The 288,358-nt window shown below is 41.9% G+C and overlaps 1 protein-coding gene and 1 pseudogene across 1 annotated transcript; both read right to left on the bottom strand.

The window, feature by feature from the left end:
- Window positions 1-98,486: 98,486 nt before the first annotated feature.
- Window positions 98,487-223,754, bottom strand: LOC145397054 (ionotropic receptor 93a-like). Its single transcript, XM_080270268.1, has 11 exons — window positions 223,677-223,754; window positions 165,660-165,776; window positions 165,022-165,257; window positions 129,056-129,184; window positions 128,288-128,459; window positions 126,607-126,683; window positions 120,399-120,558; window positions 110,217-110,482; window positions 105,936-106,070; window positions 100,798-100,984; window positions 98,487-98,597 (listed from the first exon to the last, which is right to left on the bottom strand). Exons 1-11 carry the CDS (start codon window positions 223,752-223,754, stop codon window positions 98,487-98,489), a joined length of 1,668 nt encoding a protein of 555 aa, XP_080126394.1.
- Window positions 223,755-245,994: 22,240 nt separating this feature from the next.
- LOC145397323 (5S ribosomal RNA) lies at window positions 245,995-246,113 on the bottom strand (annotated as a pseudogene).
- Between the last annotated feature and the right edge of the window lie 42,245 nt (window positions 246,114-288,358).

Below are 288,358 nucleotides of genomic sequence, written 5' to 3'. Positions count from 1 at the left end.
ATTCACTTCCCTTACAACACCATCCACGTAAATATTAAACAATCAAGGCGACATCACACATCCCTGTCGCAGCCCTACTCTCACTGGAAACCAATCAATCACAGCATTTCCCACTCTTACACACACTCTACTATTTACAAAAAATTATTTCACCTCTTTTAGTAACCTACCATCAAGTCCATACAATCTTAAAACAGTCCACAAAGCCTCCCTATCAATTCTATCATAAACTTTCTCTAAATTCATAAATGCCCAAAACACATCCTTGCCTTTCGCTAAATACTTTTCACACACTTGTCTCACAGCAAACACCTGATCCACGCATCCTCTCCCTCTCCTAAAGCCACACTGCTCCTCACCAATCACTCCCTCTGTACCCTCTCTAACTCTCATAATTAACACTCTACCATATACCTTACCTACAACACTCAACAGACTTATACCCCTAAAGCTAGTACATTTATACTTATCACCCTTGCCTTTATACAACGGGACCACACAAGCACTTGCCCAGTCAATTGGCACCATACCTTTCACAGAGCACACATTCAACAATCTTACTAACCAGTCAACAATAGTCACTCCACCACCCTTCAGGCATTCCACAGCACACCCATCCATACCTGCAGCTCTCCCTGTTTTCATCTTCTTTACTGCCTTCTCCACTTCCTCCTTCGTGATCAAAGAATCATTCAACTCTCCCAACACATTTATTCCTTGCACCCTTCCATCCGCCACAATCTCAGCCACCCTTTCCTCCTCTACATTTAACAATCTTTCAAAATACTCTGCCCATCTCTTCCTTACTGCATCCATCTCAATTAACACCCTTCCATCCTCTGCTTTTACTCGTTCTTCCTTCCCAGACTCTCCCTTTCGCACCCTTTTCACCTCCTTCCAAAACATTCTCTTATTCTGTTGAAAATTCTCTCTCAGCTGCCTACCCCACCTCTCATCTGCTGCCACTTTAGCATCACGCACAGCCCTTCTCTCTCTATTCCTCTTTTCCTTATACCTTTCATATGACATCTCATCCTTCCTCTACAGCCACACTTCATATCCATGTCTCTTCTCAGCCACAGCCATACTTACTTCCTCACACCACCATTCACTTCCTTTTCTTACACTACCACCCACACGTCTCACACCACACACCTCTTCTGCATGCCCCACCACAGCACTCTTAAACAACTGCCATTCCTCCTCCACAATGCCATTTTCCCGATCTTTCACTGCGTTCCACTCATCTTTCACTTTCTCCTGATTCTTTATCTTTTTCTCTCTTTCATCCAACTCACTCACTTTCAAAACCTCCCTGCCACACCTAACCCTCCTAGCTCTCACCCATCTCTTGCCTACTCTTAACTTTCCCTCCACCAGGTAGTGGTCAGACATACCTCCACCCTCCCCTCTCAGAACTCTCACATCCAACAATCTTCCTATTACATTCCTAGACACAACCACATAGTTCATCAAAGCTCTATCAACATCCATTCCACCCTCTTGTCTCACCCATGTATACTTATAAATATCTTTCTTCACAAACAGCGTATTTCCGATCACCATCTCTCGCTCAACACACATCTCTATCATTCGTTCCCCATTTTCATTTCTTCTAGGCACACCATGCATACCAACTACACCTTCAACTGCTACATTTCCCACTCTAGCATTCAGATCTCCCATCATTACCACATTCACATTCGCTCCAAAACTCTGCAGACACTCATCAACATCATTCCAGAAAGACTCCCCCTCTTCTTCATCCCTTTCACTACCAGGCGTATATGCACTCATAAACATCCACAACTCACGTTCAAATTTCTCTTTCACCCACATCAGTTTCGATGACACCTCCTTCCATTCAATCACACACTTCTGTATTTCCGGACTCACTAACAAGGCCACACTTTCTCTTGCCCTTCCTCTATCAACACCAGACAATCTTCCATTCACACTTCCAAACATAGACTCACCCTTCCCTTTCATCTTTGTTTCACTCAAAGCTAACACATCCAACTTTCTTCTCACAAACATTCTCCCAATCTCCTCCCTTTTAGCCTGAATCGTACTACATCCAAGCACATTCATAGACCAAATTTTCAGGGTACGGGGATAACTCCATCCCCCATCCCTTTCTCTGGCCTGTCTCTTTTTAGGAACTAAAAAACAGAGGAGGGGGTCCCTAGTCCCCTCACCCCGTCCCTTTTAGTCGCCTTTTACGACACTCAGGGACTGAAGATATAAAGATATAAATGGAAAAGTACGGAATGTGAAGGAGGATGGAGTAGTTGGTGAGTTAGGTGTGCCTGCAGAGGTGGATGAGAATGGCAATGCTCTACCGGACATTTGTGCTGGGAGTGGGTTGGTGATAGCCAATACCTTCTTCATGCACAAAATGTAAAGAAGTAAAGAGAGTTAGACAGGATACCAAAGTAGCTAGTTGGGGAGTGAAAGATGAAAATGGTAGATTACTGGTGGAGAGGGGAGATAATGTGAGCAGAAGAAGAGACCACTTCAAGGAATTATTGAACATAAAGGAGGAGGAGGCCGTAGCATGGGCTGAACAGGATAGTACTCCTGAGGGGAATGGGAATGATGGTGATAGGGAGAGCTGGAGCTCCTGTTTCACTAGCTATCTAACCATCCCTCTTTGCTGACCTTTTCAGTGTGACAGTAGCATACTCTCCCAAACACATCCTCTAACTATCTATGCACTACACCACATGCACTTTACATTTCACACAACGTATCCCACTATGTTACTGGGGTTGGCGCCAGCAAGGGCATGCGGCCAGAAAACTTTGCCCCACTACCTAGTGGCGGACTTCTGGGGGGAGGCGTGGCGGGGGGTTCCGCCGGCATAGATCGTGGGTCCAGGGCGAGATGGGCTCGGGCCAGTGCTAGAGGGTACAGGGCATTTCGGTTCCCAAGCTGCCACTTCCGCCCAATAGAGAGGGGCCCGAACCTGGGAGTAGCGCCCCAGGAGGCTGCCCTATCAGTGGGTGTATAATGGCGGGATAGTTGCAGTGCCAAGGCGTGCTTGGAGGGTGTCCCTGCAGCTGTTCTGGCAGGGTGCCCTGAGGCCACTACCATAGCCACTGGTAAGCTGGTGGGCTAGGGGTCCCAGATCCATTGCCTGGACCTGGGACTGTGCAGCGAGTGGGACCTGTGCTATGTCTGTCCCCCTTTATTAATACTGAAGATGACAAAACAAAATAAGTTTCAAAGCAAGCCTGAGGACAGTAAATTGCCCATGGGATGAGGGTGGGTTCATGGAATGTGGGAAGTTTGAGGGGAAGAGTGGGGGAAGTCGTTGAGGCATTCAGTAGGAGGTGGGTGGATGTGGCGTGTTTGCAGGAAGTCCGGTACAGGGGTGGATCAGCCAGAAAGACTGTTGGGAAGGACTGTTGCTATAAGTTGTTTTGGCAGGGGGGGACAGACGGATATGGAGGTGTTGGTGTGATGGTTGCGGAGAAATGGGTGGAATATATTATGAATGTTTTGAGAGTATGCGATAGGATATTGGTAGTGATAATTCTGTTGAGTAGAAAGATAGTTGTGATTATATCGGCATATGCTCCACAGGCAGGATTGGATGAAGCAGAGAAAGATAGATTTTGGGATGATTTAATACGTGTAGTGGGTAGTATGCGGGATGATGAGATAGTGATTTTGGGAGGGGACTTAAATGGTCATGTAGGTGAAGCAGCACAAGGTTATGAAGGAGTGCATGGGGGATGTGCGTATGGTCTAAGGAATGCAGAAGGGGAAAGGATACTCGAGTTTGGGGAGGCAACGGACATGATTGTGTGCAACACATATTTTAGGAGAAGAGACAGTAGATTAATTACGTATGAGTCTGGGGGAAATAACAGTCAGATGGATTATTTTCTGGTTAGGAGGGCCGATAGGAGGTTAGTGAGGGATTTTAAAGTTATAGGAAGTGAGGAGTGTGTGCAGCAGCACAAACTATTGATTTGTGATATGGTTATTAAAGAACAAGTGATGAAAAAGAGGACTTATGTACCTAGGAGGAAAATATGGAAGCTGAAAAACCAAGTAGTAAGGGATGCCTTCTATAGCTAGTTGAGGAGAGTGGTGGCTGAACAGGGAGCTGTAGACAGAGGCGTTAATGAACAGTACAGAGCCCTCAAGAACAATTTCTTGAGAGTTACTGATGTAACATGCAGTTGGACAAAAGGACCACCAAGACATAAAGTAACTTGTTGGTGGGATGAGGGTGTAGAAGCTGCAGTTAAGGAGAAAAGAAAGCTTTTCCGGGAATGGAAGAAGGGTGGTAGCAAAGAGGAATATTTGGCTGCCAAGCGTAGGGCTAGAAGAGAGGTATACAGGGTAAAGTCTGAGTCACAGAGACAATTACTTGATAACCTAAATCATGGGGAAAGGAAAAATATGATATTTAGGGTGCAGGTCAAGTGAAGAGGGATAATCGGGATATTATAGGTGAGCAGTGTGTGAAGAATGATGAAGGAAGGGTAGTGGTGAACAGTGAGGATATTAAAGATGCATGGAGAGAGCATTATAACCGGTTGTTGAGGAGTTTGACTGGAACAGGGAAGATTTGGAGCCAGCAGATCCAGTGTCTGGCCCTTGGCCTTTGATTGATACTGCTACTGTGAGTGAGGTAATAGGCAGGATGAGGGTGGGGAAGGCAGCAGGTGTGTCTGGGTTGACTGCCGAAATGTTGAAGGCCTCAGGCGTAATAGGGATGAGTTTAGTCACTGACCTGATATATAGGATTATTTATGAGTGTGTTGTCCCAGATGATTGGCTGAAGAGTGTAATTGTAAATGTGTATAAAGGGAAGGGTGATGCCCTGGAAAGAGGAAATTATAGAGGTATAAAGCTTTTAGATCAGATAATGAAGGTAATGGAGAGAGTTTTAGAAGGTATGATTAGAGAGAGAGTGAATATTGATGAGATGCAGTTTGGGTTTATGCCAGGTAGGGGGACCACTGATGCTATAATCATTGTTCGTCACCTTCAGGAAAAATATATTGGTAGGAGAAGGGATCTTTATTTTGTTTTTGTTGATTTGGAAAAGGCCTTTGACAGAGTCCCTAGAGAGGTGGTGAAGTGGGCAATGAAAAAGCTTGGCTTGGAGGAGTGGCTGGTTAGGGTTGTTATGGCTATGTATATGGGTGCTCACACCCAGGTAAGAGTGAATGGAGATTTGAGTGATGAGTTTTCCGTGAATGTTGGTGTGCATCAGGGGTCAGTCTTGAGTCCCAAGTTGTTTATCATGGTACTTGAAGCCCTTTCACGTGACTTTAGAAACGGACTCCCGTGGGAGTTGTTGTATGCTGATGATTTGGTGTTGATTGCAGAGAACGAAAGGAAGGTGGAGGAAAGGTTTAGAAAGTGGAGAGATGGTATGGGGCACAAGGGTTTAAGGGTAAATGCAGATAAAACAAAAGTGATGCTATCTAGGTTAGTGGCGGTACTGTCAAAGACGAGGGAGAGTGGCCATGTGCAGTTTGCCACAAGGGCGTGGGAAGTAATTCCATCTTGTGTGGTGTGTGTGATAAATGGGTGCATAAGAGATGTAGTGGTATCAGAGGTAGACTGCAAGATAATGCTGATTTTATGTGTATGGCATGTCAGGGTGAGCAGGTGGAGATTGTCAGACGTGAAAGGATTGAACTTGCTGGTGAATCTCTTGAGTGTGTGGAAGAGTTTTGTTATTTGGGAGACATGTTGTGTGCTGGAGGTGGGGCTGCAGCTAGCTCTGTGGCTAGGGTGAGAAGTGGTTGGAAGAAGTTCAGGGAGCTCTTGCCTCTCCTGACATTGAGAGGACTCTCCCTACGTGCTAAGGGGTCTTTGTATGCAGCATGTGTTAGGAGTGTAATGCTGTATGGTAGTGAGACCTGGGCAGTGAAGGAGGAAGATATTCGCCGGCTCAGACGCACAGAAATGACAATGATTAGGTGGATGTGCAGTGCGTCCCTGCGTCCAAGGCCTGGAGGGGCTGGGTTTACGATGGAAGAGTTGAGAGGTAGGATGGGACTGGAGTGTATTGATGTTGTGATGAGGAGAGGTAGATTGAGATGGTTTGGACATGTGGAGAGGATGGGGGATGATAATTGGGTGAGGAAGGTTAGAAGTGTCAATATTGGGGGTGGGGTTATGAGGGGTAGACCGAGAAGGACGTGGGACGAGGTCATTAAGTGTGATCTCAGGGTTAAGGGACTGAACAGGGAGGCTGCAATGGATCGTGCAGCGTGGAGAGCCGCCATTAGGTGACCAAGGCCGACACATGCAAGCATGGTGGAGTCTTTAAAAACGAAACGAAACGAAAGAATGGAAGTATTGCGAGAATAAGTGGCTGAGGAATGGCTGGGAGAAGGAGGGAGGTGAGATGAGAGGAAGATTCCAGTAGGATGGTAGTTGTGGAGGCAATGAAGAAAGTCAACATGGGGAAAGCCCCAGGAATTCATGGAGTGTGTGGTGAAATGCTGAAGCATGAGGGAAAGATAGCAGTAAAATGGATGAGGAAGATGTGCAGATCGGCCTGGGAAGAAGGTAGAGTCCCGGAGGATTGGAAGTTAGTTATAATTATTCCTCTATACAAAGGAAAAGGGGAAAAAGAAGTATGTGGTAATCATAGAGGCATTTGTCTTCTTAGTGTAACTGGAAAAGTATATGGTAGGATACTTATTGACAAAATTAGGGAAACAACAGAGAAATTAGCTGGAGAAGAACAGGGAGGTTTTAGGAAGGGAAAAGGTTGCGATGATCAGATATTCATCTTTAGGTCTTTAGCAAATAAGTTTCTAGAGAAGGGAAAGAAGTTGTATGCGGCCTTCATGGATTTGGAAAAAGTATGTGACAGGGTGGATAGACAAGGATTGTGGAAATTGTTAAGAATATGTGGAGTAAATGAGATGTTGTTGAACAACCATGAAGAGTATGTATGAGGATGGTAAGGCTGCAGTGCTTGTGGATGGTGAACTGAGTTAATATTTCTGTTTGAAGGTTGGATTGAAACAGGGATGTGTCATGTCTCCATGGTTGTTCAATCTGTATATGGATGTGATTATAAAAGAGATACAAGGTAGCACACTGGATGTTGGGGTGACCCTAATGAGAGAGGGCAGTGTTTGGAAACTTGCAGATGATACTGTGTTGTTGAGATGACGAAGGGGAGCTGCAAGGCTTGGTGGATGAGTTTGGGAGAGTGTGTAAGAAACGGAATCTAAAGATAATTGAAGGGAAGAGAAAAGTTACGGTCTTCAAGAGAATTGAAGTCAGTGAATGTAGAGTGAGGTTGGATGAGGAGGAAATGGAAAGTGTGTGTTAAGTACTTGGGCAGTGTGATGAGTAAGGATGGAAGTTAAGAGGGTGATGTGCTTGAAAGGGTACAACAGGGAAGAAAGGTTGCTGGTTCCTTGAAAGCACTAATAAGAAACAAGGAAGTGAGCATGGAAATGAAAAAGTTACTGAATGACAGTAGTGTAATACCAGCTTTAACGTATGGAAGTGTAGCTTGGACCTTCTTGGAGGGGCACAAGTCAAAAGTGAAAGCTATGGAAATGAGTTATCTGAAAGGAGCATGTGGAGTCATATGGAGAGACAGACTGACAAATGAGGATGTGAAGGAGCATTGTGGTGTGGATGTGGATGTGATAGGAACCGTTAAGAGAAACATAATGAGGTGGTTTGGCCATGTGGAAAGGATGGTGAGCGAGAGACTGACGAGGGGAGTGTATGTGAGTGAGGTGGAGGGAGGGTGAGCGAGGGGTGAGGCCAAGGATGAGATGGAGGGATGGAGTGTAGAGACATATGAGAGAGGGGTGTGAGTTGGGAGCAGGGCAGTGAAATGGCGGAGGATAGGGCGGCATGGAGGCGATTTGTTTGTGGCTACCCCATATGGGATTAAGGCTTCTGAATATATATATATATATATATATATATATATATATATATATATATATATATATATATATATATATATATATATATATATATATATATATATATATATGTATGTATATTACTACCTCAAGGATGTCGGGTATCCAGGTGGAGAGTGATCAGCATTTCATAAATATAACCACGCTTCTTGTTTTGCCGTTATTTGTATCTCTCCTATAACTTCGTTCGAAAATTGTGTTATTTTGTATCTGACTTATAGTCGGTCAACGAACACACACCCACACACACATCCACACACACACACACACACACACACACACACACACACACACACACACACACACACACACACACACACACATACACACACACACACACACACAGCTTTAACTTGTTATCCCCATACCCACCACACACATATCCATTAAATGTACTCATGAGTGTAGGTGTATTAATGAATGTAACTGTATATCTTAAGGCCATGGCAGAGAGGGTTTGATGAAGACGACTGATAATCAACACGAAAGGTAGTGTCTGCACACGACCCGCTTCATCACCCATTGTTAATTTGGTCCGTATTCTCGTTGTTTTAGGTAGCACTCTAACACCTTTTCGTCCTCTGCTGTTTTACCTAGATCCAACCAATGTCGCCTAACTCTGCATAAATAACGGACTAAATAGCAGTAATCACCCATAACCAAATGTATGTCCCTAATTAAGTGGTGGTGTGCAGCTTCCAAAACCGACGAGAATCTAAGCTTTTGTCATATGACCTTAACGTACTCACTGCAACGAGGCTATGTTGATAATTTCGTTTTATATTAACAATTCATTATTCTCTTCACTGGTTCTTAGCGAGTTGAAGAACAGTGGTTAAGATCTTCTTCCCCCCATAGAAATGCAAATTGGGATAGGATGAAAAACACAAAGACAACGAATATTAATCTATTTTGAAATTGAATTACATGGATACTATTGCTTCAAAAATTCAATTCCTCCTGCTGCCCATCTGTAACTCAGACATTATATTAGTTAATTAAAACTAACAAAGGATATAACTATACCATGTAAGTAACCAGACAGATAATAGTGACGATATGCAACCTTACATAGACAAATATAAGATTACAAGTTGCTGAATGGACTTTAGGAGACTGTAGCACATTTAATTCCGAAATATTATTACTATTCATTAAATTAATCTTTTTGACCCTCTCCCAATTTGTCTTTAATGGGAGGGGAATATCCTGATAATTTTCCATTATAACTGATAGAATATGTTGCAGAATCGTCCTGGTCTGTCAAGCCATTTACTGCTTTGATGAATTTTATGAGTACGCCAACGCTTGATATCTCATTACGGCCTTGTTCAGTGCCGGACCCTCCCAGCGGCCGGTTTAAAAGAGTCAGTGTCACTGAGAGACAAGATTGAAATTAGTCTTCCTAGAGCCTCCTGTTTGCTTACAGGTACCTTCCTAGGATTCCCCTGGATTATTCAAACGGATAATTGTTATATTAACAAAGACTCGTTTTAATACCTTAATATTCTTTAAGAATGTGAATATTATTTCGTAAAATCATTCAACAAGAGCCTTTTAATATCTCGTTGGCCATTTTTACGCCAAGAGCCGAGAGTGTCTGGCAATAAACAGCCTGTATGTTTTAGAGAACCGGAGGAAACTGATACCAAATTCTTCACTCTCTGAGCACTCTCTAGCAATGAAGGAAGTTACATGGAAAGCATGTTATGATGCTGAATAAGCTACGTATGTACTTTAAATGAATTACAGAAAATCAGGGACCATTTAAATAGTTACTAGGACAGGGTACTAATGAGTTACTTGAGATTTACTTTCATCCACTGGTATACGAGTTTACATTCTGAAGATGTCTAGCAGACTATATGTTGAAAGCGAACCCATTCACGTTGCCTTCAGAGTAGAGAGGTTTGATATAACCGTAATTACAGTAACCCCTTCGCTACGAAATGTCTCTCCAGTTCAATGAAAAAGGTTGTGAGCTGCAGGAATCGACTAATACATGGTAGTGATTTGATTTAATAGTTATGCAATGGTATCCTGCTGCCAAACAAGGAAAGTAATCCGGCACTAACGAACACTTCACAAAACTGATAAATAATTACATTGTGAAGTGCAGAAGAAATATATATATTTTTTACCTACTGATAAGAATTCCTTCTACCGAGAAGGAGCCAGAAACATCCTCAGCTAAACTCTTCAGTATAATATGTATTCGAAAAAAAATAAAAATCATTCTAATAATCGCCAGGTGAGAGCAAAACTAATATCAAGTACACAAGCGCAAGAAATTTACACTCACAGGATCGAATACACAAGCGTGTTTTAATGTTATTAAAGCAAACTTTTGCCTTTGATTTGAAAACACAATGGCGACAGTTTCTTGATATTCTCAGTGAGTTTTTAGTGTCTTGGCTTCAAGTTTCGCCGCCAGTTTAGCTCTATCACGTTTTTCTGTAACCACATATCACCATTGGATGACAAATGATCGAGGCACGAGACATCAAAAGTTGCCCCGCGATTTTCTTATTATTCTTTGAGCTCCACAATGATCATTATACGATACCTAGATTACTGACTTCTTAAGCATAAAAAGAATGAGGTTATATGTTCCATGAGTCGATGTTTCATTGTGCAAAATAAGCTGTGGGCAAAGATATGAACTGATGTTGCTGGGATAGCATGTCGTCTCCTGTCGCTATTCTCCAGGACATAGTTCCGAGATGACGTATTCTCTGACAGACTTTGGCATCCACGTTGCTATCCTGCTGCCAGCGGTGAATCCATCTGTAAACCGTGGAGACACTTGCACCAGTCTTCTGGGCAATGTGTCTCACCGATATTCCTTCCAGCCACATCCTCACTATATGCAAACGACCTGCCATCACAGGTGGGTATAGGATTAGGTGCTTACAAATTTACATAAGAAAAAATACTCATTCAACATTATTTATGTGCTATGGTATGATGTGGAAATTAGGTCAAAATAAACTATCATTAAGTTTCATGAAAGAGTTTTTGAAGTTATAGTAACAGCAGTATTATTTGATCTCTCTCTCTCTCTTTCTCTCTCTCTCTCTCTCTCTCTCTCTCACACACACACACACACACACACATACACACACACACACACACACACACACACTTTTACTTATTTGCTTATGTGTTCGAAAGCCATCCATCTGCTACCGAAGACAATACGACTCCTTCTTTACTAACTAGGATGGTGTACCTCTCATTGTCTTTGGTGCCATCGTGTGTGACTGTGTGGATCAATGCTGGATCCTCAAACTTAGCCACACAGTCGGCATGTCAAATACAGGTTTGCTGGGAGAACTCTGTTTTGGTTGTGTCTCCATTGTCTACGCTCCTCTCTGGCCTGGTTACGAGCTTCATCAAGATGAATGTTTCCTTCCCTGCGGACGGCTTGCCATTGTTCTTTGTATAAGGCATTGGTTTCAAGATCTTTTGGTATGATGATGCCATTGTTCAGAGATGTTCTTATATGATCATTTTATCTCTTCCGTCCCCCTGGTTCGCGACGTGCTGCAGGGAGTTGGCCATACAGAAACTGGGTGGGAAGGAGGTGTGCTGGCTTGCAAATCACATGTCCAAGCCATCTCAGGTGTTTTTTACACAGCATGGCTTCTGTGTTGGTTGACTTTGCTCGTTGGAGATTTTTGGAAAGAGGTACTTTATCTTCTCGTGTGTGTCCTAAGATGTGACGTATATATCGGTTTGAAACGACTCAAGCTCTTTGATATAACGCTGTAAGTAGGTCCAGGATTCACCTCCATATAAGAGGGTGGAGAGGCATACAGCTGTATATACTGATACCTTCGTCGGAATTCTAAAGTTGGTGTTTTCAAAGGCACTGGGTCTGAGGAAAAAAAAAATATTGAGACGTGGTTGTTCCGTGCAAGAACTTCTGCATCAATGTTATGTTTATCTGTAAGCACGCTTCCAAGGTATGTGAAATTCCCAACCCTTTTTACAGATTAGCCATTTATGTGAAATGCATGATGCTCTGTTAGACTGTTTCTGTGAGATATTTTTCTGCTTAACAGACAATTCATCAGAGTCCGTTGCTTGATAATTATAAACGATGGTAGTTACCACCTAGACGGAATTGTATTATTATTCCATCATCAGGATTCATTTGTTGGTGACTTGATGAGGTGACTGAAGTAAGACTGCTGCTGAAAGTGACAGGAGCCAGGACGCATCCCTACTTTGCCCTCACGTCCACGTTGAAGAATGTGGGTCTAGTCCCACCTATGGATACACAAGCATTCATGTTGTCATGCAGACTCTTTGGATGGTTAGCATTTTTTTGTTAACTCTAAGTTTTGAAAGAGCATTCCATAAAATTTCCCTGTTGACAGTGTCAAATACTTTTGTAAAATCAATAAATACAAGATATAAATCGCAGTTCTGCTTATGGAATTTCTCTTGTGTCTACCTGGCAACAAAGATCCTGAGATTATATCACAGGTACTTATTTCCTTCCAAAATCCACAATATTGTTACTTCCCCACTCCACACTGCCACAGGCTCCAACTGAAGTAGTTCAATATAGGAAGGTGTTACATAGCCTATGATTTCATCATCCTTTGCATAATTCTAACGTATAGTATGCTGCATGTTTGATCACGAGCGTGTTCTACCTCACTCCCCCCTTCTAACCCTTATAGTAGAGTAAGTTGTTCTTTCTGTTGTTCAGAGCAGGATTGTCAACTCTTTGTCCCCTATGGCTTCATTTGCGCATCCTTCTTACAAGTTGTATCAAGCTCTGCCGGCCCCTATATAATGAGCTCAGTCTCTGCATTAATTGCCACTTAGATCTACTCCTCATTTTGTTCACATCTCTGTCCTCCCCTGTACAGTTGTTATTATTGTGAGTGCTCAGGAAGTCTCCAACCATCTAGAAGCTGTGTAATTTGAGTATAAGTGTTATTACATTTTTTCCTTGTATTGTACAGCATGAGGTGTTAATTCGTAGGCCTAGTGAGGTTTTTGTGATTCATGTGCTTTAGGTGTCAGCCATTATTAATAATATTTTGTATCTGTAATAATATATCTTGCATTCACTGAGCATTATCCGGTTTTCTCATTTTATCAGGGCTGACTTAGATAAATTTACACTTGCTAATTTCGTGTTAATAGAGGCTATTGCAGTTAACCATATATTTAACCTGTTTTTTGCCATTACATTATCCTTATGAGTCCTGAATGTTTAGTTGTTAGTTTGAGCATTAAACTTTAACTTGTAATTTTACCTAACTCTTTTGTTTTGAACCTGGAACTTTGCGGGACAGTAGTGATTTTTAGTATTCTCACTTAAAAGTGTACATTATCTTTCTCTGTTCCGTAACAAAGGACATTAAAAGTGATTTGTTCTACCTATGGTCAGCCGTTCGGTGTGGAACAAGATCAGCTCAGGCGTGGGAAATAAACACTGGCTTCTCAAGTTCGCGGTCCTTATTTACCAAATAGTTACACTTAATGCTTGCCGACTACACTTCACTGTTTTCACAAGTACCGGAGCTATACAATTTTCACTAGCTGCACTGACACTGAACTAAACTCAGACTGAACTGAAAACTCCTCTAGTCCCTTCCCCATCCGTATATAAGCTTCCTGTACATTCTTGAAGAAGCAACATTTACCAGCTCGGAGACATTCAAAATACTGTATCATGAGTTTTCTTACACTGTGTAAACCTCTAAATTATTTAGCACACAAACTGAGATAAAACTGCATAATTTAACAATCACATAAATAAAACAAAATAGAGAAAAGGAGCATGAGATTTAATGCATAACTTTACAATATAACTCTGCATACAATAGCAGACTACTTGGCAACTCTGACACGTAACAGAAAATTTTGAGAACTACTAAGAACCCTCCAGTACTTCCTAACCAGCAAATTCCACATCTCAACAATATGTTTCAGGAAATGTTAAGTCAGATGTTTTGTCAGCCTGGATAACCTTATCTTGGTTAGTGCTTTGCTAGCATTCACTAGGAGGAATATACTTCTGCTGTTGTCACAATCTGATCAGTCCTCTTTCTTCTTTTAAATGGTTTAGATGGTTGCAATATCAGAAATAAGCTATTCAGATGGAAATCATCCTTGATTCCAGATAGTCATAATGAGTTTATCGAGGCAATGGTGGAATAACTGGCTACTGTCTTTTATTAGTTCAGATGGAATGCTTTCAGGGCCTGGAATTTTGTTATTTTTAGAGACTAGACGGCCTGAACAGTTTCTGCAAGTGTAGGTGGGACACTGAAATCTGCTGCTTGAGGAGGATTCGAGATTTTATCAAGGATATTGTGCTTCCCCAGGATTCTTCAATTCAGTAAAGAATTGAAGTGCTGTGCCGATCATTCGAGGTTCTTCCTTGTCTTTCAGGAGCTCTCCTTTGGCTGATCCTATATGGGCTAGGCTGTGTCTGGTTCCCCCATAATTAGTTTTTACTGACTTATAGAACCATATTGGTCTTAAATTTAAGCTAGTTTTTTCAGCTCTTTTGCTTGTGCAGTCCACCATTTGTTCTCCATGTCAGGCAGTTTTCTCTGGGTTTCAGTCGTGAGATTCTGGAATTAAGTTTTTAGCGTTAAAAACTACGATGGGCCAACCAGTTATGTGTTCTATTCTTCATTGCAAGAAGGTAATGTATCTCCTTAGCATTTTCATCAAACCAGTCATTATGGTGCGAGTGGTTTCTTCATCAGTACATTGCAGCAGTGTCTTAACCTCTAAAAGATGGGTGTCCACATATGCTGTTCGAGGGTACTAGGGCCAAAAGACTGGTGTCCGCATATGTAGCCACGCCCCCCCCACCTCACCCCCTTACCCCCCCCCCACCTGCCCCACCGCCACACACCATCCTGACTCCTCCACCGTTCCCCCACCACCCTTTATCTGCCACCCCCAAATCCCCAAAGCCCTCAAACTCCTGCCTCTGTCCCCCCAAGCACCCCACACTTCCCCCAACCACCAAAAACCCTCATCCTCCACCAACCACCCCGTCCCCACCCAAACCCCCCACCCCCAATGCCCCCCACAACCCCCAACCCCCCATCCATCCCTGTACCACCCTCCACTCCCCCACCAGCCCCTCACCACCCTCCACCCCCTACCCCACCCCCCCACCCCCACCCCCCCACAACCCCCAAATCCTCCACACTCCTCAAACCTCCTCACCCCTCCAACCTCCCACCGTCACCCAGACACCATATCCCCCATCCCCCTCCCCACCCCCCACTTCCAACCCCCACCTATCACCCCCTCCACTCCCACCCTATCACCCACATCCACACCCACCTCCCCAAGCCATCCAGTCCCCTACTGCACACAACTCATCTCCACCACCCCCCACCACCCCCACCACCCCCCACCACCATCCTCTGAAACCCCACCACCAAATAGCACCCGCCAATTATGCTCGTCCTGAACGTATGTAAAACATTCCAATGCCCGTCTTTACGTCATGTGGTGGGGTCTGAGAGAGCTTGTTTACAACAGTGCTGTGGACGGTGTTAAAAGTTCCTGCATCCTTCAAGTAGTACATCTCATTTTCTTGGAGGATGGTATACATTGCAAATGTGGGCATGTGACTAGTTGCACTTTGGCGAGTATATAGTTATGGTCTGTTAAGCACACAGCACCTATCATGGCTTGGGTTAGAACAACTTCTCTTCGATACCGCTGCCTTATGACGTAATCAATTGGGTGCCAGTGTCTAGATCATGGATGCATCCATGGGTCTTGTATTTTTTTTGTTAACAAATGGTGATGATCAGACTGTGTTGTGAGCATAATGAAAGCAGTCTAAGGCCATTGTTGTTCATGTTACCAACACCATGGCAACCCATAATGCCTTGCCAGAGGTGATTATCTTTTCCTAACCTGGCATTAAAATCTCCAAGCAGGATAATTTTGCCATTATGTGGTATTGGGCAGTTGGTAGCATCCAGAGAGTCATTATAGTAATCTTTGATGGTGACCTTAGAGTCAAGTACTGGGGCACAGGCACTAGTGAGTATTACATATTGGCCTTTAAAAAGAGGTATGTGCCAGGACAACAGCATCTCTGATATACCCACAGGAAATTCTTGGATCTCTTATAGTAGGTTGTCTAGGTATCTCCTCCAATAATATTCAAAGCCTTCTCCTGCTTCTATTAGGTTGCCCTCTCCTGAGAGGTGAGTCTCAGATAAGGCAGCAATGTTAATTTATTATCTTTTTCATTCATGAGCAACAAAGGCAGCGTTACAGCATGGTCGCGTGTCTTGGTCAGTATCAAGCAAAGTTCTTATATTCTAGGTAGCAAGAGTCAGAGGGTCTCTTTGGATTCTTCAGGCACAGTGTGAACTGCCTTGACAAATGCGATTATCTGCCCAGGTGTATAGTAGTAAATGTTTTGGTAACCTTTTCCAAACCATTCCCCATCAGAATACGCAGCAGTGTGTCCGTTTCTGTCTGCTTAGTCACACTGGATGCTGCTGAAGGCATGACCTGCTGCTATGCCATCATGCCAGCAACTACTGGGCCATTGCCGCCAATGTACAGGACTCAAGCTAGCAACTTCTACCCACATCCATGACCTGTCACCATCACCCTATTCCGTTGCCATAGGTCATTTGGTTATGATGAAAGTGTGAAATGGGAGGTGAATATAGCAGTGGGCTGGAGCAATGAATAGATTCGGTGTGGTGGTGAGGGTCCAAAGTTCTTACCACCATCCGTGTTAGCCTGTGATGGTGGGATGAAGATTCACGATGACCATCCACTGATCAGGGTTGGAGGAGTCTCCTGGAAGTTCTTTCTATCAAGCCGTGTTTTCCGTAGGACTTCACTAACAGATTTTTCCTTTGGAGTTTACTTCTATAGACTTAACCCATCCAAAGGTGCCTGGGAACACTAGACTGTCCTCTGACTGACGGCCTCTCCAGCATGTGTAAAAATGTCCTCCTGCTGTAGCTGGGGGGACGTCTCCCCATTGGCACGGCCCACCAGAATTACGAGGTGTGCATGCCCCCACACCATGAGTAGGTGGGTCGTTTAGGAGGTTACAGACACACACACACACACACACACACACACACACACACACACACACACGCACACACACATACACACACGCGCACACACACACACACACACACACACACACACACACACACACACACACACACACACACACACGCACGCACACGCACACACACACACACACACACACACACACACACACACACACACACACACACACACACACACACACACACACACACACACACACACACACACACACACACACACACACACACACACACACACACACACACACACACACACAGGTTAATTATTACATAAACGTGCAGAAGAATTAAGCAGACCAATATATTAAAACTTCAAGGAGTTCCTAGGACAAGGTTTACTAACTGATAGTTGGAAGAAAGCAAACATTGTTCCCGTGTTCAAGAAATGAATTAAACAGAATCCACTTAACTGCCGACCAGTATCTCTGACCAGTGTTATAAATAAGATAATAGGCAAGCTGATAAGAAAAACTTGGGTAAACCATTAGGAAAAATGCAATATGATAATCGAAAGACAGTTCGGCTTTAGAAAGGGAAAGAATTATCCTGGCATAAGTTTACTGAGTGTGGTAAGAAGGTATATGGAAGACTTATTATAGAGAAATTAAGAGAGATATCAGAAGCCCTTGTGAGTGATGAACAAGGTGGCTTTAGAAGTGGCAGCGGATGTGTGGATCAAATATTTGCAGTGAGACAGATAGCAGAGAAGGCTTGTGAGAAGGACCATAAGGTGTTTATGGCATTCATGGATCTGCAAAAAACACATGACAAAGTGGACAGAGAAGGACTGTGGAAAGTTTTGCGCATGTACGTTGTATATAATAAGCTGCTAGGTGCCGTAAAGAGTTTTATGATGGTAGTGAAGTATGTGTAAGGGTTATTGAGCATCTAAGTGAATGGTTCACGATCAGTATGGGCGTGCAACAAGGTTGTGTGATGACCCCATGGTTGTTCAATATATATATGGATGGGGTTATGGAAGAAATAAAAACACGAGTAATGGAGAGAGGGATGGCGTTGGTAATGAATGGTGATGGTTGAAATATCTTAAATTTGTTGCATGCTGATGATGCAGTAGCACTTGCAAGTACCGGATAAGAACTTGGTAGGCTAGTTCAGAGTTTTGTTGATGTCTCTGAGCATCGTGCCTTGAGAGTAAATGTAGAAAAGAGTAAAGTGATGGTTGTTGAGAGGGAAGGTGTCCCCAGTGCGATGTTACAGTCAGAGGAGAGATACTAGGAGTAGTGAGAGAGTTCATATACTTGGGTACAGTGACATAAAAGAGAGGAAAATGTGCAAAAGAAGTGGAAAGTAGAGTGGCACAAGGAAGAATAGTAGCTGGTGCAATGAAGGCCTTGATAAGAAACAGAGCTTGAGTGTTGCAGCCGCACGAGGCTTTCATGAAGGAGTGTTAGTGCCAGCTTTAACATATGGATGCGAGACTAAGGAGTGGCATGAAAATTATAAGTCAAGAGTAAGAGCAGTAGAGATGGGACTGCTGAGGAATGTATGTGGAGTACAGAGGATGGATAGGATACGAAATAATCTGATTAGTAAAAGATGTGGAGTGAGGAAGTCTGTGGACACCCGAATCGAAGAGAGTGTACTGAGATGGTACGGTAATTTGGAGAGAATGGATAACAATACAGTGGTGAAAAAAGGTATATATGAGCGAATATGAAGGAGGGAGGAGGCGAAGTAGGCCAAGGAAATAGTGGAGAGATATGGTGGATGAGTGTGTGGGGAAGAGAGGCTTGGAAGTAAGTGAGGCTAGGGAACTGAAAAGAGATCGAGCTGGCTGGATGAATGTTGTGAGGAGAAGTGCATGATCAGAGATTTGGGACCTATTCTTAACGTGGCAGCGGTCGAACTGAGTCTACAGGATACATTTATGTGTAGCTATAGAATGTGGTGAATGTTTTTGGTGGATCCGATAGAGCCAGGATTCCGGGGGCTTAAATGGTGAGTGAATGGAAGCGTGGCCCATTGGATTGGGCAAATTTAGCTACCTGGACATTGCTAAGCCTCATCATGCCCTAGGGTTGGGAAGGAGGTCTGGATGATGATGATGATGATGATGATGATGATGACTAATCTATTAAGTTAGTGTGACAGAGTTGCAGAAACAGTACGGTACAGAAAAGAGAAGGGTGGGTAGACAATACTGTATCTATTTGGATTTCAAGAAGGCATTTGATGGAGTACCATACAAAGGACTTTTATGGAAATTGTACCATCAAGGAGGAATCCAAGGTAATCTGCACTGTCAGATGCAAGATTTTCTCAGGAAAAGGGAAATGAGAACAGTACTAGGGGAAACTAATCATCAGGGAGAGAAGTATCTAGTGGAGTTCCACAGGGCTCAGTGGTAGCACCAATCATGTTTTTAGTATTTATAAATGACATTAACAGCAACAATGGAAGTGGAAGATATACAAATATGTTTGGTGATGATGCAAAAATACAAAGGAGAATTTCAAACAAAGACTTATGCAGACAGCTACAGGAAGAATTACGTAAGTTTCATGAATGGAGCAATACATGGTAGGTGGAATTCAGTGAGGACAAATGCCATGTTATCAAGTCTGGCAAAAGTGTAAAAGATCAGACTGGGATTATTAACTCGGAAGTTCAACCCTACATACATCAGAAAAGAAGAATAACCTAGGAGTGATAATCGATAACAGAGTATCCCTGGCTGACCACATCAGTGACAAAGTAAGGAACATGTACATTATGATGATAACATTCAAATATATAAATGAAGAGATTCTGGGAAAGATAATCACATCATTCATTAGACCAACTCTGGGGTATACATCCTTAGTCTGGAATCCACATCTCAAAATACACATATTTAGGATTGAAAAGGTACGAAGGGGGGTGAGATTATTTGCCACAGTCCTCCCAACCAAGCATGAGTTCTATTGCAAATGATATGATGGGCGTTCCAACAGAAACGCCCGTCAAATACCTGAGGTAAGACCAGACGAAGTAAATATTTATCTTAAAAATATGAAATAAGGGAAGGCTCCGGGAGAAGATGGAAAAGTAGCAGATTTACTGTTGGATGCAGGAGTCGAAGTACAGAAGAGGCTTCCTCACTTATTTACTCAATGTAAAAAAATGAAGAAATTTCCACAAACATGGTGTAATGCAATAGTTATTTTCCTTTACAAAAAAAAAGTGACTCAAAAGATCATATTAACTATCGACCCATTAGCTTAGTATCAGTCATTTACAAACACTTCACCAAAATTCTTACGGACTGAATAACAATAAATTTGAAGAAAATAAACCTCGTGAACAGGCAGAAATCCGAAGCGGTTATTCGACTACATACAGTGAATCAGATAACTAAGAAAACTGCAGAATATAAGAAACCACTGTGCTTAACTTTTGTTGATCACGAAAAGGCTTTTGACTCAGTAGAGCACATAGCAATTATATATTCATTCCAACAACGAGTGAATGAGAACATTGTAAAACCGCTCGAAAACATATATAAAGAGAGAACTGCTACAGTTAAATTACGCAAGCACTCTGAAAAAATTAAAACCGAGAAGGGCCTGTGTCAGGGAGATACAACTTCACGAAAATTATTTTCAGCCTGACTAGAAAGTATTTTCAGAACGCTTGACTGGGAAAACAAAAGTGTGAACCTGGATGGAGAAAAGCCAAATCATTTAAGATTTGCAGATGACATTGTCCTAAAAACAGAAACAGCAGAGACATTGCAAGAAATATTAAATGACCTGAACACAGAAAATCTCAAAGTAGGGTTAAAGATGAACCGGAGTAAAACTAATGTTTATTCCACAAACATCAAAGAGCGTCATCTGAATATTCATGAAGAAGTCGAGGAGTACAATTCTATCTATCTATATACCTGGGCTGCTTCCCCCAAGGAAAGGGAGGTAGCAGAGACAGGACGACACACTCCCAATTTACTCATCCACTCAAACACATTCATTCGCATCTTAGCCCCAAAGGGAGAAGGGACAGATCCTCACCGCACCACACCACACGAGGGTCTACTGTACAGTGCAATCAGTGACATCCGCAGCAGGGCCCAAGAGCAGAGCTGGTTTACCCCTGCCACATCATAATACAGTAGACCCATCCCCTTACCCGCACTTGACTTGATCAGCTGATCAGACTGAATGCGGGAGAATATCCCCCCAGGGCTGCGTCTTCATTTATTCATTCACAATTTCTCTCCATTTATTTCTGTCATGTACAGCCACTCTTCCTTGCTCAACAGACATCACTCTCGCATCCAATCCTCTTTTCACACTATCCGTCCTTCCTATTCGTGGTCTTCCTCTCAGCCTTACATCCCTCACATTAGATCTAGTTATCTTTTTCATCAATCGCTCATTATCCATTCTCTCCAGCTGCCCAAACCATCGCAAAACCCTCTGCTCAACTCGATCAGCCATTTCCCAAACAACTCCAGTTCTCCTTCGCACTTCATCATTTCTCACTCAATCCATACGCATCACTCCACAGATACTCCTCAGACACCTCATCTTCATTACATTCAAACTTTTCCTCTCTACTACACCCATATTCCATGTTTCAGCCCCATATAACGTAGTCGGTACCACAACACCCTCATATAGCCTTCTCTTTACATCCATTCTAAGTGAATGACATCTAAACACTTTTTTCATTCCTCCCAGCACCTTTCCTACCTTATTCATTCTAAACTTCACTTCTGCATCTATTCTTCCATCCACAGCAACATGTGACCCCAAATACTTAAAACACTCTAACTCCTCAAGTAACTCACCATTCAAAACTATATTCATCCTCCTACTATCTACTGACCTCGTACATTTCATCACTTTACGTTTATTCTCATTTATTTTCAATTTTCTCCTTGCACACACCCTTCCAAACTCCTCCACCAACTGTCTCAGTCTCTCCTCTGAATCTGCCACCAGTGCAGTATCATCTGCAAACAGCAGCTGCTTCAGATTCCACTTTCTACCATCAACATTCACCAGACTCAGACCTCCACCTAAAACTCTTGCATTCACCTCTCTTACAACACCATCCATATAAATATTAAACAACCAAGGCGACATCGCACATCCCTGCCGCAGCCCCACTCTCACGGGAAACCAATCACTCACAGTATTTCGCACTCTTACACACGCTGTACTACTTACATAAAAACTTTTCACCTCTTTTAGTAACCTACCATCAAGTCCATTCAATCTTAAAACAGTCCACAAAGCCTCCCTATCAGTTCTATCATACGCTTTCTCTAAATCCATGAACGCCCAAAACACATCCTTGCCTTTCCCTAAATACTTTTCACACACCTGTCTCATAGCAAACACATGGTCCACACATCCCCTCCCTCTCCTAAAGCCACACTGCTCATCACCAATCACTCCCTCTGTACACTCTCTAACTCTCTTGATTAACACTCTACCATACACCTTACCTACAACACTCAACAGACTTATACCCCCAAAGTTAGTACAGTCATACTTATCACCCTTGCCTTTATACAACGAGACCAAACAAGCACTTGCCCAGTCAACTGCCACCATATCTTTCACAAAGCACACATTCAACAATCTTACAAAGCAGTCAACAATAGTCGCTCCACCACCCTTCAGGCATTCCACAGCACACCCATCCATACCTGCAGCTTTCCCTGTTTTCATCTCCTTTACTGCCTCCTGCACTTCCTACTTCGTGATCAAAGAATCATTCAACTCTTCCAGCATATTTATTCCTTGCACCCTTCCATCCGCCACAATCTCAGCCTCCCTTTCCTCCTCTACATTTAACAATCTTTCAAAATATTCTGCCCATCTCTTCCTTACTGCATCCATCTCATTAAACATCCTTCCATCCTCTGCTTTTACTCGTTCTTCCTTCACAGACTCTCCCTTTCGAATCCTTTTGACCTCCTTCCAAAACATTTTCTTACTGTTGAAATTTCTAAGTCAACCGCCTACCGTACCTCTCATCTGCTGCCACTTTAGCATCACGCACAACCCTTCTCACCCTATTCCTCTTTTCGTTATACCTCTCATATGACACCTTATCCTTTCTCAGCAGCCACACTTGATATGCACGTCTTTTCTCAGCCACAGCCATACTTACTTCCTCACACCACCACTCACTTCCTTTTCTTACACCACCATCCACTCGTCTCACACCACACACCTCTTCCGCATGCCCCACCACAGCACTCTTAAACAACTGCCATTCCTCCTCCACACTGCCATTTTCCTGATGTTTTACTGCATTCTACTCATCTTTCAATTTCTCCTGATACTCTATTATTTTCTCTCTTTTATCCAACTGACTTACTTTCAAAACCTCCCTGCCACACCTAACTCTCCTAGCTCTCACCCATCTCTTACCTACTCTTAACTTTCCCTCCACCAGGCAGGCTAGTGGTCAGACATACTTCCACCCTCCCCTCTCTAAACTCACATCCAACAATCTTCCTATTACATTCCTGGACACAACTATATAGTCAATTAATGCTCTGGCAACAACCCATCCAAATGCTCTGTCAGCAATTCTTTCACTCTCCTGTCTCACCCATGTATACTTAAAAATATATTTCTCCTCAAACAGCGTATCTCCATCACCATCTCTCGCTCAATGCACAACCCTATCACTCTTTCCCCATTTTCATTCCTTCCAGGTACATCATGCATACCAACTACACACTCAACTGCTACATTTCCCACTCTAGCATTCAGATCTCCTATCATTACCACACTCACATTCGCTCCAAAACTCTGCAGACACTCATCAACATCATTCCAGAAACTCTCTCTCTTCTTCATCCCTTTCACTACCAGGCCCATATGCACTCACAAATACCCACAACTCACATTCAAATTTCGCTTTCACCCACATCAGTTTCGATGACACCTCCTTCCGTTCAGTCACACACTACTGTACTTCCGGACTCACTAACAATGCCACACCTTCTCTTGCCCTTCCTCTATCAACACCTGACAATCTTCCATTCACACTTCCAAACATAGACTCACCCTTCCCTTTCATCTTCGTTTCACTCAAAGTTAACACATCCAACTTTCTTGTCACAAACATTCTCCCAGTCTGCTCCCTTTTAGCCTGAATCGCACTACATCCACGCACATTCATAGACCCAATCTTCAGGGTACAGGGATAACTCAATCCTCCATCCCTTTCTCTGGCCTGTCTCTTTTTAGGAACTAAAAAACAGAGGAGGGTTTCCCTAGTCCCCTCACCCCGTTCCTTTTAGTCGCCTTTTACGACACGCAGCGAATACGGTGGCAGTATTCTTCCTAACACAACCTGTCCGCAGAGGAGTAGTACCACCCCATACTGCGGCCAGATTGTGTCCCCCTCCCCCAATTACTTGGCACAAATACTAAAATTGTCGAAAGATCATGATAGCGAAATAAAAACATGAATTACAATTGGATGGAAAACTTTCGGTAAACATAGATACATAATGAAAAGTAGCTTGCCACTTTGTATGAAACGAAAAGTATATAACGAATATATAATTCCAGCTATGACGTATGGTTGTGAGACCTGTAAACTGATAAAATTGATGGAAAATAAATAAATCCGTTCTCAGAAAGAAATGGAAAGGTCAGTGTTGAGAATATTTTTAAGAGACAGGAAAATTTCAACTTGGGTGAGAGAGCAGACTAAAGACAAAGATATTACAGAAGTTATAAAAGAACAGAAATAGAGGTGGACAGGCTATGTAGTAAGAATAAGGAATAACCGATGAAGCAAGAGCCTCACTGACTGGACACCAAGAGATTGTAAGGGTAGCACAACGAAGCCAGACAGGGGGTTGATAGATGAGATAGAGAAATCTGTAGGGAAAAAGTGTCAAAGATTGGCTCAGTCAAGGAATTCGTGGAGAAGGTTAGGGGAGGCTTTTGTTCAGCGGTGGACTTGTAATGGCTGCTGCTGCTGCTGATGATGATGATGATGATAAAATGGTTTAATACACAGGACACTACGAGCTTGATTCGTTCCTGTAAAGACACAATTAGGTAAGAACACACACACGCACACAGTACAAACGTCCATCAACTCCCTCTCAGTCCTATAAATGGAAGATGCTTGACTACAGTACAACAACATTAGCCCGTAGTCCACAAGGTTTACATTCACATGAGCCTGGGGTTGCAACTAATACAATAAATAGAGTATGGTATATGCATATATTAACATATATTTATTTAAATATGCTTATGCAGATTATCTCATTTTAGTATTGAAGTGCCTTATCCCTGACTAAGTTACCCCACCATTGGACTAGCTCCGCCATCTTTCGTTAATCTAAATTAAAGTTACTCATGTGCTATCCATCATATACTGGAACAGAGAGATATTGCTACGTTATTAACGAGATAACAATACAAGTATTATCTATTCTTTGGTGAAGGACACGGAAATATAAGTGCATAGCCTTCCTATGCCTGTATTTTTTCCTGCAAAAACAGATCTGTTTAATAATAAATAACAAATCTTCAGTTTGTATCCTAAGTCTGGCCTCATATCCTCGGGGAAAAAAAAAACACAAGAGAAATAATTTCCAGTCTTTTACAAAATACTGTACTTTACTATGGAATTAAGTGTCCTTTTTTTCTGTTTATACCGAGGTTCTGCACAGGGACGTCTTCACGCTGTGGCACCTATATGAATGAGTGACTCCACTGCCATGTTACGCAAATGTCCCTCAGCTTCCTCCCTATCACTCAAAACGAGGATTGTGGCCCTCAGATGAAACGCAGTTTCAGCCTGCAGTTCACCAGGTTCCCAATCAGGCGAACCTGGGACGACAACTTAGGTCACAAACTCTCAATTTCGAGGCGCATGTGAACGTGGCGCTGTTGTATTGTAATTAATGTTACCGTAACCCTATAGTGCTCAAGAAGGAATGCTCCTTTCTTTGAGGGTCGCTGTGTAACGTGCGGATCGCTGACTTTTGTAGAAATGAGCTTATTGACTATAAGCCTGTCGGCGAGGACGGTAGGACGGTAGGTTAAGAACCATCCCTCCAAAATTTTAAGTCCAGCACATTCAGGCAGTAAGGACTTGACAGAGTTATGGTAAAAATAAAAAGACTGATTGACTGATTATGCTGTCTGAAAAAAGAGCTGGCGGCGCAACTGTCAGTCATATTCCAAAGTAATATGAAGTTGAATTTGGATGTTAAAAGAAAAATTAATAGGCTAGATGGCAAATTTACTTAAAACGATGAGCATTACAACCGATCGGTGCATATCATGTCCTACTTACATTTCTTGCTGTAGTTACTTGGAGCCAGTCTAGGAGGACGACCCATATGGACTGATGAATTTCGGAATTCTTGAGCCATCAGGGCCGGCCTGTGTCTTGATTGAAGAGGGATGTATGGAAGAGCACGTAAGTGTGGATGTTAATATCTGTGAGATGGAGTCAGTCTTCTGCGATTTTGAATGGTGAGTGAATGAGAATGAAGCCCATTCAACTGAGCAGAGTTTGGTTAATTATTTTTCCTGTTTTAGTTACACACACACACACACACACACACACACACACAGGTGTGTGTGTGTGTGTGTGTGTGTGTGTGTGTGTGTGTGTGTGTGTGTGGATCCTAACCACACCCCACCGTAGGGAGGGAAAAGAGGTGTAGATGATGTTGATAATGATGATGATGAAAAACTCTGTGCATCCAAAATGCCGGCAGACCTGCAATAAAATACTGTATTTATCTCCTATTAGGTGACGCCCTGTCAGTGCATTTCTCATCTATCCAGACCATTAGGCTTCAACTTAGAATATCAAACAGTGATGGAGTTCTTTACTGGTACATCCAATCCAGGTAGTTTGGGAAACCACTTACAATACTGAATATAATCGCCTGGCGCTGTTATGATTGACTGATTGATAGATTAGCCCCTGATATTTCATAGATATTGATAGAGTAGCACTTGATATTTCAAAAACATTTGACAGAGTATGGCACCAGGCCTTATTGTCTAAGATGTCACACTATGGCCTTGCATCACTGGTTCCTCTAATTTCTTCTTACCTTCATAATAGAAAAATACGGGTCATAGTAGATGGAATTTATTCTCAGTTTCATTCCATAAATGTTGGCGTACCTCAGGGATCAGTTTTGGCGCCAACTTTCTTTCTCATTCATATAAATGACCTGCTGTCTTTCACTCACAACACAATACACTCTTATGCTGATGACTCGACCCTTCATAGTTCTTTCACATTTAGTACCTCCTTTACACAATTTGATATTATAAATTCCCAAATAAACACAGCAATTCCTCTGAACCAGGACCTTTCTAAAATTAATCAATGGGGACAAACAAATCTGGTCTCATTTAATGCTCAGAAAACTAAATACATTAATTTCTCCAACAGAAAGAATCCCTCAGACTCCCATATAATTTTAAATGATGTCAGTATTTCCATATCCACGACAATTGATATCACACGTGTTACTCTAAACCCCAACCTACGCTGGACAGCTTATATTAAATCCCTTGCTAAAAATGCTTCCAAAAAATTGGGACTTATGTAAAGAGTTCGTGAGTTCTTCACTGACAGGCAGATGGCCACAATATACAAAAGTCATGTGCGTTCTCAGATCGAATACTGTTCACCACTGTGGAGTGGATGTGGAGCGGTTGCATTGAGGCAGTTGGACGAAATTCAAAATAACGCCATCAGATTAATCAATAATCCTGCCATAACGCAGGACCTTCCTCCATTATCAGTCCGTGGAGATGTTGCTTCTTTAAGTGCTCTGACGAACTGGCTTCAGTTGTGGCTCCCCTTCACATTTTCTCCCGAAATACTCGGGCAGCTGGGAGCGCCCATGAATTCACACTCTCCCCCCCGCAATGCAGAACCTCTGCTTATCAAAATTCATTTATCCCCAGAACTACTACTCTCTGGAATTCACTTCCTGGGAGTTGCTTCCCACAAACATTGAATCCACCTTTCTTTAAATCCAGTTGTAATAAATATTTTATGAATGGAGGATGCCTTAGGCACATGGAGTTATTTTTTATTAATTTCCTTTGTTTTTCTTTCATCCATTCATTATCTTAAAAAAAAAAAAAAAAAAAATGGCGGCGCAAATGCCTCGTGTGGCACCGGACACATATGAAACAGACGACAGTAAAAAGAATAAAGGCAGACGGTACGATAAAGTAAATGAAGTAAAAATAAAAGACACTCAAAGCATCAAACACTAAAATTTACAAAGAAGTATGGGTGCCTGCACAAAGCAGAGGATCCCCCCACCCCTTCCCCTCACCCCAAAGTACAAGCATCCTCTCCAAGCACCGGGCTGTGTTAGTAATAATGTAAAGAAGACCTAACATGAGGGACAGGGTTAACCTCAATCCGATGATGCCTTTTTTTCAAAAATTTCTGGCAATTACTAAACTACTTTGCTGAAAGTACGAGGGACATTTATTGAAGAGTTTAATGAAGGTCATATCTAGTCTCCTACAAGCAGCATAAAACCGTCTAGGTTATTATCTTGGTCACTACGGTGACGTCATAAGTTTATTGTTACCTCAAGAAAATAATATTGAACTCAGGAAGAATTTCTCTTATTCAAGGGAAGATACATCTAACCACCCAAGTTCAAGTTCAGATTTTTTCCTACCTACCACAGTAAAATCCCCTGGAGATTTCCAGATCATACTTATAGTGAAAGACATCTGTTCTTATCTGGAAAACCAAAGTTCCTGTGTTTACTTATTAACTGCGATTATTTTGTACCTCCAGATGATTCTTTTCGCGATAGAATAAACATTTCGGATTGGTGTCCGTATTGTCATTGGTTAAAGAAGCTTCCTAAGAGCTCTTCCTTGGCGATTTATTTTGCTTATCAGGATACTCCTTACCGTCCTCTTCTCTTCATAAAAACTATTAAATTACTATCATACACAGCAGAAAATACTGTACATACAAACTGATATTAAATTGCCTTTTCCAAAAATAAATCCTGAGGAGCAGGTGTTGGGAAGCTTCCTTACCCGACGAGAATGTGACCCTGGGAGAGTGAAATATAGTCTTCATTAACATCATCTATACTAGTGGTCTCTTCCAAAATATTATGTTTAAACGAAACGTTTAAATGACTTCGACCGGCACCTCGTCAGCTGGGGCAGCTCCTTAATATTTTTCTCTCGGCGATTTATTTTAATTGTTACATCCTACTGTCCTCTTCTGTTATGTAAATTCTTCCAGCATCGCCATATTCTGCACAGATAACGCAGAAAAATATTAACCACTAAAATCCATTATTAAATCGGTAAGGAAGAAGTGTTAGGAAACTTTCTTTACCGACGAGAATACGACCTTTAGATCTATGCCTATTAACAGCTCGAGGATGGTTAAGGCTGACAACTTTTTTCCCCGTCTCAGTTTTCCCGCAGGATATGACCTGCAGTATCAGTTTACATCCAGGTCCCTAATACAATATATGACCTGCAGTATCAGTTTACATCCAGGTCCCTAATACAATATATGACCTGCAGTATCAGTTTACATCCAGGTCCCTAATACAATATATGACCTGCAGTATCAGTTTACAGCCAGGTCCCTAATACAATATATGACCTGCAGTATCAGTTTACAGCCAGGTCCCTAATACAATATATGACCTGCAGTATCAGTTTACATCCAGGTCCCTAATACAATATATGACCTGCAGTATCAGTTTACATCCAGGTCCCTAATACAATATATGACCTGCAGTATCAGTTTACATCCAGGTCCCTAATACAATGGTGAAACACAAACTCAGGTTCTCCCAATTGCCAGCTGAATGGTCTAACAAATGCACCAGCAGCTCACATGAAAAATTTAAGATTTTCTAAAAGTGTTATCAACCAAGAGTTAAAGGTTAATTATAGTATGAGAGAGGAGTGGATTCCTGACGGTAAGATAGTGAGAGGAGTCCGAACTGGATCACGGAATAAGTTACGGAGAAGCATTTCTTTATGACTGTTGACTAAACTTTCACAGAACTAACCAGGATGTCAAGCTTGTATTTTTGCGTATAGATGATTCAGTGCTAATATCCAAGATGTGACATGTGATGGTGTGTTTCCCTCCTCTGCCAAGGTGTCCTTGGAACTGCTGAGTCTATGTCCCAAGTCATATAAATGACCCTCATGGTCTCACAACTATGTGAATCATCATCTTCCTCCCATTACTAATAAATCATGATAAGTGTTAATGTTGTCCTGACTCGAGGAATGGTAACATAACTGTGCTTGCAAATAGGATTTCAAAGAGAAAGTGGGTACTGGAAGTGTGGATACTTTGTATTCTTTTCGACCCTGCAAAATTACTCTCTACAGGATACTTATTGTTACTTATGCAGTGTAGAGATGTCGTGTATGGGTAATAGCTGTTGTATAAAGCATGTTAACTCTAAGGCTGTTCCTTTCACCGATTCCAACCCTGTCCTGGACTCGGTTCTCTGGATTAATGCATCACAGTTTTTTCCACTAATAAGGAGGATATTGTTCTTCTGGTATATTTTTGGTACTTGTTTTCATATTCCATCCTTCAGTAATATGGTGTTTTCTGTCCTTGTATTTCCTGTACCTTCAGGCGACGTTATTAATGATAATCAAAACCCTCGTAGGTCATTGTGTTAGAAGCAGTCTCCAACAAAGTCATTTTAGTTGCTTTATTCAATCCATACACTCAACTCTTTTTCTTCTGGCCATATTATTAATGTATGTAGTAATGGTTAGTTTTATTCCTTCATGCATATTTTTGCAGCTGTACAGAACTGGAATAGTCAACATTCATGGTGCTATTTCTTTCCCTGTAACACAATGGCCCGTATTCTCGTCGGTTAAGGGAGCTCCCTAACACCTCATCTAAGCAATTTATTTTGCATATTACTCCTTAAAGCAAAACGTAGTGAAATGGATTGATATCTGGGGAGGAGAGGGAGTTGAGAGTCCTGGTCAATGATCTGTAGCGAGAGATAGATGAATTGACCAGAGTAAAAGGCGTAACAGTCAACGGTATCTTGCTAGAAATTTCAAGTTGATTGTTGGTTGAGGAAGAGACATGGGGTGAAAAACTGACATGAATCCTCACTGCAGACAGAAATATTGTGTATATCTTTGGGAATCTGTTCCCTACAAAGGAACTCGGTTCGTTTCCACTGAATATACAAGCAGTTATACGACAACATAAAGATCATATAAGAAATGTCACTGGGTTCACATAACATCACATTTAGCCTGAGTTATGGTGTTTTGGCGACGTATCGTTACATTCATTATGCGGCCAACTGTCATTACTGTGTGTGTGTGTGTGTGTGTGTGTGTGTGTGTGTGTGTGTGTGTGTGAGAGAGAGAGAGAGAGAGAGAGAGAATGTTGGAACTGTAACAAATCACAACACGAAGTATTAACACACCTCTTTAAGGGCATGGCAAGCCCTACCTTGTCCTCGTAAGGTTTCCAAACAGCAGGTACTTCCATCACTGGGATACCTTCCCTACTGAGTGTCTTCTCGATCATCTCACTTTTATACATCAGCGCCAGGCACACAGCGACGACGCACAACAGGCTCTGCTCTGCCGCATTTTGCTTGGCTTGACATTTTGTTTTCAGGGATCAATAAACAAAGTGACGAGAACAACAACAGAAACTTAACTCCTCCCAAAACTGATCATTGTTGCTGTTATTCTTTCATTAGTGTATCAAGTCTTGATTATAAATAGTATGGTATTTGAAGGAATATTTTAAGCCGCATATCCATAGTCAAGCTCACGTATTACGTCATGTAAATGTAAATGAACATAGCCTCATTCGTCCATCTTTTACTTTTGCTCCAAAATTATAGCATAATAGGGATTAATAAAATATTCTTTTGGTTAATTCATATAGAGATTTTATGTAAAACATACAACAGAACATGTCATTTATAATTCATGTTAAATCGTACAAGGAAAGCAGAACAACCAACAGGTAGCAATGCCCTCACGCAGCTGGCACGTGTGTGTGTGTGTGTGTGTGTGTGTGTGTGTGTGTGTGTGTGTGTGTGTGTGTGTGTGTGTGTGTGTGTGTGTGTGTGTGCGCGCGATAGATGAATGTAAATTTCTTACAAAATATTCAAGACTTAAACAAAGTATTTCGTAACACATCAAGACCATGTAAATAAGTACTCTTCTAACATGTCGGTCTGACACTAATAACTCAAAATAGTCTGGTTGGTCATGACATCAAGGTTTTTATGCAAAACCAGATAACTGGTAAATCCAGTGATATTTCGTCCACTCTGACCCTATGCCATATAGGCTGAATGCCACAGATTTTGTGAATAATTAATTCTTCCAAAGCATAACCAACTGATTCAGAACGCTGCCCCCCCCCTTTTTTTTTTTTCCAGTAACAAATTTCATTACACTTACTGAAAAAGTTCCACATAAAATAACGATATTAAAACGCTGAAAGGTAATTATGAACGATGATCTTCAAGGCCAAATTTAGCTGTTCTTTACACCATAAACTGATTCTGGCTACCTCTCTCGGCAGAAAGTAGAAATCGTCTAAGAACACTTAATAATACACACATTTACATACGCAGCAAGCAGGAAGGTACGGTCCAGGAGAGGAACGTATTATACTTTCGCGTCCTTCTTCTCAAGGAAATCTTTAATTTAAGCAGTCGCACTGAGAAGAATTACTGTACCGTCTCCCTTGGCCCTGCTACCATCTTAGTCAGTTTTACCCACTTCTGATATCCACTCTATCATTAAAAACTGTCCTGTCGTCGCTGTGTGCCTGGCGCTGATGTATAAAAGTGAGATGATCGAGAAGACACTCAGTAGGGAAGGTATCCGAGTGATGGAAGTACCTGCTGTTTGGAAACCTTACGAGGACAAGGTAGGGCCTGCCATGCCCTTAAAGAGGTGTGTTAATACTTCTTGTTGTGAGTTGTTACACTTCCAACATTCTCTCTCTCTCTCTCTCTCTCTCTCTCTCTCTCTCTCACACACACACACACACACACACACACACACACACACACACACACACACACACACACAGAAATGACAGTTGACTGCATAATGAATGTAAGAATACGTCACCAAAACACTATAACTCAGTTTAAACGTGATGATATCTGAACCCAGTGAAAATTCTGATATGTTACTTATGTTGTCGAGTAACTGCCTGTATATTCAGTGGATGCGAACCGAGTTACTTTACAAGGAACAGATTCCCAAAGATATACACAGTATTTCTGTCTGCAGTGAGGATTCATATCTCCTTTAATTTTTTCTCATGTTTACAGTATTCATCGACCAACCATCAACTTCAAATTTCTAGTTAGACGCAGTTGATTGTTATACCGTTTACTCTGGTCACTTCATCTTTCTTGCTACACATCATTGACCGCGACTCTCAGTTCCATTCCCTCCCTATATATCATTCCATTCCACTCCGATTTGCTCCATATCCGCCTCACCTCCTCCAATATAGGCGAGACTCAGTATTTCGAAGCCTCTGCCTCTCTCACACCGTGATTCCATCTCTTTGGTAACTCTGTTGCGTCATTTCATCTACATTTAATTTTCTTCTCTCTCATCAATCTTCTCACAATGCCTCTGTCAACCACAGACCCACATTCTTATCGGTCAAGGATGCTCCCTAAACCTCTGTCTTAGCGATGTAATTTTCGATATGGCTAGTCATCATCAATTTGTATGTTATGGTGTTATTTCAGTTATTTCAATGACTTACAAGATGGTAATAAGGAGTAATATGCAAAATAAATTGCTTTGATGAGGTGTTAGAGAGCTTACTGAACCGAGGAGAATACGGGCTATTGTGTTACAGGGAAAGGAATGGCAGCATGAATGTTGACTATTACAGATCTATACAGCTGTACTAATATACATGAAGGAATAAAACTAACCTTTACTACATACATTAATAATATGGGCAGAAGAAAAAGAGGTGAGTGTATGGACTGATTAATGCTACTAACCTGACTTTGATGGAGATTGCTTCTAACACATCATCATCATCATCATCAGCCGTTTGAGTATCCACTGCAGGACCGGCCTATCCTGACCGAAGTCGGGACGATACAGCCAATGTATCTCTACCAAGTGGCTTAGGCTGTCTAGTAGAGATTGTATGTAGGGTGAGAAGTGCTTGTAAGTGTAATTGTAGTGTTGGAGTGGCTTTGGATGTGTGTTTAGTCTGTGGACCAAGTATAATCGGCCCGCGCAAGCCGACTGGGTGCAAGCATACTTTATAGTAAGCGACACTGGTTCAACCACAGCACCCCTTGTGTCCGCCAATGCCGATCGTGGCCGGGTGAACACTCCCAAAGTTTATTACCCTGGCGGGGCGCGAACCCTGGCTCACCAGTGTACAAAACGCACACACTTACCACTGGTACTCTCTCTCTCTCTCTCTCTCTCTCTCTCTCTCTATTTATATATATGTATCATCATCATCATCATCATCATCATCATCAACCATTACAAGTCCACTGCTGAACATAGGCTTCCCCCAGCCTTCTCCACGAATTCCTTGACTGAGCCAATCTTTGCCACGTTTTCCCTGGAAATTTCTCTATCTCATCTCTCCACCTCCTGTCTGACCTATACCTGCAACGGTTACAATCTCTTGGTGTCCAGTCAGTCAGCCTCTTGCTCCATCGGTTATCCCTTCTTGCTACATGGCCTGCTCACCTCAATTTCTGTTCTATTATAACTTCTATTATGTCTTTGACTTTGGTCTCCTCTCTCGCCCAAGTTGATCTTTTTGTGGCTCTTAAATATACTCCCAACATTGACCTTTCTACTGAGAACGAATTAATTTATTTTCCATCGATTATGTCAGTTTCCAGGTCTCACAATCATAAGTCATAGCTGGAATTATACATTCGTTATACACTTTTCATTTCATACAAACTGGCAAGCTACTTTTCATAATGTCTCAATGTTTACCGAAAACTTTCCATCCAATTGTAATGCATCTTATATTTCGCTCTCATGATCTTTCGTTAATTATAGTATTTGCCCCAAGTAATTGTACTCTTCGACTTCTTCAAGAATTTCTTCGCTTATTCTGATGACGCTCTTTGGTGTTTGTGGATTGAACTTTACTTTTACTCTGGTTCATCTTTAACCTTACTTTGATACTGTTCAGGTCATTTAACATTTTTTGCAATGTCTCTGCTGTTTCTGAGATTAGGACAGTATCATCGGCAAATCATAAATGATTTAGCTTTTCTCCATCTATGTTCATTTCTTTGTTTTCCCAGTCAAGCTTTCTGAAAATACGTTCTAGGCAGGCTGTAAATAATTTTGGTGAAATTTTATCTCCCTGACGCACGCCCTTCTCAATCTTTATTTTCCCCGAGTCCTTATGTCATTTAACAGCAGCAGTTCCCTCATTATATGTTTTCGAGCAGTATTACAATGTTCTCATTCACTCCTTGTTCTTAAAATGAATTTATACTTGCCATGTGCTCCACTGAGTCGAAAGCCTTTTCGTAGTCAACAAAACCTAAGCACAGAGGTATATTATATTCTAAAGTTTTCGCAATTAGATGATTCACTGTGTGTAGAAGAATACCCGCTTTGGATTCCTGCCTGTTCACGAGATTGATTTTCTTCCAAGTTTGTTGTTATTTTGTTCGTAAGTACTTTAACGAAGAGCTTGTAAATGACTGATAATAAGCTAATGGGTTGACAGTTGCTAAGATCTTTTGAGTCACCTTTTTTGTAAAGTAAAATACCTACTGCATTACACCATGTTTTGGGAATTTTCTTTTTTTATACATTGATTTAATAAGTCAGCAAGCCTGTTTTGTACTTCTGCTCCTGCATCCAACAGTAAATCTGCTACTATTCCATCTTCTTCCAGAGCCTTCCCTCTTTTCATATTTTTAAGAGAAATATTTACTTCTTCTGGTGTTACTTCAGGTACTTCACTTGTGTCAACTGAAAAGTTAGCTATTGGTACATCGGTCTTTGATACATACAGTTCTTTGTAAAATTCTTCAATCACTATCTTACCTCTCCATTTAATGACTTCATAGTTTTTGTCTTTCAGTGATGTAATTTGTTGCTTTCCTAGTGCCATTTTACTTCGGACCTGTTTCAGACTTTTTTCTTTTTTGCTGGTTTCTTTGATGTGATCCACGTTTCTCTTTCTTTTTTTCTTCTCTTTGTCTCTTGCTGATAAGCTTATTTAATTCCACTCGTTCTGTTTCATCTTTCTTTGCTTTCACATTCATTACCTTTCTTTTTTTCATAAGCTCGAGTGCCTTTTCTGAATACTTCTTGGCTTTGGTTGTATTAAGTTTTTCTGCTACCTCCACTGATTCTCTTAGCACTTTTGTTAGTCTGTCATTCAGCTCATGAAAGTCACATTCAGTGTTACATACTGTAGAGCCTGAAATCTGTTCCATATTTCCAACTGAAAGGCTGCATTGTTATCGTTTACTTTTACTGAGCATATCGTTTTATCTTTAATCATCGTTCTTTCACTTCTGAAATTGAATCTGGTTGTGCAACCCACCATTCTATGGACATTTCCAATATTCACTTTGTTGATATATGTGACATTTGTGATCCTGTTATTCTTATCTGCTATAATGAAGCCGATTTCATTTTTTTGTTTCTCAATTGGGCTTCTCCAGGTCCACGTTCTCCCTGTTCTTTTGTGAAAGAATGTGTTCATTATTCTCATGTTATACAGTTCAACAAAATTTACCACCATTTCACCTCTTTCATTGCTTTTTCCTACTCCAAATTTTTCCATATATGCTTCTCCATTTTTTGATTTTCCAACTTTTGCACTGAAGTCTCTCATGAGTAAAGCATATGTGGTCTTTACTACTTCCATAATCTGGGAGATGTCATCACAGAATGTTTCCGTTTCATTATCTGAGCTTTGAGAAGTTTGTGCATATACTTGTATTACTTTCAGGGAATTTATTTGCATAGTCTAATAGCAACCAATGCTGCTCTGTCAGATACACTGCTGAATTAAATATCCCAACTAATGTTTTCTAGTTCACTCATTAAGTAATCAAGTCTGTAATCTTTAGCGAGGCTTCTTACATTGTATGCATTGTATGCATCTTGCATTGTATGCATGGATTTCAGTTTATTTAATATCCCAGTCTCTAACTTGCCAACACAGTGCCTGCTCATTTTCGGTGGCACACTGCTGGTAAGCACAGGAGGCAATGCGGTTGGACGTTTAGTAGACGATGATCCAACTGGAACGTCTGTCAAATCTTTTACAATAGAACTCACGTTTATATGGGAGGACCCCCTGCCACATAGTTCCTGGTGAGATGTAATTTTTGTTTCACCTTATCCATTATATTCGGTGTAACCCTATATATCTACAGGAGGTCCCATGGCCCTTGCCGTCTAATACGGTACCTCGTTTATCTGCAAGGCCTTCCCTTATCCGTCACCCAGGGATGAAGTGGGATCCTGCCTCTGGATTTTCTATCATACCTACATATCCTTAAATTTAAGAATAGTTTGGGTAGAGACTATTTTATCTGGTAGTGCATTCCACTGATCAGTCGCCATATCTGGGAACTGAATTTCCTTATGTCTTTATCACCTCTCTTTTTATGCAGTTTTCTGCAGTATCCTCTTGCTGATACTTCCCCATTGGATATATACTCATTTATGTCTATTTTCTCTTTCCTTGTGATGCATTTACATAACATAATTATGTCTCCTCTTCTCCCCTCTTGTAATATTGGTATGTTTAATTTTTCTAGTCTCTCTTCATAGCTTAGATCCTGAAGCTTGGTGCCCATCTTGTAGCGGCCGCCCTTTGTACCTTTTCAGTCTTAAATATGCTCATTTTGAGATGTGTATTCCAGACTACAGATGCATACTCCAGATTTGGTTTAATCAATGATGTCATTATTTCTCAGCACCTCTTTATTTATAAATAAAAATGCTATCATCATACTGTACATGTTCCGTGCTTTCTCACTGATGTGGTCAAGTAGAGATAGTCTGTCATCGATAATCACTCCTAGGTCCTTCCTCTCTGATGTGTGTAGAGTTGAATATCCGAGTTATCCCAGTCTGATGTTTTTTCCACTTTTACCAAACTTGATTACTTGGCATTTGTCAACACTGAATTCCACTTGCCAGGTATTGCTCCATTCATGAAACTTATTTATTTCTTCCTGTAGCTGTCTGCAAGAGTCTATGTTTGTAACTCTTCTTTCTCTTTTTGCATCATCACCAAACATATTTAGGTAGCTTCCATTTCCATTGTTGTTGTTAATGTCATTTCTATATACTAAAAACATAACCGGTGCTAACACAGCCCTGCGGAACTCCACCAGTCACTTCTCATTGATAATTTATTTTCCCTTAGTAATGTCTTCATTTCCCTTTTTCTGAGAAAATCTTGCGTCCGACACTGCAGGTTACATTGGATTCCCACTTGATTTTTTTTTTTTTATGTGTCCGACTCTGGGGAATGGCTTCAGGGCCTATATCTCGGGGGCAGTAGCTTATCCCAAGGCCCAGTAGTCCTGATGGTACAGTTTCCATAAGTTTTGGTATGGTACTGTTTCAAATGCCTTGTTGAAATCCAAGTAGATATTCCCTACCCACCCTTCTCTTTTCTATATGTTTCTGCATCTCTGTCACAGTAACTTAATAGATTAGTAACACATGATTTTCCCTTTCTAAAACCGAACTGTCTTTCGGTTATCATATTGTATTTTTCGTGATCGTTTACCCAAATTTTTCTTACCAGCTTCTCTATTATTTTATTTATAACACTGATCAGAGATACTGGTCGACAGTTAAGTGGATTCAGTTTATTTCCTTTCTTGAAGAGGGGAACAATGTTAGCTTTCTTCCAACTATCAGTTAGTCTACTTAGTCTTAGGAATTCCTTGAATATTTAATATATTGGCCTTCTCAACTCTTCTGCACATTTATGTAATACCCAACCTTTGTGTGTGTGTGTGTGTGTGTGTGTGTGTGTGTGTGTGTGTGTGTGTGTGTGTGTGTGTGTGTGTGTGTGTGTGTGTGTGTGTGTGTGTGTGTGTGTGTGTGTGTGTGTGTGTGTGTGTGTGTGTGTGTGTGTGTGTGTGTGTGTGTGTGTGTGTGTGTGTGTGTGTGTGTGTGTGTGTGTGTGTATAACCTCCCACAGGACCCACCTTCTCATGATGTAGGCGCATGCACAACCAGTAATTTTGGTGGGCCGTGCCAATGGGGAGACATTCCCCCAGCCTCAGCAGGAGGACACTGTTACCAATGCTGGAGAGGCCATCAGTCAGAGGACAGTCTAGTGTTCCCAGGCACCATTGGATGGGTTAAGTCTATGGAAGTAAACTCCATAGAAAAAATCTGTTAGTGAAGTCCTACGGAAAACACGGCTTGACAGAAAGAGCTTCCGAGAGACTCTTGCAACCCTGATCAGTGGGGGGTCGTCGTGAATCTTCATCCCACCATCACAGGCTAAGAAGGGTGGTGGTAAGGACCACACACCCTCACCACCACACCAAATCTAGTCATAGTTCAAGCCCACTGCTATATTCACCTCGCATTTCACATTTTCATCAAAACCAAATGACCTATGGCGACTGGACAGGGTGACAGTGACAGGTCATGGATGTTTGTGGAAGTCGCTAGTTCGAGTCCTGTACATTGGTTGCCAGTAGTAGCTGGCATGATGGCATAGCACCAGGATACGCCTTCAGCAACATCCAGTGCGACTAACCAGCCAGAGACGGACACTCAGCTGTTTATTCTGATGGGGAATGGTTTGGAAAAGGTTACTAAAACATTTGCTTCTATTCACCTGGGTAGATAACCGCGACTGTCAAGGCATTTCACACTGTGGCTGAAGAACCCAAAGAGACCATCTTACTTTTGCTACCTAGAATATATGAACTTTGCTTGATACTGACCAAGACACACGACAACACTTTAGCACTGCCTTTATTGCCCATGAATGAAAAACATAATAAACTGATATTGCTGCTTTATCTGAGACTTGCCTCTCAGGAAAGAGCAGCCTAACAGAAGCAGGAGAAAGATCTGAATATTTTTGGAGGGGATACCTAGACAACCTACTATAAAAGATCCAAGAATTGCCTGTGGGTATATCAGAGATCCTGTTGTCCTGGCATTTACCCCTTTTTAAAGGCCAATATGCAACACTTACTAGTGCCTGTGCCCCAATACTTGACTCTGAGGTCACCGTCAAAGATTACTATAATGACTCCCTGGATGTTACCATTTGGCAAATGCCACATAATGGCAAACTCATCCTGCTTGGAAATTTAAATGCCAGGTTAGGAAAAGATAATCACCTCTGGCAAGGCATTATGGGTTGCCATGGTGTTAGTAACATGAACAACAACAGCCTTAGACTGCTTTCATTACGCTCACAACAGTCTGATCATCACCAACACCATTTTTCAACTTAATAAACACAAGACCCATGGATGCATCCATGATCTAGACACTGGCATCTAACTGATTGTCATAAGGCAGTGGGATCGAAGAGAAGTTGTTATAACCAAAACCATGAGAGGTGCTGAGTGCACAACAGACCATAACATTATACTCGCCAAACTGCAACTAGTCATATGCAGACAAATGCACCGACCATCCTCCAAGAGAAAGAGATGTAGTACTTGAAAGGATGCAGCAACTTTTAACACATTCCACAGCACTATTACAAACAAGTTCTCTCATGGCCCACCACATGACCCAAACAACAGTGCAACAGACCTTGACACAGAGTGGCCGAACGTTAAGACATTGCTGCAATGTACTGCTGAAGAAACCACTTGCCACCAAAATTACTGGTTTCATGAAAATGTTGAGGGCATACATTACCTTCTAGCAATGAAGAAAAGAGCACACTAACAACTGGATGACCTATCATAGTTTCCTAACCCTAAATCTAAATTTCAGAATCTCAGGAGTGAAACTCGGAGGAAACGGCCTGACATGGAGAACAAATGGTTGACTGTGAAAGCAAAAAAGCTGCAAAAATTAGCTGAAATTTAAGACCAACTTGGATTCTACATGTCAAGAAAAACTGTCTATGGGCAAACCAGACACAACCTAGCCCATATAAGGTCAGCCAAAGGAGAGCTCCTGAAACACAAGCAAGGAGTCCTCGAAAGATGGACACAACACGTCAATTTCTTTACTGAATCAAAGAAACCCAGGGAAGCTCAATATCCTTGATAACATCCCAAATGTTTGTCAAGCACCAGATCTCAGTGACTCGCCAACATTTGCAGAAACTGTTCAGGTCATCCAATCTCTAAAAACAACAAAAGCCCAGGCCCTGAAGGCATACCGTCTGAACTACTCAAAGATGGAAGCCAGTTATGCCACCAGTGCCTTGATAAAATCATAATGACTATCTAGAATCAAGGACGAATTTCATCTGAATAGCTTATTTCTGATATTTTAACCATCTAAACCATTTAAAAGAAGAAAGGGAACAGATCAGATTGTGACAACAGCGGGAGTATATTCCTCATAGAGAATCCAAGCAAAGCACTAACCAAGATAAGGTTATCCAGGCTGACAAAACCTCTGACTGAATCAACATTTCCTGAACCATATTGTTGAGGAGTGGGATTTGCTAGTTTGGAAATACCGGAAGGTTTTCAGTGCTTCTCGAATTTTTCCGTTACATGTCAGAGTTGCCAGTTAGCCGACTATTGTGCACGGAGTTAGTTTCTAATGTTATGCATTAATTTTGCTATTTTTCTCTATAATGTTTTATTTATGTGACTGTTAAATTACACAGTTTTATCTCAGTTTGTATGCTAAATATTTTAGATCATTACACAGTGTAAGAAAACTCTGGATAGTTTGAATGTCTCCATGTTGGTAACTGTTGCTTCTCCGAGAAATGTAGTAGATCATTCTAGTATACAGGAAGCTTATATAACGATGGGGAAGGGACTAGAAGAGTTTTCAGTTCAGTGTGAGTTTAATTCAGTGTCAGTTCAGTGTCAGTGCAGCTAGTGAAGATTGTATAGCTCTGGTACTTGTGAAAACATTGAAGTGTAGTAAGCAAGCATTAGGTGGAATTATTTGGCAAATAAAGACCACGAAATTTGAGAAGCCAGTGTTTATTTCCTACGCCTGAGCTGGTCTTGGTGAAGCACACCGAAAGGCTGACCATAGGTAGAACACCTCACTTTGAACGTCTTTCCTATACTGAAATACTTCTGTTGGAGCCTGTGGCAGCGTGGAACGGAGATGTAACAATATTGTGGATTTTGGAAGGAAATAAGTACGTGTGATATGATCTTAGGATCTTTGTTGCCAGGTAGACACAAGAGAAATGACATGAGCAGAACTACAAATTATATTATGAATTCATTGATCTTACAAAAGTATTTGACACTGTCAACAGGAAAGTTTTATGGAATGCTCTTTGAGAATTTAGTTCCAAAATAAATGTTTACCACCCAGCAGACTCTACATGACAACATGAATGCTTATGTATCGATAGATGGGACCAAATCAATATCCTTCAACGTGGACATGAGGGTAAAGTAGGGATGTGTCCTGGCACCTGTCACTTTCAACAGCAGTCTCTCTGCAGTCACCTCATCAAGTCACCAACAATTGAATCCTGATAATGGAATATAATCCAATTCCATCTAGGCGGTAACTTACTAAATCTCAGATGCCATCAAGCAGAGTCACAAACTGAATTGACTTATTTCCTAGAGGTACAGTACGCTGATAAATATGCTATCCTTGCACATACCCCAGAAGCCCTACAACAGAGTCTTGCCATCGTTTGTAATTACCAAGAAATGGGGCTCTGAAGAATTGTCTGTAAAACAGAAAAATATCTTATATAAACAATCTAGCAGAGCCTCATGCATTTCAGGTAAACGGCTAAATTGTAAAACAGGTTGGGAATTTCACTACCTTGGAAGCATGCTCACAGATAAACATAACACTGATGCAGAGGTCTATGCACGAAACTACCGCGTCTCAGCTTTTTTTTTTTTAATTACTTATTTCTCAGACCCATTGTCTTTAAAAACACCAACTTGATATTGCGACTAAGGTACCAGTATATACAGCTCTATGCCTCTCCGCCATCTTATAAGGAGATGAATCCTGGACTACTTATCAGCATTATATCAAACAGCTTGAGTCGTTTCACAACCAATATCAGCATTGCATCCTAGGACACACAGGAGAGGATAAAGTCCTTCTCTCACAAATGAAATTCTCCAGTGAACAAAGTCAACCAGCATGGAAACCATCCTGGATAAAAAAAAAAAAAATTGAGATGGGTTGGACATATGTTCTGCATGCCAGCACACCTCCTTCCCACCCAGTTTCTGTATGGCCAACTCCCTGCGGCACGTCGCAAATCAGGGATGTGGAAGAAATATAAAGGTCATATTAGGACATCTCTGAACAAAGCCATCATCATACCAAAAGATCTTGAAACCAATATCTCATACACAGAACTATGGCGAGCCGTCTGCAGTGAAGGATACATTCATCTTGATGAAGCTCGTAACCAGGCCAGAGAGGAGCGTAGACAATGGAAACACAACCAAAACCGAGTTCTCCCAGCAAACCTGTATTTGACATGCCGACTGTGTGGCTAAGTTTGAGGATCCAGCATTGGTCCACGCAGTCACACACGATGGCACCAAAGACAATGAGAGGTACACCATCCTAGTTAGTAAAGAAGGAGTCGTATTGTCTTCGGTAGCAGAAGGATAGCTTCCAAGTACATAAGCAAATAAGAGAGAGAGAGAGAGAGAGAGAGAGAGAGAGTCTAATAATACTGCTGTTACTGTAATTTCAAAAGATCTTTAATGAAAATTAATGATGGTTTATTTTACCCTAAATTTCATATCATATCTCAGCACATAAATAACGTTGCATGAGTATTTTTCCTGACATTGTAAAGTAAAATTGTAAGCACCTAATCCTATACTCAACTGTGATGGCAGGTAGTTTACATTTAGTGAGGATGTGGCTGGAAGGCGTTTCAGTGATAGACATTGCCCTGGAGACTGATGCAGCTGTGTCCATGGTTTACAGATGGATTCACCGCTGGCAGCAGGAGAGCCACGTGGATGCCAGAGTATGTCAGAGAATACGTCATCTTGGAACTATATCCTCGAGAATAGCGACAGGAAATGACATGCTATCCCAGCAACAACAGTTCATTTCTTTGCCCACAGCTTATTTTGCACAATGAAACATCACATTTTGGAATGCATACCCTCTTCCTTTTTATGATTGAGAAGTTATTACTCTAGAAATTGCCAAATAATCATTCTGGTTCGCAAAGAATTATACGACAATCGTAGGACAAATTTTGAAGGTTCGTGTCTCGAGCAGCTGTCAGCCAGTCTTGATCTGTGGTTACAGAAAAGCGTGACAGGACTAAACTGGTGGGGAAACTTATAGCACACAACATAAAAAACTGTTTAACCCCTACACCACGCGCATGTTTACCAATGTTTTGCGTATGCCGCGGGGTTATTCGGGCTCCGACACACTCTCAAAAAATATTTGCCAAAAATCAGTTATTAGTCCTAGAATATTAAAATTACATATGCTTATGGCACATACCTTCAGCTTTCTCCTGGAATGTTTGTTGAGCCTTCGTCTGTTACCGTCGGACTTGTGGAGACCTCTGAAGTTGGGTAACGAAGTCTCCACTTTACACTTCCCGACAACTTGTAATATGATTACCACAGCCAGATATTAACACTATAAACACTACTCTATGATTTTCAAGTAGTTTGGGATCCATACTCCAAAAAAAAAAAAACTGTGAAAGCAATGAAAATTACGAGCGTGTCTGACCGTCGCACTTGCGCTAGTTCACTCTTGGTACTCTGTCATTTATTATTCATAAAACCCCTCACACTTTATATTTGTATTACTATATAACACTTATATATATCTACAGTCTTTATCCATAAGTTTCCTTCAGTAGTATTAGTTTATCGTCACTGTAGGGATTCAATTTCTTTCAGTATAATACGTAGCATTCACTTTCTCGTCCTGTATACTAGCATTGAGAGTGAATGTCACTTTCAATTTCCCTCTCATAACTCATAGCATTCAGACATGCTAGAGTGAAATTTTCACTTTCATTACTCCTAGGGTATATACTCGTATTCTTATAATACTACTCATTTACATTTCTATTTACGTTCTCTATTTTATTTACGTTATTTACATTTCTATTTTATTTACGTTGTGTTATGCACTGTCACTTGAAGTAACCTATAAAACTATTTTCCACTATTCACGTATATTTACATTCATTACTTTCACTTGCTGTTTACACATTAATTACAATTCCACTTGCACTGTTTTACTCAATAGAAAGATCGTAGTTACTCTTTTATCAATTGTCAGCCCTTTACCTCTTTCTACACGAGGTTTAGTAGGGGGTAAAGGTCACAGGGTGCTTTGCATGGGGGTGAAAAGTCCCTGAAGCTAGCAAGAGCGAACAGACTTACCCCAACACTGGAAGATGAGAGTGAACTGATAAGGGTGGGCCGGGGTGGAGGCCTACCTAGGGAAATCAGCACTGCCAACGTTTAACCTCTTGACACAGCTATTTATAGCAGTGAAATGATTGGCAGGAAATCTAGACAATACATTATAAATTAGGTAGTTCCAGGTGAATGTAAATATCACTTAGGCTTCCCTCCTTATATGTATATTTATTACGAAAATAGATTACACGGCATATTTCAAGGGGAAATAAACAGCGAAAATTAGCGAACGAGTGCACGTGAAGTGTTGTCAGGTGATAATTAGCCAATTCCAGGTGTATGGCACTCTCACTTACCTTATTTCTTTCTTGTATATATTATTTGGTATAAGAATAGGGCATAGGGCTTATTTCAATGGATGAAATCAGTGAAAAATTCCAGGGAAGATTTACTTAGCGTAGCATGGCCGGGCAGGCGAGAGGATAGGGTAATGGAGGGGGGGTAGGGAGGGGGGGTAGGGAGGGGAGTCAAGAACGGGGAGAAATGGCTAAATTGTCAACAATGGATGGGAGTACAGATGAAATTAGGAGTGCTGACTAGTGTTGGACATTGGCAGTACTGATAGATGATACAAGCCCCCACTTGGAAGCCCGGGTGAATTCAAAATAACACAGAATCACAAAAGCAACGCCCCGCGGTATGATCCCTTGCTCCCAAGCGTCACGAAAGAAGCGCCCAGCGGTTAAAGGGTTAAGAATGTCAAGAAAACGTAACTATTGTGTTTTCCAAACAAAGTCAAAGGTTTGCTTCAGTAACAATAAAAAATGTTTGTATTCGATCCTGAGAGTGTAAACGTCTTGGCCATACATATTTGAAATTATTCTTGCTCTCACCTGGCGATTATTACGACTACCTGTATATTTTTCCGAATTCATATTTTATCGAAGGAGTTTAATTCAGGATGTTTCTGACTCCTTCCAGGCAGAGGAAATTTTTATCAGTCGGTAAGAAATTGATTTCTGCAGTATTTTGCATCATAATTATTTAGCAGATATGTATAATGTTCATTAGTATCAGATTACTTTCTCTGTTTGGCAGCAGGGTACTACTATATATTTATTAAACCATTCACTACGACGTATTAGTTTATTCTAGCAACCCAGAGCCTGTTACATTAAACTGTGGAAATTTTTCGTAGTGAAAAGGTTCATGATGGTTATACTGAACCCTTCCACTTTGAAGGCAGCGTGAGTGAATTCAGTCTCAACATTAAAGTTTGCTCAACATCTTCAGGATGTGAACTTGTATACAAGTAGATAAAATAAATCTCAAATAACTCATTAGTCCATCGGCAGGATCCCACTGGTACATGGTGCATCCGCAGGTGCCACATAGAGGAAGGCCTTGTAGATATACGAGGTACCGTCTTAGACACGTGGACCATGGGAACCCCTATAGATATATGGGGCCCAACCGAATAAAATTAATAAGGTGGCACAAACATTACAGCTCACAAGAAACAATGTGGCAGGGAGGCGAGATTATTTGCCACAGTCCTCCCAACCAATCATGTACTCTATTGCAAATGACCTGATGGGTGATTTGATGGCCGTTCCTGTTGGATCATCCTCTACTAAAGGTCCAACTGGACTGCCTTATTATTATTTTTTTAATAATCCGGGTGGTATAATGCATGTGGAAGGAGAGGAGAAGGATGCTGTTTTTCGTCTGTTTCAATATAATTGATGCACCTGTGTGTGTTTAGGGACAACTTTCATGGTTAAAAAACGATAAGGCTAGAGATTAGCACAGTGCGCTGGAGGAGGAGGGGTAAGGGATGGTGAGATTCTATCTCGTTGTAGTAAGTATAGTAAACAAGGAATATGAATACTTTTCCTGCAAATAAATAACAATAGAAGAAATAATGACAATTAAAATGAGTAAAGGGGATAAATAAGTTGCCCTTTACACTTGTAGGGTTGTGGGTTGTTGGTTGTAATGGGGCCAGAGCATGTGAGCGCATGGGATACTTAACTCTCTCCCCTCTCTTCCCAGGACAAAAGTAAACATTGTTAAGCAGTCCCTGTCTGGGAAACACTCTTTCTTTTCTTGACTTGTTTTGTTATTCATTCTTACAGTATCACTTGTGGGGAGCAAACCTGGACGTCCACTCATGACTGATTCACGAGATTTACTGACCACCCTTTTGGTTTGGAGAGCAGAGTAGGGCAGTATCAACATCTACCAGACCTTCGTTCCCTTCCCAAAATTGTTCACAGTTTTTCACAAACCACACTGCATCAACGCCACCGGCCACGCTACAGTAAAACGTCTTTCAACACAGGAGGCCATTTAATGGTTAATCTCCATGTGATGTTTCAATGTAGCTGCCTAAGGATTTATCACGCAAGTTTTTAACTCGAACGAATCCCTACATGGTACTTCACTTCAGCAATATCCCGTATGGTCTGTGTGTCTACTACATTTGTACTTGTTAAGTACTGTAGGTAAGTTTCCTCATGTTTTGTCGTGAGGTACAATGGCTCCGTTACCTTACTTTTATACTGAAGAGTTGAATTAATGATTCTGAAATACTTAAAGAGTTTATGAGAACCATCTGTTTCACTGATACTGTTGTTGTTAGTGGTGGTGGTGGTGCTTTCTGTTTTTGTTGATGGTAGTGGTCCTGACTTTGTTGCTGTTATTGTTGTTGCCCTAGATTCAGCTGAATATGAACCCAATAGAATGAATTTTAAAGTTGCCCTTTTCTTGAGACCCAGCATTGCCATTTCAGGGAACAGGGTGTTAAGGGACGTTTATAGAAAGGCAGCAGAACTGCACAGTTATATCACTACCACAGCATTAAGGCTTGCTACTCTAATATCTCTCTGGATAACAGGCTTGTTAACCCCCTCGGTGCACATTGCCTCATATGAGGTGATATGCATGGCACCCCTGGCCGCACTGATCACCTTATGTGAGGCAATGGGTCTCCGTGCCACAATTTCAAGTGCAAGGAATCATCAGTGGTTTCCATGGGGACACTGAATCTCTATGCCATCAGAGCAATTGGCAATCCCTGCCATACCTCAGTTGCCAAATATCGCATATTTAATAATGCGGTTCTCGTTTGTTGCCCAGCAATGGCAGACTCACGCCCAACTTAGCACGCGATTTCTCACCGCCCTCACACCCATCCAAGAGGCGTAAATTACAAAAAGACGAGGGTGATCAAGAGTTCGAGCTCAGAAACACTTGATCTGATGACAAGAAATAAATTTGAAAAAAAAAAAAAAAGACTCAAAGAAGGTAAGCTGACTGATAAGAATTCACACGGCAGGGGTTAAAAGTCTATCTGTCTATTTATCTATTGCCAGATGCCTTAATCCCATAAGGGGTGGCCAGAAACAAATCGCCTCCACGTCACTGTGTCCCCTGCCATTTCACTGCCCTGCTCCCAGCTCACACCCCCCTCTCTCATGTACCCATCCACTCCATCTCTCCATTTCATCCTTGGCCTCCTCCTCCATCTTCCCCCATCCACCTCACTCACATACACTCTCCTTGTCAGTCTTTCTCTCTCCATCCTCTCCACACTGTACAGCGTGCGCCTGATGCCTGGGTGCCTGCAGGTTATGTGGATGTTAGAGATGTCATCCTGTGAGGTCAATGTAATAGCCCCACACACTAGTTGGGCACACGGAGGGGACAACCACTTGCTTGGCACCATGGTTAGTGCGTCAGCCTTATTCTCAGCAGAGGTAACAAACTTCACTTCCAATTGCACGCCATACTCAGAAACCACATTCCTTATAGTTTCCAGATGCCGTCGAATCAGCATTTCACTGGCAGCCTTCATTTTCAAACGTGATCTTCCTGTCAGCGAATCCGTGACCCAGTGATACACTGTCCTCGAATCTGTCATCAGGCAAACCTTTACCATCTTCCAGGCGACAGCCAAATTCACACCCCGTAGTACAGCATCCAATTCAGCCAAATTGATGTGGGAACACTCATCTTGCCACAGCCAGGAAGCATCTTCAACTACATAGCCATCCGCCACCAACATGGCTCCAATAGCAAGTGAACTGGCGTCCACCCACACGACAGCTTCACTACCACTAATATCCCAACGGCCATGAGCTGGATCCGCAGATTTCACTCGCTGTGCAGTTTCAACAAGCATAGAATGTAATTCCGCATCATCGATTTCAGTGTCCCAAGAGGTAGTGAGTGCATTGGCTCTCCTTTTCAGATATGAAGCTGCCACCCGTAACCATCCACAAACGGGCAAATGGCCTGTGAGGCGCCCACACAAGGAAAACACCGAACGTCTCGTAATCTTCTTAGGAATCTCACCGACGTCGTTATCCCGTCGCCAGAAGAGACCCTGTCGCTCCCCCCAGACCCTCATACCCAAAACTCTGGCTCCCTTGGATACCTGCTCAGCCGCCTTGCAGACCAGACCGTAATGATTGAGATGGGTTTCCACATCAGCTGCAGACGCTATTCTCTGATCCACCAGTATGTCGTCTAAGTATGGAGAAGTTGCTTGATTAACTCTTTCGTCAAAGCTCAATGCAGCGCTCAAGACTCGTTTCATAACTAAGGGCGCAATGCTTAACCCAAATCCCAATCTCGTCAGACAGTACCTTTGTCCCTTAAACACAACAGTCTGGTATGGCCACAATTTACTGTCCACATGAATTTGAAGGTAGGCCTTACGCAGGTCTATGAGTCTGACATCTTGTCCACAGCGACGCCACTCTCTTATCTTCTCGCAGCATACGTCTGCGTCGGCTGTGTGTGGATTAAGATAGGAATTCAGCTCCTGAAAGTCGAGCACAGGGCGTACCTTACTTCCCTTATTCTGTTGGATAACAGCCATTAGTGGAATTGTCCCCTTAGCTGGTCCATGAAGTGTCTCATTGTAGGGGATTAACCAACCATCCTCAATCCACTGCAACAGTTCACGCTCATATTCGTCACGAACATCAGGCTGAATCCGGTACTCTGTAGTAGTATTCACAAGACATGGGTTTTCTGAGTTATTACACCACTTCCAAGACACTGTCCACTTCTTTGTTGCTGCCTCATAAGTCACTGTAAAATCCCTCTCATCAATGATGTGGTCTGTTGGTGCTGCCACCATAACAGACTGCACAGATTCATCAACACCAAACTTAACATCGTTAGGTGCTCGTACGGTTACCCCCTTGAAAGCACGTATGCCATTCATACCAAGGATGAAGCTGAAGTTCAGTGGCCTAGTGGACACCACCAACACCTCCACAGGTGACACAGCCCCAGACGGCAGCTGGACGCATACCACACCCGATCCTTCACACAAATATTGCTCACCGCTCATCGTTGTCACACTCAATTTATTTTTCGTCCAATTGGAACACACCAACACATGTGCAATGCTCTTCGTACAACCGGTGTCCACTAGTGTGTCGCAACTCACACCATCTACAACCAACAGAGTTTGTGGCAGAGCACCCATCACTGCTGCATTGGAGAGGAAGCTGGCGCTGACACCACCTCTCCAGTGAAGTTTCCCGAGCATGCTGAAGCAATGTGTCCCCGGCCGCCACAGCGGAAACATCATTAGTTGCTGCGCCCACTCCTACGTCCTTCACGCCTGGCCAAGCAGTCACGGGCATAATGATTAGGCTGTCCACAACTTCGGCAGGCTACAGATGCTGTCTCACCCTCAGAATGTGCAGGTCTAAACGCAGCTCCTGCCACAACTGCGCCAACATGCTCATCCACCAACACAGCACGAGCTCTTTTCAAAATCTGGCCAATATCCATTGCCTCAATGCATGAACCAGCTCGTAAGATACTGCGGACAGCATCAGGTAGACCCGTCACAAAGGCACAAGCAAGGCTGGTGTCAGGCATACCTCCAAACAACCCTGCCAGACGGCGCAAATCAGCAAGGTACACATCCACTGGTTCACCATCGCCCAACTTTCGAGTGATGAATTGCTCATAAGCACGAAACTGGTCGACTGCAAATGCAGAAACAAGCGCCTCTTTAATCTTTTTGTAGATAAGTCAGTCGGTACTGCTCAACTGCTGGTAAACCGCAAATGCTCCACCAGTAAGCCTTAGCGGGACGATGTTGTGCAATTCCGAAATCCCACGTAGACTGCACACCAACTCCACCTTGTCCAGCCATTCACTCACACCGTGCGATGATCCGTTGAACTCGGGAATCAGCCGTAGATCCATAGGCAGACTGTCTGTAGGGGTCGTCTGGGCAGTGGTGTCTTCTTTTTCAGACATGCCTAGATAGCTTGTAGGATTTCATTAAAATAGCAGAGGTCTTGTTGTCAGCTCTTATTCACACAGAAAAATGTCAGGATAGTCTCGGTACAAGTGATTACCTCTCTGCTCAAGCCAACAGCGTGAACTCCCTGACTTGGCGAGGGCACTAGCAGATGTTAATTCCGAAAAACCGATTCGAACAAAAATCATGAATCGAAATACTTCAAGGTTTCATCGCTAACAAACTCTATACAATTACATATCATCAAAGAACTACAAAATGCATAACAACCATAATATATAACGGCTAACGGCAATACACATACACACACTAACTTTATTAAATCTCACACAACACTTATTAATTCACAGTGTACACTCGGTAAAAAAAAGTATCGGTGCATAGAGGGTTCGATGTCTTCCGAAAATATTCACTCACATGCTGGCTGTGTGGGAGAGTTGGTAACTTGTTATGCCTGGCTGTAGCAGGTTCAGAATGTTTATTTATATTTTAGCGAGGGGATACCTCAGATGACGTTATATGACACCTCCCAACACGTCGGACACAAATATTTCAGAGACCTTCGTACCGTGATCCAAAATGTTTCGTCAATGTTGTGCATCGATACTTTTTTAACCGAGTGTACCCCTGGACATCTTTCTACATTATTCATGTTTCCCCCAAATGATTACTAATAGTATGAATGTAACAATCATGATGCCCTGAGGCAAGTACTAAATTATGTTACAGGCCTGTTTCGTATCAATAAAATAAAAATATGCCTCTGGCAAACGTACAGAAAATTAATCAGTTTAATATTAGTTTCGTAGGTCCCAATGTTGGAGAAGGGTGAGGCCCCAACACCAGCAGTCTCTCCAGCATAAAGGCCACACTGCCCAGGGTGATTCCCACCAGGAGAAGCAACAGAGGTCCCTGCATATGGATTATGGACAGACTCCTGAAATTTTTTTGGCTGTGTTCTGTTCCAACTTGTCCTTCCTGTTTTATTTCCTCCCTCTGCTTCATTCGACTTTCACGTGCAGCGGCTTCCAGTGTTTCCTTTTTCCACTGCTCATACAGACCAGCCTGAAAAGAGAAAGTTGCAGTTGTGAGTCATCGAAGAACCGTAAATAGACTTCATCAAGTCCCAATGCAGTAAACTTTTTTTTTTTTTTAAATGTAAATTGTGAAGTAATCTCTTAACAAATACTTATAACATTTATATTTACTCCTTTTTCTTCTAATGTAATGCACCCAATATATGCATACATACACAGTGTCTTGACGAGACAACATTTTAAAAATCAATTTATCAATTTGTTCTACAAGTTTTGCTATATCTAATATCCTGCATCAGTCTAGGCTGGTTGCTTCTGCCTCCCAATCAGACCTAAGTGGCTGTTTGGGCTATAGCTTAGGCAACAGCTAAGAATACTGTACCTCCTTCTCATATTCAGTGTTACCATCACCACATTTTGTCTGCCTTTTTGGACTACTTTCACATACTGTACCGTGGCCTAAAATAATGTTGCTGCTAGTTGCCCCTATGTAGCATACTTCTGAAAAGTCAGACTGCACTGTCGGTAATTAATTCTTTATTTTATTATTAGAGAACATAATCATCTTCCCAGCTTTATCCATCTTATCCTCTTTAAGGAAAATGTTATGGTGCATATGAATCGTACAAATTCGATAATTAGCATAATGTTTTGCTAAATCAAAAAGGATATTTTAGCATAATAATATGAGAGCCAATACTTTTTAATGCTGCAGAATTATCTATATTAGATACTGTATAATGCAGCTGAAAAGAATGTTTGCTACTTTGTTTCAGAGTGAAATTATAAATTAGCACTTGTTAAAAATATGAATGCTGATATATTTTCAAGTTACATTCAGTAACAATGTGTAAAACTCTGGTGTTTAACTGCTGGACCGAATTTTCTGTGGAACAGATTTTCTCATGTATATCATTGTCATGGGGTTTTTATGAATATATGTAATATTAAAGGATAATATTCAATAATACTTGAGAGCAGTGGCAATGAATTGTCTTGTGAAAATCAAACAATGATTACTTTATGCCAGCTTACTTCGCCGATTCTCTAAGGACGAGAATTTATAAACTTTCTCAACAGTACACAGCAGAGACTAATTACTCACAAATGCTGTTTGTTAGTACTGTTGGCCTCTGGAGAAAGTGACTCCACCCCTGACAATCAATAACTAATGCTATTAATGATAACAGATTCTTGTTGATGCATAAACTCCTGGTTGCACAACCGATTTTAAGCTTAATACAAAAAGACTGGCCTAAGTACCAGTTATGAATAGCAAAGCGTTTATGCAAACTAAGAGGTATATAAGTGTAGTATGGAAAATAAAACACGAATTTACATTACATTAAGCTCAAGAAAAAGAACTGTTAATTTACTGATTACAATAAAATAAATTTACGTTACATTTCAAAATGAATTCAAAATAAGGAGATCGCACTCAGTCGCTCACTCAGAAGCTAACTCTTAAACCTAGGAAAAAACGAAAAGAAATACTGGTCAAAGAGTGGACTAAGCGGATGACTAGGGGTCGTTGATGAGGAAGGACGCTGCACACGCTGAGTCTCTCGCCAATCACGCTAGGTGGGAATACGGCGGCGGCGGGAAGTGGACGTCGTTACTGAGGAAGGACGCTGCCACACACACTACCTGATTCCATGGCGCACAAATCTTGACTGACTTCAAATCGTGAAAGAGAGGCAAGTGTTGAGCCGTAGTTGCTAATGGCTAGAATGAGCGAAACACGCTCATAACAAAGTACTCAGCAGAGGTGCTAAAGTCACACACAAAGACGATCATTTATGACACAATGAAAAATTGTTCTCAAAACATTCCCGACCGGGTGAATACGTGGCGGTTGACTGAGTGATAAATACTGGGATTCCACTAAAATTCGCGGTTTTCCACCAAAGATAATGTCACGAGCTTATTTAAATATAAAATCGCGCCGACTGGTGACATTACACTCCATAAAAATCAGTTTTTTTTTTTTTCTTCAGAGAAAAAAGAATTTCAATATACATACATATAAATCCTAACTCAGTCACACAAGATTCACACTGTGGTGTGTGTGTGCTATCCTGCTACAGGAGAAAGTCACAGTCGCCAGTGAGCAAAAAAAAAACTTGTATTTACGTTAATGGAACCAAGCTTGAGGGAAAAACTCCGTGACGACTGTGAAAAATCCTGTACTCAGGTCAAACTGAGCGAAAAGTTTGCTACATTTACATTAACAACTAATTGTTATGTAGCGTGATGTATGTAATACACGGTGTAGGTGTGACAGTTGTGGTGTAACTGTACCTACGTGTAAAATTACATAATACAAATTTATAGTAAATAATGACAACGAGGTAGAAGAGAAGAGGTGGCATCATGCTTCAGGGACGATCAGCTATTCTGCACGGCAATGCTGCAACCTCCAGCTGCACCTGCGAAAAAAATCATGGTGGAGCATCAAAAGTGTCATTTCTCTCTCTCTCTGCCTAGCAATCAGTACTTATGTCATTATTAACCAGGAAACATAGTCTTAGGATTCACAAATCTCTTGGGACCCTTATAGTTTACTAGTTAACGCTTATTAACTAGGAAACGTGCCAGTTCTTGAATTGCTCAAATCTCTTAGAACGGGCAGTTTACTGGTCAACCTAACACTACACTTACGACTAATAACAGGAAGCTGAGAATCAGTATGCAATCTCGGGGAGGTCACGTTTTAACACCCACCGTGGGTGTGAACATTCATGTGGATATTGTGCATTCTCCGGGAATCCTCAGAGAGGCCCACAGCTCGAGACGTTCCACAACGTAATTCACACACAGCCTTGGATTGTCTCTGCAAGGTTCTCAAACTTCCCCCTTAACTTACGGTACACATGTATATACAGGCCCTGGATGTACTGTGTCCTGTGGGGCCAACGGGTGAGACGTCAGGTCTACACTTTTAACTGGGAACCAGGCTGGTCCTTGGATTACTCAAATCTCTGAGAATGCCTATCTTACGGAACCGAGCATACAACAGTTGCCCGTATTAGTCAGCAGTTAGCAGGCGAGACATCAGGTCTGCACCTATGTTATCACTGCCCTCTCTCTCAACTGCTTCAGAGATTACGGGTGTGGTCTCAAACGGCACAGGAAGGACATGTCCCTGATTAGTGGTACGTGGACACACATTGCAGGAACGCACAAAACTATCTATGTCTCGTCCCATCTCTGGCCAGAAAAAGTCAGCTCGAATACGTCCCTAGATCTTCCTTTTGCCCATGTGACCTCCTGAGGCTGAACAATGACCCCATTCTAACTGCTTGGCGGTACTTGGTGGGAACGACAAACTGCAGTCGAACCTCGCCCTTGGGTGTTCATGACTCACGGTAGAGCCATCCTTGTTTACAAAGGAACTTGGTTTGACCTCTCTGTGAATACTTTATCACCCTACCCTTTTGTTTCTTTCGCACGGCAGCAAGTGTCGGGTCAGAGTGTTGTTCTTGGATTGGCTACACATCAGATCTTGCGGCGATTCAATGGTCACAGGGGTGACACAATTTGGAGCCTCAGCGATGGCTCGTGGTACTGCAGCCGAAGTCTAAGTAGCGTTATCTTCAGTGGAACTATACCTGGCACCGGGAATATTGCCTATGATAAGGCCAAATAAAGGTTCTGGCATGACAACTGTGACTGTCATACCAATCTAAAATGGAGATGCCACCTGGATACGTGCCTCAGGGAACAATCTCACTGATCCATCAATAAGGTTAGCTTGTATCTGTCGACCTGTGTACTGCTCAGGCCGAACTAGACTCTGTTTGATAGAGCAACCTGAGGAACCATTGTCTCTCAGGACCTTCACAGGAATGTCTCCCACAAACCCTGGCTGAACAAGGAAGGCACTGCCACCTGTGGGAGGGCCTGTGGAGGAAGCTGCCAGCCACTGATTAGGCTGCTGAATAAATGATGCAGCAAACATGGTGCCCTGGGAATTTGATACTTGAGGGGTCGTACTCACTGCCTGGGGAGATGGAGCATTGGCCATCTGTGGAGGGGGGTTCACTGTCGCTGTGGGACTAGAGAACTGTGGGGGAGTACCCGTACTGAGGAATGAAGGCTGCTGAGGAATGAAGGCTGCTTTCGCCTCCTGCCTCCTATTCACTTGAGCTGGTGCTGAAAAGGACAGTCCCGACGGTCGGTTGCGTGGCTGATACTGCTTTCTGGTTAGGGTACTTGTTGTATCTCTTTCCCTCAGGCTTCTGAGTGTTTTGCCCCTGGTCCTTCCTCTGCAGTTTTGGACCTTGGCCATTATTCTGAAAACGGCCTTGTTGCTGGGGTTCAGTCTGAGATGGTTTCCCAGATTTATCAGGTTTCTTGTTCCAGGTATGCTGCTTGCAAGTTTGATACCCATATGCAGTAAAGAATGCATCAGCCTTCTCCACCATTTGGCTGGCATCCTTTACCTGGCAAATCTTAAGCTCAGCCATAAGTTCAGTAGGCCACGACTTTTCTAGCTGTGTGTGCAGCATAAGGTCAATTATCCCCTCACGCATGGAAGGAGTTTCATCTTTCTCCATCCACTCATCTAAGTAAGCAGTAAGCCAGTCAAGAAACTGAACAGCAGTCTCTTTTTCCTGTAAATGCGCCCTCATGAACTGACTCTTGGCATCGTCAACTGTGAGACCATACACTTTGACGAGTGCGGCCTTCATCATCTCATACATGAGATTGTCTCCACGAATTCTGTGGAGAATATCGAGGGCAGGGGCCTCAAACAGGCTAAGAAACTGAAGCCGCTTCGCTGCATCATCCAGCTGGTACAGTTGAGCCATGTCTTCAAAACGAGCTATGTATGGCTCGATTCACTCATCTTCCTTATATGGGGAAAGCTTGATGTGTGGGGTCGCCATAATATGTGCAGGGATAGCCCTCGTGGAGCTTGGGCCAGCTGCACCAGATGTGTCTGAAGCCAAGGAATCTCGCTTGAGCTTCAACATTTCAAATTCTTGTTTTTCGCGTGCTTCTCGCTCGGCACGTTCGTGTTCTCGTTCTCTCTCTCGTTCCTCATGTTGTTCTCACTAATGTTCTAACTCGAGTTCGCGTTGTTTTCACTCATGTTCTAACTCGAGTTTGCGTTGTTTTTGCTCGTGTTCGCGCTGCTCTTGCTCGCGTTCACGTTGTTCTCGCTTGTGTTCGCGTTGGATTCTTTGCTCTTCATGAGCATCACTCTCGTGTTGCTGCTCATGACTAAGCCGAGAGAGGACATAATTCTTTACTTCAGTTGGGTCTGTAAGCCCCATATCTTTAGCTTCCTGTACATAGACGCTGGTAGATATGATGCTAACTCAATCTAAGTAAACTAGTGACTCAGTACTGACTGCAATTTTTTCAGAGAAAGATGCCAATAATCGAGAATAAAGAATATAGGCACAGGTTAGTGGTGACCAGTTTTATCTAATTAAACTGGTAAAGAAAGAAAATTAAACAAACAACTGACTGTGAAAACTATTATGTAAATTAATAGAACTGAATCAATAATCATCAGTAAGATAGTGCCAATAGACTTTAATGATAAATACCTAAGTATGAGTGAGTGAGTATTATCTCGTGAATAACGTTAGAGGTAGGAGTTAATATCCTGGTGAGGTCGCCAAATGTCACGGGGTTTTTATGGATATATGCAATATTAAAGGTTAATATTCAATAATACTTGAGAGCAGCGACAATGAATTGTCTTGTGAAAATCAAGCAATGATTACTTTATCCGGCTTACTTCGGCGATTCTCTAAGGACGAGAATTTATAAACTTTCTCAACAGTACACAGCAGAGACTAATTACTCACAAATGCTGTTTGTTACTACTGTTGGCCTCTGGAGAAAGTGACTCCACCCCTGACAATCAATAACTAATGCTATTAATGATAACAGATTCTTGCTGATGAATTAACTCCTGGTTGCACAACGGATTTTAAGCTTAATACAAAAAGACTGGCCTAAGTACCAGTTATGAATATCAAAGCGTTTATGCAAACTAGGAGCTATAAATAAGCTTAATATGGAAAATAAAACATGAATTTACATTACATTAAGCTCAAGAAAAAGAACTGTTAATTTATTGATTACAATAAAATAAATTTACATTACATTTCAAAATGATTTCAAAATAAGGAGATCGCACTCACTCGCTCACTCAGAAGCTAACTCTTAAACCTAAGAAAAAACGAAAAGAAATACTGGTCAAAGAGTGGACTAAGCGGATGACTGGGCGTCATTGATGAGGAGGGACGTTGCACACGCTGAGTCTCTCGCCAATCACGGTAGGTGGGAATGTGGCGGCGGTGGGAACTGGACGTCATTACTGAGGAAGGACGCTGCCACACACACTACCTGCTTCCACGGCGCACAAATCTTGACTGACTTCAAATCGTGAGAGAGAGGCAAGTGTCGAGCCGTAGTTGCTAACGGCTAGAATGAGCGAAACACGCCCATAACAAAGTACTCAGCAGAGGTGCTAAAGTCACGCACAAAAACGATCATTTATGACATAGTGAAAAATTTTTCTGAAAACACTCCCGACCGGGTGAATACATGATGGTTGACTGAGTAATAAATAATGGGATTCCACTAGAATTCGCGGTTTCCCACCAAAGTTAATGTCACTAGCTTATTTCAATATAAAATCGCGCCGACTCATGACAGTCATATAGCTTTCGTTCAATTCTGAACCGTATATCACATTACCTGTATACAAGGAAATGCTAACTCTCCTCAATATTCTTAATAATGTTTTAACTTAAAGAATTATTTTCATATTTTAGGACTTTTGGTTATGATCATTCTTTGGTTCATAGGCCTATATAGGACTAATGTGCTTTACAATGCCATCCATTTATTCCTATGTATCTCCACTGTTACTGGGGGATACAGGTGTAAATTTCACTGAATAACACATTTAGGCCACATATGAGGTTTATGCCACGGTTTTCAAGGGCTATCTGCTACGGATTGAGAAAACTGTTTACAAACCTGCCCTTACGGGCACATAACAGCTACTAGTAAAGATGCGTTATCAATTCTCTCAAAATGAATCATTTATTAGTTTATGCTAATAAAATGTCTATATGAAGCAAGATTTCAAAGTATCAGTTTTCCTCTTAACCCCTAAATAGCCACCGGTGTCAAATGACGCTTTACAGGAGCATGGCCAGTGGCATCGACGCAAGGGCGATGTAAATAACTGCAAAGAATTTTGGGAAGTGAACGAACATCTGGGAGATGTTGACACAGACCTACTATACCCTCTTAACTATTCATGTTGTCAGTACATCTTGTGAATCAGTCGTGAGTTGATGTCCAGCATTTGCTTCCCTCAAGTGTTAGTGTACGGAAAAAAAAAAAAAAAAAAAGCAAGTTTGTCAAGAAAACAAAGAAACTGTGTTTCACAGACAGTAGCTGGTTATCAAAGTTTACTTTTGACCTGGGAAGGGAGGGGAGAGAGATAAGCATCCCTGGCATTCGCTCTCTCTCCCCACACTACAACTCACATTCTGAAACCCTACCAGCATCAAAGGTTAAGGTGTGTTTCTTTTACTAATTCTATTTCTCATTATTTCTTTTATCATACTTTTTTTGGTATCTGCAGGAAAAATATTCATAATCCTTGAATAGTGTACTTACAACTACAACTTACAAACTCACCATCCCTTCCTTCTCCTTCCCCAACCCAAAATGCTTATATGTGGCCTTACTGTTTTTTGACCGCGAGGGTCGTCCCTACAGAGCTACACCCATTATCTGTCTCCTCTCTTTCCTTCTACTCTCTCCCTCTTTCAATACGTATTATACCACCCAGAGTTAAAAAATCAATAGAGGACTATGGATTATAAACATAAAAATGAGGGAAAACATTCATAACTAGAATGACACACAGTAGAGCGCATACCTCCGGCAACGCCCAATCTCACAATGTTAAAGTGAAAAAAAAAATCTTGGATCCGCACCTTTATCTGGACCCGCACCAAATTTAGTGGAGTGTATTCTGGGTCAAGGGCCATTCTTCTACCAAGTTTCTTGGAAGTTCGTCCTGTTGTTTTTGTCTAATCTTCCCCACATACAAACAAAGTGACAGGGATGAAAACATAACCTCCTTGGCAGACAAAATTAAACTTTTTTTTATTAGTACATTATCCTGCACCGAATTTCTTCATTTTACATATTTCTTGTTTTGTAGAAGCATTTCAGCATGCTCTCCAATACAAGCTTCTCTATCAACACCAAACTACATGCACAGTACACACTAGACTTCCTTTTCTAAAATTCAGTAACAAATTATGGCTTCTCATCACACAGCCTCGGAGTCCCCTGGGGGGGGGGGACCATAAATGCCCCCGCCTTTCGCCCCTCTCCCAGTGATGACTCAAGCCGCCTGGAACCACTGTCTGACTCACTTTTTCTTGTCTGTAACATTCACGGTCATTCCTCTAACTTTCGCTCTGTTGAACACCACCTCTCCTCCTCTAAACCTCACCTTCATTTCCTGACTGAGACTCACCTCTCTGAGACAACTGACAGCAAACCCTTTTTTGTACGCTCGTACTTTCTCTATACTCATTTCAAAGCCAAAGGTGGCTGTTGTGTATATATACACAACGACTTATCTTGCTCTCATGTTCCTGAACTCGATTCTTCTGAATTCTCTACAGTCTAGCTTCGTCTTTCCTGACATTCTCTGTCTAATTATATCTGTGCTGTTTACGTATCCCCTAATTCTACTGACAATCGAAAATTCTTTGAGTACCTTACTTCTGTGATGGAACACATTCTACCCATTTCTCCTTTCTCTGAAATCTCCATTCTAGGAGATTTCAATGTTCACCACAACCTTTGGCTCTCCTCTCCATTCACTGATCCACCTGGTGAACAAGCCTACATCTTTTCTATCCTTAATGACCTAGAGGAGCTTGTACAGCACCCTACCCCTATCCCTGATAGCCTTGGAGAGGGCTCCACCATACTTGACTTCTTCCTTACAACTAATCCTTCTGTTTACACTGTTAATCTTTTCTCTCCATTGGGCTCCTCCGATCACAACTTTATTACCTTAACCTGTCCTGTCGCTCTAGTATGGCATGTGAACCCTCCAAAGAAACGTCGTCTGTGGCACTTTGGAGCTGCAGATTGGGAGGGCATCAGACAGTAATTCCTTGATTTTCCATGGAATGATTATTGCTTCCATGGCCGGGAGCCAGCTGAGTGTGCCTTGCACAATACGGAGGTTATTCTCTCGGGCATGGAAGCATACATTCCTTTCTCATATCCTTTGAATAATGCAAGAAAGCCAAGGTTAAATCATGCTTGTTCTAACGCTGTCCACAACAAGGAGAGGGCCTATAAAAGGTACCGGAGCCAACTCACCCCTGAATCACATCTTTTTTATGTTTCTGCCCGGAATTATGCTGAGTCTGTTCATCGTTGTGCTAAAAAGAATTTCATCTGTAATAAATGCTCTCAACTCTCCAACTCGAATTCTTCCCGCTCCTTCTGGCACCTTGCCAAAAACCTGACAACTTCACCTCATCATCCTTCCCTCCTCTTTTCTACTCTGATGGTTCTGTAGCTATTTCTTCTACTGATAAAGCATATCTATTTGCTCAGACTTTATCTTCCAATTCCACCTTAGACGATTCCCGTGCTATTCCTCCATCACTTCCCCCCTCTGACTTCCTCAAGGCTGACATTAAAATTTCTTCAGCTAATATACTCTCTGCCATCACAGGCCTCAATTCTAACCAGGCAAATGGGCCTGATGGAGTCCCTCCTGTTGTCCTCGAGAACTGTGCTTCTGTGCTTACACCCTGCCTAGGTAAACTCTTTCACCTTTGTCTGTCAACTTCTACCTTTCCTTCTTGATGAAAGTTTGCTCTCATTCAGCCAGTCCCAAAGATGGGTGACAACTCCCAACCCTCTAACTATCTTCCAATTGCTTTAACATCCTGTATCTCAAAAGTTTTCGAGTCAATTCTTAGTAGCAAATTATAAAGCATCTTTCCTATCACAACCTTCTTTCTGATCATCAGTATGGGTTCCGTCAGGGACGCTCCACTGGCGATCTTCTCACTTTTTTTTTTTTAATAACAGAACAGACGAAGGAAAAACAAATTAATAAAAAAATTACACCAGATTACTGGTGTCCTCTGATCTTAAAAAACCTGTAACAGTTACACTTGAACAGCTGTAGGTTGAAGATTGGAGGGAAACAAATCTGGGGAAGCGATTTCCAGAGAGTTGCAGTTCGGGGAAAGAATTAATTCTGATAGGCAGAAGTTCTGTACTATGGCTGAGTGACATTCCAGTCATGAATGCTACCAGATGACTATGTAGCATGAGGGAAGGCATGGAGAGGTGGCACCATGGATGCAACTTCGTCTTAGCATTTGCCATAAAAATATCTGTAAAATAATGCAAGGGAAGCAACATTCCTTCTTATTTGTAGGGTTGGTAGTTTATTGGTAATGGCAGGGTTGTTAATCATTCTAACAGCTTTGTCCTTAATTTTGTCTAGTTGTTTTAATGCAACCTCTCCACATCCATTCCACAAAAGGTGAGCAATATTCAGGCTGAGAGCGCACATGACTCTTATAAATTATAGCTAACTGCTCGTCAGCGAATAAGTTACGGACTTTGTACAATAATCCAAGTTTCTTTGAGGCAGTTTTAGCAAGTGATCTAACATGAGAGGTCCAGCTGAGGGCATTGTTAAGTCAAACGCTGAGAATTTCAATACTTTTGGAGATGGGAATATTAGTAGCACTGAAGGTAATATACGAATCTGGCAATATCAGTCTATTAGTAAATTGTATATATTTAGTTTTACTAGCATTAAAAGAGACAAGGTTCTTTTGTCCCCATTCACTGATTGTAGATAAGTCTTGATTTATGGAGATGGCTGTACTGAGTAGAGAGGTAGAGATATTAGACTTTGTAAATGGGTGTCTGAGTGTGAATGAACTATGTAGTGTTGAGTCACCTGCATATGAATGGATGGGATGTGGGTGACAGATAAGAGATCATTAATATGAACCAGGAACATGGTTGGTGCCAGAATTGATCCCTGCGGCACACTGGCGTTAATTGAGTGGAAATTGGGATAAACATCATCTACTTTTACTCTTATTTTCCTGTCACTAAGATATGAGGAAATCAAAGGAACAAAAGACGTTAGTCCACAGCAAGGGAGTTTGGACAGCAGGGAATGGGGCCATACTCTGTCGAAAGCTTTATAAATATCAAGGGCTACTGCATGAGTTTCTCCATGTAGAGCAATTGATTGATGGATGGTATTAGTTAGGAGATTGAGTATGTCATTGGTGGATCTTCTGTGGCAAAAACCATATTGTCTATCACTAATTAAGTTGTTGGATCCAAGATGTTTACCAATATGCCTATTATTTAATTTTTCAAATACTTTACCAAGAGAAGATGTGACAGCTGTTGGTCTGTAATCAGAGGGGTCAGAGGAACTTCCTTTCTTCGAAACTGGGTGGCTATTGGCTTCTTTCCATATTTGGAAATGAAGAAGTACGTATGCATAATCTAAATAATTTAGCTAGAACAGAGGTAAGTTCAGGGGAACACTTTTTCAAAACAATTGGGGGAATTCCATCTGGGCCTGGAGCTTTGTTGGTAGGTAAATTGTCTAGGATGGATTTTACGTATCTTGTCTGTATTTAAAGAGGAACAATTTTGGGAGAGTCAAGTTCTAGTACCAGGACGTTCTGGCTGGCATCCTCTATGGTAGAATTTCTGGCAAATGTACTGGCAAAAATATCTGCTTTCCCACACGGGTCATTTGTAATGTTACCATCTGAAGATTTTAGTGGGGGACTTGATGATTTGTTAAAGTTATTATTGAAAGAATCAAGAGTTGACCAGAATATTCAATTGTCATTGGGGGTGTTAAGTAGTTTTGATGCCTTTGAAGAAAGTATGATTTAGCTAGATTTATTACAGCTTTTGCATGATTTTTAGCAATTTTAAATAGGAGCCCCCACAAACTCCTGAAAGTTGCCAGTGTTCGCCGGATCACTAAATAGCATGGGATCACTACCCGCTCAGAGTTGGTGTACCTTCCTTTTAAAAAATTCGCATCGGGATCATTACTCTTGCATAAAGCATTATACCAGTATTATTTTCATCTTTGATATCTTACTGATGCTCCAAACGAGATTTACTCTGAAAAATTCTCCACAGAGTTTACTAAAAGCCATTCAAGCTTATTGTGTGTTTTTGCATTCAGCACATTTTTATCAAGTGTTATGAATCTCAGTTGTTGAAAAAATTTATAATACAATTTCCAAAGATCGTTATGTTTCATTTGGCAAATCATGACATGATTCTATCCATTATACACTTAGTAATAGTAAGAATTGTACTGCCGAGATCAGCGACACGAATTTTCAAAGGCGTGGTATTCCTCTTGCTTCGAGAAAATGTCTCATTTTTGCTACAATCTATTTTTCTACATACATTTTAGCTGCACAGTCGATCACGGCACTATATTTTCCTGATTTATCGGCTGATTTCAAAAGGCATGAGCATCAGGTGTGGTGTATACACATCATCAGCGCCACCCTAGGCCCCTGGAGGCAGGCACACAAACTACGCCACGCTGCCCATGAGAAAGCGCCTCCATATGAGCGCAGTTAGTTCATACGATCTTTGATTGTTTAAGTACCATACTTCCTTCATTTGCTATGTAAGATACAATTTTGTTATACCCATTTACCATTTTTTCCTTACAAATGTACATTCGTCACTTAGAAACATGACAGTGATCAATACTCAGGCAACATAATGCTCGTGTGTAGGCTGTCCCTAAACTGAGATGGACGCAACCTTCTGTTTCTTTTATATTTTGATAAAGAAGCCTTGTTTTCTCCAATATTATATGTAGATAAATCAATAAATATCTTATTTTCAGTAAAAGTAACATAAAAATTGTATAACAGAGTAATTCAAGTGACCCCACTTTTGCACTTTACATTAAGTTGTCTGGCAAGAGATGGCATCTTTTCCCAGTTTGTGGGTGCTCCCATGGACGGAGTGATTCAGATGTTTTTTATTTTAGTAAGAGTTATATGCTAACGACTTTTGGGCTGTTGCTCTGGCACAGTAGCCATCAGACCATTTTGGAGAGTTCGATCTTTTAGTGAACTGTTGATTTGGTATGAATAAATCCGTACCAGCTAGTATTAAGTCACAAATGTGGGACTGGTTTGAATTGGGATCACTAGAGAAGAAAGACTGCCATGGAATGTCAACAAAATAACTTCAAAAGCCATCCCAGTTTGCCCTATCAAAGTGCCATCAAGACAGGTTCAGAACGGGGAGGTGTAGAGGATTAACTAATGAGGCTTTGATGAGAGTGTGGTCAGAGGATCCAAGCGGTGACAGTACCTCTATCCTATATTGATCTACTGTAGATTATTTGTCATGAATAAATCCAAGAGATGGGCATTAAGGTCAGGATTATCAGGTATTCTGGTTGGTTGCTTTACCAGCTGGGTGAAATTAAACGATTCTGCAAACAGCTTAAACTCTAGACCAGCAGCATCAGTCCTGGCAGAATGCAATAATCATGCAACATTATGTACACTAAAATCACCCAAAATGGTAAATTCGGAGCTAAGGGCAAGGTTAAGGTTACTCAGCTGTGTGGATATGGAATAAAAAACAATGGGTTCCGAGGAATCACTCGGGGAGCGATAGACTACACAGATATAATTGGTAATATTTTAACAATTTAGTTTATGCAATGAGTAATCAAAACTGGATGAAGTGAAGTTTACCCCCTATTCGCCGGTTGACATGTATGCACGACAGGATTCAGGGCGTGAAGGGCCGCCGGTTGACTTGCTGTACAGCACTCACCTTCCCGCCACTGTTTGAATGTGGGACCATTTTCTGTGATACCCACGGGGTAGGTAGGACCCACAGGTCCCCTGCGGTTGTGAGGTTCATTTTGTACTTGGCAGTGGTAGCGAGAGGAGCCATGTCATCTTCATGAACGTCGTCCAATTCCGTTCCACTATGTGAAGGGGCGATCACCTTATCGACCCCCGCTAAAGTCAAGCCCTTTGTGCCAGGGAAAGGGCTAAGTGATAGTGCCATAGGACGTGCTCTAGATGAAACTGTCTCCACTAGAATGCTTAGTGAGAGTACGTCGTCAGAGGGTAAACAAAGCTACACATGGAGAGCGAGCTCTCTCGCCCTCCAACCCCTCCTCACTCTCCGACGCCAGAGAGGGCTCTCTGACTTCTTCAGGAGGAAGGGACAGCCTACGAGAGCGATGATTTTGTTGATGAGGAGGCGCAAGATGACCCAGGAGATCGGGAACGTGGCTGTGGACCTGGCGGAGATCTGCAGAAAAAACACCAGCAGAGTCGTTTCCCCCACACTCTCCCCACCCGTTCGCCGTTGAATCTTCCTCCACTGCTCCCCCACACCTCAGCCTACCACTTCAAGGGCAGAATCTCCTCAACCAGCCCCTTGAGGAGTAGTATTTCCAAGACAGGCGCCACGTGGTGATACGCAGCGCCAAGCATCTTTTCAATGGAAAGTTCCACATCAGATGAGTCATCACCTGCATACTCCCCCACTTCCACCACCTCTCCCTCTCCCTCTCCCTCTCCCTCTCCTTACCTCCCCCTGCCCGTGGACGTGCACGTGGTCATGCACGAGTGAGGGAAAAGGCAGTGCAACTGCCAGATGGCCTGCTTTATCATGCGTGGGTAGAGTAGACACATTTATGTGGGAAGATGGTGCCGGCTTTGAGCCGTCTGTGCCAGCACTTGATGAGGAGGGTGCAGGTGTTCAGGAGGATGCGCTTCCCCCCAGGCCCTGGACTATTAGCAGTCTGTTCAAAGCCATTTTCACTACTGCATTAATGCAGTCCCTGGTGGATGAAATCAATTTCCACCAGGCCATGTCCGTGCATTGCCTGGACGTGCCTGCCAGCGAGAGCACGCACATGCGTGAATGGATACCTGTTGAGGTGGGGGAGATGTTTGTGTGGCTTGCCATGAACATGCTGATGGCGCTGTTAAAAAAAACTTGTGCTCCACGACTATTGGTCAGTGGATGAACTCGTTGGCACACCTGTCTTCTACAAGTACATGGCCCGTGATAGGTACCTGGCAAATCTGAGGTTCCTAAACTTCAATCGAAATTACGGGCCTGCACCAAATGACAGGTTAGGGAAAATAAGACCAATCCTTATAATGCTGAAACAGTCATTCCCCAGGGTTTTCCATCCGTTCCAGAAAGTGGTTATTGACGAGTCGCTGGTGTTATTCAGGGGCAGGCATAGATTTATTCAGTATGTGCATCAAAGCGTCACAGATTTGGCCTCAAATTCTTTGTTCTTTGTGATTGTAAAACTGGATATATGCTGGATATGGGAACATGTTAGTTTACTCGGCAACAGATGTTGATATACCTAGCGATGATCCTCATGGATTCTCTGCATCAGTAGTGAAAGTGCTGATGGAAAGGTATTTCAAGAGGCATCACATTCTGTATACCGACAATTATTACACAGCCCCAGTGTTGACAAAATATTTGCTTGACCATGGTACTGAGTCCTGTGGAACTGTTAGGGCCAACATAAAGAATTTCCCAGTATTTCTGGCAAATACTGAGAAAGGAGCCCTTCTGACAAAGAAATGTGGGAACATGTTAGCCCTTCTCTGGCATGGCAAGAGACAGGTTAACATGTTGTCTACAGTTCATAAGGGTGTGCTGGAGGAAACTGGTAAAACAGACCACAGGACCAGGGAACCCGTGGTAAAGCCAGATGCGGTCAAATATTACAATATCAACATGCGGCTGGTTGATAAATCGGATATGCAAATTGATGAGGTCGATTGCTTACGTAAGTCCTGCAGGTGGTACAAGGAGACGTTCTTACACCTCGATATCGCCGTCCTGAACAGTTTCATACTGTTCAAGGAGCTTCTCGGGAAACCTCTCTCTCTACGAGAGTTTCAGAGAGAGCTGGCACGCGAACTCCTTGAGCAATATTCAACTGCTCAGGTGGCAGGTGCTAGGGAGGGGACAGCGGCTCCAGCGGACAGGCTCAGATGTGGTCAGTATTTCCGTCGGCAGAAGATTGTGGAGAGTGGGAGAACCGCAGCAGGTCGTCTGGCATACAGATGGTGCCACGTTCGCCACACAGCCAAACGCAGTTCCCCGGCACGAAAAGAGACCTTGTACCAATGTGCAGAATGCAAGGTCCACCTATGCCTCAAAGGCTTCTCAGAGTTTCACTCCGAGCGTGAGTACTGAGCAGGTGTGTGGGGAAGTGTAAATAGTGTACAGCAATGCATAAGTTTGTGTATTTTCATAAACGAGTGAAAAGTGTGATATTATGAGTGAACTATAGTAAGTGCTAAGATGTAAGTCATTTGTAATAAGTTCTACAAGTGCATATAAGTGTTTTTTAGTAAGTGCAATACAGAAATTGATACTGTGTATTGGATATTGGTTAGAAAATTATTGGAAATACTATGCGTTTGCCCATGTGTTACCTGAAAGGAAACCACTTGTGAGCGGGCCACAAAGAACAATACCTGCTTGGCTATACCTAAATTATTTCAATCAATACTCAGGGGCTATGTGCCAAATATGAGCATCAGTGTATCTGTGATGTGAAGTACAAATAATGTTAGTTGTGTAAAACATTTATATGATTTTTACTATAACCCTGATGAGTACAAAGCAGTCTGATATGCAGTACAAATAATTACCTCATACTCTACGGTAATGCGTGAAAGAGCAACAGAATTTACTTGTCAAAGTGCAAATACGCGTAATCGTGATGTCCAGTGCAGTTCTAAGTGTCATAGTAAAGAAGAAATATGATTATTTAAGAAAGAAGTCAGTACAGAAAAACGAAATAAAGGAGAAATATTTCTTATGGAAGAAGTGAGTACAGAAAAATGACGAGAAATTTCCTTTCCCACACACCTACGGGGCATAGAGGCATAATGGAGCAGGCAGTAAATCCTTGGGTGAGCCACATGAACTGGGTGATGACTCATTTTTATGGCGGTGAGTAAGGAGTAGAAAAAACGAGTGGAATCTTCCGCATTCCATCCAAGGACGCATGGGCAGTGTTACAGTCACTACTCCAGGCAGTGCTGCCAACGCTAGCCGGCTGGGCCAAGGCCAGGGCCAGTGGCACACGCTTGAAGCTGCGCACCAAAACATGAAAAACCACTTGTCTTCAACTCATCCTTTACTCATCAACGGGACACCTAGAGACCTCGGGATACCTTCATTGGAAAGAAGAAGAGTTGGTGAGTCTTATGAACTTTTATTTGATTCTCTAGCTATTATAGGTTGTCAGATATAAGGGTTTGAAGTAAGGGTATTGTTACAGAACAGAGAAAGATAATGTACACTTAAAGTGAGAATACTAAGAGTCACTACGGTCCCGTAAAGTTCCAGGTTCAAAACAAAAGAGTTAGGTAAAATTACAAGTTAAAGTTTAATGCTCAAACTAACAACAAAACATTCAGGACTCATAAGGATAATGTAATGGCAAATAAACAGGTTAAATATATGGTTAACTGCAATAGCCTCTATTAACATGAAATTAGCAAGAGTAAATTTACCTAAGTTAGCCCTGATAAAATGAAAATACACCAGGTAATGCTCAGTTAATGCAAGATAAATTATTACAGATACAAACTATTATCAAAAATGACTGACATAAAACCCCACATTAATCACAAAAACCTTACTAGGCCTAAGAATTAACCTTATGCTACACAGTACAAGAAAAAATGCAATAACACTTATACTCAAATTACACACAGCTGCTAGATGTTTGGAGATTTCTTGAGCACTCACAATAATATCTGTACAGGGGAGGACAGAGATGTGAACAAAATGAGGAGCAGATCTAAGTGGCAATGATGCAGAGACTGAGCTCATTATATAGGGGCCAGCAGAGCTTGATACAACTTGTAAGAAGGACGCGCAAATGAAGCCATGGGGACAAAGAGATGAAAATCCCGCTCTGAATAACAAAGAGAACGACTTACTCTACTATAACGGTAGAAGGGGGGGACTGAGGCAGAACACGCTCGTGATCAAACATGCAGCAACTGTGCGTTAAAATTACACAAAGGATGATGAAATCATAGGCTATGTAACACCTCCCCACAAAGAAAAAAAAAATTTACCAAGGAAATTTCTTATTACTCTAAAACAATCTGTATATGGCATTACAGACCATGCAAAGGTCTTTCCTAATGTTACAAAAAATGAGATCTCCCTAGCACGTTCAGTCATAGGTACTTGCCAGTATCCCTTTAACAAATCAAACTTACTTATGTACCTAGCCTTTCCGATCTTGTCTATGCAATCTTCCACGCGAGGGAGAGGGTAAGTGTCTGTTTTGGTGATCTGATTAACACGTCTGTAGTCAATGCAAAGCCGCTGTGACCCACCTGGCTTAGGGACCAGAGTGACAGGAGAACTCCACTCGCTCTGACAGGGCTCAATCATCTTGTGGTCCAACAGGTAGCCAAGCTCCTTCTGGATGAGAGGAACTTTCACTGGGTTCATACGGTAAGGAGGCAATTTAATTGGCTTTGCGTCTCCAACATCGACATCATGCATCAACACAGTGGTTCTTCCTGGAGTAGCACAGAACACTTGCGGGTACTCCTGCAGTAATGCCGAAAACTTCTGCCTTTCCTTGGGAGGTAGATGAGAAAGCTTACTCTGAAGATCATTCATGATATCAGGATTCTTCCCCAAACTATCACTCAGGCTCATACTGCATGGGAGAGCTTCACTTGCAGACTCGGGTGTAACAGCTACAGTGCAGACTGGATTATTTTCGTCCTGCCTGTGATATAACTTTAGCATGTTGATGTGACAAAGTTGCTTGTTCTTTCTACGATCTGGTGTGGCGATGACATAGTTGACATCACTGAGTTTCTTCTCCACGAAATAAGGACCACTAAACTTGGCTTGAAGAGGTTGCCCATGCACTGGTAGCAGAATCAAAACCTGATCTCCTGGCTGAAAGTGGCGTAACCTGGACTTCTTATCATACCAAGTCTTCATCTTCTCCTGAGCAGCTCCTAAATTCTCTCTTGCCAGCTGTAAAGCAGTGGACAGCCGTTCTTTGAAATTCATCACATACTCCAGCAGGTTGACGTCATCTTCCTCCGACAGCCAGCATTCCTTGAGTAACTTAAGGGGTCCTCTTACTTCATGGCCAAACAGTAGTTCAAAAGGTGAGAAGCCCAGTGATTCATTTGGAGATTCTCTTGCAGCAAACACAACGAATGGAAGACCTTTATCCCAGTCTTTCTGATGTTCCAAACAGTATTTCTTGAGCATCGATTTGAGTGTTTGATGATATCTCTCCAACGCTCCTTGAGTCTGGGGATGGTAAGCTGAAGACGTGATCTGGGCGATGCCCAATTCTTTCAGAGACTGCTTGAAAACGTTTGACATGAAATTACTTCCCCGGTCTGACTGTACCTCCTTGGGCAGACCAAACTTTGTGAAGAACCCTAGCATTTCCTTAACCACGTTCTTTGCTGAGATGTTTCTAAGTGGAATGGCTTCAGGATAACGAGTAGCCATATCAATCATGGTCAACACATAAGAAAATCCTGAAGAAGTCTTAGGAAGAGGGCCCACAATATCCACCAACACACGGGTGAAAGGCGCCTCAAAAGGAGGAATGGGAACTAGAGGTGCAACCTTTTCGGTCTGATTACACTTCCCCACGACTTGACAGGTGTGACAAGACTTACAATACCAGGAAACATCCCTGAAGATACCTGGCCAGTAGAAGTGTTTGAAAATGCGTGCCACAGTCTTCCTCACTCCAAGGTGTCCTGCCAAACTGGAATCATGAGCCACTCTAATGATATCCTGCCTACAAACACGAGGGATGACAACTTGGTGTACAACCTCCTATTCACAGTCGGCTGATGCTGTTGGGGGTCTCCACTTCCTCATAAGTACTCCTGACTTTACATAATAACAAGTAGAAGCACCGGCTGACTCTTCTTCACTGTAAGCAGAGTTAGCTAGACCTTTCAACTCAGGGTCAGTAACCTGCAACTCAACAAACTCTTGACGAGACAAATTATCAACACTACGGGGTACTGCCTCATCTGGTGAGTGGTCCAAATTAGCAAGAAAACTGTCAGCTAGGATAACATCATCATCATCATTATCCTCTAAATCACCAGTAACTTTAGACTTAGCCCTAGTGACAGCACATGCAGGGAACACATCAGGGACATCGCAATCCTGGGCCGCAGCCACCGGCTCACTAGACAACTGAGGAGCTGGACACACTTGACTTCCACCAATATCATTTCTAAGTAAGAAAGTTACACCTGACATTGGGAGTGTCTCAACCAACCCAACCATAACGGAACCATTAACAAAACTAGACTCTAAATTCACTCTGCACAGAGGGTCAGAGAAGTAATTATTCCCTACACCTTGTAAGATTACAGTTTCATCAGAGGAATTAACATTAGAGCCTAGAACACTGGTCAGCATAAGGGATTGGCAAGCACCTGTATCACGATATATTTTAACTGATTTCCTGTCATTACTGTCCAGAGGACTGACAAAACCATCAGACAGGAAATTAGCACATGAACTCTTGAGAGTGTCACCCACGTTACTGCTCAAAAGAGGAGCTCCATCATGAGAATTTAAGTTACCCCTCAAAGCGGGTTCAGTTAACTCAGTTAAAGAATTCTGGGAACTCTCAAGAGTGGACACTAGACCAATTGACTGAATATTTAAAGACTCCTTTTTGTTCACATCACGCTGTCTCCTGAAACATCTCTCCGTAGTATGACCAAGCTTACTACAATAAGTACATTTACTTTTCTGAAATCTAGAGGTGAAACTGTTATTTACTTCCTGAGAAACATCATCCTTATTCTCTTTCCTGTTACCTGTACTCTGAGTAGAGGCAACGTACTTACTCTCAGCTTTCCCTTTTTCTCTAGAATATCTCTTGTGAGTGAGAACATACTCATCAGCTAAAACTGCAGCATCAGACAAATTATCTATTCTTTTCTCATCAAGATATAGGCTTACATCTTTATAGATACACCTTTTGAAGTCCTCCAGCAAAATCATCTGCTTAAATTTACCATAATCAGAATCCACATTCTTAGAATTTAACCACTGCTCTAACAGATCTTCTTTGATTTTTGCATACTCAACATGGGATTGCTTATCTTGCTTGAAAGTTGTCCTAAATTTTACTCTATAGGCTTCAGGAACAAGCTCATAGGCCTTAAGAATCAAGCTCTTAACTACATCATAATTATCAGATTGATCCTGAGGCAAAGATGCATAAGTTACTTGAGCTTTACCGGTGAGAACAGTTTGAAGGAGTACTGGCCAATACTTTTTAGGCCAATTAAAACCTGTAGCTACCCTCTCAAACAACTGAAAATACTTTGTTAAATCAGATTCATTAAAAGGAGGGACAAGTTTAACATTTTTAGCCACATCAAAATCATCAGAGCTAGATGATCCAGTTCCACCTTGTTTCATGCGATACTCATGTTCTGCCTGAATCCTGGCAAGTTCAACTTGTGCGTGAAACTCAGCCTCCTTAACATCAGCCTCCTTAGCACGTGCTTGAAATTCAGCTTCCTTCACACGAGCCTCCTGCAGGGCTAGCTGTAACTTAGCTAATTCAATCTGCGTTTGCTCATTTGGAGGAGTTACATTAAACAAGCTTTCATTAATCATGTCAACAATTTGATCTTTAGAATGATGAGAGCGAACAGCAATTCCCAATTGTTGAGCAACAAGCTTAAGTTCATTCTTTGTTCTGTTTTCTACATCACACACTGTTTGCACATTTGACAAAAAATCTTTGGCTTCATCAAGTGTAGTAATAGTAGACATAATTAATAAGTAACAGTCACAAAATATCAAGCAATATCCTTATGATAATATCCTGAATATCCTGATATGAGGTCGCCAAATTTATGTTACGGAACAGAGAAAGATAACGTACACTTAAAGTGAGAATACTAAGAGTCACTACTGTCCCGTAAAGTTCCAGGTTCAAAACAAAAGAGTTAGGTAAAATTACAAGTTAAAGTTTAATGCTCAAACTAACGACAAAACATTCAGGACTCATAAGGATAATGTAATGGCAAATAAACAGGTTAAATATATGGTTAACTGCAATAGCCTCTATTAACATGAAATTAGCAAGAGTAAATTTACCTAAGTCAGCCCTGATAAAATGAAAATACACCAGGTAATGCTCAGTTAATGCAAGATAAATTATTACAGATACAAACTATTATCAAAAATGACTGACATAAAACCCCACATTAATCACAAAAACCTCACTAGGCCTAAGAATTAACCTTATGCTACACAGTACAAGAAAAAATGCAATAACACTTATACTCAAATTACACACAGCTGCTAGATGTTTGGAGATTTCTTGAGCACTCACAATAATATCTGTACAGGGGAGGACAGAGATGTGAACAAAATGAGGAGCAGATCTAAGTGGCAATGATGCAGAGACTGAGCTCATTATATAGGGGCCAGCAGAGCTTGATACAACTTGTAAGAAGGACGCGCAAATGAAGCCATGGGGACAAAGAGATGAAAATCCCGCTCTGAATAACAAAGAGAACGACTTACTCTACTATAACGGTAGAAGGGAGGGACTGAGGCAGAACACGCTCGTGATCAAACATGCAGCAACTGTGCGTTAAAATTACACAAAGGATGATGAAATCATAGGCTATGTAACAGTATTTTTCCCAAAATCTGGGAAATTGCCCGTAGGGAGGAGTGTGCAGCAGCTGGGAACCCTCCGGCCGCTAAGGGTTAAAATAGTGTCAACTGCATATTAGGATTTTATATAACAACAGGTGTTGTCCTTGTTACGGAAGTTTGTTAGGAGATGATAACTGGGAAAACTAAATGGGGGTATGTCAGTAAAGGGTGAGATTTGTGGTTCTGTGCGGAAAAGGGCCAAAGGGGATATGGACTGAAGGAAAAAATGAACTGCGTTTAAATTTGTGCTAAGGCCGCAGATGTCAGTGAAGTATAAGGCCGCACTTTCTCTTCTCCGCTGACGAGCATTACTGGGAATTGTAACAGTCGCTGCTGGCAGACTCCTGGTCATCCTCCTTTCGGGACTTTGGTAAAAGCTTTGCCATTGCACTTGACATCTCAAAGGCTTTCGATTGAGTCTGGCATAAATCTTTAATTTCCAAACTGGCCTCTTACGGTTTCTATCCTTCTATCTGTGCCTTCATCTATAGCTTCTTTTCTGGTCGTTCAATAGCTGCTTTTGTAGACGGCCATTGTTCCTCTCCTAGATCTATCAACAGTGATGTTCCTCAGGGGTCTATCCAATCATCAACTCTCTTCCTTTTATTCATCAGTGACCTTCTAAGCTGTACATCTAACCCTATCCACTCATACGCTGATGACTCCACCCTTCACCTTTCCATTCTGTTCCTGCAACGTCCATCTCAGCAGTTACTTGAACAAACAAGGGATGAGACTATAGCACACCTAATGTCTGACTTTGCTCGTATCTCTGACTGGGGAAAAAATTATCTTGTTTTTTTTTTAATGCGTCAAAGACTCATTTATTACACTTATCAACCCGACAAAATCTTCCACAGGTGTACCCACTTATGTTTAATAATATTCAGCTTAATCCTGCATCATCCTCGAACATGCCTGGGGTTCATTCACTTGGGACTTATCTTTGAAGGATCATATTACATCTGTAAAATCTGCTTTCAAGAGATTAGGTGTGCCAAGTTGACTCTGTTCCTTCTTTATCCCTGCACAGTTCTATGCTTTATACACTGGTTTTATGCTCCCCTGTGTACAGTACGGCTGTCATGTGTGGGGAGGCTCCTCACATAAAGCTCTTCTCAATAGGGTGGAGCCAAAGGCTTTTCATCTCATTTCACTCTCCACCTCTTAGTGCCTCCCTTCAACCTCTGTCTCTTTGCCGCACTGTTGCATCTTTATCTCTTTTCTATCTATTTCAATGGTCACTGCTCCTTTGAGCTGTCTGCTTGCATTCTTCTACCTCTACGACAGGTGCATAGCACCCGTCTAGCACCAAACTCTCATCTCTTTTCTGTCCAACTCTTTAATGCAAGAGTTAACCGTTACTCCCAGTCCTTCATTTATACAACAGGTCATCTCTGGAACTGTCTCCTTTAGTTTATATTTCCTGCTAGCTGTGATCTCCAGTCTTTCAAACACAGTGTGTCCAGGCATCTCGAAATGATTGGATCTTGAATTTGGCTTTCTCTTGTATATTGTTTTTCTCTTGGAAGGAACAGTTATTGTGGGCTCGTGACTTTTGGTTCCTTCTTCCTGGCATAAAAAAAAAAGAAATCATCCTTCCCTCCTCTTTACTACTCTTATGGTTCTGTATATATTTCTTCTGTTGATAAAGAAGATCTCTTCACTCAGACTTTCTCCTCCCATTCCCCCTTAGACGATTCCGGTGCTGTTCCTCCATCACTTCCCCCCTCTAACATCCTCATGGCTGTCATTAAAATTTCTTTAGCTGATGTATTTTCTGCCATCACAGGCCTCAATACTAACAAGGCATATGGACCTAATGGAGTCCCTCCTGTTGTCCTCAAGAACTGTGCTTCTGTGCTTACACCCTGCCTAGGTAAACTCTTTCGTCTTTGTCTATCAACATGTACCTTTCTTTCTTGCTGGAAGTTTGCTCTCATTCAGCCAGTCCCAAAGAAGGGTGACCATTCCCAACCCTCTGACTATCGTCCAATTGCTTTAACGTCCTGTTTTTCAAAAGTTTTTGAGTCAATTCTTAATAGGAAATTTTTAAATCATCGTTCGTATCACAACCTTCTTTCTGATCGTCAGTATGGGTTCCATCAGGGATGCTCCACTGGCAATCTTCCCACCTACATTTCAGACTCCTGGTCATCCTCCTTTCGGGACTTTGGCGAAAGCTTTACCATTGCATTTGACATATCAAAGGCTTTCGATTGAGTCTGGCATAAATATTTAATTTCCAAACTGCCCTCTTACAGTTTCTATCCTTCCATCTGTGCCTTCATCTATAGCTTCCTTTCTGGTCGCTTTATAGCCGCTGGTGTAGACGACCATCGTCCTTCTCCTAGATCTATCAACAATGGTGTTCCTCAGGGCTCTGTCCTATCACCAACTCTCTTCCTTTTATTCATCACCTTCTAAGCTGTACATCTAACTCTATCCACTCGTATGCTGATGACTCCACCTTCATCTTTTCGTTCTGTTCCTGCAACGTCCATCTCATCAGTTACTTCAACCAACAAGGGATGAGGCTATGGCATACCTAATGTCTGACTTGGCTTGTATCTCTGACTGGGGTAAAAATAATCTTGTTGTTTTTAATGCATCAAAGACTCAGTTCTTACCACCTATCAACCCGACAAAATCTTCCACCGGTGTACCCACTTATGTTTAATAATTCAGCTTTATCCTGGGGGTGGGGGGATTACCCCCTGAGGATTGGGAAGTTTTCAAGAATACTCCCCCAGTATCCCTGCTTGTTGTATGAGGCGACTAAAAGGGTTAACGGAGGGTTACTGTCCCTTCCCGGAAAACAGCTAATGATAAAGACGAACAAGAAGCCTCGGACAAGGGCTGACCAAGAGATGACGACCAAGGTCTGAATAAAGGACATGGTACGGATCATGACGTGGAATGTAAGGGGTGCGAAGGATAAGGTGAAAGAGAGATAGATTGTTCAGGTGGTTGAGGGTGCGAAAGTGGATGTATGTGGAGTAACTGAAACTAAATGGAGAGGAAAAAGTGTGAGAGAATGGGAGTATTGATGAGGTATATGTGCAGGAGTAGGTGAGAATGAGAGGGCAAAAGAAGGAGTGTGTATTCTTGTGAGTAAAAGATGGGCGAAGAACATAAGAGAGTATGGATCAGTTGGCTCAAGGATTGTGTGGGTAAGATTGAAAGTTGGAATACAAACGTGGGCGATTATGTGCATGTATGCGCCAACACAAGATCGTGCATAGCAGAGTGAGAGAAGAGTTCTGGAGTAATGTGGAAGTGTGCATGGAAAAGTTTGGAAGGAATAAGAGTGTTTTTGATTGGTGATATGAATGGTAAAGTAGGAAATGAGAAGGTGGATGGAGCAGTTGGTGAGTGGGGCGTGCTTGCTGAGATAGATGAGAATGGCAGTGTGTTAGTGGACATTTGTCCTGGAGGGGGGTTTGTGATAGCCAATACCCTCTTCAGGCGTAAAATGACCCACAGGTATACATGGCGAGTAATGAGAAGGGTGGGTTGTGAACTGAATGAAAGGAAGGCAATGATTGATTATGTATGTGTGGATGAAAGGATGCGAAGATGTGTAATGGATGCAAGAGCTTCTAGAGGTTGGAGGAGTGGACTTTCTGACCACTACTTGGTGGTGACCAGAATCAAGATCCATGTAAGATGGAGAGATAAAAGAACGGAAGGACTGGAGGAAGCAGTAGTTGCAAACAGAGTGGAAAGGTTACCAGAGGATGAGAAAAAGGCAGAATACAAGAGAGAAGTGGAGGAACGATTGAGTAAATATGAATTGGAACAGATGCAGAACGTGGAAGGTGTGTGCAAGATATTCACAGAAGAAATATGTACAGCATGTGATGTGGTGTGTGGGGTGAAGAGAAGACGGAACGGAGTGCAAGGAACAGCATGGTGGAATGAAGAGGTGAGACAGGCTGTGGCACAAAAGAGGAAAGCATACAATGAATGGATGAGAAATAGCGGCGTGGAAGAAGATGAGAGGCAGAAGAGGGAGTTATATGCAGAAAGGAAGAGAGAGGTGAAAAGATTAGTAAGAGAGAGTAAGAAGAGAGTGGATGAGGAATTTGGAAAGAATTTGAGTGTTAAGTGGAGGGACTGCAAGAAAATGTTCTGGAAAGAGGTGAGGAGAGTAAGACAGGGTGGCAGTGAAGTTAGTAGGGGAGTGAAAGATAAAAATGGTAGATTACTGGTGGAGAAGGGAGAAAAAGTGAGCAGATGGAGAGAACACTTTAAGGAATTGTTGAACATAGAGATTGGAAGTAATGCGAGTATAAGTGGCTGGGGAATGGTTGGGGGAAGGAGGGAGATGAGAAGTCAGGAAGAAATCAATAAGATAGAAGTTGTGGAAGCAATGAAGAAAGTTAAATCGGGGAAAGCCCCAGGAATTGATGGAGTGTGTGGTGAAATGCTAAAGCATGGGGGAGATATAGTAGTGGAATGGATGTGGAAGATGTGCAGATTGGCCTGGGTGGAAGGTAGAGTCCCGGAGGATTGGAAGTCAGGTAAAATTATTCCCTTGTACAAAGGAAAAGGGGAAAAAGAAGTGTGTGGTAATCATAGGGGCATTTGTCTTCTTAGTGTATTAGGAAAAGTGTATGGTAGGATACTTATCGTGAGAGTTAGGGAAATAACAGAAGAATTAGTTGGAGAAGAACAGGGAGGCTTTAGGAAGAGAAGAGGTTGTGTAGATCAGATATTCATTCTTAGATCTTTAGTGGAAAAGTTTCTAGAGAAGGGAAAGAAGTTGTATGCGGCCTTCATGGATTTGGAGAAAGCATATGACAGGGTGGATAGACAAGGATTGTGGAAAGTATTAAGAATATATGGAGTGGATGGGAAGTTGTTGAATGCTGTGAAGAGTATGTATGATGGTGCTAAGGCTGCAGTGCTGTGGATGGTGAAATGAGTGAATTTTTCTCTTTGAAGGTTGGGTTGAAACAGGGATGTGTCATGTCTCCATGGTTGTTCAATCTGTAAATGGATGGGGTAATAAAAGAGATACGAGATAGGGCAATGGATGTTGGAGTGGCCCTAGTGAGAGAGGGTAGTGTTTGGAAACTCCCTATACTGTTGTTTGTAAATGATACTGTGTTGTTAAATGAAGACGAAGGGGAGCTGCAAGGATTGGTGAATGAGTTTGGGAGAGTGTGTACGTAACGGAATCTAAAGGCGAATGTAGGGAAGAGTAAAGTGATGGTCTTTGAGAGAGGTGAAGTCAGTGACTGTACATTGAGGTTGGATGGTGAGGAAATGGAAAATGTGAGTACGTTTAAGTACTTGGGGAGTGTGAATAGTATCGATGGAAGTTTGGAGGGTGAAGTGCTTGAAAGTCTACAACAATGAGGAAAGGTTGCTGGTTCCTTGAAAGCAGTGATAAGAAGCAGGGAATTGAGCATGGAAGTGATAAAGTTGCTACATGACAGTATTGTGATACCAACTCTGACGTATGGAAGTGAAGCTTGGATGTTGTTGGAAGGACACAAGTCGAGAGTGAGAGCAGTGGAAATGAGTTAATTAAGAGGAGCCTGTGGAGTCACAAGGAGAGGCAGGCTGACAAATGAGGATATAAAGGAGCATTGTGGTGTGGATGTGGATGTAATAGGAAGCGTTAGGAGGAAAACACTGAGGTGGTTTGGCCATGTGGAGAGGTTGGAGGGTGAGTGACTGACGAGGAGAATATATGTGAGTGAGGTGGAGGGGGGGGGGAAAGGGAGGGGGAGGCGGAGGATGAGATGGAGGGATGGAGTGTAGAAGTATATGAGAGCGGGGGGTTTGAGTTGGGAGCAGAGCAGTGAAATGGTGGGGGACAGGGCGACGTGGAGGCGATTTGTTTGTGGCCACCCCGTATGGGATTAAGGCTTCTGGCAATAGATAGATCCTTGAACATGCTTGGGGTTTCATTCACTTGGGACTTATCTTGGAAACATCATTTTACATTTCTTGTAAAATCTGCTTCCAAGAGATTAGATGTACTAAGCCGACTCCATTCCTTCTTTACTCCTGCACAATTATTGACTCTATACACGGGGTTTATTCGCCCCTGTGTAGAGTACAACTCTCATGTGTGGGGAGGCTCCCCACATACAGCTCTTCTCAGCAGGGTGGAGCCAAAGGCTTTTCATCTTATTAACTCTCCTCCTCTTACTGACTCCCTTCAACCTCTGACTCTTTGCCGCACTGTTGCATCTTTATCTCTTTTCTATCGTTACTTCAATGGTCACTGCTCCTCCGAACTGTCTGCTTGCATTCCTCCACCTTTATGACGGGCGCGTAGCACCCGTCTAGCAACAAACTCTCATCCCTTTTCTGCCCAACTCTCTAATGCAAGAGTTAACCGTTACTCCCAGTCCTTCATTTATGGAACAAGTCCACTTTGGAACTGTCTCGCTCTGTCTGTATTTCCTGCTAGCTATGATCTCCAGTCCTTCAAACGCAGTGTGTCCAGACATCTGGAAATGATCGGATCTTGCATTTGGCTCTCTATTGTGTTTTGTTTTTCGCTTCGAAGGAACAGTTATTGCGGGCTCGTGCCCTTTGGTTCCTTCTTCCTAGCATTAAAAAAAAAAAAAAAAGGTGTTCTTGTGGGTAATATATACGGATGTAAAACCTTCCCTTCCATTCACACTAATGCTCTCGTGCAAGATGCTAATCTCGGGTCATATCGAATCTTCGCCGAGACGGTTCAGCCTATGCGCACACAGCAGCACCCATTTTCTTGAAACCGTCTAAAAATAGCATCCTTCTCTCCTTCCACTAGTATTATACCACCCAGAGTAAAATAAAAAACATCCATACAGGAACAAACATTCATATTTATATTTTTATTTAAAAGTACACATATTATGTACTGAACTTGTTCATTATGCATATTTCTAGTTTTGCACAAGCATTTCATCAACATATGAGATGTTCTCATGGTGAATATATGGATGTAAAAACTTTCCCCCCTTTCACCCTAATCCCCTCATGCGAGGTGCTAATGGCAGGCTGTACTGAATGTTTGCTGCTGTGGTTCAGCCTGTACACACAAAGGACCCTTATCAGGTTAGAGTCTAAAAATACCATCTCTCGACTAAACCACCCAGAAAACAGAAATAACTCTGTATTTGCAATAACACAATAAGCATTACAAATGTGAAAAAAATTCATAATATTTTTATTAAGCCTCCCATATTATGTACTGATCTTGTTCGTCACACAAATCTAGTCATTTTGTACCAGTTCAGCACCATTAATTTTCCTGGGAGGATGAAAATATTAATATTTCCTAGTGCAATGTTTTTCTGCTCCTCTGCATAGTTTTCACTGGTGTGTATATGGTCATTTTGTAAAATTTATCGTGCTTCACTGTGAAGCACACGATGGGCATAGGAAGCTAAAAACTGCATTGCCAGATGTGCGAGGTACTTCTTGTCAAGTTCAGTAAAAAATCAATTTCCAGAATTTTTTAAAATTTTGGTCGGTGGGGACTGAAAGTAGGACTACAAACGTGGACGACTGTGTGGGTGTATGTGCCAACACAAGATCGTGCGAGCAGAGTGAAAGAAGAGTTCTGGGAAAATGTGGAAGCATGCATGGAAAAACTTGAGAGGAATTACAATGCTTTTCATTGGAGATATGAATGGAAAAGTAGGGAATATGAAGGCAGATGTAGTAGTTGATGAGTGGGGTATGGTTGCAGAAGTTGATGAGATTAGTAGTGCTCTAGTGGACATTGTGCCGGGAGGGGATGGGTTGTTGATAGCCAATACTCTCTTTAGGCACAAAATGATCCACAGGTATACTTGACAAGTGATGAGAAAAGTGTGCGGTTAATTGAATGAGTGAAGGGCAACGATTGATTATGTGTGTGTGGATGAGAGAATAAGAAAGTAGTTAAAGGATGCAAGAGCATACAGAGGTTGAGGGAGTGGACTCTCGGACCACCACTTGATGGTGGTGAAAGTCAAGGTTCAAGTGCAGTGGAAAAATTGAAGGAGGGAAGGATAAGAGTAAGCAGTCCATACAACGAGGAAAAATAGGATGCAAAAAGATGAAAAAAAAAAAAAGGCAGAATATAAGAGACAAATGGAGGAGTGATTGGGTAAATACGATTTAGAGTACATGGGGGAGGTGGAAGGTGTGTGCAAGATATTGTCAGAAGAAATTTCTGCAGCATGTGAGGTGGTATGTGGGGTGAAGAGAAGTCATAAGGGGGTGCAAGGAACAGCATGGTGGAATGAAGAGATGAGACAAGCAGAGAGTAGGGAGACAAGCAGAGAGTAGGAAGAAGGTGGATGAGGAATTTGGAAGGAATCTGAGTGTAAAGTGAAGGGAATGTAAGAAAAAGTTCTTGGGGGGAGGGGGGAGGTAAAGAAAATTAGACAGGGTGATTAAGAAGTAACTAGGGGAGTAATAGATAAAAATTGTAGATTATTAGTGGAGAAGGGAGAAAAGGTGAGAAGATGGAGAGAACACTTTAAGGAACTGTTAAACATAGAGAATTAAATTAATGCGAGTATAAGTGGCTGGAGAATGGTTGGGAGAAGGAAGGAAGTGAGAAGGTAGGAATCGAACAGCAGGACTGAATTAGTGGAAGTAATGAAAAGCTGGTCAGCACCAGGAATTAATGGAGTGTGTGGTGAAATGCTGAAGCATGGGGGAGAGGTAGCAGCGGATATGGAAGATGTACAGATTGGCCTGAGAAGAAGGTGGAGCCCCAGAGAATTGGAAGTCGAGTAAAATTATTCCCCTGTACAAAAAGAACAGGGAAGAAATGTGTCTTGTAATCATAAGGGCATTTGTCTTCTTAGCATAGTTGGAAAAGTGTATGGTATAATACTGACAGTATTAGGGAAATAGCAGAGGAAACATTTGGAGAAGAACAGGGAGGACTTAGATGTTGTGTAAATAAGATATTTCATCCTTGGGTCTCCAGTGGACGAATTTCTAGAGAAGGGAAAGAATTTGTATGAGGCCTTCATGGATTTGGAGAAAGCATATGACAGAGTGGACTGATAAAGAATGATGTTAATGAAGTAAATGGGAAATTATTGCATGCTGTGAAGAGTATGTATGAGGGTGCTAAGGCAGCAGTGCGTGTGGATAGTCAACTGAGTGAACTATTCGAACTAATTATTGGAGTCATGTCTTCATGGTTGTTCAATCTGTATATGGATGGGGTTATAAAAGGGGTGCAAAGTAGGGCAGTGGTTGCTGGAGGGGCCCTAATGAGAAAGGGCAGCGTTAGGAAACTTCTTGTTCTGTTGTTTGAAGACGATACTGTATTGTTAAGTGAAGACAAAAGGGATCTGCAAGGCTTAGTGAATGAGTCTGGGAGTGTGCGTAAGAAACAGAATCTAATCGTGAATGTAGGGAAAGGTAAAGTTGTGGTCTTCGAGTGAAATGAAGTCACTGAATGTACTGTGAGGTTGGATGATGAGGAAACGAAAAATGTGAGTGCATTTAAGTTCTTGGGCAGTGCTATGAGTAAGGAAGAAGTGCATGAAAGGGTGCAGCAACAAAGAAAGGTTGCTGGTTCTTTGAAAGCAATGATAAGAAATAAGGAAGTGAGCATGGAAGTAAAAGTCGCTGCATGAGAGTATTGTGATACCGTCTCTAACATATGAAAGTAAACCCCGGACCTTGTTCGAGGGACACAAGTCAAGAGTGTGAGCAGTGGAAATGCATTATTCGAGAGGACCATGTGGAGTTACATGCAGAGACAGACTGACAAATGAGGAAGTGAAGGAGTTTTGTGATGCGGATGCTAAAGAAAGCCTTAGAAGTACACTGAGGTGCTTTGGCCAAGTGGAGAGAATGGAGAGCGATAGACTAACGAGGAGAGTGTGAGTGAAGTGGAGGGGGGAGAGCGAGGGGGAGGTTGAGCATGAGATGGAGGGATGGAGTGGAGAGGTATATGAGAGAGGGGGATATGAGTTGGGGGGGAGGATAGTGAAAATTAGGCAGAACGTATTAACTTCAAAAATGGGATTTTCGCAATTTTGGTATCTATGGAATCAGCAGAAAGAGACAAACCTAATTCTTATGGTGGGTTACTCCTGTCTTGTCATTATATCGGGGTCTCAACAGGCACACCGCATTAACTCCACAGTTTTTCTACGATATTAGAAGGCATAACGCACTGTGGCATTGTGACCGTGTTTACGTGTCAGAAAGCATTACTCAAACCGGTAAGGATATGATGTATTCTGCCTGAAACTATGATAAGTGCATGAGGGAGCTGATGCTGTACATCATGAACTTGATGTGTTATGCTATGAAACCAACATGAATCAACTTGATGCAGTCGGACTGGCAGAGTGCACCGTAACAAGTGGAATCATGTCAACCTCCACTACGTCCTGCGCAGGCATGATTACAGGATTTGTTTTAGTTCATCGTTGTTTCCTTGAAATTAGGTGATTTACTTCGGTCCTGAGGAACAAGGGAATTCGATCAAGTAGCATTCAGAAATATCTTTGCTAGTACACAGGAAGCTTTCAAGGATTTACGGGAAAGGTAAGAATTATTTATTTGTTCAGTAAAAATTATGAAAATTTTGTTTTGTGTTTAAAATCTATAATCTATCTATCTATCTATTGCCAGACGCCTCAATCCCGTTTGGGGTGGCCACAAACAAATCGCCTCCAAGTCGCCCTGTCCCCCGCCATTTCACTGCCCTGCTCCCAACTCACACCCCCCTCTCTCATATACCTCTCCACCCCATCCCTCCATCTCATCCTCGGCCTCCCCCTCCCTCTTTCCCCCTCCACCTCACTCATATACACTCTCTTCGTCAGTCTTTATTAAAGATAACAGCATGCTGGAAATAATTATTTGCTGGAAATAATAATAATTATTTCCAGTGCTGGGCAGTATTTTAATATTTTTACATAAAATTCCATGAAAAATCATTACGGTGTATAATTTTTGCCATTTAACTCATGTACTGACGGTATCATATTTTTCCATTGCAGTGGTATTATCCTTCCTCTCGGTGACGAAAGGAACAGCAGCAACTATCCTGAGGATGAAGGAGCGGTATCGTCATCCGATGAATAGGTTGATCCAATCCAGAGCACTGCAGGGTCAGCTGATTTTAATCAGGAAAATCATGACTTTGTGACTGAAGTCAGACAAGTGGAGGATTCTACCCCAAACCAACAATCTTCTGTTATGTAAAGGAATCCTCGCAAAAGACCTCGAACAAAGGCAGAGAGGCTGGACACTCAGAGGCAGAAACATCCACGTCTTTTACCTTGGCTGACAATTGCAGGCAGAGATGTAGAACACAATTTACGAAAGAGAAGAGAGACAAAATCCATGAAGAATATTGGAACATGCATTATAACACACAAAAGCGGTGGTTGCTCTCCAGTGTTCGTAAAGGACCTGTCCAGAGAAAGAGGCCAAAGGACAGGAAAATCTTGTTCCCTCATATATACCTTTCTCAGTAACTCAGGGAATGAAATACAGGTTTGCCAGACATTCTTTCTGCGAAGTCTCGGATACAGCAGTAATAGAGTCATCGCTGAACTGCTGAAAAATTCTAGAGAGTCTATTGGGGGGATGAACAAAGCACAGCCTGACAAGTGGGGCCGACATATCCCTGCAAATAAGAAAAATCATTTAGTTATTGTGAAATACATAGAGAAGTATAACCCTCAGATATCTCACTACAGGCAGGAATATGTCCCAAGCAGAAGATAGATCTCATCTAAGATAACCTTAACAAACATGTATGAAGATTTCCTGCCAGGAAACCTTGACTACTGCACATAAAGTACATATCACACAGTATCAAGAAAGAAAATATTGGATTTGGAGAACCTAAAGAAGATATTTGTGATACATGTGCTGTCTACAAAAACCTACATGAAGATGAAATTACAGAGAGTGTATCCATTTAACAGAAATGTCACATTGCAAAGGCGCAAGTAGCTAGCCAAGCCAACAATGAAGATAATTCAAAAGCATAGAGCTCTACCAGCAGTGTTTATGCTGCTGATATGCAGAAAGTCCTGTTGCTGCCAATGATTAGCGGACTGAAAAGTTGCATCTTCACACCTCGACTGATTGTATTCAATGAAACATTTGCCAGCATGAAGGAAAAAGAAATGAAAGAAGGAAAGATTTCTACAGTATGAGACAAACATTATGCTGTGGTATGGGAAAAGTCGACTGCAGGCAGAAATAAGGAACACGTGGCTATTGCATATTTATCTCTTATTAAGAAGGAAAGAGATGCAAATGACTTTCTTTTCTGGCCAAACAATTGTGCTGCATAGAACAAAAATTGATGTCCGTATAATGCCATAGTAATTCCGGTTAACTCTGAAAACCAAGTCAATAGCATCACTTTTAAATATCTGACTGCAGGCCATACATTCATGGCAGCTGATGGTATTCATGGCCATATTGAACGGACCTTGAAACGAAAACGAAACGTATATGATTTTGAAGACTTGAAAAATATAGTTCAAACCTCTGTCAAGGGACTGGGGGTTCTTGATATCAACAAGAGGAACATTTCTTTAACATTCCAGCAATTAATACTCAGAAAAGAACAAGGTCACAAGAGGGTACTGGTGTTTTGCCATACTTGGAAACACTTGTAGACGTCAGGTTTAAGAAAGGAGCAATTGGATTTCATTACGTCTTTCAAAGAGCAGTATCAGTTTTATAACTTAGTGAAGAAAACTGCTAAGCTATCAAGTAAAGTCCATATGACTCCACTGGAAAATTGTCCCAGGGGTACATCTTCAACCAAGAAGAAAAATATAGTTGAGAAGCTGGTATGTAAAATGCCTCTAACCAGGCGAGAGTTCTGGGTGAACATGCCGGAGAACCCAAACAGCAAAGATCTACTGTTGAATTATATTCATCCAAAATAGTCATGGTTTGTTAAGAAGGAATACTTAAATGTATTTTCTTGAGGCACACAACTGCTTCTGTTAAGTAAATTGAATGTTCATATACAGCATGGTATTTACAATATACGTCGGAATTATTTTGTATTCATAATATAAAAAAAAAAAAAAGTTTATTTTTCAGTGAAATCTGAAAGAGGAGAGTTAAGCATTGCCACATATTTCGTTTTATTTTTCTTATATAAACAGTGTTACTGCAGAGGGCCCCATGCTTGTATTATTTGATTTTTTAAAGTTTTTTTTTTTTATTCCTTTTTAATGGCCCAACCTATTCATTACCACAATGATGTATTCAGTGAAATGAAGAAATGTTCATTCAACTATGACACTACATTGATTTTATTTTCACTATCCAAGAAACTAAACACTGTGGAGGTAATGTGTTTTGCCTTCTAGGTATGGAAAAAAAAAACATTCTACCTATTTAATAATATTTGCAGCAAAGGATTACAAAGCAGAAAGCATTATGTCCACGCAAAGAACCAGTTGGTGTGCTTTGGACAATAAAATTGGCTATTTACTAAATATTTTGTGGGAATTTAATGCCATAAAGCAAGAGTTCTGATGTCAATCTGCAGGTTTGCAAAACTACAAGGTGCAGATATCAGTAGCAATAAAGTAATGAGCATTCAAGCCTTTACCATCGATTTTCTCAAAACAAGGATTTTGGAATTAATGCTTTCTGTCGTTTAACTGCAGGGCTACATGGAGGCGATTCATTTGTGGTCACTTCTTACGGGATTGAGGCGCTGGCAATAGATAGACAGAAAAAATGGTGCCAGAGCCCGGCCATTGGGTCCCGACAATTTCCGAACCCATGCCCATTGAGGGGTTAAGTGATCTTCGTACAGGCTTTTATTGTGGATTACTAATGCATATTGTGGTCACCAAAGGAAACCCTCCACTTGTTATGGCTCCCAAATATAGTGAACATATAAGCAGATTTCACCAATTTTCACCTATGAAAACGGTGAGATAACACGTTATAGGAAATGTTTCTTAGAGAGAGAGAGAGAGAGAGAGAGAGAGAGAGAGAGAGAGAGAGAGAGAGAGAGAGAGAGAGAGATTTCTAAGAAGTAGTATCTCAGAAGGTCTTACTACCTGTACCTCAGAGGTACCGTGAATGAATTCACCAGGTATAAGTTGTTACTCAGTTAGCTAGGGGAAAATAGTGTTGAGATGACAGCTCGCTCTACCCACCTCTCCCACCATACGAAACAGGCACTGAAAACGAAGTACACCTAACTATGCGACAAAAAACGTAAACAAAGAATAAATAAATAAATAAAATGAGCAGGATAGGAATTTGGAAGAAATATTCAATCTTTCATAAAGTCAGGAAACTCTGAACTATCTAGTCGAGGAACTGTCAACTATCTGTGCTGGTATAAGATTCCAGATACAGCAAATCTTATATGTGAAAAAATTGTCTAATGTATCATGTGGAATCGTCACTGGAGGGGTATTAACAACTGCTTCAGATGGAGTAACGAGGCTATATAACTAATGAAACTAAATCAGTAGGTAGCGTAGAGAGGAAAACAACAAAATAAATAGGTCTGTTATAGTCCCGTGTTACAATATGTTTTTTCTTTACATGCTGGGTATTCAACATCATTCTGGTATTACAAGTTGATATTCATATTTGTTTATAGTACAGTCAAAGATAAAAGTCGTGTCCCTGTTTTGTTCGAAGATTAAATGCACCACTTGAAACACTGTGACAGCTATACCACAGTTACATATTCGTGGCTGGCGTGCCTGACTGCCTTAAGCTTCATACCGGCAACTGATGACGGTATAAATGAACCCAGGACATTTCGAAGCCTTTACATCGACTCGTCAGAATTACTGAGTCCGAATTTCATATGAGAGACGAAATGCTACCGGTGAGGCGATGATCATCTGGACATCTCATCTTAAACCTTACACAAAACATTATGCAGACCTACTATACCATGGTATGGAGAGGCCAAGGAACATGCATCCAACTATTAGGAAGATGAGAGGTGGCATGATATCCCTTTATTTGCAAGAAGCGAAGCCTGAACAGTTAGCTCAAACATTTGGTATAAGTATAACCACAGAAAGGTGGATTTGGTGAATTCACGAGAAATGCACAATGGAGAACCGTCATCGCTCAGGAAAGCCTCGTGTTACCACGCCACTATAGGACCAGGAAATAATCACAACGATAGAAGCAGCACCTGTAAGCAGTGCTTACGCCGTAAGAAACGAACTTCACCTACTATGAAGCACAGGACCGGTTGTGCGTAGACCTCGGTTTATGTTTTCGAACTCGTCTTTCGGATTCAATCCGTCAGCCACTCTAAAAATAATCGATTATCATAATACAGTAAATTGAATTGAATTGAATAAATGAAAATATGACATGGTGGCGCAACAGCAGAAGTCATATGCCGCTGAACATGAACATTAAAAGTCAAAATATATAAAAACCATAAAAAGTAAAGAGAGAAGCGATGCATAAAACAAACCTATAGTATAAAAGAAACTACCAAAACTAAAACGTGATGAAAAAATTGAGGTTAAATGAGAACATTATAAAATACAGACTAAGATATGGTAAAGCCCTATACCTTGTGGAGAAGGCCAGAATTCAATACAAAGGAGAAGATGCCTCCCCCCATGGCACAAGCCTCTTTCCCAAGCACCAAGGAGAGAATGTACCACCCATTGCTGGCTCGGCATCCAGAAAGGTACCACCGATGAAGGTCCCCAAGACTGGGGCATTCCACAAGAATTTGCCGCACAGTCAAAGGAACCATAGAGTCATCACAATAGGGAGGGGGCGCCCTCCATTAAAAAGCCATGAGTCAGCCTGGTGTGGCCAATCCAGAGGTGGGCCAAAGCTGTTTCCCACTGTCGTGATAGTCTCACATACCACCCATCGCCCATTTCCGATGAATGCTATGGAGTTTGTTCGCCCCTATTGCATCCCACTTTCTCTGCCAACAGAGACGGACAGCCTCCACAGTGGTTGTACATAAATCCTCAGATAGGACACGGAAATGAGGAGAGGAAGGGCGAGAGGCAGTAGCTCTAGCCAAAGAGTCAGCACACTCAGTGCCCATGACCCTCACAGGTGCAAAGACCCATCACAGTTGTACAGAATATCCTCGCCTACCTAAGAAGTAGGGCCATTCCAAGACAGACAGGACTAGGGGATGTGATGGAAAGCTACGAGACAAAGCTTGTAATGCACTGGCCAAGTCACTAAAAATGGTTAAAGAAGCTGGAGGAAAACTACATATTAATTCAACTGCGACTAATATGGCAGTAATTTCAGCGGTAAAAACAGATGCAGAAGGAGGAAGACTCCCACCACGGCTAAAATAAAGAAAAATGACACCAAAGCCTGTCCCCACATGGGATTTAGAGCCATCAGTATATACAGGAATTGAGTCATTGTGAGTAGAGGCGTGTTCTTAAAAATAGGACAAAGCTGCCTGTGAAAAGAGGGAGGCTTTCCTTTCAAGAAAATAATCACATGGTTGTACTTCTAGGAAAAGCCAGGGGGCCACTCGTGGGACACGCAAAGGGCAAACAGGGTAGGACTGAACACCGAACTCCCCCATGGCAGCCTTCACTCTGTACCCAAACTGGTGTGGATAGCGAGAGTGGGTGTTACAAAAAGGAAGAAGAGCGACCTCGGAGATAGCCTTACAACTCAGTGAGGCTGGAAGATGGTGAAGACGGTGCCAACACTGCACCATTAAGGACTGCCTGTGGAGATCCAGTGGTGGTTCATTTGCATCAACCAACAGACTTTCAATCGGAGAAGACCGGAAAGCCCCAGCTGACAAACGAATTCCAGCATGATGGACTGAATTTAGTGGCCACAGCCTTGCCTCAGTAGCAGAAGAGTATACCACACACCCATAGTCCACTTTGCTCCTTACTAAGGCATGGTAAAGGCAGAGCAGGATGGTTCTGTCAGCGCCCCAAGACATGTGAGATAGAGTCCATAGGGGAGACAGGTCACGGAGGCACAATAGTCGTAAGGAACAGATATGTGGTATCCACGTCAGTCTCCTGTCAAAAACAAGAGCAAGAAACCTTGTCTCGTCCACACATCGCACCCTGTGGCCATATAACTGGAGGTCTGGTTCTGGGTGTACATCTCTCAAACGGCGAAATGCAAGGCCACCGTCTTCATTGGGGAGAAACGGAAGCCGTGTATGGTGGCCTACTGAGAGACCCTGTCCAGAGCAATCTGCATGCGGCGTTCAGCCACAGACATTCGGGAAGCAGCATACCATAGAGCCAAATCATCAACATACAGCGAGGCTGACACCCCTTCTGGAATAGAGGACACAATACCGTCCAAAGCTAGAGTGAAAAGGGTCACACTGAGGACACTTCCTTGAGGCACCCCTTCCTCTTGAGGGTACAAAGGACACAGGGTGACACCAAGCCTAACCCTGAGTGAGCGGTCACACAGAAAATTTACTATAAATAGGGGCAGCCAGCCACGTAAACCTAAAGAATGGAGTTGTTGGAAGATACCAAACCGCCATGTAGTATCATATGCCTTTTCTAGGTCAAAGAAAACGCACACCAGATGCTGCTGCCTAGCAAAAGCATCACAAGCCGCAGCCTCAAGACAGACCAGTACATCTGTTGTTGAGTGATATTTTCGAAAAGCAGACTGACACGGAGAGAGACATTCATTCCTTTCCAGGAAATACATTAGGCGAGTGTTGACCATATTTCTCAAATAATTTACACAGACAAGATGTTAAGGCAATTGGCCGATATTACAGGGAATTGAAACCTGCCTTCCCCGGCTTCAGGAATGGCAGGGCAATAGCCTCATGCCAAGAGGAGGGAAGAGAAGATTCCTTGCAGATTCTATTAAAAAGGATGAGGAGAAAAGACAGTGCTTCATTATTCAGGTGTCGAAGCATTGCGTAGGGAATATAATCTGGCCCTGGTGAGGTGTCACGACAGAGGGAAAGGGCAGATTTGAGTTCACGATAAGAGAAAGGGAGGTTGCAGGACTCCACATTCCCCGAACGGAAGTCCAACACCCTTGCCTCCTCTATCTCCTGTTGTCTGGCAAAAATTGGTGAGCTAGTGTCTTTCTGACTGACCACCGCATAGGCAAATGCAAAAATATCAGCTACAGCTGCAGGGTCACCAACAGGCTCACCGTTAGACATCAGCACAGGGAAACTGCTCTGAGTGAATTTTCGTGAGATCTTTCGCATCCTCTTCCACACCTGAGACACTGGCGTCACTGAGTTAACAGATGACACATAAGCCATCCAAGAATCCTGCCTAGCTTGTTTCAGTACCCGATGAGCTTTAGCCCGCGCCCTTCTAAACTCGTCAAGATTATGCTCTGTTCTGCATCTATGATAACAGGAGAAAGCTAACTTCTTAGCATGTACAGAAACACTGCAATCCTCATTCCACCATGGGACAGGTCGATAGCGATACGTGCCACATGTTTTAGGAACAGCATAAAGGGCAGCAGAATGCAAAATGGAGGTAAAGAACGAGACAGCCTCATCAATATGCAGAAAGTCTTCAACTGAGACATCCAAAGAAATCAGAGAAGAGGAAAGGGACCAGTCCGCCTTATCCAATATCCATCTCAGTAGACAGGAACAGGGACTAGAGGCTGCTGAAGTAAGGAAGATGGGAAAGTGATCACTTCCATGAAGATCCTCCATAACCACCCAGGCAAAGTCCAGGAGACAGTCAGGAGAGCAGATGGAGAGGTCAATTGCAGTAAATGAACCTGTTCGTGGGTGAAAATGTGTAAATGCCCCAGTATTGAAGAGGACAAGATCCTCATTCTCCAATAAGGATGCCAACAAACTCCCACATTGGTTAACAAGACAGTCACCCCACAAAGGTTGGCGACCATTAAAGTCCCCTAAGAGAAGAAAGGGTGTAGATAACTGACCAAGGTTCTCAAGTTCCACCCTACTGGCTGCTGTGTTGGATAGTAAATAAATGGAACAAACCGTGTACCAGCGGTGGGCATACAGCTGCCAGCATCACACTGGAGGTTAGACTGGAGGTGGACTGGCCGATGAGGGATGTCAGCTCTCACCAAAACAACACTATCTCCAAAGGGACCCTGGGTTGGCGCTGAGTAAAAAGCATTGTACCCAGGTGGTGCATGGGGAGTGGCAAACCCTACAAGAGTTTCCTGGAGACACACACACATAGGTGAACAAGTCAGGAGGGGCTGCAGCTCCTCTCAATTACTGCACAGCACTCGACAATTCCATTGTAGTATACTGGCTGAGAATGCCATAGTACCGATAATGAAGGAAGAATCAGGATAAGGGGCGAGACAACCTCGCCCCCCTAGCGGGATTGGACTGATGCTTATGAGAGCCCTTTGGAGGAGCCTGCCCAGCACCAGAAACTAGCACCCTCTGTTTATCATCTGAAGGCAAACGTGAAGATGAGGAAGTCATTTTTACTAAACTCTTTCTTGGAGTGGGTATACAAGTTTGTTTGAAAGGGGGCTTGGGGGCCACCTTAAGAGATGTAGGACGGCCAGTGTCCTCAGCAGAAGCCCCAGAAGTGGAAGTAGAGTCCACGGGACTCGAATCATTTGAGGACGCCATCCTATGCTTCAGGTCTGAATCACCAACGAGCTGTCTAACAACCTCCCCAGGTGAAGACCGGATCAGAGCTGAACCATCAGCTTAAGCTGTAATATGGCTAGATCCCTCAGCCTGCTGGACAGAGGGAACAAGAGAGGTGTCAACAGAAGGGTCAACAACAGAGACCTTAGGTGGCCGGTCTTCATGTTCAGAGGACTCTGATGAACAACAATAACATTTGCCAGGGACAGATGGAGCCTCAGGCATACTGGCTACAACGGGAGAAGGACTTTGGTCAACGTGGACATCTGCCACAACCAGAGAAGCGTGCAGTCATCAGCCTCTGAAGTGGGGTCAGAAACAGTCAGAGTAGCGGTCGGGCAAACATCATTCTTATCAGCAGTACTAACTATGGGGACAGCATTCTGCATATCACAAGCTGAAGGGGTGGGTACTGGAATGGCTCGAAGCTGCCTCTGAGATACAGGGCGATGCATTGATGTTTTAGAAAGGACAGAAGTATAAGTAACTCCCGGCTGAAAAAAGAGCGTCTGGGTTATCCTCTTTGCTTCAGGAAACAAAACCCTCTCTCGTGTACACATGGACAAAATCTCCCTTTCCAGGCAGTATCATGGACAGCTCTTAGAAGACACGGCATGAGGACCTCCACAGTGATAGCATTTAAGGGGTCCTGGGCAGTCACTAGTATGACTTGGTCCGCCACATGAGACACAGACACTAGGAAGGCCAGCTTGTGCATGACGGCAAAAGCGGCTAACATGCCCATACCCCTGACATTGGAAACACCTCTTTGGGGTTGGAACATAGGGCTTCACAGGAAGAGAAAGCCAGGCCAGTTTCACAGCTGTAGGCAACGTTAACCTATCAAATGTCAGGAACAATGTCGGTGTTGGGGTCAAAATACCTTCGATTTTCTTTTGAAGGCGCTGTACTTTCACCACACCAGAAGACTTCAGTTCCTCTAACAACCGTGCCTCTGAGTATCGGAGGAGAACAACTGTGCCTCTGAGTATCAGAGGAGGTTATGAGAAAAAATAACTCCCTTGCACTGGTTAAAAGTAGATGTGGTATGCAGGAAACAGCTGCACCAGAGACTGAGGTGAAACCCATTGATCTTGAGCTCTATTCTGGGGAGGACACCTAGATAAGGATGCTTCCATCCCCCTAAGAACATATTTTAGGTTTGCTCCCACAAGCAGATATTATGGCGCGTTGCAAATCAAAAATGTCCATATCTAGCACTGCCTTACCTACCGAGGGCTTCAGCATTAGATATTTTTTTATAGGTTACTGGCACCATTTCGTCTTGTACGAACCCCAAAGTCGAACCAACTCGACGAGACCTCCTCCTAGTCCAAATTGAGTGCTGGTGCAGAGGAGAGAAGTCTCCAAGGGCCGGGAAAGGCTCCAGGGTGGCAATAAGGGAGGTGCAGTAGGTAGAATGTCCGGGGACAGATACAGTGTCATCAACAAGAGCCTGATTTTTATTGGCACTCTCCATTTAACAATAAAAAAACCTTCATTCCCCTCACCCCTCCATGCACCGCGAAGCCCAACAAGGGGAGGTCGTATGCCAGGGACAACACCACTGGCGACCCCAGAGGTAGCAGGAGAGTATACGTGGGTAACCACAGGGGGACCTAGGCAAGGGTGACTCCAGGACAATAGGAGCCACCAGGTCCCCCAGTGCCCACTTGACCCTAGCCAACGCATGACCAGCCAATTGACCTGGCCAGGCACAACCAGGCCGCCCGTCTAGCCAGAATAAGGGACCAAAGAGATGTATTGCTAGCTGCAGGGCGCATCATGCAGTATCACTCAACCTCCAGGACTCCCATCTCCCAGCATTACGGGATGCCACGCACGGCAAACACGTGGGGAGGCAGCAGTCCCACCCTAGATGGCAAATGGGCAGGGACTAACATCACTAGCAGGTCTCCTCCACCAGTGATACAGGAGGTGTTTGGTCCACGAGGCAGACAAATACCGAACCCTACAAGGGTAGGCAGGCCTCCAAAGTAGGTGGCACTGCCAACCACGTTTCAAGCCCCGCCACCACGTCAAGGTGACCCCCTGTAGCGGGGATCATAATACAGTGACTCTGTTCTCATGTGTTGTTGAATATTGTAATCAATTTTGTTTTACAACACTGTTAAATATGTCAGTCCCCTGTCAAAATTATCAACTTGATTAGCTAATTTACAGTTAATAAAGCTGGAGAACCGACTTCCGAAACATTTATTTATCTAAATGAATTGTAACGTTGCAGATATGGTAATAAAAAAGAAAAGATGAGAAACGTATCATATATACTAAATGAAAGCAATAGTCACAAAGACTTAATATGTAGATTTGTTTCGTTTCGTTACAAAAAATTTTGTTGGCATCCACAGCCTGGTCACCTGGAGCAAATGGCAACTCAAATCCTCAATTCGATACAAAGCACCAAAACTATAGTCTTTTGTCAGATATTTTCACCAAATTTCACGACACGACTCTTGACTTTGACTGTACACACAGTTACCAGACCTACAGTATAAACTGAGCTGGGATGCTACAGACGAGTAATGATTTTTATCGCCCGCTTCTAGCAAGCTGGGGCGATTTAGTTTTTGTCGATGTGTGTGTGTGTGTGTGTGTGTGTGTGTGTGTGTGTGTGTGTTTCCAAAATATGTTGAAAATATAAGCAAGAATTTTCACCAATCTATGACGAAATACCTGTAGTAGCAATGTGGATGGGCAGAAGTGATTAATTTCTGACAAGAGTTTGATCAAAACGCGACAGAATACCAGCCGCCAGACATCAAATTACATTCAGACGAATATTATAGCAATGGATATAGAAATTGTCTTAAAATTTGGTTTGTTACCTTAGCCAATATATTTTGCGGCTGATTAGCATTCGGCCCTGGAATGCAGTAGAACACTCCAACACCTGTATCAAGCCTAAGTGGGATCTAAGCTTGCCTATGGCTGTGAGGTGTACTCCTCCCCTATTGTACGAGTATCGTGGCCTAGTGTTCTTCATCAAGTGCATCATGCAGTTTTGCGTCTTGCTGATGGTGCTTTCTGATCCTACCCGATTCCCAGCATGTGGAGGCTGGTGTTCCTTCCTATTTTTATACAACACAAGTCGCTAATCACTTGTTGCAGGAACCGTGTGAGACATATTCAAGATTCATATACTGCTGTTTGTGTACCGCGGCAGCAATTTTTTCAGAAATATATTTCTCATCCTCGCAATTCAATTCCTTTGGGTACGGGGTCAGTCAGATTACATGGGATTTAGGTCTCTGCATAGCCTGTCTGCCCCGTTCGGCTACCAAGAATTGCACCATGGTACCTTCAAGAGGAGCAGGTGTACAGGATTTTGACATTATTAAATCTTACCTCTGTTCTCTGGCTCTTCATCAGCCTTCAGCTATTCCTGGAACGTTCATCCATTCACAGAGGCACTGTCCGTGTATATAAAGGTGGTTCAGAGTCACACACTTATCGCTTCTCATCCTCGCACTCGTCATTTCTTTGCATTTAGGGTCAGGAAGATTATGGGAAATTTAGGTTTCTCTGCAGAATGTGTCTGCCCTGTCTGGCTCCTAAAAATCGTTCCAAGGTGCCTTCCAGAGACGCAGGTGTGCAAGGATTCTGAGGTTACAAAGTCTTATGCCTCTTCTCTGGCTCTCTATCAGCTAGTCTGGAACATTCATCTGTTCACAAGGGAACCATCCTTGTATGTGCAAATGATTCAGAACGAGAAACTGGTGTCGGGTCTGGAGTAAATTTCCCAGATTTTGTAAGTGAAGGAATTCATTTTCTAAATTTCTCTAATTATACTTCAGAATTGACTGCAGCTGATTTTGACAGATGAGGAGGCTTCTTTTATAGTTTTTAGTGATTCTCAAAGCACCCTTTCGACCAGTGAGTCTTTCAGTTCAGCTCATCCCATTTCTTTACCTTTATAGAGTGGCTTTTTCTGATTCAGAGAAGAAAGAAAGAAGTCCGATTTTGCTAGGTTCATGTGCAAGCTCGTGTGGAGGGCAATCAGAGGGCTGATACATTTGCAAAAGCCACTTCTTCTCGATGACCCTGCTAACTACCCTCTTCCTGCTTCCCATATGACACTATCTATCTATCTATCTATTGCCAGACGCCTAATCCCGTTTGGGGTGGCCACAAACAAATCGCCTTCAAGTCGCCCTGTCCCCCGCCATTTCACTGCCCTGCTCTCAACTCACACCCCCTTCTCTCATATACCTCTCCACCCCATCCCTCCATCTCATCCTCGGCCTCCCCCTCCCTCTTCCCCCCTTCACCTCACTCACATACACTCTCTTCGTCAGTCTTTCACCCTCCATCCTGTCCACATGGCCAAACCACCTCAGTGTGTTCCTCATAACGCTTCCTATCACATCCACATCCACACCACAACGCTCCTTTATATCCTCATTCGTCAGCCTGTCTCTCCATGTGACTCCACAGGCTCCCCTTAAATAATTCATTTCCACTGCTCTCACTCTTGACTTAAGTCCTTCCAACAACGTCCATGCTTCACTTCCATACGTTAGAGTTGGTATCACAATACTGTCATGTAGTAACTTTTTCACTTCTATGCTCACTTATGACACCTTACTCGAAATATGTTGGCAAAGTCTGTGGGATGCTGTTGTTAATAATAAATTAAGAGATGTTTTTCAGAGGGTGGTAGTGCAGAGGGTTCTCCCCTCCATATCTTATAGATGGAAGGTGGCTGATGCCTGGCTTCACACTGGGCACTCAAGGTTTACTCATTGGTTCCTAATGTGTGGTGGGCCTCACCCGTATTTTGATGATTGCCTTATTTCCCTTACTGTCCGTCATTTGCTAATCATGTGTTCGAGTCAGGAAATCATGCATTGGAGGTTTCTCCACAGGCATAGGAGGACGTATGATACCTACTCTGTCCTTCACGACTGGAGGAGCCTCTGGCTATCTGATTAATATTAATCGTTTTTCTAGGGAGGTGAACTTCTTACACATTTTATAGCTGATTGAAAATTTACTTTGTTGCCATTTTATTTCCTTGACTGAGGTATCGATTTTGTTTTAGTAAACAGGCTTTAATGTTTATTTGGCATCACATGACCTAGTTGTTGCAGCACCACAATCTTATCCAATAATTCAGTTCAGTTTTCTTCCGTCTAAGACTTTTTTATTCACCTCAGGATATAACTCTTCGAAGGCTTGGTATCACCTTCAATAACCCATTAACAACGAGGAATTTATCCGCAGCTGAGTAAAAGTGCTTGGAGGCTCCAAAAACAGAATATGTTAGACATCGTCCTTGTGAAACACATAACTCTTTACTACAACATTATCTTTAAAAATATTGCTATCTGCAGTCATTGCTAATCAGATAAGGAGTGATTTCTTTATTTTAAAAAATCATTAAGCTAAATGATAAAATTCTCTTACCTGTGATATAATTATTAGACATTTATCAATCTGGGGTGTGTAGGGGGCATCATGCGGCACTGGCCAGGCTAACAAAACCTGTAGCAGACCTTCCCTGCCTATATACAAGGGGGAAGTGCCGTCTAGTTTAGCAAAGTTCCGGGATATTATCAGCTGCAGGTTCTGAGGGTCCCCAATATGAGCACTTCTGAAATAAAGACAAAATTAACGACAAAATGAGTAAAAAGTAGTAATTCATCCAGATGCTTTCCCTGCCTCGAAACAGCATGAGGTAGGATATGTAAGGACGGAATATACGATACTGGGAGATTTATGAATAGCATGCCCAGTAGAATGGGCCACATAATCATTCGCACATCATCCAGTCCTCTGGAATCATGGCGCCTTGTCACATGCCAAATCATTAACACGTTTTTTGCTCCTTCAAATTCAGCTGCCGAATTGCTTTTCAATTGACTGTTAACTTAAATAAATAAAAAAGATACATAAATAAACATCTTTATACCTTCACACGAATGAACCACTCCTATGAGTAAGGACTTAAATAATGGTTCATTTAGGCTCATAACGGGAAATTTTTATTCAGCTGAAGGAAATATGGATGAAGAAAGGATTAAACGACGGCTGTACACCATCTCACTTTTTTCCGAGTCCTTCCTTTTCAAAGTCTCTCTTAATTCCTTTACTCTGAGGATGCATTTCCTATTTAGTTCTGCCTAATGTCAGATCACTGTATGCAGCCTGGTAAGAAGGGATTACTGAAACCTGTATTTGGCTTTTCATCCTCGAAAGGTCTTTAATATAATCGTGTGGGGATAGTAAGAAGATAACGTAAGATATATACTGAACAGATGTGGTACGAAGAGTAACTAGAACGGTGGCGATTTAGTCCACGGTTTCTAAGTTTCGAATTTTCTATTATTATAACATCGAATATTTCAGTGTAAAGGGAAAAAAATCATTGTAAACACGTACTTGCCCTCTGTAATGCCTGACAGTACTCTAAGTTCACTCTGAATGACAGATAACAGACTTAAGTCATACAGCAGGGGTCAATGTTCAAATAGCCATTGTGGCAAGTATTACGGTGATAGAAACTTCTTAACACCTTTTCCTATGCGATTTATTAAGCTTACTACACCTCATTGTCATACTCACCAGCCAAATCCAAAAAAAAGGGTCCTGTGGGTTAGATGCTAGGGAGCCTTCTTACCCGATGAGAATACAGGCCTTTGTCTAAAAAAGATGCTTTGCTTTTGGGAACAGGCTAAACCTTAAGAAAGTACTTTTCTGCTCTTGCGGAAAATCATAGCAGTGTGTTTACGTGCATTTTTTTTTTTTTTAAGTCTCGGAACACTTTGTTAAAGTTTCGGTGATTCAGCGCCATAGGCAAAAATGTTTTTATAATATACTGTGAATATTTACAAAAGTAGGGAAAAAATCTTCGTAAGTTTAGCTCAGTTACTATTATAAATGTGCATTGTAGTTTTATTTGTTCACAAACTACTGCCAGGACTCTTTTTGCAGCCGTAAGTACAGGACAAACTATCAATATACAGAATTATGTTTGGTCTCCTCAAAATAACCATCAAAGTGCGTTTGTGAGTGCGTGCCGAGAAAGCGAGCTTTTGCACATACGCCTATCATCATAAATTCATGTTGGTGTAAACTTTCATGATTTCCAGTTAGGGAGTTGAACAAAAGCAGAAGAATAATTGAGCGAGGTTGAATGGTGAGAAATTGGAAAATGTGAGTAGTTTAAGTACTTGGGTAATGTGATGAGTAAGAATCGAGGTTTGGAGGGTGAAGTGCTTGAAAGGGTACAGCAGGGAAGAAAGGTTGCTGGTTCCTTGAAAGCAATTATGAGAAAAAAGCAAGTGAGCATGGAAGTGAAAAAGTTACTACATGACAGTATTGTGATACCAACTCTAACGTATCGATGTGAAGCTTGGACGTTGTTAGAAGGGCACAAGTCAAGAGTGAGAGCAGTGGAAATGAGTTATTTAAGAGGAGCCTGTGGAGTCACATGGAGAGACAGGCTGACAAATGAGGATATAAAGGAGCGTTGTGGTGTGGAGGTGGAGGTGATAGGAAGCGTTAGGAGGAATACACTGAGGTGGTTTGGCCATGTGGAGAGGATGGAGGGTGAAAGACTGACGATTGATTGATTGATTGATTGATTGTAATAGAAACTGGCGGCGCAACTGCTAAGGTCATATGCCGCCGGACAACAAGCTAAAACACATGGCAAATAAATTGTGCATAGTTAATAACTTTTTCTAGAAATAATGCACTGAAAATAAAAGAATAGTTAAAAGAGAAAACAATTTCTTATAAAAGTGGAAGGAGGCCCGCCTCCTGAAGAAAACCAAAAACATCAGTAAAAACGCTATGGGCTCCACCAAGCATCGAGGAGAGACAGTAGGTACCATCTATCCCTGTATGCCTATGGAGGAATCTCTGACGCAGGTCCCCCAAACTTGGACACTCGACCAGCAAGTGACGGACAGTAAGGGGAACAAAGCAATCATCACAGTACGGTTGAGTCTCGCCACTCATCAGGAACCCATGTGTAAGCCGAGAGTGCCCAATGCGAAGCCTAGCAAAAGCTACCTCAAATCGCCGAGGCATGGAAGGGAGAACCCTTGGCACAACCACTCTCTGGAAGACCTCTTTCAGCTTATTATGAGCAACACCATCCCAGCGTCTCTGCCAACACATGCATTCTGTCCCGGAAGTAAGGTGTTAGAAGAGATGCAGGAAGCGGATATTCTGTTGGGGGCTGTTGAGTAGCCACAGCCTTGGCCAATGCATCCGCAGTCTCATTGCCCACCACACCAACATGTGTGGGAACCCAGCAAAAATCCACTGTCTTCCCCCGACGACTAATGAGGAACAGCCACTCCAAAATAGCTAAAACTAAGGGATGGGAAGAGTTAAAAGAGTCCAGGGCCAAAAGCGCCCCTTGAGAGTCGCTAAAAATAGTAAAATAATTGTCAGGATGAACAAACACCAACTTCAAGGCTAAAATGATGGCTGACAACTCTGCAGTAAAAACTGAGGCAACCAAAGGAAGACTACCTCCACGGCTAAAATTGGGAAATACCACTCCAAAACCAACACCTGATGTGGATTTAGAGCCATCAGTATACACAGGCACAGAACCACCATGACTAGAAGAATGTTGAAAGACTGATGAAGAGAGTGTATGTGAGTGAGGTGGAAGGGGGGAGAGGGAGGGGGAGGCCGAAGATGAGATGGAGGGATGGGGTGGAGAGGTATATGAGACAGGGGGGTGTGAGTTGGGAGCAAGGCATTGAAATGGCAGGGGCCAGGGCGACGTGGAGGCGATTTGATTGTGGCCACCCCGAACGGGATTGAGGCGTCTGGCAATAGATAGATAGGTAGACAGACAATTTCTCTTTCACACGCTTTCTCTCTGGATGTGCATGAAGCGAGGCATCATAGCATTTATCACACGCGTAAAGTTCAGTTCTCAGCTCCCAACTTGCCGTGTCAACGAACTGCGTCGGTAAATGCTTGGCTATTGATCGAATGATAAAACCCAGAATGGGACGATTACCCTTGCTGATTTCACACCCTAAACATAGGAAAAACGTTCATGTAAAATTATGAGCGCAAAAGCCGACATTTAACTGTCCGAATTCATGCAAGAAAACACACTGTCACAACAGGAAAGCTTTTTTAATTCGATTTCGTAGTGGAGCATGTCAACTGAAGCCCTCGGTACATTCCTTTGGAAAGCTGGGATTCCATGGGGTTTCTTTTGTCTCATTAGTAAATATATAGCTAAAAATAAAATCTATTGAATGTATTTACTACCTGCTGAAAGAATCTCTTCTCCATCTCACATAATAAAAAGGTATTAGCCTGTGAAAACCATTACGGTCTGGGTCTGTCGCGTCGTGTCGCTCATTATTTCAGCTGTGCACGCACGCTTGTAACAAGTCATTGTTTTAGGTACAGTAAATACAGAACACGGAAGTCACTGCTATAAGTGTTCGAGAATATATACCATCAGCAAAAGCACTAGTGAAACTCCTACGTTCTATTGTTACCTTCAATCCGGTGATATTTGACTTTTCATCCATGCTATCTCCAAGCAATATCATTCAGGTCTGGGAGGATATTCAAACAGGTGAGGACAGATCGGGCATCCATTTACCTCTTCAGGACAAGACATCTGAAGTCGAACAATGTCGTCTGAAGGATACATGAATAAATGAGGCTTAAGAAATGGAACCTGTGTGATAATTATCGTTATCTACCTGTGGCCGAGTCGGAGGAAAGGTGTTCTACTATCCCAATGGATGCGGGTTCAAATCCCTACTGGGGCAGGGAACAGTTTATGGAATTGAATTTCTTTAAAAGCAGACTTTACTGATCTACTATCAACCTGTTAATTAACTCATTGGCTCCCAGATTTCCTGTGTGAGGGATTTTGCTGAAAGGGTGTTAGGCGTACCGCCTTCCACCTGTCGGCTCATAGTTGCGAAGTTCATAGGTCCCAACCCCGGGGTTCCCTTCTTCATTAAAATTTGCAAATGCCCAGTTCCGTCCTATACTGAGGACCCTTGGCGACAATGGGTTAACAGGCAAAAACACCCTCGCTGATACCAATACACCAGTTCTGTGTGAGACAAGCTTACCATGTTTTAAATATGGACGGACGGCGGATGTTAGCGCCGGTATGATGACATGTGAATATGTATGGTACCGAATGTAGGGGGACCACTGGACTTCAAGAAACGAGATCTGGTGCTTACACCCAGAGTCGGACACATTTTTAAAAATCATAATGTTACATTATATAGCTTTAACCAGTAACGTAAGACGATGTATAATGTCCGGTATGTAAAGTCGATCAAGCTATAAATAACTGATAATGCTCTTAAATTTTTTCTTTTCTTTTTCTGTTCCTTTTTTTCATATAGTGCTTTTTTTTTTTTTTACTGCTAATGTATGTGACAAAAGATTTACATAGATAAAAGAATCAGATTTATACATGCAAGCATCCCAGTAACTTTCATTATCTTTTGTCAGTCAACGTATCTCCAGAATACCAATAAATTCTGTAATGAGTTTTACAGGTACCACTGTATGCAAATCGAACTCACTTCATCATCAGAGCTGCGTTGAGTTCGTCCTTAACATCTCCCACGCCCAACAAGTTCCCAAGTTTTCTAAAGGCACTTGATTCAGAGTTTAAAAAGAACTTCTTGTATGAAGCAGCGAAAGATCCTATTGTCACCCTGTAAAATGTACGAATAAAGATTATTAAATCAGTATTATAACTGAGGTCTCAGAATATCGCAGCACCAAAACTTAGCTTAAAGATACAAATAGTAATATTTTTGTTTACTCTAACTTGGCTTAAAATTGCCATCTTTACGTCTCGAATCCTAATTTGTGACAATAAATTAAAACTGAGATATCATGCTAGTCACAATGAAGTCCTATGGAAAGGAAGCGAGACGTAATACTGTCTTTTCCTACCGCTGAGTTTGGTGAAATAAGTTACAAATGGGAAAAAAATCTATCTATAGCCTGACGCCCTAATCCTGCAAAGGGTGGCCGCAGACAAAACGCCTCCAAGTCGCACTGTCACCCACCATTTGACTACCCTCCCCTCAACTCACCCCCCCCCTCTCTCATATACCTCTCAACTCCATCCCTCCACCTCATCCTCGGTTTACCCCTCCCTCTCCCTCCCTCCACCTCACCTACATACACCCACTTAGTCAGTCTTTCATTCTCCATTCTCTCCACCTGTCCAAACCATCTCTGTGTATTTCTCCTAATCTTCTCAACCACATCCACATCCACCCCACAACATTCCTTCACTTCTTCATTCGTCAACCTGTCCCTCCATGTCACTCCACATGCTCCTCTCAAGTAACTCATTTCCACTGCTCTCACTCTTGACTTGTTCCCCTCTTGCAAGGTCCACGCCTCGCTTCCATACGTCAGGGTAGGGATCACAATACTATCATGCAGTGACTTTTTAACTTCCATACTCACCTCCCTATTTCTCATCACTGTTTTCAGGGAACCAACAACCTTCCTTCCCTGCTGTACCCTTTCACGCACTTCATCCCCCAAAGTTCCATCCTTACTCATCACACTATCCAAATACTTGAATCCACTCACATTCTCCATATCCTCACCATCCAACCTCACTGTACATTCTGTGACTTCATTCCTCTCAAACACCATAACTTTACTTTTGTTTACATTAACTTTCAGCTTCCTCCTCCTACACACTGTCCCAAATTCATTCACCAAACCTTGCAACTCCCATTCGTCTTCACTCAACAATACTGTATCATCAGCAAACAGCAACACCGGAATCTTCCAAATCTCACCCTTATTCATTAGAGCCACCCTAACATCCACTGCCCTACCTTGCACCTCCTTCACAACCCCATCCATGTATGTATTAAACAGCCATGGAGACATCACACAACCCTGTTTCAGTCCCACATTGAGATCAAAGAACTCACTCAGTTCACCATCCACACGCACAGTAGCCCTAGCTCCTTCGTACATACTCTTCACAGCATTCGACAATTTCCCCTCCACTCCATATATTCTTTATACCTTCCACATATTTTGCCTATCTATTCTGTCATAAGGTTTCTCCAAGTCCATGAAGGCAGCAAACACTTTCTTTCCCTTCTTTAGATACTTCTCCACTAAACATCTTAGAACAAATATCTGATCTACACACCCTTTTCCCTTCCTAAATCCCCCTTGTTCTTCTCCAACTAGCTCCTCTGTCATATGCCTAACCCTATCAATGAGTATTCTACCATATATTTTACCAGTCACACTAAGAAGGCAAATACCCCTATGGTTACCACATACTTCTCTCTTCCCTTTTCCTTTGTATAAAGGAACAATCATACCTGATTTCCAGTCCTCTGGAACCCTTCCCTCTTCCCAAGCCAAATCTACACAACTTCCATATCCACTCCACAACAATCTCACCCCCATACCTCAGCATTTCACCACACACTTCATCAATTCCTGGGGCCTTTCCCATCTTGATCTTCTTCATTGCTTCCACTACTTCCGCCCTACTGATCTCCTCCTCCCTCTGCTCATCTCTTCTTCTCCCAGCCATTCCCCAACCACTTATACTCACATTGCTCTCACTCTCTACATTCAACAAATCCTCAAAGTGCTCCTTCCATCTCCTCAATTTCTCTCTCTTCTCCACCAACAATTTATTATTCCTATCTTTCACTCCCCTACTATAACCCCTTTCACACTGCCTTACTTTCTTTACCTCCTTCCAAAACAATTTCTTAATCTACCTCCATTTCACACTCAGATTTCTCCCAAACTCTTCATCCACTTTCTTCTTACTCTCTTTCACCAGTCTCTTCACCTCCCTTCTCCTGCTCACATATACCTCTCTCTTCTCTCTCATCTTCTTCCCTACCTCTACTTGCTAACCATTCACTATATGCCTTCTTCTTTTGTTCCACAGCTTGTTTCACCTCATCATTCATCATGCTGTCCCTTGCACACCCTTGCATCTCCTCCTCACTCCACAAACCACCTCACACGCTGCACCTATCTCTTCCGTGAATATCTTACTTAGGTACTTCCACCCCTTCCATCTGCTCTAGCTCATACCTTCCCAATCTTTCTTCCACTATACTCTTATACTCTGCCATTTTCTCACTATCTTGCAAATCTCCACTCTTCTCACAGGAGCTGTTTCCTCCTGTCTTCCTCTTCATCTCCTTAACCCTTTTTTTTTGCAGCTTTATCTTGACCGTCACTAAGTGATGGTCCAAGACTCCATTCCCCCACCCTCTCCACACTCTTTCATCCAACACTTGTCTTCTCATTCGCTCATCCACACACACATAGTCTATCATTGCCTTTCGTTCAACAAGTTCACCATTCATCCTCCTCATTACTCGCCATGTATACCGGTGGATCATCTTACGCCGAAAGTAGGTGTTGGCTATTGTCAACCCCTTACCAGCACAGATGTCCACCAAAGCACTACCATTCCCATCTATTTCAGCTGGCACACCCCACTGACCAACCACTCTATCCACTCGTACATTCTCAACTTTGCCATTCATGTCTCCAATGAAAAGCACTCTCTTGCTTCTCTCAGATTTGTCCATACATGCTTCTACTCTCGCCCAAAACTCATCTTTCACTCTTGCCACTCGGTCCTCTGTCGGAGCATACAAATATACAATCGCCCACGCTTGTATACCTACTTTCATCCTCACCAATACAATCCTTGCACCCACTGTTCCATACTCTCTTATATTCTCCTTCCACTTCTTGCTTATCATTAGACATACTCCCTCTCTTGCCCTCTCATTCTCATTAACTCCCGCACATATACCTAAACCATATTCCCATTCTCTCACCCTTTCACCTTACCATTTAGTTTCAGTCAATCCACATATATCCACTTTTGCATCCTCAAGCACCTGAACAATCTCTCTCTCATTCACTTCATCATTCACTCCTCTCACATTCCATGTCCCCACCCTCAGAAAGTCCTTTGTCTGTTCCTTAGTCGTCAACGTATGGTCCGCCCTAGTCCGAGGCACTTTATTCACTTGTTTTGTTAGTTCTTTTTATGGGGTGGGGCACTAACCCACCACCAACCCTTTTAGTCTCCTCATACGACAAGCAGGGATACTGGGGGAGTATTCTTGAAACCCCCCTACCCCCAGGGGGCAGGGGGGTTTCAAAATTATTGTTTTTTTTTCTTTTTTGCCTTTCTCTATACCGTTTATTACAGCATATTCCTTGCATTTGTCCTCTTGTAGTGTACAGAATAATAATGATAAGTTACACAACTGCCTGAATATATGATAATTAATGAACTAGATACACTACAGAGTGCTACAGGATGTGCGGATCCAGTCTATGTATTAAGACAGATAGTGGAGGGAGCATAAGGGAAAGACTGTATGGCAATGATATCTCTGGATAATTATGCATGTGGCAGTGAATAAGGTTACGAGAGCGGTGAGCACAAGTAGAAAAAAAAAAAGTAAAGCTGGAGAGAAATTTTGAGGGATAGAATATTACAAGTATGGTATATGAAGATAATATTTTACTTGGTACTAGAGAACACCATTTGTAGATATTTTCAGTGTTGCTCTACTTGTTAACAGTCAGGTTTGGAGGTAGCGTATCAGTGGATATGAATAAAACGCTAGCTGCTGGGTGAAAACTAACCCAATGTGTGATGTGTTGGTTAACTGGGGGAAAATAGAACTCCTGAGAGAATTCAAGAACTTGGATACTGTGATAGAGCAGATATAAATATCCAAAAGACCCATCACTAACTCACATATCACTTTCTTCCAATATCTTTGAGTCTAAACTTTCGTCCGTCGATATCTCACCTGTCAACTACTTTAACCAGCTCTTCGATTGTCTCGGGTCTGGGAGGCAGCCTTGGGAGAGTGAGGGAAGCGATGAGGCTGCCTCGATATGCTGTACCCACCACCACACCGAAGAACAACCAGGTGCCGACCAGGATGTGGTTGGACTGGCTGGTTGATATGCGTCCGTACAGTCCTTGACCCAACAGGGTGCCCACAGACTCCAGTACCACCGACCCAGTACTCAGCACTCCATGCCGCGTTTGCCACATTTTTCTCCTCGTGATCTGAAATACATACATACTAAATGATATACATATATGATGGTATGAGTGAGTGGATGTTTCTTTTGTAATAGGGGCGAGCAGTGATGTTTCGGACAGTGGAATGGCTTAGACAAAAGTCATGAAAGTACAGCTCCGTGCATCAGATGCCGTCAGGAAAACATAAAATTCTAAAGAGGTTCGAGCCATTTTTTTCCGGAGCTGCTTGGTATGCCAACTGAAATGACATGGAATAGTGAGATATTGATTGCAGTGAGGGAATTATTTAGTATTCATTTTTTTTTACAGTTATTAGGAATAGCTAAAGTTCCTTGTTCTCCGAAAAAGACAGACCGTAATAAAATTGTATGAAGGCCCAATTAATTAACAATACCATGCTGTGATTTCAAGAAATCATGAAGTGTGAAATAGCCTACAACTTACGTGACAATGGCGGTTGTAGAGGGGACTGGGGGTGAGAAGTAACAATCCGAACCCTTCCTTTACTCATCTGTACCATAAATATATATTCCAGCAAAGTGTTTAGGGAAATGTTGTATAAAAATAATATAAACTCGTTAATTTCTCATTGGATGAATGTGACATCATCCAAGATGAGTCTATGTACTTATAGCTGTAAAATGAAATAAATATTTTTCCATTATATTTCTTTATCTCACTCTGATTTTAAGCTGTGAGTGTCCTGTTAAACACCCACTTCAACCTATCGTCTAACGTTAACTGGAAAAATACTAGAACTAGAAAGTACTCAAACAGCGCATATCTCAGCCAATGCCATTATAGGATCCGGATTCGAATCAGGATCCGCCCCCAAATTTAATCAATTCTTTCCACCCATCCACAAAATTTCATTGAAATCCAATGAGAACTTGTGGAGATATCATACGGACAAACAAATCAACAGACAAACATAGGTGAATACATAACCTCCTCCATCTTCGCTGGCGAAGGTTATTAACCTGACCAAGAGAAGGTTAATGGTAACAGAATAAACACTTGTTTCCACAAACTCACTCACCTGCATAAAAATCAAATACTGTTGGCTCATATACAAGAGAAGAACTAGAAAACGTGACCATGAGAGGGTTAAATGCATCATTGCCCTCAGTGAGTTTAAAACAATAAAGAACAATAGCAACGGACGGACGTGGTGCCATACGGGACTTTGCTTAACCTTAGATAGGTTATGTGGGGTATCAGAAACCCCAGTCCCCGAAATTTAATTTTTAAAAATATGAGCACAAGGTCTACAGATCTATCCGTCTCATTACCTTCCTGCCTAGTGATGCTCTTCATGGGGATGATGGGGTCATACCTGTACCTGGCTCTGATTTTTCTCTGTAGAGCCACTGGGGTATGTCATACCCCAGGTTACCTATAATTACAGGTAACCTCAGTTGAACCCTCTTGTGATTTTTTTATTTTAATTTGCTGTCTTTCTCCTTTTGTAAACAGAAGGTCCCAACATCAGTCTAATGCAAGCCACCCAAGGAATCACGATAATACTTTTCACTATTGCAATATTTAATTTTAAAATTTGTGTACCTAAAATTTAACAATTTTCTGAAAACTTTTTAAAAATACTTTTTTTTTATATTAACTTTATTTTTTTGGCTCTATTCAAAGATAATGGGTTGTATTATTTGTTCAATGAGGCATTTTGAAATATCTCAAACGGAAGTATTTTTGTTTTATTTTTTTTCCTTGGGGTACATCATACCCCACTTTACCTAATATAGTGACAAAAAAAAAAGTTTACCTCTCCAGGGTTAATTGAAATACTATATTGTACTTCACTAGAGTAAAGCACATATGTGTAAAAACCTTAAGGAGCTAAACAGAAGCACCCGCCTTTGTGAAATATTTACGTGTTTGACGCTGGAAGACTGCCCTGGGCAGCTGCTAGAGAATCGTTGTAATAAATTATGATGATGATGATAAAAAAAAATAGGTGTAATAATAATAATAACTATTATTATTATTATTATTATTATTATTTATATATTTATTGTCAGACTCCTTAATTCTGTAAGGGGTGGCAACAAACTAATCGCCTCATGTCGCCCTGCCCCTGCCATTTCACTGCCCTGCTCCCAGCTGACACCCCCCCTCTCTCATATACCTCTCCACTCCATCCCTCCATCTCATCCTTTTTTCTTTTCTTTTTTATGCAAGGAAGAAGTAACCAAAGGCTGAGCCTACATTAAAGTTCCTACCAAGAAAAAAACAAAAACAATACAAAAGAGAGCCAAATTCAAGTTCCGCTCATATTGAGATGCCTGGGCACACTGTATTTGAAAGACGGGAGATCATAGGAAGTAGGAAATACAGACAGAGGGAGACAGTTTCAGAGCTGACCTTTTGCATAAATGAAGGACTGACAGTAATGGTTAACTCTTGCATTAGAGAGTTCGACAGTAAGGGGATGAGAGTTTGTTGCCAGACAGGTGTATGTGCCTATCGTAGAGGTGGAGGGATGCAAGCAGACAGTTCAGAGGAGCAGTGACCATTGAAGTAGCGATAGAAAAGAGATAAAGAGGCAACAGCGCAGCAAAGAGACAAAGGTTGAAGGGAGCCAGAAAGAGGAGGAGAGTTGATGAGACAAATAGCCTTTGACTCCACCGTATTGAGAAGAGCTGTATGTGGGGAGCCTCCCAACACATGAGAGTTGTACTCTAAACAGAGGCGAATAAAACCCCTGTATAAAGTCAACAGTTGTGCAGGAGTAAAGAAGGCACGGAGTCGGCTAAGCACACCCAATCTCTTGGAAGCAGTTTTCACAAGAGATGTAATATGATCTTTCCAAGATAAGTCCCATGTGAATGAAACCCCAAGCAAGTTGAAGGATGATGCAGGATTGAGCTGGATATTATTAAACATTAGTGGGTATTCCTGTGGAAGATTTTGAAGGGTTGATAGGTGTAAAAACTGAGTCTTTGATGCATTAGAAACAGGATTATTTTTACCTCAGTCAGACATTCGAGCCAAGTCAGACATTAGGTGTGCCATAGCCTCATCCCTTGTTTGTTGAAATAACTGCTGAGATGGACATTGCAGGAACCGAATGGAAAGGTGAAGGGTGGAGTCATCAGCATAAGAGTGGATAGGGTTAGATGTACAGGTTAGAAGGTCATTGATGAATAAAAGGAATTGATTTGGTGATAGGACAGAACCCTGAGGAACACCAATGTTGACAGATCTAGGAGAAGAATGATGACCGACTACTACAGCTCCTATAGAACGACCAGAAAGGAAGCAGTGATGAAGGCACAGATAGAAGGATGGAAACCGTAAGAGGCCAGTTTGGAAATTAAAGATTTATGCTAGACTCGATCGAAAACCTATGAGACGTCAAGTGCAATGGCAAAACTTTCACCAAAGTCCCGAAAGGAGGATGACCAGGAATCTGAAAGGTAGGTGAGAAGATTGCGATTGGAGAGTCCCTGACGGAACCCATACTGAAGATCAGAAAGAAGGTTGTAATAGGAAAGTTTCTTTAAAATTTTTCTCTTAAGAATGGACACAAAAACTTTTGAAAAACAGGATGTTAACCCGCCCTGTCCCGACCACTTTCTCACCAATGGTACCCCCCAGTCCCGACCATTTTTGGACCCAATTTTTTTTTGCTAAAACTTTCGCTTTTGGTCAGAAACAATGGTCAGTCACGAAGAAATTGTTCCCCGGGGACCATAATTGCCCTAAACAGGTATGCCTTGGTCACACCTGGCACCGTGTTCTCTGTAGGTGGTCTGAGCCTCTAATGTTTTCTATGGTATTATAAGTCTGGGAAACCAATGAAAGTAAGTAGATATGTATTTATTACAAACATAAAAACATGTGATAAAAGAGTAAATTGGATTTTATACAAAAATAGAGCTGAAATAAGCATTGTACCATCGTGCGAAACGAGCAAAATCGGGCAGACTGGTCACGATGAATCACTAACATTCCAGAATCATGATACATATCATTTTTTCTACTTACATAATACTTCTACAATAACATTATACCATTTTACATTTTATTGAACTGTTTTTACGTATTCACAGGCCTTTCGATAACATTTAGCGTAATGTTAGCGCTTATTTACGTAGTGAGTGAACTCGCTGTGACTGTTGTTTAAACTCGTATTGTGTTTTTTCTACTTACATAATACTTTCCTAATAACATTATACACTTTTCAACTTTAGAGAACTGTTTTGAGATAGTTTCAGGCCTTACGTAAATATTTAGCGTAATAATAGCGCATAATAACACACACGGTGAAGTCGCTATGACTACTATTTCAACTTACAACCTATTTTTGTACTTATATAATAATTCTCCACTAACATTGCACATGTTTACACTTGATACGATATAATTGATATCACATAATTTCAGACCTTACGATTCAACTGAGCATCATATTATCGCGTACTTACACAGTGAGTGTTATCGCGATATCATTTGTTTCATCTTACACTAGTATTCAACTTATAAATTACCTTACTACTAACATTACAACCTTTTCCACTTTATATAATTCCTATCACATACTTACTGACCAGAATGTTCTACTGAGCGTAATATTTTCGCAGATTTACACAGTGGGTGTACTCGTGACATCAATTATTACAACTTACACTATTTTTCAACTTATACGTTTTATTCATGCTAACATTACACCCGTTTCCACTTTATATTCTTGCTATCACATATTTACTGACCAGAGTGTTATCCTGAGCGTCATATTTTCGCAGATTTACACAGTGGGTGTAGTTTTGATATCACTTCTTTCAACTTACACTAATTCTCAACTTATATATTACTTTCCTGAAAACATTACACCCGTTTCAACTTTATATATGACTTAGCACCTACTGACTGGCCTTACCATTATAATGAGCGTCATATCACCATCCCACACAGTTTCAGTAATGCAGGAAATTATGGTACCCTTTGAAACAAGGCTGAAGGCACAACGCAACATTGCACTCGACACACTCGTACCTTGTGTCTTTTCTCTGAGTGGATGGTCTGACTGTCGAGTGCCTACATACATGGCAGCGGCGCTGGGGTTTACGACGGTTTGGGTCGGAAGGGATTGTGCTAGGATAGTGGCGTCCTGCGAGGCGTAGGGGAGTCTGGGCAGCCATGGGGGTGCGGGTGCGGTGTGTGGGTCTGTCCTGGGCATGCTTGGCGATTAATTCACGTGCCAGCTCCCTCACAAACCCCTCAAAGGTCTCGGATACTCTGGTGGTCATGGCGTGCAGGTAGTGGGCGTTCAGGACCGTGATGTCGAGCAAGTGGAAAAAGAGTTTCTTGTACCACTTCATCGTGGTCCTGGCACAGTCAACACTGGAAATCATCGAGTCTGACTGATCCACTTGCCTCATGTTCAGATTATAGTCCAGTACAGACTCGGGTTTCCAGACGTTGCACCTCCTCTCGCTACGGTGATCCACAGAGTCTGTGCGGTGCATCAGGGGGCTGGAACAGTTGATAGGAGGCAAACTTCCCTGTTGTGGTTCCACAGGGTGGCAAGGATGTTATTGGCCTGGAAGGAAACCACTTCGTTCTTGTCAAGTTTCCTCCCTATCTTGACCATATGGCGATGGTTTCTCTTGACTGTACCACAGGCTCCGGTGTCGTGTTGGTGGAGGAACCTAGCGAGAAGAGGGCTAGTGTACCAGTTGTCCAGGTACAACACATGACCACGATGAAGGTACTCCTCTATCATTGTCTTCACCACGGCCCCAGAAAGTCCTATACTAAGATCTTCTGTTATATCTGTCTGTGCACCCGTGTACAAGACTATGTCTTGCACATAACCAGTCTTACAGTCACACATAACAAAGACCTTGAACCCGAAACGGTGTCTCTTGCTGGGTATTTACTGCCTAAAGGAAATATTGCCTCTCCACAACACAAGACTCTCGTCTATGACGAGGTCTCTGTAAGGATAAAATGAGGAGCGGAACATTTCCCGTAAATGATCAAATACCAGCCTAATTCTCCTCATTTTATCTGTGTTATTTGCATTGGCTGGATCTTCTGCATCAAAAAAGTGGAGGCGGCCGAGAATATACTGAAATCTGTTATGACTCATCACCTTTCCAAAGAAAGGTGTGAGGATCATTGGGTCAGTTGTCCAGTAGGCAGGAATTTGGTTTTTCATTACCACACCCATCAAGAGAACCAGGGCAAAAAATAAGAACATCTCTGAAATTGTAACGGGATAGTCATATTGTTGGGAATGCCTGCTCGTGGTTCCCAAACGTTCACTTTCACAGCGCTGTGTTCGTGAAAATATATTAGTCTGTTCCACTATGCGCCCCGCAAACGCCTCCCCAAAGAACAAGTGGAAAAAATCCACCCTAGACGAACCTGCATGCACACCTAGAGCCGTGCAACCAGACCGCCACTTCTCAGTGAAAGGGTGAATGATGGGAGTAAAATTACTCCCATCTTCCCAGTTCCATGAGACACCACCGTCTCCAGCCACGTCCCCATCGTCCCCTTCATCAGGGTGGGGAGGTGAGGGTGGTGGGGGAGGTTGGGGAGGTGGAGAGTGGCGCCTCTCATGACTCGCACTTCTCTTCCCCCTCCCTTTTCCTTTACCCTTTCACTTCCCTTTCCTTCCTTTCCCCACATCCTGGGGTTGTGGGGAGGAAGTTTGGGAATATTGTCGGGCGAAAGACGTGCTGGGGAGTGGCTCCACCTCCTCTCCCCTAGGCCTACGTGCACCACTTGCTCGTGCTGCCTCCCTCACACCACTTTCCCCTTCACCCCGCACTCCCGCCACACCACTTTCCCTTTCACCCCGCGCTGCCACCACACCACTTTCCCTTTCACCCAGCACTCCCACCACACCACTTTCCACTTCCCCAGACAAAAGACTTTCACCATACCTGATATGTCTTCTCGCCCCACCTTCTGATCCTCGGGGTGATATTTTTTTTTTTCCCAACCACGAGGCGATATCACGTTCTAAGCCGCCGTCATCCTCATCATCCTCATCCTCGTCCTCATCAGATTCGGGATGGAGAGATAGCCGTGCACGTGGTTGGGGAGCAGGCTGGCCTTCCCTTGCCTTACGGTATGTCACATACTGCTTTTTCCGGGGCGAAGGGACCTCTTCATCACTGCTTGTTATTTCTTCCTCTGGCTGGACATAATCACGATCCACCACATCATCGTCAAGTGGAGAATCACTATCTCCAGTGAAGGCTTCCAGGGCGGATGCAATTTCGTTGTCTGAGAGACCGTTCCGTGCCATGTCTGACCTGGGTCACTGCTAACAGGTGAGTGACCGAGACAAGGGCGAGCGCGGGTCATGCGGGGTCTGGGACTCTGCCCGCCTGGCGGCAGGTAGGGGAGGCTTGGATACGTGGGCGAATCGAAAATCTCGCGCGAATGTTGAAAATTGTGGAAATTATGAACCTTGCAATTGCAGGACGTTGAATTACGTCAACGGGATTGGCAGTGACATAACGTGAGGACGTGGAAGTACGTCGACGGGACGCCGCGGGTTAAAGTAATTGGACGATAGTTAGAGGGTTGGGAACGGTCATCCTTCTTTGGGACCGGCTGAATGAGAGCAAACTTCCAGCAAGAAGGAAAGGTACAAGTAGAAAGACAAAGGCAAAAGAGTTTACCTAGGCAGGGTGCAAGCACAGAAGCACTGTTCTTGAGGACAACAGGAGGGACCCCATCAGGCCCATATGCTTTGTTAGTATTGAGGCCAGTGATGGCAGAAAATACACCAGCTGAAGAAATTTTAATGTCAGCCATGAGGAAGTCAGAGGGGGGAAGTGAGGGAGGAACAGAACCAGAATTGTCTAAGGTGGAATTGGAGATGAAAGTCTGAGTGAAGAGATCTGCTTTATCAGTAGAAGAAACAGCTACAGAGCCATCAGAGTAGAAAAGAGGAGGGAAGGATGAAGAAGTAAAGTTGTTAGAAAGATTTTTGGCAAGGTGCCAGAAGGAGCGGGAAGAATTCGAGCTGGAGAGTTGAGAGCTTTTAGAACGGATGAAATTATTTTTACCAGAGCGAAGAACAGACTTGGCACGATTCCGGGCAGAAACATAAAAAATATGTGATTCGGTGGTGGGTTTGCTCTGGTACCTTTTGTAGGCCCTCTCCTTATTGCCGACAGCATTAGATCAAGCGTGATTAAACCAAGGCTTTCTTGCATTAGTCAGAGGATATGAGAAAGGAATGTATGCTTCCATGCCCGAGAGAATATCCTCCGTAACGCGCAAGGCACACTCAGATGGCTCCCAGCCAAGGAAGCAATAATCATTCCAGGGAAAATCAAAGAAGTACTGCCTGAGGGCCTCCCAATCCGCAACTGCAAAGTGCCGCAGACGATGTTTCTTTGGAGGGTCCACAGGCTATACTGGAGCAATAGGACAAGTTAAAATATCAAGGTTATGATAGGAGGAGCCCAATGGAGAGAAAATATTAACAGTGTAAGCAGAGGGATTAGTTGTAAGGGAGAGGTCAAGTATTTTGGAGCTCTCTCCAAGGCAGTTGGGGATACGGGTAGGGTGCTGTACAAGCTACTCTAGGTCATTAAGGATAGAAAAGATGAAGGCTTGTTCACCAGGTGGATCAGTGAAAGGAGAGGAGAGCCAAAGGTGGTGGTGAACATTGAAATCTCCTAGAATGGAGATTTCAGAGAAAGGAGATATGGGTAGAATGTGTTCCATCACAGAAGTAAGATAGTCGAAGAATTTTTTATAGTCAGTAGAATTAGGAGATAAGTAAACGGCGCAGATATATTTAGTCAGAGAATGACAGGAGAGCCGAAGCCAAAGATTAGAGAATTCAGAAGAATCAAGTTCAGGAACACGTGAGCAAGATAGGTCGTCGTGTACATATACGCAACATCCACCTTTGGCTTTGAAATGAGTATAGAGAAAGTAGGAGAATACAGAGAAGGGTTTGCTGTCAGTTGCCTCAGACAGCAGTCTTAGTAAGAAAGAGAAGGTGAGGTTTAGAGGAGGAGAGGTGGTGTTCAACAGACAGAAAGTTAGAGGAAAGGCCACGAATGTTGCAGAAAGGAGTCAGTGGATCCAGGCCCCTCTCGTTACCGGGAGAGGGTCGGATGGTAGGGGCATTTGTGGCCCCCCTCCCCCTGGGGACTCCGAAGCATTATTGTTTTGTGGCTTTTTTTTTTATTCAATTTTGAAAAGGATGTGTAGTCTGTACTGCGCATGTAGTTTAGTGATGATGAGAAGCTTGTATTGGAGAGCATGCTGGCCTGCTCTCTGTGTTACTGGAACACTGAAAAAGTTCAGCAAAGGGGAATGGTCAGGAACTACTGTAGTCCTGAGGGCTCTTGAAACGGGAGCTCAAGCTCTCCCTGTCATCAGTTTTCCATCCACCTTGGGAGTACTCCCCTTCTCGACTGGTGCTACAGTCTACTCCTCCTACTTCTTGGCCTCCCTCTCCCTCTTCCCCCCCCTCCACCTCAGTCATATACACTCTCCTCGTCAGTCTCTCACTCTTCATCCTCCCCGCATGGCCAAACCACCTCATTGTGTTTCTCTTAACGTTTCCCACCATATCCACATCCACACCACAACGCTCCTTCACTTCCTCGTTTGTCAGTCTGTCTCTCCATGTGACTCCACATGCTTCTCTCAAATAACTCATTTCCACTGCTCTCACTCTTGACTTGTGTCCCTCCAACAAGGTCCAAGCTTCACCTTCACACATTAGAGTTGGTATTCCGTTACTGTCATGTAATAACTTTTTCACTTTTATGCTAACCTTAATAATATTAGCCTAACAATAATACCAATACTACTACTACTACTAATGATGATGATGATGATGATGATGATGATGATAAAATATGGAACTGATTTCTGCTACTTGTTATTACTAATACTAAATGTACCAGTGCCTGACAACTTGTATGTTTACTTTGACAAGTGTGATGCAGACAGTCAGCGTACAAGCCAAAACACCGATCCACATTTGCCCACTCAAAGGGTAGTAGAAGCTCAGCCAGCTGGGCGTTGTGACCGGCGTGACCATGGCAAAATGAGCAGAAGTTTGTTCAAAGACGAAAGTCAAATCAAACCTGGAAACATTGTTAGAATTAAAGAGGGAACGTTTGTAGCTATTACAGCTATTTGTTCCATTTAACCATAGGAAAGAAGTAGTTCCCGAATATTAATAATACTACTACTACTACTACTAATAATAATAATAATAATGATAACCCCATCTATATACAGATTGCACAACCATGGAGACATGACACATCCCTCTTTCAATCCAACCTTCAAATAATAAAAATTCACTCATTTCACTATTCATTGGCACTGAAGCCTTAGCACCCTCATACATACTCTTCACGGCATTCAACAACTTTCCACCTATTCCATATATTCTTAATACTTTCCAAAATCTATGTCTATCCACCCTGTCATATGGTTTCTCCAAATCCATGAAGGCCGCATACAACTTCTTTCAATCCTCTAATAAGTTTTCCACTAAAGATCTAAGAATGAATATCTCATCTACATAACCTCTTCCCTTCCTAAAACCTCTCTGTTCTTCTCCAACTAATTCCTCTGTTATTTCCCTAACTCTGTCAATAAGTATCCTACCATATACTTTTCCTATTACAAACAGAAGACATGCACCTATGATTACTACACACTTCTTTTTCCCCTTTTCCTTGAACAATGGAATAATTATACTGTACCTGACTTCCAATCCTTCGGGATTCTATCTTCCTCCCATGCCAATCTGCACATCATCCACGTATATTCTATTGCTATCTCTCCCCCATGCTTCAACATTTCACCACACACTCCATCAATTGCTGGGGTTTTCCCCATTTTAACTTCACTGCTCCCACAACTTCCATCCTACTGATTTCTTCCTCTCTTCTCACATCCCTCCTTCTCCCCGCTATTACCCAGTCACTTACACTAGCATTATTTTCTTTCTTTGTGTTCAACAATCCCTTAAAGTGTTCTCTCCTTCTGCTCACTTTTTCTCCCTTCTCCACTAGTAATCTACCATTTTTATCTTTCACTCCCCAGCTAATTTCTTTTGCACCCTGTCTAATTTTCTTTACCTCTTTCCAGAACATATTCTCACATTCCCTCCATATTACACTCAAGTTTCATCGAAATTCCTCATCCACTCTCTTCTTACTAATCTTTTCATCTCTCTCTTCCTCTCTACATATAACTCTATCTTCCCTCTCTCAACTTCTTCCACGCCCCTGTCTCTCATCCCCTCACTATATGCTTTCTTCTTTTGTGCCACAGCCTCTCTCACCATTTCAGTCAACCATGTTGTTCCCTGCACCCCCTTTCGTCTTCTCTTCAACCCCACACACCACCTCACATGCTGCACAGATTTCTTCTGTGAATATCTTGCACACACCTTCCACGTCCCCCATCTGCTCCAATCTTTATTTACCCAATCGCTCCTCCAGTTCCCTCTTATATTCTGCCTTTTTTCCATCCTCTTGTAACTTTTCTACTCTCCTTGTAAGAACTACTTCCTCTTGTCCTTCCCTTCTATTTTTCCATTTTATTTGGACTTAAATTCTGACCACCACCAAGAAGTGGTGGTCCGAAAGTCCACACCCGCAACCTCTATATATTCTTGCATCCATTACACACCTTCTCATCCTTTCATCCACACACACATAATTAGTTATTGCACTTCGTTCATTCAGTTCATCATCCACCCTTCTCATCACTTGCCACATGTACCTGTGGATCATTTTATGTGTACAGTAGGGCAGTGGATGTTGGAGCGGCCCTAGTAAGAGAGGGCAGTGTTTGGAAACTACCTGTACTGCTGTTTGCAGATGATATTGTGTTGTTAAGTGAACAAGAAGGGGAGCTGCAAGGCTTGGTGGATGAGTTTGGGAGAGTGTGTAAGAAACGGAATCTAAAGGTGAATGTAAGGAAGAGTAAAGTTATGGTCTTCGGAAGAAGTGAAGTCAGTGAATGTGCAGTAAGGCTGGATGAGGAGAAAATGGAAAATGTGAGTGCATTTAAGTACTTAGGTCGTGTGATGAGTAAGGATGGAAGTTTAGAGGGTGAAGTGCTTGAAAGGGCGCAACGGGGAAGAAAGGTTGCTGGTTCCTTGAAAGCAGTGATAAGAAACAGGGAAGTGAGCATGGAAATAAAAAAGCCACTACATGACAGTATTGTGATACCAACACTAAGGTATGGAAGTGAAGCTTGGACCTTGTTGAAGGGACAGAAGTCAAGAGTGAGAGCAGTGGAAATTAGGTATTTGAGAGGGGTATGTGGAGTCACATGTAGTGACAGACTGACAAATGAGGAAGTGAAAGAGCATTGTAGTGTGGATGTGGATCTGACAGTAAGCGTTTGGAGAAACACACTGAGGTGGTTTGGACACGTAGAGAGGATGGAGAGTGAGAGCCTAACGAGGAGAGTGTATGTGAGTGAAGTGGAGGTGGGAAGAGGGAGGGGGAGGCCAAGAATGAGAAGGAGGAATGGAGTGAAGAAAATGAGATATGGGGTTGTAAGCTGGGACCAGGGCAATAAAATGGCGGGGAACTTGGCGACATGGAGGCGATCTGTTTGTAGCCACCCCTTACGGGATTAAGGCGTCTGACAATAGTCAATATTAATAATAACAATAATAATAATATATATATATATATATATATATATATAGATATATATATATATATATATATATATATATATGCAGAGAATTCACTTCACCGTGAAGATATGTATGCAAAATAACCACAGGAGAAATGGAAGGAGCGACAGTGAGTACTTTCGTATATTACATCTTCAGACAGAGTGAGACAGAAAGGTACCTATTGTTCTGTGCATCATCCATTTTTATATTCAGGTCATCCTTTTTTGTGTTCCACTCCCTGCTGTAGGTGAACATAAGTTAAGCCGCAGGTAAAAATTCAGGTCATCCTTTGTTCTGCATGTCACTACCTGCTGCGTTTTTTATTTTTTTTGTGAGGAAGAAGGAACCAAAGGCCATGAGCATGCAATAACAGTTCCCTCAGAGAAAAAACAAAATACAATAGAGAGCCAAATTCAAGATCCGATCATTTCGAGATGCCTGGACACAATACGTTTGAAAGACTGGAGATCATAGGCAGCAGGAAATACAGACAGAGGGAGACAGTTCCAGAGCTGACATGTTGCATAAATGAAGGACTGAGAGTAGCGGTTAACACTTGCATTAGAAAGTTGGACAGAAAAGGGATGAGAGTTTGCTGCTAGACGGGTGCTACGTGCCCGCCGTAGAGGTGGAGGAATGCATGCAGACAGTTCAGAGGAGCAGTGACCATTAAAGTAGCGAAAGAAAAGAGATAAAGATGAAATAGTGTGGCGAAGAGACAGAGGTTGAAGGAAGTCAGTAAGAGGAGGAGAGTTAATGAGACAAAAAGCCTTTGACTCCACCCTATTGAGAAGAGCTGTATGTGGGGAGCCTCCCCACACATGAGAGTTGTACTCCACACAGGGGCGGATAAAACCCCTGTATAGAGTCAACAATTGTGCAGGGGTAAAGAAAGAACGGAGTCGGCTTAGTACACCTAATCACTTGGAAGCAGATTTTACAAGAGATGTAATATGATCTTTCCAAGATAAGTCCCGAGAAAATGAAACCCCAATAATGTTCAACGATGATGCAGGATTAAGCTGAATACTATTAAACATTAGTGGGTATACCTGTGAAAGATTTTGTCGGGTTGATAGGTGTAAGAACTGAGTCTTATATGCATTAAAAACAACCAGATTATTTTTACCCCAGTCAGAGATACGAGCCAAGTCAGACAAAAAGGTGTGCCATAGCCTCATCCCTTGTTTGTTATAGTAACTGCTGAGATGGGCGTTGCGGGAACAGAATGGAAAGGTGAAGGGTGGAGTCATCAGCGTATGAGTGGGTAAAGTTAGATGTTCAGCTTAGAAGGTCATTGATGAATAAAAGGGAGTTGGTGATAGGACAGAGCCCTGAGGAACACCACTGTTGATAGATCTAGAAGAACGATGGCCGTCTATAACAGCGGCTATAGAACGACCAGGAAGGAAGCTAGCGATAAAGGCACAGATAGAAGGATAGAAACCAGAAAAGGGCAGTTTGGAAATTAAAGATTTATGCCAGACTCGATCGAAAGCCTTTGAGCTGTCAAGTGCAATGGCAAAGCTTTCGCCAAAATCCCGAAAGGAGGATGACCAGGAGTCTGAAAAGTAGGTGAGAAGATCGACAGTGGAGTGTCCCTAACGGAACCCGTACTGACGATGAGAAAGAAGGTTGTGATAGGAAAGATGCCCTAACATTTTTCTATTGAAAACTGACTCGAAAACTTTTGAAATACAGGACGTTAAAGCAATTGGACGATAGTTGGAGAGTTAGGAGTGGTCACAATTCTTTGGGTCTGGCTGAATGTGAGCAAACTTCTAGCAAGAAGGAAAGGTACAAGTTGACAGACAAAGGCGAAAGAGTTTACCTAGGCAGGGTGTAAGCACAGAAGCACAGATCTTGAGAACAACAGGAGGGACTCCATCAGGCCCATATGCCTTGTTAGTATTGAGGCCAGTGATGGCAGAAAATACATCAGCTGAAAAAATTTTAATGTCAGCCATTAGGAAGTCAGAGGGGGGAAGTGATGGAGGAACAGCACCGGAATCGTCTAAGGTGGAATTGGAGGAGAAAGTCTGTGCGAAGAGATCTGCTTTATCCGTAGAAGAAATACCTACAGAACCATCAGAGTAGAAAAGAGGAGGGAAGTATGATGAGATAAAGTTGATAGAAAGGTTTTTGGCAAGGCGCCAGAAGGAGCTGGAAGGATTTGAGTTGGAGAGTTGAGAGCATTTAGTATGGATGAAATTATTTTTAGCGGAGTGAAGAACAGACTTAGCACGATTCCGGGCAGAAACGTATAGATGATATGATTCGGGGATGGGTTGGCTCCGGTACCTTCTGTAGGCCCTCTCCTTGTTGCGGACAGCATTAGAACAAGCGTGATTAAACCAAGGCTTTCTTGCATTAAACAAAGGATACGAGAAAGGAATGTATGCTTCCTTACCCGAGAGAATAATCTCTGTAATGCGCAAGGCACTCTCAGATGGCTCCCGGCCATGGAAGCAATAAAAGACCTCTATTCTTTACGTTTCTGTCTCACTGTCTGAAGATGTACTATACGAAAGTACTCACTGTGGTTCTTTTCATTTCTCCTGTAGTTATTTTGCATATATATATATATATATATATATATATATATATATATATATATATATATATATATATATATATATATATATATATAATAAAAGTATAGTAGTAGTAGTAGTAGCAGCAGTAGCAGAAGAATATTGCAGCTTAAAGTGATGTCCCGTCTGGAAACAGTGTCAGAATATTAGATTTTTTTTTTTTTTGGAGCTTCATCCTCTCCCCACAGCTCCGTGGATCTATCCGGAGCATTTCCTTTACCATCCAACAGTCAAACTACAATAATCTATTATTTACAAGTCCATCATCATCTTCCTGTCCACTTATCCTCCTCCGTCCTGCTTTCTATGCTGAGATGATGAAAACAACCAAGAATTGGGCGCAGATAATATATTTTTATCGTAGATGAATATATAGTCATTCTTGGAGGCACTGCCACAATATAACATGCTGCTGCTGACGCTTTTTTTTTCTCTCTCTCTCTCGGCAGTTAACTGAGCCCGTTTCTAACCCTTTCACTATGGGATGGACTTTCTTAGGCTTGCTAATGTTGCTTAGTAACATATGTAAACCAAAAGAAGTGTCAATATTGTGAACAAACAAAAGGAGGTAATATGTACACAATGCAGTTTCGCATCTGTAGCAAGTCAGAAGAATGCTCTTGACATTTGTGGACTGACAGGTTCATTATGTAGTTACTCCACTTAAATAAGTAAACAAAAATGGAAGAATAAATTGCTTTCCTCATCACTTACGTTGTCTGTGATTGAAGATATGAGGCAATTTCAAAACAGATATGCTAGTTCTATCTTTTGACAACGTACAGCTTTTCTTTGCAGCATAAAACTATCCGCAGTTAAACCAGATTATCGACAGTAACAGTGAGCACTGCAGTGCAAAGGTTAACCTTAGCTCAGAAACTTACCTCTCTAGTCGTTGTGGAATAACACCACATATTTGCGCTGCCATGAATGACTTACGAATCTCCACCTGATCTGTCACCTGCAAGTAAATAAATCATTAAAAAAAAATCATGAAAGCCCCAATTGATATATATTTTTTCTCGCCATTTTATTACACCCATTAAAAGAAACGTTTCGAACTAAAAGTAATGATGTACCGAAGCATTCCTTAAAGCTTACCGTCAATATGTCCTTCATAATTTAAAAGAAACTGATCATTTTAATTCAGAATTATGTACGAGCCAAAGGCTCTATGCATAAGAACGTATTGTCCTTACTAGGAAAAACTATATAGAAAAAAAAAATCACGTTTATTTCAAGATGTCTGGACTGGACATAGAGTTTAAATGTTTTCAGGTAATACGCAGAGGGAAGTACAGAATGATGAAGACAGTTTCTAAGATAATCAGTTGTATACTGTACATGAACTGAGAATACCCGGTAACTCTTACAAGAACGAGCTGGGCAGGAAAGGGGACTAGAGTTCACTGTTTGGCGGATGCTATATGGTTTCCGTAATTAGGGAGGGAGAGAGGCATTCAATTTAGAAAAGTAATGGTCTTTGAAATGTCAGTAAAATAAGGAGAGATGCAGCGCTGCAGTGAAGTTCGAGAGGTAGGAAGTCACAAAGATGAGGGGAGATGCGGGAAGTTGTTCTTTAACCTCCTCTTTGCTTAACACACGCACACCCACACCCAGAGAGAGAGAGAGAGAGAGAGAGAGCAGAACTCCTTACAGGGTCTGAAATATCTCTCAGACTAAGGCAGCAAACTGCCCAGGGAAATGAACATGCTAAGGAAGTTTTCCTTTTGATTTCAAATTTTACCGGTTAGGGAATAATTAGTCAAAATGAGTATAAATTATTGCTTTCAGTACCAAACTCTTTGAAAAGATATTTAATAACATCCTCTAAATACTGAGATTTGTATCGAGAGAGAGAGAGAGAGAGAGAGAGAGAGAGAGAGAGAGAGAGAGAGAGAGACAGACAGACAGACAGACAGACAGAGAGTCAAAAACATATCGGTGCATTATCATGGCAAGAAAAATGGTCATTTTCACAAAAATTGATGTACAGTGATAGAAATTATCAGTCTACATACTGGGGGATCATAAAAGACACCAAATAGGACAGATATCCCTGGGGTTTATCATGCAGTTTTAGGTGGCACTGACGAGAACGATGCCAGTGGCAGTTTGTGCGTTTTATTGATAGACATCGATCAACACTGAGGGCAGCGAAGAGGGTAATGTGTCGTTTCAGTAAGATACTCACTTCATCTACGATAATTTTATAGGGCACTGATAGGCTGGAGCTGAATGGAGTTTGAATAACACCCTAAAAGAGGAAATAAGGTCTCTCGCTCTGGCTGTGGCAGCCATGAAAATGAAAACAAATCCTAATCCATGCAGTGAACACTTTCTGAATATGAATTTTGTGGAAAAAAAAAAAAAAAACGTAGTTTCCGTAGATGTCGCATTATAATGAATCACTAACATATCACAAAAGAAATTAAATGGGCTACTTAATATTGCAAAACAATGCTGATAAAATATATTTGGATGTAATAATCAAGTTAATTACTTTAATTCAGGAACAAACAGTAGCAGCAAAAGTTTGAACGAATACAAGTATGTAATGCTCACTTCAATATAACTGCGTGATGGAAGGATACGGAAAGTAAAATTCAGAGCCTGGCCAACAGACACCAGCTGCTTGTAGTCAGTGCCTGAGTAGCTGGTGGTGTTGCCCTCTATGGACTCTTGCCAGTAGGGTTCATATGGTAACACCGTCACGTTTATCGTCGCGCCATGGAAACTGCCAAAAATAATGTAATATTCTAAATATAAGGAAACTTTAGTGCAACATTACGGTGGAAGTGACTTTATATTCATTCTGTGATAATCCTATACGAATAAAAGCAATTGCATATTACTGAATGCAGTAAAGGTACTCTTTGAAATAATTTTGTAATTAATTAGTTGATTACTAATTTTTATTTATTATTTACAGGCTCGATATTCTTTTTCATTACATTGTCTATAACTTGTTTACTGCTGCCTTCAGGTTATGCTTTTTTTACACTAAGTTGTCCTAAATTTTCAGCCTTTCGCAGCATATTCCACATACCTTTGTAGCGGAAAAATACCATGCTATGACCTTATTTTAATTTCCATAACACTTGTTCATGACTTGCACCATACTTTAGTGTTAATCTCTTGTTAAGTCTTAGCATCCAAAATGGAGAGATGACAATTTAGGCCAAATTAGAAATAAAATGAGTATAGCCCAGTCTACACTCGTCAGTAATTTGGATACATTATTTATATTTCTTCAGTTTTGATATCCAGTAATTTTGACATAGCTCATGAGCTACTCCAGTTCTGAAATGTCCAATAATCTGTGCACATTACTTGGTGTATTTCTCCGGGAAAAGGGTGAGAGGTGTGAGATAGCGTAGACCTGTGGTGGGGGTCCAGGAGGCCACTTGCTTCACCCGGGCACCGTCAGGACTGTACGGCAAGTGAACCAACATGCTGTACCTGCACAATACGTTTATAGTTTTAAGACAGAACGAATTATCTTTATTCATTACACACTACAAGGGTGTGATTCATCATTTATTGTAGCTAATGCATGGACAGTTTAATATTGTCTTTGGAAGACCTCTTGTAGTGCAAGTTGTGTCTAACAGACGCTATAATTAAACCCCTTTACTAAGGAAAGCTATGACTAACCCCTCAGTCTGAACCTCCTGAGTAAAATTTTCTGGCGGGAGCAAGAGAGAACTAATAAAAAAAATATGTAAAGTTAATTCCACTGATAGTCTGTTCATCACGTGTGTCTGCCTTCCCGATGCCTTGGATGTTTTCTAGTTAATCTTATCCAGTTTATTGCGTCTCATGGAAGACTTGTGAGTCACTGGTTCTTCATACACTCCATTGCTTTTCTCTCGCCGATACAAAGTCGTAGCCAGGGTTTCTTCAGGAAAAAAAAAAAAAAAGTTATTTTACTCTGTTCACTTTAAGTTGGCCTAATATTATCATTTCTCCATCTTGAATGCTAAAATGTAACTAGATATCAACACTATAATATGTTGCTAGTCAAGAAAAATGTCATAGAAAAGATGTATAGCCACAAAATTATCATTCATTCACTTTGCTGTGTGAAATAAGAGGCAAAAGGAAATAATCTGGGACAAGTTAAAATGAAGGAAAAAAGTGAAAATCTAGACTGCACAAGTATTATTATCATTGTGAATTGTTCTCTCATCAGTCCAACACTGCTTTGTACTACCAGCGCAACACTGGACAGCGGGCTTTTATTTTGCGTGGAACTCTGGCTACGATTTCCTTGTACTCGCGGGGAAAATTAGAGGCTTGGCAGTTACTGATGCTCAAAAGTGTAAGTGTATATGAGCCATCTAAATATTACAGCGTTTTATATTATTTAGTTATTTTTGTGGGAGGGGAGGGCGAGGATATTACAACCGACAGATGATTTTATTCAACTTTGGAAATTGTTTAAAATATAGGGGTGAAATATAGCCTTCATAAAATCTTTCACAACGAAAATTCTTTCCAAAATTCATTTAAAATTATTTAGTTTTGCTCATCATTAAAATTTATGAGATGTTATGGTTATGAAGGTGCCAACATCTCGTCAATGAGTATGTATACTGTACAATACGTCGTTGTTGCAGATATTTAAATAACACACAAGAGCATAATAGGGCGTCCTATGCAAAACTAATAAAGAAAGTCAATCTTCCTACTCTCGTAAGGCAATGGGGACTCGACACAATTGACAATAGACTTAAATTACGAAAAGGAATACGGACTTCCAAAAAATAAGAGATATATGCATGTCTTTGGCCGAGGTGTACGTGGTGTACATGCCCACTGTTCCATTTCCAAAAAGCCAAGCGTGGGTACTATTAAAAGTTTTGTGTGAGAGGAAAGGAAAGTGTTTCAGCCTGCGGTGGCTGCTTTTCATGATCCTCGGGTAGGTATTTGGGCAGATTTTCTGGGGACAGCCAATTTACTCAGTAACGGATTTTTCATGGCAATTTTTCATTGTCTGTGATGGAATACCATGGGCACAAGATCAGTTATCACCAGATAATCTCCCTACACTCGCTTGACCTTTCCTGTGACCACAGCCAACCTGAAGGAATGCTGTCCTGTTGAAGTCAGTGAATTATACGTGTCACCAGTTCTGACCACAATGATGGCACAAATAAAAATGCATGCCATACAGGACTGTTGGATCATGTGCGACTTCACAGCCACACCTGTCTTTGGGAAGTACATGGTACATTACAGTGTACCTTGCCAAACTACAGTTCCTGCACTTTTCCCCCAACCAGCGACCCATACCCAGTGACAGGGTGTGGGAATATGACCATGCTAAAAGGATCATCCACCATTTTTTTTGTTTTTGCCTTTCCAGAAAGAAGTGGCGGATGCGTTACATGTATTGTTCTATGGATGACTTGCATTTTCCAATACACATCGTCCAAATGTCATTACTTATGCACCACACTGTTTGTTTGTGACTGAAGGACTGGATGTATGCTGGACTTTATAGTTATTGCCCACCTAGCCAGATGATAATGTTAAGAAGTGAGATTTGCCAACTGGGCACTCGAGAAGTTTCTCGGCGTTTCGTGTACAGTAGTTCCTGTATCGGCACGAGTCAGAGTTGCCAGTTAGCCTTCTGTTTGTTGCCGTAGTTATTTTGTATTTTATGCATTAATTTTTCTGCTCTTTCCTTTATAATGTTTTATTTAAGTAATTGCTTGTTAAATTAAGTAATTTAAGTTTGTATGGTAAATTACTTAGAGTGTTATGTAATGTAGGAAAACCAACACGTTTTGATGTCTCCTAGTTGGTAACTGTTGTTGCTAGGAGCTGATGCAAGACCAGCACGTCCGAGAATGTTTGAGAAGTAGGTCTTTCTAGAACAGTGCAAGTTTACATAAGGATGGATAAGAGACTAGAACGAATTCAGTCAGTTTTCAGTTCAGTTTGAGTGAAGTTCAGTCGGGTTTCAGGTCAGTTTGAGTGAAGTGCAGTCGGTTTTGGTGTAGTGCTGTTAGTGAAGTTTCAGAAGAGTTGCTGGTAGGCATTGAGTGTAATTACTGTCAGTGAAGATTATTTTCGGTACTTGTGAAAACAGTGAAGTGTTTATTGAAGTTTGTATATCATCAGGACTTGTAATAAGTGAAGTGTTGGCAAGCATTAAGTGTACTAACTGTGAAGTGTTGTCAAGCATTAAGTGTAATGACAGTTGGTAAAGTGTGTATAGCTCCAGTCCTTGTGAGAACAGAGAAGTTGGAAAACATTAAATGGAATTATTTGGAAAATAAAGACAGTGAACTTTAAGGAGCCAGTGTTTATTTTCGCCTCAGCTGATCTTGTGTAGGCCTACTGTACACCTTAATGCTGACCATAGGAAGAACAACTCGCTAGGCAACGTCCTTCCTGTACTGTACTACTGCTGTTGGAGCCTGCGGCAGTATGGGGTGAGGACGTAACAATAATATAACTGCCTGCAACTGTGTGTAATTCACCGGGTCGGTCAGGATCACTTGATGGTCGTGATCGTCAGCTTTTACCCTTCCGGAAGGGAGCTGAGAGCTCATATAGTCCGATCTAAAGGCAAAGTTGTGACCTTCACACACGCACACACCCGTCCTCCTGCTCAAGGGGGACAGTAACCACCCACTTCGTCAGTGAAACTTTTTCGCAACCTGAGCGAGGCGCGAACTCTCGTCCACCAGTTGGCAAGCGAGAGCGTTACCACTGCACCAGCGAGCGGTGTGTGTGTGTGTGTGTGTGTGTGTGTGTGTGTGTGTTGTTACCTAATTGTTCCTACCTAATTGTATCTTTACAGGAATGAGTCAAGCTCGTACTGTCCCCTGTCTTAAACCATATTTATCGTACATATCCCTACATTTGTGAATTGTTTTGGCACACACTATTTCATTCGGTAGTGCATTCCATTGATCAATTGCTCTGTTTGGGAAACTGAATTTCCTTACGTCTTTATCACCTCTCTTCTTATGCAGTTTTTTGCAGTGTCCTCTTGCTGATGCTTCCCCATATGTTAAGTAATCATTTATGTATATTTTCTCCTTCCCTGATATGCATTTATATAGTATTATCATGTCACCTCTTTTCCTTCTCTCCTGTAGTGTTGGTAGATTCAGTTTATTTAGTCTTTGTAGCTTAGATCCCTTAAGCTTGGTATCCATTTTGTAGCGGCCCTTTGAACTTTTCAATCTTGTCTATGTGTTTTTTGAGATGAGGACTCCATACTACTGATGCATACTCCAGGGTTGGTCTGATGAATGATGTTATTATCCTTCTTAACATGTCTTCATTAATGTATGTGAATGCTATTCTCATATTTGCAACCAGTGTATACATGTTCCGTACCTTCTCACTGATGTGGTCAGCCGGAGATAGTCTGTTATTGATAATCACACCTCCGTCCTTCTCTCTTTCTGATGTTTGTAGGGTTTTATTTCCCAACGTATAATCCCAATCAGGTCTTTTTCCACTTTTACCAAACTTGATTAAATGACACTTGTCCACATTGAATTTCATTTGCCATGTATTATGCCATTCATGAAGTTTATTTAATTCTTCTTGTAGCTCTTTACAAGAGTCTGTGTTAGTAATTCTCCTTTGTATTTTTGCATCATCTTCAGACATATTTACATAGCTTTCATTTCCAGTGTTACTGTCTATATCATTTATATACACTAAAAACATGATTGGTGCCAGCACTGAGCCCTGTGGTACTCCACTAGTCACTTCTTTCCATGATGAGTAGTTCCCCCTTAGTACTGTTCTCATTTCTCTTTTCATGAGAAAATCTTGCATCCAACAAAACAGTTTGCCTCGAATTCCTCCTTGATGGTACAGTTTCCATAAGAGTCTTTGGTGTGGTACTGTGTCAAATGCTATCTTGAAATCTAAATAGATACTGTCCACCCATCCTTCTCTTTCCTGTATTGTGTCTGTTACTCTGTCATAGTAGCTCAACAGATTAGTAACATATGATTTTCCTTTTGTGAAACCAAACTATCTTTCTGTTATCATATTGTGTTCTTCTAGATGATTTACCCAAGCTTTTCTCATAAGCTTTTCTAATACCCTGCTTACAACACTGGTCAGTGATACTGGTCGGTAGTTGAGTGGATCTTGTCTATTCTCTTTCTTGAATAAGGGGACAATATTTGCTTTCTTCCAAATATCAGGTAGTTTACCTTGACTCAAGGATTTCTTGAAAATAAAAAATAATGGTTTACTTAATTCCTTTGCACATTCTCGTAGCACCCAACATGAAATTTCATCAGGACCATTTGCTTTTCCTCTGTCTAATTTACTTAACTCCTCCTGTATTACTTTTTCTGATATTTGTATATCTGGTAGTATGTGTGGGCATGCATGTTCCACATAGTCCCTCTCAAATTTTTTTTCTTCTGTAAAAACTGATTGGAAATTCTTATTTAGTGCTTCACAAATATCTTTCTCTTGTGTATAGGTGATTCCCTCGTCCGTCATGGATTGTATTATATCTTTTACTTTGGTTTTGCTTCTGATGTAGCTGTAAAATAGCTTCGGTTGATCACTACTTTTATTTATGATATCCTCCTGAAACTGTTTTTGAGCTTCCCTCCTTATTCTTGTATAATCGTTTCTTGCTGTTTGTAATTATTATATGCCCTTTCACTATTGTCTCCTGTATCTATTCCACAACAAATCTCTTCTTTCTTTTGATTTTTTACATTCTGTATTGAACCATTTCTGTATTTTCTTATCTGCTTCTTTGTGCTGTGGGATGTACTTCTGGACTCCTATTTCATAAAATTCACAGAATTTTTTTATATATAGCATTTAAATCTTGTCCTCTAAGCTCGTTTTCCCAATCAACTTCTAAGAAATACCTATTTAGGTCATGATAATTTCCGTTTTTATAGTTTAGGCTCTTTTTGTAACTTTCATTGCTGTTAACTATGTCATATGCTATCCTGAACTTGCAATTTAGTACTGCATGGTGTGTGTGTGTGTGTGTGTGTGTGTGTGTGTGTGTGTGTGTGTGACCAAACTATCTTAAAATTTAGTAGGCAAATTGTATCTAAACTTAATGGTCAGTATTATGCAATGTGTGGCTTGAACTGCTTACATTTGGCAAAGCTGAAGTGATGTGCCTCCGATTGCCAGAGGAATAATAATCAAGTTTTTGAAGATAGCAATGCAAAGAGGGAATGAAATGCTGAGGGCGAATTTCTGAAACCCTTTTTTTTTTTTTTGTCATTTTTTGTACTGCCCACCTAGCGAGGTGATAATGTAATCGCTAGCATCTGTTAATGTGTCTATGTTTCTGTATGTGTAGTCTTGCCTTTTACCAAAATATCTCAAAATCAAGCGGGTAAATTGTTTTCAAGCCTTACAGGCAGTATCCCGGGATATGTGACTTGAAATTAGTAGATGTTGGCAAACTTGTGACGATCTGTCTCCGATTGGAAAGGATTACTGATCTACTTTTTTAGTGATGGGTGATACGCATCCGAGGGCGAATACTTTGGCTGTCCATAATATTTTCAGCATCAGATATGGATGCCTCAAGCGATTACTTCAACACATCAACCACACCAACAGTTTTTCCTTGTACATGGGAAAGGATCCAGCAGCACTGTTAAGCCCAGTAGGAAGAACTACCCTGTTTTTCTAGCCAAAACCGTGAATGGGGCTTTACTCAGCAAGAAATGTGGTTAGATGTAGGTCATCCGTTGGCATGACAAGAGGGAAGTGATGTAGGTGGTACAAGAAGATATTCCTACACCCTTTTGACATCACTGTTCTCAATGCGTTTATGCTGTTCAGACAGGCTGATAGCATTACTGCTTCACCAAGGAGGCACAGTACTGCTGTAATGGCTGACAATCACCCAGGCTGACTACCTCTCGTGTCACTGCATGGTGAACCTGGGCACCTGCGGGTTAAAATTGTGCAGGCAGTGCCATGTCTGCCTGAACTGTCGGCCTCGGCAGCAGGTTCACAAGAAAACACACTACCAGTGCAGTGAGTTAAATGAGACTTCGTCACCAACCACCCTGGGGTGAGGTAATAGTCACTAGTGTGTGGGAAAGTATGACTAGTGTATATAGTGATCTTACTTCATCGAAACTTATAATATAGTTTATAATATAAACATAGGTATGGGTTTAAGAAAACATTCTCTTTACAGTGGAAATGAACTTTAAGTAAAAATGCAAATATATGTTACGGTAATACAGTGCAATATACGTGCAAACTAGATATGTTGTGACAGTAAACTTGTAATTATTTTGTACACTTCCTGTAGTGACTAAGAAATTATCCGGGTAAGTGATTTTACCACATAATTTAGAATATAAGGAAAACTACGGTTGTAAGGAAATTATCTCAAGATATGGTTAATGAAATCGCAATACAAGTGCCAGAAATGAGGAAGAAATCCTTCTCAGGTTACAGTGCAAGTGAACTTGCAGCACAAATGCATGTGTTACGGTAATTTAGTGTAGGCTGTTATTAATAGAAATTGGATTTGTTGTGATATTTTTCATTTATTTCTGCACATTTGCAGCCTTTCCTTTTAATTTTCTCTCTCCTGAACACCACCTCTCTTCCTCAAATCTTTACCATCTTCTTCATACTGAGACTCTGCTGTCTCAGGCGACTTAAAGCACACTTTTCTCTGTATCCTCCTACTTTCTGTATACTCCCTTGAAAGCAAAAAGTGGCTGTTGTGTATGTGTACACAACAACATATCTTGCTCCCATGTTCCTGCACTTCGGTCTTTTGATTCTCTGCTCTCTGGCTTCGGCTATCCTGTCATTCTCTGACTTAATATATCTGTGCTGTTTACATATCCACTGATTTACAGATGATGAAAAATTCTCTAACTATCTTATTTCTAAGAGGGAACATCCTATCAATTTCTTCTTTCTCTGAAATCTCCGTTCTAGGTGATTTCATTGTTCACCACCATTTTTGGCTCTCCACTCCTTTCACTGATTCACCTGGTGAACAAGCCTACATCTTTTCTATCCTTAATGACCTACAGCAGCTTAGACAACGCCCAGCCACTAGTATCCCTGACCGTCTTGGAGAGAGTTCCAACATACTTGACCGATCCCTGATAACTAATCCTTCCGCTTATGCTGTTAATCTTTTCTCTCCATTGGGCTCCTATGATTACATTTACCTGTCCTATTACTTCAGTAAAGTCTGTGGCCCCTCCCAAGAAGCAGCAACTTTGGCACATTGGAACTGCTGACTGGGAGGCCCGAAAGCAGTACTTCTTTTACTTTCTCTGGAACAATTATTGCTTCCATCGCCGACAGCCATCTGAGTGTGCCTCATGCATTATGGAGGTTGTTCTCTCGGGCATGGAAGCATTCATTCCTTTCTCTTATCCAGTGACTAATGAAAAAATAATATGTTAAATTACGTCTGTTCTAATGCTGTCCACTCCAATGAGAGGGTTTTCAAAAGGTTGCAGAGCCAACCTATCACTGAATCTCATTTCTTTGATGTTTGTGGCTGGAGTCGTGCTATATGTCCTTCGCAATGCTAAAACTAATTTCAGTGGTACTAACTCAGATTCTTCCTGTCTTTCTGGTTCTTGCCAAAACCATTCTAACAACCTCACTTGATCATCCTCCCTTCGTCTTTTTCACGTTGATGACTTTGTAGTTGTTTTTTTCTACAGAAAAAGGAGAACTCTGTTCTGATTCTTTCCTCCAGTTCCACCTTAGACGATTCTGGTGCTGTTCCTCCATCACTTCCTTCCTCTTTATTCCTCATGGCTGGCATTAAAATTTCTTCAACTGATGTGTTGTCTGCCATCACTTGCATTAACCTGTCCCGTCCCAGCAGATTTTTCACCACTGACTCTTCCCCCCACCAATCCCAACAGATTTTGATTTGGGGGGGGGACTCAGACCTCCGCTTTTGGTGCGAAACAATGGCAGATCACAGAGAAAGTGCTCACCTGAGCCTAGATGTGGTCTAAACAGGTGATCCTCTGCCCACCTGGTACCTGTTCTCTGGAGGCGTTCAGCATCTGTCCCGTTTTCTGTAGTTGGGGTAAGTATCAGAAATCGCTAAGAATAGGTAGATATTTATTAATTTGGTACAAAATAACATATAGTAGAAGAATATATTGGTTTTCACACAAAAATATAGGCGAAATAACTATTGTTCCATTGAGCGAGCATAGCGGAATCAACAAAATCGGTCACACATGACTCACAGTGACTGTTGTTTCAACACACATTTCATTTTTTCAACTTACATAATACTTTTCCACTAATATTATGCCAATTTCCACTTTACATAGCTGTTATAATATATTTACAGGCCTTACGATTATATTTAGCGTAATATTAGTGCATATTTACTTAGTGAGTGAACTCGCCATGACTGTTGAATCAATTTACTTTCTCTTTTTCAAATTATATAATACTTTTCCACTAACATTACACCCGTTTCCACTTTATATAACTGTTATCACATATTTACAGGCCTTACTATTATATTGAGCGTCATATTATCACATATGTACAGGCCTTACTTTTATTGTAAGCGTCATATTATCACAAGCACACACAGTATCAGTAATGTACCAAGGTGTGATATTCCCTGAAACATGGCTTAAGGCACAACTCTACGTTGCATTCCACACTCGAACCTCATGTCTTTCCTCTGACTGGCTGGTATGCTTGCATACTTGGCAGCGGCACTGGGGTCTAGGACGGTTCGGTTGAGGAGGGATGCTGCTGAGGAAGTGGCATCCTGTGAGGTGTAGGGGAGTCTGGGGGACAGTGGCGGAGTGGGTGCAGTGGTGGGGCCTGTTCTGTGCTTGCCAGCCAATAATTTTATGAGACAGCTCCCTCACAAAGCCCTCGATAGTCTCAGAGGTTTCCGTTGTCAAGGCATGGAGGTAGTGTGCATTGAGGACCATGATGTCGAGCAAGTGGAAGAAGAGCTTTTTGCACAACTTCATGGTGATCCTAGCGCACTCCACACTGGAAATAATGGAGTCAGACTGGTCCACTTGCCTCATGTTGACATTGTAGTTCAATACAGACTCCGGTTTCCAAAAGTGGTGCCTCCTCTTGCTGCGGTAATCCACGGAGTGTGTGTGGTGCATGAGGGGGTGGTGTACCATTGACAGGAAGTAAACTTCAATGTTGTGGTTCCATACAGTGGCGAGGATGTTATTCGCCTTGAAGAAGACCACTTTGTTCTTGTCATGTTTCCTCCCAACCTTGACCATATGGCGATGGTTTTTCCTGACTGTGCCACAGACTCTGGTGTCATGAAGCTGGAGGTACCGAGCAAGAAGGGGGCTAGTGTACCAGTTGTCCATGCACAAGACTGTACCATCAGCCGAGCAGGGCAGTACTCCCAATGTGGATGGAAAGCTGATGACAGGGAGAGCTGGAGCTCCCATTTCAGCAGCCCTTGGGACTAGTTCCTGACCATCTCTCTTTGCTGAACTTTTTCAGTGTTTCAGTAACACAGAGAGCAGGCAAGCACGCTCTCCAATACAAGTTTCTCTAACTATCAACAAAAACTACATGCACAGTACACACTACACTTCCTTTTCCAAAATTCAAACAAATCATGGCATCTATATACATGGCCTCGTAGTCCTAAGGGGGAAGGGGGGGGACCATAGATGCCCCAACAATCTGCCTCTCTCCCGGTAACAACTCGAGCTGCCTGGAACCACTGTCTGACTCACTTATTCTTCATTTCTGCAACAGTCACGACCTATCCTCTAACTTTCGCTCTGTTGAACACCACCTCTCCTTCTCTAAACCTCACCTTCTTTTCCTAACTAAGACTCAGCTGTCTGAGGCAACTGACAGCAAACTCTTTTCTGTATCCTCTTATTTTCTCTATACTCATTTCAAAGCCAAAGATGGCTGTTGTGTATATATACACAACGACTTATCTTCCTTTTGTTTTCCTGAACTCAATTTTTCTGAATTCTCTACACTTTGGCTTCGGATTTCCTGTCATTCTCTGACTAAATATATCTGCGCTGTTTACTTATCCCCTAATTCTACCGACTATGAAAAATTCTTTACTATCTTACTTCTATGATGGAACACATTCTATCCATTTCTCCTTTCTCTGAAATCTCCATTTTAGGAGATTTCAGTATTCACCACCACCTTTGAACTCTCCTCTCCTTTCACTGATCCACCAGGTGAACAAGCCTGCATCTTTTCTATCCTTAATGACCTAGAGCGGATTGTACAGCACCCTACCCGTATTCCTGACCACCTTGGAGAGAGCTCCAACATACTTGACCTCTTCCTTATAACTAATCCTTCTGCTTACACTGTTAATCTTTCCTCTCCGTTGGACTCCTCCGATCACAACCTTATTACCTTAACCTGTCCTATAGCTTCGGTATGGCCTGTGGACCCTCCAAAGAAATGTCGACTGTGGCACTTTGGAGCTGCAGACTGGGAGGCCCTCAGGCAATACTTCTATGATTTTCCCTGGAATGATTATTGCTTCCATGGCTGGGAGCCATCTGAGTGTGCAATGCGCATTACAGAGGTTATTCTCTTGGGTATGGAACCATACAATCCCTACTCATATCCTTTGACTAATGCAAGAAAGCCTTGGTTTAATCACGCTTGTTCCAATGCTGTCCGTAACAAGGAGAGGGTCTATAAAAGGCACCAGAGCCAACCCACCTCTGAATCATCTTTTTTATGTTTCTGCCCGGAATCATGCTAAGTCTATTCTTCGCTCTGCTAAAAGTAATTTCATCTGTACTAAGTGCTCTCAACTCTTTAACTCGAATTTTTCCAGCTCCTTCTGGCACCTTGCCAAAAATCCTTTCAAACAACTTTACCTCATCATCCTTCCCTCCCCTTTTCTACTCTGTTCTGTAGCTGTTTTATTCTACTGATAAAGCAGATCTCTTTGCTAAGACTTTCTCCTCCAATTCCATCTTAGATGATTCCGGTGCTGTTCATCCATCACTTCCCCCCCCCCCTCAGACTTCCCCATGGCTGACATTAAAATTTCTTCAGCTGATGTATTTTCCACAATCACAGGCCTCAGTACTAACAAGGCATATGGGCCTGATGGAGTCCCTCCTGTTGTCCCCAAGAACTGTACTTCTGTGCATACACCCTGCCTAGGTAAACTTTTTTGCCTCTGTCTATCAACTAGTACCTTTCCTTTTTGCTTGAAGTTTGCTCTCATTCAGCCAGTCCCAAGGAAGGGTGACCATTCCCAACCCTCTAACTATCATCTTTAACATCCTGTATCTCAAAAGTTTTCGAGTCAATTCTTAATAGAAAAATTTTAAAGCATCTTTTCTATCACAACCTTCTTTCTGATCATCAATATGGGTTCCGTCAGGGACGCTTCACTGACAATCTTCTTACCTACCTTTCAGACTCCTGGTCATCCCCCTTTCGGGTCTTTGGTGAAAGTTTTGTCATTGCACTTGACATCTCAAAGGCTTTCGATCGAGTCTGACATAAATCTTTAATTTCCAAACTGCCCTCTTATGGTTTCTATTCTTCTATCTGTGCCTTCATTACTAGCTTCCTTTCTGGTCATTCTATAGCCGCTGTTGTAGACGGCCGTCGTTCTTCTATAGTCTTTCCAAAATATCGAGATCGTTTGGGCGTTGTCCCTCAAGGGGATTCCCCGACCCACAGTGCTGCCAAATCTGTACCAACACACACCTCTCTGTCTCATGTCAGCTATTTACTACTTCTAAATGAAATTTATTTACAGAATATATGTATATAATTCTCTAATAAGGCTATATAGTGTAAGAAATGTCTGTTGTTTTTAATAATAACAGTGACTTTTATAAATATCACAACACTTGGCAATGTTGCTTTCCAACACTGTCACGCTTGTAGGTGAGTCAGTGAGGATGGGTCAGGTGTTAATCTGCAGGTCATTTCCTCTCTGACCACCATCAAAGATGGAAGCTCCTACTCCTGCTACTCGTATAGACTTTTCATAGAACCGTATAGATTTTTTATAGAAATAAATCTATGTGAAATGTTGATTTCGTATGCAGAGAGAGAGAGAGAGAGAGAGTGGCAGACAGACAGGAGGCTTTTCCTCAAATTCTAATAATTCATAAAATTGCATAGACTTTTTATAGAAATAAATCTACATAAAATGTAGATATTATATGAAGAGAAAGAGAGAGAGAGAGAGAGAGAGAGCTGGGAGAGAGGGTTGTCCCTTGGTCTATGTCTCAGTCCAATAATCTGCCCAGTAGAAAGTGTGGCAACGTCGGGGGTCGGGGAATTCCCATGAGGGACAACTCCCAAGCGATCTCGATATTTTGGAAAGACTATAGATCTATCAACAGTGGTGTTCCTCAGGGCTCTGTCCTATCACCAACTCTCTTCATCTTATTCATCGTTGACCTTCTAAGCTGTACATCTAACCCTGTCCACACGTACACTGATGACTCCACCCTTCGCCTTTCCATTCGGTTCCCGCAACGTCCATCTCAGCAGTTACCTCAACAAACAAAGGATGAGGCTATGGCACACCTAATGTCTGACTTGGCTTGTATCTCTGACTGGGATAAAAAATAATCTTGTTTTTAATGATTCAAAGACTCAGGTCTTATACCTATCAACCTGACAGAATCTTCCATAGGAGTACCCCTTAATGTTTAATAATATTCAGCTTAATGCTGCATCATCCTTGAATATGCTTGAGGTTTCATTCACTCGGGACTTGTCTTGGAAACATCATATTACATCTCTTGCAAAATCTGCTTCCAAGAAATTAAGTGTGCTAGGCCGACTCCGCTCCTTCTTTACCCCTGCACAATTGTTGGCTTTATACACGGGTTTTATCTACCCCTGTGTAGAGTACAGCTCTCATGTGTGGGGAGACTCCCAACATACAGCTCAATAGGGTGGAGTCAAAAGTTGCTGGTTCCCTGAAAGCAGTGATAAGAAACAGGGAAGTGAGCATGGAAGTGAAAAAGTTACTACATGACAGTATTGTGATACCAGCTCTAACGTATGGAAGTGAAGCTTGGACGTTGTTGGAAGGACACAAGTTAAGAGTGAGAGCAGTGGAAATGAGTTATTTAAGAGGAGCCTGTGTAGTCACATGGACAGACAGGCTGACAAATGAGAATATAAAGGAGCGTTGTGGTGTGGATGTGGATGTGATAGGAAGCATTAGGAGGAACACACTGAGGTGGTTGGCCATGTGGAGAGGATGGAGGGTGACAGACTGATAAGCAGTGTGTATGTGAGTGATGTGGAGGAAGGAGAGGTGGGGAGGCCGAGGATGAGATGGAGGGATAGAGTGGAGAGTTATATGAGAGAGGGGAGGTATGAGTTGGGAGCAGGGCAGTGACATTGCAGGAGACAGGGCGACGTGGAGGCGATTTGTTTGTGGCCTCCCCATACGGGATTGAGGAGTCTGGCAATAGATAGATAGATAGAAATAACTCTTTTCCTTTTGCTGGCCCCTTTCAACCTCTCTCTCTTCGTTGCACTGTTCCATCTTTATCTCTTATCTATCGCTACTTCAGTGGTCACTGCTCCTCTAAACTGTCTGCTTACATCCCTCCACCTCTTCGACGGGCGGGTAGCACTCGTCTAGCAGCAAACTCTCATCCTTTTTCTCTCCAACTCTCTAATGCAAGAGTTACCCATTACTCCCAGTCCTTCATTTATGCAACAGATCATCTCTGGAACTGTCTCCCTCTGTCTGTATTTCCTGCTAGCTATGATCTCCAGTCTTTCAAATGCAGTGTGTCCAGGCATCTCGAAATTATCTGATCTTGAATTTGGATCTCTCTTGTATTTTGTCTTTCTCTTTGAAGAAAGAGTATTGTGGGCTCGTTGCCTTTGGTTCCTTCTTCCTAGCATTAAAAAAAAAAAAAAAAGACGTGACCACGATGAAGGTACTCCTTTATCATTGTCTTCACCTGCGGCCCCAGAGAGTCCAGTACTTCGATCTTCTATTATGTCTGTCTCTGCGCCAGTGTACAAGACTATGTCTTGCACATAACCAGTCTTACAATCACAAATAGTAAAGATCTTGAACCCAAAATGGAGTCTCCTGCTGGGTATGTACTGGTGAAAAGATATATTGCCTCCCCACAACACGAGACTCTCGCCTGTGACAAGCTCTCTGAAAGGGTAGAAGGATGAGTGGAACTTTTCATGCAGGTGATCAAATACCATCCTTATTCTCCTCATTTTGTCAGTTATCAGCATTAGCAGGGTAGTCTGCATCGTAAAACTAGAGACAGCTGAGAACTTACTGGAATCAATTATGACCCATTACCTTCCCAAAGAAAGATGTGCTGGCCATTGGGTCCATGGACCAGTATCCCAGAATTTGTTTTTTCCATACACTACCCATCAAGAGAACCAGGGCCAAAAAGATGAACATCTCACCTAGGGTTACTGGGTAGTCATACTGTTGGGAGTGCCTGCTCATCGTACCGTGACGCTTCCTTTCACAGTGCTGGCTGCTTGCAAGTAAATTCGTCTGCTCCACAATGCGGCCCACAAATTCCTCACCAAAGAACAGGTGGAAGAAATCTACCCTGGTGGAGCCTGCGTGGATTTCAGATGTGCAACCAGACCGCCACTCCTCAGTGAAGGGGTGAATGATGGGAGTGAAATCACTCACATCTTCCCAGTCCCACGACACACTACCATCTCCAGCCTTGTTCCCATCATCGCCTTCTTCGGGGTGGGAAGGAGAGGGTGGTGGGGGAAATTGGGGAGGTGGATAGCGGTGCCCTTCCCCACTCTTGCTCCTCTTTCCTCTCCCTTTTCCCTTCCCTTTCCTTCCATTCCCCACATCACGGGGCTGTGGGGAGGAAGCGCAGGAATCTTGCTGGAAGAAAGAAGTGCTAGGGAGCAATTCCTCACCTGCCCACTGCCCAGGTGAACCATGTGCTCGCCTTACCTCCCTACCACCACCACTTTCCCTTTCACTGTTCACTCCTGCCACACCACTCGCTCCTTCCCCAAACAAAACAGAAGGTCCATACTTTATTTTCATTCTTGCCACACTTTTGGCTCCCAGGGGCAAAATCCTCTCCCTCCCCAACCACAAGGTAACACCACGTCCTACGGTGCTGTCCTCATCCTCGTCCTCATCAGACCCTTTGTCTAGGGGCTGGAGAGAGGTGCATGCACATGTATGGGATCCAGGCAGGCCTTCTCTCATCATACAGTACGTGACATACCGCACATTCCTTGGTGGCGGTATCTCCTCGTCACTGCTGCTCATTCTGTCGTCAGGTGGCACGTAGTCCCTGTCCTCCACATCGTCATCTAGTGGAGAATCACTATCGCCTGTGAAGGCGTCAAGAGCGGCTTGAATTTCGTCGTCAGAGAGACCTCAGCATGCCATGTCTGTTCTGGGTCACTGCTAACAGGTGAGAGACCAAGACAAGGGAGTGCACGGGTCATGCGGGGTCTAGAAGCACCCCCGCATGCCAGCAGTTAGAGGAGGCTGGCCCATGAATATGCACCAAAAATCACGTACAGAATTTGAAAAATGTGCAAATGACGGACCTTGCAATTGCAGGGTATTTATAAACGTCAATGGGAGTCAGTGACAAAATGTTCTGGCACATATGTACGTTAACAGGATGGGACGGGTTAATTACTGCCAAGACATATGGACCTGATGAGGTCCCTCCAGTTGTCCTGAAGAACTTTGCTTCTATGCTTACACCCAGCCTAGGTAAACTCATTTGTCCTTGTCTGTCAACTTGTATCTTTACTTCTTGGGGGAATTTTGTTCCCATAAAAGGATGATCATTCCCAGCCCTCTAACTATCGCCAAGTTACTCTAACATCCTGTATTTCTAAAGTTTTTGAAACCACTCAGAAACAAGTACCATTCCTACCATAGCCCTCTTTCCAAATGTGAATATGGGTTCGGCCAGAGGTGCTCCACTGGCTATCTTCCCACCTTCCTTTTGGATTCCTGGTCATCCTTTGTTCAGGACTTCAGTGAAAGCTTTGCCATCGCACTTGGCATTGCAAAAGCTTTTGATCAAGTCTGACATAAATCTTTAATTTCTCGCCCTCTTCCGGTTTCTCTCCTGTCTGTGCCTATATTTCTAGTCGTTCTATAGCTGCTGCTGTAAGCAGTCACTGTTTTTCTCCTCGGGCTATGGATAACGGTGTTCCTCAGGGCTCTGGCCTATCACCAACTCTCTTCCTTCTATTCATCAATGACCTTCTGAGGTTTGAATCTAACCCCACTCACTCATACACTGATGACTCCACCCTTCACCTTTCCATTCACTTCCCGCAGCATCCATCTCAGCAGTTACTTCAATAACAAGAGAGAAGGCTATGGCACACTTAATATCTGGCTTGGCTCATATCACTGATTCGGGTAAAAGCTTTCGCGTTCTTACTGCATCAAAAATTCAGTTCTTACATCTTTCGATCCATCAGAATCTAACAGGAATATCCTCTAACTTTTAACAATACTCATCTCAATCCTGCGTCATCTTTGAACATACTTAAGGTTTCATTCTTTCGGGATTTATCTTGCAAAAATCATATTTCATCTCTTATGAAATCTACCACCTAGAGATTAGGTGTGTTAAGTTGACTCTGTACCTTCTTTACCCCTGCACAGTCGTTGACTTTAAACAGGGATTCTGTTCGCCCTTGTGTAGACAACAACCGTAATGTGTGGAGACGCTCCCCACGTAGACTTCTACATAATGTGGAGTCAAAGACTTCATCTCATTAACTCTTCTCCTCTTCCTGTGTTTTTTTTCATCCTGTATCTCTTTGTCGCACTGTTGCATCTTTATCTCTTTTCTATCGTTAATCCAATGACCGTTGCCCTTCTGAATTCTCTGCTTGCATCCCTCAACCACTACAGCAAGAGAATAGCACAAGTCTAGCACCAAACTCCTATCTCTTTTCTGAACAACTCACTAAACAAGATTTAACTGTTACTCCCAGTCCCTCATGTGTGCAACAGGTCACCTCTGGAACTGGCTTCCTCTGTCTATTTCCTACAGCTTATGAACTCCAGTCTTTTAAATGCAGTGTGACGAAGCATCTTGAAATGAACAGATCTTGAATTTGGCTCTCTATCATTGTGTATTTATTTCTTCTTAGAGGAGGCAATTGCCGGGCATCTAGCCTTTATTTTCTTTTTCTTGCATTTAAAAGATAATTTCTGTAATATGGTGCAACATACATGGAAACTGGGTTTGTTGTGATAGTAAACTTTTTTTTTTTCATTTCCTCTCGTGCATTAAGAACCTAGCCATGTAAATGCTTTAGAAAATAAGAGAACTACACATGTGACAAATGAACATGACCACAGGGACAACTCAAGTGAACTTAGGCAACACAGAGTACGTACTCACAAAGAAGGTAAAAGTAACTGTCAACGGTAAGTCATGTGAAAAAATGTTGGATTTTCTTTACTATCGCCCATCCAACACACTGTAATGCACACTGTCACTCTGGAAAGGCCGGAAAAATTAGGCGAATAAACTGAGTTAGCTAAACTTTCAAGGGGTAATGATTCATTGATTCATGTGGCAGTGGCTGGGGGCAGTGGAGAGGAGTATCAAGGACAAGTGGGGCAAGGGGGGTGCATGGGTGTATGCGAGCACGGAATCCCACTTTGTCCCAGGCTGTTGGAAGGGCTGTGGGCTGTAACTACCGACTCTCCCCCATACGAAGACAGCCTTACGTAACTTCTCTAATTACCTCCATTCATTACCTCCTACCTCCACAATGTCTCCACTTGGAGCCTACATGGGGACACATACAATGGACAGGTGAAAGATAAATGAATAATGATTTCTTTAATTGAATGTTCAGTGTCCTGTAACTATGTAGCTATGACACGTTGAAAAAGCCTACTGTCAAGAATCATAGGCAACGCTTCGATGTTGCAACCCTCCGCCTGACCAAGCACATACTTCCGACCTCCCACAGCCCTCACATCTCACACCCCTCCCCCCTTTAACATAGAGACATTAAAACTTAATAAGTGATAATTATGGAATAGAGAAATGTGATAGGAAGTAAAAAAAACAACACCGTCATCACTACCACCACCATCGTCATCATCATCATCATCACCACAACCACGACCACCATCATCACTACTATCACCACCACCACCACCATCATCATCACTACCACCTCCATTATCATCATCACCACAACCACTACCATCACCATCGTCATCATCATCGTCATCACCACAGCCAAGACCACCATGATCACTTCTATCACAACCACCACCACCATGATCACTTCTATCACAACCACCACCACCATCATCACGACCACCACCACCATCGCTACCACCATCATCATCATCACTACCCCCACCATCATCTTGACCACCACCATCATCATCATCAATGCTATGCTTTTGCAGCTCTCCACCTGACCAAGCACATATCCCCCAACTCCCTGCACACCTGACCAAGCGCAAAATGGTCCTCACCCCCCCCCCTCCCTCTGTAAAGCACAGAGACAGCAGGTCACACTGAATTCTCTGAGAAAAAATATTTTTTGTACTTTTTCATTATTTAAAAAAAAATTAAGTCAGCATTCTACCAAAGAAAAGGCACCAGTTCAGTATAAGACATAACTATGTGATGTTTAATTCTATAATGAATCCTTTTTTATTTGTGTCGAGATTACTTTCTCGGGTCTCTCTGAAATCTGAAATAAATTATTTTCTATAATAATAAAAAGAAAAACTACTGAAGACATTGCATTTTAATTACCATAAGGAAACAGTTCACCATAAGACACATATCTATGTGAAATTTCATGACTCTATAGTTAACACTTCCTGAGATTTATTCCTGAAACGAAAATCCCTACGCCCAGCCTCCCAGCTTTACGGACGTACACCAGTGATAACAATACTCTCGTCTGACTTTGTCAGGTGGAGGATTTAAAAAATGCTTACGAGAAGGGCTTGGCCATTAAGACCTCCAGGTGTTAGGGATCAAGACTGAAGTGAGTGTAATACTTGAGTAAGTTCACTCTGGAGCTGTTGGAGTGATAATGAACAGGCGTGGTACCAATGGTGACTGAAGCCGTATTCAGGGGGCATGAGTAGATCTACACTTTTTGTGGACGGGTATTATAGGACAGATAGCACGGGTAATGGAAATAAAATTTCGAAAAGACATTTTCTGTAAGAAACAGAAGACTAAAAAGAGTTGGTGAGCAGAGATGAATGAGTAGAAAAAATTAGAATGATTAAGTGTTGCAGAAGGGTGGGTGTAGTACATAAGGTATAAGCTTGGCAAAGGATTTAAACAATTTTATTTTTAAGGTAAATAAAAAAGTAAGCACACACCACTTTCAAATACTTGGCCACGTATAAAACAACTACAAGTTAAAATTTTTGCATTGAAGGTACAGTTCCGAACATATCAAACAGAACCACCCCTTCCACCAGCGAGGTGGTGTAATGCTCTCTGCAACTGGTAAGAGTGATAAGTATGTAACCTCACCAAGCTTTGTTCCGTCGCTAGGACGAGCCGAACGCGGTGATCATTGCCAATGTGCGCAGTTATGTGTGGTAATATAATATATAAAATAAACCGATATTAGTATGTCATGATTATGGTAATTTTTTAAAATCATGTCACACAATACACCCTCACCATAATGGCAGTTATTATGAATGACATGCTTTTCATAACTGGTTTAGTTTCGAGTCATGAACCAAGCAACAGTTAACAGAACATCATATAAGTCATAGTTATCAGTTTCCCCACAACTGTCAATGAACACAAATTATCATGATGCCTATGGTCCCTACCGTGAACCTGACATTGGTAGACCTCTAACATCGACGCAAGTTCACTACATACAGATGGTGGCGCCACAGAAGGCGACAGGATGAGGGTGGGGGGCCTAGGAGACAGAGGGAGAGTGGTGGGTGAAGGAGGGGACAATATTGGTCAAACTGGGGGCTCGAGGAGAGGGGTGACGGGGTATGTCACTGGGTTTTTATGATATCGCTGTGTTTTTTAAAAATAAATGCTTTAAATATTATTTAAATTGACAATAATATTCAATAATATTGAAGAGCAAGGACAATGATTGTCTTCCTACATCAAGCAACGATTACTTTACGCTGACTTGCTACGATTATCTAAGAACGAGAATTTATAAACTTTCTCAACAGTACACAGCAGAGACTAATTACTCACAAATGCTGAATTAGTACTGTTAGCCTCTGGAGAAAGTTACTTCACCCCTGACAATAAATAACTAATACTAACATCAGGTTCTTGCCGATGCTTAACTCCTATGGCACAACGGATTTTAAGTTATTACAAAAGACTGGTCTAAGTACCAGTTATGAATAGTAAAACGTTTATACAAGCTAGGAGCTATATGGAAAATAAGCTTAATTTAGAGAAATGAAACAAGATTTTACTTTACATTGAGCTCAAGAAAGGAACTGTTAAATTTATTGATTACAAAAAATAAATTTAACGTTACAATTCAAATCAAATTAATGAGACGCACTCACTCACTCACACAAAAGCTAAATACTTATGCCTAGAAAAAAAACACCTTAACTAAGCTCTTAAACTAGGATTACAAAAAAGAAATACCGGTCGATGAATGCTGTGTATCACCCGGGGGGTGGGAGGACTGGATTAACTGTCTCAGTGGAGCTTGGGTGCTAGCGACCTCTCACACTTGTGGAGGACAGGACCTTCCTCCGTCACAACAAACATGCGACTGAATTCAAATAATGTATAGGCAGGACGCACAAGCCACCGGAAGAAGGCGTGGCTAACGGTTGAGGGAAGCAGAGGCGAACAATAAAGAACAATAGTATCGCTCAGTACAGCACTTAGTGAAGTGCATTAAATCGGTCACTTTTGAAAACAGTGACGAATGTTTTGGAAAGTATACCCCGAAATGGAGGGAGAAACGGTTAGCTGAGCGATACACAGTGAGTTTTCCACTAATAGTTCGTGGCTTCTCACAAAAGGGAAATGTCGCGAATTGATTCGTGACATTACGCCCCTACAAATTTCAATTTTTTCCTTATGGGAAAAAATTTGTGGATATATATATATATGTACACATCCTAAGTCATTCACACAAGGTTCACACTGTGGTGTGTGTGCTATCCTGCTACAGGAGAAAGTCGCAGTCGCCAGTGAGCGAAAAAACCTCGTATTTACGTTAATAGAAGCAAGCTTGAGGGAAAAACTCCGTGACGACGGTGAAAATCCTGTACTCAGGTCAAACTGAGCGAAAATTCGCTACATTTACACTGACAACTAATTGTTGTGTAGCGTGGTGTATGTAACACACGGTGTAGGTGTGACAGTTGTAGTGTAACTGTACCTAAGTGTAAAATGACACAGTAAATAATAATATGGCGACGACGAAGGCAGAGAAGAGGCGGCAGCGTGCGGCAGACGATCAGCTGGCCCGCACAGCAAAACTGCTACACCCATTGCTGAACCTGCAAAACCAATTGAGGTGGAGCATCAAAAGTGTCAATGAGACAAAATTTTATCATGTTACAATTACTCTCTCTGCCTAGCAGTCAGTGCTACGACGTACATTCGAGGTCGCCATTAATTATAGCGCACGATTATGGTCGGCAAGTTGAGAATCCTTGTGCAAACTCGGGTCTTCCATAGCCTCGAACTGCACACGGGTCCTCAACCTTTATTCCTAAATTTCCGACAGAGGATGCCTATCCTGGTGAAATATTATTCGCCCATCACACTAAAATAGAAAATAGGAGGAAGTGCCTTAACCTACAGTACTTATATTAGTATCGGAAGGCTGAGAATCCTTGTGCAAACTTGGGTCTTCCATAGCCTCAAGTCACCTCTGCGGAGTTCTCACTTCCCCCTTAACCTACAGTACTTATATTAGTAACGGGAAGCTGAGAATCCTTGTGCAAACTTGGGTCTTCCATAGCCTCAAGTCGCCTCTGCGGAGTTCTCTCTCGAACTTCCCCCTTAACCTACAGTACTTATATTAGTATCGGGAAGCTGAGAATCCTTGTGCAAACTTGGGTCTTCCATAGCCTCAAGTCGCCTCTGCGGAGTTCTCTCTCGAACTTCCCCCTTAACCTACAGTACCTATATTAGTATCGGGAAGCTGAGAATCCTTGTGCAAACTTGGGTCTTCCATAGCCTCAAGTCGCCTCTGTGGAGTTCTCACTTCCCCCTTAACCTACAATACTTATATTAGTATCGGGAAGCCGAGAATCCTTGTGCAAACTTGGGTCTTCCATAGCCTCAAGTCGCCTCAGCGGAGTTCTCTCTCGAACTTCCCCCTTAACCTACAGTACTTCTATTAGTACCGGGAAGCTGAGAAACCTTATGCAAACTTGGGTCTTCCATAGCCTCAAGTCGCCTCTCAACTTCCCCCTTAACTTACGGTACATAATATGTATGTACAGGCCCTGGACATAATGTGTCCTGTGAGGCCAATGGGCGAGACGTCAGGTCTGCACCCACTTCACCACTACCCTGTCTCTCAACTGTCTCAGAGATTATGGGTGTGGTTACAAATGGCACAGGAAGGGCATGTCCCTGATTAGTGGTGATACTTTGGCACACACTACAGGAACGGACAAAACTATCTATGTCTCGTCCCATCCCTGGCCAGAAAAAGTCAGCTCGGATACGGCCCTGGGTCTTCCTTTTCCCCATGTGACCTCCTGAGGCTGAACAATGACCCCATCGTAACACTGCTAGGCGGTACATGGCGGGAACGACAAACTGCAGTCGAACCTCGCCCTCGGGTGTTCGTGACTCACGGTAGAGCCGTCCTTGTTTGCGAAGGAACTTGGCTCGACCTCCCCGTGAATACTTAATCACTCGACCCTTTTGTTTGTTCCGCACGGCAGCAAGTGTCGGGTCAGAATGTTGTTCTTGTACAACAAGTTGACTACACATCAGATCTTCCGGCGATTCAATGATCACTGGGGTGACACAATCTGGAGCCTCAGCCATGGCTCGTGTTACCGCAGCAGCCGAAGTCTGAGTAGCGTCATCGGAGCAACTATCCTTGACTCCATTAATATTTCCAATGATGAGGTCAAATAAAGGTTCTGGCATGACAACTGCAAGTGTCGTACCAGTATAAAATGGAGATGCCACCTGGATACATGCCTCAGGGAACAATCTCACTGATCCATCAATAAGGTTTGCATGGATCTGTCGACCTGTATACTGCTCAGGCCGAACTAGACTCTGCTTGACAGAGCAACCTGAGGAACCATTGTCTCTCAGGACCTTCACAGGAATGCCTCCCACAAACCCTGGCTGTACAAGGAAGGTACTGTCACCTGTGGGAGGGCCTGTGGAGGAAGCAGCTAGCCACTCATGAGGCTGCTGAACTGATGCGGCGAACATTGTGCCTTGAGGGTTATATTGGGAAGATGGAACATTGGCCATCTGTGGAGGGGGGTTCACTGTCACTGTGGGACTAGTGAACTGTGGGGAAGTACCCACACTGGTAGGGACGTGACCACCGTGCTGCTGCTGAGGAATGAAGGCTGCATTCGCTTCCTGCCTCTTTTGAGCTGGTGGTGAAAAAAGTTTGTCCCGACGGTCGGTTGCGTGGCTGATACTGCTGCTGGTTAGGGTACTTGTTGTACCTCTTCCACTCAAGTTTCTGAGTGTTTTGCCCCTGGTCCTTCCACTGCGGTTTTGGACCTTGGCCATTATTCTGAGAATGGCCTTGTTGCTGGGGTTCAGTCTGAGACGGCTTCCCAGACTTGGCAGTATCTTTTCTGCTCCAGGTGTTTTGCTTACGAGTTTGATACCCGTATGCAGTAAAGAATGCGTCAGCCTTCTCTGCCATTTGGCTGGCATCTTTCACCTGGCAGATCTTAAGCTGTGCTATGAGCTCAGCAGGCCACACCTCTAGCTGTGTACGCAGCATAAGGTCAATTATCCCCTCACGCGTGGAAGGAGTTTCATCTTTCTCCATCCACTCATTTAAGTAAGCTGTGAGACGATCAAGGAACTGAACAGCTGTCTCCTTGTCTTGGAGACGAGCTCGCATGAACAGAACTTTGGCGTCGTCTACTGTGAGACCATACGCCTTAATGGGTGCAGCTTTCATCATCTCATATGTGAGATTGTCTCCACGAATTCGGTGGAGAATATCGAGGGCAGGGCCCTCAAAGAGGCTAAGAAACTGAAGCCACTTAGCTGCCTCATCCAGTTGATACATGTCTGCCATGTCCTCAAAACGAGCTATGTACGGCTCGATTCGCTCGCTTTCCTTGTATGAAGGAAGCTTGATGCGTGGGGTCGCCAGGACATGTGCAGGGAGAACGCTCGTGGAGCTTGGACCAACTGCAGCAGACGTGTCTGAAGCCAAGGAATCTCGCTTGAGCTTCAGCACTTCAAGTTCATGTTTTTCGCGTGCTTCTCGCTCGGCACGTTCGTGTTCTCGTTCTCTCTCTCGTTCCTCACGCTGTTCTTGCTCGTGTTCCAAGTCGAGTTCGCGCTGTTTTTGCTCGTGTTCACGCTGTTTTTCACGTTCCTCACGCTGTTCTCGCTCGTATTCGCGCTGTTCTCGCTCGTACTCGCGCTGAATCCTACGCTCTTCACGAGCATCTTTCTCACGTTCTTGCTCGTAATTGAACCGTGAGAGAACGTAACTCTGTATTTTCTCTGGGTCTATGAGACCAATATCTTTGGCTTCCTGTACATAAGCACTGGCTGCCATGATGCTAGCTCAATTTACTAAGTAACCAAAACTGAGTACTGACTGCTTAGCGACGAATACTAATGACACAAGTAAAGAGTACAGACACAAGCTAGTGGTGACCAGTCTTATCTAGTTAACTGGCAAAGAATAAATAAAAAATGCGAATAACTAAGAACTCTCAATAATTAACACAATGGGTACGGCGGCTACCCAGGAGCGAATAAAATCGTCTGGCGTTACCAAGAATAAACTAGAGTTAAGTACTCTATTGATTAATAAAGCAAAAATTCACTTGCTAAATCAACGGTAACCACCAGTAAACTTGTGCCTATAAACTTTAATTATAAATACCTAAATATGAATGAGTGAGCACTATCTCGTGAATAGCTTTAGAGTTAGGAGTTAATATCCTGGAATGAGGTTGCCAATTGTCACGGGGTTTTTATAATATCAGGGTAATTTTGATATAAATGCTTTAAATATTATTTAAATTGACAATAATATTCAATAATATTGAAGAGCAAGGACAATGATTGTCTTGCTACATCAAGCAACGATTACTTTATGCTGACTTACTACGATTCTCTAAGAACGAGAATTTATAAACTTTCTCAACAGTACACAGCAGAGACTAATTACTCACAAATGCTGAATTAGTACTGTTAGCCTCTGGAGAAAGTTACTTCACCCCTGACAATAAATAACTAATACTAACATCAGGTTCTTGTCGATGCTTAACTCCTATGGCACAACGGATTTTAAGTTATTACAACAAGACTGGTCTAAGTACCAGTTATGAATAGTAAAACGTTTATGCAAGCTAGGAGCTATATGGAAAATAAGCTTAATTTGGAGAAATGAAACAAGATTTTACTTTACATTGAGCTCAAGAAAGGAACTGTTAAATTTATTGATTACAAAAAATAAATTTAACGTTACAATTCAAATCAAATTAATGAGACGCACTCACTCACACAAAAGCTAAATACTTACGCCTAGAAAAAAAACACCTTAACTAAGCTCTTAAACTAGGATTACAAAAAAGAAATACCGGTCGATGAATGCTGTGTATCACCCGGGGGGTGGGAGGACTGGATTAACTGTCTCAGTGGAGCTTGGGTGCTAGCGACCTCTCACACTTGTGGAGGACAGGACCTTCCTCCGTCACAACAAACACGCGACTGAATTCAAATAATGTATAGGCAGGACGCACAAGCCACCGGAAGAAGGCGTGGCTAACGGTTGAGGGAAGCAGAGGCGAACAATAAAGAACAATAGTATCGCTCAGTACAGCACTTAGTGAAGTGCATTAACCCCTACACCGCGGGCTTGTTTACCAATGACTTGCGTGTGCCGCGGGGTTATTTGGGCTCCGACAGACTCTCAAAAAATATTTGCCAAAAATCAGTTATTAGTCCTAGAATAATAAAATTAAATATGCTTATGGCACATACCTTCAGCTTTCTCCTGGAATGATTGTTGAGCCTTCGTCAGTTACCGTAGGACTTGTGGAGACCTCTGCAGTAGGGTAAAGAAGTCTCCACTTTACACTTCCCGACAACCCGTAATATGATTACCACAGCCAGATACAAACACTATAAACACTATTCTACAATTTTCAAGTAGTTTGGGATCCATACTAAAAAAAAAAAACACTGTGAAAGCAATGGAAATTACGAGTGCGTCTGATCGTCGCACTGGCACTAGTTCGCTCTTAGTAGTCTGTCATTTATTATTCATAAAACCCCTCACACTTTATATTTCTATTACTATATAACACTTATATATATCTACAGTCTTTATTCATAAGTTTCCTTCAGCAGTATTAGTTTATTGTCACTGTAGGGATTCAATTTCTTTCAGTAAAATTCGTAGCATTCACTTTCTCGTCCTGTATACTGGCATTGAGAGTGAATGTCACTTTCATCTTCACTCTCATAACTCATAGCATTCAGACATGCTAGAGTGAAATTTTCACTTTCATTACTCCTAGGGTATATACTCGTATTCTTATAATACTACTCATTTACATTTCTATTTACGTTCTCTATTTTATTTACGTTATTTACATTTCTATTTTATTTACGCTATGTTGTGCACTGTCACTTGAAATAACTTATAAAACTGTTTTCCATTGTTCACGTATATTTACATTCATTACGTTCACTTGCTGTTTACACATTATTTACACATTATTTACAATTCCACTTGCACTGTTTTATTCAATAGAAAGATCGTAGTCACTCTTTTATCAATTGTCAGCCCTTTACCTCTTTCCACACGAGGTTTAGTAGGGGGTAAAGGTCAAAGGGCCATTTGCATGGGGGTGAAAAAAGGCCTTGAAGTCAGCAAGAAGAAACATACGTACTCTCACTTCGGAAGTTGAGAGTAACCTGATAACGGAGGGCTAGCGTGGAGGCCTGCTAAGGGGTTATTCAGGGTTACCAATATTACTTCTTGAAACAGCTAAGTCTAGCACTGATATGATTGGCAGGAAATCTAGACAATACATTATAAATTTGGTAGTTCCAGGTGAATGTAAATATCACTTAGGCTTCTCCCTTCCCTCCTTACATGTATATTATTTCGAAAATAGATTAGAGGCCTACTTAGGAGATATATTTTCAGAGCTACCAATGTTAGATCTTGAAACATCTTTGTTTAGCACTGATATGATTGGCAGGAAATCTAGACAATACATTATAAATTAGGTAGTTCCAGGTGAATGTAAATATCACTTAGGCTTCTCCCTTCCCTCCTTACATGTATATTTATTACGAAAATAGATTATAGGGCATATTTCAAGGGGAAAAAAACAGCGAAAATTAGCTAACGAGTGCACGTGAGGTGTTGTCAGGTGATAATTAGCCAATTCCAGGTGTTTGGCACTCTCACTTACCTTATTTCTTTCTTGTATATATTATTTGGTATAAGAATAGGACATAGGGCTTATTTCAATGGATGAAATCAGTGAAAAATTCCAGGGAAGATTTACTTAGCGTAGCACGGCCGGGCAGGCGAGAGGATAGGGTAATGGAGGGGGGGTAGGGAGGGGAGTCAAGAAGGGGGAGAAATGGCTAAATTGTCAACAATGGATGGGAGTACAGATGAGATTAGGAGTGCTGACTAGTGTTGGACATTGGCAGTACTGATAGATGATACAAGCCCCCACTTGGAAGCCCGGGGGAATTCAAAATATTACAGAATCACAAAAGCGACGCCCCGCGGTATGATCCCTTGCTCCCAAGCGTCACGAAAGTGACGCCCCGCGGTTAAGGGGTTAAATCGGTCACTTTTGAAAACAGTGACGGATGTTTTGGAAAGTATACCCCGAAATGGAGGGAGAAACGGTTAGCTGAGCGATACACAGTGAGTTTTCCACTAATAGTTCGTGGCTTCTCACAAAAGGGAAATGTCGCGAATTGATTCGTGACAGGGTAGGGGACGGTGGACTTTGGTAGATGACAGGAGCTGCAATGGGAGGGATAGATTACAAGGTGATGACTGGGCCAAATCATTGTTTCATGGAGAATATAGAATTTTACAGTCAGACCATGAAATGTTATGTTGACATTGCCACGTGTTGTGATTGACCTTCGTGGTTTGTAACAATTTTTGACACACTTCCACTGGGTGGCTTAGTGCCCCTGTATTAAGAGTATGGTGACTATATAATGTGCAAATATATGACACGTCCTTTCAGTCTGTCAGATGTTACAGCTATCGTCATTGTGATTAGGAATTACTCCTGTAGCCTAAAGCCCCTAATAGTGGGCAGTGACTGGTGGACTGTGTCCACACTAAACAGAGTCTGTCAGGCATGACTGTGATGTCCAAACTGTAAAGAGTAGGTGGTCGGTGAGTCTTGAGTGCGGTATGACAATGGCCAACACAGTTAATACAAGAAAAATTACAGCACAATAACTGCTGGGCTAGTGAAAAAGAAAAGAAACCAGAGAGTGAAAAAAAAATGGGCAGTGTCTGGTGATATCACTCAACAACGGGCACGGACTGTCCACTGGTTTGCCCACCAAACTTGCCACAAATTGTCCGATGACGGACTTTTCACTCGTGCCCACCAGTCATTGTCTGCTAGTATGCACAGGTGTTTACCTAGTATCATCGTGCATGACGACTGATCGTCACGTATACTAGATCATATTATTATGGTAATTTATGACACTGTATTATTATTATGGGAACTCTTGAACATTACTGAAACCCATAGAACTTCGCTCAGTCAGTTAACTTCTTGCGTTTGTACTCAGCTTTGAAATAGATTTTTCCTAACATTCGTCACTGCTTCATAAGTTACTGTTCTTATGCACGACATTAGTACTTCACTGAGCGATATTTTTTGTGTAAGTATCGTTCCTATGCCTTGCCTCTCTAGCCATTAAGCCTCGCCCATTTCCCACGACCCTGTACCCAGCGTGAGAACATTTGTTAGTTGGTGTAGACCTGTCACGGGAGGAAGACGTCGTGAACACTGCAGAGAAGCAGGGCTCCATCTCAGCGGCTTCAGTCTCTAGCAGTTCTACGATTCCCGCATCTCCCCACCGAATTGGTGATCGACAGCAGTGGACGTCAGCAGTGTGAATTGCAGCGCGTCAAGCAGAGCCACCCAGCCTATTCGCAGCCACTCCATTTTCTCCACTGACCAGTATTTTCGTTCCTTGTTTTTCTATACTTAAGATTATTAGATAGTTGTTTGAGTGCGTGAGTGTATTTATTTGAAATTTTGAATTTACTTCAGTTCCCTTGTAACGTAAATTTATTTGTTGTAATTAATAAATTTACAGTTCCTCTTTCTGAGCTCAATTAAATGTAAAAATCTTTTGTTTTCTACTCCGAGTTTGCACAAACTTCTTACATTAATCACGACTGGAAATTAAGCCAGTTCTTTCATATTAATTCTTAAATCCGTTGTGTCAGCTAGGAGTTAGCATCAGTAAGAATCTGTTTATTATTAGAAGTATTAGTTATCGATTGTTAGGGGTGAGGACACTTTCTCAGAGGCCAACAGTATCAATGATTCAGCGTTTGTGAGTGATTAGGTCTCCCCTATGTACTGTTGAGGAAGTTTATGAAATTCTCGGCTTTAGAGTATTGGCAAAGTAAGCCAGATAAAAGTAAAAATTTACTACTTGATCTCCTAAGTCGATTCCTTTGTGACAACGGACCATGTATCTGCAATTTATTCTTATTTCCACTTCCCCCCTTGACAGTGAAATTGCAAACAGAGCAGGGATAGGCCATTGTATATTTTCCTTTGTCATCAATATGAACAGTCTGACAGTAGCGATATCTGTATGGTACCTATGGATAATAAAGGTGGATTTACTTCATTCTGGTTTATGTTACCGTTTTCTGTAAGCCGTGTTTGACCGTTACTTTTAATGATTGCCAATGGTTATTAGTTACAGTATATTTAGGTTCATATTGAGCAACATTCACATACCCCAAGCATTCCTTCATAAATCCTCTACCCAGTAATAGTGGAACAAGGCTGTAATGTCTGCAGTATCCAGTCTGAGCACGTGCATATTACATGAACTATGCCCTTTGTTTTTTTTTGTTTTTTTAATGCGAGGAAGAAGGAACCAAAGGGCATGAGCCTGCAATAACAGTTCCCTCCAAGAAAAAAAACAAAATACAATAGAGAGCCAAATTTGAGATCTATTCATTTCGAGATGCCTGGACAAACTGCGTTTGAAAGACTGGAGATTATAGGCAGCAGGAAATACAGACAGAGGGAGACAGTTCCATAGTTGACCTGTTGCACAAATGAAGGACTGGGAGTAATGGTTAACTCTTGCATTAGAGAGTTGGACAGAAAAGGGATGAGAGTTTGCTGTTAGACGGGTGCTACGCGCCCGTCGTAAAGGTGGAGGAATGCATGCAGACAGTTCAGAGGAGCAGTGACCATTAATGTAGCGATAGAAAAGAGATAAACATGCAACAGTGCGACGAAGAGACAGAGGTTGATGGGAGTCAGTAAGAGGTGGAGAGTTAATGAGACGAAAAGCCTTTGACTCCACCCTATTGAGAAGAGCTGTATGTGGGGAGCCTCCCTACACATGAGAGTTGTACTCCACACAGGGGCGGATAAAACCCGTGTATAGAGTCAACAATTGTGCAGGGGTAAAGAAAGAACGGAGTCAGCTTAGCACACCTAATCTTTTGGAAGCAGATTTTACAGGATGTAATATGATCTTTCCAAGATAAGTCCCAAGTGAATGAAACCCCAAGCATGTTCAACGATGATGCAGGATTAAGATGAATATTATTAAACATTAGTGGGTATACCTGTGGAAGATTTTATCTGGTTGAACGGAGTCAGCTTAGCACACCTAATCTTTTGGAAGCAGATTTTACAGGATGTAATATGATCTTTCCAAGATAAGTCCCAAGTGAATGAAACCCCAAGCATGTTCAACGATGATGCAGGATTAAGATGAATATTATTAAACATTAGTGGGTATACCTGTGGAAGATTTTATCTGGTTGATAGGTGTAAGAATTGAGTCTTAGATGCATTAAAAACAACCAGATTATTTTTACCCTAGTCAGAGATACGAACCAAGTCAGACAAAAAGGTGTGCCATAGCCTCATCCCTTGTTGGTTGAAGTAACTGCTGAGATGGGCGTTGCGGGAACCAAATGGAAAGGTTAAGGGTGGAGTCATCAGCGTATGAGTGGATAGGGTTACATGTACAGCTTAGAAGGTCATTGATGAATGAAAGGAAGAGAGTTGGTGATAGGACAGAGCCCTGAAGAACAGCACTGTTGATAGATCTAGGAGAAGAACGGTGGCCTTCTACAACAGCGGCTATAGAACGACTAGAAAGGAAACTAGTGACGAAGGCACAGATAGAAGGATAGAAACCATAAGAGGGCAGTTTGGAAATTAAAGATTTATGCCAGACTCGATCGAAAGCCTTTGAGATGTCAAGTGCCATGGCAAAGCATTCGCCAAAGTCCCGAAAGGAGGATGACCAGGAGTCTGAAAGGTAGGTGAGAAGATCGACAGTGGAGCGTCCCTGACGGAAACCGAACTGACGATCAGAAAGAAGGTTGTGATAGGAAAGATGCCTTTAAATTTTTCTATTCAGAATTGAATCGAAAACTTTTGAAATATAGGACGTTAAAGCAATTGGACGATAGTTGGAGGGTTGAGAATGGTCACCCTTCTTTGGGACTGGCTGAATGAGAGCAAACTTCCAGGAAGAAGGAAAGGTATAAGTTGACAGACAAAGGCGAAAGAGTTTGCCTAGGCAGGGCGTAAGCACAGAAGCACAGTTCTTGAGAACAACAAGAGGGACTCCATCAGGCCCTTATGCCTTGTTAGTATTGAGGCCAGTGGTGGCAGAAAATACATCAGCTGAAGAAATTTTAATGACAGCCATGAGGAAGTCAGAGGGGGAAAGTGATGGAGGAACAGCACTGGAATCGTCTAAGGTGGAATTGTAGGAGAAAGTCTGTGCGAAGAGATCTGCTTTATCAGTAGAAGAAATAGCTGCAGAACTATCAGAGTAGAAAAGAGGAGGGAAGGATGATGAGGTATAGTTGTTAGAAAGGTTTTTGGCAAGGTGCCAGAAGGAGCGGGAAGAATTTGAGTTGGAGAGTTGAGAGCATTTAGTATGGATGAAATTATTTTTAGCAGAGCGAACAATAGACTTATCACGATTCCGGGCAGAAACGTAAAGATGATGTGATTCAGAGGTGGGTTGGCTTATTTACTTTTTGTAGGCCCTTTTCTTGTTGCGGACAGCATTAGAACAAGCGTGAGTAAACCAAGGCTTTCTTGCATTAGACAAAGGATACAAGAAAGGAATGTATATTTCCATGGCAGAGAGAATAATCTCTGTAATGCGCAAGGCACACTGAGATGGCCCTTGGCCATGGAAGCAATAATCATCCCAGGGAAAGACAAAGAAGTACTGCCTGAGGGCCTCCCAATCCGCAGCTCCAAAATGCCACAGTCGACGTTTCCCTAGAGGGTCCACAGGCCATACCGAAGTGATAGGACAGGTTAAGGTGATAAGGTTGTGATCAGAGTAGCCCAATGGAGAGAAAAGATTAACAGTGTAAGCAGAAGGATTATTTGTAAGGAAGAGGTCAAGTATGTTGGAGCTCTCTCCAAGGCGGTCTGGGATATGGGTAGGATGCTGTACAAGCTGCTCTAGGTCATTAAGGATAGAAATGATGTAGGCTTGTTCACAAGGTGGATCAGTGAAAGGAGAGGAGAGCCAAAGATGGTGGTGAACATTGAAATTTCCTAAAATGGAGATTTCAGAGAAAGGAGAAATGGATAGAATGTGTTCCATCGTAGAAGTAAGATAGTCAAAGAATTTTTGATAGTCAGTAGAAATAGGGGATAAGTAAACAGCACAGATATATTTAGTCAGAGAATGACAGGAAAGCCGAAGCCAGAGTGTAAACGAGAGCAAGATAAGTCATTGCGTATATATACACAACAGCCACCTTTGGGTTTGAAATGAGTATAGAGAAAGTAGGAGGATACAGAAAAGAGTTTGCTGTCAGTTGCCCCAGACAGCTGAGTCTCAGTTAGAAAGAGAAGGTGATGTTTAGAGATGGAGAGGTGGTGCTCAACAGAGCGAAAGTTAGAGGAAAGGCCGCGAATGTTGCAGAAATGAAGAAGAAGTAAGTCAGACAGTGGTTCCAGGCAGCTCAAGTCGTCACTGGGAGAGGGGCGGAAGGTGGGGGCATTTATGCCCCCCCCCCTTTTTGAAAAGGAAGTGTAGTGTGTACCGTGCATGTAGTTTGATGTAGATAGTGAGAGAAATTTGTATTGGAGATCATGCTGGCCTACTGTCTGTGTAACTGAGACACTGAAAAAGTTCAGCAAAGGGGGATGGTCAGGAACTAGTCCTGAGGGCTGATGAAACGGGAGCTCCAGCACTCCCTGTCATCAGCTTTCCACCTCAGGAGTACTGCCCTACTCGACTCCTTTGTTACATATATCGCATGTATTAAATGCAAACACACACTTTATCTGCAATGTGTTTGTTATGAGCCACACATCTCAGCATTGTCCGAACATGGAGCTGTTGCCCTGGCAGAGTAATGGTGTATATTGCAATCCATTAAAGAAAACAGGTGAACATGCTCGTTAATGAATAAACATGTGATCCACTGTTCATGGTGTAGCAGTCAATATGACAATCTCCCCTCCCCATCAGTACCAATGTCTGAGTGCACACAGTTGTCGGGAAGAGGGAAGGGAGGACAGTGAATTGGATACTGAGGTTGTGAATCAGTTCACTTAACAGTTATGCATCCTTCATACCACGATTTACTCTATCAGTATAGGGTTCACAGTAATCTGACATAATGATCATGTAATACAGCTGGTAAGGCATCTCTCTACCTACCTATTAGCCCACCCCAGTACCGCTACCTATGTTCTCGAACCTAGTCAGTCTCCTCCTAGTAAATCACGTTTTCGTTTACATCGGTGTCATACAGACACTAACGAGAACACAGCCACGAATCACTTCTGTTAACTAGTATTTATTGTGCCAAGAAAAAATTCCTCTCTCCCCCTCCTTTGTTTTTAGTATTACAGTTGTCATCCATGATGTTACTATGTAAACGCAATAAGAATAGCTCCCAATCACTATGACAACACGTATGACATCACACAAATATTCTGTGGACTTTTTATAATTATGTCACCATGTGATGACAGTGTCATCACCATACACTAATAATGGAGGGTTTGTTTAATGTGCCACCCCGTGGAGAGTAGGAAATTGACGATATAAAAGCATGCTGGTAGACTCCCTAACCTGCCACGAAGTCAGCAAAAAGTTTAACGTCCTGACCATCAAATTCCGTAATCAGCATTAAACTATAGCTGATGTGGCACCATGTCACAAACGTATCGTATATCCATCCCATCCTAGCTTCCTCCCACAGTCCACTCTCCCCTACCTCACCACACATCTCCTGTAGAGCCCCCCCTCCCACCAGCCAGACCAATATTGCCCCCTCCTCACCCACCTCCCTTCACCTGTCTCCCAGGCACCCCTCCTTGCCTCATCCTGTGGTGCCACCTCAAGTGAACTTGCATTATTAAAGAGGTCTACCATTTTCAGGTTCATGGTCAGGGAGGAGGGGGGGGGGTCACAGTAATTTTTTTATTATTATGACAGGTGCAGGAATGCAGATAATGTTATAATGACTTATATGTTGGCCATCAGTAAATGTTGTATGGTTAGTGATGTTTGTCGAAAGTGACGTTTAGGAAACTTGTGTGTTTCATGTGAATAAAATACGACTATGAATAGTGTGCAATTATCTTATTACCATTTTCACAAAACGTTATTTCCAGTAAATTGTCAGGCAGGACATTGTTTGTATGCCACCAGTAACTGTGCACAGCAGCAATGATCACAGCGGTATGTTTGTCCTAGCAACCGAACGAAACCTGGGAAGTTCCATACCTATCAGTGTTACCAGATGCGGAGAGCATTATTGCACATCGCTGGTGGACAGGATGATGCTGCCTGATATGCCCGGAACTGTATATTCTTTGTTGCTGAGTTACCTACCGTTTGATAGATGCTGAGGTTTCAGCATTGATCGCCATGGTGTTCGTCATGGAAAATGTCCAGTGGGAAGCCAGTAAAGCCCTGAGGTCTTCCCTGGGCAGGCGTGTGACCACCAGCAGCCTCGTCGACCACACCAGGAGGCGGCCCTTGAGGGACCACTCGGCGAAGGTAGTGAGGAAGGCTGGGTCATCACTCACCACCACCACCATCACACACCATGACACCTGCCGCAGCTGCTGACGTCACCATGGTACAAGTTAGCTGTGTGGCATACCCGCCTTAGCAGTAATGTGACTTACCAACCCTCAACAGCAGGTATGTGACAGTAACCTACCTACCTCAGCAGTGAAGTGAGAGTGACCTACCTGCCTCAGCACTGATGTGAAAGTGACCTATCCGCCTCACCAGTAATATGACAGTGACCCACCTGCCTCATCACTAATGTGAAAGTGAACTACCCACATAAGCATTAATATGAGAGTGATGTACCCACCTCAGTAATGTGAGAGTGACATGCCTACCACAACAGTATATGAGAGTGAGCTACCTGCCTCAGCATGAATGTGACAGTGACCTACTCGCCACAGTAGTATTGAGATTGACATTTCAACCTCTGCAGAAATTTAAGAGTGACCTACCCGACGAGCCTGGCTGACCACCCAGGAGAGCTGTGCCTGCGTCACGTTAACGTCCTGGCCCTCCACACCCACCTCGAACACACCCACACCCCATGCCATTCCAACATCACCAATACTCTAATAGAAAATAGTATATAATTATGCTGAGTAAATTAGTTTTCATAGAAGAAGACCGTGAGGAAAATGTAATATTACTTGAAAAAGTCTTCATAATTATCTGTTTATCTGTCTATAACGAGATGCCTCAATCCTGCAAGGGGTGGCCACAAACATATTGCTCCCTTTGCTCTGTCCCCTCCCATTTCGCTTCCCTCTCCCCAGCTCACACCCTTTCTCACATATACATATCTTCGCCCTCCCTCCATCTCATCCTCGGTCTCTCCCTTCCTCTCCCCCTCCACCTCACTCACTTACACTCTCCTCGTCAGTCTCTCTCTCTCTATCCTCTCCACATGGCCAAACCATATCAATGGACTTCTCTTAATGCTTTCTATCACATCCACATCCACACCACAATGCTCCTTCACATCCTCATTTGTCAGTCTGTCTCTCCATGTAACTCCACATGTTCCTCCCAGATGACTGTCTTATTTCCACTGCTTTCACTCTTGACTTGGATCATTTCAACAAGGTCCAAGCTTCGCTTCCATATGTTCGAGTTAGTATCAGAATCCTATCATCTATCTATTTATCTATCTACTGCCAGACGCCTCAGTCCCGTTTGGGGTGGCCACATACAAATCGCCTCCAAGTCGCCCTGTCCCCCGCCATTTCACTGCCCTGCTCCCAACTCACACCCCCCTCTCTCATATACCTCTCCACCCCATCCCTCCATCTCATCCTCGGCCTCCCCCTCCCTCTTCTCCCCTCCACCTCACTCACATACACTCTCTTCGTCAGTCTTTCACCCTCCATCCTCTCCACATGGCCAAACCACCTCAGTGTGTTCCTCATAATCACATCCACATCAACACCACAACGCTCCTTTATATTCTCATTCGTCAGCCTGTCTCTCCACGTGACTCCACAGGCTCCTTTTAAATAACTCATTTCCACTGCTCTCACTCTTGACTTGTGTCCTTCCAATAATGTCCAAGCTTCACTTCCGTACGTTAGAGTTGGTATTACAATACTGTCATGTAGTAACTTTTTCACTTCCATGCTCACTTCCCTGTTTCTTATCACTGCTTTCAAAGAATCAGCAACCTTTCTTCCCTACTGTACCCTTTCAAGCACTTCACCCTCCAAACCTCCATCCTTACTCATCACACTACCCAAGTACTTAAACGTACTCACATTTTCCAATTCCTCACCATCCAACCTCACTGTACATTCACTAACTTCTCTCTCACAGACCATCACTTTACTCTTCTCTACATTCACCTTTAGATTCCGTTCCTTACACACTCTCTCAAACTCATCCACCAAGCCTTGCAGCTCCCCTTCGTCTTCACCCAACAACACAGTATCATCTGCAAACAACAATACAGGGAGTTTCCAAACACTATCCTCTCTCACCAGGGCCATTCCAACATCCACTACCCTACCTTGTACCTCTTTTATTACCCCATCCATGTACAGATTGAACAACCATGGAGACATGACACATCCCTGTTTCAAACCAACTTTCAAAGAGAAAAATTCACTTAGTTCACCATCCACACGCACTGCAGCCTTCGCACCATCGTACATACTCTTCACAGCATTCAACAACTTCCCATCTACTCCATATATTCTTAACACTTTCCACAATCCTTGTCTATCCACCCTGTCATATGCTTTCTCCAAATCCATGAAAGCCGCATACAACTTCTTTCCCTTCTCTAGAAACTTTTCCACTAAAGATGTAAGAATGAATATCTGATCTACACAACCTCTTCCCTTCCTAAAGCCTCCCTGTTCTTCTCCAACTAATTTCTCTGTTCTTTCTCTAACTCTGTCAATAAGTATCCTACCATACACTTTTCCTATTATACTAAGAAGACAAATGCCCCTATGGTTACCACACACTTCTTTTTCCCCTTTTCCTTTGTACAAGGGAATAATTATACCGAACTTCCAATCCTCCGGGACTCTACCTTCCTCCCAGGCCAATCTGCACATCTTCCACATCCATTCTACTACTCTCTCTCCCCCATGCTTCAGCATTTCACCACACACTCCATGAATTCCTGGGGCTTTCCCCGATTTAACTTTCTTAATTGCTTCCACAACTTCTATCCTACTGATTTCTTTCTGTCTTCTCACCTCCCTCCTTCTCCCAGCCATTCCCCATCCACTTATACTTGCATTACTTCCATCCTCTACGTTCAACAAATCCTTAAAGTGTTCTCTCCATCTGCTCACTTTTTCTCCCTGCTCCACTAGTAATCTACCATTTTGATCTTTCACTCCCCTGCTAACTTCACTTCCACCCTGTCTTACTCTTTTGACTTCTCTCCAGGACATTTTCATACAGTCCCTCCACTTTACACTCAAATTCCTTCCAAATTCCTCATCCACTCTCTTCTTACTCTCTCTTACTAATCATTTCACCTCTCTCTTTCTTTCCACATATAACTCTCTCTTCCACCTCTCAACTTCTTCCACGCCCCTATTTCTCATCCATTCATTGTATGCTTTCTTCTTTTGTGCCACAGCCTGTTTCACCTCTTCAGTCCACCACGCTGTTCCTTGCACCCCCCCCTCCGTCTTCTCTTCCTTCCACACGCCACATCACATGCTGCACATATTTCTTCTGTAAATATCTTACACACACCTTCCACGTCTCCCATCTGCTCCAATTCATATATGCCCAATCGTTCCTCCACTTCTCTCTTGTACTCTGCCTTTTTCTCATCCTCTTGAAACCTTTCCACTCTCCTTGCAACTACTCCTTCCTCTCGTCTTTCCCTTCTTCTATTCCTCCACCTTACTTGCATTCTAATTCTGGCCACCACCAAGTAGTGGTCAGAAAGTCCACTTCCCCAACCTCTATACACTCTTGCATCCATTACACATCTTCGCATCCTTTCATCCACACACACATAATCAATCATTGCCTTTCTTTCATTCAGTTCACCACCCACCCTTCTCATCACTCGCCATGTATACCTGTGGATCATTTTATGTCCGAAGAGGGTATTGGCTATCACCAACCCCCTCCCAGCACAAATGTCCACTAACGCACTCCCATTCTCATCTGTCTCAGCAGGCACACCCCACTCACCAACTATTCCATCCACCTTCACATTCCCAACTTTACCATTCATATCACCAATCAAAAACACTCTCTCATTCCTTCCAAACTTTTCCATGCACACTTCCACATTTGTCCAGAACTCTTCTCTCACTCTTCTAGCACGATCTTGCGTTGGTGCATACACACACACAATCGCCCACATTTGTATTCCAACTTTCAACTTTACCCACACAATCCTTGACCCAACTGATCCATACTGTCTTATGTTCCTCTTCCATCTTTTACTCACAACTATACATACTCCTTCCTTCGCCCTCTCATTCTCACCCACTCCTGCACATATACCCCATCCATACTCCCATTCTCTCACACTTTCTCCTCTCCATTTTGTTTCAGTTATTCCACATACATGCACTTTCGCACCCTCAAGCACCTGGACAATCTCTCTCTCTTTCACCTCATCATTCGCTCCTCTTACATTCCATGTACTCATTACCAAGTCCTTTGTCCGGTCCTGGGTCGTCATCGTTTGGTCAGTCCTTGTCCGAGGCTTCTTGTTTGTTTTTTTAGTTAGCTGTTTTCCGGGGAGGGGCACTAACCCTCCGCCAACCCTTTTAGTCGCCTTTTACGACAAGTAGGGATATTGGGGGAGTATTCTTGAAAACCCCCCTACCCCCAGGGGGTAGCGTCTATTTTACTTCCTTGCTCACTTCCCTATTCATTAATACTGCTTTCAGAGAACCAGCAAGCTTCCTTCCCTGCAGTACCCTTTCATGGACTACATCCACCAAACTACCATCTTTACTTATCACGCTACCCAAGTACATAAATACACTCACGGCTTTCATTTCCTCATGATCCAACCTCACTGTGCATTCAGTGACTTTAATTCTCTGGACGACTACAACTTTACTCTTCCTGGCATTCACCTTCAAATTTCGTTTCTTGTACATTCTCCCAGACTTATTCACCAAGGTTTGCAATTCCACATCGTCCTCATTTAACAATACAGTATCACCTCCAAACAACAGAACAGGAAGGTTCCAGAAGCTGTCCTCTCTCATTAGGATTACGTCATCCATTTTCCTACCATGTATCTCATTACAACTCCATCCTTATATAGACTGAACAGTCCCTGAGACATGACGCCGTCTTTGTTTCAGTCAGATAGAATAATTCACTCAGTTCACCATCCACAGGCAAAGCATCCTTACCACCCTCAGACATACTCTTCACGGCATTCAGCATCTTCGGACTTAATCGATATAGTCTTAATATTCTCCACATTCCTAGTTTATCCACCTAGTCATATGCTTTCTCCAAATCCATGGAGGCCGTATTCAGCTTCTTTCCCATTTGTAGAAGCTTTCCCACTGAAGATCTTAAGACGAATATCTGATCTACACAACCTCTTCTCTTCCTAAAACCTCCCTGTTCTTCTCCAACTCATTCCTCTGGTATTTCCTTAACTCTGTCAATTAGTATCCTATGATATACTTTTCCTATTACACTAAGAAAACAATTGCCCTTATCATTACCACAGACTTCTTCTTCCCCTTTTCCCTTGTACAGGAGAATAATTATACTTGATTTCAAATCCTCCGAGACTTTACCTTCGTTCCGGGCCAATCTGCACATCTTTATAATCCACATTACTAGTATGTTTCCCCCGTGTTTCAGCATTTTACCACGCGCCATCAGTTCATGGGGCTTTCCCCATTTTGACTTTCTTCATTGCTTCCATTACTTCCATCCTACTGATCTCTTCCTTCCTTTTCATCTCCCTCCTCCACCCAGCCACTCCCCATCCACTTATATTCGTATCTTTTCCATTCTCTGGGTATAATAATTCCATAAAGTGTTTTTCCATGTGCTCACATATTCTCCTTGCTCCACTATCAATCTACCATTTTTATCTTTCGCTACCCAACTGCTTTCTTTATCAACCTCTCTAACTCTCTTTACCTCCTGCCTAATAATCAAGATATTTATTGCAGTACAATAATGTCCTTGATAAAAGAACAATAGTATTAGTCAGTGCTAAGGGAAACTTGCAGTGTTGAAACCAAATTCTAGCTGTGAGACCATCATTGTGGTACTGAAATGAGCTATGAAAGTAACGATCTAATCCTGTTATGGACACTTTTTTAACATCCATAACGTATTCTTTTTTATTACCTTTATTATGGTGCTATTTTCTACTAAGCTGTCCGTGAGCAGCACTGGAAAGCAATCGCCTCGTTGCCAAGTTTCGAACATTGAACCAACCATCTGTACAGTTTCCCACAGACGATCTCTGGAATCTGAAATTAAACAATAACTCTCTCTCTCTCTCTCTCTCTCTCTCTCTGGGGAGCGCAGTAGCTCGGTGGTAGGGTGTCAGGCTCGTAATCGTGAGGTTGCGAGTTCGCGCCCCGCCCGGTGGCTGCTGTGCTGGGAGGGGTAGCGCTCTCCTGTAACCCTAGCAGGGCTATATGATCTGATGAGGTCTAGCTCGGGGATTAATCACTTATCCCTTCTCTCTCTCTCTCTCTCTCTCTCTCTCTAAAACAAGTGGGGTTCTTAATGAGGTTGGAAAAGAAAGCTATTAACATGAAGAACAGACACAAGGAGAGCAAGAGAGGTTCATATCGATCACAAACTCCGCAGAGTCGGCATGTTTGGGGAATTTCTTCAGTCCAACTGAGAGAAGCATCGCAACATCACCAGGAAACAAAATAAATGATGTCTTGAAGATGAGAAGCAGGGAGAGAAATATCACTGAGAATACCGTGGTCTATACAACACCTTGTAGAAACTGTTCTTCCCAATATTATGGTGAATCCTCCCGGGGCCTTAATGAAAGGTTATAGGAACATAAGAACGATGTAAGGTGCCAGAGAACATCGAATTCTTTAGTTGTTCACAGTGATGAGTATAATCACTTGCCCAATAGGAAGGAGACACAAATAACACACAAGGATTTATATATATGTGTGAGAAGGGCAATGGAAGCAGCTTACATTTATGCAAACTAGGGTGGCACAAGTAACCACCTTGACGGCCTTCAGTGCTGGGCGAGGGCTAGTGCGAAAACAGCTATGAGGAGGGGCAGCGAAGTCAGGTCAGGTCGTGGGGGGAGGTGACAGCCAGCAAGAAGGGGTAATCCCACCGGTACTTCAGTACCTCATGTCAGTCCAAATGTAGCATTCTCTTTGTTAGGGCCCCTGGTAGAAAAGTTGTGGAAAAAATTCAAGCCCCTCACCGTGTTGGCTGCGGACGTTTGGGCCACGGACGTTTGAGCCATGGGCCACCACCCTAGGACGTTTTGGCCACTGAAGGTAGGGCAAAGGTTAGGTTAGGTTAGTTTAGGTAAGGTTCACAACACTTCACACTTCAAAACGTCCTAGGTTGTTGGCCCATGAACCAATCGTTCATGGCCGAAATGTCCTACATTAGTTTTTCCTAACCTTCGTATAGAATCCACTTTGCCAGTACGGAACAATCATATATATACATATATATATATATATATATATATATATATATATATATATAGATAGATATATATATATATATATATATATATATATATACAGAGAGAAAAAGAGAGATGCGCACACACAAACAATATATATATATAGATATATAGATATACATTATATATATATATATATATATATATATATATATATACAGAGAGAAAAAGAGAGATGCGCACACACAAACAATATATATATATATATATATATATATATATATATATATATATATATATATATATATATATATATATATATATATATATATATATATATATATATATATATATATATATATATATATATATATATATATATATATATATATATATATATATGTATATATACATACATATATATGTATATATATATATATATATATATATATATATATATATATATATATATATATATATATATATATATATATATATATATATATATCTACAGTATCTATCTATCTACCTATCTATCTATCTTTTTTTTTTTTTTTAATGTGGGGAAGAAGGAACCAAAGGCAATGAGGCCGCAAAACCGTTCCTTCCAAGAGAAAAACAAAATACAAGAGAGAGCCAAATTCAAGATCCATTCATTTCGAGATGCCTTGACACACTGCGTTTGAAAGACTGGAGATCATAGGAAGCAGGAATTACAGACAGAGGGAGACAGTTCCAGAGTTGACCTGTTGCATAAATGAAGGACTGGGAGTAACGGTTAACTCTTGCATTGGAGAGTTGGACAGAAAAGCAGTGAGAGTTTGCTGCTAGACGGGTGCTACACGCACGTCGTAGAAGTGGAGGAATGTATGCAGACAGTTCAGAGGAACAGTGAACATTGAAGTAGCCATAGAAAAGAGATAAAGATGCAACATTGCGGCGAAGAGACAGAGGTTGAAGGGAGTCAGTAAGAGGGGGAGAGTTAATGAGATGAAAAGCGTTTGACTCCACCCTATTGAGAAGAGCTGTATGTGGGGAGCCCCCCCACACATGAGAGTTGTACTCCACACAGGGGCGGAAAAAACCCCTGTATAGAGTCAACAATTGTGCAGGGGCAAAGAAGGAATGGAGTCGGCTTAGCACACCCATTTGCATGGAAGCAGATTTTACAAGAGAGGTAATATGATCTTTCCAAGACAAGTCCCGAACAAATGAAACCCCAAGCATGTTCAAGGATGATGCAGGATTAAGTTGAGTATTATTAAACATAAATGGGTATACCTGTGGAAGATTCTGTCGGGTTGATAGGTGCAAAAACTGAGTCTTTGATGCATTAAAAACAACCAGATTATTCTTACCCCAGTCAGAGATACGAGCCAAGTCAGACATTAGGTGTGCCATAGCCTAATCCCTTGCCTGTTGAAGTAACTGCTGAGATGGACGTTGTGGGAATCGAATGGAAAGGTGAAGGATGGAGTCATCAACGTATGAGTGGATAGGGTTAGATGTACAGCTAAGAAGGTCATTGATGAATAAAAGGAAGAGAGTTGGTGATAGGACAGAGCCCTGAGGAACACCACTCTTAATAGTTCTAGGAGAAGAACGATTGCCGTCTACAACAGCGGCTATAGAACGACCAGAAAGGAAGCTAGAGATGAAGGCACAGATAGAAGGATAGAAATCGTAAGAGGGCAGTTTGGAAATTAAAGATTTATGCCAGACTCGATCGAAAGCCTTTGAGATGTCAAGTGCAGTGGCAAAGCTTTCGCCAAAGTCCCGAAAGGAGGATGACCAGGAGTTTGAAAGGTAGGTGAGAAGATCGCCTGTGGAGCGTCGCTGACGGAACCCATACTGATGATCTGAAAGAAGGTTGTGATAGGAAAGATACTTTAAAATTTTTCTATTAAGAATAGACTCAAAAACTTTTGAGATACAGGATGTTAAAGCAATTGGACGATAATTAGAGGGTTGGGAATGGTCACCCTTCTTTGGGACCGGCTATCTCTCTCTATATGTGTGTGTGTGTATAAATATGTGTACACACACACAAACATATATATATATATATATATATATATATATATATATATATATATATATATATATATATATATATATATATATATATATATATATATATGAGTTATTTAAGAGGAGCCTGTGGAGTCACATGGAGAGACAGGCTGGCGAATGAGGATATAAAGGAGCGCTATGGTGTGGATGTGGATGTGATAGGAAGCGTTATGAGGAACACACTGAGTTGGTTTGGCCATGTGGAGAGAATGGAGGGTGAAAGACTGACGAAAAGAGTGTATGTGAGTGAGGTGGAGGGGGGAAGAGGGAGGGGGAGGCCAAGGATGAGCTGGAGGGATGGGGTGTAGAGCTATATGTGAGAGGGGTGAGTTGGGAGTAGGGCAGTGAAATGGCGGGGGACAGGGCGACTTGGAGGCGATTTGTTTGGCCACCCCAAATGGGATTGAGGCGTCTGGCAATATATATATATATATATATATATATATATATATATATATATATATATATATATAATGCCAGACGCCTTAATCCCGTTTGGGGTGGCCACAAACAAATCGCCTCCAAGTCGCCCTGTCCCCCGCCATTTCACTGCCCTGCTCCCAACTCACACCCCCCTCTCTCTTATACCTCTCCACCCCATCCCTCCATCTCATCCTCGGCCTCCCCCTCCCTCTTCCCCCCTCCACCTCACTCACATATACTCTTTTCATCACTCTTTCACCCTCCATCCTCTCCACATGGCCAAACCACCTAAGTGTGTTCCTCATAACGCTTCCTATCACATCCACATCAACACCACAACTCTCCTTTATATCCTCATTCGTCAGCCTGTCTCTCCATGTGACTCCACAGGCTCCTCTTAGATAACTCATTTCCACTGCTCTCACTTTTGATTTGTGTCCTTCCAACAACGTCTAAGCTTCACTTCCATACGTTAGAGTTGGTATCACAATACTGTCATGTAGTAACTTTTTCACTTCCCTGCTCACTTCCCCGTTTCTTATCACTGCTTTCAAAGAACCAGCAACCTTTCTTCCCTGCTGTACCCTTTCAAGCACTTTACTCTCCAAACCTTCATCCTTACTCATCACACTACCCAAGTACTTAAACATACTCACATTTTTCAAGTCCTCACCATCCAACCTCGCTGTACATTCACTGACTTCACCTGTCTCAAAGACCATCACTTTACTCTTCCCTACATTCACCTTTAGATTCCGTTTCTTACACACTGTCCCAAACTCATCCACCAAGCCTTGCAGCTCCCCTTCTTCTTCACTCAACAACACAGTATCATCTGCAAACAACAGTACAGGGAGTTTCCAAACACTATCCTCTCTCACCAGGGCCACTCCAACATCCACTACCCTACCTTGTACCTCTTTTATTACCCCATCCATGTACAGATTGAACAACCATGGAGACATGACACATCCCTGTTTCAACCCAACTTTGAAAGAGAAAAATTCACTTAGTTCACCATCCACACGCACTGCAGCCTTCGCACTATTGTACATACTCTTCACAGCATTCACCAACTTCCCATCTACTCCATATATTCTTAAGACTTTCCACAATCCTTGTCTATCCACCCTGTCATATGCTTTCTCCAAATCCATGAAAGCCGCATACAACTTCTTTCCCTTCTCTAGAAACTTTTCCACTAAAGATCTAAGAATGAATATCTGATCTACACAACCTCTTCCCTTCCTAAAACCTTCCTGTTCTTCTCCAAATAATTCCTCTGTTCTTTCTCTAACTCTATCAATAAGTATCCTACCATACACTTTTCCTATTATACTAAGAAGACAAATGCCCCTATGATTACCACACACTTCTTTTTCCCCTTTTCCTTTGTACAAGGGAATAATTATACCTGACTTCCAATCCTCCGGGACACTACCTTCCTCCCAGGCCAATCTGCATCTCTTCCACATCCATTCTACTACTATCTCTCCCCCATGCTTCAGCATTTCACCACACACTCCATGAATTCATGGGGCTTTCCCCGATTTAACTTTCTTCATTGCTTCCACAACTTCTATCCTACCGATTTCTTCCTGTCTTCTCACCTCCCTCCTCCCAGCCATTCCCCAGCCACTTATACTCGCATTACTTCCATCCTCTACGTTCAACAAATCCTTAAAATGTTCTCTCCGTCTGCTCACTTTTTCTCCCTTCTCCACTAGTAATGTACCATTTATATCTTTCACTCCCCTGCTAACTTCACTTCCACCCTATCTTACTCTTTTCACCTCTTTCTAGAACATTTTCTTACAGTCCCTCCACTTTACACTCAAATTCCTTCCAAATTCCTCATCCACTCTCTTCTTACTCTCTCTTACTAATCTTTTCACCTCTCTCTTTCTTTCCACATATAACTCTCTCTTCCACCTCTCGACTTCTTCCACGCCCCTATTTCTCATCCATTCATTGTATGCATTCTTCTTTTGTGCCACAGCCTGTTTCACCTCTTCAGCCCACCACGCTGTTCCTTGCACCCCCCCTCCGTCTTGTCTTCCTTCCACACACCACATCACATGCTGCACATATTTCTTCTGTAAATATCTTACACACACCTTCCACGTCTCCCATCTGCTCCAATTCATATATGCCCAATCGTTCCTCCACTTCTCTCTTATACTCTGCCTTTTTCTCATCCTCTTGTAACCTTTCCACTCTCCTTGCAACTACTCCTTCCTCTCGTCTTTCCCTTCTTCTATTCCTCCACCTTACTTGCATTCTAATTCTGGCCATCACCAAGTAGTGGTCAGAAAGTCCACTCCCCCAACCTCTATACACTCTTGCATCCATTACACATCTTCGCATCCTTTCATCCACACACACATAATCAATCATTGCCTTTCTTTCATTCAGTTCACCACCCACCCTTCTCATCACTCGCCATGTATACCTGTGGATCATTTTATGACTGAAGAGGGTATTGGCTATCACCAACCCCCTCCCAGCACAAATGTCCACTAACGCACTCCCATTCTCATCTATCTCAGCAGGCACACCCCACTCACCAACTATTCCATCCACCTTCACATTCCCAACTTTACCATTCATATCACCAATCAAAAACACTCTCTCATTCCTTCCAAACTTTTCCATGCACACTTCTACATTTGTCTAGAACACTTCTCTCACTCTTCTAGCACGATCTTGCGTTGGCGCATACACACACACACACAATCGCCCACATTTGTATTTCAACTTTCAACTTTATCCACACAATCCTTGACCCAACTGATCCATACTGTCTTATGCTCCTCTTCCATCTTTTACTCACAACTATACATACTCCTTCCTTTCCCCTCTCATTCTCATCTACTCCTGCACATATACCCCATCCATACTCCCATTCTCTCACACTTTCTCCTCTCCATTTTGTTTCAGTTATTCCACGTACATCCACTTTCGCACCCTCAAGCACCTGGACAATCTCTCTCTCTTTCACCTCACCATTCGCTCCCCTTACATTCCAGGTTCCTATAACCATGTCCTTTGTCCGGTCCTTGGTCGTCATCGTTTGGTCAGTCCTTGTCCGAGGCTTATTGTTTGTTTTTTTAGTTAGTTGTTTTCCAGGGAGGGGCACTAACCCTTTGCCAACCTTTTTAGTCGCCTTTTACGACAAGCAGGGATACTGGGGGAGTATTCTTGAAATCCCCCCCCTTACCCCCAGGGGATATATATATATATATATATATATATATATATATATATATATATATATATATATATATATATTATATATATATATATATATATTATATATATATATATATATATATATATATATATATATATATATATATTATATATATATATATATATATATATATATATATATATATATATATATATATATTGTTACATAGCCTATGATTTCATCATCCTTTGTGTAATTTTAACGCACAGTATGCTGCATGTTTGATCACGAGCGTGTTCTGCCTCAGTCCCTCCCTTCTACCGTTATAGTAGAGTAAGTCGTTCTTTCTGCTGTTCAGAGTGGGATTGTCAACTCTTTGTCCCCATGGCTTCATTTGCGCGTCCTTCTTACAAGTTGTATCAAGCTCTGCTGGCCCCTATATAATGAGCTCAGTCTCTGCATCATTGCCACTTAGATCTGCTCCTCATTTTGTTCACATCTCTGTCCTCCCCTGTACAGTTATTATTATTGTGAGTGCTCAGAAAGTCTCCAACCATCTAGCAGCTGTGTAATTTGAGTATAAGTGTTATTACATTTTGTTCTTGTACTGTATAGCATAAGGTGTTAATTTGTAGGCCTAGTGAGTTTTTTTTTTTGTAATTTATGTGAGGTTCTTGTTGTCAGCAATCATTAATAATAGTTTGTATCTGTAATAATTTATCTTCCATTAACTGAGCATTACCCAGTGTATTTTCATTTTATCAGGGCTGACTTAGATAAATTTACACTTGCTAATTTCGTGTTAATAGAGGCTATTGCAGTTAACAATATATTTAACCTGTTTTTTGCCATTACATTATCCTTATGAGTCCTGAATGTTTTGTTGTTAGTTTGAGCATTAAACTTTAACTTGTAATTTTACCTAACTCTTTTGTTTTGAACATGGAACGTTACGGGACAGTAGTGATTTTTAGTATTCTCACTTAAAGTGTACATCATCTTTCTCTGTTCCGTAACATAAATTTGGCGACCTCATATCAGGATATTCAGGATATTATCATAAGGATATTGCTTGATATTTTGTGACTGTTACTTATTCATTATGTCTACTATTACTACGCTTGATGAAGCCAAAGATTTTTTGTCAAATGTGCAAACAGTGTGTGATGTAGAAAACAGAACAAAGAACGAACTTAAGCTTGTTGCTCAACAATAGGGAATTGCAGTTCACTCTCAACATTCTAAAGATCAAATTGTTGGCATGATTAATAAAAGCTTGTTTAATGTAACTCCTCCAAATGAGCAAACGCAGATTGAATTAGCCAAGTTACAGCTAGCCCTGCAGGAGGCTCGTGTTAAGGAGGCTGAATTTCAAGCACGTGCTAAGGAGGATGAGTCTCAGGCTAAGGAGGCGGAGTCTCAGGCTAAGCAGGCGGAGTCTCAGGCTCGTATTCAGGAGGCTGAATTTCAAGCAAGTGCTAAGGAGGCTGAATTTCAGGCCCGTTCTAAGGAGGCTGAGGCACAAGTTGAAATTGCTAGGATTCAGGCAGACCATGAGTATCGCATGAAACAAGGTGGAACTGGATCATCTAGCTCTGATGATTTTGATGTGGCTAAAAATGTTAAACTTGTCCCTCCTTTTAATGAATCTGATTTAACAAAGTATTTTCAGTTGTTTGAGAGGGTAGCTACAGGTTTTAATTGGCCCAAAAAGTATTGGCCAGTACTCCTTCAAACTGTTCTCACCGGTAAATCTCAAGTAACTTATGCATCTTTGCCTCAGGATCAATCTGATAATTATGATGTAGTTAAGAGCTTGATTCTTAAGGCCTATGAGCTTGTTCCTGAAGCCTATAGAGTAAAATTTAGGACAACTTACAAGCAAGATAAGCAATCCCATGTTGAGTATGCAAAAATCAAAGAAGATCTGTTAGAGCAGTGGTTAAATTCTAAGAATGTGGATTCTGATTTTGGTAAATTTAAGCAGATGATTTTGCTGGAGGACTTCAAGAGGTGTATTTATAAAGATGTAAGCCTATATCTTGATGAGAGAAGAATAGATAATTTGTCTGATGCTGCAGTTTTAGCTGATGAATATGTTCTCACTCACAAGAGATATTCTAGAGAAAAAAGGAAAGCTGATAGTAAGTACGTTGCATCTACTCAGAGTACAGGTAACAGGAAAGAGAATAAAGATGATGTTTCTCAGGAAGTAAATACCAGTTTCACCTCTAGATTTCAGAAAAGTAAATGTACTTATTGTAGTAAGCTTGGTCATACTACGGAGAGATGTTTCAGGAGACAGCGTGATGTGAACAAAAAGGAGTCTTTAAATATTCAGTCAATTGGTCTAGTGTCCACTCTTGAGAGTTCCCAGAATTCTTTAACTGAGTTAACTGAACCTGCTTTGAGGGGTAACTTAAATTCTCATGATGGAGCTCCTCTTTTGAGCAGTAACGTGGGTGACACTCTCAAGAGTTCATGTGCTAATTTCCTGTCTGATGGTTTTGTCAGTCCTCTGGACAGTAATGACAGGAAATCAATTCAAATATATCGTGATACAGGTGCTTGCCAATCCCTTATGCTGACCAGTGTTCTAGGCTCTAATGTTAATTCCTCTGATGAAACAGTAATCTTACAAGGTGTAGGGAATAATTACTTCTCTGTCCCTCTGTGCAGAGTGAATTTAGAGTCTGGTTTTGTTAATGGTTCCGTTATGGCTGGGTTGGTTGAGACACTCCCAATGTCAGGTGTAACTTTCTTACTTGGAAATGATATTGGTGGAAGTCAAGTGTGTCCAGCTCCTCAGTTGTCTAGTGAGCCAGTGGCTGCGACCCGGGATTGTGATGTCCCTGATGTGTTCCCTACATGTGCTGTCACTAGGGCTAAGTCTAAAGTTACTGGTGATTTAGAGGATAATGATGATGATGATGTTATCCTAGCTGACACTTTTCTTGCTAATTTGGACCACTCACCAGATGAGGCAGTACCCCGTAGTGTTGATAATTTGTCTCGTCAAGAGTTGGTCGAGTTCCAGGTTGCTGACCCTGAGTTGAAAGGTCTAGCTAACTCTGCTTGCAGTGAGGAAGAGTCAGCCGGTGCTTCTACTTGTTATTATGTAAAGTCAGGAGTACTTATGAGGAAGTGGAGACCCCCAACAGCATCAGCCGACTGTGAATGGGAGGTTGTACATCAAGTTGTCATCCCTCGTGTTTGTAGGCAGGATATCATTAGAGTGGCTCATGATTCCAGTTTGGCAGGACACCTTGGAGTGAGGAAGACTGTGGCACGCATTTTGAAAAACTTCTACTGGCCAGGTATCTTCAGGGATGTTTCCTGGTATTGTAAGTCTTGTCACACCTGTCAAGTTGTGGGGAAGTGTAATCAGACCGAAAACGTTGCACCTCTAGTTCCCATTCCTCCTTTTGAGGCGCCTTTCACCCGTGTGTTGGTGGATATTGTGGGCCCTCTTCCTAAGACTTCTTCAGGATTTTCTTATGTGTTGACCCTGATTGATATGGCTACTCGTTATCCTGAAGCCATTCCACTTAGAAATATCTCAGCAAAGAACGTGGTTAAGGAAATGCTAGGGTTCTTCACAAAGTTTGGTCTGCCCAAGGAGGTACAGTCAGACCGGGGAAGTAATTTCATGTCAAATGTTTTCAAGCAGTCTCTGAAAGAGTTGGGCATCACCCAGATCACGTCTTCAGCTTATCATCCCCAGACCCAAGGAGCGTTGGAGAGATATCATCAAACACTCAAATTGATGCTCAAGAAATACTGTTTGGAACATCAGAAAGACTGGGATAAAGGTCTTCCATTCGTTGTGTTTGCCGCAAGAGAATCTCCAAATGAATCACTGGGCTTCTCACCTTTTGAACTACTGTTTGGCCGTGAAGTAAGAGGACCCCTTAAGCTACTCAAGGAATGCTGGCTGTCGGAGGAAGATGACGTCAACCTGCTGGAGTATGTGATGAAGTTCAAAGAACGGCGGTCCACTGCTTTACAGCTGGCAAGAGAGAATTTAGGAGCTGCTCAGGAGAAGATGAAGACTTGGTATGATAAGAAGTCCAGGTTACGCCACTTTCAGCCAGGAGATCAAGTTTTGATTCTGCTACCAGTGCATGGGCAACCTCTTCAAGCCAAATTTAGTGGTCCTTATTTCGTGGAGAAGAAACTCAGTGATGTCAACTATGTCATCGCCACACCAGATCGTAGAAAGAACAAGCAACTATGTCACATCAACATGCTAAAGTTATATCACAGGCGGGACGAAAATAATCCAGTCTGCACTGTGGCTGTTCCACCCGAGTCTGCAAGTGAAGCTCTCCCATGCAGTATGAGCCTGAGTGATAGTTTGGGGAAGAATCCTGATATCATGAATGATCTCCAGACTAAGCTTTCTCATCTACCTCCCGAGGAAAGGCAGGAGTTTTCGGCATTACTGCAGGAGTACCCGCAAGTGTTCCATGCCACTCCAGGAAGAACTACCGTGTTGATGCATGATGTCGATGTTGGAGACGCAAAGCCAATTAAATTGCCTCCTTACTGTGTGAACCCGGTGAAAGTTCCTCTCATCCAGAAGGAGCTTGGCTACCTGTTGGACCACAAGATGATTGAGCCCTGTCAGAGCGAGTGGAGTTCTCCTGTCACTCTAGTCCCTAAGCCAGGTGGGTCACAGCGGCTTTACATCGACTACAGACGTGTTAATCAGATAACTAAAACAGACACTTACCCTCTCCCTCGTGTGGAAGATTGCATAGACAAGATCGGAAAGGCTAGGTACATAAGTAAGTTTGATTTGTTAAAGGGATACTGGCAAGTACCTATGACTGAACGTGCTAGGGAGATCTCATGTTTTGTAACACTAGGAAAGACTTTTGAATGTTCTGTAATGCCATATACAGATTGTTTTAGAGTAATAAGAAATTTCCTTTGTAAATTTCTTTTTTCTTTGTGGGGAGGTGTTACATAGCCTATGATTTCATCATCCTTAGTGTAATTTTAACGCACAGTATGCTGCATGTTTGATCACGAGCGTGTTCTGCCTCAGTCCCCCCCTTCTACCGTTATAGTAGAGTAAGTCGTCCTTTCTGTTGTTCAGAGCGGGATTGTCAACTCTTTGTCCCCATGGCTTCATTTGTGCGTCCTTCTTACAAGTTGTATCAAGCTCTGCTGGCCCCTATATAATGAGCTCAGTCTCTGCATCATTGCCACTTAGATCTGCTCCTCATTTTGTTCACATCTCTGTCCTCCACTGTACAGTTATTATTATTGTGAGTGCTCAGAAAGTCTCCAACCATCTAGCAGCTGTGTAATTTGAGTATAAGTGTTATTACATTTTGTTCTTGTACTGTATAGCATAAGGTGTTAATTTGTAGGCCTAGTGAGTTTTTTTTTGTAATTTATGTGAGGTTCTTGTTGTCAGCAATCATTAATAATAGTTTGTATCTGTAATAATTTATCTTGCATTAACTGAGCATTACCCAGTGTATTTTTATTTTATCAGGGCTGACTTAGATAAATTTACTCTTGCTAATTTCGTGTTAATAGAGGCTATTGCAGTTAACAATATATTTAACCTGTTTTTTGCCATTACATTATCCTTATGAGTCCTGAATGTTTTGTTGTTAGTTTGAGCATTAAACTTTAACTTGTAATTTTACCTAACTCTTTTGTTTTGAACCTGGAACGTTACAGGACAGTAGTGATTTTTAGTTTTCTCACTTAAAGTGTACATCATCTTTCTCTGTTCCGTAACAATATATATATATATATATATATATATATATATATATATATATATATATATATATATATATATATATATATATATTGAGGGAGCAAATGATTTTCATTAAATCTTACACATACATGTGGGAAGTTATATTTTTCTAAACATTATTATATTTAGTAGGTGGTGGCGACCATCATCCACTCACTTGATATAGTGCTGCCTACTACTTCCTTAGCCTTTATTATTCTTTTTCTGTGCCTGCCCACCTCTCTTCCTATTTCTCCCATCTTTCCTGTCACATCTTATTGCTTTTCTTTCCTTTACAGGTGGCTTTACATTGGGTGACAAGCCAAATCGTTTCCTGTAAACCAAGAAACCATTTATAATGCTGGGTGGTAACCATATAACCAAACAATACGTGCTCCCTATTTGTCAACAAGTGGGTTGGTGGAAGGTTAGTGTCCCTCCCCGTAACACAAATAACTCAGAGTCAAATGGCCACCCCTTGCGGGATTATGGCGTCTGGCAATAGATAGATAGATAGATAGACTTTAAAAACGATATTTCAAAAGCTTTTTTGCCTAGAGCCTTCTAACTTGGTCATCTGAGATAGCTCTTCACTTTTTTTTTATATCTTGGCCCGATACGGTGGCAATCCTTCAACCAGATCTCCGGACGTTACTATGGATACAGAAAAGTCATTTAGCCACACTACCTCGAGAATAACTCAAGCCAGAAAACTGAAATTTCACTGCAACATAGACTGAAGGCAGAAGCAGTCCAGATAGGAGTATGTTTTCAATCGGTTGATTATTCTCTGAGATCGGCCGGGGTTAAAAATGAATGGAACTTTTCTGTATATTCTGGATATCACCTAATTTTCCATGAAGGATTAAAGCTAGAACCACCAAAGTTGGTCAAATAATAGACTGTGATGTCCTTAGGTGACATGCATAATATCAGTGACCTTGTCCTCAAGTTCCCTTTATATCTTGGCTGGGCTTCTAGTAGGCAAAGGCTGTGGTAAGTTTATCAAAATTGTCCCTGGACATTTTCGCAGTGTTCTAGTTGCTATTTTATTATTATCATTATTATTATTATTATTATTATTATTATTATTATTACCATTATTATTATTAAATGGAAAGGAAAGAGATCTATGGGAATATCAGTCTATTGTGGATACCTAAATACTTGCGGAATTTCAATCGTGAAGGAAGAAAAGTCTATTCAGGAAAATATGCCTGTGGAAATAGTGTCTCCACAGATTTGATATAGTTCCATGTTGTAAACAGGTCATGAAGTTAAATTATTCCAAATAAGTTCAGGAGGAAGTATAAGTACCATGTTGAAAATAGGTTAGTAGCAGAAAATAGGTCTGGGTTAGTGGCAAATAAATGGGTTATGGGGAAAAAAAAGTTCTGAGCAAAAAGGCCCATTGGGTAAAAATAGGGGTAATAGGGAGTACAATGAGAGTACATAGGAATGCAAACAGCAACAGACCTTATGATCCTCTCAAGGATGTTTGTTACAGAGTCGACTATGACTACGAGATCAAATTCTGCATGCTGGAGGATAAGGATAGTAAAGCAAGAAGACTCCCTCCGCCTCCAACACTCCAGTTAAAACTCGCAGGAAAAAATGAGAAAAACAACCAGGCAACATGGAAAAACTGACATGGAAATTTTATAACAAAGACAGAAAAAGAAAAGTTACATTCTGTAATACTTTATCTATAAGCAACCAAGCTGAATAGCCTGAAAAAAAAAAAAAAGTGGTGAAGTAAAACGAATAATCAAATAAATAAATAATGCATGACATTATGAATCAATACGTTGAGTTATGAGGCTTGTGTAGACAGCGTGGAAATTGCACAGTGCACAGTGTGGATATTGAGGGGTGGTGCTGCAGGCTTGCCTGGCGGTTTTAAGGTAGACACTAGTCAATCAGGCCCCAGCTCCGTTCACTCCACTGAGACAAGGAACTTTCCCACGCGGACCAAGCACACAAGTTACCTCCTGAAGCAGTGACCACTGGTACAATTAAAAAAAAAAAAAAAAATCTCGATGGTGGTCACTTAACTAACAGGGACCCTCAGTGATCCACAGCCCATAACAGGTCAAGTAGGGACCATTAACTCATGGCTTTCTGTGCATATCTTAGTCTATGTTTATACTATATTTGCATTTAATAAATCGATCCAGGCTCGGGGGGTGGGTGGGAAATTATATATACATAAGCATTTTATTCAGGTGTGAACATATTAAGCTGGGGGTTAGATGACAGATACTTATCCAAGTGGCCTTTAAAAAGGTTAGTACTGTATTACAATTTACTACATTGAAGGGCAATTTCTTCCATATGTTTACAATTCTATTAAAGAAGAAATGCATAGCTTCATGCAACTGGAATCGTTTGCCAATTATTTTATACTCATTGTCTCTAGTATAATTTGAGTGATCAACTGTGAAGTATTTATCGGCAGCCATGTTATCATGTCCTTTGAATATTTTGGATACCTGAATTAAATCTCCTTGTAACGTCCGTTTAATTAGGGTAAAGAGATTCAGGGCTTCTAAACGTTTCTTGTACGTTCTCAATCTAGGTATCATCTTTGTCATCCTTCGCTGTACTCTTTCAAGTTTCTCCTTATCCATTTTATAATACAATGACCAAAACTGAACGCAATACTCCAAGTGCGTGTGTACTAAAGAATTATACAAAGTGAAGACGATATTTTTGGATTTATATTCAACTGCTCTACCTATGACTCCAATCAATTTATTGGCTTTTCCACAGTTTCTGTACATTGTTTCCTTGGTTTCAAATCGTTTGTTATTATAACTCCTAAGTCTTTTTCATGGTTTACCCTATCAATCTGGACGTTATTCATGTTATAACTAGCTCTTACATTTTTAATGCCAATGTTTAGCACTTTACATTTATTGATACTGAAATCCATTTGCCATGGTTGGGCCATTGGGCCATAGGAAAACAGGATCAAATAAAAAAGGCTCACAAAGGAAATTGGGATAGTGTTGGTTGACCCCAAAGAGGCAGAGTATGAGACCGACTTATATGTGAGTGAAAATTACTTGAGAAGCATGAAAGAATAACTGTATAGGCATATAGGCGTATGTGTGTGCACTGAATGTTTGTTCGTATTTTAAGCAACTGTACCTGCGGAAGGTGTAAGCAGAGAGCTCCTTACATCACATACAGCATCAAAGAGGATGATTAGCAGCAGACCACACTTCATCATCCTTAGGGCCAATATCTGTGAAGGCAATCAGCCATTTGACAATGTGGAAAGTTCATTTATATTTATCTATCATGCAGAAATCCTTTCCTCATTTGTAAGACAGGGGTCTGACGCCTGGATACTATGTACCGGCATTTCAGGCAAGAGCGACAAGCCCCAATGGACCCAGGTGACATTGATTTAGCAATGATCCTGAAACAACCCTCATCCGGAAGCATTTATGGTTCCCTTACAGTTAAAGCACCTGAACCCAACAGACCACAAAGCATCGATTTGGTTATATGGTTACCCTTGGTAAATGTTTTCCTAGATTACCAAAAAACGTTCCGCTTGTCATTCAGAGTAGAGGACCAGAGGGATGCATTACATGGAGCAAATGAGCACTGGCCACGCCCACCTACCATATAGTTCTTAAAAATATATATATATATCTCATTGGAAATGTAATAAGAAACATTACAAAGGGCATCCAAATGTACTGGAGGGTACTGCTGTTGTATCTGAAGTAAAGGTTCATATCCATGCAATGCACTGCTGTAATAAGTTAACAATTGCCTTCAATTCAAATTGCTGTAACTGATGTAAATACTGGCTTTGAAGTAGAAGGCAAAAGGCCTATTTATGCCAAGGAGGGTGGTCACATTTAGTTAGCTGTAAGGTTAACTCTTCTCACTTCTGCTCGAAGCAGCAGGGAGCTATACCCTCGAATTCACGGAAATAAATCCCGCCAAAGCATCGACAGAACCACCAAAAGTGTGTATAGTCCCCTCCATACCCTAACCCTCTTACCCCATCTCTGCCCTTCACTTGCAAAACCCATGTGTTGGCCAGACAGGTCATTCCCATAACAGCAGATCGCCCGTGGGGAGGATGTGAGGTGATGTGGGTAATACTGGTGAACATCCTCCTCGCCCCTGACATAAATATACGATTCCCATTCAGTTTCAAAGCTGGTATTATGACAGGGTTAGAGAGTTTGCATTTAATTAGCTGCATACCACAAGGGAGGAAAGGGGAAATAAAACAATATTGTTTCTTTTTTGTAAAGCTTAATGCTCGACAGGAACGTATAAACTGAGGATCACGGACGGCAGCTCCCAGGCTAAGTATTGCACTGGACAGTTCATCTAACGAGTATACTGAGAACACACATTTTCCATTTTATTTTGGTATATGGACAACGTGCGTAAAAGACAAGTTTTTTAAAGTGCCGGTTTGACACAAGACTTGTGCATGGTAAAGGGTCCTGGAGCTGAGCGATTACACTGATAGATCACTCAGCACTCTGTATAAGAGATATCCAGCTTGCATATTAATTTTCACCTTTTTACTATCACCCTTTTTTTTTTCACTTTCATCCGATGCACTTCATTCATTCTATTTTTCTTTGCTTGCCAAGGTCACACATGAATAAGAGGAAAATTCTTGAGGCAGAAAATATAAGGGGGGTGCACCGCTCTATCTATGGTGATGGTGGAACGCCCGCTGCCCTGCTCACTCAGTGTTGGAGTTGGAACATACTGCGTGGGTGGCTCCTAGCCGGTATGGAGTAGCGTGACAGCGAGAGGAAGTGTGAGCATGAGTCACCTCTGTAAGGGCATGGAAAGCAGTGCTGTGTTCCTCGATTATTGCCTGGGAGGACGATTAGTGCTATGAATGAGGCAAACCTCAGGTCTTGATTTCTATATGACATGATGATGGACGTCGCTGAACTCCACCGGCCACTTGAAGTGAGTAAGTGTGTGTGTGTGTGTGTGTGTGTGTGTGTGTGTGTGTGTGTGTGTGTGTGTGTGTGTGTGTGTGTGTGTGTGTGTGTGTGTGTGTGTGTGTGTGTGTGTGTGTGTGTGTGTGTGTGTGTGTGTGTGTTTGTGGTGAAATGCCAGAGATGCCGAAGATCGTGTGCTCACGTTATCATCTACCAAGTCTGCTTCCGCTATTGTTTCACGGATGATATTTGAGCAGTGGTTGTTTACTTTTTTACCGCTGTTGCTCCTTGGCAGAGAATGATAGGCTGTTACTACCCCATCCCACTTAAACTGGGAGGAACAGTAGAAAAACATATTGGTTCTAGTAATGTATTTTTCAAGTGATTATGCAAGCTACAGAAAGAAGTCTGTATGTGGTATTCAACAACATTAAGTGTTATCAGAAGCTAACTTGGTTAAACTTCTGGTGTGGTGGGTGAAACAGTTTGCTCTCTAATCAATTTTTCCATGCATGGCTCAGTTAGAGGCAATACGCATTGCATATCGTAGTCAATAAGCTTCCTTTTGCTTTTGTTTTTGTTTTTTAGCATAGCAGATAAAAAACACTTCACAGCGGTGTGTACAGTAGTTGCAAAAGGGATCAGGATCTTGTGTGCTTACTGTGATAGAATGTTGTATAATATTCCAAGCTTTATCCAGAGGGTAGCCTGATCCTACTCGTGATAATCTTTTTTATCATCTTATAGTAAAGGAATATGAAAAGTAATCAAGCAACATTTTACTGATATTACCACTTTGAAAAGGCAAAATTACCACTTTGGGGGAAACTGCCCGAAAGTTAAGAACCAATGTAGCAGAAAGTGGCCTCATTGAAAATGGGGCACCTGAACGTGCACCAAACAATGTCTCACGTGAGCCTGTGCCTATCGATACTTCCGGGTACTGCCTAGGTGCTGCTACTGGGCATAGTGGATGGTGGACAGCATGTATCCTGCAGGCTGGGATTGTGAGTGAAGCCCGAAGTCTTCTTTCTCGTTTTTTGCCAGCGACCTTGGAGATGGCAATAGGGACGCCACCAATCCATCCTGAACAAAGAGTATGCATGCTGGGAACAGTGCACAAATCGGGGACAGTTCCCACCCTGCCTTTGCACCAAACTCGGTAGAAATGACAGGACCAGGGACTGTTAAAATGGGGTCTCCCTGTTCTGCTCAGAAACAGGAAAGCAGCCAGCAGGATTGGTACTGTCTATTGGAGAAGGCCCATAATGCATGCAGCATACTTTCCGCGACATTCAGCGGATAGCGTGAGGTTAGAACTCGCCGGAAAAATACTATGCATTAAGATTCAGTGCTGATTGGAGCTTCTCTGTTAGGGGATTGGTAAGGCATGACTTCCCCATAGGCAGTGGGTTGGGGCATACCCTCTGCAGCACTCTGATGCAAAGAGCAAATTTCTCATACCAAGACTAAGCTTGATAACTACAATGGATGCAGGCGGAGGAAACATATAATTTTGAGTGTCCACTTCATCCAGTCCTCCTTTACTGCATCCGGGCCACCTGTCGGCAAACAGTGCATCCTGGATAGGTAGTGCAATAACTGCTTCGTGTCTTTGGTGAGAAAGAGGTCCACCTGCATGTGGCCCCACCTGAGAACCAGTGAGTTGAATATACCCCTCCTGAGAGTCCATTAAACTGAGGCCAACTTAAACCTGAAGTGTATATCGGACCTCTGGTTCTTCTCCCCAGAAAATCCTGAGTTGTCAGGTACCAATGGTGATGGTGAGAGAGCCACCGGAATTGTTTCTTTTGTGCCAGGAAAGGCCGAGATCTTAATGTGCCATACTGTTTGATGCTATGCACTGCCACGTGGTTGTCCCTTTGGACTACCCTTACCTACCTGACGTTAATGTGTTTGACATGCCCTGCATATGTCCAGACCCCCAGACGGCACCACTGCCTGGTTATACAAATGTCCCTCAGCAGCTCCCTAACCCCCAGAAGGAGAATTTTGAGCTGTAGGAGGAAGGTAAGTTTAGTCTCCAGTCCACCAGGTTCACATTTCAGATGAGGACCACTAATACTACTTTGATCAGTGATCACACACACACACACACACACACACACACACACACACACACACACACACACACACACACACACACACACACACACACAGCTGTAACATGTGCTCTCCCCATACCCTCCACACATAGTCTTCAAGTGTACGCCTAAGGTATTGCACCTAAACTAACTATGAGTGTAGGTGTACAAAGGAGTACAAAGGAAAGCAAACAGCAACAGACCTTCTGGTGCTTTCGAGGCTGTTTGTTACAGAGTAGACTATGACTACAAGATTTAACTCTACATGCTGAAGGATAAGGATAGTAAAGCAAGAAGACTCCCCCCACCTCCAAACCCTCTAGTTAAAACTGGCAAGAAAAAGTGAGAAAAACCACCACGCAGCATGGAAAAACTGACATGGAAATTTCATAGGAAAGACTGAAAAGGAAAAGCTACATTCTACAATATATTATCTATAAGCTACCAGTATGAATAACCTGAAAGAAAGTAGTAAAGTACAATGAATAGTCGAATAAATAAATAACTAATGCATATCACTATGTACGGGTAAGTTAAGTTGACGGGGCGTCTGCGGACACAGTGTGGATATTGCACAGTGCACAGTGTGGATATTTAGGGGTGGTGCTGCAGCCTTGCCTGGCACTATTAAGGTAGGCAGCAGTCAATCAGGCCCCAGCTCCATTCATTCCACTGAGACTAGGAACTTTCCCATGTGGGACAAGCAAACAAGTCACCTCCTGAAGCACTGCCCCTGGTACATTAAAAAAAAATCCCGATGGTGGCCACGTAACTAACAGGGACCCTCAGTGATCCACAGCCCATCACAGGTCGAAAGTAAGAGTAGTGACCGTTAACTCAGGGCTATCTGTGCATATCCTAGTCTGTGCATATACTTTATTTGCACTTAATAAATTGATCCAGGCTCTAAAAAAAACTAAAATAAAATTAAATAGAAAATTATACATACATAAGTGTTTTATTCAGGAGTGAACATATTAAGCTGGGGGTTGGATGCCAAATACTTATCCAGGTGACCTTTAAAGGTTTGTACTGTACTACAATTTATTACCTTGGAGGGCAATTTAGTCCATATATTTACAACTCTATTGAAGAAGAAATGCTTAGCTTCATGCGACTGGAACCGTTTGTCAATTATTTTAAGCCCATTGTCTCTAGTATAATTCGAGTGATCAATTGTGAAGTATTTATCGACAGCCATGTTATCGTGTCCTTTGAATATCTTGAATACTTGAATTAAATCTCCTCATATCTCCGTTTTGTTAGGGTGAAGAGATTCAGGGCTTCTAAACGTTCCTCGTACGGTTTATTTCTCAATCTAGGTATTATCTTTGTCATCCTTCGCTGCACTCTTTCAAGCTTTTCCACATTCTTTTTAAAATACGATGACCAAAACTGAACGCAATAGTCCAAGTGCGGGTGTACTACGGAATTATACAAAGTGAGGACGATATTATTGGATTTATATTCAAATGCTCTGCCTATGAATCCAATCAATTTATTGGCTTTTTTCATAGCTTCTGTACATTGCTTGGTTTCACATCATTTGTTATTATAACTCCTAAGTCTTTTTCATGGTTTACCCTATCACGTTGGACATTATTCATGCTGTAACCTGCTCTTACATTTTTACTGCCAATGTTTAACACTTTGCATTTATTAATATTGAAATCCATTTGCCAGACTTGGGCCCAGTTGAACAATTGATCAAGATCTCACTGAATTGCCTGTCTTTGCAGTGCTGTATCTGCTCTGTTACCTATTTTAGTATCATCAGCAAATTTTGAAATCTTACAACACAGTCCTTCTTCAATATCATTTTTATATATTAAGAAAAGAATAGGACCTAACACTGAACCCTGCGGCACTCCACTTGTAATGTTTATGCAGTCTGACTCTTTTCCATTTATTACAACTCTTTTCTTTCGTCCGGTGAGCCAATCTTCTACCCACCCGAGAACACTGCTGCTGAAACCATGTGCCTTTAGCTTCTGAAAGAGTCTTTTGTGTGGAACTTTGTCAAAAGCCTTTTGAAAATCGAGGTAGACCACATCAACAGATTTAGTCTCGTCATACATGGTCAGTATGTCATTGAAAAAGTCCAGCAGATTCGTGGGGCAAGAGCGATTATCACGAAAACCATGTTGTGAATCCTTTATGAGATCGTTCGTTTCTAAGTGTTTTACAAACTTGTCTCTGATAATAGTTTCAATCAATCTGCAAACCACTGATGTTAAACTAATTGGGCAGTAGTCTTCTGGTTGGGCTGTGTTGCCCTTTTTGAATATTGGGGTTACGTTACCAAGCTTCCATTCATGTGGCACCTTACTGCTCTTAAGTGATAAGTTAAAAAGTTCAGCTAAAGGCTTTGATATTTCATTCTGTAGTTCCTTCAATACACGTGGGGATATTTTGTCTGGTCCTGCTGATTTATTCTCATTTAATTTGTTTATTGCAAGTAGTACATTGCGGTCGCTAACTGTAATGTCAGTGATTATGTTGCCCTCTTCTATAGGAATGAGGGAAACAGTAGGAATTGTATGTATATTTTCTGTTGTAAATACTGACGCAAAGAAAGTATTAAGAATTTTCGCCATCATAGTTTCATCATCAGTAAGCTCTCTGTTATCTGTGACTGAGGGACCAATTGGTGGAGTTATTACCTTGTTGCTTCTTATGTAACTAAAAAATTCTTTGGGATTTGATTTACTGATACTTGCAATACGTGTCCCAAGGTTTTTCTTACTGCGTTTAATTAATTTTTTTACTTTTCGTCGAAGAGCATCATATTTATTTTTATCACTTTGACTCTTTGTGGTATTATAATTCTTATATGCAAGATTTTTTGTTTCAAGACAATGCTTAATGTTGGAGTTCCACCAATTGGGTTTAGAATTTTGGGCGGACCTTCTGTTGCGCATTGGAATACATAATCTGATGGCTCTGTTGAGAGTTTCTGAAAAGTAATTCCACGCGTGATTGATATCTAAAGTTTCAACAATGGGATGCCAGTCACCTGCACCTGCAATTGCCTTTAATTTCTTAAAATTTTGCTCTATTAAAGTCGGGCACTTTCTCACAACTTGCCTTGACACTGTCTTCACTGAATTTAATGTTAAATGTAACAATGCAATGATCACTTGTACTAAACACTCCTCCTACAATAACATTACTCACTACATTTTCTGATGTAGCTAAAACTAGATCTAGGATGTTAGCTCCATGTGTTGGATAATTTACAAATTGATACAGAGAACTTTCCTGCAAGTTTGTATAGGTCTAACCCTGTGTGTGAGGATAGGGCTTCTCCCCATTTTGGAACTGGTAAATTAAGTCACCAAATTTCACAGTGCTTTGCATGCAAGATAGTTCGGGAATTTGATTGTAGATTTCATTATCGGTATTGAGTGGCTGACCAGGTGGGCGATAAATTACCCCAAGAGTGATTTTATGAAAAGATTCATTTCTAAGCTGAATATAAATAGTGTCGATGTTTTCAATACATGGCTTGGTAATTTCGACTGGATGAAATCCTGATTTAACATATAACAACACGCCGCCCCTTGCTCGATTCTCCCTTTCACAACTGAAAATGTGATAGCCTGGTAAATTAAACTCTGCTAGAAAATCTCTCTTCTCAGTATTTAGCCAAGATTCTGTTACTCCAATAACATCATAATCTTCGGTAAAGGCATGGGCCTCTGAATCAGAAAATTTATTACGTAGACTACGAGCATTTGCAAGGATTGCTTTAATGTGCTTTCTTTTCTGATGTGGGGAGCTTCCATTATTTACTGATTTATCAGATCGTATGACATCTACGTTTGCCTCCCGTGATGCTTGTTTTTTCTCCAGAAAAAACTTACGGCATCATTAGGCAAACGACCGAGACGGGCAGAACCAACGGCATTCAAGTGTAGTCCATCGTTCGTAAATAATGTACGCTGCTTGTAAAATTGGTTCCACATGTTGATGAACTGAACTCCTTCCTGTAAGCAAAGTGACTTGACTCTGTTATTAATACTAAATGCTCTGCTGAAGAAGGCATTCCCTGCATTAATCCTTGGTAGTATACCTGAAATTAAAATATGGTTAGTTTTCTCCTTGTAGCGTCGGATCATCTTCCTGTACTTCTCCATCAGCTCCTCTGATCGGGTTCGCATGACGTCGTTGGTACCTGTATGAATGATAACAAGGCTGTCATTTTCCACATTCTCAAAAACGTCATCCACAGCCTCTGTTACGTCATTTACTCCTGCACCTGGAATACAAAAACGCTTTCGTTTAGAGGGTGCCTGGCCGCAAATTTCCACGAACTGACCACGGATGATGGAGTCCCCCACAACCCGCACTTCATGGGGCTCTTCCTCTATTTCTGTGAGAATCTGAAACTTGCTGTATGTTGTTACTGGAATGATGCTTCTTTTCCTTGCAAGCCTTGCATCATTCCGCACTGGTTGGAACTCATTCTGTATGGTGGGGGGAGAAGTAACTACAGCAGGAGGACGATGGTCAACCACGACTGCAGTTGGACTAGCAATGACATTGGCCTCTGCAGTGTGTCCGACATTACTAGCAATGAATTCCTCCAGCACATGTACTTTTTGGGTCAGACTATTATTTTTGTTTGTAGCCTCAGTCAACTTGTCTTCCAGGCTCTTACGTAGTTTGCACATCCTGCAAAGGTGCGGTCCGTATAAAAGGATCCGGTGAAACTACCGGAGCAGGTTAAGCAAATGATGTTCCGCGGCATTCTGAAATGCAAGGTAACTGCAAGGATTTACCAGAGAAAAAGAATCTGGTAATACTGAGTAGTACCTGGAAGAGGTATTGGAACAAGTAAAAGTTACATATACAAAACCTGCTAGAACAGTGACAATTTATGCAATGGTTACAGGTTTTACTGGTGGGGGTCTTATTGCTGTTTAGAACTGTACAGGAATAGCTACCTTACTGATTAGTAATACACCTGTTTCAAAGAATGGAAAGCTAACCCTTACCTGGAATGAAGAACTAAAATTATACTACCTGAAATAGAACAACAATGAAGTCACAACAAAGTCTTACAATACACAAATAAGTTGTTTATCACCTGAAAGGTTACAACATATGAAAATACAATTATATCTTACCTGTAAACCTGGGATATAAACTGTTCTCTCTGGCGAAAACAAACAAACAAACAAACAAAAACTAAGGGAATAGTACTCACTCACTTACGCGCTGTGCACAGGGAAATGCTTAACACTAAATACACCAAGTATACAGTACTGTACCAGACTGCAGTTGTTTACATCTACCAACACAACGGCGCCAACCACAGTCACAACTGATTGCCACAAGCTGCTTAAATCGTCACAAAAATCGTTCCCACACTACTGTTAATACACAACAATTACACTGAACTGCTGTACCACCAGAAAATAAGGCTCACTTCATACAAAGACAAGTCAAAACATTACAAAATTCCACTCAGCCTACATCAGCTCGAACAAAGAAATCAAAACAAAACGAAGTTCCACTCAGTTCCGAATGGTTGTACTGAGTTATAATCTGTTCTTACTGGTGAAACAACGTACGGTTAACACTCACCCAAATGTAGCTCCAATTTACACAGGGTAATACTAATCACTTCCACGAGAACAATAACCATCCACCGCAGCCACCCTATTTGACGCCATAAACAAACACACGACCAGACAGAGCTTTTCACACTTAAAACACAGCAGAAAACTCTAGCATACACTGGACTTTCACACTTTTCACTGAAATAATACTTCCAAGACACTTGTAAACACAGTTGCACTATTTGTACACGGAATAATAACTCAAATTCACTCAAATCGTGTAAAAACTGATGAGTGAGAGCAGGTACGTACTTCCACAGCGGGGACAACGGATTAATTAATGTAACTGTGCAGTTTAATGACATGGCAGAGAGGGGTTGGTGAAGGAGACATTATAATCATCACCAAAAGCCCTTGTTGATCATGACCCGCTTCATCACCCACACTTAACTAGACTTGTACTTTCGTATGCGATATGTTTATTTCACCTTACCCTCCTCTTCTGCAATACATAAATCCTACATATATCGCCTTACTCTGCATAAATAACTTACAAAATAATGATAACCACCCATAAACAAAAAAATGTCCCAAGGAAAGTCGAGGTATGGTGTTTCCTCAACCGAGTATCCGAGCCTTTGTCATCAGACCTTAAGGTATTCACGGCCGTAAAGCTCTAATGATAATTAGCCTCCACCTATTACACAGGTGGAGACCGTTGTTTTCGCTGGTATTATTATTCCCGCCCCAGAATCTCGCATTGATTTAACTGGAGACTGCACAAGGAATGTGAAGAGCCCAGGTTATGTGTCCTGGCATGGGCCACTGCTGATAGAAAAATATCCGAATCCTTCATGCACAGTGGAGGGACATGTCAGAGTCATGTCAGTTCCCTATTATGTTGTGAATGAGATTGTTGGTCTTGAGTATTGGAGATTTCAGTACGACCTGAGCAAGAAATCTGAATGGCCCAGGTTATATGTCCTGGCATGGGCCATTGCTGATAGAGGAGTATTCCAAATCTCCCCAATGGGGTCAAGGTCATTGTAAGAAACAGTGGGTGGAGACAAGTGACTGTCTGCAGGACCGTTTACAGAGTTCTAGTTCTGTTTCTTATTTACTGTCCTCATTATCCTCTTCCCTTATTCTTCTTCTTAGTAGGTTAAACAACAATGGTGAGGATCTTCCTACCCCCATGAAAAATGCAAATTGGGAGAGGATGAAAAACATGAACACAACGAATATAAATTAACTCTGCTGACGAAGTTCGAGGAGATTATGTATTCACCTATCACTGTTTGTCCACACGATATCTTCAAAAGTTCTCAATGGACGTCAGTTAAATTTTGTGGAAGTGGTGGCCCTGGGCCAAGAAATAATTAAATTTGGGGGCGGATCCGGATCCTATGTATCCTGCACAATATCTCCAAATGCTCTCAATAAATTTCAATAATTTTTTTGGGAAGAATGGGTCATGGATCAAGGAACAATTGATTAATTTTAGAGGTGGATTCGGATCCTAAGTATTCCACATAATATCTCCACCGATCCGGATCCTTTTTAATGGCAATGGCATTGGCGGAGAGATGCGCTTTCTGAGTTGTTCTAGTTTTATTTTGAAACTGACATAAATGTATTATTACTTCAAAAATGTTCTTCTTGCTTTCTATTTGTAACTCAAGCATTATGATTGTGATAATATTTACAACTAGCATCATTGTAAAACTAAACTGTTCAAGTAACCAAACAGATTATAGTGACGGAATGTAACCTTACTCAGACAAATAATAGGTTATTAGTTGCTGAACGGCAGGAGGAGGAGCGGGACTTTTGGAGACTGTAGTGTATCTCAGTGTCCAAAAATATTACTGCTCATTGTGTTAGTCTTTTTTACCCTCTCCTAATTTCTCATTATTGGGGTGGGTGGGTATCCTGCTTATTTCTTTTTATAAATGATGGAATATATAACTGATAGAATATAATGAAATATTATCCTTGTATGTCAATCACATTCCAATGCTGACACATTCTATGAGTACGCCAACCCTTGATATCTCATTACAATTTTGTTGTGATCCAGACCAGCCCAGGAGCTGGTCTAACAGAGTCATTGTCACTGAAAGGCCAGTCTGAGATTAGTCCTCCTTGAGCCTCCTGGATGGTTACAGGATCTAGGATCCCTCTAGATGACTCAAGTGGATTATTGTTGTATTCACAAAAATTCGTTTTAATACCTTAATATCCTTTATGCATTGTGAAGACTTTTTCTTAAAGTCACTCAACAATGACCTTTTAAAACCCTTTCGGCCCTATTTAGGCCAAGAACCCAGAGTGTCTGGGAAAAATGAGCTTGATGTTTCTGCCTTAGACAACCGGAGGAAAGTGATACCAAATTCTTCAGTGCCTGAGCACTCTGTAGCAATGTATGGAATTACATGGAAAGCATGTTATGATACCGAATGAGGTAGGTATGTACTTTTAATTAACTAGGCAATGTATTACACAGAAAATCAAAGACCACTTAACCCACTGTGTGCCAGTGCCATTTTAAAACGGTCTGACATAATGCTGCGGTCAGTGCCAGTGCCATTTTAAAATAGTATAAAATAAAAACATTCACTGTGACCGCATTTTTCAAGATTCGCAGGTAAAAATTGCAAGGCATGTAATGTAACTGTTCCTCTACCAACCCCCAGGCTGTCAAGGCCATACACTCACTCGCTCCCCCCCTCACGCTCGCTCTGCCTCACTCTGCCTGTGTGCCTCACCTAGTGTTATACATAGTGAAGGCATTTTGTAAATATTTTCATGTAAGTGTAAGTTGTAAATATTTTCATGTAAGTGTAAGGATTATATAGTGAAGTCAAGTTGTAAATACCTTCTTGTAAGTGCCAGGACTGTACGTAATGAAGTCAGGTTGTACCTATCTTCAAGTAAATTTAAGATGATGCATTCACAGTGAGAAAGACACGCAAATTGTGATAGATGCTGAAGTAATAAGTAATCAAAAAAATGTACTGAACATTGCTATACCTTCCCAGCATAAATACATGAGAATACCTTACATAGAAAACGGCTTTCTCTCGTACATGTTGAGCATGAGAGAGAAGCTATACATGTACACGAGTATGCAGGAGTCAATGAAACTCATTTCCGAGCCTTGGTAAGCATTTTAATGGCGAAATTCGTTGTTTCTACATCAATCTATCATTTTAGCCAAAAAAAAAAAAAGGTCGAAAAATGGCCGGCACTGGGGTGACCCACAGGGCTAAAAATAGCCAGCACCCGGCGGGTTAAGTACAGTAGTTACTAGGACAGGGTATGAATGAGTTACTTGAGATTTTTCATCCACCTTTGTACGAGTTTACATTCTGAAGATGTTAGCAAACTATAGGTTGAAAGAGAACTCAGTCACGTTGCCTTCAGGGTGGAGGATTCGGTATAAATGTCAATCGCCCCTTAACTATGAATTATCTCCCAGTTGAATGAAGTAGGTTGTGAGTTGCTAGAATAAACTACTACATCGTATTGAATGGTTTAGTATGTGGTGGTATCATACTACCAAAAAAGGAATGTAATCCGGTGTCAATGAACACTATACAAAACTGCTAAACAATTACATTGTGATTTACGGCAAAAATATTTTTTTAAACCTTGTGACAAGAATTCCTCCTGCTGGGAATAAGCCAAAAATATCCTTTATTAAACTCTTTCATTAAAATATGTAACTGAAAAAAAGTAATAATTGCCAGTTGAGAGTACCAATAATTTGAAGAGCGTCAAAGAATTTACACTCATGATCGAACACAGACAGGTTTTATTGTTTAAGCAAACTTTTGCCTTACTTTTGAAAACACAAAGGCGGCTATTCCTTGATATTCTTGAAGAGTTTTCAGTGTCTTGCACTTCCATTTTCGCCACTAGTTTAGTCCTGTCATTTTTTTTTTTTAACCATAAATAAATGCTAGTTGGCAACTGATCGAGGTACGACACTTCAAGAGATGTCCCACAATTTTCGTTTTATCCTTTGAGCTCCACAGTGATTATTTGGCAATTTCTAGAGTATTGATTTCTGAAGTATAAAAAGGAAGAGGATATGCGTTCCAAGAGATGATGGCTCATTGTGCAAAATATGCTGTGGGTTAAGAAATAAAATGACGTTGCTGGGACAGCGTGTACTCTCCTGTCACTATACTCATAATCCAGGATGTAGTTCCAAGATGACATATTCACTGACAAGCTTTGGCATCAACGTTTCTGTTCTGCCGCCAGCGGTGAATCCATCTGTAAACCGTGGAGACACTTGCACCAGTCTCCAGGGAAATGTGTCTCACCGATACGCCTTCCAGCCACATCCTCACTACATGTAAACGATCTGCCATCACAGTTGGATATACGATTAGGCACTTACGAATTTAGTTTACAATGTGAGACAAAATACTCATGCAACGTTATTATGTGCTAAGATATTATGCGGAAATTAGGACAAAGTAAACCATCATTACTTTCTTGCAAGATCCTGTGAAGTTGGAGTAACAATATTTGCTCTCTCTCTCTCTCTCTCTCTCTCTCTCTCTCTCTCTCACACACACACACACACACACACACACACACACACACACACACACACACATACCTACTTACCAGCTAACGTACTTAGAGCTTTCCTTCTGCTACAGAAGACAAGAAAACGTCTGTTCTCACAAGCAGTGGCGTACCCAGAAAGTTGAAAAGGGGAGGCCTTTATTTTTTATCTTTTTTAACTGTGCAGTCCATGACTTTGGCGAGCACAGCGAGCCCACACAGCTGGGGGCTTCGAGGGGGCGCTGCAAACCCCCCACCACCAAGAAAATTTTGGATTTTGGCCAATTTTATGATCAATTTGAGGCCATATGGAATGGGTATACGACATAAATATAGCATATTCTAAAGTCATTTTTAGGTACTGTGTGCCACTGAGTTATGATTCAGTTTCTCCAGTAACCTTACACTACTGAAATTCAAACGCCCATGTTTCGATCAAACAACTTTACAACCGTAATAAACTAATAACAAATTATATGTATATATATATATATATATATATATATATATATATATTGCAAAAGGGGAGTCCATGGCCACCTGGTCCCCCCCCCCTCCCTTAGTACGCCACTGCTCACAAGGATGGTGTATTTCTCACTGTCTTTGGTGCCAACGTGTGTCATTTCGCGGACCAATGCTGGATCTGCAAACTATGTCACATAGCCGGCATGTCAAATCCGGGATGAATGTTTCCTTCACTGCAGAGGCTTCACCATTGTTCTTTGTACGCGACATTAGTTTCAAGATCTTTTGGAATGATGATGCACTTGTCCAGAGTTCTCTGTCCACTTGGGTTGCGACGTGCTCAGGGAGTTGGCCATACAGAAACTGGGTGGGAAGGTGTGGGCCAGTATGCAAAACACGTGTCTGACCCATCTCAGTTGCTTTATACCCAGCATGGTTTCTACTCTGGTTGACTTTGCTCACTGGAGTATATGTGAGAGAGGGACTTTATTCTCTCATGTGTGCCATAGGATGCATTGTACGTATCGGATGTGAAACAACTGAAACTGCTGTATATATATATATATATAAAATGATGGCAATACTCTGTTGTAGGGCTCTGGGATATGTGCAAGGATAGCACAGTTATCAGCTTACCGAGCTTTAGGAAATAAACCAATTCAGTCTTTGACTGTACTTGAAGACGAAGATTAAATAAGTTACCGTCAAGAAGGAACTGGATTTTTATTAAATCATCTGGATTTATTTGTCGATGACTTAATAGGGTGACTGCAGTGAAACAAATGTTGAAAATGACAGGAGCCAGGACACATCGCTATTTTACTCTCACGTCCACGCTGACGGGTTTGGATTTCCTCCCACCTATGGATACACGATCATTAATGTTGTCGTGCAGACTCTTCAGGATGGTATTTTTTGGTTGGATGGGGGGAACTCCAAATTTTGAAAGAGCATTCCATAAAGTTTCTCTGTTGTCAGTGTCAAATTCTTTTGCAAGATCAATGAATGCAATATATAATTCGCAGTTCTGTTCGTGTCATTCTCTTGTACCTGGCTGGAACAAAGATCATAAGATCATATCACAGGTACGTCTTTCCTTCCAAAGTCTACATTGTGTTTCAAGAAGTGTTGACTAAGTCAGATGCTTTGTCAGCCTGAATACATTATTTTGGTTAGTACTTTGCTAACATTCACTAGGAAGAAATATATCTCTTGTGTTGTCACAATCTGACCAATCGCCTTTCTCTTCTTTTGATGGATTAGATGGATAAAACATCAGTAGTGAGCCATTCAGCTGGAATTCATTCTTGTCTCCACGTAGGCAGTATGAGATTATGGACACACTGGTAGCTTAACTGGCCACCTTCTTTGATTAATTCGGATGGTATGGTTTCAGGGCCTGGTTTTCATTTTTATTTTTAAAGATCAGATGGCCTGCACAGTCTCTGCAATTGTAGGTGAGATATTGAGATCTGCTGGTTGGGGAGCATTTGGGGTTTATCAGGGATATTATTCTTCCCCAGGTTTCTTCGATTCAGTAAGGTATTGACATGCTGTACCCATCTTTCTAGCACTGCATGCTTGTCTTTCAGGAGCTTTCCTTCAGCTGATCTTATATGAGCAATGTTGTGTTTGGTTCTCCCATAGATAGTTTTTATTGACTTGTAGAAGCAATGTTGGTCATAAATATCAGCTTTTTGGCATGTGGAATCCACTATTTGTTCTCCATATCAGGCAGTTTACTCAAGGCTTCACTCCTGAGATTCAGCTTTTCGGGTTAAGGAGCTATGATGAGCCAACCGGTTGTTATGTGCACTATTTTCCATTGCAAGAAGGTAATGTATTCCCTCAGCATTTTGATCAAACCAGATCTTTTGGTGGTGAGTGGAGAAACCTAGGATTTCTTCTGCAGTGCAATGAAACAGTGTCTTAATGATCAGGCAATCTACATCTACCTTTGTTGCATTGTTGTTTGTGTCATGTGGTTGACACTGAGAGGGCTTCTCCATAATAATGCTGTGGAAAGTGTTAAAAGTTGCTGCATCCTTTATGATGCTACAGTTTTGTTTCATTGATGATGGTTTATAGTGCAGTTTTGGGCGTATGTCTAGTTGCAGTTTGGCAAGTATAAGGTTATTGTCTGTTCAGCACTTAGCACCTCTCACGGCTTGGGTTATAGGAACTTCTCTTCGATCTTGCTGCCTTATAGTGACATAATCAATTAGGTGCCAATGTCTCTATCATCAGTGCATTCATGGGTGTTTTTTTTAATTCCTAAGTTGAAAAATGGGGTGTTTGATAACTAGATTGTGCTGTGAACATAATCAAAGCGGTCTGAGGTCATTCTTCTTCATGGTACCAACACCAAGGCAGCCTATAATGCCTTGTCAGAGGTGATCATCTTTTCCTACTCTGGCATTAACCCGTGGCAATTGGATGTCATTACATGACTTCCCAGGGACAATAGGATGGCACGTATACATGATCTAGTGTTTCGTGGCATTGTTTGAGTATTCCGCAGGTTGTTTCCACGACACACAGCCACTGGCAACCCTCCTGCATGCACCGGAGTCACGCTTCAGCTACCTGCTTGCCTCTGTAATGGATAGATCTAAGTAGAAACTTTTCCCTGTGTCCAGATCCTCATCTGAGCATCCACAGCCACCAGCTCCAACATCAATAAAATCCAAAGGCCAGGAAAGGAAAGGCCTTAGTGATAGTGCTATAGTGAGGGAACTCATGGTGACATTATCACCAATAGTCAGTGGAGAAAGTGACTCTTCCTTTGAGGAAAGTGACTGCCATGATGAGTGTTGATATATATGCATCAGATGAGGAGGGTAGATCACATGAGTCTTACACTGTGCATCCATCATTTCCCCCGTACGTTCATCTGCTGTTTCCGATGATAGGAATGATTGAGAGGGTATTGATGATCCTGGAAAGGGGGATATTGGCACGGATGAGGAGAAGGTAGAGAAGGTAGGGAGTGGAGAAAGGGACGAGGTGGAGGAGGGAGGGAGGAGGAAGTATGGTAGGGCAAGCTTCGCACAGTGCTCTGTATATTTATGTGAATAATGGAAGCAGAAAGTTTGTTTCGTGATGAAATCAGTGCCTTATTATTTATTGAAATTTTGTGTGTGTGTATATATATTTGTTATGATGAAAAAGTACAAATCACAGGGAAAAAATTCTGTAATAGTGGAAAATATAGTGGATTATGGATAGCTCGTAGATAACAACTTTCTTCACAATATTATTATTAGGTTTCATGTAGTAGTAGTACGAGTAGTAGTAGTAGTAGTGGTAATAGTATTAGTAGTATGGCAGTAGTAGTTGCAGTAATAACCAGACTTCTAGTGGCACAGTGGTGCTAAAATCGAGCGACAATGCAAGCCAAACATACATCTCCGTCTGTGTGTGTGTGTGTGTGTGTGTGTGTGTGTGTGTGTGTGTGTGTGTGTAAGGCACTGTCAGAGGCATGGTGGAGCAGTGGCGAGTTAAGAAGACGCATGGGACTGTTGGTGGGCTAAGCCTGCCTCAAGGTCATTGCTATGGTAACCACACTCACAACCTATCTCATGCCACACTTTTGAAAAACCTACACAGAAATGGTGTGTGGTAGATTGCGGTCTTGTGGAATGTTATTATTGTGGAGGGCCAGTATAAGCCTTAGTTGTGCCACTGCATCTCAGCCATGCATAAGGACATGGGCAAAAAAACAACAAAAGTTCCCCCCTTTCCCCACTCACTCTCTCTGACTACATGCACTTCACGGACAATCTGAGGCAATCGGCTTGAAGTCAAAGGATTGGTATCATGACACTTAGTTTTTTTTTTCTTTTTGGTTAAGTATTAGCTGAGATATTAAAGTTTAAAAATGGTGATTTTCTCTGAAATGCACGGCTGAGAGAATGAGTGGTGGAAATATATGCTGGATGCAATGGGTTAAAATCTCCAAGCAAGATGAGCTTGCCATAATGTGGTATTGGGCAAATGGTAGCATCCAGAGAGTTATTAATCTTTGATAGTGACCTCAGAGCAAGTACTGGGGCATAGGCACTATTAAGTATTGCATATTGGCCTCTAAAGACAGGTATGTGCCAGGACATCAGCATCTCTGATATAACTTTTATAATAGGTTGTCTAGGCATCCTGTCCAGAACCATTAAAACTTTCTCCAGCTTTTATTAGGTTGCCCTCTCCTATGAAGCAAGTCTCAAATAAGGAAGCAATATCAGTTTATTATATTTTCCGTTAATCAGCAAAAAGGGCAGTCTTATGGCGTGGCCATGTGTCTTGGTCAGTAATAAGTAGGTTCATATATTCCAGGTAGCAAGAGTTATCGGGAGCCTCTTGATTCTTCGACTACAGTGTGGAATGCCTTGAAAGACGCGGTTATCTGTTCAGTTGTGAAGCAGCAAATGTTTAGGTAACCTTTTCTACACCTCTCCCCATCAGAGTAAGAAGATGTGTCCATTTCTGGCTACTTAATCGCATTGGATGCTACTGAAGGTATGACCTACTACAATGTCATCATGCCAGCAACCGCTGAGCCAATGCCGCCAGTGTACAGGACTCGAACTAGCGACTTCCACCCACATCCATGATCTGTCACAATCACCTTATCCTGTCACCATAGGTCATTTGGCTTTGACGAAAGGGTGAAATGGGAAGCGAATATAGCAGTGAGCTTGTGCAATGAATACATTTGGTGTGATGGTGAGGGTGCGCATTCCTTATGAACATATTACTTGGCCCTTCTTAGCCTGTGATGGTTACATGAAGATTCACCACAACCATCTAGTCTCCTGGGAGCTCTTTCTGTGTTCCATAAGATTTCACTCATGGATTTTTCAGTCGAGGTTTGCCCCCAAAGACTTAACCCAACCAAGGGTTCCTGGGAACACTCAGTTTGAAGCCTCAATGAATGTCCCTCAGGCACGGGTAACCCTGTACTTCTGCTGAGGCTGGGGGGATTTCCCCCATTGGTATGGTCCACCAGATTTATGGGGTATGCTTGTCCCTCCACCGTGACAAGGTGGTCCCTGTGGGAGGTCACACACACACACACACACACACACATACACACACACACACACACACATACGAATCTATCACTTCCCTCTATATACTACAACTGGGAGATGCGAAACTACAGCAGAACACCATTAGCCTACTGTCCACCAGGTTTACATTCACATGAGCCTGAGGCTGCAGCTAATACAATATACTGTATATAGTATGGAATAATAATATATTCATTTGTAAATGCTTATGCAGATTATCTCATTTTAGTACTCAAGTTAACAAGATTTGCTTGTTCACTTAACCCTGACTGACTTACCCCACCACTAGACTAGCTACCCCATCTACATTAACCTAAATTTCAAGTTATTCATGTACTGTCCATCATATACTGGGATGAAGAGAAATTGGTGCATTAATAAGGGGGTACCGTAACAATACCACTGTTACCTATTCTTTGCTGGAGGACAAGGCAATATGAGTACACAACCTCCCTATCCCTGCATTTTTTCCTGCAAAACTGATCTATATAATAAGAAACAACATATCCTCAGCTTCTGTCCTAAGTCTGGCCTCAGAGCCTCAAAGAAAACAGGAGAAATATATTACAGTCCATTAGAAAATATTCTTTGCTAAGGAATGACGTGTTCTATTTCTTCTGTTTATACTGAGGTTATGAACGACACCTTCATGTGGTGACACCGATACGACTGGGTCGCTTCACTGCTTGGTTAAACAAATGTTCCTCAGCTTTTTCTTTATCACTCGAACCAAGGATGGTGGACATCATATGAAACGCACTTTCAGCCTGCAGGTCAGTGTTCCCAATCAGATGAACCGGGGGCAGCAACAACATAGGGCACAAACCATCAATATCAAGACGTATGTGAACGTGGTTCTGTTTTATTGTTATTAATGTTAACCCTATACTGCTCAGGAAAGAATTTGCCTTTCTTTGATGGTCACTGTGTAACGTGCGGATCTCTGACGTTTGAAGAAATGATCTTTTCGACCACGAGCTGGTTGGCGAAGGATGGCAGGTTAAGAACCATCCCCCCCAAACACTATGTCCAGCACATTCAGGCAGTAAAGAGCTGACACGAGTTACATTAAAAATAAATTGATTGATTGATTGAAAGATGAGCTGGCGATGCAACTGCCAAACTCATATTCCAAAATAATATAAAGATGAACTTAAAAGTAACAAAATTAATGGGCTAGATGGCAAATTTACATAAAATAATGAGCATTACAACTGATAGGAGTATATCATGGCCAACTTACACTGTCTGCTGTAGTTAGACGGAGCCAGTCTAGGAGGACGACCCATATCAATAATTGGCGAACTTTGAGATTCTTGAGCCATCAGGGGCGGCCTGTGTCTTGGTTGAAGAGGGACGTATGGAAGAGCATGTAAGTGTGGATGTTAATATCTGTGAGACGGAATCAGGATTCCACGATTTTGAATGATGAGCGAATGAGCATGTGGCCCATTCAACTGATCAGACTTTGTTTTCTTTTTCTTATATATATATATATATATATATATATATATATATATATATATATATAAATATATATATATATATATATATATATGTATATATATATATATATATATATATATATATATGTATATATATATATATATATATATATATATATATATATATATATATATATATATATATATATATATATATATATATCTATGGAGCCTCTGTGGTATAGTGGTAGAAGGTGCGTTTCGCATGCTGGTGGACGTGGGTTCGCCTCCCGCCAGAGTTGTAAAAACTTTGGGAAGTGTTCACCGAACCACTTGCTACTTTGGCAGACATTCGAGGTGCTTTGGTTGAACCAGTGTTGCATACTAGTATGCTTGCACCCAATCGGCTTAAGGCTGGCCGATTACAGTTCACAGACTACACACACATCCGAAGCCACTCCAACATTACAGTTACACTCACAAGCATTTCTCACCCTACATACAGTCTCTACCAGACAGCCTAAGCCACTGGGTGGAGATACATTGGCTGTATCGTCCCTACTTCGGTAGGGATAGGCCGGTCCTGCAGTGGACCTCAACGGCTGATGATGATGATGATATATATATATATATATATATATATATATATATATATATATATATATATATATATATATATATATATATATATATATAGATAGATATACATAGATAGATAGATAGATAGATATACATACATATATATATAGATATTGATAGATAGATAGCTAGATATACATGCATTGCCAGACGCCTTAATCCCGTAAGGGGTGATCCCAAACAAATCGCCTCCATGTCGCCCTGTCCCCCGCCATTTCACTGCCCTACTCCCAGCTTACACACCCCTCTCTCATATACCTCTCTAGTCCATCCCTAAATCTCATCCGTGGCCTACCCCTCCCTCTCCCCCCCACCACCTCAGTCACATACTGTTCACTTTCCTCGTCAGTCTGTCACTCTCCATCCTCTCCACATGGCCAAACCACCTCAGTGTACGAGTACTTCCCCTAACGCTTCCTATCACATTCATATCCACACAACAACGGTCTTTCACATCCCCATTTGTCAGCCTGTCTCTCCATGTGACTCCACATGCTCCTCTCAAATAACTCATTTCCACTGCTTTCACTCTTGACTTCCGTCCCTCCAACAAAGACCAAATACGATAGAGTTGTTATCAAAATACTGTACAGTAGTAACTTTTTCACACCCATGCTCACTTCCCTGTTTCTTATCACTGCTTTCATGAGCAACCTTTCTTCCTTCTCGTACCCTTTCAAGCACTTCACCCTCTAGACTTTCATTCTTACTTATCACACAACGCAATTACATGAATGCACTCACATTTTCCTCATCCAACCTCACTGTACATTACTGACTTCACTTCCCTCGAAGACGATAACTTTCCTTTTCCCTACATTCACCTTTACATTCCGTTTCTTACACACTCTCCCAAACTCATCCACGAAGCCTTGCAGCTCCCCTTCAGCTTCGCCTAACAACACAGTATCATTTGCAAACAACAGTACAGGGAGTTTGCAAACACTGCCCTCTCTTAATTAGGGCCGCTCCAACATGCACTGCCCTGCTCTTTCATAACCCAATCCATATACAGATTGAACAACCACGGAGACTTGAACCTTCAAATAGAGAATCTACTCCATATGTTCTTAATACTTTCCACAATCCTTGTCTATCCACCCTATCATATGCTTTCTCCAAATCCAAAGGCCGCATAAAAATTCTTTCCCGTCTCTAGAGCCTTTTCTACTAAAGATCTAAGAATGAATTTCTGATCTATACAGCCTCTTCTCTTCCTAAAACCTCCCTGTTCTTCTCCAACTAATTCCTCTGTTATTTCCCTAACTCTGTCAGTAATTATCTTACCATATACTCTTCCTATTACACTAAGAAGACAAATGCCCCTATGATGACCACACTAAACTTTTCTCCTTTTCCTTTGCACAGGGAAATAATTATACTTGACTTCCAATCCTCCTGGAATCTACCTTCCTCCCAGCCCAATCTGCACATCTTCCTCATCCATTCTACTACTATCTGTCCCCCATACTTCAGCATTTCATCATGCACTCCATCAATTCCTGGGGCTTTCCCCATTTTGACTTTCTTCATTGCTTCCACAACTTCCAACCTACTGATTTCTTCCTCTCTTCTCACATCTCTCCGTCTGCAAGCCATTCCCCAGCCACTTATACTCACATTACCTTCATTCTCTGTGTTCAACACTTCCTTAAAGTGTTCTCTCCATCTACTCACTTTTTCTCTCTTCTTCATTAGAAATCTACCATTTATAAATTTCACTTCCCAACTAACTTCTTTGCACTCTGTCCAACTCTCTTTACCTCTTTCCAGAACATTTTCTTACATTCCCTCCACTTTATATTCAAATTCCTTCCAAATTCCTCATGCACTCATTCTTTCTCTAATCTTTTCACCTCTCTCTTCCTCTATGCCTATAACTCTCTCTTCCATCTCTCAACTTCTTCCACGTTCCTGTTTCCCATCCACTCACTATATGCTTTTTTCTTTCGTGCCACAGCTTGTTTCATCTCTTCATTCCACCATGCTGTTCCTTGCACCCCTTTTCGTCTTCTCTTCACTCCACACACCATCTCACATGCTGCACAGATTTCTTCTGTGAATATCCTGTACACATCTTCGACGTCCTCCATGCAGTAAAATACTGTATTCATCTCCTGTCCGATGACTCCCTATCAGTGTACTTGTGTTCTACCCAGGTCAGTTTGTTTCTTCTTAGGAAGGATTTGATATTATGATGGAGTTTTTTACTGGTAAATCCAGTCCAGGTAATTTGGGAAACCACTCCCATCATTGAACAAAATCTCCTGACTTTGTTATGATTCCTTGGTAGCTTAACTTAAAAACTGGCAATGCAACTGCCTCATGTCGCACCGGACAGCAGTGAAACAGACAACAATAATAAGAAAATCAGACAGTATGGTGAAGTAAAAGAAGTAAAAATTAGGAGCACTAAAATCACTAAACATAAAAATTTACCACGTAGTCTGGGTGCCTGCACAAAGGAGAGGATCCCCCCCCCCCCGTTCCCTTCCCCTCACCCCCTAGCATAAGCATCCTCTCCAAGCACCGGGCTGTGTTAGTAATAATGTAAAGAAGACCTAACATGACAGACAGGGTTAACTTCAATGCAATGACGTCTTTTTCAAATTTATCAGCAATCATAAATACACTTCGCTGACAGTACGAAGGCCATCAGTTGAAGAGTTTAATGAAGGTCATATCTAGTCCCTTACAAGCTGCATAAAACCGTCTATATTATTAACCCGGTTACCACGATGGTGTCATAGGTTTATTGTTACCTCCAGATAGTAATAATAGACTCAAGATGAATTTCTCTTATTCAAGGGATTCAGGAAAGATACATCTGACCGCCCAAGTTCAAGTTCAGATTTTCTTTTGCCAACCTCAATAAAATCGCCTGGAGATTTCAAGATCATACTTTTAATGAAAGACATTTGTTCTTATCTGGAGAACCAAAGTTCCTGTGTTTACTTACTGACTACAATTATTTTGTATTTTCGCACCTCCAGATAATTCTTTTCGCGATTCTGTAAACATTTCAGACTGGTGTCCGTATTCTCATCGATTAAGGAAGCTCCCCAGCAGCTTTGCTCGGCGACATATTTTGCTTGTCAGGATGCTCCTTACTGTCCTCTTCTGTTCAATAAAATACTCAAAATACTATCATACACATCACAAATGATACAAATTGATACTAACCAGCCCTGTCCAAAAATAAATCACGAAGAAACAGGTGTCAGGGAGCTTCCTTACCCGGCGAGAATGTTATCCTGGGAGAGTGAAATATAGTCTCCATTAACTTCATCTCTACTTATGCTCTCTCCCAGAATAAAATCAACTGCTGAAAGAGAAACCAATTTAACACGGTACAGTGATCATATCTTTGAACGATTTAGACCCGCCTCTTGTCAGCTGAGGCAACTCTTTAACATCTTTCCCTTAGCGATTTTTTTTTTGTTACACCTTACTATACGTTTACATAAATACTTGCAGTATCCACATTCTCCGTATAAATGAAGTAAAAATAGTATAATCCACTAACATGTAAAATAAAATCGATAAAGCTGAGATGTTAGGGAGCTTTCTTTACCGACGAGAATACGAACTTTAGATCTATGCCTCTTAACAGCTCGAGGATGGTTAAGGCTGACAACTTTTTTCCCCGTCTCAGCTTTCCCACAGGATATGACCTGCAGTATCAGTTTACATCCAGGTCCCTAATACAATATATGACCTGCAGTATCAGTTTACATTCAGGTCCCTAATACAATATATGACCTGCAGTATCAGTTTACATCCAGGTCCCTAATACAATATATGACCTGCAGTATCAGTTTACATCCAGGTCCCTAATACAATATATGACCTGCAGTATCAGCTTACATCCAGGTCCCTAATACAATATATGACCTGCAGTATCAGTTTACATCCAGGTCCCTAATACAATATATGACCTGGAGTATCAGCTTACATCCAGGTCCCTAATACAATTTATGACCTGCAGTATCAGTTTACATCCAGGTCCCTAATACAATATATGACCTGCAGTATCAGTTTACATCCAGGTCCCTAATACAATATATGACCTGCAGTATCAGTTTACATCCAGGTCCCTAATACAATATATGACCTGCTGTATCAGCTTACATCCAGGTCCCTAATACAATATATGACCTGCAGTATCAGTTTACATCCAGGTCCCTAATACAATATATGACCTGCAGTATCAGTTTACATCCAGGTCCCTAATACAATATAAGACCTGCAGTATCAGTTTACATCCAGGTCCCTAATAAAATATATGACCCGCAGTATCAGTTTACATCCAGGTCCCTAATACAATATATGACCCGCAGTATCAGTTTACATCCAGGTCCCTAATACAATATATGACCCGCAGTATCAGTTTACATCCAGGTCCCTAATACAATATATGACCCGCAGTATCAGTTTACATCCAGGTCCCTAATACAATATATGACCCGCAGTATCAGTTTACATCCAGGTCCCTAATACAATATATGACCCGCAGTATCAGTTTACATCCAGGTCCCTAATACAATATATGACCCGCAGTATCAGTTTACATCCAGGTCCCTAATACAATATATGACCTGCAGTATCATTTTACATCCAGGTCCTTAATACAATATATGACCCGCAGTATCAGTTTACATCCAGGTCCCTAATAAAATATATGACCTTCAGTATCAGTTTACATCCAGGTCCCTAATACAATATATGACCTGCAGTATCAGTTTACATCCAGGTCCCTAATACAATATATGACCTGCAGTATCAGTTTACATCCAGGTCCCTAATACAATATATAACCTGCAGTATCAGTTTACATCCAGGTCCCTAATACAATATATGACCTGCAGTATCAGTTTACATCCAGGTCCCTAATACAGTGGTGAAACACAAACTCAGGTTCTCCCCATGGCCACCTGAATGCGAACAAATGCACCACCAGCTCACATGAAAAATTTAACAATATTTTCAAAAAGTTTTATGAACTTTGAGTCACGAGCTTTAAGTAAGGTTGATTAAGGTTTTAGGAATCATAGGGCCGAATTAACCAACCGCTTTATATATATATATATATATATATATATATATATATATATATATATATATATATATATATATATATATATTTCATATGGGATATTGGCTAGATGAAATACTGAATATTTTGCAGCCCAGTTTCCCATGTTCCGAGTCCTAGGCAGCAGACAGTCAGAAAATATGACTGGTCACCGATATACGTAAAGAGTAACACTCATAATCTTATTAATCTCATCTGTTCCTCTTGGTTTCTTCGTCCATGTAATTCTGCTTGTGGGATGGATCCATACCAATGGCTTCCAAGCTCAGTAAGCGTTGGATGCACTTGTTAAGTTGGTACTCGACGGCATAACTTTATTTCACTGGCATATTAAAGTCCAGTTTTGTATGGATAGTTTGTCCTGTGAAATGAATAACAATATCGATATCTGAGAGGATGTGTGGCCTTGTTCACTGGCTGTTACTTCATGGTTATTTGATAATTTTCAGTTTCTGTTAGAAAGATGGTGATGACAATGTTGATCTTTTAATGATGAATCCGAAGCCCTCATATGTGTGTGCGGATCCGGATCCAGATATTGCAATGGCATTGGCGGAAGTATTCGCTCTGTGTGTGCTTTCTAGTTAATGTATGTAGTAATGATTAGTTTCGTTCCTCCATGCATTTAATTACAGCTGTATGGAACTGGAAAAGTCAACATTCATGGTGCCATTCCTTTCCCTGTAACACTTTGGTCCGTATTCTCATCGGTTAAAGAATATTCCTAACACCTCCTGCTAAGCGATTTAGTGCTTATTACTCCGTTATCAATTTTAAGTCATTAAATCATTGAAATATCACCAGGCTCCTCATAAATAATATACAAACTGATATTAACTATAAAAAAAAAAATAAATATACCACTAAAACAGAGGTGTTAAGGAAGCTTCCTTAACTGACAGCAATACAGGCCTATGGCTGACAAAGGCCTTGTGTGAAGAATGATGAGAGATTACAAAGAGATAAGAAAATTAGAGGTAGATGGAATGACGGAACAGGGATGCCAGATAGGAGATGGAATGATGACGTGAAAGAGGCAGGGAGTTCGAAGTACAGAGTCTTGCATATCTAGGAGGGAGTGGGGCGTGTATGGAGCAAATCTGAATGGAATGGAATGATACTTGGGAAGGGAGTTGAGAATCGCGGTGAGTGATGTGTAACCAGAGAGGTGAAGTGACCTGAGTAAACGGTATAACAATCAACGGCTTTGATATTGATGAATGGTCGAGGAACAAACTTGAGAAAAAAAAAGCAGACATGAATCCTCACTGCAGCTGGATTATTGTGTATATCTCTGGGAATGAGTTAACGATGAACTAACTGGGTTCGCTTCTAACTAACTGGGTTCGCTTCCAGTCTGTTATATTAGTACTCGTTGAACAGTTACACGAGAACATAAAGAACACATCAGAAATTTCACTTGGCTCAAATAATAACATCACTTTTAAACCGAATTACAGTGTTTGGGCGACCTAGTTTTAAGCTAATTATGCAGAAAATTTTCATTTGAGTGTGTGTGTGTGTGTGTGTGTGTGTGTGTGTGTGTGTGTGTGTGTGTGTGAGAGAGAGAGAGAGAGAGAGAGAGAATGTTGGAAGTGTTACAAATCACAACACGAAGTATTAACACACCTCTTTAAGGGCATGGCAGGCCCTACCTTGTCCTCGTAAGGTTTCCAAACAGCAGGTACTTCCATCACTCGGATACCTTCCCTACTGAGTGTCTTCTCGATCATCTCACTTTTATACATCAGCGCCAGGCACACAGCGACGACGCACAACAGGCTCTGCTCTGCCGCATTTTGCTTGGCTTGACATTTTGTTTTCAGGGATGAATAAACAAAGTGACGAGAACAACAACAGTAAACTTACCTTAAAAATAACAGTAAATGCCTCCCAAGAAAACTTATCGTTGTTGTTTTTATTCTTCCTTTAGTGTATCAAGTCTTGATAATAAATAGTATGGTATTTGGAAGAATATTTTAAGCCACATATCCACAGTCAAGCTCACGTATGATGTCATTTGAACATAAATGAACATAGTCTCATTGTCCATCTTTTACACTTGCTTCAAGATTATATACATAATAGGGATTCATAAATTATTCTTTTAGTTAATTCATATAGAGATTTTATGTAAAACATACAACGGAACATGTCATTTATAATTCATGTTAAATCATACAAGGAATACAGAGCAACCAACAGGTAGCAATGCCCTCACGCAGCTGGCACGTGTGTGTGTGTGTGTGTGTGTGTGTGTGTGTGTGTGTGTGTGTGTGTGTGTGTGTGTGTGTGTGTGTGTGTGTGTGTGTGTGTGTGTGTTCGACAGATGAATGTAAATTTCTTATTACATAATCATGACTTAAAGTATTTTGTAACACATCAAGATCATGTAAAGAAGTATTTTTCTAACATGTCGGTCTGACACTAATAATTGGATATAATCTGGTATGTCATGACATCAAGGTTTTTATGCAAAACCATATAACTGGCAAATCCAGTGTCATGTCCACTCTGACCCTATGCCAAACAGCCTGAATGCCACAGATTTTGTGAATCATTAATACATCCAAAGCAAAACCAACTGATACAGAACGCTGCACTTTTTTCCAGGAACAAATTTCATTACAGTCACTGAAAAAGTCTCACATCAAATAATTGTATTAGAACGTTGAAAGGTAATTATGAACAATGATCTTCAAGGCCAAATTTAGCTGTTTATTACACCATAAACTGATTCTGGCTACCTCTCTCGGCAGAAAGTAGAAATCGTCTAAGCACACTTAATAATACACACATTTACATACGCAGCGAACAGGAAGGTACGGTCCAGGAGAGGAACGTATTATACTTTAGCGTTCTTCTTCTCGAGGAAATTTTTGCTTTAAGCGGTCGCACTGAAAAGAATTACTGTACCGTCTCCCATGGCCCTGCTACCATCTTAGTCAGTTTTACCCACTTCTGATATCCACTCTATCCTTAAAAACTGTCCTGTCGTCGCTGTGTGCCTGGCGCTGATATATAAAAGTGAGATGATCGAGAAGACACTCAGTAGGGAAGGTATCCGAGTGATGGAAGTACCTGCTGTTTGGAAACCTTACGAGGACAAGGCAGGGCCTGCCATGCCCTTAAAGAGGTGTGATAATATTTCGTATTATGAGTTGTTACAGTTCCATCTATTGTCTGTCTGTCTGTCTGTCTGTCTGTCTGTCTCTCTCTGTCTCTCTCTCTCTCTCTCTCTCTCTCTCTCTCTCATACCCACACACACACACACACACACACACACGCACACACACACAGAAATGACAGTTGGCTGCATAATGAATGTAAGAATACATCACCAAAACATCATAACTCAGTTTAAACGTGATGATATCTGAACCCAGTGAAAATTCTGATGTGCTCTTTATGTTGTCGTGTAACTGCCTGTATATTCAGTGGAAGCGAACCGAGTGACTTGACAGGGAACAGATTCCTAAAGATATACACAATATTTCTGTCTGCAGTGAGGATTCATGTCTCCTTTAATTTTTTCTCATGTTTACAGGATTCATAGACTTACAACCAACTTAAAATTTCTGCTGTAGTTAGACGTAGTTGATCGTCATACCGTGTACTCTGGTCACTTCATCTCTCTCTAGCTACATATCATTGATCGCGACTCTCATTTCCACCTCCTTCCCAGATATCATTCCATTCCACTCCGATTTGCTCCATACCCGCCTCACCTCCTCCAATATAGGTAAGACTCAATATTTCAAAGCCTCTGCCTCTCTCACACCGTGATTCCATCTCTTTGGTAACTCTGTTGCGTCATTTCATCTACATTTAATTTTCTTCTCTCTCATCAATCTTCTCACAATGCCTCTGTCAACCACAGACCCACATTCTTATCGGTCAAGGATGCTCCCTAAACCTCCGTCTTAGCGATGTAATTTTCGATATGGCTAGTCAACATCAATTTGTATGTTCTGGTGGTGTTTCAGTGATTTCAATGACTTACAAGATGGTAATAAGGAGTAATATGCAAAATAAATTGCTTTGATGAGGTGGTAGGAAGCTTACTGAACCGACGAGAATACGGGCTATTGTGTTGCAAGGAAAGGAATGGCAGCATGAATGTTGACTATTCCAGTTCTATACAGCTGTACTAATATGCATGAAGGAGTAAAACTAACCATTACTACATACATTAATAATATGGGTAGAGGAAAAAGAGGTGAGTGTATGGACTGAATAATGCTACTAACCTGACTTTGATGGAGATTGCTTCTAACACAATGACCTACGAGGGTTTTGATTATCATTAATAATGTCACCTGAAGGTACAGGAAATACAGGTACAGAAAACTCCATATTACTTAAGGATGGAATATGAAAGCAAGTACCAAAAACAGAAACAGAATCAGAACAACAGTATCCTCCGTATTAGTGGAAACAGCTGTGATGTACTCTTCTAGAAAACCGAATCCAAGATAGGACTGGAGTCGGTGAAAGGAACAGCCTTAACGTAAAACATGTTTTATACAGCAGATATTTCCCATACACGACACCTGTACCAATAAGTAGCCTGTATAGAGTCAGCCATTTTGTAGGGTCGAAAAGAAACAAAGCGTCAACACTTCCAGTACCCACAATCTCTATGAAGTTCCCCTTGCAAGAGCAATAATGTTACCTTTCCTATAGGCAGGACAACGTTCAGAACACTTATCATGATTAATAAAGTAATGGGAGTGAGATGATGATTCACATAGTTGTGAGTCCAATATATGTAAGGGGACAGTCATTTGTATGACCTTCGACAGAGACTCATCAGTTCCTACGACTCCTTGGCAGAGGAGAGAAGTACACCATCACATGTCACATCTTGGATAATAGTACTGAAACATCTATTCGCAAAAATGCAAGCTTGACATCCTGGTTAGTTCTGTGAAAGTTTAGTCTACAGTCATAGAGAAATGCTTCTCCGTAACTTATTCCGTGATCCAGGTGGGACTCATCTCACTATCTTACCGTCAGGAATCCACTCTTCTCTCATACTATAATTAACCTTTAATTAAGCTCGTGACTCTTGGTTGATAAAGCTTTTAGAAAATCTTAAATTTTTCATGTGAGCTGCTGCTGCATTTGTTAGACCATTCAGCTGGCAATGGGAGAACCTGAGTTTGTCTTTCACCACTGTACTAGGGACCTGGATGTAAACTGATACTGCAGGTCATATATTGTATTAGGGACCTGGATGTAAACTGATACTGCAGGTCATATATTGTATTAGGGACCTGGATGTAAACTGATACTGCAGGTCATATATTGTATTAGGGACCTGGATGTAAACTGATACTGCAGGTCATATATTGTATTAGGGACCTGGATGTAAACTGATTCTGCAGGTCATATATTGAATTAGGGACCTGGATGTAAACTGATACTGCAGGTCATATATTGTATTAGGGACCTGGATGTAAACTGATACTGCAGGTCATATATTGTATTAGGGACCTGGATGTAAACTGATACTGCAGGTCATATATTGTATTAGGGACCTGGATGTAAACTGATACTGCAGGTCATATATTGTATTAGGGACCTGGATGTAAACTGATACTGCAGGTCATATATTGTATTAGGGACCTGGATGTAAACTGATACTGCAGGTCATATATTGTATTAGGGACCTGGATGTAAACTGATACTGCAGGTCATATATTGTATTAGGGACCTGGATGTAAACTGATACTGCAGGTCATATATTGTATTAGGGACCTGGATGTAAACTGATACTGCAGGTCATATATTGTATTAGGGACCTGGATGTAAACTGATACTGCAGGTCATATATTGTATTAGGGACCTGGATGTAAACTGATACTGCAGGTCATATATTGTATTAGGGACCTGGATGTAAACTGATACTGCAGGTCATATATTGTATTAGGGACCTGGATGTAAACTGATACTGCAGGTCATATATTGTATTAGGGACCTGGATGTAAACTGATACTGCAGGTCATATATTGTATTAGGGACCTGGATGTAAACTGATACTGCAGGTCATATATTGTATTAGGGACCTGGATGTAAACTGATACTGCAGGTCATATATTGTATTAGGGACCTGGATGTAAACTGATACTGCAGGTCATTAACTGTATTAGGGACCTGGATGTAAACTGATACTGCAGGTCATATATTGTATTAGGGACCTGGATGTAAACTGATACTGCAGGTCATATATTGTTTTAGGGACCTGGATGTAAACTGATACTGGAGGTCATATATTGTATTAGGGACCTGGATGTAAACTGATACTGCAGGTCATATATTGTATTAGGGACCTGGATGTAAACTGATACTGCAGGTCATATATTGTATTAGGGACCTGGATGTAAACTGATACTGCAGGTCATATATTGTATTAGGGACCTGGATGTAAACTGATACTGCAGGTCATATATTGTATTAGGGACCTGGATGTAAACTGATACTGCAGGTCATATATTGTATTAGGGACCTGGATGTAAACTGATACTGCAGGTCATATATTGTATTAGGGACCTGGATGTAAACTGATACTGCAGGTCATATATAGTATTAGGGACCTGGATGTAAACTGATACTGCAGGTCATATATTGTATTAGGGACCTGGATGTAAACTGATACTGCAGGTCATATATTGTATTAGGGACCTGGATGTAAACTGATACTGCAGGTCATATATTGTATTAGGGACCTGGATGTAAACTGATACTGCAGGTCATATATTGTATTAGGGACCTGGATGTAAACTGATACTACAGGTCATATATTGTATTAGGGACCTGGATGTAAACTGATACTGCAGGTCATATATTGTATTAGGGACCTGGATGTAAACTGATACTGCAGGTCATATATTGTATTAGGGACCTGGATGTAAACTGATACTGCAGGTCATATATTGTATTAGGGACCTGGATGTAAACTGATACTGCAGGTCATATATTGTATTAGGGACCTGGATGTAAACTGATACTGCAGGTCATATATTGTATTAGGGACCTGGATGTAAACTGATACTGCAGGTCATATATTGTATTAGGGACCTGGATGTAAACTGATACTGCAGGTCATATATTGTATTAGGGACCTGGATGTAAACTGATACTGCAGGTCATATATTGTATTAGGGACCTGGATGTAAACTGACACTGCAGGTCATATATTGTATTAGGGACCTGGATGTAAACTGATACTGCAGGTCATATATTGTATTAGGGACCTGGATGTAAACTGATACTGCAGGTCATATATTGTATTAGGGACCTGGATGTAAACTGATACTGCAGGTCATATATTGTATTAGGGACCTGGATGTAAACTGATACTGCAGGTCATATATTGTATTAGGGACCTGGATGTAAACTGATACTGCAGGTCATATATTGTATTAGGGACCTGGATGTAAACTGATACTGCAGGTCATATACTGTATTAGGGACCTGGATGTAAACTGATACTGCAGGTCATATATTGTATTAGGGACCTGGATGTAAACTGATACTGTTGGTCATATATTGTATTAGGGACCTGGATGTAAACTGACACTGCAGGTCATATACTGTATTAGGGACCTGGATGTAAACTGATACTGCAGGTCATATCCTGTGGGAAAACTGAGACGGGGAATAAAGTTTTCAGCCTTAACCATCCTGTAGCTGTTAATAGGCATAGATCTAAAGTTCGTATTCTCGTCGGTAAAGGAAGTTTCCTAACACCCCTTCTTTATCGATTTAATATTGGATATTAGTGGTTAATATTTTTCTGCGTTATTTGTGCAGCATATGGCGATACTGGAAGAATTTTCATAATGGAAGAGGACAGTAGAATGTAACAATTAAAATAAATCGCCGAGAGAATAGTATTGAGGAGATGCCTCAGCTGACGAGGTGCGGGTCGATGTCATTTAAATGTTTCGTTTAAACATAATATTTTGGGAGAGACCACTAGTATAGATGATGTTAATGAAGACTATATTTCACTCTCCCAGGGTCACATTCTCGTCGGGTAAAGAAGCTTCCTAACACCTGCTCCTTAGCGATTTATTTTTTGGAAAAGAAAATGTAAATTTATATGTAATTTCTTCTGTGTATGATAGTATTTTCATAATTTTAATGGACAGAAGAGGACAGTAAGGAGTATCCTCATGAGCAAAATAAATCGCCAAGGAAGAACTGTTAGGGAGATTCTTTAACCAATAATAATTCGGACACCAATCTGAAATGTTTATTCTATCGCGAAAAGAATCATCTGGAGGTATGAAAATACAAAATAATCGTAGTTAATAAGTAAACACAGGATCTTTGGTTTTCCAGATAAGAACAGATATCTTTCATTAGAAGTATGATCTTGAAACCTCCAGGGGGTTTTACTGAGGTAGAAAGGAAAAAAAAAAAATCCGAGCCTGAGCTTGGGCGGTCAGATGTATTTTTCCGGAACCCCTTGAATAAGAGAAATTCTTCCTGAGTTTAATAGTATTTTCTGGAGGTAACAATAAACTTATGACGTCATCGTAGTAACCAGAAAAATAATCTAAACTGTTTTATGCAGCTTGTAGGAAACTAGATATGAGTTTCATTAAACTCTTCAATAAATGTCCCTCGTTTCATTAAACTCTTCAATAAATGTCCCTCGTACTTTCAGCAAAGTCTTTTAGTAATTACCTGACAAATCTGAAGAAGACATCATCGGACTGAGGTTAACCCTGTCTCTCATGTTACGTCTTCATTATATTATTACTAACACAGCCCGGTGCTTGGAGGGGATGCTTGTACTTTGGGGTGAAGGAAAGGGGTGTAATCCTCTCCTTTGTGCAGGCACCCAGACTCCTTTGTAAGTTTCAGTGTTTGATGCTTTGAGTTTCTTTAATTTTTACTTCTTTTACTTTATCGTACTGTCTGCTTTTATTCTTTTATTGTCGTTTGTTTAACAGGTGTCCGGTGTCACACGAGGCAGTTGCGCCGCTAATTTTTCTTTGGGTTAATCAATCAGTCAATGATAACAGCTCCAGGCGATTATATTCAGTATTGTAAGTGCTTTCCCAAACTACCTGGATTGGATGTACCAGTAAAAAACTCTATCACTATTTGATATTCTTTCTATGTTGAATCATAACTGTCTGGGTAGAACACAAATACATTAACAGGCAGAGCATACAGTACGGTGCAGTACGGTGCGAAATTACGATACGGTAAGGTTGGAAAAGAGCGAAAAATATGGTTCGAAATTACAGTTCTATATTTTTTCCAACTTCAGTATGGTACGAAATTTCGAAAAAAAAATCGTACTTTTTTCGTACCATTTTCGAACCACACCACTCCCTGCAGTCTGCACTGAAATGGTAGCAGGCGAATATGGGTCTCTATGGTGTATTTAACTTACCTGACCTCATGTTACCTGACCTGACCTATCTCCCTTCTCTGACATAGTCCACACCTTCAACATGCCTTGCATTCCATACCCTATTTAACTTAAGGGACACACACACACACACACACACACACACATGTATAAAAAGATGGTGGCTGGCATGATACACTCGGGGACTTTGATGGATGATCGTGGAGAGTGCAGTCGTGTATTCGTTGTTCTCTCCTCTAGCGATCTAGGGCTGCCTCACCGGCAATAGTTTTGTAAATAGGGGAATAAAAGTTAGGTTAGCTAGTACTAATTTTCCTCCCTGGCCTTAGTAGATATAGTAAGTGTCTATATATGTTTCCTGAGATTGCCTTTGCTTACTCACCTCTGGAGTGTACTCCCCACTGATCGCTCTGTGGTGTGAGTCACACACAGGCGCGTCCTCCCGAGAGTGGTTTGAGAGGGTAATCTCAGACTAGGTGGGTCTTCCCCAGGTACTTTGTCCCTTGGTCGTTTTTCTCTTTCTTCTTGCTTCCTCCTCACGGGGGGAGTGGTTACTATGATGGACGCCCCTACTGCCTCCCTGAAGTGATCCTGACGACAGTAGGTATGACCAAACTGACCACCCCCAGACGGACAAACGCCAGACTTGTGCCCCACTTGATGTCCCAGTCGACAATGCCACCTTTGTCACTCTCCATGCGCTAGATTCCACTCCCCTGTCCAGTCTCAATCCCTTCCTTATCAAGAAGGTGATTGACCACTGTGCAGGATAGGTTGAACAGGTAAAAAAACTTGCAAACGGAGATCTCCTGATTAAAACTGTTAATTCATTACAAGTGAAAGATTTGCTGAAACTGCGTAAATTCCACTGTTACGATGTTGAAGCCAAAATCCCAGTCTCCATGAATTCTTGCAAGGGTGTTGTCACTTGCAGGGATCTCATGGTGATGAGTGAGGACGAAATCGTAAGTGAATTGGCGCACCAAGACGTAATTGAGGCTAGATATATTACTCGCTACTCAGAAGGCATAAGGACGAAGATGGCAACCATTGTCTTGACGTTTGCCAAAGTGTCTCTTCCCAGTTCTGTCAAAGTTGGATACGAAATTGTTCATGTTCGGCATTACATCCCTAACCCTTTGCGTTGCCTGAAATGCCAGCTGTAAGGGCATGGTGCAAAGACTTGTCGGGCTTCCCAGCCAGTGTGCGGCAAGATTGCAAGCCAGGGTCATGATGCACAACATTGTACATCTGAGACAGTATGTTGCTTTCACTGCAAGGGCACTCACTCCACTTCCTTAGGGACTGTCCCAAGTGGAAGGAGGAGAAGGAGGTCTGCACGGTGAAGGTAACTGAGGGCTTTTCCTATTACGAAGCTAGGAAAAAGGTGAAGGAGTTGGATGCAACTCCCACGCCGAATAGGTCCTATGCTTCGGCGGTAATGTCCCGTCCTGTGATGTGCTCTGTAGTGACGCACACTGATCTTGTCCTTCTCTGTCCTGCCACTCACAGTACCTCTCCATCTCGGCCTCCCGTCTGCTCCAACTCTCTCACTGACATCCCTAAGGTTTCAACCTATTCTCAGGCTGCTGCTGCCTCTCCATCAGTATGGCCTAAAGCGAAGCCCGACAAGTCTAGTAAAATTAACATGACCACCATCACAAAACAGTCTTGTCCTCATATTCTTCCAGTTCCCAGTCCAGCGAGGGAAAGGAAGGTTAGCTCTTCCTCGGGGGAGTCAGGGAACCTCGTAATTGACGACAATATGGAGGTTTCCGTGAACAAGCACCGGGATAGGTCCCCCTGTAGTCGCTCGCCTGCCGGCGGGCGACAGAAAAAGACAAAGCACACTGGCCCCCAACGTAAATCTTAAACCGCCACATTCACTATATTACAGTGGAATTATAGAGGTACTGGGAATAAATTACAAGATATAGTAATCTTGCTTTCTATACACAGGCCAGACGTTGTTTGTATACAGGAGACACGCTTGGAGGATCATCCTGATCCTCCACAGTTAAAACACTACCACTCGTATAGAAGATATGAAGGTCACGGAGTAGCCATGTACACACACAAATCACACCCACAAACAGAAGTGATTCTAAATTCTACTCTGGAAGCGGTCGCGTGCAGAGTAAAATTTAATAACACGTATCTGTCTATTTGCTCTCTGTACTGTCCTCCACATGGCCTCATTGATAATGATGCTTTATATTCACTATTTGAACATCTGTCTGGGAATAAGTTAGTGTTGGGCGATTTTAACGCCCATCACTATCAATGGGGTAGCTTGAGGATCGATGGTCGTGGGGAGCAAGTAGCCGACCTAATACTACAGTCCAACCTCTGTCTTCTGAACGATGGTAGAGCGACTCGTGTCGATGATCGAACTGGTAACTTTTTGGCCATTAACTTATCTTTGGCCTCCCCTGGTATACATCAATATTTCTCATGGGACCCTTACGACGACTCCTTGGGAAGTGATCATTTACCCATCTGTCTTTCTTATACACGCGACATCATTTCGGACCCTCCACCTCCAAAATTTAACTATAAGAAAGCAGATTGGGGATCCTTCTCAAGGATTGCCAATTTAGATATATCTGGGGAGACCATAGATGTTAAGGTCGAAAATGTAACTACTTCCATATTACACGCAGCTGAGGCTGCTATTCCCAAGACTTCTACAGTTCATGCGAAGCATAGAGCACATTGGTGGATGCCGGATTGCCGACAAGCAATAAGAAAATGCAATAGGAGATACAGGATTTTTGATAGTCAGCCCACTGAGAAAAATTTTATGGCATACAAACAGGCATGGGCTGAGCCAAGGAGAATAATAAGAAGGGCCAAACGTGACTCCTGGCGGTCCTTTGTGTCCACGGTGACTCGTACAACACCATTACGTAAAGTCTGGTCCACTATAAGAATATTAAATAATAAATGCCCATATTTCCGTCACCACCCTGCAGTTTAATAATAACATCTATGACGAGCCCGTGGACGTTGCTAACATCCTCGCCAGGAGTTTTTCTCATGTAAGTACCTCAGCCAATTATGATCTGCATTTCCAACATCACAAACGCATGGCTGAGCTACAGAATATTGACTTTGCCACAGAAGACGTAGACTCCCCGTACAACAAAGAGTTTACGCTAGATGAACTGCTCCTTGCCCTTAAATCCTGTAAAGACACCAGCCCTGGACCAGACACCATCACGTACGATATGATCCAGCATCTTAATCAGGAGAACCTGATTAAGATGTTAGCATTGTACAATGAGATTTGGGCGTCTCGAACGTTCCCAAACTCATGGCACTTTGCGCACGTCATACCGATACCCAAAGAGGCTGGTCGTCTTATGAATCCCACTTCATTTCGTCCTATTGTGTTGACTTCTTGTCTATGTAAGGTCATGGAACGAATGGTAAACAATAGGCTTCTTTTTGTTTTAGAGTCGAAGAATTTGTTAAATGATCAACAATGTGGCTTCCGTAAATACAGAATTCACTAGATCATTTAATGAATTTGGAGCATTGTATTGCAGAGGCATTTGCCAATAAAGAATTCATGATAGGGGTGTTCTTGGACATCCATAAAGCCTATGACATGACATGGCGATACGGTATACTAATGAAGCTCTATGCTTATGGTTTAAGAGGAGATTTGCCTATTTTTATTTCAAATTTCTTAAGGTACAGGACTTTCTCTGTCAAATTGCCCCGTAATGTAACATCGAATATATTTATCCAGGAAAACGGGGTGCCACAGGGAAGTGTGCTTAGTCCTACTTTATTTAGTATTATGATCAATGATATTCTGTCATCAGCTCCCATACCCAGGAATCTTAAATACTCACTCTATGCTGACGATTGTGCAATATGGCACTCCTCCTGTAATGCACAATTTTCGGCTGGGCGGATTCAAGCAGCCCTTGACTCCGTCCACCAATGGGCCTTGCAGTGGGGATTTAAGTTTTCCATCCCTAAGTGTGGTGCTGTAGTTTTTACAACTCGTATCGTCCCCGATCTGCGTTTATATTTGGATAATCAAACGGTACCTTTTCAAAATTCTGTAAAGTTTTTGGGCCTCCACTTTGATAGCAGAATTAATTTTAAACTTCACGTTAATACTTTGCTTGCTCGTTGTGATAAATCGTTAAATGTCCTTAAGTACCTAGCGGGTACTACATGGGGAGCCAACAGAAAATCTTTATTAATAGTGTATAAGTCCCTTATTCGATCGAAGCTAGACTATGGCGCACAGGTGTATGGCTCGGCATCCAATGCCACGCTGAAAGGATTGGATGTGCTACAAAATAAATGTTTGCGAATGTGTCTTGGAGCCGTCCGGTGTACCCGCTTAGCTCGTATGGAAGTGGAGGCGAATGTGCCTCCCCTCCTTATTCGCCGTGACCACCTGGTCTTTTCATACAGCATATGAACATATAGGAAAAGTAATATCTGCAATGTGGCCTGTACCCCCCTGTGTCAATACCACCATCTCATGCGGGGGGGTGCGTCAGCCACTTGCCGTTTGCCTCCACTTACTGACTCAGGAGCTTGGTGTGGACCCCAGTGACTGTGACAAGTTGGTGCTTAAAAATATAGTGCCTTGGGAGCCACCCGGCTTTACTGTTGATATTACATGGCTCTCAGCACCAAAGGCCAAGGCGCCGGAGGCGGAGGTCCACCACTTGTTTCGTAACATCATCGTTTGTCACTTGGGGTCCCATCAATTGTACACTGACGGCTCCAAGTCGAGTGAATGTGTGGGTGCAAGTGTGTGGTCAACTGAATGTGCACTTAGGTATCGGTTGCCAACTCATACATCTGTGTTTGCAATGTTGCCTGTACCCCCCTGCGTCAATGCCACCATCTCATGCGGGGGGGGGGTGCGTCGGCCACTTGCCGTTCGTCTCCACTTACTGACTCAGGAGCTTGGTGTGGACCCCAGTGACTGTGACAAGTTGGTGCTTAAAAATATAACGCCTTGGGAGCCACCCGGCTTTACTGTTGATATTACATGGCTCTCAGCACCAAAGGCCAAGGTGCCAGAGGCAGAGGTCCACCACTTGTTTCGTAACATCATCGTTTGTCACTTGGGGTCCCATCAATTGTACACCGACGGCTCCTAGTCGAGTGAATGTGTGGGTGCAAGTGTGTGGTCGACTGAATGTGCACTTAGGTATCGGTTGCTGACTCATACATCTGTGTTTACCTCCGAACTTTTTGCTATTGACAAAGCCATAGACTATGCTCTCAATTCTAGGCATGACTCATTTGTCATATTTTCTGATTCACAATCAGCCCTTCAGGCAGTTGCATCTTGTACTACGGACTCTCACGAGATCCAGGGCCGCATCGTTAATAAATTGCATTCGTGCAACAAGTCATTTACGCTGATCTGGGTGCCTGGTCATTGTCGTATCTACGGCAATGAGCAGGCTGACTTACTTGCAAAATCGGCTGTAGAGCTCGAGGAGACTTGGGACGTTCCTCGTGATCTACGGTCGAGTCTCTCTCTTGGAAAGAAATCAATAAATCTTCTATGGCAAGGTCAGTGGACCAGACTAAATATTCCAACTTGTAAGCCGCACCTGGGCGACTGGGACACGGCCAACCACCCCAGTCGCCTTGAAGAAAAAGTATTGGCACTGTTACGGCTCAATGCCACCATTGTAACTCACATGAAACCATATATGGAAAGACGCTTCCCACCGCACTGTGACATCTGTAATGTGGTGTTATCTATCAGTCATATCATCCTGCGCTGTCGGCGATTTATTCGTGAACGTGCTTCACTTATGAATTACTGTGGCGCAGTAGACGTCCCCTTCACCCTTTCCACCATCCTGGGTGATGGGGACATTGTTATGACTGATAAATTGATGGCTTTCTTGAGAGAGACCGGACTGATCAGAGTGATGTGACTTTTTTACTGTGTGGTTATGGTTTTTATCAACGGTAAATATGTATATATTGTAATATTAATTAGGGTTGACAGTTGACATATTTGAAATAGTTCATCCTCCCACTGATCTGTTTCTAATATAGATGTCCCCTACATTAAACCAAGTTCCTCGCCTGACAGTCACCAGCTGATGAGTGCAAGTGTGCAATATAGGAAGGTATTGGGCACTTGCAGTCGATGGTGGTCTGCTGGGCGAGGTTCTTCACTTTTTGTACAAATTATGTAAATACATTATACCAGCTTCCTTAAGTTATTCTAATAAGGGACGACAGCTGATGTATATGGAAATGTTCCTGACTCGCCTGGTTCCCTTTTCATACATTGATGTCCCCTATATTAGGTTGTGCCTCGACTGACAGTCACCAGGTGATGAGTGCAGGTATGTAATGTAGAAAAGCATTACATATCTGCAGTTGATGGTGTTCTCTTGGTCGAGGCTTTTTTACCATTACTGTAGGTCTAGTTATTTGTCTCTTAGGATTTAGCATAGGTTAGCGATTTGTCTGTTAGGTGGTTAGTTTTAGGGTATGTAAATTAGGTATTTTTGACTATAAGTAATATAAGGTTAAAATAAAAAAAAAATAAAAATAACTAATAGAAATAAAAATACAAAAGAATAATAAAATAAAAATTATTATATATATATATATATATATATATATATATATATATATATATATATATATATATATATATATATATATATATATATATATATACACGTGTCCATGAGTGTGTATGTTCATATGCATGGATGTGTGTATGTATGTATGTATACAGTATATATATGTTCGTATATATATGTGTATATGTGGCAATGTATATACATATATATATTTTTGCCTTAATGACCAGGGGCTCCGGCCTCAATGGTCGATAGGAAAAAAAAAAAAAAAAAAAAAAAAAAAAAAAAAGATACACTCATTCCCACATATGACAGCGCACGAGACATACGTAGCCCAACTTTAAATCGTGCTGTGTTCTAGGCCTCATTTCAAAGGTAATGCAACGATTTTTTTGTCAAATTACAAGGTAGTGTAAGCATTAATAGCTTAATAATTGTATGTTTTATAAACTGATTACACTATCGGTAGGCATTTTATTCAGTATGATTTCTACTTTCTTTACTGCTATATATGCAAGACATTGGTGAAGTATAACAATATTAAATGCTCACTAATGATCGCAATTGTTAACATGTTTCTTCATATTATGAGTTATTTTTTTCATAATGGTAATCGTGTATGTACATATTAAAGATTGTAGTTTGTCAGTGTCTATTATATTTGCATGCCCATGTCCTTTTTGAAAAGCATGGAATGCAGTCGCAGAAAATGGTGACAGGTATTACAGGAAGCTAAGTTTGTGAAACATATGTTATTGACTTATAGTTTTATTGTTAACACAGGTCATGGGACGTTGGCGTGAGTTTGCTGGGGTTAAGTTTCTCGTCCTCACGAAGAAAGCTGCTGAGTGCAAGATTCCTGATTGTGGTTATTCATACAAACCCAAATCAGGTTCTAAGCCTCTTACTGATCATCTCATATGAAAAACCTGATACCCGGAAGCTGAAGAGGAGGCCGAAAAGAAGAAATCGCAGAAAAGTAAGAACGAAAAAAATTCTAATTACATCTCGAACGATGGTGAATCTAGTTGTCAGCGAGCAAAACGTGAAGTCACTGAATTTGAGATAAAGAGAGAAAGCTTTCAGGAGTATGCAGTGGAGGCAGTGACTGTAAATGGACTACCACTATCAGTGTTTGAAAAATCTGGAATTGCAAAATTATTATCACCTATTTTCTGTAAACTAGGAATATCCCTGAGCTCAATGGTAACTCGAGCGTTGATCCTCCAAGCTGCTGAGAAGATAATAGCAGACTTGAAGACTGGATTCAATGGTCATTTAATATGCATGAAAACCGATTTCTGCACTCGTCGTGGGCATCACTTTCTATGTGTAAACTTTTAAACAGTACATAATGGTAAACTAAGAGTGGTTACAGCAGCTGCAAAGGAGATGATGGAGCGAGCTACTGATGCACAGATTCGGTCAATCTTACTTACCTCTCTGGAAAGGTTTGGGACCATGGAGAGTCAGATCTATACACTGACCATTGACAACAGCTCCAATGTAATCAAGGCAGGGAGGCTTATTCTAAAGGAGGTTCAGGATATGGAATATAATTCGGAGGAAAGTGATGAAGACGATTCTTTTCACCATGCCGAAAGGTACAGTGCTCTTGTGTTAAATGAGATCAATAAGATAAAATTAACAGCTAATAGTGTATCATCCGCAAGGTGTGCAGTTCACACACTGCAGTCATGTGTTACTGATGTAATTAATGCTAATAACGATATCAAAACTTTGCTGGTTAAAGTGAGGAAAATAGTGAACAAGACATACGCAGAACCTCCATCTGATGTTTCAGCAGGATGGAGTATGTTACGAGATGGGAGTGGGCAACACAAGATAACAATCTGACTGTGCAAAAACTGAGAAAATCCAAGTACAAGGGAACTGAACAAATAGTTTAGTGATTTAAAAAAAAAAAAAAAACTAACTCCAATCACGCAAAACAGGTCCGAATGTAAATAAAATTAGTTGACGTTAGCAAGGGGAAAATTAACACAATGAAAAATACCTAATATAATACAAGCTAATAATATTAACAATTTTTACAATGGGATAATGAAAACACAAAAGAATGAGAAAAAAAAAAGTAACTTGATAATACCCTGAAAAATCACACTAAAGTCTAGGAACAAACTTGCCAAATAAAAGAAATGAAATATACAAAAAGATAGGTAAAGTGCACTCAACTGCGACACATAATATTACTTCTACTACTACTAATAGAGCAGCTTGTACGGAACCCTACTCGTATCCCTGACCATCTTGGAGAGAGCTCCAACATACTTGACCTCTTCCTTACAACTGATCCTTCTGTTAATCTTTTCTTTCCGTTGGGCTCCTCCGATCACAACCTTGACACCTCAACCTGTCCTATCGCTCTGGTACAGCCTGTGAACCCTCCAAAGAAATGTTGTTTGTGGCACTTTGGAGCTGCAGATTGGGAGGCCCTCAGGCAGTACTTCTTTGATTTTCCATGGCATGATTGTTGCTTCCATGGCAGGGATCCATCTGAGTGTGGCTCGTGCATTACGGAGGTTATTCTCTCGGGCATGGAAGCATACATTCCTTTCTCATATCCTCTGACTAATACAAGAAAGCCTCGTTCTAATGCTGTCTACAACAAGGAGAGGGCTTATAAAGGGTACCAGAGCCAACCCACCCCTGAATCACATCTTGTTTATGTTTCTGCCCGGAATCGTGCTAAGGCTGTTCTTTGCTCTGCTAAAAATAATTTCATCCATACTAAATGCTCTCAACTCTCCAACTCGAATTCTTCCTGCTCCTTCTGGCATCTTGCCAAAAACCTTTCTAACAACTATACATCATCCTTCCCTCCTCTTTTCTACTCTGATGGTTCTGTAGCTGTTTCTTCTACTGTGATAATGCAGATCTCTTCGCTCAGACTTTCTGCTCCAATTCCACCTCAGATGATTCCGGTGCTGTTTCTCCATCACTTCCCCCCTCTGACTTTCTCATGGCTGACTTTAAAATTTCTTCAGCTGATGTATTTTCTGCCATCACGGGAGTCCCTCCTGTTGTTCTCAAGAACTGTACATCAGTGCTTACACCCTGCCTAGGCAAACTCTTTCACCTCTGTCTATCAACTTGTACCTTTCCTTTTTGCTGGAAGTTTGCTTTCATTCAGCCAGTCCCAAAGAAGGGTGACCATTCCCAACCCTCTAACTATCATCCAACTGCTTTAACTCCATAACTGCAAGGCGTCACTTTTGTGATGCTCGGGCACAATGGATCATACCACGGGGCGTCACTTTTGCGATTCTGTGTTATTTTGAATTCTCCTGGGCTTTCAAGTGGGGGCTTGTAACATCCATCAGTACTGCCAGTGTCCAACAATAGTCAGCACTGCTAATGTCATCTGTACTCCCATCCATTGTTGACAATTTTGCTATTAATCCCCGTTCTTGTCTCCCCTCCCTACCTCCCATCCATTACCCTCTCATCTCGCCTGCCCGGCCGTGCTGCGCTAAGCAAATCTTCCTCGGAATTTTCCACTGATTTCATCTATTGAAATAAACCCTATGCCCTATTCTTATACAAAATAATATGTACCAAAAAAAATATAAGGTAACTGATAATGCCATACACCGGGAGTTGGCTAATTATCACCTGGCAACACCCCACATGCACTTGTTCGCTAATTTTCCCTAGTAATTTCCCTTTGAAATATGCCATATAATCTATTCTCGTAATAACAATATATATAAGAAAGGAAGGGAGAAGCCTATGTGATATTTACATTCACCTGGAACTACCTAATTTCCTCCCAATCATTTCACAGCATATAAATTAGCAGCTGTCACCTCGCTGACATTGTCAACCCTTGGCGGCCTCATATCCGCCTCATCATTTAGTTCAGTGTTGTTTCTTGAGATGAAAGCATGTAGCACTCACGCCCCTCCATTTCTGCCACTTCTAGAGGGTCTTGTGACCTCTACCCCTATTAAACCTCGTGTGGGAAGGGGTAAAGGACTAAATGACTCTGCTGTGGAGCGTGAACTGGCTAATTTATCCATGATAATGATGGACAATGACTACAATCTTTCTGGTGAATCGTGTGATAAGCCAGTGGAGGATATAATGATAAACTACAAGTGCTTCAGTGTCCCAAGTTCATCCTGGCTCCAAGGGAAAGGAGCCCTTATTTACTGGAGGTGACAATGTATAATATAGTGTAAATAAAATGGAAATGTATATAATTGCTAATATAAGAATATGAGTACAAATACTTGGAGTAATGACAGTCAAAGTTTTTCTCTATATGGTAGTTTACTGAACGAGAAAGGGCCTACAGTGAAAATAAACTACTATTACTGAAGGAAACTTATGAATAAATGCTGTGTATATATATATATATATATATATATATATATATATATATATATATATATATATATATATATATATATCTATTACTGAAGGAAACTTATGAATAAATGCTGTGTATATATATATATAAAGTGTAATAAAGAAATAGGAATATAAAGTCTGAGTGTGTTTGTGATTAATAAATGACAGAATACCAGCGGGGAACGAGCGCAAGTGGGAAGCTCGTACGCGCTCATAATTTTCATTGCTTTCATAGTGTTTTTTTTTTTTTTTGGTATATGGATTCCAAACTACTTGAAAGCCATAAAATAGTGCTTTTAGAGAAAATATCAGGCTATGGTAATCATATTACGGGGTGTCGGGAAGTGTAAAGTGAAGAATTCGTTACCCAACTTCAGAGGTCTCCACAAGTCCTACGGTACTCGACGAAGGTTCAACAAACATCCCAGGAGAAAGCTGAAGGTATGTGCCATTGCACATATAATTATAATATTCTAGGACTAATAACTGATTTTTGGCAAATATTTTTATGAAGTCAGTAGGAGCTCGAATATCCTCACGGGATGGGCAAGGAGCGCAAAAACATTCCTGCGCTTAAGTGGTTAACATCCCGTATCTCAAAAGTTTTCGAGTTAATTCCTAATAGGAAAATTCTAAAGCATCTTTCCTGGGGGTAGGGGGGTTTTCAAGAATACTCCCCCAGTATCCCTGCTTGTCGTAAAAGGCGACTAAAAGGGTTGGCGGAGGGTTAGTGCCCCTCCCCGGAAAACAACTAACTAAAAAAACAAACAAGAAGCCTCGGACAAGGACTGACCAAACGTTGACGACCCAGGACCGGACAAAGGACTTGGTAATGTGTACATGGAATGTAAGAGGAGCGAATGATGAGGTGAAAGAGAGAGAGATTGTCCAGGTGCTTGAGGATGCGAAAGTGGATGTATGTGGAATAACTGAAACAAAATGGAGAGGAGAAAGTGTGAGAGAATGGGAGTATGGATGGGGTATATGTGCAGGAGTAGATGAGAATGAGAGGGCAAAGGAAGGAGTGTGTATAGTTGTGAGTAAAAGATGGAAGAAGAGCATAAGACAGTATGGATCAGTTGGGTCAAGGATTGTGTGGGTAAAGTTGAAAGTTGGAATACAAATGTGGGCGATTGTGTGTGTGTGTATGCGCCAACGCAAGATCGTGCTAGAAGAGTGAGAGAAGAGTTCTGGACAAATGTGGAAGTGTGCATGGAAAAGTTTGGAAGGAATGAGAGAGTGTTTTTGATCGGTGATATGAATGGTAAAGTTGGTAATGTGAAGGTGGATGGAATAGTTGGTGAGTGGGGTGTGCCTGCTGAGATAGATGAGAATGGGAGTGCGTTAGTGGACATCTGTGCTGGGAGGGGGTTGGTAATAGCCAATACCCTCTTCAGGCATAAAATGATCCACAGGTATACATGGCGAGTGATGAGAAGGGTGGGTGGTGAACTGAATGAAAGGAAGGCAATGATTGATTATGTGTGTGTGGATGAAAGGATGCGAAGATGTATATTGGATGCAAGAGTTTATAGAGGTTGGGGGAGTGGCCTTTCTGACCACTACTTGGTGGTGGCCAGAATTAGGATGCAAGTAAGATGGAGGAATAGAAGAAGGGAAAGACGAGAGGAAGGAGTAGTTGCAAGGAGAGTGGAAAGGTTACAAGAGGATGAGAAAAAGGCAGAGTATAAGAGAGAAGTGGAGGAACGATTGGGCAAATATGAATTGGAGCAGATGGGAGACGTGGAAGGTGTGTGTAAGATATTTACAGAAGAAATATGTGCAGCATGTGATGTGGTGTGTGGAAGGAAGAGAAGACGGAGGGGGGTGCAAGGAACAGCGTGGTGGACTGAAGAGGTGAAACAGGCTGTGGCACAAAAGAAGAAAGCAAACAATGAATGGATGAGAAATAGGGGCGTGGAAGAAGTTGAGAGGCAGAAGAGAGAGTTATATGTGGAAAGGAAGAGAGGTGAAAAGATTAGTAAGAGAGAGTAAGAAGAGAGTGGATCAGGAATTTGGAAGGAATTTGAGTGTAAAGTGGAGGGACTGTAAGAAAATGTTCTGGAGAGAAGTGAAAAGAGTAAGACAGGGTGGAAGTGAAGTTAGCAGGGGAGTGAAAGATAAACATGGTAGATTACTAGTGGAGAAGGGAGAAAAAGTGAGCAGATGGAGAGAACACTTTAAGGAATTGTTGAACGTAGAGGATGGAAGTAATGCGAGTATAAGTGGCTGGGGAATGGCTGGGAGAAGGAGGGAGGTGAGAAGACAGGTAGAAATCAGTAGGATAGAGGTTGTGGAAGCAATGAAGAAAGTTAAATCGGGGAAAGCCCCAGGAATTGATGGAGTGTGTGGTGAGATGCTGAAGCATGGGGGAGAGATAGTAGTAGAATGGATGTGGAAGATGTGCAGATTGGCCTGGGAGGAAGGTAGAGTCCCGGAGGATTGGAAGTCAGGTATAATTATTCCCTTGTACAAAGGAAAAGGGGAAAAAGAAGTGTGTGGTAATCATAGGGGCATTTGTCTTCTTAGTATAATAGGAAAAGTGTATGGTAGGATACTTATAGACAGAGTTAGAGAAAGAACAGAGAAATTAGTTGGAGAAGAACAGGGAGGCTTTAGGAAGGGAAGAGGTGTGTAGATCAGATATTCATTCTTAGATCTTTAGTGGAAAAGTTTCTAGAGAAGGGAAAGAAGTTGTATGCGGCTTTCATGGATTTGGAGAAAGCATATGACAGGGTGGATAGACAAGGATTGTGGAAAGTGTTAAGAATATATGGAGTAGATGGGAAGTTGTTGAATGCTGTGAAGAGTATGTATGATGGTGCTAAGGCTGCAGTGCGTGTGGATGGTGAACTAAGTGAATTTTTCTCTTTGAAAGTTGGTTTGAAACAGGGATGTGTCATGTCTCCATGGTTGTTCAATCTGTACATGGATGGGGTAATAAAAGAGGTACAAGGTAGGGTAGTGGATGTTGGAGTGGCCCTGGTGAGAGAGGATAGTGTTTGGAAACTCCCTGTACTGTTGTTTGCAGATGATACTGTGTTGTTGAGTGAAGATGAAGGGGAGCTGCAAGGCTTGGTGGATGAGTTTGAGAGAGTGTGTAAGAAACGGAACCTAAAGGTGAATGTAGGGAAGAGTAAAGTGATGGTCTTTGAGAGAGGTGAAGTCAGTGAATGTATAGCGAGGTTGGATGGTGAGGAATTGGAAAATGTGAGTACGTTTAAGTATTTGGGTAGTGTGATGAGTAAGGATGGAGGTTTGGAGGGTGAAGTGCTTGAAAGGGTACAGCAGGGAAGAAAGGTTGCTGGTTCCTTGAAAGCAGTGATAGAGAAACAGGGAAGTGAGCATGGAAGTAAAAAAGTTACTACATGACAGTATTGTGATACCAACTCTAACGTACGGAAGTGAAGCTTGGACGTTGTTGGAAGGACACAAGTCAAGAGTGAGAGCAGTGGAAATGAGTTATTTAAGAGGAGCTTGTGGAGTCACGTGGAGAGACAGGCTGACGAATGAGGATATAAAGGAGCGTTGTGGTGTTGATGTGGATGTGATAGGAAGCGTTGTGAGGAACACACTGAGGTGGTTTGGCCATGTGGAGAGGATGGAGGGTGAAAGACTGACGAAGAGAGTGTATGTGAGCGAGGTGGAGGGTGGAAGAGGGAGGGGGAGACCGAGGATGAGATGGAGGGATGGGGTGGAGAGGTATATGAGAGAGGGGGGTGTGAGTTGGGAGCAGGGTAGTGAAATGGCGGGGGACAGGGCGACTTGGAGGCGATTTGTTTGTGGCCACCCCAAACGGGATTGAGGCGTCTGGCAATAGATAGATAGATAGATCTTTCCATTCTTCTGATCGTCAGTATGGGTTCCGTCAGGGACGCTTCTCTGACGATCTTCTCACCTACCTTTCAGACTCCTGGTCATCCTCCTTTCGTGACTTTGATGAAAGCTTTGCCATTGCACTTGACATCTCAAAGGCTTTCGATTGAGTCTGGCATAAATCTGTAATTTCCAAACTGCCCTCTTACGGCTTCTATCCTTCTATCTGTGCCTTCATCTATAGCTTCCTTTCTTGTCGTTCTATAGCTCCTGTTGTAGACGGCCATTATTCTTCTAGATCTGTCAATAGTGGTCTTCCTCAGAGCTCTGTCCTATCACCAACCTCTTTCTTTTATTCATCAATGACTTTCGAAGCTGTACATCTAACCCTATCCACTTGTATGCTGATGATTTCACCCTTCACCCTTCCATTCGGTTCCCACAACGTCCATCTCAGCAGTTACTTCAACAAACAAGGGATGAGGCTATGGCACACCTAATGTCTGACTTGGCTCGTATCTCTGACTGGGGTAAAAAAAATCTTGCTGTTTTTAATGCATCAAAGACTCATTTCTTACGCCTATCAACCCTTCAAAATTTTCCACAGGTGTACCCACTAATGTTTAATAATATTCAGTTTAATCCTGCATCATCCTTGAACATGCTTGGGGTTTCATTTACTCGGGACTTATCTTGGAAAGATCATAATACATCTCTTTTAAAATCTGCTTCCAAGAGATTAGGTGTGCTAAACCGACTCTGTTCTTGCACAATTGTTGACTCTGTAAACGGATTTTATCTGCCTCTGTGTGGAGTATAACCCTCATGTGTGGCGAGGTTCCCCACATACAGCTCTACTCAATAGGGTGGAGTCAATGGCTTTTCGTCTCATTAACTCTCCTCCTCTCATTGGCTCCCTTCGATCTCTGTCTCTTCACCAAACTGTTGCATCTTTATCTCTTTTCTATCACTAATTCAATGGTCACTGCTCCTCTGAACTGCCTGCTTGCATTCCTTCACTTCTATGCACCCCTCTAGCAGCAAACTTTCATCCCTTTTCTGTCCAGCTCTCTAATGCAAGAGTTAACCATTACTTCCAGTCCTTCAGTCAACTCTGGAACTGTCTCCCCCTATCTGTTCAAGCGCAGTGTGTCCTGGCATCTCGAAATGATCAGATTTTGAATTTGGCTCTCTCTTGTATTTTGTTTTTCTCTTGGAGGGAACAGTTATTGCATGCTCATTGCCTTTGGTTCCATCTTCCTAGCATAGAAAAAAAAAATTGCGATTGGATGCTGATACAAAATGAAAAAGAGATTTTCAGATATATATACAATACACAAAACACTGCTTCTCCTTCCTCTTAGACCTTCAGTCAAACACACCCTCTCCTGACGCCAACCCACAAAAAACTGTCACCATCTAAAATCCTCAACATTACATACGCTCCGGTCGCATGCATGCAATAACACACAGCTGGGGTGAGACGAGAAAAATACAGAAAAGCCCTAAGCAATTTAGTCTCTTCCCTGCACTGCTAACATTATAAATATCCCTGGTGAATACAAACCTTTATGTTGCCAGATTATGCCAGATTAAGCTCCACAGCAAGTCACTGATATTAAAAACAATTTTAGTCACACCCGCATCGAGAGAGCAAACAAAATTAACTAAGACTTTATATAAATGTGCAAGCAACGACTCGGGCAAAAATAAGTAAATACACACACCCTGGTAACACGCACGTACAATACATAATAAACAGAAGAAATATATATATATATTCTTACACACGTAACACGCCCACACCTAAGATAGAATTTTCCCTTAGGAGAATTCGTTCTTAAGAATGTGGAATCAGTGATGACATTGTCAGCACCCTTAATATGTCTAACATCCAAATGAACCTGCTGAAGGAACAAACTCCAACGCGTCAATCACTGATTCTTCATCTTTAAATTATTCAGAAAATTGAGTGGGTGGTGATCAGTATATACGATGACAGTAGTCCAAATGTAGGGACATACACAGAAAAGTGCTGCAGGGCGAGGATCAGGGTCAAGAGCTCCTTTTCGATAACAGAATACTTATGCTGAGAAACAGAAAACTTCTTACTGAAATAACAAACAGGATGCTGTACCAAGGCCGTCTTGACATACGGGCCCGGAGGTGAGACTGGTGACGTAACAGGTGGTGGACGCAAATTCTCTCTGCCTTTGCCTCTCTCTCATGCATACACATTTAATATTTGCTTACTTATGTATGGCCATTATTATATATTGATGATTATTAGTGTTAATACTAATAATAGCTATTATTATTTTTTATTATTATGATAAACATTAAAAATTACACTGTTTCTGAATGTAAGGCCTAAAACATTGTAATGAATAGATGTGTTCAGATGCAAATTTTTAAAGACATTGGGATACCTGTCAGTGTAAAGATTATCACTGTACAAACTGAAAATAACTGTTTTACTTGCACGGTAAAATAATACACACAAATCCGGGTTGGCAACAGAGTTGGTGGCCCACCTTTTGTCCACCTGGATTTTGAATAAAACCCACTTGAATAAACCCAATATTATGTCCCCTTTACTGTTTTTAATGCATCTGTTAACATAAAATCAGGTTGTGCTTTTATATAAATAGAAACTTAAACAAGCCGAAGATACTCATCACATTCTGCGTTATTGGTTTCAAAAACACCATTAAACAATTTTCAAATGTGTTATTGTTATATCCAAGTAAACATACAACCACTCTTTGGCCAGATTTCATAGGACAGTATCAACATCAAACAAAATGACAAAAAAAAAAAAATGATATTCACAGCACAGGCTTACAGTAAAACAATACCGGTATTACATTATAATACAATCACCTTTCCTTTCATATTTAGTCAATAGTTTTAATAATAATAATTAAGGTATCTACCTTGGTGACTATGGCTAGGTATAATTCACTATTATAATATATACATTACGCAGTAATATCACCCTTCCTTTTATATTTATTCAATAATTTTAATCATAATAATCAAGGTATCTACTTTGGTAACTATGACTTGTAATAATACACTACGATAATATGAACATTACACAATAATAATATCATCTATCTATCTATGTATTGCCAGACGCCATAATCCCTCACGGCGTGGCCATTTGACTCTGAGTTATTTGTTTTACAGGGAGGGGCACTAACCCTCCACCAACCCACTTGACACGACGGGAGCACGTGTGGTTTGGTCATATGGTTACCACCCAGCGTTGTAAATGGTTTCTTGGCTTACAGGAAACCGTTTGGCTTGTCACTCAATGTAAAGTCACCTGTAATGGAAAGAAAAGCAATAAGTAGTGACAGGAAAGATGGGAGAAATAGGAAAAGAGGAGGGCAGGCATAGAAAAGAATGATTAAGGCTAAGGAAGAAGTAGGCAGCACTACATCAAGTGAGTGGATGATGGTCGCCACCACCTACCACAATATATCATCCTTTCCTTTTATATTTATCCAATAGTTTTAATCATAATAATCAAGGTATGGTATCTACTTGGGTATCTATGACTAGGAATAATACACTATATGATATGTAAATTACACAAAAATAATATCAGCTTTCCTTTAATATTTTCTTCAACTGTTTTATTTATAAATTTCAAGGTATCTACTTTGGTAACTATAACTAGGAATAATTCACTATATGGTACTATGTTGAGTTACTGACATCTTAGTACACCTACCACGAAATATGACGAATTTTCCATTTGCTAGATCACTTCAATGTTGATGGTTTCCTTTTCTTCCCAACCCTCTGTACTGAGAGATCATTGTTGAAAGACTTAGAGAAGTTATTCAATAGGATTTTTGACACTGACCATATGCATCTCAACAAAATTTTCTTCAGTGAAGTCTCACATGGACAGCATTCAGTAAGGTCATAGATACTCTCCTGGTAGTCTAAGGACAACTTCACTAATAGTCCTCTTTGACTAAGAGCCTTTATAAATTTCTCCTTAAAATGACACAGTAGGGTTTGAAAAATTTTGCAAGTGCTGGTACATACAGAGTGAAATCAGTGGGCCATTTCAAGCGTCCCCTATTAAATACTTAAAAATATTCACAGTTTTCAGAAGTCTTTACTTGGAGTGCTTGTCTAGTGACAGTCGAGATGTACAGACATCGGAATAAGTTCGTTTCCTTTTCCGTGGACTAAGGTGTTTGTAACACTGCTCGATGGAGAGCTATCCCCTCCTCCTCCCTTCCTCATAGTTCCATACTCCCACCCAACCCCCCCACTTTTCTCTCCGGCCCCATAACCCCACCCGGTACCCTCCATACTCTCGCTCACAGCCAGCTAGGGATTTCTGTACTTCAAGCACCTCTCTAATTACGTGTAGTCCGAACAACTAATAAAGGAATAGTACAATATATATCATAAACCAAGTTACGAAAAGGTTTACTACACTGTGTGTGTGTGTGTGTGTGTGTGTGTGTGTGTGTGTGTGTGTGTGTGTGTTTGAATGAGAGAGAGAGAGAGAGAGAGAGAGAGAGAGAGAGAGAGAGAGAGAGAGGAGTTAAAAAACAGGGAATGACAGGCGGAGAGGGAGAGCAAGTGGAAAAAATGAGAAATAAGAGGACAGTTACGGGGAAAATAAGAAGGGGAGAGGCAAGGAGAGAACAACGGGAGCTAAGAAGAGACAGAGAGTGAGAAGAAGAGACAGTGGGAGATGAAACGAGATACAAATAGTGTGAAAGGGAAAGAGAAAAGGAATATGTGTATAGAAAGGCTGGGAGACAGGGAAGTAGACACAGAAAGGGAGATTGAGAGAAAATGGGCTTGGAGCATAGAAACAGGGACAACAAAGGGAGAAAGTGGGAAAGAGAGCTACTTAACGGAATACTGAAAATGATAATGAGAAAAATTAGAAAAGGAGGCAAGGTAACAGTGAGGAGGAGGAAAGTGTGTTATTCTGGCAAGGACGCAAGGAATGAACTAAACCGGATAAGACGAAAGCACTGAGGTTAAGTAGAACGAATGTAACATTCAAGTAAAAAGGGAGGGAGAGAAACAGAGAAATTAGAGAAATTTGTGGAGAGAAAGGAGGTATTAAGGGTGGGAAGAAAACAGGCTAATTTTCAGGGCAAGAAAGAGGAGGTGGATGTTAAGAAGGGAAGACAAGGAGAGGGAGAGGGAGGGAGGGAGGGAAAGACAGTGGGAAGAGCGGAATGAAAGAAGAGATTTCGGGTGACAGGGGGAAAGGAGAGAGATAAAGAGCATGCAGTTATTACTGGGGGAAGAAATCAGTGAGGGAAATGGATTTGGTACAAATAAAGAAACACGGAGAGAGTAATGGAGAAAAAAGGGTAAGACGTGTGACAGATGAAAAAAGTAAGACAAAGTTGTGTCATAGGGAGGGAGAAAGAAGAGTGAGTTGAGAAGGGAGTGACAGAGGGGGAGAGAGACGAAGGAAGGGAGAGACGGAGGAAGGCAGGGACTGAGCACATAGCTATAAAGAAAGGCGAAGGAGGAAAAAGGAAACTAGGGATGAGACAAAGAATCCAGAGAGAGAGAGAGAGAGGCAGTACACAGACAGATACGTCGACAAATATTCAGAAAGTGTGTGTGTGTGTGTGTGTGTGTGTGTGTGTGTGTGTGTGTGTGTGCGCTCCCGTCCCTGTGTCACTCCTATAACATTGTTCTATTTTTACACTTGCGTGTTTTCTTCCTCTCTGCTTAAGTTTCTGCTCTCACTCACTTTTTTATGAGTACTTCTCCTGATTATTCTTACCATTTCAAGGCTCTCTCTCTCTCTCTAGGAATAGAGATTGTTCTCACAGTCTATATCTCCTTAATACTGCCACTTCCTGAGTTGCTGGGGAATTTTGGTTGCTTGAAAAAGACATACGTCGACTTAAAAAGAGTTCAGGAGACTAAGGTACCAGGTTCGCCTGAGGGCTGTGGGACTTTTTTAATAGAAACTCGTAGACTACGAGGTCACCTCATCAAAGTGTTTAAAATGTGAATGAGTTTTACAATCATTACATAGAAAGTTGTTTACTCTTAACACGGACTCGGCACACAACCATGGTTGGAAGCTGTAAATGAAATTATTTACCAGCAAAATTACGTGAAAACTTTTTCATGCACATGATCAGCTCCACATGGAACTAACTCAACATGGACGTTGTTAACACTGCAGTGAGAAGTTTAAGGAAATCATCGGCAGGATCTTACACTAAGCTAAATGTGAATTGGATATGTATTCCCTGGCAAACAAGAAGTATCTCCACGGAATGGGTTGCATAGTCATTAAGATCCTAAGTTTTCCTTGTAACTCCTCTGTGTGTGTGTAAAAGAGGTGTCTACTACCGCAACATTTAATCACAGCATATTTGTTCTCTCTCTCTCTCTCTCTCTCTCTCTCTCTCTCTCTCTCTCTCTCTCTCTCTCTCTCTCTCTCTCACACACACACACACACACACACACACATACACACACAGTGTAGTAAACCTTTTCGTAACTTGGTTTATGATATATACTGTACTATTCTTTTATTAGTTTTTTGGACTACACGTAATTAGAGAGGTGCTTGAAGTACAGAAACCCCTAGCTGTCTGTGAGCGCGAGTATGGAGGGTACCGGGTGGGGTTATGGGGTCGTAGAGAAAAGTTGGGTGGGAGTGTGGGACTATGAAGAAGGGAGGAGGAGGGGATAGCTCTCCATCGAGCAGTGTTACAAACACCTTAGTCCACGGAAAAGGAAACGAACTTATTCCGATGTCTGTACATACTTGACAATTAAACTGCTTCTTAGCTGTATAAGCTATGTAACCAGCAAAGTACATCAGAACATTTTGAACATTTACATTTTCCTTTGATAAGGTCTGCTGTTCCACGAGAGAGAAAATATTTTCAAAGTTACCAGTATCTAGAGTGTCATAATCAGAGCACTGAATTTCCATAAGATGCCACGTTTGTGATTTTCAGTGAATCAGACTCTGAAGCTAATGAGAGTACATTCATTATCTTCAATTTTCTTTCAGATTCCATCACTGGAAGAACAGATACATTGTAGTTTGCACTACTCATTTTTCTGTACAGTCCAAACCTGGTTTCTAGTTTATCAGTTTGAAATTTACCCAACAAAACATAAGGGAAGTGGTGGTGTTTCAGCAGATAGTCACAAAGTTTCATCATAGTGGCTGTGGTGTGTTTCAGGGCAAAACAAGTCTCACTTGATAGCTTCCCCACTCTAACCTTCCCTCCACTTTATTTAAATTCCATCTCTTCCCAGTTAGTGAGCCACTCATAAAATCTATTGAGAAATACAAAATTCTGATCAAGAGAGGAATCTTGTTGTACTGGATTGCATTCACACTGACTGAGACATTTCCCTTTCAGTGGTGACTTTACATTAACAACATTCCACCATGTTATCATTTGTTGGAGTTCCTCTTTTAGCTGCTATTCCGTCAGCACGTGCCATCTGGTCTTCCGTGATGATAAAGCGAGGGTCAAAGTCTCATTACATACGACAGAATTATCATTAGGTGTAAAATCCATTCTGTTGATGGCTTTGACCCACTTCTGTCGCCACTCAATATCCTTGGGGAATCGAAAGACGGATGCATTGCATACCCCATAATTTGACATGCAGCCAGGAACGCAATATTTATGTGCCATCTGAAATGAAGCACTAATATGAGAAATAGAAGAGACATCAAAATCAAGAATGAACTGAAACCATAGGAGACAATGTCAGTATACATACTGAACATTCCATAGGCAATATGTCAAACAGAAATTGTCAACTTAGTAGAGACTATCAGTATCATAAATGTTGCTTTGGTTCAATATAGCTTTGTTAGCTTTCTTAAAAATTTCTTACAAATATACGCTCAATAACCCTAGAAAATAGTTTCAACCTAAACCAAACTAAGTTATAATTTAACAAAAACTTTAGAGTATTTAAAAAAAGCCTGGATGAAGCTGTGTGTTTTTTGTCATACATAATACAATATTAATTCATACATTCATTGCCAGACGCCATGTATCCCAAACGGGGTGGCCAAGGGCTTAGAGTTAATTGTTTTACAGGGAGGGGCACTAATCCTCCACCAACCCCACTTGACACATAGGGATGCCAACAGCATCTGGTGTTCCCAGGCGGTCACCCATCCAAGTACTAACCAGACCCAACGTTGCTTAACTTCGCTGATCGGACGGGAAGAGGTGCACTCAACATAAAAAAAATTTAATTAAAACTAAACCCAGTAGCCGTGTTAGCATAACACTTTACAAACAGAGGATATATAGCTGGAATGGGATGAATTTTGGACAAAAATATATGGGACATCCAAACATTATAAATTACTGGAACAGCAAAGAAAGAGATACATTAATGAAATCAAAGAAAACAATACAAAACTAGAAAATTGGGAACATTTAGATGTGGCCCTGAAAATAAGGCATAACACCAGTGCCAGAAAAGATAGTAAGGAAGAGGTGATTACTCAGCTGAAAAAAAAAAAACTGAAAAATAATTAGGCATCAGGTCCGTACTATATGAAGCCAGAGTTGTATAAAATAATGCTTAAAAGTAAGAATTGCATTAACACTTTAACTGACTGTTACACTAAAATCTTAAAGAAGGAAAAATACCAGTTTCAAGGAAAACACACTGGTTAGACTATCCATAAAACAAACCACTGATAACAGACTTTAGACCAATAGCTCTTACAGAAATTGCTTATAAAATACTCATGGCAAAAACAAAACAAAGAATATAGCAGCATAATAAGGAGACCAATGAAGATAAGGAAGAGAAGTCCAGAGAACATCGAACAATTTTATACTGACTGTAAAAAGTATGCTCAAATAAAACAGTTAAAAGAATTGGTCTACAGCAACAATACAAAGAAAGCAGACAAGAAATTAGAGAAATTTTATTCAACAGGAAAAATATTCAAATGTAAAGAAACTGCATGAATTTGAAAAATAAGGTATAAATAACCTACACACAGGTAAAAAACTGATTTGCTGAAGAAAGCGGAAACAGTACACCAAAGGAAGAAGAGAATATAGACATTACATGTATATATATAATCAACCAATGTTGTATAGGTTAAGCTTCTGACTACCATTGCATTGCATCTCATCACATAATGTGCCTTGTTTTCTTAGGCTAGGTATAAGTAAATATAGCTATATAATTACATAAGCATATTGCAATATAACTATATTCCAATCATCGGTAATTTTTTTTTCTCCTCTCCTTGTTAGGTAAGGTCAGATTAGTTTATCATCCATCTAATAGTTTCTACCATAAAACAGTGCAACAACTTTACCTAACTGTAATGGGGACTAAATTAGTTTTATACAATGTAATGGGTATAAGTTTTAGACTTGCCCAACAGCAGTTTTACCGAACTGATATTTGTCATTTAAATAATAGGTTTCTTGTATCATATTCTCATTTCTATTTATGCTCTAACCAGCGCAAATATCAAAAAAAAAAGGCCCCCCCTTCAGACTATGGGAAACATGACTATCAATAAAAGAGTCCCCGGCCTGGCTAAAATTCATATTTAGCTCACAATTCTTGCCATCATTTAGGCATAAGATTTAGGTAAAGGCATTACATTTGCCCTAGGGCTGACCCATACACATTTCTTCTTGGCCTAGGATAGGCCTATACACATTTTTCTTGGCCTGGGCTTGGCCTATGCACATTTTTCTTGGCATGGGCTAGGCCGATATGTTTTTTCCTGGCCTAGAGAAGACTCATAAATGTTTTTGCTTGGCCTAGGTTGGGCTTATGTTTCTTCTCATCCTAGGCTAGGACTCTGCCTGTTGGTTGATATCCTTGTTACCTAGATATTTCAATGAATACATAGAATTAAAAGAATAAATAAAGCTACATTTGAGTAGCCTAGGTTATTTTGCATGGAGTGAAGTAAGGCATCAGGAACCAAAGTAAGATCTCAATACGACTGTGATCTACCAAAATATATTATGCAAAGTTAATAAAGTACACTGAGAAACTTAGACTGTGTTGTAATTTCGTTGCCTAATGTATTTACAAAAACTACTTTACTGTAACTTAACCCTCTCAGGGTCACTCACGCAATTCGCGTTTCATGTGGATTGTTGTAAAGATTTTCAGTCACGCGAATTGCGTTTCAAAGCACACAAAAAATCGCCAAAAACTAAGTTTCTGACAGATTTGCGTCAAATTTTGACTCGTCGTAGCGAGTCCAGCGCTTTCCAATGGTAAGGCATTGGCAACACTGAGCTGCCTTACGGGGCCCAGCACGTAGCGATAAATCTCAGTCTCTCCCAAGCAGCCAGGTGGTGAGGTTGTGTCACATGCACTGTCCCTTTAAACTCCTACTAATTCTCCCCCTCCTGCCCGAGCCAAAGCCCCTATGGACTCGGTGTGATAATCAAATATTTGTGAGCATAGTTGTATGTGATATTGTCGATGCAACATAGATATATGTCACGAAAAGGAGTTTTGTCCATTATCAATCGTTCGGCTTAGAGGCGATATGCATGTTCACTGTTGCGGGGTTTCGCCTCTCGCCCTCCCAAAGGCCCTACAGCATGATTACATATACATATATAATAAATACAGTTAGCCAACGCCTAACTGTATTTTGTGTGAAAGATATTGTGGCTGGCTTGGTGAAATTATGGAACTAGTTAGGTTATGGACGCCATGAACCATAGTGTGGAATGGGGCAGGCATCACATACAGTTTTTACAGTCAGGAAGGGAGAATTCGAGGTGTTTAGGGATCGAATTATTGTGATTCTGAGAGTGAAAATGCGTATGGAATTGTGTGAAATATACGTCAAACATGCTGCGGGTGTTCATGAAAGAGTATGGTGTGTGCCAATACAATAGAGTTGCATTGTACTCTCCTGGCGAAGGATGCTGCATTACAGTCACGTTGAACTGTAGTAAGGAAGGGAATCAATCCAGAGGTTAGGGTGGAATCACTGTGCTAGTCATGTATTTGTGTATGATATTGTGTGAAGTGTGAAATGTCCCACGAATCCTCGTGACAGCATAAATTATGGTGCGTAGCGTAGGTGAGTGATACTTTAGGGGTAGGTGTACTGTGAAAGGTGATGATGCCAAGGAACGAGGGACGTCACTGAACAGGTACTGTACCTTGGTCTGACGTTTAGTGATAAATTATACTTTATGTAAAATGTATGTGAACTGTGCCGCGAGTGCTCATTTAAGTGCGTATAGTAGGTGAGCAATACTTTATCGGCAGGTGTGCTTTCAGAGGTAATGATACCAAGGAACGAAGGATGTCATTGAACAGGTACTGTACCTTGGTCTGACATTACTGATAAATTATACTTTATGTAAAATATACGTGAACTGTGCCGCGAGTGTTCATTTCAGTGCGTATCGTAGGTGAGCGTTACTTTAGCGGCAGGTGTGCTTTGAAAGGTAATGATGCCAAGGAACGGGAGAGGATCCCCAACTGGAGGAGGCTGCGGTGTACCATGTGTTCCCTGGCGAAGTTGAGGAGGGACACAAGTCACGTGTGTCCTGTTTGTGATGTGGCACTGTGCGTGGGTGATTGCTTCAAACGGTTTCATGCCGAGCAAAGTATTCCCTAGTGCAGTGTAAACACACATACACACACACACACACACACACACAAACTAACACAGACACTCACACACACACTACCACACTTACACACACACTAATACAGACACACACACACACACTCACGCACACACACACTCACACACACACACACACACACACACACACACACACACACACACACACTAACACAGACACACACACACTCACACACACACTACCACACTTACACACACACTAATACAGACACACACACACACTCACACACACACTCACACACTTACACACACACAGTCACACACACACTCACACACTTACACACACACACACACACACACACACACACACACACACACACACACACACACACACTAACACAGACACTCACACACACACTACCACACTTACACACACACTAATACAGACACACACACACACTCACGCACACACACACTCACACACACACACACACACACACACACACACACACACACACACTAACACAGACACACACACACTCACACACACACTACCACACTTACACACACACTAATACAGACACACACACACACTCACACACACACTCACACACTTACACACACACACACACACACACACACTCACACACTTACACACACACACACACAGACACACACACACACACACACACACACACTAACACAGACACTGACACACACACTACCACACTTACACACACACTAATACAGACACACACACACACACTCACGCACACACACACTCACACACACACACACACACACACACACACACTAACACAGACACACACACACTCACACACACACTACCACACTTACACACACACTAATACAGACACACACACACACTCACACACACACTCACACACTTACACACACACACACACACTCACACACACACTCACACACTTACACACACACACACACACACAGACACACACACACACACACACACACTAACACAGACACTCACACACACACTACCACACTTACACACACACTAATACAGACACACACACACACACACACACACACACACACACTCACACACACACACACACACACACACACACACACACACACACTAACACAGACACACACACACTCACACACACACTACCACACTTACACACACACTAATACAGACACACACACACACTCACACACACACTCACACACTTACACACACACACACACACACACACACACACTCACACACACACTCACACACACACACACACACACACACACACACACACACACACACACACACACACTACTCGCTGGTGCAGTGGTTAACGTTCCCGCTTGCCAACTGGTGGACGGGAGTTCGCGCCTCGCTCAGGTTGCGAAAAGTTTCACTGACGAAGTGTGTGGTTACTGTCCCCCTTGAGCAAGGGGACGGGTGTGTGCGTGTGTGAAGGTCACAGCCTTGCCCTTAGATCGGACTATATGAGCTCTCAGCTCCCTTCCGGGGGGGTAAAAGCTGACCATCACGACCATCAAGTGATCCTGACTGACCCAGTGAATTACACACACACACACACACACACACACTACCACACTTACACACACACTATCACAGACACACACACACACTCACACACACACTAACACACACACACACTAACACAAACACTCACACTAACACAAACACTCACACACACACTACCACAAGCACACACACACACACACACACACACACACACACACACACACTCACACACACTACATACCTCCTCATTTTCCAATCCCACAAGGTCCTACAACTCCTTCAACACCCTTGGAGGAAGTGAGGTCTCCGAAATTTGTTGATATGTATATTGACCTATTATCATGACCCCTATAATTTTCAGGCAAATAACCGTCTTCTACATATTACACATATGACAGAAAGAAAAGCTTAATTAGCAGTAACTTGGAAAAAGTAGTGTTCATGTGTAGTAGGTTACAACCATAAAAAAACAACCTTAGAAGATTTTACAGTCTGTACATAAAAAAAAAAAAAAAAAAAAAACTTTGGGAGCATAGTCTTTAGGGAAAAGGGGAGAAAACACTGTTTTTTTTTTTTTCACTTGCGGTAAAAGTATGTACCGACCGGGAGAGTAATTTACCTTTCTCATCCTATTACTCGAAAACTATTGGGCATATGGACTTCCTGTAAGAACCATGATAAAGAGCAGTAAACTCTACGTATCTTCATTTGCAGAATATAAGCCTTTGGGAGCATTTTCTGTTGGAAAAGTTGGGGGAACAGAATTTGTTTTGTTCCTCGCTAGCGGTAAAGTCAGAAGCACTCAGAGGAGTACTCTCAATTTGTTGGCCAATTACTCAAAAACTATTGGACGTATCGATTTACTGTAAGAACCATGATAAAGAGCAGTAAATTCTACATATGTACAAGAAATAACAATGTAAAATCTTTGATAAGAATTCATTGCTACGTATGCGGGAATATTGTGTATGCCTAGCACACATCACGAAAGTGATGGAAAGACGTGAGTTCCCAGTCGTTTTTGGCGATTTACTCGAAAACTATGAGGCATATCGAAACCATTTTTAGGTCATTTGAAAGCTGATGAAATTCTGCATAATATTATGCGATAAAAACATAACACGTGTGAGAAAAGTTCAGAATTTGAGCTCCTTGAATATTTTTCAAAAATGGCTTTCAATTTTTCGCTATTTTCTCGAAAACTACAAATCTTAACACAACCGGATTTGTCTCTTTAGAGAGCGGATGATATTCTCTATCAAAACTTCTAATACCATTTTCCTGTATGATGGAATACATTCGAATGGTGATGTTGGGAAGTAAACATGACATAGCAAAATGTTTATTCACGGTCGCCTAATGTTTTATTCGTGTTTTCCTGTTTTTTTGTGGTACTTATCAGCTAGAACAAACATCGACGAATAAGATGACATAGGTTTCATGGCAGTGTATTGATGTTTGGGTGGCGAAAATAAGGAGAGAATACGTGCTACTTGCTGCGCGGGGCAGCCGGGACTGGGTGGCCTCGCAGAAAAAGTCGTGTGCCAGAAAACTTACTGAAACTTATCATGTGCGAGAGGGTTAAGATATCCACTGTTGACAGTCTGATATCTCTAACTTCTCATTTAAAATGCTTTCAGTAATAGCAATGATGTTTTCCATGCATTCTAGTATGGCTATACATATTTATTAATATGTGTATGGCTTACCTTAAACGAAATCCAGATGGGAGAGAGGAAAAATTTGAAATAAGTGGGTGAATTGTAGGCGTGCCTTACTGTTTATAACATGGCGGGCAGGCTGGCGGAATAATACAATGGCCACTGATTGTGACGTCACAGTTAGATATTAACGGGAGACCCGGGCCTGTTCAAGTCAAGGTGGCCTTGGCTGTACGCCATGATCATCATCCTGCATTAACACAGCTCCTGCACCCACATTACTAGCATCTACAGCAAGTTAAAATGTCTTATTAAAGTTTGGTGCAGCCATAACTGGATAATTACATAAGACCTCCTTGGCTGCATCAAAACTATTCTGACACTTATCAGTCCAGACATATTTCCTATCTTTCAAGCAGTTCAGTGAGAGCAGCCACTCTTGTTGCAAAGTTCTTCAAAAAATGATGGTAGTAACGAATACTGCCATGGAATCTCTTAAGCTCGCACCTGTTTTCTGGTGCCTTAAAACTCTTTATTGCCTTCACCTTAGAGTCAGAGGGGGGGATACACAACCATGACCAACCACATAACCAAGGTATTGAACTTGTGCACAAACAAACTTGCACTTCTTTAACCCGCCCCATCTCGACATTTTCTGGGCAGTGGTACGCCCCAGTCCCGACATTTTTGGAACTTATTTTTTTTTGGCTCAAACATCCGCTTTAGGTGAGAAACATCGAAAATTCATAGAAAAATCGAGAAACATCAAAAATTCATAGAAAAATCGCTCACCTGAGGTTTAAAATACTCGATCCAGGTAGGAGTACCTCCTTACCTTACAGGGTTTTCTATCAGGCTGGCTGCAAAGAAAACGAGTTCAATGGGAGGATAACTATTCTACACCACTCATAAACGGTATTTATTTATTTATTTGGTATGAATTTATATGTAGTACGAGAGTATATTGGTTTTCAAACGGCAATATAGGCATTATAAGCATTGTTTCACTCACTAAATCATCACCATTCCTGACCTTTTTTTGCCACATTACCTGATCATCATTTCTGACTGTTTCTTCCTCTAATGTTTGTCCTCCACATTCTCATCGATTGGAGAATAACTCTGGCCCTGAATTTCGTACTTTGGCATGACATGGCTTTACTGGCCAGGTCACTGATAACAGGTGAATTGCTGAGAGAAGGTCATGCGGGGGAGGGAGGAGGTAATGCTGGATAAGGCATTGTCCCTGCCTGGCATCATGTAGAGGAAGGTGTCCCGTGTATACGTGCCAAAAATCACTCACGAAAATTGAAAATTGTGCAAATTAGGGACCTTGCAATGTTGCCGCGTTAATTTACGTCTCTGGGATATGAGTGCACATCATGTGAGGATGTGAATTCACGTCTCCGGGATGCGGTGGGTTATATTTACTACAAGGACTCAGAAAGCCTAGACAGCAAAACACCTAGTTCTCTTAAGTGGCTTTCCCGATCATCGGTAAAAACTACTACATCATCTAAGTGTACCACACAATGTTTCATACCACTGACAACCATGTTCATTAATCGCTTGAACATTGCCAGCATTTTTCATACCATACTGCATCACATTACATTGATATGTTTGTCCATCCGCCATAAAACATGAGACTTCCTTAGCCCGTTCAGTCAAAGGTACTTGCTAGAAGCCTTTCTGGAGATCTAACTTGGTGATACAACTAGACGAGCAATTGCAATCAATGCAGTCCTCAATTCGGGGCAATGGGTATATATCAGTCTTGGTTAGCGCGTTCACCTGTCTGTAGTCTATGCAAAGTCTTGTGGTGCCGTCTGGTCTAGACTGCAAAAGTCACAGGGGAACTCCAGGGACTAACACAGGGGATATAAGCCCATGGTCCAACATATAATTGAGCTCTTGATGCAGCACTCCAACACACTGAGGACTGACTCAATAAGAGGGCAACTTCACAGGAACGGCGTCACCCACATCCATGTCGTGCTGAATCCAATTGGTCTTCCCAGGGGTACTGCTTAATACTTCCTTGTAAGTTGACAAGAAGGCAACCAACTGAGATGCTTGGTCCTGAGGTAGATGTACTAACTTGATGTTGAAAGTGGACTCCGCCTGATCATTCTTCACCCAGCTACAATCTGGAAACTTGCAGTCCATCTCAAACAAGCCACTATCAGCACCCTCCTCAGCAACAGCAGCAGTGGCAGAGACAAGGTGTACAGGAGTTGGAGAATCTGGTGCACGATGGTACAGCTTCAACAAGTTCACATGGCACAGTTGGTGCTTCTTCCTTCTGTCGGGGGTCTCCACCAGGTAGCCAGTGTCTCCAATACACTGCACTACAGGGTAAGGATCACTAAACTTAGTGGCCAGCGGCTGACCTTGTAGTGGCAGCAACACCAAAACTTCGTCACCGACCTTAACCTGCCATGTCCCGTTGACGTATATATACGTCCACACGTTTTTTCAGTCAGTCCCATTGACGTATATAAACGTGCATCAATTGCAAGGTCCCTAATTTGCACAATTTTCAATTTTCGCGCATAATTTTTGGTACGTATACACGGGACACCTTTTTCTACAAGATGCCAGGCAGGGACAATGCCTTACCCCGCATGACCTTCCTGCCCCGCACGCCATTGTCTCAGCAATTCACCTGTTACCAGTGACCTGGCCAGTAAATGCATGTCATGCAACGGTATGAAATTCAGGGCCAGAGTGATTCCCCAATCGATGACAATGTGGAGGACAAAGTTTACGTAGCATTAGAGGAAGAAACAGTCAGAAATGATGATCAGGTAATGTCGCCAAAAAAGGTCAGGGATGTTGATGTGTTTGGTGAGTGAAACAATCCTTATATTGCCTATATTACTATGTGAAAACCAATATCTCGTACTACATATAAATTCGTACCAAATAAATAAATAAATACCGTTTATGAGTGGTGTGGAATAGTTATACTCCCATAGAACTTGTCTTCTTTGGAGCCAACCTGATAGAAAATGCAGTAAGGTAAAGGGCTACTGCTACCTGTATCGAATATTTTAAACTACAGGTGAGTGATTTCTCTATGAATTTTCGATGTTTCTCACCAAAAGGGGAGGTCTGAGCCAAAAATTTTTTTTCCAAAATTGGTCAGGACTGGGGGGACTCAGTGGTGGAAAATCGTTCGGGACAGGGTGAGTTAACCCGTTAAGACTGCAATTGTTTCAGGCAGGGCACCTCCCACAACCACAATTCGGGGGTGTTTGGAAGACTTTCACCAAGGGCAAATTGACTGTGCTGTGGCTAAAGAGGAAGAATTTACACACCTGACAATGCAATCCAAACCTCCGTAGGCCTAATGGTTTCCTAACAATCGTGCATCAAATTTTAAAAAAAGTTTATGATCGTTACCCCTCGAAAACAATCGAAAACATGAAAATTTTGATAACCACCTATTTTTCTTATTGAAACAGGTCATTTCAAGGTGTTTTGTCACACCAACCATGAAAACAGGTGTATGTAGGTGTGGGGAGATTACTAGACTGTGGGGAGATAAAGTGGGCTGTGGAGAGTAGGCCTATAGGTACGGGGGTTGGAAATAACCAGCTTTTCACATGAAAAGAAAGCACTTCATTGTGTTCTGTAATATCTACCATGAAAGCAGGTGTGTATGTAGGTGTGGGGAGATAACTATTGTGGGGAGTAGGCCTACAAGGCCTTGGTGGTAATTGAGAAAAATTTTGGCAACAACCAAATTCTCTTGTGGAAACCCTCCATTTCAATGGGATTTGTCATACCAGCCATAAAAACAGGTGTGTATGTAGGTGTGGGGAGATAAAACAGGTGTGGGGAGTAGCCCTACAAGGCCTCATAGCCATTACAAAACTAACGCAGATGCATATAAATGTTTATAACTATCAAGGACATCAAATTAAGCTGAATAATGCTACAAATGCATACACAAGAAAGGAAAAAACAACAATAATTTGTTTCCGATTTCTCTTTTTACTGTCCCAACTTCTCATTACACATTTATCACACCATTACAATTATCACATTATCATTACACTTCATCACACTTATCATTACAGTTTCGGCAACAACCAAATCCTCTTATGGAAACTCTCCATTTCAATGGAATTTGTCATACCAGCCATGAAAACAGATGTGTTTGTATGTGTGGGGAGATGAAACAGGTGCGAGGAGTAGCCCTACAAGGCCTCATAGTCTTTCGAAAACTAACACAGACGGACACTACTCAAGAGGTGCTAATCTGGGCAGGTAGGGAGAATGAAAAAAATATATAAATAAATAAGATGCGTCGTATGTAGAACAACATGCAGCATTCTCCAGCTACGTACATTGAGAAACTGGTAGGTACGAAGTGGGAAATGAACAGAGTGAGGTGTAGAAATTTGGGAAGAAGTAGAAATAATGTGAAACATGTACGTGCATCAGGCCTGACACTCGGGGGCCTATTGGGGGTTGGAAGGGTAGTGAAGGACAAGGAGGGGGAGATGGCGTGAGGTTTGGGGGGGACGAGGCTAGCAGGGAGGGAAGAGGGGCAATTAGGCATTTTGGCATAAAACTCAAATCGCATCAATTGATGCAATTAGGACTTAAGGACTCCCTCAGCCTGGCCTTTCGATCGTACCATGCCTTCATGTTTTCTTGTGCCTGCTTGAGATTTTCCTGGGCCAGCTTCAGAGCTGTTTGCAGAATCGTTTAATCTCACCCAGTTGGTAAAGCAACCAACCAGAATACCTGATAATCCTGACCATAATGCCAATCTCTTGGATTTATTCTTGACAAATAATCCAGATCAATACAGGATAGAGGTACTGTCACCACTTGGATCCTCTGACCACAATCTCATCAAAGCCTCATTAGTTAACCCTCCTACTCCTCCCCATTCCGAACCTGTCAGGGTGACCCGATGGCACTTTGACAGGGCAGACTGGGATGGATTTGAAATTATCTTGCTGATGTTCCATGGCAGTGTTTCTTCTCTAGTGATCCCAATTCTACCCAGTCCCACATTTGCGACTTAATACTAGCTGGTATGGATTTATTCATACCAAGTCAACAATTCACTAAAAGATCAAACTCTCCAAAATGGTTTGATGGCAATTGTGCCAGAGCAACAGCCCAAAAGTCATTAGCATATAACTCTTACTTAAAATCAAAAACATCTGAATCACTCTCCCAATTTAAAATTGCTAGAAATCATGCAAAAGCTGTATTAACTCTATCTAAATCAAACTTTCTTCAAAAGCAAGCATCAAAACTACTTAACAACCCTAATGACAATAGAATATTCTGGTCAACTCTTAATTCTTTCAATAATAACTTTAACAAGTCATCTTCCATTCCCCCACTAAAATCTTCAGATGGCAATATCACAAATGACCCACGTGGGAAAGCAGATATCTTTGCTAGCACCTTTGCAAGAAACTCTACCATAGATGATACCAGCCAGAATGTCTCAGTTCTGGAACTTGATTCTCCCGAAATTGCCCCACTTAAAATACAGACAAGATTCGTAAAATCCATCCTAGACAATTTACCTACCAACAAAGCTCCAGGCCCAGATGGAATTCCGCCAATTGTTTTGAAAAAGTGTTCCCCTGAACTTGCCTCTGTCCTAGCTAAATTATTCAGACTATGCATACGTACATCTTTATTCCCAAATTAATGGAAAGAAGCCTATATCCACCCAGTTCCGAAGAAAGGAAATTCGTCTGACCCCTCCAATTACAGACCAATAGTTGTCACATCTTCTCTTAGTAAGGTATTTGAAACTTTAATTAATAAGCATATTGTTAAACATCTTGAATCCAACAACTTAATTAGTGATAGACAATACGGTTTTCGCCACGAAAGATCCACCATTGACATACTCAATCTCTTAACTCATACCATCCATCAATCAATTGATCTTTTTGGAGAAACTCATGCAGTAGCTCTTGATATCTCTAAAGCTTTTGACAGAGTATGGCACCGTTCCCTGCTGTCCAAACTCCCTTGCTATGGACTAACGTCTTTTGTTCCTTTGATTTCTTCTTATCTTAGTGACAGGGACAGGAAAATAAGAGTAAAAGTAGATGATGTATATTCGAATTTCCACTCAATTAACGCCGGCGTGCCGCAAGGATCAGTTCTGGCGCCAACCCTATTTCTGGCTCATATTAATGATCTCTTATCTGTCACTCACAATCCCATTCACTCATATGCAGATGACTCAACACTACATAATTCATTCACACTCAGACATCCATTTACAAAGTCTAATATCTCTACCTCTCAACTCAGTACAGCCATCTCCATAAACCAAGATCTATCTACAATCAGTGAATGGGGACAAAACAACCTTGTCTCTTTAAATGCTAGTAAAACTAAATATATACAGTTTACTAATAGACAGATATTACCAGATTCGTACATTACCTTCAGTGCTACTAATATTCCCATTTCCAAAAATATTGAAATTCTTGGTGTCTCACTTAACAGTGCCCTCAGCTGGACCTCTCATGTCAGATCACTTGCTAAAACCGCCTCAAAGAAACTTGGATTATTGTACAGAGTCCGTAACTTCTTCGCCGATGAGCAGTTAGCTATAATTTATAAGAGTCATGTGCGCTCTCAGCTTGAATATTGCTCACCCTTGTGGAATGGTTGTGGAGAGGTTGCATTAAGACAACTAAACAAAATTCAGAATAAAGCTGTTAGAATCATTAACAACCCTGCCATTACATATAAACTACCTCCCCTGCAAGTAAGAAGGAATGTTGCCTCCCTTGCATTATTTTATACATATTTTTTTGGCAAATGCTCAGACGAAGTTGCGTCCATGGTGCCACCTCTCCATACCTTCCCTCGTGCTACACAGGCATCTGGTAGCGCTTATGACTGGAATGTCATTCAACCATATTGCAGAACTTCTGCCTATCAGAATTCTTTCATTCCCCGAACTGCATCTCTCTGGAACTCGCTTCCCCAGAGTTGTTTTCCTCCAAATTTCAACTTACAACTGTTCAAGTCTAACTGTTACAGATATTTTATGAACAAAGGACACCAGTAATCTGGTGTATGGATTATTTTTTTTCCCCATTTGTTTTTCCTTCCTCCGTTCTGTTAAAAAAAAAAAAAAAAAAAAAAAGTCTTGAAGTCCTGCACATAACGGAATAAGTTCTTTCTCTCGGCGAGGTTACTGCTGGAAGTCTCCTTAACCAAGCTCAGGGGACCCCGAACTCGATGGGCAAGCACGAGTTCATTAGGAGAGAAACCCAACACACCATGGTCCCAGTCCTTAGAGTGCTCCAGACAGTACTTGCGGAGCATATTCTTGAGAGTCTGGTGGTAATGCTACAAGGTACCTTGTGTCTCCGGATGATAGGCACTGCTCTTGATGTGTTAGTTGCCAAAGTGAGCTAATGACTGCTAGAAGATGTTGGACAGGAAATTAGACCCTCTATCTGACTGAACCTCACGGGGCAAACAAAACTTTGTAAAGATCTCTAGCAAAACTGTAACCACTGCCTTACCCTTGGTGGAACATAAAGGTATTGCCTCAGGGTACCTCGTGGAGGAGTTCAAACATGAGTTACCACTAGAATCTGGGGGCAAGGGTCCCACCACATCAATAATTAACCTGAAAAAAAGGGGATCAATAGCAGGAATGAGAACAAGAGGGGCCTGAGGGAGAGACTGATTCGGCCTACCCAGTACTTAACAGGTATGGCAATGTTTGACAAATTTAGCCACATATGCTGCCATGCGGGGTTAGTAGAATTTTGCACGCAGCCTCTCCATATTCTTCCTTACACCCATGTGACCTGCAAATGGAGTAGAATGGGCCAGTTGAATTAACTTCTGCCTGCACACATTAGGTACTACGATCTGATAATAGTCCCACATCCCATCATCTATATTCACGTGTGGAGGTCTCCACTGTCTCCACAAAATCTCATCTTTCACATAAAAACATCCACCCTTCTCCATCTCAAATTATCCAGTGCACACGACTTCAACCTCTGAATCTCCTGGTCTTCAGACTGCAACTCCTTTAACTTCTCAATGTTCACCTTCTCCAATGGAACAGGTGGAATATCTTCTAAAGAACCCAAAAACATATCTGCCAAAGATATCTCATCATCTGATTGTTTCATGTTCTTAGACGTAGGACTAACTGTTGCCTCTGTTACGGTAACACAGGGCACACTACAATCAACCTGCTCCTATCGACTCCTCTCTGTACGTGACATGGACCTGGTCACTGCACAAACTGGGAATACCTCTGCATCATTGGGATCAACCTGCGAGGGAACTTTGGGTACTGACACCTCTGACAAAACTGGAGTGGTAATCTCATCACCTCTCATTAGGTCATTGCCAAGTATCAACACCACCCTCTGGTAAATAATCTGTAACACACAATCATGCCGGTCCATCAAACAACTGACATTTAACTGCACAAGAAACAAGTGGCACTGTTTTTGCACCTGTTACTCCCCTAATCAGAACAAACTCTCCTCCTGCAACATCAAAAACTTCATTATTTTGCCTTACCCACAAGGAAATTGAAGTACTAGTGTCATGAAGAATGTGAACCGGGTGCTGCACGCCATTCACCTTCACTGAACCAGAGTACAGGTAGGAGGCATACCATTAAGCAGGGGCAACACTGCTTGTCACTGCCTGTACCACACCTCCTGAAACAGTGGGCTCCGACACAACTGTGTTCTCCTTCTTCCCACCTTCCGGAACAACATCAACCCTAGATGGGGGCAAAACATTAGACTTTCCCTGACTAACAACAGGGGAACCAACTGAAGGGGTAACCATGGAAGCTCCACGAGACACAAAGCTCACTGGCTTCACAACACCTGACTTACGTCAACATCTATCTACAGTGTGACCTGGCTTCAAGCAATATGAACGAGTAAATGGGCAGCGTGTAGGTTTTGGGGAAATGTAAGGTGTATCAGGTTTGGGTGTGGAGTAATTCGTGGAGTTGGGCTACTGAGATGGTTGTTTGGGGAGCTGAAAGGGGTAGCACTTCTAAGGAACACTCCTAGGAACTTCCTTACTCTTATTCAAATTCTTAATCAATAAATAATCATCCACATAAACTGCAACTTCAGCAGCATTCTTAACATTCTTATCAGCAAGGTAAGTTCTTAAGCCTGTATCAATCTCATCTAGGAAGTTCTCAAGGATAACAAGTTCCTTAAGCTTACCATAAGATTCTGAGACATCCTCACTTCGCATCCATTGATTATCCCGCCCCATCCCGTCGACGTATGGGTACGTTGCAACGATTTGCATTTGCCAGTCCCGGCAACGTACTGGTATGTCGTGCAATTGCAAGGTCCCTAATTTGCACAATTTTCAATTTTCGCCCGTGATTTTTCGTATGTATACACGGGACACCTTCCTCTATTCCTCTACAAGATGCCAAGCAGGGACAATGCCTTACACTGCACAACTTTCCCCCCTCCCCCCCTCACGCCATTATCTCGGCAATTCACCTGTTACCAGTGATCTGGCCAATAAAGACATTCAGGGCCAGAGTGATTCCCCAATCGATGACAATGTGGAGGACAAGGTTTACATAGCATTAGAGGAAGAAACAGTCAGAAATGATGATCAGGTAATGTGGGAAAAAATGGTCATGAATGTTGATTAGTTAGTGAGTGAAACAATGCTTATAATGCCTATATTACTGCTTGAAAACCAATATACTCTCATACTACATATAAATTCGTACCAAGTAAATAAATAAATACCGTTTATGAGTGGATAAAATAGTTACCCTCCCATAGAACTCGTTTTCTTTAGTGCCAGCATGTTAGAAAACCCAGTCAGGTAAGGAGGAACTCCTACCTGAATTGAGTATTTTAAACCTCAGGTGAGCGATTTCTCTATGAATTTTCGATGTTTCTCACCAAAAGCGGAGGTTTTAGCCAAAAAAAATTTTTTCGAAAATACCTCGGGACTGGGGGATGTCGGAGGTGCGGAAAACCTTGGGACGTGACGGGTTAAATGGGTCAGTCATCTGCCTACTGAAATCTACAAGTGTCATGAGGGTACTTCCTACAACGCCTAAATTTCTGTCTGTATGATTCAGGTCTCATCTCATATGCACGCAGTATGGCTTTCTTTAATACCTCATAATCCTGTGATTCTTGGTGGCTAAGATTGTCATAGGCCTTCAATACTTTACCTTTGATTACTGTCTGAACTAGAGATGACCAGCTGTTTCTGGGCCAATTGTTACCTGTAGCAATCTTCTCAAATCGGTCAAAGAACTCCAGGACTAAGCACTCATCGAATGGGGGAACTACTTTAAAGGGGTCAACTGCTCTAAATTCTGATAAAGAATGCGGGAAATTGGTTGGGGCACTTGGGCAATTCATAAGCATTTCATAGTCAAGCTTCACCTGTTCCAGTTTTAGTTTCTCGTGTAGTTTAAGCTGTGACATCTTATACTCATGATCATGCCTAGCCTGCTCTGCATCAATAGATTCTTTAACAACATCACAAGTTCTACTCTCCATGATGACACACTACCACAATGACACAATAATAATCAAAATAGCAGGGTATAATCCTGGCGAGGTCGCCAATTTACATGTTATGAGATGGGAGTGGGCAACACAAGATAAAATCTGACTGCGCAAAAACTGAGAAAAACAAGATAATAAGGAACTGAACAAATGGTTAAGTGATGAAAAACAACAACAACATAAAACTCTAACTCCAGTCTCGCAACACAGGTCCAAAAGTAAATAAAACTATCTGACATTAGCAAGTGGTAAAAATAACCCAAATGAAAAATACCTAATATAATACATGCTAATAATATTTACAATTTTTACAATGAGATAATGAAAACACAACAGAATGAGAAAAAAAGTAACCTGATAATACCCTGAATAATCACACTAAAGTCTAGGAACACACCTGCTAAATAAAAGATATGAAATCATACAAAAAGATAACTAAACTGCACTCAATTGCGACAAATAATAATAATAATAATACAACAATAATAATACTTGCGATTGGATGCTGATACGAAGTGAAAAAGAGATGTTCAGATATATATACAATACACAAAACACTGCCTCTCCTCCCTCTCAGACCTCCAATGGAAGACACCCTCTCATGACACCAACACACAAAAAACTGTCACCATCCAAAATCCTCAATGTTATATAAGCTCCGGTCGCGTGCACACAACAACACGCAGCTGGGGTCAGACAAGGAAGATACAGAAAAGAGCCAAGCAATTTAGTCTCTCCCCTGCACTGCGAACATTATAAATATTGCTCGTGAATACATATCTTTATGTTGCCAAATTAAGCTCCACAGCAAGTCACTGATATTACAAACAATTTCAGTCACACCCGCATGGAGAGAGAAAATAACATTAACTAAGACTTTATAAATGTACAAGCAACGAATCAGGCAACAACAAGTACATACACACACCCTGGTAACCAGTGCTGGGCAGGTGCACAAACACTTGCACAAAGCGCAATTGCGCACCCTTGCGCTCCGGTGATATCATTTGCGCATTGTGCACCGCAAGAGACCATGTGCAATTTTGCGCTTGCGCACATGAAAAGGCACCTGCACAACTAAATTTGCACTTGCGCACCTGCCCTGTGGATTGCGCACTGCGCAATCCAAGGGGGACTTGGTCTTCCAGGTGATATGTGGTCTTGGGAGCTTCCTGCATGGCTGGACAATGGATGGGGGAGGCTGTGGCGGGTTGGTGCCTGGTGGGGGGAGGCGGGAGGGAAGGGGGTAGTAGCATTTCTTAATATGCTTCAACAGAGATAATGTATTTTTGATATTTTTGAAATTATTATTATTAGTATATAATAATAAATATACATTATTTATTAAGATTAGCATATGGAATTCCTTTCAAAAACCATTAAAACATATTATTTAAATCAAATATCCACAGCCTAATAATTTATTAGGCTGTGAATATTTGATTTAAATACTCTGTTTTCATGATTTTCTATTTTTTGGAATGAATTACATATGCTATTGTATATCTATATTGAATTATTAAATAAATTGTCTTGACAAGACAAGAGAGAGAAGAGAGAGAGATAAAGAGCATTATTCTGAGAGAGAGAGAGAGAGAGAATTAATACGGGAATGGCAAAGGAGCGTCCCTTTGAGTGAGGAGATAAGGCATAAACTTCTTCCCTCTTCTCTCTCTTATTCTCCATTCCTTCCCTCCTTTCTCTCTTATTCTCCATTCCCTCCCTCCTCTGTCTGAGAGAGAGAGAGAGAGAGAGAGAGAGAGAGAGAGAGAGTAGATGATACAGTAATCACGTGATCTTTGCCAATGCCTTGGTAAATATAGGTCCTTTTTCCCGGACAATGACCTACTGTACCTCAGTTCTCAGCGGGTGGTGGGCAGGTTGCTAATTTAGTAATTTAGTTAATTATACCAATATATATATTACAGTAATTCCCACAAATATATGCAAATGATTTGCGCTAGCACTTTGCGACACTGCACATGCTAAATATTAGATTGCGCACTTGGGCAAATTACAAATATTAGAAAATAATAATAATAAGCAAAAGTAAGTAAGCAGGTATTGCTGTTTTATTTAAATATCTCAATATTTTTCAGTAATCGCCAAAAAATATATGCAAATGGTTTGCGCTTGCGCTTTGCAACATTGCACAAGCTAAATATTTGTCAGATTGTGCATTTGCGCTGTGCAAGGTAGTGAACTGTGGATTGCGCTTTGCGCTTGCGCAAGGTCCTTCTTTGTTTGCACTGCCCACAAGTGCTGGTAACATGAACACACTATACATAATATACAGAATATATATATATATATATATATATATATATATATATATATATAAGAGAGAAGTGGAGGAACGATTGGGCAAATATGAATTGGAGCAGATGAGGGACGTGGAAGGTGTGTGTAGAATATTTACAGAAGAAATATGTGCAGCATGTGATGTGGTGTGTGGAAGGAAGAGAAGACGGAGGGGGGTGCAAGGAACAGCGTGGTGGACTGAAGAGGTGAAACAGGCTGTGGCACAAAAGAAGAAAGCATACAATGAATGGATGAGGAATAGGGGCGTGGAAGAGGTTGAGAGGCGGAAGAGAGAGTTATATGTAGAAAGAAAGAGAGAGGTGAAAAGATTAGTAAGAGAGAGTAAGAAGAGAGTGGATGAGGAATTTGGAAGGAATTTGAGTGTAAAGTGGAGGGACTGTAAGAAAATGTTCTGGAGAGAGGTGAAAAGAGTAAGACAGGGTGGTAGTGAAGTTAGCAGGGGAGTGAAAGATAAAAATGGTAGATTACTAGTGGAGAAGGGAGAAACAGTGAGCAGATGGAGAGAACACTTTAAGGAATTGTTGAACGTGGAGGATGGAAGTAATGCGAGTATAAGTGGCTGGGGAATGGCTGGGAGAAGGAGGGAGGTGAGAAGACAGGAAGAAATCAGTAGGATAGAAGTTGTGGAAGCAATGAAGAAAGTTAAATCAGGGAAAGCCCCAGGAATTGATGGAGTGTGTGGTGAAATGCTGAAGCATGGGGGAGAGATAGTAGTAGAATGGATATGGAAGGTGTGCAGATTGGCCTGGGAGGAAGGTAGAGTCCCGGAGGATTGGAAGTCAGGTATAATTATTCCCTTGTACAAAGGAAAAGGGGAAAAAGAAGTGTGTGGTAATCATAGGGGCATTTGTCTTCTTAGTATAATAGGAAAAGTGTATGGTAGGATACTTATTGACAGAGTTAGAGAAAGAACAGAGGAATTAGTTGGAGAAGAACAGGGAGGCTTTAGGAAGGGAAGAGGTTGTGTAGATCAGATATTCATTCTCAGATCTTTAGTGGAAAAGTTTCTAGAGAAGGGAAAGAAGTTGTATGCGGCTTTCATGGATTTGGAGAAAGCATATGACAGGGTGGATAGACTAGGATTATGGAAAGTGTTAAGAATATATGGAGTAGATGGGAAGTTGTTGAATGCTGTGAAGAGTATGTACGATGGTGCGAAGGCTGCAGTGCGTGTGGATGGTGAACTAAGTGAATTTTTCTCTTTGAAAGTTGGGTTGAAACAGGGATGTGTCATGTCTCCATGGTTGTTGAATCTGTACATGGATGGGGTAATAAAAGAGGTACAAGGTAGGGTAGTGGATGTTGGAGTGGCCCTGGTGAGAGAGGATAGTGTTTGGAAACTCCCTGTGCTGTTGTTTGCAGATGATACTGTGTTGTTGAGTGAAGATGAAGGGGAGCTGCAAGTCTTGGTGGATGAGTTTGGGAGAGTGTGTAAGAAACGGAATCTAAAGGTGAATGTAGGGAAGAGTAAAGTGATGGTCTTTGAGAGGTGAAGTCAGTGAATGTACAGCGAGGTTGGATGGTGAGGAATTGGAAAATGTGAGTACGTTTAAGTACTTGGGTAGTGTGATGAGTAAGGATGGAGGTTTGGAGGGTGAAGTGTGTGAAAGGGTACAGCAGGGAAGAAAGGTTGCTGGTTCTTTGAAAGCAGTGATAAGAAACAGGGAAGTGAGCATGGAAGTGAAAAAGTTACTACATGACAGTATTGTGATACCAACTCTAACGTACGGAAGTGAAGCTTGGACGTTGTTGGAAGGACACAAGTCAAGAGTGAGAGCAGTGGAAATGAGTTATTTAAGAGGAGCCTGTGGAGTCACGTGGAGAGACAGGCTGACGAATGAGGATATAAAGGAGCGTTGTGGTGTGGATGTGGATGTGATAGGAAGCGTTATGAGGAACACACTGAGGTGGTTTGGCCATGTGGAGAGGATGGAGGGTGAAAGACTGACGAAGAGAGTGTATGTGAGTGAGGTGGAGGGGGAAAGAGGGAGGGGGAGGCCGAGGATGAGATGGAGGGATGGGGTGGAGAGGTATATGAGAGAGGGGGGTGTGAGTTGGGAGCAGGGGAGTGAAATGGCGGGGGACAGGGCGACTTGGAGGCGATTTGTTTGTGGCCACCCCAAACGGGATTGAGGCGTCTGGCAATAGATAGATAGATAGAATATATATATATATATATATATATATATATATATATATATATATTCTTACACACGTAACAAGTACCAATACCCAAACTGAACTGTGAAATTCGCTGGGGATCACCTTATGATATGCTAGAAAGTGTGGTGAAAAGCAAGTCTTTCCTTTTGCAGATTGGGCTGACAAACGAATTTTTCCAGCTGACCAAAGATGAGTGGGATAATATTGATTATCTATTTCACAGCTTAAAGCCCCTACACACCACTACAATTGCACTTCAGCTGAGAAGTCTAACTGCTGGCGAGCTCCTCAGTGAGTGGCTGAAGTGTAAGGTCAAGCTGCGCCAGCTGGTAGGGGATTCAGCAGTCGATGTTAATGTAACTACATCAGCGTCAGGATATTTTCTTCAGGCAATGGAAAAAAGGAAAGTGAAAATGCTAAGCAACCCAGCTGTGTACATGGACCCGCATTATCAATGTTTATTAAAAGAACCAGCGAAAGTGGTGGCAAAAGCTCATCTATGTGCATTGTGGAGAAGACTGTCATCTATGAATGCAGATAGTGACACTTCCATTGAATCAGAGAGGAAAGAACGATCCACTGAGAAGAATTACAATTAAGACAATTTAACTAACGACAATATCACTGAGCGGTTACTTAGTGAAAATGATACATCCTCCCGTGAAAATGCTGTCACTACTATGCATGAAACCTCACCAGTCATTGCAAGTTTTGACAGAAAACCATGATTAGACAGGAAAATGGATATCTTTCAATGGTGCCATTGTTTCCCTCATACAGAGCTGAAAAGGCTGGCTGAAGTTGTTATTGGTCTCCCAGTGACGCATGCAAGTGTCGAGTGAACCTTTTCTGGGTTAATGTTTATTTTACAAAAACAATGGCTCAATATGAAATCAGATATAATTGATGCCATAATGATTCAGTGGTGCAACACATAGTATGCATCTTTCTCTGTATGTATATTTCTGTTTTTCATAGATACATATTATGTACCTTTCAGTGAAAAAGTAAATACATACTATTCTTCATAATATATACCTTTCTTTAACACGGCGTGTCCCGTTGACGTATATATACGTCCACATGTTTTGTCACTGTCAGTCCCGTTGACGTATATAAATGCACATGAATTGCAAGGTCCCTAATTTGCACAATTTTCCATTTTTAATATGTATACATGGGGCACCTTCCTCTACAAGATGCCAGGCAGGGACAATGCCTTAAACTGCATAACCTACCCCCCACCCCCTGCATGCCATTGTCTCGGCAATTCACCTGTTACCAGTGACCTGGCCAGTAAAGACATGTCATGCCACGGTACAAAATTCAGGGCCAGAGTGATTCCCCAATCGATGACAATGTGGAGGACATAGTTTACATAGCATTAGAGGATGAAACAGTCAGAAATGATGATCAGGTAATGTCACCAAAAAAGGTCAGGTATGCTAATGTGTTTGGTGAGTGAAACAGTGCTTATATTGTCTATATTTCCGTGTGAAAACCAATATACCCTGGTACTACATATAAATTCGTACCAAATAAATAAATACCGTTTATGAGTGGTGTGGAATAGTTATCCTCCCATAGAACTCGTTTTCTTTGGAGCCAGCCTGACAGAAAACCCAGTAAGGTAAGGGGTACTCCTACCTGTATCGAGTATTCTAAATCTCAGGTGAGTGATTTGTCAATGAATTTTTTATCTTTCTCACCAAAAGTGGAGGTTTGAGCCAATTTTTTTTTTTTTTTTTTTTCCCAAAATTGGTGGGGACTGGGGGGAGTCAGTGGTGGAAAGTCAGTCACGACGGGGCGGGTTAATTTTGTAAACTAGCATTAGTGTGTATGAATATGGATTTTATGGAATAATGATTTTTAGTAATATAATACTGAACATATTCTTTGCATTTCGTATTTTTCATAACTATAGCTTTAACTGAAACACCAAACTCTTGGAGAACATTGCTAGAAAATGCAAAGAAATATAACAGAATATAAGCAAAAACTGAAAATGAAAGGCTATAACTTTATGGATAATAACAAATAAGTATTGCCAGTAGTCAAAAAAGACCAGAGAGGATGACAAGTTATCATAATTATACCTATAGTAATATTATAATTACTAAGAGGCTATTAAGATTGACAAGATTTTCACATTTTCAGTGAGTGTAAGATCATATAGGTACGAAATCAGGTACGAAAATACGGTACGATATTTTATCAAACTGGTATGGTATGATATTTACAGATATTTACAGAAGAAATATGTGCAGCATGTGATGTGGTGTGTGGGAGGAAGAGAAGACGGAGGGGGGTGCAAGGAACAGCGTGGTGGACTGAAGAGGTGAGACAGGCTGTGGCACAAAAGAAGAAAGCATACAATGAATGGATGAGAAATAGGGGCGTGGAAGAAGTTGAGAGGTGGAAGAGAGAGTTATATGTAGAAAGAAAGAGAGAGGTGAAAAGATTAGTAACAGAGAGTAAGAAGAGAGTGGTTGAGGAATTTGGAAGGAATTTGAGTGTAAAGTGGAGGGACTGTAAGAAAATGTTCTGGAAAAAGGTGAAGAGAGTCAGACACGGTGGAAGTGAGGTTAGCAGGGGAGTGAAAGATAAAAATGGTAGATTACTAGTGGAGAAGGGAGAAAAAGTGAGCAGATGGAGAGAACACTTTAAGGAATTGTTGAACATAGAGGATGGAAGTAATGCGAGTATAAGTGGCTGGGGAATGGTTGGGAGAAGGAGGGAGGTGAGAAGACAGGAAGAAATCTGTAGGATAGAAGTTCTGGAAGCAACGAAGAAAGTTCAATTGGGGAAAGCCCCAGGAATTGATGGAGTGTGTGGTGAAATCCTGAAGCATGGGGGAGAGATAGTAGTAGAATGAATGTGGAAGATGTGCAGATTGGCCTGGGAGGAAGGATGAGTCCCGGAGGATTGGAAGTCAGGTATGATTATTCCCTTGTACAAAGGAAAAGGGGAAAAAGAGGTGTGTGGTAATCATAGGGGCATTTGTCTTCTTAGTATAATAGGAAAAGTGTATGGTAGGATACTTATTGACAAAGTTAGAGAAAGAACAGAGGAATTAGTTGGAGAAGAACAGGGAGGCTTTAGGAAGGGAAGAGGTTGTGTAGATCAGATATTCATTCTTAGATCTTTAGTGGAAAAGTTTCTAGAGAAGGGAAAGAAGTTATATGCGGACTTCATGATTTTGGAGAAAGCATATGACAGGGTGGATAGACAAGGATTGTGGAAAGTATTAAGAATATATGGAGTAGATGTAAAGTTGTTGAATGCTGTGAAGAGTATGTATGATGGTGCTAAGGCTGCAGTGCGTGTGGATGGTGAACTAAGTGAATTTTTCTCTTTGAAGGTTGGGTTTAAACAGGGATGTGTCATGTCTCTATGGTTGTTCAATCTGTTCATGGGTGGGGTAATAAAAGATGTACAAGGTAGGGTAGTGGATGTTGGAGTAGCCCTGGTGAGAGAGGATAGTGTTTGGAAACTCTCTGTACTGTTGTTTGCAGATGATACTGTGTTGTTGAGTGAAGACGAAGGGGAGCTGCAAGGCTTGGTGGATGAGTTTGGGAGAGTGTATAAGAATCGGAATCTAAAGGTGAATGTAGGGAAGAGTAAAGTGATGGTCTTTGAGAGAGGTGAAGTCAGTGAATGTACAGCGAGGTTGGATGGTGAGGAATTGGAAAATGTGAGTACGTTTAAGTACTTGGGTAGTGTGATGAGTTAGGATGGAGGTTTGGAGGGTGAAGTGCTTGAAAGGGTACAGCAGGGAAGAAAGGTTGCTGGTTCTTTGATAGCAGTGATAAGAAACAGGGAAGTGAGCATGGAAGTGAAAAAGTTACTACATGACAGTATTGTGATACCAACTCTAACAAATCGAAGTGAAGCTTGGACGTTGTTGGAAGGACTCAAGTCAAGAGTGAGAGCAGTGGAAATGAGTTAAATTTAAGAGGAGCCTGTGGAGTCACATGGAGAGACAGGTTGACGAATGAGGATATAAAGGAGCGTTGTGGTGTGGATGTGGATGTGATAGGAAGTGTTATGAGGAACACACTTAGGTGGTTTGGCCATGTGGAGAGGATGGAGGGTGAAAGACTAATGAAGAGAGTGTATGTGAGTGAGGTGGAGGGGGGAAGAGGGAGGGGGAGGCCAAGGATGAGATGGAGGGATGGGATGGAGTGGTATATGAGAGAGGGGGGTGTGAGTTGGGAGCAGGGCAGTGAAATGGCGGGGGACAGGACGACGTGGAGGCAATTTGTTTGTGGCCACCCCAAACTGGATTGAGGCGTCTGGCAATAGATAGATAGATAGTATGGTATGAAAGGAAATAAAAGGTACGGTATGAAATTACGGTACGAAATTGGTCTGGTTAGTACTTGGACGGGTGACCGCCTGGGAACATCAGATGCTGTTGGCATCCCTACGTCAAGTGGGGTTGGTGGAGGATTAGTGCCCCTCCCTGTAAAACAATTAACTCTAAGCCCTTGGCCACCCTGTCTGGGATACATGGCGTCTGGCAATGAATGAATGAATGAACAGATTACGATAAATCAATCGTACCGTACCGTACTTCATGCTCTGCTGACAGGGCGTTACTGGACAGAGGTTAAATACAGTATTTTATTGTAAGTCTGCCAGCATTTTGCACGTGCAGAGTTTTTTATCATCACCATCATTATCATCATCATCTACACCTCTTTTCCCTCCCAACGGTGGGGTGTGGTTAGGAATCATATATATATATATATATATATATATATATATGCACAGTTGAATGGGCCTCATTCTCATTGACTCACCATTCAAAATTGCGGAATCCTAACTCTACCTCACAGATATTAACATCCACAATTACATGCTCTTAAATATATCCCTCTTCAACTAGGACACATCCCGCCCCTGGTGGCTCAAGAATTTCGAAGTTCGCCAATTCGTATAGGTCGTCCTCGCTGACTGGCTCCAAGTAACTACAAGTTGAGTTGTTTCTCTCACTCAGGAATGATTACAGACGTGTCACCGCCACTAGTGTCTAGGGCAGTTCGGTTGAGGAGGTATGAAGGTGGGGAAGCAACGTGCAGTGAGGCGTAGGGGAGTCTGTGTGGCAGCGACATGGCGGTGGCAGTAGTGGGGCATGTCCTCTGCATATTTCACAAAGATTTCGCAGGCCAGCTCCCATCACAAACCCCTTGAAGGTCTCTGAGGTTCCCGTAGTCATGGCGTGGAGGTAGTGGCAGTTCAGGACCATGATATCAAGCAAGTGGAAGAAGAGTTTTTTTTTACCACTTCATCGTGGTCCTGGCACACACCACACTGGAAATCATGGAGTCGGACTGGTCCACTTGCCTCATGTTGATATTGTAGTCCAACACCGACTCAGGTTTCCAGACGTTGTGCCTCCTCTCGCTGCCGTAATCCACAGAGTCTGTGCGGTGCATGAGGGGGCGGTGTACCGTCAATAGGATGGAAACTTCCCTGTTGTGGTTCCACAGGGTGGCAAGGATGTTATTAGCCTTGAAAAAAAAAAAAAAAATCATTCCTGTCAAGTTTCATCCAAAGCTTGACGATATGCCGACGGTTTCTCTTTACGGTGTGACAGACTCCGGTGTCGTGCTGGTGTAGGTACCTTGCGAGAAGGGGGCTAGTGTACCAGTTGTCCAGGTAGTGCATGTGACCACGATGAAGGTAATCCTGTATCATTGTCTTTACCACAGCCCCTGAGAGTCCAATTATTTGATCTTGTATTATGTCTGTCTATGCACCGGTGTACAAGACTGTCTTGCATATAACCAGTCTTACAGTCACACATAACAAAGATCTTGAACCCAAAACAGTGTCTCTTGCTGGGTATGTACTGGTGAAAAGAAATATTGCCTCTCCACAACACGAGACTCTCGTCTATGACATGGTCTCGATAAGGACAGAAGGATGAGTGGAACTTTTCCCTCAGGTGATAATATACCAGCCTTATTTTCCTTATTCTATCTGTGTTATCAGCATCAGCAGGATCGTCGGCATCGTAAAAGTGGAGGCGGCTCAGGATTTGCTGAAATCGATTCCGGGCTATTACTTTCCAATAGAAAGGTGTGCTGGTCATAGAGTCCATAGACCAGTATGCCGGAATTTGTCTTTTCCGTACAATACTCATCAAAAGAACCAGGGCTAGAAAGATAAACATCTCATTTATGGTAGCTGGGAAATCATACTGGAGGGAGTGCCTGCTTCTCCTACCTTTGCGCTCACTTTCACGGCACTGGCTGACTGCAAATGCGTTTGTCTGTTCCACAATCCGCTCCTCAAACTCCTCCCCAAATAACAGGTGGAAGAAATCCACCCTGGTGGAGCTGGCGTGGATTCCTGGAGCCGTGCAGCCAGACCGCCACTCATCAGTGAAGGGGTGAATGATGGAAGTGAAATTACTCTCATCTTCCTAGTCCCACGACACACTACCATCTCCAGCCTTGTCCCCATTGTCACTTTCATCAGAGGAGGGGAAGGTTGGGGAGGTGGCGAGCGCTGCCCTTCCCCACTCATGCTCCTCTTCCCTCTCCCTTTTCCTTTCCCCTTCCCCTTCCCTTTCCCTCCTTTCCCCACATCATGGGGCTGTGGGGAGGAAGCATGGGAATGATGAGGGGTGAATGACGTGCTAGGGAGTGGCTCGTCCTCGCCTCCCTGCTGCTTCACACCATGTGCTCACACTCCCTCCCTCACACCATGACTTTCACTTTAACCGCTCACTCCCGCCACACCACTTTCGCTTTCACCATTCACTACTGCCACACCACTCCCGCCTTCCCCATACAAAGCATTAGGTTCATACCTGTGTCTCCTCCTCACTGCCCTTTCAGTTCCGTGCAGCGAAATCCTCTCTCTCCCAAGCCACACGGTAGCCCCAAGTCCCACAGCTCCGTCCTCATCCTCGTCCTCGCCCTTGCCCTTCCTTTCCTCTAGGGGCTGGACAGAGGTGCATGCACGTGGTTAGGGTGCAGGCTGGCCTTCTCTAGCCTCACAATACGTCACATATTGCAGCTTCCTTGGGGACGGTACTTCCTCATCACTGCTGCTCGTTTTGTCCTCGGGAAGCACGTAATCCTTGTCCACAACGTTGTCATCAAGTGGGGAATTGCTGTCGCCTGTCAAGGCGTCCAGGACAGCTTGAATTTCAGCATCAGAGAGACCTCGGTGTACCATATCTGTTCAGGGTCACTGCTACAAGGTGACTGACCGAGACAGGGGAGCGCGTGGGTCACGCGGGGTCAGGGAGTGTCCCTGCCTGATGGTGGATTAGGGAAGGTGTCCCGCGCCTATGTACCAAAAATCACGTGGGAGATTTGAAAATTGAGCAAATGACGGACCTTACAATTGCAAAACATACGGATGCATCATCGGGTGTCACCATGACAAAATGTGGTGATGTATCCATACGTCAGAGGGACGCCTTGGGTTAATATATTGGTCTGCTCAACTCTTCTGCACATTCATGTAGTACCCAACTTGTGGGTGTTCTTACCTAATTGTTTTTACCTAACTGTATCACTATAGGAATGAGTAAAGCTCGTACTGTCCCGTGCATTAAATCACTTTTATCATACACATCCTTAAATTTATGAATTGTTTTGTCACACACTATTTCATTCGGTAGTGCATTCCACTAATCAATTGCCCTATTTGGAAAACTGAATTTCCTTACGTCTTTATCATCTCTCTTTTAATGCAGATTTTCGCAATGTCCTCTTGCTTATGCTTCCCTATACATTATATTTTTATTTATGTCTATTTTCTATTTCCTTGAGACATATTTATATAGCATAATCATGTCTCCTCTTTTCCTACTTTCCTGTAGTGTTGGCAGATTCAGTTTTTCTAGTCTTTCTTCGTACCTTAGCCCTTACACCGTGGGCTTGATTTGCTTTGACTTGCGGCTCCCGCGGGCATATTCACGCTCCGACAGACTTTCTAAAAATATTTACCTAAAATCAGTTTTAGTCCTAGAATATTAAAATCACATACACTTATGGCACATACCTTCAGCTTTCTCCCTGGGTGTTTGTTGAGCCTTCGTCGAGTACCATAGGACTTGTGGAGACCTCTGAAGTTGGGTAACGAAGTCTCCACTTTACACTTCCCGACAACTCGTAATATGATTACCACAGCCTGATATTATCACTAGAAACACTAATCTATGCTTCTCAAATAGATTGGAATCAATACTCCCCCAAAAAAACACTGTGAAAGCAATGAAAATTACGAGGGTGTATAACCATCCCACTTCCGATCGTTCGCCGCCAGTGTTGTCTATTATTCATAAAAACACTTACAGTTTATATGTCTATTACTATATAACACTTATATATATCTACAGTCTTTATCCATAAGTTTCCTTCAGTAATAGTTGTTTATTGTCACTGTAGGGATTCAATTTCTTTCAGTAAAATACGTAGCATTCACTTTCTCGTCCTTTATACTTGCATTGAGAGTGAATGTCACTTTCACCTTCACTCTCATAACTCATAGTATTTATACATGCTAGAGTGAAACTTTCACTTTCATTACTCCTAGGGTATATACTCGTATTCTTATAATACTACTCATTTACATTTCTATTTACGTTCTCTATTTTATTTACGTTATTTACATTTCTATTTTAATTACACTGTGTTATGCACTGTCACTTGAAGTAACTTATAAAACTATTTTCCACTGTTCGTGTATATTTACATTCATTGCTTTCACTAGCTGTTTACACATTATTTACAATTCCACTTGCACTGTTTTACTCAATAGAAAGATCGTAGTCACTCTTTTATCAATTGTCAGCCCTTTACCTCTTTCCACACGAGGTTTAGTAGGGGGTAAAGGTCACAGGGCCCTTTGCATGGGGGTGAAAAGTGGCTGAAGTTAGCAGGAGCAAACAGATGTACCTTCACATTGGAAGATGACAGTGAACTGATAGGGGTGGGCCGGGGTGGCCCGGAGTGGCCTACCTAGGGAAATGCATTACTGCCAATGTCAGCCTCTTGACAGCTGCTAATATATAGCAGTGAAATGATTGGCAGGAAATCTAGACAATACATTATAAATTAGGTAGTTCCAGGTGAATGTAAATATCACTTAGGCTTCTCCCTTCCCTCCTTATATGTATATTTATTATGAAAATAGATTATACGGCATATTTCAAGGGGAAATAAACAGCAAAAATTAGCGAACGAGGGCACGTGAGGTGTTGTCAGGTGATAATTAGCCAATTCCAGGTGTATGGCACTATCACTTACCTTATTTCTTTTTTGTATATATTATTTGGTATAAGAATAGGGCATAGTGCTTATTTCAATGGATGAAATCAGTGGAAAATTCCAGGGAAGATTTACTTAGCATAGATACAGTGTGGTGGCCTGCAATAATTAGGTAGTTCCAGGTGAATGTAAATATCACTTAGGCTTCTCCTTTCCCTCCTTATATGTGTATTTATTACGAAAATAGATTATACGGCATATTTCAAGGGGAAATAAACAGCAAAAATTAGCGAACGAGTGCACGTGAGGTGTTGTCAGGTGATAATTAGCCAATTCCAGGTGTATGGCACTATCACTTACCTTATTTCTTTTTTGTATATATTATTTGGTATAAGAATAGGGCATAGGGCTTATTTCAATGGATGAAATCAGTGGAAAATTCCAGGGAAGATTTACTTAGCATAGAATACAGTGTGGTGGCCTGTAATAATTAGGTAGTTCCAGGTGAATGTAAATATCACTTAGGCTTCTCCCTTCCTTTCTTATATATATTTTTATTACGAAAATAGATTATACAGCATATTTCAAGGGGAAATAAACAGCGAAAATTAGCGAACGGGTGCACTTGAGGTATTGTCAGGTGATAATTAGCCAATTCTAGGTGTATGGCACTCTCAGATGAGATTAGGAATGCTGACTAGTGTTGGACATTGGCAGTACTGATAGATGATATAAGCCACCACTTGAAAGCCCGGGTGAATTCAAAATAATACAGAATCACAAAAGTGATGCCCCGTGGTATGATCTCTTGCTCCCAAGCGTCACGAAAGTGATGGCCCGCGGTTAAGGGGTTAGATCCCCTAAGCTTGGTACCCATCTTGTAGCGGCACTTTGATCTTTTTCAATCTTGTCTATGTAATTCTTGAGATGTGGATTCCAGACTACCGATGCATACTCCAGGGTTGGTCTGATGAATGATGTAATTATCTTTCTCAGCATGTCTTCATTTATGTATGTGAATGCCATTCTCTTATTAGCAAGCAGTGTACACATGTTCCGTTCCTTCTCACTGATGTGGTCAGCTAAAGATGGTCTGTTATTAATAATCACTCCTAGGTCCTTCTCTCTTTCTGATATGTGTAGGATTTTACTTTCTAACTTATAATCCCAATCTGGTCTTTTTCAACTTTTACTGGACTTAATTACATGATACTTGTCCACAATGAATTCCATTTGCCATTTATTGCTCCATTCATGAAGGCTATTTAATTCTTCGTGTAGCTCTCTGTAAGAGTCTGTATTAGTTTCTCCTTTGTATTTTTGCATCATCAGCAAACATATTTAGATAGCTTTCATTTCCAATATTTCTATCTATATCATTTTTATACACTAAGAACATAATTGGTGCCAGGACTGAGCCCTGTGGAACTCTGCTGGTCATTTCCTTCCATGATGAGTAGTTTCCCTTTAGTACTGTTCTCATTTCCCTTTTTCTGAGAAAATCCTCCACCCAACAGTACAGGTAGTTCTCACTTTACGTGTGTATAAATTACACGAACTTGAAATAACGCAAGGCAAAAAATAGTCATTTTTTTTCTTTACGTGCCTTATTTAATATAACGCGATGTATGCTGATTCAAATCGTGCGCTCAAATTCGTGCGCATGGCAGGTTTAAGTGCGTGAGTCCTTGTTCTTGTCCACTTTGGCGACGTCTTGTCCGAGGCAACATCTCCCATTTTTTGCCACCACTACCTCACCGTTCCCACTCACTCACATGACACTACAGTACCTCACACTACCCTTCAACTTCTACTACTAGTGGTAGTGCTCTTGAGAAGTCCAGGAAGACCTTGACCCTATAGCAAAAACTGGAAGTCTTAGACAGAATTGATGAGGGTCAGAAGGCCTCAGTCATTGTGGACGCTATTAAGCTTAGTGTGAACACTGTCAGTACCATTCGAGGTAACGCCAACAAGATTCGTGCCAACGCTAAGGCAGGAACTCCACTCAAGGGCTGTAAATCATCATATTCTCGTTCTGTTGAAATGCAGCAAATGGAGAATATGCTAGCCAAACAAGATGCACGTGCCTGTCAGCTTCACCTTAGTTCAAGCTAAGGCAAGGTTGATTTATAATGATCTACACACGGATGAAGAAAAGAAGCCTTTCCATGCAAGTTCTGGATGGTTTGCTAACTTTCGCAAACGTTACGGCTTCCACAATCCGAAGATGGTGGGAGAGGCAGCATCTGCTGATCGTCAAGCTGCCGAGGAATACCCTGCTATGCTGAAGTCCATAATTGAGGAGGGCGGATATTCTTCCAAACAGGTGTTTAACATTGATGAACCTGGTCTATATTGGAAGAAGCTGCCGAACCGCATCTATATCTCCAAGGAAGAGGCTATAGCACCTGGATTCAAGGCATCCATGGACCGCCTGACTCTACTACTGGGGGCCAATGCTGAAGGTGACTGTCAGCTAAAGAAAGTGATTGGCTACCACTCCAATATTCCCAGGGCACTCAAGGTAAGAAGAGTTTTATAATTTATAATTTGTGTACTGTACGTAATTGAAAAAATGTTAAAAGTAAAAATTCTAACATTTTGTGTGCCTGATTCAAACGATGCTGGAAAATTCTTAATCCTGACTAATTATTTGAGTCTCGAATTAAAATAATGCTAGAAGCTAAAAATTCAAACGTTTTGTGTTCCTATTACAAACGTTGCTAGAAAATAATGCTACAAAATTCGTATGCTGACCTACATTTTTATGTGCCTAAATGAATGATGCTACAAATTAATAAACTGGCCTAATTTTTTTATATGCCTAAATCAAATGATGCTATACAATTTTTACACTGGTCTGGTGTTTTTTTATGTGCCTAGCTTGAATGATGATGCAAAATTTTTATGCTCATGTACCAAAATCAAATGATGCTACAAAATTCGTACGTTGGCCTAGTTTTTGTGCCTAAATCAAATGATGCTACAAAATTCGTACGTTGGCCTAGTTTTTGTGCCTAAATCAAATGATGCTACAAAATTCATATGCTGGCTAGTTTTATTGTGCCTAAATCAAATGATGCTACAAATTTCATACGCTGGGCTAGTTTTATTGTGCCTAAAACAAATGATGCTACAAAATTCATACGCTGGCCTAGTTTTCATGTGCCTAAATCAAATGATAATAAAAAATTCGTACGTTGGCCAATTATTTTTTACATGCCTATCAAAATAATGCTACAAAATTCTTACGTTCGCATAACTTTGTCAGAGTTACGACAAGGCATTCCACCCATGCTACTGGTATGCCAACAAGAAGGGCTGGATGGCAGGGACTGTGTTTGGAGATTATTTTAAGAAGCTCCACCGAGAACTGGAGGTTTATTGCAAGCAAGAAAATCTGCCATTTAAGATTTTGCTTGTTGTAGACAACGCACCTAGCCACCCACCATCCCTGGCAGACATAAGTGAGAACATAAAAATTGTTTCTCCCTACAAACCTTCCTGGTTCAACCTCTTGATCAGGGCATCATCCAGACTTTCAAGTCTTATTACCTGCGGTCGACGTTGGCAGAACTGGTAAAAGTGACAGAGCAGCAAAACATCACTGTCCGGGACTACTGGAAGAATTTCACAGTGAAAGAAATCATCAGGTTCATTAAACAATCTTGGGATGAGTTGCCAAGCAAGTGCCTGAATGGAGTCTGGAAAAAGCTCTGCCCTCATTTCGTTCATTACTTCAAAGGCTTTAGTATTAATGACAATCTGGCTGATGCAAACAACAAGTCTTCGCCTTGCGCAGCAGCTTAGATTTGTCGAACTCGGGGAAGAAGACATTAGCGAGTTGCTGCAATCCCCCCAGGTGGAATTCTCCAATGAAGACTTGTTGGAGATGAGAAGGAGTGCCTGGAAGAGCTGGGGGAGGCAAAAACAGCAGCAGCATCAATTTCAACCTCAGCAGCAGATGAGCCGTTACGAGCTTTGACAATCAAGAATTTGTCTGAGTGTCTGGAGCTCATCAGAAAAGCACTGGCCATAATTGTAGAGAATGACCCAAATGTTGAAAGAAGCTCAACTGTTTCCTGTGCAGTGATGGGGAGCATGGCCTGTTAGGAGATTATGTTGAAAGAAAAATAACAAAAAAAGAAACAACAGACAATAACATCATTCTTTCAAAGGAAAAGTGCTGAAAAAGATGTGGGACCAGACTCGGAACGAGATGTGGATATAGAAACAGACGCGGGACCAGACTCGGAACGAGATGATGTGGAATCGAACGTGGGACAAGACTCGGAGCGAGATGAGCACACGTGGGACCACACTCGGAGCGAGAGGCAGAGTCAGAGGTGGAGCTGGAGATGGGTCCAGAGAAAAGTTGAGAGGTGGAGTAAGAGTATAGTGTAAGTAATACTACAGTATGTTCTGTAAAATAAAGATATTTTCTGTTATAAAAAAAAAGTTTGTTTCATGTCCCAGACAACCATCACACCTAACTTCTTAAATCAAAGGAACGTAACCCCCAGACTTTACATCTAATCTTATGGGGAAAATACGTTTACTTTACGCGATCCCTTCAGGAAAGTATCTCTCGAATAAAGTGAGAACTACCTGTACAGGTTGCCTTGGATTCCCCCTTGATGATACAGCTTCCAAAAAGGTCTTTGGTGCAGTACTCTGTCAAATGCTTTCTTGAAATCTAAATAGATACTGTCCACCCATCCTTTTCTGTAAAGTTTCTGCAACTCTATCAAAGTAGCTTAACAGATTAGTAACATGATTTTCCCTTTCTAAAACCAAACTGCCTTTCTGTTATCATACTTTTTTCTAGATGATTTACCCAAACTTTTCTTATTATCTTTTTTAATATCTTCTTACAACACTGGTTAGTGATATTGGTCGGTAGTTGAGTGGATTTTGTCTAGTACCTTTCTTGAACAGAACAATGTTTGTTTTCTTCCAAATATCAGGTAGTTTACCTTGACCCAAGAATTCCCTGAATATTTAATATATTGGTCTGCTTAACTCTTTTGCACATTCATTTAGCACCCGACATGAGATTTCGTCAGGACCATTTCCTTTTCCTTTGTCTAATTTACTTAATTCCTTCTGTATATCTTTTACTGGTATTTTTATATCTGGTAATAGGTGTGGGCATGCTTGTTCCATATCATCTCTTTCAAATTTTTTTTCTTCTGTAAAAATTAATTGGAAGTTTTTATTTTGTGTTTCACAAATATCTGTCTCTTGTGTATAGATGATCCACTTGTCCGTAGTGGACTGTTTCTTATCTTTAACTTTGGTTTTGCTTCGGATGTAACTGTAAAATAGCTTCTGTTGATCACTACTTTTATTTATAATGTCTCCCTCAAACTGTTTTTGGGCTTCTCTCCTTATCCTTGCCTGGTTATAGTTATTATATGCCCTCTCACTATTGTGTCTTCTATATCTATTCCATAAGACTTTTTATTTCTTTTGATTTTTTACGTTTTGTATTAAGCCATTTCCTTATTTTCTTTTCTGCTTCTTTGTGCTGTGGGATGTAACTTTCGAATCCTATTTCATAAAGTTCACTGAATTATCTATATATAAAATTTAAATCTTGTCCTCTAAGCTCCTTTTCCAAATCTACATCTTTAACCCTGGAAGTCTTGGGCTGGAGAAATGCTTCCCACTCCAATTTTGATTTGCACTGTGCATTTTTGTGAGGGGGGGGTTAGGGGGATCATGTTCCCAGAACCTTCATGCTCTTTGATGGTGGTGTAGGGGAAGGTATCCATCTTGCCCTCCGTGGTTTGGTGTTGCTAATATTATGGATTTTTGGAAAATATTTTCCAGTCCCAGTGGATTGTGTATGGATGTTGCAGTCATCAACTAGATTATCTACAGTGAAAACCGGATTCGGACCCACACCCAGACCCCCATCAGACGCAAGTACATGTCTGAGTTGGCTCTGGCCCTGATAAAGCCTTGGGCACATAACAGGCTCAGCCACCCCTTCCTGTCTGCTAGCCTGCTAATACACAATTGGGGCATCACACCCCCCATGCAGTGATAGAGCAATGTGGAGACCTTTCTGTCACAGCCACCTCCCTGTTTGGGAGCTCCGTGGTGGAGCAAGGCGTCGTAGATAAGAAACACACCATTTATGAACATTTATGGCGGTAAATAATAAATCCATAAATTATTTTCCACAAATATTCATACGAACAATAACCTCCTCTTTTCGAATCTCTACCCCAGTTGGGAATGGTACCAAATGGTTCTGGGGGAGTCCAGCTGCTGCTCCAGGAACCCAGGGGCGGGTTGTGGGCCTCGCCAGGCCAGCTGCCCCTCGCATGTCTACACCATTACATTTTTAGTTAACATATATAGATTTTTTGTCTGTTTTTACCTTTTTTCTTTGAGCTCCCCCTGAACCATTATATTTTCTTCTTGTTTTGCTTTCTTACTATTAGTTTTGTAGGTTAAAGGATTCTTGTTCATCACAAAGTCTTTGTTTTCAATAAAAAGAAATATTTAGTATATTTTATTAATATTATAAAATTGGAAATATATTACCCAGACCCAGTGGATACAAACTATTATCCAGTCCCAGTGCCCCGCTGAGGGGGGTCACCTTGACGTGGTGGCGGGGCTTGAAGTGTGGTTGGCGGTGCCACCTACTTTGGAGGCACGCCTACCTTTGTAGGGTTCGGCATCTGTTGGTCACGTGGACCAAGCACCCCCTACATCACTGGTGGAGGAGGTCTGCTGGTGATGTTAATCCCTGCCCATTTGCCACCTAGAGCGGGACTGTTACCTCCCCACGTGTTTGCCGTGCGTGGCGTCCCGTAATGCTAGGAGACGGGAGTCCTGGAGGTTGAGCGATGCTGCACGATGCACCCTGCAGCTAGCAATACACCTCTTTGGTCCCTTATTCTGGCTAGACGGGCGGCCTGGTTGGGCCCGACCAGGTCAATCGGCTGGTCACGCGTTGGCTAGGGTCATGTGGGCACTGTGGGCGCCTGGTGGCTCCAATCGTCCTGGTGTCACCCTTGCCCAGGTCTCCGAGTGGTTACCCACATATACTCTCCCGCTACCTCTGAGGTCGCCAGTGGTGTTATCCATGGCATATGACCTCCCCTTGTTGGGCTCCGTGGAGGGTGGAGGGGTGGGGGAATGAAGTTATTTTGTGGGAAAATATGGCAACGAATATTCATAACTCTGTTGATGACGCTGGCTTTGCACCCAGACATTCTTCGGACTCCTCACTTATTGCCACCCTGGAGCCTTTCCAGGCCTCTAGGGACGTTCCTCTTGTTCCCCAGCTTTCTGCTGGGAGTAGGAGGAACTTCCGTCGGGTTGGTTTGGCTATGGAGCTCTCCCCAGAAAACATGGTGCCACAGTCTTTCACAAAATATCTAGTCCTAAAATCCTCTGTAGGTGGATCAGTGAAAGATATAGATATTTTTTATTTATACCATGCAATTTTAGCAGCTTGTAAGAGAGAGCCAAAAATTTCATCTCAGGGGGATGGAAGCATCCTTATTGAGGTCTCCTCACCGGAAGAGAGTTCCCGGCTGATGTCTTTGACCTCAGTTTCTGGAACAGAGGTTTCATGCACTCCACACGCTACATTTAACAGATGTAAGGGAGTAATTTTTTGTCATGACCTCCTCCGGTACTCGGAGGCGCGATTGTTGGAGGAGCTGCGATCTGCTGGTGTGATAAATGTAGAGCGCCTGCAGAAGAAGGTAGATGGTGTCTTGACCCCTACACCGACCTTGTTCCTAACATTTGACAGGTTGACCTTGCCTGCCTCTGTGAAGTTGGCTTGGCTATCACTTCCGGTGAAACCATACATACCAACCCCAAAGCACTGTTTCCACTGCCAGGGATATGGGCATGTCAGCCGCTTTTGCCGCCGTGCACAGGCTGGCATTCCTGGTGTATGTGTCTCCTGTGGTGGACTAACTCATACCAATGACTGTCCAGGACCCCTTAAATGCTATCACTGTGGGGGTCCTCATGCTGTAAATTCTAAAAACTGCCCTCGCTACTGCCTGGAAAAGGAGATTTTGTCTATTTTTAGAACAACTGAGAGGGTTTCATTTCCTGAAGCTAAGAAGAGAGCCCAGACTCGCTTTTTCCAGCCGGGAGTTACTTACGCTGCTGTCCTTTCTGGAGTGTCGGTGCAGCGCCCTGTATCTCAGAGGAAGCCTCAACCCATTCCAGTGCCCTCTGCTTCGACTAGTGATTTGCAGATTGATGTCCCCAAGGGTAGTACTGTTTGTGAGACTGAACCTCGCCCACCTTCTAAACTTGCAGTTTCTCCCCACATTTCCGTGGCTGATGCCTTGCACAATTCTGTTGTGGTGGCAGATGTCCACACTGACTGAACTCCTTCTCCCGTCTTACCCAGTGTGACCGAGGCTCCATCCGTACCTAGCAAACGCCAACGTTGTTCGTCAGAGTCCTCTGAGACAGAGGACTGACCGCCTAAGGTCTCTGTTGTCGACCCTTGTGTCGACCCCTCTCCTGTTCTCTCTGCCCCGCAGGCTGGGGAATTTAGCCAGGTGACAGCTGAAGCTGATGGTCCACATATGGTTCAGTCCCCACTTGGGGAAGTTGTTGGACAAATTGTTAGCGCTTCAGATCTAAAGCATACGATGCCATCCTCAAATTATTCAAGTCCTGTGGACTCTACTTCCACGTCTGGGACTTCTGGTGGGGGCACTGCCCGACCCACGCCTCCAAAGGCACCCCCCAAGCCACCTTCCAAACAAACTGGTTTGCCCACTCCAAGAAGGAGTGTGGTAAAACATCCTTCCTCGTCCTCTCGTTTGCCCACAGATGTTCGACAGAGGGTGCGGGTTTCTGTTGCTGGGCAGGCCCCTGCGAAGGGCCTCCATAAGCATCAATCCAAACCCTCTCACTTGTCAGGTGTACAGTCCCGCACTTAGTCATCATTCCTCCATTATGGATTCTATCATCCAGTGGAACTGTCAAGGTTTACGTGCTAACTATGAGGAACTTTGTCATCTTGTTTCTCAATTTACTCCTCTGTGCATGTGCATCCAGGAGACCATGGTAGGTGATGCTGTTCCTTCTGGTCCCTCTGGCTACCATGCCTTTTATTCAGATCCTGTGCCGGGTCAAGGTCGTCATGGAGGTGCTGCTATCTTCCTTCATGAGGATATTCCATACAGTCATATGGACATCTCTACTCCCCTGCAGGCTGTCGCTGTCCGGATGCTTTTACATCGGCAGTACACAGTTTGCAGTCTTTCTCTACCTCCCAATGCTGTTGTTGAAAGGGCGGATCTGGAACGTCTTATTCGTGGCCTTCCTTCTCCCTTTTTATTATTAGGAGATATGAATGGACACCATCCACTGTGGGGAAACAGTGAGGCCAACCCTCGGGGTGTCATGCTGGCCTCTTTAGTGGAAGATGAGGGGTTGGGCATTTTCAATGCTGATAAAATGACTTATTTCCATAGCCAGACTGGAACTTTTACTGCCATTGATTTATCTTAATGCTCAGCTGATGCAGTTTTAGATTTTACCTGGGATGTGTTGCCAGACCTATATAGCAGTGACCATTTTCCCTTACTTTTAACTGCTAGTGCAGGCGGACCTCAGCCACGTCTTCCTCGATGGCTTCTGGGTAAGGCTGACTGGCCACGTTTCAGGGAATTAAGTTCCACTTCCCTTTCTGTCAATGAGTTTGGCTGTCTTACTGAGGCAGTGTCATATTTCACTGACTTGTTGAACTCAGCAGCCCTTTTAACTATTCCAAGAACTAAAGGTCAGTTTCCTAAACGTCCGGTTCCTTGGTGGAACTCTGAGTGCAGTTCCGTAGTGAGAACTAAACGAGTCGCCTTCTCTCGACTTCGTCATCACCGTGGGGATCCTCAGTATTTGGTGGCGTATCAGAGGGCACGAGCTCATATGAGGCGGGTTTTAAAGGAGGCCAGGCGATCATCCTGGAAGGGTTATGTTTCCTCCATCAATTCGAGGACTTACATCACCCAGGTGTGGAACCGGGTAAGGAAAATTTCAGGGAAATTTACTGCCCCCTCGCCTCCCGTTTTATCTGCAGCAGGTGGAACTGTGGCTGATCCTTTTGCTGTTGCAGAGATGCTTGCTGATCATTTTGCCAGTGTGTCACAGAAGAATGCGGATACGCCTTCAGCTTGCCACCGTCGGCGCCTAGAGTCTCGTGATCTCAGTTTTACCCCTCCTGGGGGAGAGCCTTACAATGTTCCATTTTCAATTTCTGAACGCCAGGCAGCTCTGTCGCAGTGCCATGACTCTTCTGGTTTGATGATATTCCTTATGCCTTTTTAAGTCACCTATCTGATGAGTCCCTTATGTTTTTGCTTTCTCTGTTTAATAAGATTTGGTGTTCCGGGGAGTTTCTGGCTAGTTGGGGTGTTGCTGTGGTTATCCCCATCCCCAAACCAAATAAGGACCACCTACAGGCAACGAATTATCGGCCTATTTCTCTAACATCATGTATATGTAAAGTTCTGGAAAAGATGGTCAATGTTAGGCTTGTGTGGTTTTTGGAGAAAGGTGACTTCTTATCCCCTGCCCAGTTTGGTTTTCGAACAATGCGATCTACCTCTGATGCACTGCTGTCCTTGGAATCTTCTGTCTGTGAGGCTTTCTCCACTAACCAACACCAGGTCACAGTCTTCTTTGACCTGGAGAAGGCATATGACACTGCCTGGCGTCATGGTATTTTACTCTCTCTTCATGAGTTTGGTCTTCGAGGACGCTTGCCTATTTTTATTCAACAGTTTTTATCTAACCGAATTTTAAGGGTGCGAGTGGGAGGAGTGCTTTCTAATGCCCGACCACTAGAAGATGGAGTACCACAGGGGAGTATCCTTAGTGTTACTCTGTTCGCTGTAGCCATTAACAGCCTCATCAGTGTACTTCCTGATGGTGTACGAGGATCACTGTATGTCGATGACCTCTCAATTTCCTTCACCGCGTCTAGAATGTCTCTGATAGAAAGGAAGTTGCAGCTGGCTCTCAATAGAATTTCTGACTGGGCAGAAACACGCGGTTTCCATTTTTCTTCAGCAAAGACAGTGGCTATATATTTTTGTCGTCTTCGAGGGTTTCACCCAGACCCTGACTTGTATCTCTATGGTAGGAGAATATCCTGTGTGGAAAAGACACGGTTTCTGGGTCTTCTGTTTGATAGAAGATTAACCTGGGTTCCTCATATTCGTTCTTTTAAGGTGGCTTGTCTTAAAGCTTTGAGTCTTTTGAGGGTTTTAGCTCATACCTCTTGGGGTGCTGACCGTCAGACCCTCCTCCTCTTGTATAGGTCTCTTATTCTTCCTAAACTTGAATATGGGTGTGAGGTCTACTCCTCTGCAACAGATGCCCGCCTCCGGTTGTTAAATTCTGTGC

This window comes from Coenobita brevimanus, chromosome 40, assembly GCF_032717465.1.
Source record: "Coenobita brevimanus isolate Jiangsu-jjx chromosome 40, ASM3271746v2, whole genome shotgun sequence".
In the NCBI taxonomy this organism is placed as follows: domain Eukaryota; kingdom Metazoa; phylum Arthropoda; class Malacostraca; order Decapoda; family Coenobitidae; genus Coenobita; species Coenobita brevimanus.
The sequence above is the reverse complement of the archived record's forward strand: the minus strand, read 5'-3'. Positions and strand labels throughout refer to the sequence as shown.

Excerpts from the sequence above, each read along its gene's own strand:
- LOC145397054 (XM_080270268.1), bottom strand. The coding sequence starts at position 223,754 with ATGGAGAGTGACAAAGGTGGCATTGTCGACTGGGACATCAAGTGGGGC. Across the intron at positions 165,777-223,676 it reads CGTTTGTCCGTCTGGGGGTG|AGTATTGGTGATGTTGGAAT; the intron begins GTCAGTTTGGTC and ends ATTTTCTATTAG. Across the intron at positions 129,185-165,021 it reads ACCTCAGCATCTATCAAACG|GTACAGCATGTTGGTTCACT; the intron begins GTAGGTAACTCA and ends CGTATTGTGCAG.